This window comes from Amblyomma mixtum, chromosome 1, assembly GCF_055824585.1.
Source record: "Amblyomma mixtum isolate Tamu chromosome 1, ASM5582458v1, whole genome shotgun sequence".
Classification (NCBI taxonomy): Eukaryota; Metazoa; Arthropoda; class Arachnida; order Ixodida; family Ixodidae; genus Amblyomma; species Amblyomma mixtum.
The window spans coordinates 324,262,112-324,550,469 of record NC_143012.1 but is presented as its reverse complement, the minus strand read 5'-3'; the positions used below and the strand labels follow the sequence as shown (position 1 = coordinate 324,550,469).

The 288,358-nt window shown below is 47.1% G+C and overlaps 2 protein-coding genes and 1 pseudogene across 3 annotated transcripts; 1 reads left to right on the top strand and 2 right to left on the bottom strand.

The window, feature by feature from the left end:
- Nucleotides 1-58,027: 58,027 nt before the first annotated feature.
- On the bottom strand, nucleotides 58,028-172,757 carry LOC149372772 (serine/threonine-protein kinase BRSK2-like). Of its 2 annotated transcripts, none has more exons than XM_089567317.1 (18): nucleotides 172,400-172,757; nucleotides 101,705-101,799; nucleotides 101,514-101,599; nucleotides 98,908-99,048; nucleotides 97,998-98,148; nucleotides 97,008-97,076; nucleotides 95,601-95,747; nucleotides 88,614-88,648; nucleotides 88,107-88,158; nucleotides 87,020-87,132; nucleotides 85,230-85,351; nucleotides 82,746-82,803; nucleotides 81,840-81,899; nucleotides 78,648-78,886; nucleotides 70,033-70,081; nucleotides 68,887-69,010; nucleotides 64,884-65,082; nucleotides 58,028-63,357 (listed from the first exon to the last, which is right to left on the bottom strand). In XM_089567317.1, the coding sequence occupies exons 1-18, from the start codon at nucleotides 172,539-172,541 to the stop codon at nucleotides 62,978-62,980; spliced, it is 2,262 nt and encodes a 753-aa protein (XP_089423443.1). In that variant the 5' UTR covers nucleotides 172,542-172,757; the 3' UTR covers nucleotides 58,028-62,977. The 2 variants fall into 2 exon arrangements, with proteins under 2 accessions (XP_089423443.1, XP_089423444.1); XM_089567318.1 differs by having other exon boundaries at nucleotides 85,245-85,351.
- Nucleotides 147,279-148,640, bottom strand: LOC149372773 (uncharacterized). Its single transcript, XM_089587283.1, has one exon. The coding sequence runs from the start codon at nucleotides 148,638-148,640 to the stop codon at nucleotides 147,279-147,281; it is 1,362 nt and encodes a 453-aa protein (XP_089443409.1).
- A 34,152-nt stretch (nucleotides 172,758-206,909) lies between the features above and the next one.
- Nucleotides 206,910-208,340, top strand: LOC149372771 (very long chain fatty acid elongase AAEL008004 pseudogene; annotated as a pseudogene).
- Nucleotides 208,341-288,358: the final 80,018 nt, after the last annotated feature.

Here is a 288,358-nt window from a genome sequence, read left to right as displayed (position 1 = left end):
AGGGACACACTCGTGCAACTGCACGAGAGGTGTTGGGTCCCCCTCGGCAGAGATTTCGTGGAAATGGTGGTGCGTGCTTGTGTAACTTGTCAACAATTCAGTGCTCCGCCGCAAAGTGCTCCGACGGGACCGCTACCAGAAGATCGGACAACGCGCAGACCTTCAAGCGAGCAGCAAACGAACGGACCGAACTTTGGCTGCGCCACCCATATGTGGACCATTTTGCATGTGCAAAAGTTGAGTGGCGCTTTATTGTTGAGCGGGGTGGGGTGGTTTCTACGAAAGGATGGTGCGCTCAAGATGGCATTAAGTGATCGGAAAGAAATGCCTAGAAGCTGCACACTTATCCACCATCCTTTGCGAAGTTGAAGCCGTTGTGAATTCTCGGCCATTGACTTATGTGTACAACGAGGTCGGAGAGGGCGACCCCCTAACAAGCTTTCTCCTTGGGAGAAGGCTAACGACTCTGCCGACGGCGGATGGGGAGCCGCCCGCTTCGACCCCTGAGATGCGAACCAACTCCCTCAGTTTTACTATTTTTTACTTTTTATGGCAAGGGTTCAAGGCTGTCGCCGCACGCTCCCTCCGCAGTTTTTTTTTTTTTGTTCCTTCATGCGGGTTTGTAGGCATGAGCCAGAACTGAAGGCGCTGCGGAAAGCGTTGTGCAGACGACGCGACGCCAAGGCTACGCCCAACCTTCTCCCGTCAGTCAGAACGATGCACCAATGGAGTGCCTTTAGCGAAAGTAGCCCCCCATGACGTCAGCGGGGTTCAGAGTAGTGGCCCGGGGGCCGTTTTTGTTGAAGGAAAGAACGAGCGGGCTTTGATTTGAATTTTCGCAGCTTTTCGGGGCGCGCATGGCTCTAGTATTTTGCAGAGGTTATCTTCGATGCCTCATCTATGCAGTGGGCTTGTTTTTCAAAAATGTCCGGACCCTGGGCAGTGGCCCTTTAAGTCAATCCGTGCAGCGGCAAACATTTCGTTGCGGACGAGTAAATAGATATGCGGGCTAATTTACGAATGGTGGATCGCACCGAATAAAGACGATATACATTTCTGTCTTAGTAAAACTTTTGAGGCAGCAATACCATGTGTGAAAGTTTTACATGCCAGCACCTAGCGCTCCCTAATTACGTACCACCCGTGGGGACGATGCTGTACAAAAAAAATGTATTTTTTTCCTCGAGGCTTGAACCCTAGCCATTTATTCGCTGGGAGCGCACATACTAGTCTGGAAATTACGGTAGTTGTAGTAAACAATTGCACTTTGCTCATGTTGGCTCCGCCTTGTTCACAACTTTAACAGACCCACACTGCTGAAGACATTGAGTAATGGAAACGAGTTAGCTAGTGACAATGCCAGGAGAAGTTGGCTGGAGTAAATAATGTTGCCAGTTTGTACGCGAGTCGTGCTCTTTTTCTCACTTTTCGTAACACGCATACGACGATCGTGAGAGTAGAGGGGTCGAAAAGGCACGTGGCAACACAAAACTCGATGTATATTAACGAGGCCGTTATTGTTTGTTCAGCCTGCATGATGGTTTGGTTAGGTTAATTAAACTACGTTACGAAGAATGGAAAAGGGCTATTAACGCTTCACTCAAGGTTTACCGCTTCACCACACCAGGGAAAGGGGGCAGGGGAGGGAGGGTTGGATGTAAGAGAGGAGAATAAGAAACGAATGAAAACGGGAGCGTGGAAGAAGAGCATGCAACACGGAATGCACTTTTTGTTAACAACGCGAGGATTCCCTCTGTTAGTAATGAAGTTCATAGGGTTGAATAAACCCTTATGCAGTTCATTTCCACGCTGGAAAAGGAAAGAAGACTGGGAAGCTTCTTGCACCCAGTTCAAAGTACATCGCCGCAGTTAAGTTAGCCTACTGAAGGCAAGTCGAACTTCTTCAATAAATTTTGATACAAATCATCGTGGAGTGCACCGACTTTTTTTTTTTTTTTTACACAACAGTTTTAGCCCTTAAATCTGTACTGCAATAATATTGACTTCTAGAAGACCCGCAAGGCGTTTTGTTAACAGCGAATTCTTGACTTGAGGAAGGTTACTACACAAGCCTTCTTAAGTTCTGCTTGAGTCAGAGCTGGTCCTTCCGCTTTGGCTGCCAGTGCAGAGGCTTCTGCAGCCGAGTTAGCTGCACGCTTGGCGTCCACGCAAGCCACACATAAAAGACTACGATAATCACTCCAATAGAAAATGAACATATTGCCTCGAAAGAGACGCTTTTTTCAAGCATCACACTGAAATTTGGTGGCTTAATTTTGAAGATGGAAATTACTTGAGGTCCTTGGAAGTAAAGCTCAACAGTGCAAAATATACTGGCTCATGGTCAGTGAGAATTTCGTACGGCAGTCGTTTATTCTATACATAGTGGTCACCTTTCTCGTCAGCGGGATGACCGAGCGGGAACGAGTTGAGAGGAGGCGTAGATTACGAAGAAATAAAGGCGCGGTCAATGTCTCACTCCGGGTTAAGTCACGGGCAACTCTAGCAGGGAGGCAAAATGAATAGCGGCTGCTGTCACCTAGCTGCTCGCTTTAAGATTTATATTTAAAGTGTTTGATATCATTCGTGCTCAAATTTTACGTGGTCATATATTCGTATCAGCTCACGGATCACTCTCGTACATATGCCGCTAATTTTGTGCAACGCGATTTACGGCAAGTTTCCGTTGCCGTAGTAGTCCCAGAAAGGTGTCGGGAACTGCGGGAGTCTACATTACTATGCATTAGGCGATACGTTAAGAAGGCCATGAGGAATGGGCGTGGGTCGCCGATATGCTTCACCTAAAAACACGAGCAACTTTTGCGGCTCTTACATGACAGAAGCCAACATTCAATCCATGTCTGTTCAATAGCTAACGAGGACCTCGATTCTGCCAGTCTTGATGCCTCAAGTAGCATAAGAGGGTACTCCCCGAACTTCCGCCTTGATCATTCGATCACATTTCTACCTGGCACTCGCGGTAATACAGGACGTTCTACGACCGCCGCTCTGGACGAGGGTGGTGCTGGCGAACTCTCAAGGTTCAATTAAACTGCACATAAATACCCCCGAAAGCAGAATATTGGACAGCCGTTGCCGTAGCTCAGTTGGTCGAGCATCGGACGCGAATTTCGGAGGTCATGGGTTTGGATCCCATTGGCGGCATGTGGTTGTTTTTCTTCTGCTTTCTTAGTAATTTTCGCCGTCGCGGTGGCTCAGTGGTTACGGCGCTCGGCTGCTGGCCCGAAAGACAAGGGTTCGATCCGCCCGTCTAATGTGCGATGTCAGTACACGGTAAAGAACCCCAGGAGGTCGAAATTTCCGGAGCCCTTCACTACGGCGTCCCTCGTAGCCTGAGTAGCTTTGGGTCTTTAAACTCCATTAAACCAAACTAAACCAAACTATTAATGTTCAATTAATCAACTCCACAAATTAACAAGAAGCAATCCATTATGCTCCTTGGTCTCGGTGACTGTTGGCTTCCTGTCATGTATGTCATAACGAGCCCCGCTTTTCCCTTTCCTTGTCAGCTCTTTGGCTTCTGTTGTGTTCTGAAGCGAGCTCGGCCTCCACCGCAGCGTCAGGACGACAGATACAGTTCGCGCAAGAGCCGACCCGCGTCCTGGCGCCACTGGGCCACGGCGTCGCCGCAACTGGCGACGACGACAACAACCAGGAAGAAAGCGCGCGGGCAATTTCGGCACCGTTATTATGGGCCCGTATACGACGACGAGGAGGAGGAGGAGGGCAGGAGAGCCACCCCTTCGCACTCCCCCACCTCCGCATTACGCGCACTCGCACCTCCCGAGGAGAGGAGAACGCGGGGCCGTCGATATCAGCGGCCCGCGCCCTCTTGACGCTCCGCCAGCCATGGGCCCTTGCAGCGCCGTCGACCCCGAGCCCTCATATAAGCGAGCGTGTAGATACTGCCGCGACGGCGTCGTCGCTGGCAAGGAGGCGGAGAGGGGAGGGGGTAAAGCGTTGCAGCGGGGATATTAATTTAACATCTCGACCCTAAGTGACAGAACAGTGCGGGCCTGTTTCGGGAGGATGGAGGGGGGAAGTTACACGCGCCTTTCCTTTTTCTCGTGGCAATCACCGCGGGCTGTCAGGCGCAGATGGCGGAACTGTCCATCAGCCCGGACAACAAAGTGCGATCTCCACGCCACGCGGGGTCCCAGAGTCTGCTACGTCCGCTGCTGGACAGATACGAGCGTGTGAAATTGAGGTGGGGTGAGAGGGCGTGGCGGACGCTGAGAAAAGTAGCAGTTGGGATTACTTGCTTACGTTGAAGTTCTGCTTTTTGTCTCTTTTTTTATGCAGGCGAGTGAGGGAGAGAGAGAGAGAAAGGGCCGCTCTAATCGAGCATGTGAGCATGTAGAAGGGTTATATGCTGATTAAGAATGAAATTTAGGCAACTATTTACGGCAGTATTTTTTCGAAAATAAAGAAAATATTGGTCTTATAAAAGCACGAAAGCTTCAAGTTTCAGTAAAGGAAGTCACTTGAAAATAAGATTTCATAAAGAAAAAATGTTGTGGAACGTTTGGTTTAATCCAGGAAGCAGGGCGCTCATTTTCTTGGCCTGTATCTTGTGTCGCACTAGATTTTGCCATTACTGTTTTGCATACAAGGTTGATTAGAGGGCCGATAGGCTCACTTACTCCACTGAAGCAAAGAAATGGACAGGTTAATACTTGTTGTGGGGCTAGTTGTTGCATGTTTCCAGAAAAGGGTTGTAGCGCCGAAACAGACACCACCCAGAAAGCTAGACGGGACAGGCGCCTGTCCCGTCTAGCTTTCTGTGTGTTGTCTGTTTCGGTGCTACAACCCTTTTCCGGAAATGGACAGGTGATCACGATAGTCCGTAATGCGAAATTTGGCGAAGCTCTTCAGCCGTGGCAGCCGTAGCAGTTACTACCTGCCATGGCTGGGAGGTGGCACGTTACCCTGCTCACCATCCTCCCGGGATCTTCCCGTGGCAGCCACCTTCCGGTTGTCCATTCCTCAGCTCTCGGAGTGGCAGGTGGAGTTTCGCTAGGACACGCCAGTTGCCCCGCGTTGTTGGCGTAGTCGGCGTATCACGCCACCTGCTCCGGTTGTCAGGTGGCGTGACACGCCGACTACGCCAACAACGCCGCCGACGACGACGACGCGGAACCCACAAACGGGCAAATAAGAGCTGTGCTCTAAAATTTTTTACTAAGTAAATGTGAACCATTCATTCTTTCAGAGGGTCAGAAGCGCGGCCTCTCATTGCTGGTGCCTTTGTCGCGAAACAGTGCAGGATTGTGACAGTTTGCTGCGCGCTGATCATGACGGTTTCCCATTCTCTCGCTTTATAACTAAACTTAATTTATTAAATATCCTGCACACATGGAACTACTTCAGAGGTCTTCTGGGACTTACTTCGCAATGGTCCGGTGCATGCAGTATGATTCACCAGAATGGAAATTTGGGCAAGTCGATACTGATCCATAATATAAGAGTAGCGCAAAACCAGGACGACGGACGAAAGGGGAGAGAACACACACCCACCACACAAGCGCCTGTGTTGTAGGTGTGTTGTAGGTGTGTGTTCTCTGCCCTTTTCTCCGTCGTCCTGGTTTTGCGCTCCTCTTATGTTATGGTGCAGAATCCTTGCGGACTGGAGGCTTGTGCACGTTGCGTTCTATTAAAGGGCCCCTATATGGGAGCGTGTGGGCATTTCAGACCAAGGCACAGTCGAATGCCGAGCTTGATGGCGTCGCATTACCACAGCAGCTGTCTGACGCCGGCGGCATCGGCTTACTATCTTCACACGTGCTTCGAAATTGCATTTTCGTAATGTATTCACTGATACAAGCACAGACTTTTTCACTTAGCAAAGGTTTCTATACAGCTTTTCCTATGTCAAGGCCTATCGTGGCATTGCCTTTGGAGAAACATTTCTGTCCTTTGTCTTACAGTAGCAAACAAATCTCACTTGGATAATGGATTCCCCACGAACCAAAAAAAAAGTTAGTTTTCGCTTCGTTTACAACCCCTGCTATAGCAAAGAGCAGATCAGCGTTTGTTGCTTTCATTTTCCGTTGCTACAACATGAGGTGTTTTTAGCTTACTCGTGTTTTCTTGCTTCTAACACCTGCAGCGGTCGTATGGCGAGCTGCAACCTCACAATATGCGCACAAGCTCGCTGAACCTACCGACGCATGCCTAAGGCTGCGCATGGTATTTACTGCCTAGACTTATGACCCCCTCTTTTCGCACTCCTTTTCCATCCCTCGAAACCTTCACATCTGTCCATATAAAGACCCGTTCTTTTCCACTCTTCACGACTTTACCTCCATGTTCTACATTCTGCTTCCTGTCCTTCAGTCTTCATTTCGCTTCTACAGCTCTCATCACTCATTAGTTTATGGTATTTATGGTATTTATGGTACAATCAACTACCACTCTTAAGTGGACACTAGGCAACTATTATACCTATGTCTTTGCGACTTTCTTCGTGAAACTTGACTATTCCTTCTAGTTACTTTATGGCCATCATCTCCAGTGGCATACGCACCGATTAAAAGAGAAGTAAGAAGGATCATAGTCAGTATTAAAAGATAGGGAATGCTTTTTCTTCGTAGGATTCGGGATGAGTGATATCAGAAAGAGTGCAACAACGTTGTTGGCTGAAATTGCGAGTTGACACTGTGTGACATTCTGAGCACCAGTTCTGCTGTGCTGGTATGCCGTCCACTCTCATTGATGTTTTTGCGTATGAAACTGAATAATTACGAATACGACAGTCAACGAGGACGGCTCCCAATTATAACGGCGATGTTTAACTCAGTGACGATTAAAGAGCCTGTCATGGCGGAAGTGGTTTTCAGTGTGCCTCTTTTAACGACTTCGGAAATACAGGAGCGCAAAGAAAAAAAAAAGAAAAGTGCTCCTAGTTTCACCGTGATACGCTGCAACTGCTCCTTGGAATCATTTCCGAAATTGAAGTAGCCCTTAACGGACGATGGAAGCGATTTTATTGGTGCTCCGGTGATCAAAAACGAATTACTTCGCCCCTTGTGCCCTGGGCAGCGCATGTGAACGCCCCAGTGTACGTATTGCGTACTGACCCGCTCCGCGTTTGCTTTCTTTTATTTTGCCTAACTTCTCGTAAGGCGTAATAGAGCTTTTGTCGTATATCTCCTATCTCGGACATTTCTTTATTTTTTATATTGGTTTGTAATCACTTTTTCCCGCCCTGCCCCTTCTACTTTCTGCAGCGGCCCATACGTCCTCCATCTGCAGATATGTACGCTTTTGCAATCCCCGTGCTTGATAGCGTAAAAAAAATTATAAATTGAAAGAATAGCTCTCGAACGACCCGTTTTTCGCTTATCTTACTAAAATTTCTCACTTCAAGCGAACACCAAGAATCTCTGCTCATCGGAACTGAAACGACTGAGTCCCGGAGGAGGACACAGGCAGATCTATTGAGAGGAAGAAGAGAGGAACGGAGAGAAAGGGAAACTTCGAGGAATATTGAAAGCGCCGAAAATGGGGAACAAAACAAGCGAGGCGATGTTTTTCTATCATCCGATATATTCACACGTGTACTGGCAAAATCTCGCTTCGTCTTTCTCCTCCTTTCCCTTCTCCCTCGCTCTATCTTATTTCATTTCCTCGTGCTCGTATCTAGAATTCTTTATTTCCTTCTCTCGCCCGTTCTTATTCCTCTATCTTCCTCTCATCAATCGTTTTTATTGTTTCGTTTTCCTCATTTTCGTGTATCGCGCAGCTTCGCTGCACTTTCCACTTTCTCCTCCTCTCCTACGCTTCTCGCTTTGTTTTCGCAGCAGCGCGGGGTCCATTCTCGGAGACGTATTCGTCGAACAGGAGAGCAGCAGCCGAGAGCCGTTTTTCATTCGGCTCCGTACTGCGCCGGGAGCACGAGCTCGCTCGCAGTCGTACTGGCGGCGGGGGAAGCGCGTATTGTCGTCTAGCCGTGGACGTAATCAGGGCCTCGAAATTGGAATGCGAGAATCGGGGGACCAAAATCGGCATCGATCCACGACATTCATTAAAGACGAGTCGAAAAGGGAACAGCTGCTGCCGCTGCGACGACGATTTAAAGCCTGCTCCGTTCGTGGGCGCTGCAGGAGAAGAACTGAGACGGGGAAGTAGAAAGAAGGGAATTGAAGTGTTGAAGATGAAGTGATTGGTAAAAGGCAGTCGAGGCCTCCCCGCTGCCCGCTAAGAGTGGGCGCAGAAAGGAATTATACTCCGAAATTATACTCCGGACATTCGCGTTTCGTCCTATTTTTTTTATCTCTCTCTTGTTCCATTTGCTTCTATTTTCACTGCCTTCGCAGTTGGCTACAGGGATAAGGCGGACGATTCTTGTCGGCAACGAAGCGAGCGGAGATCGAGGAATGGGCTTACCATTCGTTTTGATTTTCGGAGCGCTCGGCGCAGTTGCGCTCAGGCGAATAATGAACCAAATTCACGCTTTGTTAGGCGCCTTCCGTTAACGACCGGGTTTGTTTGGAAGATTACAAAGTGAGGCGCGACGGCGCGCTGTTTTCTGTGTCTTTTCCCGCTTAATGTTTCGATCGAGATAAAACTTTCGCCTCGAAGGAAACTTGACTGCCCCTGGGTTCCCGACTGAACTGTTGTTTCGCACTACAGTTTTAAACACGGCATGCACACGCGAACCTTTCAGTCGCAAATAGAATAAATGAAATGAAATGAATGGAAGTCCATGGTTTGGTGTTTTCAATCCGCAGTGTAGTACGCACCTTTGTATTCGCCCTTAAGGTATTACAGTGCTTCAATTAGCGTTTTTTGCCTTACGATGTGTGGCTCTCCCGGCCCCCATTTCACGGGACAGCTTCAGCAGAGCGATGCGACCCGCATGTCAATCCCTCTCCTTTCCCCATCTTCTCGCTTGCCTTCGCTCGAGGTCAAGAAGGGACAGAGTGTCGACTGTTATTCTGCGCGCCGATTACCTGTAGTAGTGGATAATACACGTACTAATGCGGGAGATATGCGCTGTGTTCGAAGCCAACGTCCTTGGAGCCACTCCATTTTTGCAATACACTTAAGCGGCGACTGCTAGCACCTGCTCCCTGCTAAATGCTTGGAATTTCCAAAGGTGGGACGCTTGTAAAATGTGCCCGCTCTCAGTCATACGTACCAAACTTACTCATCTGGCTCTATTGACCAAGTCCGTGCCACCTGTCGGCACGTCATCTGAGTATGGCCTCGACATCCACAGATGGCGCGCGCTGTGCCGTCAGCTATTTGTGATCATGCCAGTGCTCTATTTTTTATCGGCACGAATAGAATCACATGGTCTGGAATTGAGGTGCTGGCGCTCACTTTTCGTGTATGACAGACAGATTACTGCGATATCGCTGCCGCCACCATGAATTCAGGAAAACCTCCACGATATAATCATCACTTAAAAAGAGAAAGCAATTCAGCGTTTTGGTGGGCAAAAGAGGGCGCCAGTGAGCTTGAAGTGAAGCTCATCGATCTGTTGGAATAGCAGAGAATGGATTGACAGTTTAGGCTGGCCATCTGAGAAAACACACACTACATCGACCATCGACCCCCGCCCCCCTCCCCTCTTATTTTACTTTTTGGTTTTTAATATAGGAATACATCCTAGAGGTTTGCTCACTTTGAAAACAATCCTTCACCAATCTCTCAAGTAATCACTGGGAATACATTTCGGCAGCATTTGCACCCACTGTTCCCGATCCCAGCGGAGTAGCTATTGTTGGGACTGGGAGTCCGAGCCAGGAAACGGTCGAGGCGACGGTGAGTCAAATGACTTTTATGTACAGTATGTACAAGGGCTTTTACATGATACAAGGACCAAGAGCACCACGGGCTAGCACAAAGAAGAAGGGCGGCCCCGGCGGCGAGCGTAGCTCCGGCGTGATGGCTCTTCTGCTGCCCGTCTGCTGCTCGGGCTCAGCGCGGCTCCGTTTTTAAAGCCGCCGGTGTCGGTTGCGGCAGCCAGCAGTTCAAATCCTCCAATCAGGTCACGGCACTGGCCACCGTTCAAATTAGACCAATGGTCGAGAGGCGACGGCCGGCGAAGCGTCGTAGGAGTTCGCCCCGACGGAGAGGAGGGGAGGAGGAAGGGTCCGTGCCCGGCGCCGGCGTGGCGCATGATTCACGCTGCAAGCCGCGACATGTCCGAGAGACTCTGGGCCTGCTTTGAGCGACGGCGGGTGCGCAGCGCTGGTTTGGACAGGCCAGCCAGCGAAATGTGTGCGCCAGCACAACACTATGTAAATTTTGTGTGGCCGCTTGGTCGGTGCTTCCTTGCAGGTGCTCCATGCTTAGTATGCTCAATCTATGCTAGTAAAATGCTCAATCTGGCATTATCAGAGCAAGCAGCTAGTAATCATCTACAAGAAGCGCCTGTGTTTGGAGACTTGACACGCGTTTCATCATGGTTTACTATAGTTAACGTAAGAATTAGAGGCTTCCACTTTTGTGACCGCTACAGCCTGCCGAAGTTTCGCTTCAGGCCTCATCTCTCAATTCATGCTTCCTGATTTCAATAAGTTTGGAAGCAAGCTGTTTTTCTTCGGACTATTGCTTTTTAATTTGTCGCTTGACTGTGCTCATTGCCTTCTCTCCCACGAAACACTCTTAAGAGAGACGCGGATCTTAATACCATTTTTCTGTCTGGCACAATCCTTGTCATAATCACTGCAAAGTGTGTTTTTTATTTTTTTTAGTCTCTATATGCAATTATATTTTGAATAGCTCAACTGGAATAAGAGTTACAAGGAGTTTTGTGGTTTTAGTTGGGCTCTTCATTGAAGGTCGTTAGCCCAAAAAATCTTTTTTAAATTATCAGAAATACCTATAGGGTTGCCTCACCCAAGATTCACTTAATGCGATGATGCACTAATTTCACACTTGCCGCACTGAAAATACACTAGTAAAAAAAAGTATGAAAAGAACGTATAAAATGGATTGACTGGTAATTTAAGAAAGCTAATAAAATTTATTATTATTTTTTTAAATCCAGCCACAAGAGCATCACCGCAGAGTTTTCGCAAATAGATTGATACCAGTATCATGCCAATTGCCTAAGTCAATCCAGAGAAAAAGCCCGCAAGGAAGAGACTGTATATATTTGTAAAATAACGAACGGAGATAGAGATTGATAGTCCGTGTGCACTTACTGAGTCGCGAGAATCGAATCGCGAGAAAACGGATGTGACTGTTAGAACGGACGGTGGTGGCCGCACAGGGCATTACCCCCTTACCTTGAGACCAGTGGGCGCCGAACGCGCCGAACGCGCCGAACCTCCCCGCACGACGACCTCGGAGGGGATTATATACCCTTTCTAAGAAAGGGTCGGGACGGTCGCGGTGGGGTCGGAGACGGGTTTTCAGGAGTGTGTGTTGGGAGTGTGTGCTGTGTGGTGTTGTGCACTTGCCGTGGTCGGTGATGTAGTGTGCCGCCTTTTCTCATCCATGTAATAAATGGTGGTTGTTGTGTTGTATAAAAAGAATATGTGTGGTAGCGAGTGATTAAAACGCCGAACGGATCATTCCGTTACTACACTAATTTCTGGTGCCGAAATCCGGGAGAACGATTCTGCAACATCAACGGACCACCAAGATCGACTCCTCGACAGACATGGAGATCTCGAAGAGAAAGAGGAAGGCCCTGCGAACTCAAGCAACGCGTCTGGTTGGTGAGGCAGAAGCATTGCTGAAGTCTACCGCACCGAACGCCTAGGATCTGGAGGTAATTATCGAGCGTCTGCAATTGACTCAACGTCAACTGAACGATGTAGACGCCGCGATCGATCCTTTGATCACCGAACAGGAAGCCGACGCAGAGTTTACAACCATCATCGAATACGGCGACAAGATCGTGGCTTCCCTAACCAAGCTGAAGGCTGCAGCGAAACGCACCGCAGAAGGAACGAACGTGGGCAGCACTAACTCGAACGAAGATCGAAGCTCAACGACAGGAACGACTGCCAAGACAAGACTCCCCAAATTAAAACTCCTGAAATTTAACGGCGAAAGAAGGAATTGGCAGCCATTTTGGGAGCTATTTGAAACAACGATCCACAAGAATTCGGACCTATCACCAGCAGAAAAATCCCAGTATTTGCGATTTGCACTGACAGGAGACGGAGCATCTGCCATCGAGGGGTTGCAACTGACGGCGGAGTGCTACAACCACGCCATTCACATCCTCAAGCAGCGATTCGCGAATCAAGCCATCCTCATCCAGGACCAGATGGAGGTCCTCATGGCTGCCGCACAGGTGTCATCTACCGGCAGTGCCCACACTCTGCGGCGCTGGTATGACAGCCTTCAGGCTCACATGCGAGGCCCTCAAGGCGTTGGGTGTGGGCGAAGAATTGTACTGCGCAATGCTCTACCCTCTTGTACTCCGGGCACTTCCGATCGACCTGAGCCTGCTGTACAACAGAATGATGGCTTCGAAGGACGCAGAGGGCTCCAGCAACGGCAACGCCTCAAACACCGACACTAGCTCTGAGACAAGAACAGAGTCGGTGCATGAGAAAGAGCTGCGCGCACTTCTGGAATTCCTTCGGATCGAAGTTGAGTGCCGAGAAAGGGTGGGCAGGGAGCAACACAACGACACAACTGGTAAGTCCATGTCCCGCAGTCATGCATATGAACTGGTGAAGAGTGCAGCATATCCTGGCAAGCCTCGACACTCGTCGGCGGCAGCCTTGCATGGCACAATGAAGGACGTAGAATGCTTCCTGTGCAATCAGAACAGCATGCAACGGAGTATTGCACCACCGCAAGGGAGCTGTCAGAGAAGAAACGCATGTACGCGAGCACGGCCGATGTTTCCGATGTACGAGGCGAAAACATACGGCAAGGATGTGCAAGAGCATGATATCTTGCAGCAAGTGTCACGGCAGGCATGCCTCAACGATGTGTGACCCGAGCTTCATTCCCAACCGGCGAGACGCTCGACCGCATGAGAGTCAGCAGGGCATAAACGAAAGCTCTAGTCCAGTCAGCCTACAAGCAACGCAGTGTGGCGCGACATCAGCGGTTCTGCTCCAAACTGTGACAGCATGGGCCGAGAGTCAGAAGAAGAGAAAACTGGCTAGAATTATGTTTCACAATTGTAGCCAGCGCTCCTTTATTACCGAACAGCTATCAAAGAAGCTGAACTGCAAGCTGCTCGGTACCGAAACCCTAACTGTCGGCGTGTTTGGAGGCCGTAAACAAGAACGCACCTTTCGAAGGGTTCAGCTGACTTTGCGAAGCAGGCGAAATAACAGAGGGTACGAGATCGACGCTCTCGAAGCACCGACCATCTGTCAACAGGATCTCCCAAGCCCGGACGAAAGAATCATGGAAGAATTAGACCACCTTGGCTGCAGTTTAGGCGATGACCTGAAGGAGCTAGAACACCGCTCAATTAATATTCTGATCGGATCGGACCATTACTGGGGAGCGGTGACAGGCCGAATTCGTCGTCTAAAGGGCAGCCTGACCGCATCAGAGACGTTGTTCGGATGGGCGGTGCAAGGAAAGAGCAGTTCGTCTTCCCCGATACTGAGTTGCGCCCAGGCGATCGTTCTGCAAGCCGCAGTAGAAGAAAATGACAGAGCGGTTGTTCCCAGAGAGTTCTGGTAGCTGGATAGCTTGGGAATTATCCACACGCCGGCAGAAAACACAAGCGAGATCGAAGTAGGACAACGCGCAGACCTTCAAGCGAGCAGCAAACGAACTGACCGAACTGTGGAATGCGCTACGCCACCCAGATGTCGTGGACCATTTTGCATGTGCAGAAGTTGAGGGGCGCTTTATTGTTGAACGGGCGCCATGTTGGGGTTGTTTCTATGAAAGGATGTTGCGCTCAGTGGAGATGGCATTAAGAAAAGTGATCAGAAAGAAACGCCTGGAAACTGAACACTTAGCCACCATCCTTGGCGAAGTTGAAGCCGTTGTAAATTCTCGGCCATTGACCTATGTGTACAACGAAGTCGGAGAGGGCGACCCCCCAAACCCCATCAAGCTTTCTCCTTGGGAGAGGGCTAACGACTCTGCCGAAGGCGGATGGGGAGCCGCCCGCTTCGACCCCTGAGAGGCTTCGTTCGTTGGCGGCAGGGAAAAAGGTTCTAGTATCGATTCAGGGAGGCCTGGACAGCGGAATACGCGACGCACCAAGCGCAGTCTCCCTCGCCTAAAGTCGGCCAGCTGGTGCTGGTTAGAGAATCCCTTCCCCGCCTGCTATGGAAGCTCGGGAGAGTGGAGAAGGTGTTTAACGACAGGGACAATGAGGTACAGCCTTTGTCAAAAGTTTAGAGCCCAGGGCGTTTGCTTCTAAGCACTATTGTGGCTCTCGTGCAGCACTTGTGGAAGTCCTGCGCATCGGAGGGGGCAGGACCAAAAATCTTCTTACCATCAGGAGATTTGGCACGCTGAGGACGCATTACGAGCAAAGCAATGCAGCCCAGAAGCAAGCCCGCTGGGCTCTAAACTTTTGACAAAGGCTGTACGTTCCTGCGAGATAAGAGTGTCGCGCGGCTGAGTTCTCCGAAGGCCGGTGCGGCCTTCTCGGAGGGGATTATATACCCTTTCTAAGAAAGGGTCGGGACGGTCCCGGTGGGGACGGAGACAGACGGGTTGTCAGGAGCGTGTGGGGGTGTTGTGGACTTGCCGTGGTTAGAGTGGTCGGTGATGTAGTGTGCCGCCTTTTCTCCTCCATGTAATAAATAGTGGTTGTTGTGTTGTAGAAAGAGAATGTGCGTGGTGGCGAGTGATTATTAACGCCTAACGGATCACTCCGTTACTACAGTGGCGTTGGCTGCGCTGCTCTACTGACATTTTGAAAGGGTCAAATTAAAGGGCGTGAAACGAGCTTTCAAACGGTAGCAAAAAGACGGCGGTTGGAGAGAGGGTTTGGAATTGCGACCACGTGAAGTGCAACGTCATTCCGAAGCTCGCGCTTCGTTTTTCCACCCGCGCAACTCTCAAAATATTCATTCTTTTTTTGTGCAATTTGGGATCGTTTTGTGCATGGATATTGTGTGTAAATATAGTCCGAAGTATGTATAGTGCGATAAATTGTTTTCCCAAGAAATCGACTTTCTCGCGAGTTGTCGCGGTCTCAACACCCGCATCTACCTTTAACACCGCTCCATAGTGCGAGTATAAATATGAGCGAAATAGTTGATCCACTAAAGATATACAATTAGGCACCCTGTGAACGTAAAAACTTTTTCATTAAATGACGTCAGTGCGATCAAATAACAACGACCCCCTTTTTCTGAATCATCGCGTTTCCGCAATCTTGTGTGTTGTCAGTGGGCCTTTCGTAATCCACGCCACTGCACGCATTAATGACGGCAGATAGTTGACCAAATTTTGCATTCCGTCACGCATTAGCGGCTCACTCAAGAGCGCACGCCTCCGCGGGCGCAGCAAGAAGGAATTCTCCGAGAAGCCCTACGCGTACACGCTCTGCAGGCCACGAAGATTGCGTTCGAAGCGTGCGAGTACGCCTAGAGGCTAAAGAGCCATGCACGCTAGTGGGACACTGCCCGGATACGCTGCCGATGGCGAAAAACTTGTTGATATGCAAACGCCCTGGTGCGCTGCGTCGTGATCTTGTTTTAATTACACGAGCCCCTTGCTCATGCAAGCACGCATTTCCAGCGATGCAGCTCCACGCCGTGCCTAATAACAGCCAGTACGGTACAAGTGCTCCGAAGAATAAGAAATTAGCGGCTACTGCGTGTGCGTCGAAGGCGGAACCGATTAACGGATGTTTACCAGGTTCGATTCCTGCCCATTCAAGCGTGCGAGTGATGAGAACAAGGAAGGGAGTTCGAAGGAGACGACACTGTGCACTAGAACTCTTCTCTCTCATGTTCTTTTTTTATTTCCTTTGTCTGTGTGGATTGGTTGACGGTATGCTGAACGAGCCATGTGGAGAAAAGTGAAAGCCAGCTTAGGGAAGGCCCTATTGCAGAATTTTGGGGAACCTGTTGTACTTCACCAATGTGTGTAGTTTCCTGATTGCTCAAGCTGGCCAGTCTATCGCGCCACGAGAAGCATTACACTACTTCCTAGGCCCAGCAACCGTAAATGGCGTGGAGGAAGACAAATATAAGAAAGTGAGGCTGTCGGTTGGGTTTCAGCTAGGTTAAGAGGGGCGCAGAATATTGACCAGATTCGCCCAGAAGAGAAGGCGAATGCTTCTGAAGTGAGCGCGTCTGTTCACAGGTTTGTGGTGCCGGGCTGAATCCTTTCGGACATATCGTTGAGCATAGCGGCAAGATAGCAATTTTGACGTTTTCAGAATGCTGAAATCCTTTTCATGCGCGCCGTAGACCGACTGTAGTACTTGTGTTCTACATGTGCGGGTGCCTTACACTACAGAATGCGCTGAACTCAAGTCAGTGCTTTTGTCCTTTCGAGGAAAAAGTGTTGCGCTCCTGTGTGAACCATGCAATAACTCTGATGGATTCACTGCCTCACTCGCTGGAGCTGGATGATCACGATGGTGTTTTGATTAAGACGACGGATGGATAACGTCCCGGTGGCTGTGGCGAGGGGAAAATTTATCATAGAAAGAAGAGGAAAGATCGGCGATTTAAGCAATATGCTTGAGCTTATGCAACCACGCATGTTAACGTATAGACATACGAGAACCTTAGCAGCGTTACGTCGGACGTGCCTTTTCTTTGTTGGAGGAGGGAAGAGGCGAGGAAGCGGTGTCGTAGGAGTCAACCAGTGCAACCTATACTGTCGCCCAGCTCAGTCAATAGTTTCCCGTTCTTTTTTAAAGATTCGTTCGCTACCAGTCCGTCCCTATGCCTGCCTGTACTCCGTAAAGTTGCAATAAGCATTGGCATCCCCGTGAACAATAATTTCCTTTTTTACATGTGTGTGCTGAGACACAAAAAAACAAAACAAAAAACAAACGAGCCTAAATAGTTATCGTAGGTCTCGCAGTAAAAAATATCAGTAGCACATTGAGTGCGTTGTGCGTGCGTGCGTGCGTGCGTGCAAGAGCAACTCGGAGAGCTATAATCCAGTCATGATACGGTGTCACGTCATACGGTGTAACACACTGAAATCGTTTACGAAACATCTTTTACGCAAGTTTAATACTTGTCAGGCCACAACTACTTTACGGACTGCGTTATCTGGGAAATCAAGTGGAGTCAGTAAGCTTACTTGACCTCCGGCCAGTAAATGCGTACGATGACTTATTATCACTGCTATCTGTACCTGCTGCCAGGTTTTAAACGTTCCTTTCGCGCACTTTGCGGTCAGGCTTCGGTGAAGACAGAGGAAATCGCTTGTGGCTAGCTAATGCTGCACCGGCTTACACATTAGCAAACATATCGCTCAGTGTGTTCCCTACACGAATGCTGAGCTGCACAGCCAGTTCTATGAGGATTATCATCACATAATTTAAAAATGGCTGTACGTAACAGTTTCTACGCAATAGTCACGACGGTGACTTGGCGATGACAGCTGCCGAACTGGTAGCCTCGCTTGGAGCCGACACCGCCGTCTCGTCGGCGTGCTCTTGGTACCGAGCTAGTCCAGCCGCCTCAGCCATCAAAAGCATCGCACGCTCAGTGGGGCTGAGGGCGCTGGCCGAATTTCTTTGCGGGAACATCGTTGTCGGGTTCGGAAACTGGATCCATTTTAAGGCTGGTGAAAACCAAGCGATAGTTGATAAAATATGCCAGCAACAGCCAGCCGGCGGTAGCTTTCATTTCGGCTGTTGCCAACTAGACCGCACGGTTAGCAGTCGGCAGTCACTGAGTCCGTGTTTACGTCAGTTTTCGGTGATTACGTCACCAAAGTCCCAAGTTTGAAATAAAACGGCGGGAATAACTTTTCAACTTTGAATGCGAATCTTCTAGTAATAAATGCGCCTTTTGATTTCGGACTAGCGACAACAAAGCCCCGAAATGCCGAGCTATCGGACTTTGCTAACCATAATAACTAGAGTCGTCCTGAGTGTCCTTTAAAGTCAAAATTTGTGCTACCTTAGAATGAATCTTCTGTCACTGACCGTACCAAAAACTTTAAATTACGTTCCGGGCTCAGAAACGTCAACTAGCGTTTTGGCATGGTCACCAGCATTCCGTCAAACACTAGACTACGTCTGATTGCTATCTTGTACTGCTATCTGCTTATATTCTATTATATACTATGTTTAAATGTTCTGTGTATTCTCTTCGGCAAAACTGCTTAGAAATTCTAATCCTACCTGTTTCCAATCCTTGATAATCTCCTTTTCCTATGCATGTTCATTACGGCACGTCTACACTCCTGTACTGAATTTTAAATTATTATGAGCTGATGTATGTATTTTTATGTCCACTGAATACAGCCTCCTCATACGGTGTGCCCATGTTTCATTTGGCTGCTTTGTTATTAGTGCGGCACCGCGAATACCGCCAGGTTGTTGCATGGCGCTCTAATAAACATTGGTTGATTGATTGATTGATTGATTGATTGATTGATTCATTCATTCATTCATTCATTCATTCATTCATTCATTCATTCATGCATGCATGCATTAATTGAAATTTTGATTGTGGTTTTTCCCTCTTGTTGCGCATATTCCCATTGCTAATATGACGCTACTGCAGGCCGTGCGATAGATGTTGCCCCTAAGTGGAACGATATACACGTGGACAGGAACGTGGGACAGCACAGAAAATTAGTATTTAATGATTCTCATGAGAGGGAATATCGTGAAAGACTATGAAATTACAAATTTTTATATGAATATCAATTCCTACTCGTGAAGGAAAGAAAAAAGAACCTCGTGAGCTAATGCTAATTGTAGCACAAATTTCACCCGAAGAAACTTACTTGAAACAGTTATCACGCAACTTCAAGTTTTCATTCGAGCCTCTTCATTTCGTCATGCAGATATCGCTAAAAAAAAAAAAAAAAAGACAGTGCCAAAGGGGGCTATTTGCCACAGGCCGAGCTGTAACGGTTTATAATTTCCTGCCACGTGTTAAAACCAAATCGCCCCATCATTCTCGAAACGCTCTCAGTGATCAACGAATTTTAAAAATGCTGAACGATGTGCGCAGAGAGAACGCTAGCAACCGCCTGCGAGACCTCTTCTCCACACGGTCTGCTTCTTGGAGGCAAAGATAGGGTTTCGAGGGCGACGAAGAAAAGGAGAAGGCAGTCATCTCTCATACCGCCTCGCTTGGCCGCCATTCTTCACATATACACGGGCTTTAGGAAAGGCTCGCCTTATTACGCCCGCTCCAACCAAGCTCGCCGAGGCGGCAAAAATTTTCTGGCAGCCCTCAGCTTCACGTTATGGGCTGCACGTGCGCATTAATATGACGCCACAGCCTCTGCCACCTCTGTGCGTGGATTCTACGCCTTCTACTCCCCTGGTAGCGAAGGGCTGCGTTTTGCCTCTTCCAATTTTCGAGCCCCTCTCCGGTTTATTCCTCTCAACTCTTGCCTGTCTTTCCGCCGGCGTTCTTTGGAGACCTCTTCTCTCTGTCGCCCCCTATATACATATACCGCGCGCGAAGAGCTCGCGAGCGAAAGCAGAGAAGGGGTCTCGGCGCAGTGCTTGTTGGGCCGTTCTTCCTCACGGAGCGTTATCTCCCTGGCGCGCGTAATTTTCCACCGCCGCCGTCGCTTCTGCTGCCGGCGGCTACGGACGCGTGGCGTACCGGAGCCACGCACGCACACCACTACTCTCTCGCGCGCGCCGGCGCCGCAGCGCTGCTATTAAGGGAATTGCTTTGCGCGTCGCCGACCCATCGGGGTGAGAGCCCAGAGACCCCCCCGCAGGTTTTAATGAGGCCGCCTCATTGCGTACCCGATGCTGCTCTTTCGGCTTTGGGGCGCTATTGCATCCGTCCTTCTTTTACCTCTTCGATTTTTTTTTTTTCACCTGTTCTGTCCCTCTTGGTCTGGGTTCGCAGCGCCACCAAGTATATACGTTCGTGAGGTAACCTGCGAAGCTGCCTCTTCGAGCGAGCTGCTTATATGCCGTCGCGTGCTGCAGCCGCTGGCGTTGGACGCCGCCGCTCTGTTGGGTAATGCGAGATGAGTTTTGCGCGCATTTGGCGTCACCGGGCGGACGGTGCTGGAGTGGCACAGATTATACGGGCTCCCACCATCGTCTATGGAAGCGTGCTAGGGATTGGCCCGCGCTCGGTGACTAGCGTTTTCTGTTGCGTTTTAAGACTGGAGTTTTGCATCGACATAAAGCATTGACTTTTAGATTGCTAAACATCGCGCACGCGAATATGCACATTTATGTGTGCGTGCGTGCGTGTGTGCGTGCGTGTGTGTGTGTGTGTGCGCGTGTGTGCATGTGTGTGTGCGCGTGTGTGTGCGTGCGTGTGCTTGTGCGTTATAGTCAACTTGAAAAATCATTTTGAATAACTTCTGTTCTATCCCCACTAACCATTGCGTCAAGAAGAATGTTTGTTGCGTGTTCTGTTCTTTGTAATCATGCGTAAGACATTAGTATACTTACGGGTCGTCCACTCTTAGAACCCGCTAGCGCATGGCCGCACTCTTCAGAGGGCTACCGCGTGCGACACAGTCGCTCATCGCAGCAAAGTGGCGCACGAGACGGTGTACCTGGACGTGGCGCTTCGCGTTATCTGCCACTTCGCTTCGATGCGCAGCCGTTTCGGACGCAGTGACCCTCCAAAGAGCACGGCCATGCGCTAGCGTGTTCTAAGAGTGGACGACCTTTTATATGGACCACTACCTAATATTCACCGTACAACCGCTAAACAATTCGATAATGCATTCCTATACGTACGATCGGGGACAAAAGTGGTATGCTGCACGCGGCGGGAGCCGGAGCAACGGAAAACTGTATTGCAACGCCATCTACGGGCGGAATGTGGGATCGAGACAGCCAGTGCGTGACCTATATTATCAGCAGGGATGTCGCTTGGCTCGTTTCAGTGTTTCGAGCTTTAGCTCTCCAAAATGCCGCAGTTTTCCGTTGCTCCGGCTCCCGCTGCGTGGAGTATACCACTTTTGTCCCCGATAGTACCTTATTGGTGAGAGTTACATGTCGTTGCTTACTGCTTGTGGGGCCGGCGGCCCAGTAGCGGAAACGATCGAATACAACAAAGCCACCTTCAGAATGTCCTGGACCTTTTGGCGAGTTGCTGAAGTTTTGCAGCGACCTGATTTAACAGCGTTTCCAGGTGAAGTCTGGAGCTAAGCTATTTGTGCCACTTTTCTTGCATCTCACTGACAGGGGAGGAAATCTGAACTCTTCTCGAGCCCCTACGCTTTGACCTTTGTACTGCCTTGTCCACGTATTCTAGCTTCTGCATACGCGTGTCTATAGTTTCCTTTCATGCTAATTGCCCTACTATTCGCGCGTTGGAACCACGCCTTAGGAGAATCTTTTCTTGCGATGGGCGGGAGTCTCAAGAGGCACCGCTATTGCTGGAAGGCCTACGTAGTGCACGAAACGTTCGCTTCTATAGTGCACCAAACAAGCTCGAATATGCTGGCTCGCATGCGTGCATGAAATGCCCACATAAAGAGCCTGCATGAATTTTCGGCTCTGAACTAAAAATAATTGGGGAAGACATTTAAGCTCCGCCCTAACGGTATGAAGGGATAGCGTAATGGGTTAAGTCCCATATATCCAGTAGGTTATTCTCTACTGCACATTCATAGATCCCTGGGAGTCCTCGCACCCCTCCTGGCGCAGTGGTGCAGCGGTTAAGTGATGCGCCACTGCCCTGTTGTGGTAGGTGCTCCCAGCGGTGGGCCTAGTGCGGCCCCGGTTGCTTTTCCTGAACGACCAATCATTAATTTTGCTGCCACCTGCAACGGTTGGTTGCTCTCTGGGGAACACCTGCCAGAGCCATGTCCGTGATTTTTCGCTCACAACGTCGACGCGGACAACGCCGACGCGGACAACGCCGACGCGGGATTTTCTGCGTAGCGGGGCCTTTAACGCTTTCTGTTAATAAAAGAAGGAAACAGTCACAGGATGGTTACCACTGTGTAACACGAAATACAGCGACAACTGTTAAGGTGTATACATTTCACAGTAAACTGAGGCCTTCTTCGTCATTATCATCGTCATCAGCCTGACTACGCGCATTGCAGAACAAAGAACTGTCCCATATCTCTCCAATCAACCCTGTCCTCTTCTACAAGGGAGGGTTGAACTCTCGTAGGCAATATAAGAGACAGTTCGTGTCCGCACAGTTTAAAGCGCTATTTTCGTCAACGATTTTCCGGAAGTCTGTCAGTCGTGGCGTGAAAGGGGCAGCTCCAGTGCTATAAAGGGCTTGCACTGACGTCATAGCAGCCGCCATGTCGGTGGACCAGGAACACTGGGAAAGCTTGCGCATTTATCTGTTCTGCTCATCGTCACCTGCTCGACGTGCATTGTGAAATCGTACGTGCTGCACCATCATGGCGCCCGTACGTCATGTAAGTTGCCTCTTTCTCAATTACACGCCAAATGAACCACGGTCCTGTTTTGTTTTTTTTTTTCCGCTCATCTTCACTCTCTTCTCACTACGATTCCCCAATCGCCACCGACAGCGGATACCAACAACGAGCAAAGAGAATTCGCGTTCCGAGGCTCCGCACTTGGCCGCGCCACCACCGCGGGCGCAGCGTGGCTAACGAACGGAAGTCGGGCGACACACCGGGGGAGGCAAAGAAAGAGCTCTCGATTGCGGCGCCTCGTTTTCTCCGTTTCAATATTTCTCCCCGTTTTTCTTTCCTTCGTTAGCCCTCGTCCCCGGAGCCTCCTCCGGCTGCTGGCCCCCTCTCTCGTTCCGCCGCTTGAATCACGGTCCCAACGACGACGACGACGATGAAGAGGACGAGGAGGCCTGCCCGAGTGGCACAAGTGCGACGGGCAGCCGCCGTCTTGTTTGCTCCGCCCCGCCTCGCCCTCGAACTCGGGGGCCACGTGTTATCTTGCTCATTAAGGGAGCCCTGACAGAGCGCCCAATTAAGCGACCGCGCACTCGCGCCCTAACTGGACCCCCTGCGGCGTCGCCGGGGCTCAACTAGCGGGACGACCGAGCGACGGCGGGATAAGCACGGGAGCCGCTGGGAGTCCCCTCAACGGCAGCAACGAACGAGGAGAGGACAGCCTTCAACGGGCTTCTTTGCCCTGCCGTATGGGCGAGTGAGGCTCGCTCTGCTCTGAATGCACTGTTCCTTACGAGCGGCTGAAAGTGCACGTGTAAGTAAAGGAAGCGCTGAACGATGGAGCTGTGAGTGTCAGTGCGGGTACCGGGAGGCGGAATAACCGCCGCAATAACCGCAATAACGGCGGAATAACCGCCGCCCTCACAAAAAAATTTTCAGGGTTCCAGCTAAAGTTGCTTGGTTATCAAAATTGCGAGGCAGAGCCTTCAGCATCTCGCCAGTGTCCACTGGAACATTGACGATCGACCCCTTAATTACGAATTGTCCATGGCTCCAGTACAGCATTCGACGTATCTGCATTGTAAAGGGTCGGTAGTGTACGCGGGGTCATTGGAACGCGGCTGAGGGCGCTCAAAGCGGAGCGTCTCCTTTCTCGGAACGCGGCCGCTCGCGAACGCGCCGGGAAATTCGGTGTCCCCCCGCCCCGCGGTACCGATTCGCGCACGTGCTGGCACGAATGTGTATTTGTGTTTGTTTTTATTTTGTGGTGGAGAGGGTTCTTCACCCTACGGGAGCTGGAGGGCTGGTCAGGCTCTCCCTAAACCAATCATGTGAACATGGTAACATGATTGGAAGTCACGAAATGTGGGCCGGGCCTTTAGGGCTTTAAAACCGGGCCCCGGAGCTGGAAGCGAGGTTCTGCGCTAAGGTGAGATGCTACGCATCTTCGGCCACGCCGAGTAGGGGCCTCCCCTAGTATTAGCCAGATCCACCTTTTTGTTGTTGTTTGTCCGTTTGCTATTTAATTGTCTCGAGTGTCTAAACTTCTGTACGCTGTAAATATCTGTACATAAACCTCAGTTATTGCCTTTTTTTATCCCTGCGTGTCAACACATCTTGAGACCGTCTCTGACGGGGCACCCCTGGTGCGAAGAGCTTCAGTCTTCGAGTTGAAACCAACCGTCTCTGACGGGGGCACCCCTGGTGCAAAGAAGAAGAAGAAGAAGAAGAACCTGAAATTTACTGGCGCAGTCGACAGGATCCTGCGGCCATCGGAAGACGGCGCAGGAAGAAGATTGAAGACAGGGTAAAAGGCGACGACCAGGCAACAGCAGCGTTCGAGGAAGAAGCTGCGGAGCGACGGCGGCAAGGACGCAAGGACCACGGCAGTAGTCCAGCGACGCGAGACTGCGTCCGGTGAAGGAAAGCAGCGCGTCGAGAACTCGACGGTCACCGGCGGCGGACCAGCGGCGTGCGACAGCTCATCGCAGCGTCCGGGGAAAGTGGCGGTGGACTCCGACGCCAAGGAGCTGGCAATGCGGATAGACGCATCGAAACCGTGAGTTTCCTTGGTCGCATTGTTCACGTCCCTGTGTTCGAGCCGGTAGGACAGCTGAGGGGTACGGAAGGCGGTATGGAAAGCTATCCATGCCGGCCCTCACTCGATGTGAGGTACCAAGTGGAATTAGCAAAGGCGCGCTTAGCGTACTTTCAGGCTGAACTTGCGAAAGTGAATAGAGGAAAGGCGCCGCTGTGCGAGGAGAAACCTCAGGATGTTAAGTGCGTCTTGGATGAATTAGAAGCAAAGCGCCAGCAGCTAGCGCTGGAGCTCGCTGAGCTCAAGGCGTCTAGGAAAGCTAGTGAACTAACCAGGGAGAACTGCTCCGAGTCCCGAGAGGTGAGGCAGCCTGTGTTGGAAGACAAAGGATTATGCTTGTCATGCACAGGTCAGGGAAAAAGCAGTGAGGACGCTGAAAGCAATCAGCCGGTATGCGGGAACGCATCTTTCTTAGGAAACGCCGCGAAAGGTTCAGGAAGTGAAAACAGGATTCCTGAAGGACGCGGAAATACCACAGCTTTTCCGCCACCGCGGGCGGCTAGCAAAGAACAGGAGCAGCCCAATTCTAGTGATCTAGGGCCAATCGTGACCAAGGTGTCCGATAACAAACAGGACAACGGTGGAATTCCTGTAGGCTCTAAGATTGTGACCTCTGACGCGGAGCTAGTAACAGCCAGTGAAAATCTGGCGTTGCCGCAACCGCACACTGTGTCGGGTATGGAGCATGAAGTGCCCCGTAGCGTTTCTGGTGGCAAGAGCCCTTCATCCGAGGCAAAGAGCGGAGGTGGGCCTGTTGGGCCGACCGGGCAGAACGCCGCGCAGTTGAACGCACCCGGTGTGTGCCCGACCAGGTCAGTTGAGGACCCGGAAATGAGTGGCGACTTGCCGCAAGGCAAGCCCGGGTCAAGTGACTGTCAGGGAGCTCATGGAGCCTCGGAGTCAGACTATGCCACGGGGCCAGCGGGCGCTGATCAAGCACGGAGCGGCGGTTTCAAAGTTTGCTCGTGCAGTAAAGGTGCAGATGGCCCCGGGCGAGGTGGAGTGGCAGGAGGCAGGTGGGTAGCTTGCACAGTGAATGTCGGCGCGTGGAACAGTACGTTCCGTGCTGCGGTACGCCAAATTATGTTCAGCAAAGCCGGCCGCACTGTTACAGCTGAACTCGGCAAGAGAGATGTTCCTTACGCAGCACGCGGTTCGTACCGGCGCGCCAGAGAGAGCGGGCCCTCAGGTGCGTCGTGTAGTGAGGGGTTTGGACCCATCAAAACCCGGGACGTTTTTGATCCTGGAGGGCACCATCTTTTCAGTTCGCGCCCCGTTGTGGCGCCAGCCTAATGAGTGAGTTACCGTTTAGGCGTTAATTGTGTTACTGACAACACGTGGTGGCTCGAATGTACACAGGGACGCTCGGTGCGACTAAGGAGGCTCACGTGGGCATTGGGCGAGTGCTGTGAACGCTCCAGTCGCGAGTGTCTGTGTCTGTGTGCTCATTCGCGAGCAGGATGACGGCGTGCATGCAGGCGAACTGGGTGCAACGCACCAACTTGGACGCTGTGTTACGGCGCACGGCAGGCATGCCACTGTGTGTATTTAAGTGTGCATTTTGCGTGATGTTGTGTTGGTGCCCGTGTGCATTTTGTTGTTTTTGGTTTTGTTCGTGCAACTGGTCGCAGCGCGACAGCTTGGACTTCGGTGAATGCGCTGGATTTACAGGTGTGAAACGCGCATTTGAATGTGTACGTTTTGTTTATGTTATGTCACCCGAAGGGTAGTTTCGTGTCAGACACCGACCCCTTTTGTTTGTAATTCTAAAAGTGGCATTTGAGCCCTTTGTAGAATCTTGGGGGGGGGGCGTGTAAAGGGTCGGTAGTGTACGCGGGGTCATTGGAACGCGGCTGAGGGCGCTCAAAGCGGAGCGTCTCCTTTCTCGGAACGCGGCCGCTTGCGAACGCGCCGGGAAATTCGGGTGTCCCCCCGCCCCGCGGTACCGATTCGCGCACGTGCTGGCACCAAGGGCGTCCGCAGAATTTTTTGCAGGGGGGGGGCCCCGTTGGTGCCCCGGGGGGGGGGGGTATGTTCGTAGCAAAAAGGCGCTATTTGCGGAGTAAATTTATTTATTTATATATAAATAAAAATTAAACAAAATGCACACATGAAAGAAAAATTACAAACAGCAAATTAAAGCGCGGCTAGGAGAGGTACATTGGAGTTTATCAACGAAGAAACAACTAAAATTAATAAAAAATGCAAAAAGATGCTATATCACTTCGTGGAGAAGAGTGCTCAGTCTTCCTGCATACGGGTTCTCGACTCACCCGGATTGATGACCAGCACACAGCACAATATGTTCGCAAACACGCAACTACAGTCACTCAGTCAGTCTTCCTTGAACAGCAACTGTAGGCGCCTCGGATTTTTCTGGGCGAATTGCGTAATTACACGTGTGATAAATTCACTTCTGTGCTTCATTACACGCTCTCGGTGCACACTCATCATACACATTGATTGGAAAAACTGTTGAACGCGTACGTTGAAAACAAAAGATGACTATATATACAACGAAAACTTATTTACAAGATAAATGCACGCTCGCAGCTTCATACACCTCGCTCCATCTTGCTTGCGCATCCGCACAGTCGAGCAACCCCACACACACTGCTCGCCGCTCGTCGTTTTCTCGTCCGCTGTCTTGGTTGTTCTCAGCTTCGCTGACAACCGGCCACTAAAAACACCCAAGCACAAACACAGAGGCGCGCACACGTGCGAGGGCTTACTTGCCGCAGTATCCCCGAATGCGCACTTTGGGGGTGAAAGGAACGCCGCGCAACTTCCGAGGGGAAGGGACACTCGCCACTCCGGTCGGAAAATTTGTTTTTGTGTTTTTATGGGGTTCAGAGCCCCAAAACGACTCAGGCTATGAGGGATGGAGTAGTACAGAGTTCCGGGTAATGTCGACCACCTGGGTCTCTTTACCATGCACTGACACGCACAGTACATGGGCGCTGTTGTGATTTGAGGCCCAGCCAGAGGTGACAGGCGAGCCAGGCAGGCGCCATCGGGCTGCGTTGACCAAAGGCGCTGGTTTTCACAGAAGACGCAAAGAACGCTGGTGTGGGGGCGCCTCGGGAGACTGCGTCGCCGTGAACAAAAGCAGCTAATCCCCTTTGCCGGAGATTCTGAAAGCGGCGCTTCTACCGAACTGCGCTACACGTGGATCGGAGGAGACAGCGAGCGGCGGCGGCGCCAACTCATCGCCCGCTTGCCCCTGAGCAGCCCGACAAAGCGGGGGTGGACACGGCTGATTTGTCCTTCCCTCCTTAAGAATTCATCGGTGACCGGCGTAACGACATAGGCGAAAACAAGATGCCCCGTGCACTGTCTGCCTCCGTGTCGCTATCTCTCTAGAGATCAAAGAAACAGACACCCATCTCAAGGCGGCTCGAAACACATGCTCGCCGGTGCCGCTGTATGTCTGGAACAGGTCGCCCTTCAGTAGAGCTAACGATGGCGTGGTTTGAAAACGGCGGAACGACGCACGCCCGGACGCGGCATTTCGCAGATGTGACCATGCGGGGCTGCTTTTACCCTTTTGACTGAGCGCACCACCGCCCCTGGTGTGCGGCCATCACTCACGGTTCGAGTGAGTGATTTTCCAGGGGGGTGCAACCGCCCCCCCTTGCCCCCCCCTCCGGACGCCCATGGCTGGCACGAATGTGTATTTGTGTTTGTTTTTATTTTGTGGTGGAGAGGGTTCTTCACCCTACGGGAGCTGGAGGGCTGGTCAGGCTCTCCCTAAACCAATCATGTGAACATGGTAACATGATTGGAAGTCACGAAATGTGGGCCGGGCCTTTAGGGCTTTAAAACCGGGCCCCGGAGCTGGAAGCGAGGTTCTGCGCTAAGGTGAGATGCTACGCATCTTCGGCCACGCCGAGTAGGGGCCTCCCCTAGTATTAGCCAGATCCACCTTTTTGTTGTTGTTTGTCCGTTTGCCATTTAATTGTCTCGAGTGTCTAAACTTCTGTACGCTGTAAATATCTGTACATAAACCTCAATTATTGCCTTTTTTTATCCCTGCGTGTCAACACATCTTGAGACCGTCTCTGACGGGGCACCCCTGGTGCGAAGAGCTTCAGTCTTCGAGTTGAAACCAACCGTCTCTGACGGGGGCACCCCTGGTGCAAAGAAGAAGAAGAAGAAGAACCTGAAATTTACTTGCATAAAGAGTATGCGGGGGGAAAACCTGCATTGTGCCCGTCATTGAGCGGAGACAAATCAGGAGGCATCGACAGCTACACGTTTTGCACTCCTTCACGCTGCCTACGTCTATCCCGGGGAAAGTACGCAGCAATGGCGGGTGCAAGGCTTTGCTTACCGTGTCCAGATGTTCGAGATGCCACGATCGGTGGCATACATGACACGGATAGCCGAAAGCATTTTGCACAAACTCTCGCTAAAGCTTGGCGGTATCAGACGCGGCAATGACCAACCGCATTTCAGAGTTTACCTGTCGTGCGGTGAGAAGTTGATGGTACTGTTCACGCAGTAACTCCTGTCTTACACGCTTTCAATTTCGCTGTTCCTCAAGGCGAACGGCCTGCTGTTCCGGTGTTTCGGCCGCTAACGCGTCCTGACGCTTCCTTCGCAAGTTCTTCATTGCGTTTAGCCACGTTGTTGTTGTCCTCAGATGTCCTCGGGAGCTGTAAACTCACATTGACGCCGTCCTCCGATACGTTAGACTCCTCCTCCTCCGATATGTTAGACGGACCCGTCTCGCTTTCCATCATAGCGTGCTTTGCTGAATCGTCGGTACGTCTGGGTGCGATATCAGACTCAGGTTAATGAAGATGATGATGGATTTTTATGGGGCATCGTCCAAAGAGCGCCATGGCAGAAGGTGTTTTCCTTCTTCTCAAGGTGGGGTCAGGGATCCATTTTCCAAGCAATTCACCCTAAAGAAGCCAAGCACCAGGCCAGAGGACAGCTTGTACCCATTGTATTACAGCTGGGTACCAAACGGCACTGGGTATCGAACCCCGCACCTCCCGCATGCGAGGCGGATGCTCAACCAGTTGGCCACCGCTTCGGTGCAGACGTAGGTTAAGGTGTGATCGAGGTTAAGCTGATCTTTTTTTTTGTTCGCGCCGCAGAAGGAAGATGGTGAAGAGGCCGTTGTGCAATGCGCAGCGCGAGAGGGGTTACGCTGCTCACAAACTCTATGAGCCGGCTGGACCTCATGAAGTTTTGCCTTCGCACTTAAATTTCGATAGATGGCCCAGGTACTACGCATAGACTGTCTATGAGTGTTCAAAGAATTTTCACAAAGGTAAGCCGCGACTGACGCAAGAGAAGAAACATCATGGACACAACTGAAGTGCGAAAACAGACAACGACATAACGACTCAGGCTATGAGGGACGCCGTAGTGAAGGGCTCGGGAAATTTCGACCACCAGGGGTTCTTTCAGTGCACGTTAAAGAACCCCTGGTGGTCAAAATTTCCGGAGCCCTTCACTACGGCGTCCCTCATGTCCTGAGTCGCTTTGGGAAGTTAAACTCCAATAAACCAATAAACCATACGCGTTGCCAGATGAAACTTAGACATTCTCAACAGTAAAGGGGAGATGTGGCCAGATTGAGCTGTCATCCTGATATCCCTCCGAACTGAGGCATGGGACGTTTACGTCACGTTTCCGAGTGTACTTATATCGCACCTTTCCTTGAATGAACGATTTTCTTTACCGGACTGCCGGCCTGCTCGACCTCGACCTCCCGCTCCCCGCTTACGTCCCTTTAAAATCCCCCCGTGTTTGGAACATGCAAACAGAGGTTTCAGACATCCTTAGCATCATGTTCCGATGCTACCTGCCTTTCTGGAGCTCGTCGGGCTCACAGCAACTGTCGGCAATCGGTCACAGACTGCGAATCGGTCTGCAAAGACAGACTGGTCCGTGTAAAACACTACGAGTGCAAAATGAATTCTGCATACGTTCCCCCTATAAACAGTTATTTGCCCTTCTTTTGCTGTATCATGCATCGCATTGACATTTTAAAGAAACTACGAACCATTTGCGCCACAGAATAGCATGTGATTCAATGCCGACGAAGCTTGGCACGCAGAGAACGCGTAAAAAGCATGGTTTCGGAATTGGCTTTGGCAAGCGCAGACAGTTCACACTTTCTCATTCTATCATTTCATGCTGCTCTCTGTAGCCCGCTGCAGTGAAGCGGTGCGTTTCATCAACCAAGCGGTAGAGAACAATCGAAAGCAAACATTTATCCATGTGGAGTCGGCTTGGCGAAAACGGCAGAATGACTTGCCTGTCGCGCTAACTAAGTTAGCCTGACAAAAAGAAAACGTCCTCGCAGTAAATAGGTGCTGCACGCAGGAGTTCGCACCTTTCAGAAAGCCCGCTAGCGCATGTGAACAGGTCTCCCGCCACGTCGGGCTCTTTAAAGAGGCATATTTCGTCTTCACAGAGATCTGGTGCGGCCCACGCTGAAATCCAAACGTTTCCGCGCACAGACCGACAATTCCTGAGTGGTCATCGGTGCTGTACTTTTGTCCAAGTGGAAGCAGGTGGTTGGCCGCTATGATCCGCTCGTCTTCGACAATGCACCGCGACTCCACACCACAGCAAGGCACCAAGTGAAGTGTTGCCGCGGATCTGGATAGGAATCCGATCTTTTTGTTGCGCAGTGTTACCAGATGCGTAACTTTTTCCGTAGTCGCGAATAGGTTGGTGTGAGCTACGTATACTGCTTTAGATAGCCTTTCTTTATTTGTGAGTGCGACAGAGGGCTTGCTCACGCGTTTCTGTCCGGCCTCTTTTAAGTAGAAGGCTTCAAGTAATTCCCTGACGTCTTCCGTGCTTGTCCTTCTTAATACTACCATTTCTTTCTGTTCTGATATACAGGCTGCTATGTAAGGCCGCCGCTTAGCCTTTGGCCAGGTGGCCTTTTATCAGGCACATAGCCGGAGTTTTTTGGGCGGAGGGCAAGGTAATTTCTTGCATCGGGGGCGGGTGCTGAGAGAAATGCACACCCAACAGGAGCACTGCCAAAAGAGAGGGAGGGGGTCGATTTCGTTTAGCCCCCCCCCCCCCCCCCCGCCCCCTCAGCCTTCGATAGGAAGGTGCGTGCGTGCGTGCGTGCGTGCGTGCGTGAATGGCGTTTGTTAAGGAACCGAATAACTACTTTGACGATATTCAGCCTTGACGCTCCTGGAGGTTTGAATTTGCAACCGAAATAGACCTTCGGCTTAAAAATTCATGCGTTGCAAAACACAGTCGCTGGTACAACGGATGTGGCTCCTTTGGACGTATATCACGGCCAACTTCGTTGCACAGAAGGCTAGGTTATAGTGTTCAAACTAGCCATAAGACATTTGCGGAATTCGTTCTATTTGTTCGCTGCAGAGATGCGCGGTGCGGTGACTAGCTTGTGCATATTGATGTGAAAAAACGGTTCCTAACTTAGAGCTTTTATCACAGGCCTGACTTCGTTTCCATTACAGACTAAAAGGTTTCTCCAAGCAAACCGAGCTTAACTTGAAGCTAGGCACTCGAAACACTGCATATGGTCACAAGCTGGTGTCTCTGATTTCCCTCCAAGTAGACAACTGTTTGAACAAGTTACGGAGTATCAAGCCTGGGAATTACACTTCAGACTAACCTATCTGTCATTCTTTGTAAATGAACGTTTGTATACCCACTTCACCTGAGGTATAACAGGAACGCCAAGTATCTTCTTTTCATTCGCAGCGTACAGCAAAACGCAAAACGCGGCCTCTTTGCTAGGAGGGATGCCATCCGATACCGTGTCGGCTCCTGTTTCGTTCTCGTGGTGCCGAAGAACGGGAGCCCCCGAAAACGCAATGGAAAGACAGCGGACCGCGCCGGAGCCAATCAACGAAGGCGCTCGACTGAGGCAGCAGCACCGCTTGACGAGCTTCAGGCCGGAAATGTGGCCACACAGCTCTCGCCCTGCTGCGAGGTATATTCGTTTCGCAGGACGATTCCAGCGCCGCCAACAACCGCGCGTATCAGTCCAACGGGCGCTTGTGGGGCGGCGCCGCTCTCCCTGTTCTTAATTACTCAGCCGGGGCTGCAGCACGTGCCGGCGTAACGACGAATTGTGCCAACAATCAGCAAGCAAGCCGGGGAATGCGAACCAGCCGGGCGGCACAATCAGGGCAAATACGGGCAAATGAAGCCAGCCGCCCTCCCTTTCTCCTCGCCGTCGTCCAACGCGGCGCCGGCCGCCGCTGCGGTGCGCGCATTCCCGGGACTACTACCGCGAAGGGTCCAACGAGGAGAGCGCGAGGTGCCGGAGGAGGAGGGCAGGCGCGGTCCAACGCCGAGGCTGTCACTCAATCAGACGCTGGCGAACAACCCAAGGACGGCGAGAGGACCGCGTCGACTCCCTTCGTTAAGCGCGCCGCTTTGCGTGGACGTGTCGGGGGCGACGCTAAGCGGCCCGGCCGTCGCCGCTAGGCGGACTCGCCGGGTGGTTGCGCGCCGGAGCCGGGGGGCCGCGCTCGCCCCTCTAACGAACTCATTGAGCGTGTCAATCCGCGCGTAAGGAATCCGCTTCGCTCCTTCCTCCTGGGCGGCGGCGGTTCCGTTTTTGCCACCGCGCGGGCGCGCTCTCGGGGAGGCCTTGATTTTGCACTCCGGCGGAACACGGTTCAGGACCCTTCTCTCCCTAGCTGGAGCTGATCGCCGCCGCTCCTGCTGCTATTGCTGAGGCGCCGTTCTCTCCTCCTCCGCTTTGTGCCCCCGCTGCGTGTGTCACCTCTGGCGAGGCCTCCCTCCTCTGCGCCCTTTCCGTTCCCAAATCACCCTCACTCATTTCCTCTCAGGCGAGAAGGTGCGGCGGCCCCTCTAGTTCGTTTACTCATCCCCCCTTGCTAACGAACGTGAATGGTCGTTCGCAGTATTTCCGGCCAAATGTTGGACTCACTCAACGTGGCGGCGCCGCTGTTAAGGCCCCCTCCCACTTTTTCCCACATGGAAGGGGAGGGCCGTAAAAGCGTTTTGCGCGACGCTGTAATATACTTGACGAGCCACCACCGCTTGTCAGTCAGCAGGGCTCTCGGCCCAACGAGAGGAAACGGACCGTGCGCACCGGGAGGGTTTCTGTTGGACTGAAATGGGCCCTCTTGCCGAGCGGAGCCTACTGCATTGGCACAGATGCAGTCATATATTATGTTTCCCTTTAATCTTTAGGGGACAGACTCTAACTACAGATGGTGCGGCATGTGGCATGAGGGGTTTAATGTCCCGAAGATGGGTGTAAGGTATGAGGAACGCCGTAGTGGCTGGCTCAGGATTAATTTCAACCACTTTGGGTTCCGTAATGTCCGCTGACATAGCATAGCACAGTTGCCGGGATTCGATTCCATGACCTTGGTCGCACCAGGCGAAACCAAACCCTCTGACTTACTGCGGTGGGTCACAACAGAGTATGCAAAGTGAGCAGAAGTGCTACACGTGCTAAGGCGCGTTCTCAGAACAATCGATGGACGACACAGGCTATTGAACAACCAGACTTGAGGCAGAAGAGTGTGTCGGAGCCGTGGCTCGAGTGACTGTAGTCGCTGAGGAGCCGATAAACGCTGGCTTTAAATTGATTTAAATTCATTTGAAAGCAAGTGCAGAAGTAGTTAAAAGCACTCACTGAAATTTTGACTAGACAGGTTTTGGCGGTAATTTCGAGTTACCGTAACTATAGGCAGTTTCTGCGCTGCAGCTTTTCGTGCTGTCTCTGACCCAGAGGCAACTTTCTAGAACAATTTCTCCGCAAGAGAAGCCTAGATGCGTGTGTCCTCACCGAGAGAACAACTTGAAATTTCGAAGAACCTTCAAGTGCAAGCCGCATTCTATATACGGCTTCGCCTCTGGGAGCCCGAGTGCGCCGAAACTGCGCTGCATTTTCCGAGACAGGAGCTAAGAAGGCGCCGGAACGCGGGATTCGGGAGAAAATGTCATTCCTTTGCTCAAGGCCGGATTCATATCGAGATTGCCTCTCCCTCGGATGAAAGCAGAGCGAATATCCGAGAAAAATATAAAATAAAAGAAACACCTCCGCTCGACGTCGACAGCCGGCGCTCTTAATGGGATTCAAATGAAAGCAAAATGCTGTTCTGCTGCCAACTACACCGGCGGCATTAACAGGAGAGGCTGGTTCCGCCTTGCCCCTCTAATGCTCTGCCGCATCGCTCTTAGGCAGCAGCAGCAGCAGACGGTGGGCACGGCATCATGCCGTCGTCCCAAATGAGCGACCCACTTTCTTCTGCGCTGCTCGGCTGTCTCCCGCTGTGTGTGTGATTCGACTCCGGCGGACGCCGCTCTGTGTCTGGGCGCGCGACTCTCAGCCGCTTCGGTCGAGTGCGAATGCATGTTAGCGAGACACAGGTTGACGCGAAAGGCGGGCAGCAGAGAAAGACCGGAGAAAGAGAGGGAAAAAAGATACCGAAGAACGTCGTGCTCTCTTCGCCAAATGCAGCATTCGTGTTCGCGCATTTCCAGCACTTAAGAGCTACTTTTAATGTCGGCCCACTCCCCGTTCTTCAGGTTTTTACCACGCAGCTAAGCTATTGAGTGTCTGTTTTTATATTTTGTTCGAATACGTGTGTGTGAGTGTGTGTTTGAGTGTGGACATGCTTCTTTTTGTGTACGTATGCGCGCGAGTGTTTGCATTGACTGCAGTCACTTTTTCCTCCTGATGACAACTACTCCTTATCAGCTTGAGCTTGTGCCTGTGTGCGTGTGAGGGAATCGAGAGATATGCAATGCTATCATGTTATATCCATCCTCTTTCACGATGCACTGGAGAGCAGCCATTTAATCTATGGACGTTTTTGTTGTAGACCTCACTTCACTTCAACTTCCCTACGCTTCTCTACACTTCACTGCACTTCAGATCATTTCAGTTCGTTACCTTACACCTCCTTGTGAAATAGGATTGCATGCAAGGAGTGGAATGTACAGAAATGTAGAAATAATAAACAAAGAATAATTTTTAAGCGCGTTGTAGAATATAGAAGAAAGTTTAAAAATATGTGTTATGCAATCGAGAAATGCTGAGGGCATGTGTAACGACAGCGATTTCTCGGAGAAGCCCGCTAGCAGTCCGAAAGAAGAATAACCCAGAAAAGTTATTTGTGCGGCCGCGTGTGCCGATGGTTGGCGATGAAGGGACATGCGGAGATGGGGGTGCGCGAACGTACTGTTCTTCTCGCCGCTCGCAGGAAACCACTCCTTATTTACTGTTTTTTTTTTAACCTTATCCGCTTGCTGGGAACGAAAGGAACGCGCTTTTCTGATGGGATCCGCGGGCAGGATACAGGAAAATGCTGAAAAGCATTTACGTGGGATCTAGGTTTGTATATATCCGCTTCTAAGCAGGGCCCCGCCGAAGTGTGCTTCTTATATCCATGATGTTAACCAGGACATTACTAAGGGTGCAGTTTTCAAATAGCGTGAATCCCTGGAAGTAAGCAGTGCTCTCTGCAATTGTACTTTTCCCCGAGCAGAAAATTTTCGCGCTCTTGCTCTTTCTTTTTTCTTAATTGCCGCAAGAGCGCGCTGCTGCACTTCGCACGTCGAAATATAATTCCAGTGGTGTCCAGCAGATAACGACAAAATATTCAGAATTTGATGTAATCGCTGCGTGGAAACGCTAGCTATGTGTAAAGGTCACGGTCGCTGTTTGGATGATTTTGGGTGATATATGTTTGGATGATTTTTGTTAGTTCGTAAGGGTAAAAACTCTTTCACCCATCAATGCTGAGCTGTATATCTCCGTATTTATTGCCATGCCTTGTGCGGCAATGATTCGTTGGTATAGGAACAGTTCCCAGCAGAGTTTCACTGTTTCTTTATGCATAAATGATAACAGTAAGAGCGAAGCGTCATGCTAATCGACAAAGGGGGACACTAGGGAAAGTAGGTTATCAATGCATAAAAGTTTCGCGGCTATGCAGCAAATATATCAATTGGAATTTAATGCGTGTGGTAAGCGCTTCGGTTCTTCGTTCTTCATGCTTTTATGCGCTACACTCATATGTCGTGTTAATCACGTGAATTAGTGAAGCTCCTGAGCTTAGTGCATTAAGGCTTATAGCGGATTCTGGTTCGAAACAGTACGAAGCGCCTCGCAGAAACTGCGCTTCTTGCTTTTTCATATTTGCTTGCGAATAAAATTTATTGAACATTCATATTCAATTCGCACTTGTTTGATCCTACGTCTTGTGTATTTCTAAATGCTGTCATCGCCGTCCCCTGCCGCCAAGTGTTAATGCGGATCGGCGCATTGCTTAGTTCTTTTTAATCCGATAGCATTCTTTCTGATGCTATAGCATTAGGAGGGAGCGGAAAACTGGCCGCCGGCCTCCACCTCAACACGCGGTCTTTTGGGGGATTTACCTCTTTCGATGTGCCACCTGTCAACCGTACCCACTCTCTCTGCCCTTCTCCCCTCCCCCTCTCCATTTGTAGGGGAGGGGAGGGAGACGCCGGACGAAGAATAACTCAGCAAGAACGAAAATGACTAAGGAGAAAATGACTTGGAAAACAGCAGGCCTGTGGGCAAAATAATCAGCCTCCTGTGAACCGGGGTGCCAGTGCCATGGCCCTACGTGGCCTGGACACATGCGCGTAATGTGAGGGCTGTGCGGTGGCCCTGAGACCTTGTACGGTCCAAACTCACTTGCTCTATAAAGTTTTCCATCCATCCTGAAGAACTAGTCGAGTCCACTTATGACGAAGCTATAATGATCACGCAGGTTCCGTCCGTTATATCCGATGTTCGTAGTAAGTGGACTCTACGAATAACAGACAGAGATAGTGAGTCCACTAAAGTTCGCGTTTATTTCTTTAAGAAACTGCATTATGCGCGTCTCCTTGTTAAAAGCAGATCCTACAGCGGCTCTTTCTATGGCTATTCAGGGCGACCATGTTCCCTTATCCAAGACATTATAGCTAGCTGTCAACAACCTGCTTTAGGAACGGTATGCAAGTCGAGTGCACTTATAACGAACCTGACGGTCGCGTGGATTGCGGTCGTTGTATCCAACGTTCATATATAGCAAGTGGACATCCTGTTTTACCGGCAAGATACAAAATTCCGACTGTGTAAGTCTGCTGATTCAAACTAGATCTATTTATGGCGCTTTTCAAGCTCTACAATGCACTCACATGCTGTCCCCCTTGACACCAAAAACGCATGCTTAAATATAAGTTTAACTAAACGCGGTGGAAGCGCTCGCGGTAGCAAGTGGCAAGTCTCCCCCCCCCCCCCCCCCCCCCCCCCCTCCGTCATCGTCCTCATCGGATTCCTGATAGCGCGAGAGTTCTCGTACTTCGCTTACTATTCTTTTCTTCAGTGCATGGCTTTCCGATGTCAGCGTCATCACTCACACCAACGCAGTCATGCCAGGCGACATCACGTCGGGCCAGCTTCTCATCGACGACTCGTTGCCACAAATCCACATGCGTACGATAACGTGATGTTCGACAGCATACGTTCTCCATCATTCTTGGGACCCTAAACGTTGCCTTACGGAAGCAACTTGACGCATTCCGCAGTCAGCTCCACCCACGGTGCCTGATCGGTACACCGCGGGCAGCAGATAAATTTGAAATGATACGTCGCGGTATCTCGTCCATTAATTGCTATCAGTATGCGCGGCTAACACGCCCCCGACTATGCCTATGCAAGTAGCTGGTCTTGCTCGTCGTGTTCTGCGGCAGAAGGGTGTGGTCACCGCAGTGAGGGAAGGCGTCACAGTATGCGCTGCAGGGTTGTCGAGCACGAGAAATGCCTACCTATTTTATTTCACCCTTTATTCGTCGAACACAGAAAGCGCTTGGAGAAAAAGTCGCCCTTAATCCCCATGTCCCCTCTAAACTGCCCATTGGCGCACACGTCGAATAAAAGAAATGTCGCGCTTTATTCAGGCCCTTATGTAGTCCATGACGCGTACGAGAACGCAGCTTCCAAAGCACTGCGCCTTGTGAGTTTTCCCGATGACAAACGGCGATCGCCGGTCACTGCCGTTCACGGTCGTGTAGAAAAAAACCGCTAATGTGAAGCTTACTGCAATTTCCACCATCAGTATCCGCTTCGCTTTGCAAAGGATGCGTTTTTGACGGCCGCATCTGGCGAAATGTTTTGTCGCCATTCCATACTTCCCGTATTTCTTGTATGTAATTTATTCATGTTGTTTTTGCTTTTTAGGGTCATCGCGTTATTTCCGCACGAAGGGGGAGGGTGTGACACAGAGGCTAGGAGGAACTCTTCGCTCTCCACTTCTGCAAGAAGTAGTGGTTTTCGAGAGCGGAGCCGAGTAGCGCCTCCTCGTTCGCTGTAACCGTGTTGCACAGCCGCATGTGTTCGTTGTATCTGTGGCGAAACGCCATTTCCTAATACGTATTAACGAAGTAGCGTTAAAGGCCACGTGCCCCAGAAAATCGGGCGTCGGCGTTTTCAGCGTCTACTCTGTGAGCGAAAAATCACCGGCATGGCTCTGGCAGGTGCTCCCCAGAGAGCAGGTGGGATACCTAGGTCACGTGACCATGCGACGTCATCCCAACGTGCCCACCAGATAGTGAGAAAATTGCCCACCGTGGCAGGTGGCAGCTAAATTATTGATTGGTCGCTCGGGAAGAGCAACCTAGCTGGGTCGCAGAAGGCCCATCGCTGGGAGCTCCTGCCACCGCAGGGCATGCGCGCATCGCTTAACCACTGCACCACTGTGCCAGGAGGGGTATGGAGGCTCTCAGGAATCTATGAATGTGCAGTAGAGAATGATCTTAAGCACATATTTGAAATTAACACGTCACGCTATGGTGTCATAGCCTTAAGGCGGAGCTTAAGTATCCTCTGACTGTATGTGTGTGCAAAAAAGAGGCTTGCGGGAGTATTCCTTCTCGCATTGCTCGGGTAGCAACCTGAGACACACAAGCCCCACCTCCCAGTACAGTGGCGCTTCACTTAACCGCTGTGCCATTACGCCCGTAGCCGTATCATTGCCTCGCCGCGCTCAAGCACTGTGACATGTTTTGCGTAGTTGCATAGTCAAAATTGCAATAGGATAGGGATTAGAGTAGATTAGGGAGTGCAAAGCAATGGACTCAGAATGGGAATAGAATCATAATTGGAACTAAATCAGAACTGGAATAGACTGATCAGTGAAAGTAGAGCTCTATCGCATTTCCTCCGCGTCAATTCACTTGATCGTTCCTATTTTTTTCGCCACGAGTTTAATGTGCAGGTACGCTGTTTCCAATAGTTGCGAACTGCAATGTTCATTTCTTTCTTTTTTCTATAACTTCTCATTTCTGTATCCCGCCATGCCTGTCGTTGCCTCCTGCAAGGCAGTGGCCCAAACTCCCCCCCACCCCCTCCGTACCTTTTGGCACAACGCAACACTGACCGTGCCTGTTCCATTTCCTCCGAGTCACCCTCCCTCTCTCAGCAAGGCTGCCGCGTGACTCGGAAGCGGTGACATCTTAATTACTCGGGGACACCGTGAAGGGGCTCTCGGAAGATGCTCGTCCCGGCCAGTATGTGTAAACAGGCGCTGACTGCTAATAACAGCGCCCCGAGATGAAGGCAACGGAGGAGGGATGGACTAGGAGGGGGCAAACAAGAACAAGAACACTCTCCCTGCCATTCAGTGGAGAGAGAGAGGGAAACTGGGTCAGAAGAGAAAACGGTATACGACCGTAATATCGGGACATAGCGCGTTCTCGACGGGCCGCTGCACGTTCACGTGACACGCGACAGCAAAGCAAGGAGCGTGTGAGGAGGTACGGAGGTCTGTCACGCATTGCACGCGGCTACCGATATTTCTTCCGAGAAAAAAAATAGCAGAGCGAGCAATGCCGTGAAAGCGAAACACTATCTTTCCCAACGCCTGCGACGTGCCCAGTATTAACAGACGCGAAGAAGAGGAGGTTGCAACCCCTGCTAGCGCCACGAGGCGAACGGGCCTTGGGAGCCCACTAAACTCGGTTTTTAATATCGTCCGTCGCTGGTAGCACCAACAGAAGAGGCAGCACGAGGCGATGCGCGCTAGACGGGCGAAAAACGAACTCGGGTCGAGAAGAGGCGCGAGAAAGGCTTTAGTGCCGCGCCGCTACGGCGGCGTCCGCGTCGAGCTCGCAGCCGCCAAAGCCAGCTAAATTGGGGGGCCTGCCTTTTGTCGGAGCCGGTGGCTCACTCGCGCCGACGAGGGAGAACGGAGGCAGGGATTGCGGACGAGAAAGATTGAACGAGAGAAAAAGAAGCGAGCTGGAAGGGCGCGACACGCGCAAATAAAAAGGGCCGCCCTCCGAGCGCGTGGAAGGATGCGGAAGAGTGTAGTGCACTGGCTCTCTGGCGGCGTCAGGCGGCTTGGGCCACGAAGTGTGAGGGGGAGGCTGCGAGGCGGAGAGCTGCTCGTTAAAAGCAACTCGAAGAGGTGGCTCCGCAATTCTGCTTGTTAGTGCCAATCTCCTGGTCGGTCGCCCTCGTCGCTCCTGGTCCAATTAGAGGCGGCTGCTGCAGCCGCTCCCCATGCATCCCTGCGACTCTTTCCACACAGCCCGAAGGCGGAGACCGGGGCACCGAAGGCTACGTCTTGTTAGTGCGGGGAAGACTAGGGACATCTGGCGGAGTCTTCTTGCGCAAGAGCGTTTTTCAGAGCGCTCTTTCCTCTCGCGCAGCACTGTGACCGCTTTAACCCCCCTCCAGATGGCTTGCTGCTGGTCGCGGCGATGGCTGGCCGCTGTGGCCGCATTCAGTTCCGCCAATGGCGGCGCTGCTGGATGCTCGTACACGCAGAAATAACTTCTGGCTGCGGCTTCTTCCGCCTGGCCTTCGATCCTCAGTGTCGCTTTTAGAGTTCGTTAATGGCACGCGCTGGCAGTCATCTGCGAGTGCGCCGCAAGTATCCTTAGAACGGCACGGAAGCCTCTGTGGTGATATTTTTAACCACTATCTCTTAGTTCTTGCCACGTTGTGAGTTTGCTGTGGATTTTGATCTCATCTGTTGCTCTGGCTGTCGTTTTTTTTTTCTTGAGGCTATGACGAAAACAGACTCGCATCACTTTCGGTTCGTGCTGATGACCATAGCTTTCAGTAAAGGTCAAACTGAAAGCACCAAGTAGTTGCGAACATGCTGCTGCCTATGCGCTTCGTTACCGTGGCTACGTCCTGAATTTATCCCAGTGCACTTGAAGCAGGTCGCCCTACTCGTTCCGTGAGGTCGAGGAACGCGGCTCCAGATCAAGGCAAACACAAGGGTGAGGCACATATCCTAGGGAACGATAAGCCCCCCCCCCCCCCCCCCTCCCCCTCTTCTCCCGCGTCAGCAAAAAAAAAAAAAAAACTACCGCGGGCCCCTCCCGAAAAAAATTTTCTGGCTATGTACCTGACTTAGGTTGACGGCTTCAGTTCACTTTTCCACTGTGACGCTAGCAGAGTATTCTGTTGGGCGAGTATCATCAGCCTGTATAATGCATCGGCATTTTTCACCCAAAATCTTTGCATATGATGCAGTTGATGACATTTTATGAAAGTTGTTTGTTAGGCTAGTTGGTATATCATGCCGAATTTCGAAAGCGGAGGAAAAAGGCAGCAAAAGAAAAAATGCTTGTCCTCTTCACGTCTGTTATATGTTGTCTTCACTTGCGCTTTGATCATTCGGTTTGATGGCATCCATTCATTGTTCCATGTAACACTGGGAAAGTGCAATATTTCGTGTTTTACATAAAAATTTTCGTGCGCATTTTGTTCCAGTCATATTGCACGTTGCATTAACTGGCAGCCGCAGTGCGGCGACACTTCAGCCAAGGACGAAGAGTGAAAAGGTTTAGGACTAGAATGCTGTGCGGTGATGGTTTTTAGTGGTATCTTTAGTTTTTGCCTGCACTTTCTGGTCGCTCTAGTTTTCGTTCTACTCTTCTTCTCTGGTCTCTGATGCCATGGTGCTGCACAGTCCATTATTCTCGGGCTTCCTGAGGTACTGCTTGTCTGTTCTTGGAAGCAAAAGAAATGCAAGTATCTGAGCTCTCAAAAATGTTTTAGCGCAAGCACTCTGGTTGTGCTTAGCATTTCCATAATGTGCCTCTACGGCGGCAACCGTTATCAACACCCGACAGCCTCCCCACCACTATATCTACAATACGGTTGACAACCTGAAAGCACATATACCGCGTTTTACTCGGTATAAATTGGTAAATTGGTTTTTTGAGGAAAGGAAATGGCGCAGTAACTGTCTCACATATCTCGGCGGACACCTGAACCGCGCCGTAAGGGAAGGGAGGAAGGTGGGAGTGAAAGAAGAAAGAGAGAAAGAGGTGCCGTAGTGGAGGTCTCCGGAATAATTTCGACCACCTGGGGATCTTTAACGTGCACTGACATCGCACAGCACACGGGCGCCTCTTGCGTTTCGCCTCCATCGAAACGCAAGAGGCGCCCGTGTGCTGTGCGATGTCAGTGATTCCTCGTAACCGTCTCGCCAGCCTTCCTGTTATCTGGCCACGTGAAACGCTTTCTTTTTCTGTAGTTAGTGACGCTGATCGCGGATTTAAGGTTTACACCCGCAGCAAGACCCTTCGGGTGCTTGCATCAGCTCTGTGGGCTTCTTTCTGTACTCGGAATGAAGAAAGATTTGTCGTCGCCAGCATTAAAACAGGTCACTCATAGAAGAGGGGTCTCGAACACGTTACCGGCAAGGCCTTACTGTGAGGCCCGCTGGCCCTTTATTGCGATAACCCAGTGCTAGTGCAATCGTTATTTATCCTCCACCCGTACAGTGCCTGCCTCTTCATTGCTGTCAATAGCTCCAAACCAGCCGATCGCTCAACGTGGCTACACATACAATGCGCGGAAATCGAAGGGCAGTAAATCGTAACATTCGCAATGCCGTCAGCTCTGAGTCAGTGTTTGTCACTCGCTATGACCGAAGCGGCCGAAGAAGTGGCGTGCTCGTAGGCAGCACGACGAAGTGCGTTGCCCCCTACACCTGTACGAGGGTGCCAGCAATCCATGAACTGGTTCACTACCCGTTTTCCAGGGCTCCTGCAGGTACGGCGCCATGTTCTTCACGTGGTGCACCAAGAGCCGGACACATGAGAGGCGACTAACGACGGAATAGCCACTGCGCTGGGTGGGGAAAACTTCAGCACCACGCCCCAGTGCTTTGATATGGCAGTCGGGAGAGTCCGTGAGGGTCGACAGTTTTTCTCTACTCGGTGAATAACTAAACTTGTGATCACCTAAGCATGCCAGTCTGCTTGCATAGTGCTCGGAGGAGTTTTTAAGGCGACAGCCTTTAATGCCTCATTGTTGTCGACAGAAGATTGTCAGCAGAGGTGTCACGCTCTTCTAGTCAGAGTAAAAAATAAAATCTTTGTGAACGATGGGATTCGAACCACCATCCTTCCGTTCCGCAGCCGACCATGCTAACGGCTACGCTACTTCCTGCCGACTCATTCGTAGTTCTCCTTGTCTAGGACGCTGCAGAGTGCTTGCAGAAAGGCGTAGAATCAGACGGATGCCTCCTGAACGCAAAGGCTTTCGCTTCACCGCACTTTAGGTCAGCAAAGTGCCCCCCCCCCCCTCCCCCCCTAATTTTACTGTTAGCAATGCGCTTCTTCAAACTCTAAACTAGGCAGCTGTTTGTGGTAGTAAATTAGTATCGGTAATATTTCTTTTTTGAAGTTTGAAGTTTGAAGTTTATTTCCATTTCAGTAAGAAATGAGGGACCCGAGACAAAAAGTGAACGTTAATTCACTTGACGGCGCTCGGGCCCCATTACATGGCAAGACAGCGAGGTGTCGGTAGTAACAGTTGTACGAGTACATTCACAGACATTGTAGCTTTTACTACACATAGTTCAGTTTTTGTGTGAGTGTTAAAGGCAAAGGCACAATGTGAAGGATAAACATGATCAGCAAATAACAGCAATTGTGAATAGTAGCAAACCCAAAAAATACAAAAAGACATAGGAGGAAACACACTGCAGGAAACCAGAAAAAATTACATTTGTGAGAGAAAGAATGAATGTATTGTTTTCTTGTTAACATTTTCAATATTAATATTACTTTGGCGAAAATAGTTTAACAGAGTGGGGAGAGTATGTGTGAGCATTTGCTGGCCAAACGTCGTTCGTACGAAAGGTACCGTCCAGTTATGAGTAGAGCGCGAAGGATACGCGTATGTTCGTGTAAGTGTTGTTAAACTGGCGATAGACAGTATTGCACTCTCATAGGTAGTTATGTGCTGTTTGTAGCGAACTGCTAAGTTATACGAGTAGAGATAGTGTACTGACATTACTTTAAAATTCTTAAAAAGCGGCACGGTATGAGTGTAGTAGTCTTTTCCAGCTATATGGCGAATAGCCTTTTTTGTAGTGTATATATTCGATTTAAATTTGTTTTTGTAGTTGTACCCCATACAAGGAAACAATAGTTTAGTTGAGAGAAGAATAACGAGTTATAGATATGTAGCTTAATTTTCGGCGGTAGGAAGAAATGGAGTTTTGCTAAAATACCTACTGTTTTTGCCAGGCGTGAAATTATTTCATTTATGTGCCTATCCCAGGACATATTTTTGTGGAAATAAACGCCTAGGGTTTTCATTTCATCAACAACTTCGATAGGAGCGTGGCCGAAAATTAGGTTATGATTTGAGGGCATGATAGGCATTGGAGACTGCCTTGTGAAAAAAAAAACACTGCTTTTGTTTTGGTTACATTTATCTCCAGTGAATTCAATTCGCTCCAAGCGTTTAAATCATCTAATGATTGATTTATGTTATTTACAAGCTGGCTGTGATTATTGTTTCGAAATAAAAGTGTTGTGTCATCAGCGTATATTACATATTCTGGCCTTTTACTAATGTTTACAATGTCATTTACATAAAAATTAAACAATAGGGGCCCTAGGATGCTTCCTTGAGGTACGCCTGTAGTAACACGCTGAGAAGAAGAAAGATTTTCGCCTATTACAACTCTTTGTGTGCGATGCTCCAGGTACGAACGCATTAAGTCCAAGGGTATACCTCGAATTCCATATGTTTCTATCTTTTTTAGTAGAGTCTGATGATTTAAACGGTCGAACGCTTTGGAGTAGTCAATATATACACCAGCGACCATCTCTTTGTTTTCAAAGCCTTTCAGGATAAATTATTTCTGTGCCAGGAGGGCCAGTTCAGAGGATCGGCCTCTACGAAAACCGTATTGTGCGGAATTAATTAGATTACATATTGCCAAGAAATATGTTTACTTTTATTTCCCCCCTCTTTCTTCCCTCCTTTCCGGCTACTAGCCCGTGGAAAAGTAGGTCAAAGAGTCCAGCAAGGCGGGATGCGATTGAGACCCTCTACTCTAGAATATCTGCATGATAGCCATAGACTTTGATTATACGTCTGCACAAAGGGCTCAGTGAACTCGACCAGTTCATTGGTCTATGTGGTCATCCCCATAAGGTGGACTGCAGTCAAGTTAAAATATCTTACATACTTCTTCGATAGGTGCTGAACTACCTGCTCCTCGTGCCGCCATTGAGTCGATCAATCAAGAAAGCCCTCAGCAGTGGATTATTTACTCTGACTCAAAAGCGACGCATCAAACACGGATGCTGCTCTTTCCACGAACTACTCGTCGCGGAAATCCGAAAGCTTTGTCATTCTCTGTCTGCAGGATTAGAGTAGAATCGATATATCTATGAGTATTAACTAACGAACGTATTATACTTCTAGCCAATTGAGCCGGCGGATCACCCATACCCAACAATTCTGGACAAAATCATTTTTGAACGGGAAGCCTTTTATGAACAGAATTTTTTTCATATTATGTAATGTTTCTTTATAACAATCAATACATCCGCAGGTCACCCGATGGCAGTCTTGAATTTTTTTTTCTGTTAACGTTCTTTCTATCGTCAAAAGCGTTCCCCATTGGTTTTCTACGGGAGTCTTAAGTGTTCCATGCGATCGATGGAAATACTCTAAGAGAAAGATTTTGCTACACATCAGAAGAATGGACCATTACCTGCAATATTTTTCCCCAAAAGGATCTTACAATTTTCTAATTTTCATAATTTTTGTTCGAAATTGTTGAACATCATGTTTAATAAAATTTACCGTTATTAACTTGAACTAATAAGGGGTTTCAATGGCGGCCTTATTTCTGACTACTCGGCGCGGGGAGGTGGTTGTTTTCAGTCTAGATGCAGTCCTCTACGGCTGCCAACTTTTATTTGACGCTGCAGAGAAGAGCGGAAGGGTGTTAAAACTTGTTAAATACCCTCCATTCATCTCAAAATCTTTCTCATACAACGACAAAAGGAAAGCGAAGGAACGTCGCTGTAACGACAACCCTCTGCACCGTCAGTTGTTTCAGGGGCGCCAAATTCAGTATGTCCTTGCCATCACACTGAGATGCACCGGGGCGAAATACGCGTGTCGAACGTAAGGGAGACGAACGGCTTTCTCGAAAGTACGCTTACAGGGACGCACTTCCTAACGCGCATGCTTGTTTGGATGGAACACACCGAAATTTATCCTTCCATTTACTCTTGGCATGTCTTTTCTTTTTTTTTTGCTCCAGTTGCCTGCAAAGGACTCACTGCGCGAAATTTTTTCTTTCCCTTCGCGAGTTAGAAGCGACACACTGAATAAACAAAAAATAAAACAGAAAAAGGTAATTTCCCCACCATCAAACTCTCGCTGCTATTACACCGCACCGCTGCCTCCGAGTCGACAAGATCAATGCATCTCTGCCAGTGGGAAGAAACTATTTGAACGGAGCAGCATTGCACCTGCGGAGATGGCAATCTTTCTCGCGACGCAGGTGATTGGGATATTTTTCCCGTGTTCATTTTTTTTTTTTTTTGACGGAGGCAAATGTCAAATGCTGTCGGGTGTTGACGCCAAGGTTGGTGTGGAAAACTACTACAAGACACTTCACGCTCTTAGGCGTAGATTTCTACTTTCGGCGGGCGAAAATGTGCATTAGCATGTTTTTATTTATTGGCTTAGCTTGCTCAATAAATATTCCTGGAAATTCTTTTCTGTAGCCTACGAAACACATTGCAGTACCGCCCCAGTTACTGACCTGTCGTGGCATGGTTGCTTTAATTTGCAGAAGAAGAGCTATTCCAAATTTTAAACGACATGTGTCATAATACGCATGTCATAACGAGCCCTTCATTCATTAATTTTATTTCTCAATACTGCAGGCCAGTATTCTGTCCCTAGCATGAGTCCACACATGAATATCACGTGCGAGCATATTGCCCTACACTGGTTTGCGCAAGCGAGGGCCTCGTTTCTAGCAGTCTCTATGCCGTAGGTATCATAAGAGGGTTCACTCAAGCACAGCTGCCGTCCGCATCGTTCGATCACGTTCCACGTGACACTCGTGGTAACAGAGAACGTCTTATGCGCACTGCTGTGAACGAGAGTGGCGTTGGTGAAGACCGTCATCTTTAAGGTGCACACAACATAAATACCTCCAAATTAGAACAGTGGACAGCCACCGCCATAGTTCAGTTGGTGGAGTACCGTACGCTGCATACGGAGATCGTGGGTTCGGACGCACTGCTGGCGCGTGGTTGATTTTCCTTCGACTTTCTAATCAGTTATCTTTCAGCCACAAAATGGTTACACTACTAATTCACCATTGATCAACACCACTAACTAAAAAAAAAAAAAAATGTGCTTTTCTTGGTCTGTCGGCTTCCTTAATACGTGCTGCAATAAGGACACTAATCGTAATGTTAGGCCTCAGTACAGATAGATTTATATACATATAGGTGGTGGTATGTGGCACCTGTGTATAACGTCCTGAGGAGGCACATGGGTTATGATAGAACCGCAAGTCGAGGGCTCCGGATTATTTAAACCACCTGGGATTATTTACCATGCGCTGGCATCGCACAGTACACGCGCGTTTTTTTTTTATTTTGCCTTTATCTGAATGCCGCCTCCCCGGCCAGGATTTAAACCCCCGACCTTGGGATCAGCTGCCGAAAGCCAACGTCACTAGACCATTGCGGTGGGTTTATTATCATATAATGGATTTCGTTTTCCTCAAGCTGCAAACTTGCCGACTCGGATACTAGTGATTATTTCCGAAGGCAAGCACTGAAACGTGTCGACCGATCTCTGCAAATAAATTTAAGCGACTAGATTCGCCTTCTCTCAATTATGCACTGAGACAGGGCACTATAGTGTTTACGCGTGTACAACGTACGAAGCTGCGACATTGGAGATGCTAGTATAGGAAATTTTCTAGACCCAGCGTATCGATACATAGTCTCACAATCAGTTTGGGCAGAAGCGGAAGCCAGCTGGCGCCAGCATATCGTACCCAAACAATCACTTTCGTATGGGATCCGACTCCATATTCAGGCGTGCGCAACACCAAAGCACATGCACTACGAGCTGCACGCGGGCCAGCGCCCGGCCAGGGTTCGGCGCCTACGCAAATAACTCGAAAGTGGCACCGAAGCAGTGTATGTGGACGTGACAGCCTACCCGGACGGTGACGCTTTCGTGGTAGCGGTCCTGGACCAGAGTTTCAACCCATTTCTAACGGCCACTATACGAGCCGAGAGCCAAGCCGCAGCAGGGGCCACTGCAGTGAAAATGGCTATCAAATACTTCGATAAGATCGATGCACCTACCCGCATCGCTGCCGTCTTTCAACAAGCCTGCCGCGATTACTCGACAGGCCGACCACCCATTCGAGCGGTGATCATCTTGGGCTACAGCTCCTTTCAAGAACTGAAAGAGTCGCACCTCTCTAATCATTAGTACACGCGCCTCATGCAGACAACGTCCGGCCAGGCCCTCCTGGCCCGTTTACATATGCAACTCTCGCCTCAGAAACAAGAGAGGGTCCCGGCACCAGGGCTATGGCGCTACCACACCCTAGTACACCCTGTGGCGCTGAAACCCGGCGTACACAAGAGCTGGCTTTCTCAGTTAATCGGAAACCCACTGGAAACTCGCGACCTTCTTCGTTTTCTGCTTATTACAGTCCGTTATCGCGACATTACACTGCACAGCGCTAACAACTTTTACGTATTCCGTTCAGCAGGAAAAAGCACGGCCCACATCTCACTGTTTTTGATGTAGCACCTAGTTAAGATTGTGTACATTTAAACTGTGGTTGCGAAATTTGACTATCAACTTATATATACGGCAAATTTCTTTTTTATGAAGAATACAGCTAACGAACTGACTTCCTACTCGACCATATTTCAGCTCTTTAAGATTTCCAGCACGCGCAGCGTTTGCAAAAGTTCTGAGGTGTAGGAGCAGGGTTCGACTGACAGGCGGATTCCACTAGGACTGTGACGATCAGTCAGCGTCTGTGCACCAGCTAATCACAGAACGCTCCAAAGTTTGCGAAGTTTCATGAGAACGGCTCCCGCGTCAATACAGCCTAGCTTGTTGTAAACCGCAGTACACCCCCAATCAAAAGTTAGTGGACCACAGTATTGAAAAAAAAAAAATCTAACTTGAAGGAGACCTAGTTACCGTTAGCCGTGTCAGTGCGATAGCATAAAGACCCGTTGTGAGCTTCCACGCACGACCACACGTTATACACGTCGAGAGGGGGGTTTCCCTCTCCCAATTTGTAACCTGCCAACCATGGGGGTAGCAATTGGCTCTTCATTGTACCAACCATGGTAGGTGACAGGGTCCTTCCCATGACAGCCAACTTTCGATCACTCACTCCTCTCTCCTTTAAGAGGAGAGGGGGATTTCTCGCTCTCTCTCTTTACTTTCCCACCTGCCAATCCGGATTACCCACCTACTCGAAAATGGCTCTTCCTTGTACCAACCTTGGCAGGTGGTAAAGTGTGACGCCGGTGGTGGGCGCCGGCACATGGGGCTCTTACGCTGTTGCATAAAAAATTGATTTCATCACCATCCTTCCCCGCATTTTGGAATAGATATATTACGCGTATTTTTTGAGCGGGCTATAGTTCCAATAATGAGACACTGGTGACCACTTAATCCATTTTTTGTTGGCAGTAAAAACCGATTCGCCTCCTTCTGGTTATTTATTTATTTCAGATAATGTCAATCCTATTGGGGTTTTTACAAGATTATGTTATGTTGATCTTCGTCTGGCAGCAAAAAAAAAAAAAAAAACTTTTGCCAAGAAAACTGGATTTCTTCTTTCTCGATTCAAACTCATCCCGTGAAGACCAGCAAAGACACCATGGCCCCATTTTTGAAGTGAACGCTGACGTAGCCTAGCCTCAGGGGTCCAAAAAGGGAGACCAACACGTGATAGGAATATATAGAAATATATGAAAATACGCAATAGGTTGATTTAAACGGCACCCGTCATGTAATATTTGGTTTCACACACCACAAAATGTATTGCGGTTTTGGTTTCCCTGCAACATTTATGTTGTCGTGAGCCTCGCAAGAGCAGTAAGGTCCTTCCTTGCCATATCTAGAAGCAAGAAGAGGAATTATTGAACGATAGAAGAAAAAGAACGAGAGGCTAAGTTGGGCCGCAGCGGTGAACCAGAGTCGGAGGGACAGCGGAGTAAAAATAGAAGTAAAATAATTCGCCGGTAACGATGACGTATACGTGTATGGGCACGGGGAAAGTAAAGAAGGAAAGAAAGAAAACAAAACGGCGAGACAGACTTGGAGGCTCGTCTCGTTAGGGGCAACCATAGGTGGCACCAATAGCGCTTGTTAGTGCCAATCTTCCGCAGCCATCCAATTATAGTCCACAAGGCCTGCCGCAAGGGCCGAGAGAGAGCAGCTCGGGAGGGTTGGGAAAACGCGGAAAATAGGGGAGAAATATATAAAGCAAGAGGTAAAAAGTGATATGTCCGGAGGAAAGAACGGGTTTGAGGACAGAAAGTGCAAGAATAAAAAAAAAACAAGTCGAAAAACAGGTGCTGCGGCCAGAGGCAGCAAAAGGGCACCAAAAACGCCGGCTCGGCGTGGGAGCCAGAGGCGGCTTATGGTCCCGCTGTGGAAGTCGGGGGAAGGGGGTTGCGCCGTCGGCGGCGGCCGGGCGGGAAGTATCGAAGCGCTAACGAACAGAGAAGCTGGGTCCATCTGGCGCCGAGCGTCGGAAACCGAGCCCGTGGACCTCCAAACGAGGCCCTTATGGAACTTTCTCGAGAGCATTATAATTGGGACGCGAATTCCAGTTGTTCGCTTCGTTTGCCGCAACAGCTCCTTTCTCACGTTTCTCCTCCTTTACCGATGTCCTCCTCTTTTCCTTTGTTTTTCTTTTGCACAGCTTTTTACCTCATTTTGCGTGTTGTAGTCTTTTATCTCTATACCTAGGGCTATTCGTCTGGAGCCGTTACTTTCGTCAAGCGCTGGTGTCTTGGGCGTGCTTTCTTTAGCATCCTACGCTTGCGTTCGTGCGTGAGACGGAGCGGAACGCTGTGAAGAGTAAAAGCGGCTACAAGCTGAAGTTGACAACAGCTCCCCTATCTAGGGATTGGTTTGTGTCTCAATGCATTTCTTTTTGTATGTCTTACCTCTGGTTCAATAATAGGCATCGTGATCACTTCTGCCTGAGCAAACAACCGCACTCTGTGCAAGAGAAAGTAGTAAAATCCGGGATAATTTGGGAAAGCGCCGCTAAGCATCATTAAGCGCGAAACATTTTAGCGCATTTCTTGTAGTAAAATTGATCAACACTTGTTCCTAACCATGCTATCCATTGTTTTTTTTTTACTTTTTGTTAGATAAGATAAGAATTTATTGGGTACATATTGGTTACATAAATTCAGTATACAGGCGAGGGTCCCAAAGTCAAGCGACTGTCACGGGACCCCCGGTAGATTAATACTAACTTGAATAAAGAACAAGCAGCATCACAGACAGGTACAATTAGCAGTAATTACAATGGTAACTTAAATAAGGAATATTTATATAATGAAAATGAAATAGAAGATTAGCAGGGCAAAAAACAAACAGAGAAGCAAAACAAAATAACAAACCACTATAAAAAATTTTTTACAAAATTCAGCGTTGTGAAAAAGACGTATAAGGAAACACTTTAGAATACAGGGATACAGTTGTCAAACTACAAAAAATAAATTCGAAATTTCTAGCAAATAATTAAGGACAAGAATTTTCTAAAGTGAATGGAAGAAGTTGACTCCACTTATTGCTGCAAATTCTAGTTAATTTCTAGTTAAAGCATACGGCTATTCAAAACATGCGTTTCCAACAGTGTCGGCATGGGTGAGCTTCCTAGTTCTTTGCACTACAGCTACTTCTAAAAACGCCTAAAAGTGTCAAGCCAGAAGAATTCTCTTAAGGTCAAGTGAATGCCATGAAATAATTCGCACATTATTTTCTTTCATTGAAACAAAACATTCTCTAGGATAGCGCACTTTATCGTGGCTGAGGGAATTCTATAGTTACCATCTCTGCCAAAAGCAACCAGTCTGCGAGGTTTACTTCTCAGTCGTACTGTGGAGCACTTGCGCCACCACTGTTTTGCAGGGGCCGACATAGAACGTCCTATATTACCGCGAGTGTCACATAGAACGTGATCGCACGGTGAGGGCGGCAGATTTTCAAGAAGCCTTTTATGCTACCTATAGCATCAAGACAGGCAGGACTGTAGCACTCGTTAAGCTACTGAGCAGACGAGAAAATGATGGGCTCGTTAAGGCGTACTTATTAAAGAAGCCAACAGTCACCGAAAGCAAGGAAATAATAAGTTTTTGTAATAAGGGAGTAATTACTGATTGGCATCCACCCGAGCGCAGCCTTACAGCTACAAAGGAAAGCTATGCAGCTTTCTCAGAAATTTCGTAGTTAAAGAAAAATTCCTCCTGGTCCTGGAAATTTGACCATAGGGATTTCTCTCCGCTTTTTTAATTTGTGCTGTTGATCAATGTGAAATTAGCTGTGCAATAAGTATATGAATGAAAGATAGTAATCAGAAATTAGAAGGAAAAACAACCGCATGATGCCAGCAGGAAACGAACGCGCGACATTAACTTTCAGCTATACAATGATTACATTACTAACTTCCTCTCGATCAACACTGCCCATCGCGGCTTGCATGCGGAGAATTCCAGTAACGTCTGAAGGCAAACGTAATTCCGACATAGGCCTAGGTTTCTTTCACCAGTACAGTATCATAGCATTAACATTTCCATTCCAGGAAAGAGCAAAACAAAATGTGCACGAGCGCCTTATCTGATCGACACCTTTCAGGCTGTGCAAGCAGTTTCTTCAACCTACTTGTATGGCATGGCTGTAAAAAAAAAAAAAAAATAGAAGCTAGAATTTTGAGTTCTTGAGCGTACTGTTATGTCCCATATGAAAAGGAATAGTCAGCTTGTACAAAGGACGAATTATTTTGTCATTTCTGCACTGAAGTTCGAAGTGTCCCAAGGCACCATTCGTCCTGTGGAGAAGTGTTTAGAAAAAAGAAAAAGCGTAATTTTTAACTCTTACTTTGAACGCAATCATTGATTGAATGCGGATAACGTATTCCATACAATATTTGACCTACCTGTACAAGTTACAGCGGCAAACAGCGAGGATTTTCTGCCCGAACACGAATGGGCTTCTTGCAAAGGCCATCTTATTCATGACATTCAATCAAGCGTACTGCCCCATACCATGCGTGTCATGAAATACCATCTAGCCAGACGACATCTCGAAGAGGCGGTAACGACTTCGCCTGAACTGTTTGAGTACTTGTGAATGAGCTTGGCCTACGCAACATGCCAAACTTTCCATGGTTTATCACAGAGGGGGCGCGCATCCCTAGCTGTCTTTTGGCTCCTTCAACGCCATCTCTGTCTCGTGTGCAGCATCACAAGCGTGTGAGCTCTTCCGAATCTTCGTCATGAGCGGGAAGAGATTTTAAACACAAAAAGCTGAGCAAGGGATGGGACGTAGAGGAGGGGCAGACTTTCAACTTTCAAAGCAAAAGATGTTTGTGCGGGTGATAAGAGCTATATCTTCTGGGCTATCACGTCTGTCGCTAAGAATGCCTCCTTTGTCATCCCATGTTGGCACTGTGGAGCACTCTCCGTCACCTGCTCTCAATCGGAAGTTCAGCTTGTCCATGGGGCTTGATAACTTTTCAGGTGCTTCATTCGTCGTTGTGCGAAGTTAGTGCAACCTCTCACCGACCTTCTCTTCCCGACTGAGACCGCCAAAAACTACCCCCTTGTTTTCACAATAACCACGCGCCGTCACGGTTTAAACCAACCGCCGCGGATGCAGCGCTGCTAATGCATAGCATTTGCATTGTACCGGTCCGGATAAAATCCACTGCGGACGCCTCCAGCACGGTCATCGGCGCTGTCAGCCAGCAACAGTAAATCGATTCTTAGTGGTGCCCTCTGGATTTCTTCTCTCGGAAGCTTTAGCCACTTGAGGCACGTTACAGAGGCTTCGATGGGACCTTCTTGCACTCAATTGTACACACCCGACACATCCAGCACTTTTTGGGCGGTGAGCAGTCTAAATTACACTATCGGGGACAAAAATCTGCAGGACTTGTGAGCCTCAACCAAAGCTGATACCCACTCATTGTACGCTGGCTCGAGACCACGCTTGTGGAGGTGAAAGTCGTACTCGTACGCTGTAATGTTTGTTAGTGAAATTCGCCACACATGCGCAAAATAACTTTCGCGTGTCGTGCAGGCTTCTGTCCTTGACAGTACCTGCAGACCACTGGTCACTTTTCACGTGTTCCTCTGCGAAAGTCCGCGAAGTAATTTGTACAAGAATTTCGTCAGTTGCATGGCGTGTGTATCCTAGTTCATTACAGACACCAATTGCTTTAAAGGCTCCGACAACGTAGCAGCTGACGCCGTTTATCCATCGGCTCTTCTCCATCTGCTGTCTATGGGGAACAAAGGAACGGCTCGTACACCTTCGGCTGCAAGCGCGCGGCAGTCTCTCCGCCCGCAGTTTAATTGTACCAGACCCATGTGGACATGTCATACCCAACAAATTTAGACAAAAGCATTTTTGGGCGGGAAATCTTTGATGAATGCAGTTTTTTTTTTCATATAATGTAAGATTTCGATAACGATCAATATATGCGCAGATCACCCGACGGCAGTCGTAGATTTTTTTTCTATAAGATTTTTGGTACCGTCAAAAGCGTTCCCTATTGGTTTTCTACGGCAGTCTTAACTGTTCGATGCGGTCTGTGGACACATTTAAAAGAATGATTTTGCTGCATATCAGAAGAATGTATCATTATTTTCAATATTTCCACAACAGTATTTCACAATTTTCCAATTTTGAAAACTTTTATCCGAGAATGTTGGACATACCAATAATACCGGCCCTCTTCTCTCGTACCATATTTCATTCCTTCCACAACACCTAGTACTCCACGTGCGAGACTCAATGCCTCGCACACAGCACTGCGTGTGGCCTAGCATTAACACAGATCTTCAACAGTGGGCCTGCTCATGCGTGCCATGCCCAAACACTAAAACGCCTTTGTTCATACTCAGTTCTTCCACCTGGTTGTCGCTTTCACCACTTGGACTTGGTTGGACAGCTTCCTTTTTCTACAACTACACACACCTCCTTGCGACGGCCAACTGCTTAACACACTGGAATGACGTGACCATTCCGGACATCAATTCAGAGACAGCTGAAGAGCATTTGTTATTACCATGGTTTCGAGCTTTGGTTGCCCTCACATCTTGACAATGAAGCGCGAACGCAAGAGTAATGAATCTTGTTTATTTCCTTGAAAGCCTGCAACGCCAAGGCTTACCATCCATGTCCCAGCTGAATCGCGAAGGACACATCGCCACCTTGAGGCTTCCCTCAGTACATCTAGGATGTAGGGTAGCAGAGCTTGTTTCGCTGCCCCCTCGCGTCTTCCTGGAGATCGTTTGCCTCATGGCTTCAGCACCTAAGTTACACCGTTGCCTGCAGCGGCTCCAGGACTGAATACAGGATCAGCATTCAGCCTTGCCTCACCCTCCAGACCGCAACGTCTTCGTGCAGCCTGCACGTGCATATGCGACGGACGTTTCTCTCTGCGAAACGATGTGAAGGCACCTCTGACGCCAGCCTACAACGAATCTTTGCTCGTCTGCTCTCAGATAAGGAAAGTGAGCGGCCATCTTTCGAGATCGAAATCCTGCACCCCATCAAATCATCAAACCCTGAGACGCAGCCACGGGGTTTGCCTACGAAAATCAGCATCGCCTTGGACAACTTGCCTCCCTCCAAACATCTGCACTGCCTTGTCACTTCGACGTACTAAAATAGGGAACCTCCATCAAGCGGTCAGCGACGCGCTCAGATAAGTTGGATCGGCTTTCGTAATCGGTGCCTCAGAGCTGATGGTGAAGACGTGAAAAATTACAGACACACGGCAGATGGCCTCTCTGCTTTGGTGATTTGGGACAAAAGAATGGACACCCTCTGAATTCCCAATAGAAAAAACGTACTGAAATTTCTCCATTCTTTAAATACTCTCTAAACCCCTTGTACTAGTTGTGCTTTCGTCGTTTTTATCCCTTGCTGTCCTTTCCTGCAGTGCACTTTTGCCTTTCCTCCCGGCCGTGATAATGGAAACAGCTGCATCAGACCGCTTATCCTTTAGCCTGAATTCCGGCCATCATAGCCACGGTGCGTTGTTCGGGACCATTGATGAGCTCAGCAACGTTGCGCTGTTATTGATGAGTATAAGTCATCATGCAATCTCGGATTGGTGACTCCTAGCTTAAGGTTACAACCAACATGTTATTGCAACTTTTACCACTGCTACTGCTACTTTTGTCACTACTTTTACAACTACTACCTCTGCTACCAATACTGATATATTACTACTAATACTATGGAGAATCTGCAAAACATACCTTGTACAGCCATCGCTGAAAATTCGGATAATTCGGACGCTCATAACGGTACCTAGTGAAGAGAAGTTACCTGACGGGTCATCCAGTATTGTTGCACATGCCGTGCTTGTTGTACAGTCGCGAGCAAAAAATATTTGCACAGATCATTGGGGATCAGAATTTGTATATCTCACCACGCGGCGCTGCGGTACGCAGACCTGCCTAACGGGCCATTTCCATGTTTGCAGCGTAGGGGGGGACGGCATGAAGTAAGCTTTATCAAGCGTGCACCGCCCGAGCGTTGAAGTGCCGACCCTACGTGACTGTGCTTGCGGCATTTATTTTGGCTCGGTTATCATGAGCAAAGATGGCCTCTTTTTATTACCTTTTTTTTATGTCCGCGATGGTTTGTCAAAAGAAACTCGCGGGAACAATAGATGATAGCGCTGCTTTTAGCGAGTAATTTTGCTGTCAGTGGCAGTCCGCTGAACCCCCCTAATACTGTAGAATGGGAACGGCCCGGCACTCTCGTTATCAGCCGCTTCGCCACCCGCAGCGCCACGCGTTGTCATTCCGGCGCTCCGGTGTTCCGTCGTGTGTGCTAATCTTTTTTACCCACGACTGTACGTAGCCATCGAATGCCTATCGATGCTGCCATCGAGTGGTTGCGTAAAAGTATTACGCCGGAAAAGAAATAAATGCACTAGTGACACACTAAGCTTTATGTACAGGTTTAATAAGAAACACTCGTATACCTAGTATACAACCTTCGGTGCAATGTCTCATGTTTTTTTTTTCCTCGAGCAACAACACATATGAGAAGACAGCATTTTGTTTCGGCTAAACATGCTCGCAAAAAGAAAAAAAAAATGTCATTGACAAAGAGTGAACGAGCATACGTTACAGCTGCAGTTGGCGGACTACATCTACATTTCCTTAAGGCTTCTAGCAAAAGAAGGAAGAGTCAAACACGAGAGAACACAGCCGCCGAATGATGTCTTCCATTCGTCAGCGAGTAGCGAGCGGGCGCCGCCGAGCTTCCAGTCCTCCATTGGGCTTCTGAGTGTACCAAGGCCAAAGGCAAAGAAAACAAGGCAACAGGTTGCCTTCGCTCTCAAGGAACGCCCTGGCAGTATTTGAATCCAACGCAGTTGCTTGAAAGAACTTGCCCGTAAGAGAATGCACGTTTTAACTCCGAATGATGAAAGAAATTGCACACAAGAAGCTGCTTTGTGGAACATTATCGCGCCTAAATTGGGCCACTATCTTTTTTTGCCATTCTGGCTGAGGTTTCACATAAGCTTGCCAAGAATATTTTGATGCCATATCGAAACAAAACTTCGAGACCGTCATCAAAAGTACCCCAAACCTGTCAGAAAAAGAAGGGAACGTAATAGCAGACGCTGCTTCCTGGATCAAGCATTCTGTTGGGGAAATGGTATATATGTTTCATTTATTTATGTCTTGCGTCCCAGAATGTAGTGAAACTCATTAGAAAATTTCGTGAGATTAAAACACCAGGTGATCGATGTTAGTTTTGTTGTTACACTTTTCATCATTAAACATATTTTATTTTGATATTAAAACTTTTTTCATGCATCATCTTGGCGTTGATTACAAATAGCACGTTCACTTCGATCCATAGGAGGCGTTAGACCAAGCAGGTATACTCTCATCTACATTTAAATGAAGCCAGTTCTCTTAATAACTCCTACTAAGTTCTCCGAGCGCGTGTGTAAATGTGAGAGGTCTTCGCGATAAGTGGTGCAATAAGCGAAACAGGATGTATTCCACTTAAATAAAGCATTGAAACTAGTTTATCCAGTGAAACCGGATTCATGAATTAAATCGTCAGTTCTTCTTATTGCAATTTGCCAGTAATTGCAAACATTAGAGAACTCAACCCGCCAACCTTGCCACTTTTTACCTCGCTGACAAAAGTAGGTGCAAAAGATGAGTAGGCTCTAAAAACATGAGCGTAAATCATCCAAGAACACAAACCTAATTATCACCATACGTAGATAACTAGCTTTCATTAAAAAAGTTTTTAGAAACCATTGTTCTTGAATAACGTTCACATGTTTTAATCCCTAAAAATTTGCTCGCTATAAAATTGAATCCAGCGTTGGTTGTGCTATCCTTGAAGACTGCTTCGTTGAAGTGAAGTCTGTTTAACAGAATACCTTGGATGCTACATTACATTTTTGAATTATTGCGTGCTAAGATAACAAAGAGTAAAGTATATCATGCAGTAAGTTTGATCTGATTTCCGCGCAAGAGTTGACGGCGAGAGCTTACACTCTGAGAGGTTGTGGATTACGCATGCTTATTCCAGGAATTTGTTTCTCCGGTGTTTTTCCAGCGTTATTTTATCGCTAAAGATTACTGTTTTACTCCAGTAGCTGCGAAATTATTGGCAAGATAACAGTCAGGTTGCTAATGCCGCTAAATTCGGTTTTCAAAATTAAGCTTAGTTATGAAAGCTATTTGGGGAATTCCGGGCAACTGCGTCACTGACCGTTGTTAGTATCGAACAAACTTTTATACAGGGTGAGCTATTCATGCTGAAGATATTGCACACACTGACTCACACTATTGTCTGAAATCGCAAAACATAACACTGTTCACCAAACTGCACTTTCGCAAAGATCAAAAATGCGTCCAGAAAACCTAACTTTCATACTTGCAGGGTTTTTCCCACCATCGGTTATGCAGGAACAAAACAACGACAACAAATGCAAAACTTCTCTGCCTTTCCTCAGAAGGCCCCTTTGCATCACAATAATCAAACCCAGCTTTCTAAGCTTTGTACACAAATATGTACACAGGCGTATGTATGAATATATACAGAAACAATTCAAATGAATGTTCTTTCAAGTATACGTTAGCAGGAGCGGTTGATGTTCAGTTGGGTGCTACTTTCTTTTTCCTTCCACATGTTTGCAAGCGCCTTTTAAACTATCCGAAACGTCTCTACTACTCCGTCGGCCTCCTCCTTTAATCACGGCCTCTTTCACATGCATGGGAAGAAGAGCTGTTTAAAATAAACGTTGGCCCAAACTCACTTCAGGCGGCGTTGTTTCACTCGACGCATCCACTTCACATTTCTTACACCACTCAACGACCACATAGATTCAAGCATAACCTTGAGACAGAGCCCTGAAGGGATAAAAGCGCTTGAGTCAATTCTAAGAATGCGAATATACAAGGCCAGAACTTTTTGTTTTTTAGTCAAGACGCTGTTTCTCCCTAAGACGAAACGTAAACGTTAAAGAAAACGCTGCGCTTAATCATCCGATTGTTCACAGTCTGATTCTCTAGGATATGTGTTTCATGTGTTTGGTGCTGAAACCTCTGCTGAAGGCTCAATGCAATGTCATAGTGGAGATTTAGAGGCGATCACTCAAGGCAGTTGCACGTGAGGTGATCATATTTAGTGGTCATCCGAGATACCAACGGTAGGAATGGCAGAGACCAAGATAATCAAGAGTTGTGCAGAGATCGCCACTGCCATTTTTGTCTGCCCTGTTTGTGTTCAGTATTCTTTATATTTTGGTGTTCTTAACCTTATCTCTTTCAAGTCAACTGCTGCCTTGAAGAGCTAAGCAAGCGAACCCTACAACTTTCTGACAGCGGAAAGGTGGACTGGTTGTTTGCTGTCTAATATTGTAGCTATTTTTCTGTGGTAAATAGTCAAGGACAGAGGGCGTTGAGGACAGAAAGGCGCCAGCGTTTCAGTCGTCTGTGCCATTCTGTTCTCATTTATATGCCATAGAAAATGCCTGCAATTTTAGCTTTCAGCCTCACCCCCAAGGATTCGTCAAAAGCGTATTTTCGATTACAGGCAACGCATGGGCTCCTGAAGAACTATAGACCGCACAACTGCAGCAAAATAAAAGCAGCAAGCGCACGTCTGATGTAGCGACGTCGTACATTATTCTGGACATTTTTCTTTCCGACGTCAATATCGCGAATACAGCTGAGAAGCTGTAAAAAGCACGGAGAAGCATTCCAAGCCACAGAGATAGTATTTATGCTGCATGGTTCAATCGCGTAGAGGTCACACTTTGAACTCACGCTACCATGAGGGCGAACGTTAAAGATGTTTGAAACGCTCACGACGTCTAAGGGGAAGAGGGGCATCCATTTTTGTAGCGACGAAGTTTCAACCACAAGTTCACAATATACTTTTTTGTTTTGTGACACATACTGAGCGCAGACACATGGATTACTTTTGCTTCCCGTACTGTTGCAAAGCGCCGTGCCAGACGGCAGATACATTGCATCAGACATAAGCAGCGAACAGCCAACGCAATTTTGTACGTATTTAGCGAAGCATAGCTTTTATATGCGGTACGAAACAAGCGGGGTTAGCGGCATGCAAATAAAATGACCTTCAACAAGCTCCGAAGAAACTTGTGAGCATCTGGCGCTTCCATTAAGATGCTGCAGCGCTTCCAGAGTTATGCATAGCTTGCAAGCAATAAGGAAGTTCTGGCAACGCCTAGTATTTTCGCGCCTATAACGGAGAGAAAGAAAAGAAGTTTCAGCACTGGCCTAAGCATCTCCATCTTTTGTCTCAAGTGCTAAGGGCATTTCTTTTGGGTAAATGGGACACTACCTGCATTTATTTCAACGAAAGACGCTAGCAAGATTTCTACGCGGTCAAGGACACATGTATACTGTATGGCATCCAGGCGTCCCATTCACTCTTCTATAACATGTTCCACTCAGTCTGTTACAGTCCGCGTTCTGTTAAAAAAGAAGTGTTAGACGCATTCGGCACATTATATTCGATGACCTCGTTAAGTGCAACTGGAGCGTTGCTTACAGCGTCGTCGACATCGCTTGTCTCATGAAGGAGCCCAAGGTTTACACCAGATTTTAGTTCGGTCACTAAAGACGGCTAGTCCAAAATATATACTTTTCGGTATGTGAATGTCCTAAGCGGGAGACAATGTTTGCACACTGACAAGGGTCAGCGCTTGGTAGGAGCTGCCGTCTTGGAAAATGGTCGGCTGGCTACTCACAGTCTTTTTGCCTCTGTCGGTGAGAAAGCGATCGGTGAGCTTCAGCCACGCATACAAGGAGAAACAACCATTCCTTCCTTCTCTTTGTCTGCAGCAGTGAACACGTGCCGTATTCCAGCCACCTCTGGCCCATAGGGGTAACAAAAATAAACGCCTGTGGAGTGGCACCGAACCTTTTCTCGAACCTAATAACGCCATGTCATTCGTGACCTTCCCAACAGAGCGTCAAAGCGTCGATAGCAGCAGTACTGCTTGCCATTCGGCTAACTCATTACGCTTCGCCATTTGATTTGAAACCGTTCAAGTGCCGATTGCAAGCTCTCGCGAATCAGCACAAGAAAACGTAATCGGTCAAAAGCGAATAAAAGCGAGTCCACGGTTGGTTGGGGACACGTACGGTATACAGACCAGACGCACGACCGACACCACGAAGCGGCGGCGTTTCACCGTCGCATCGCTGACCTCTGCGAGGAGGCGGTTGTTGTTGTTGTTGTTGAAAGCTCGCACTTGTTTACCGCCTCTACGAGGGCGGCATGCGTGCGTCGGTCAGTCTGCCAGCAACGACTTTGTTTGTGCGGACAACGCGGCGACGTCGTCGGGCCCCTCAGCAAGCGACTGTCCGAGCGTGCGGACAGGGTCAGACTTTGTCCCTGGAGCCCTTGAGGTCGTAGCTGAGCCGGCGGCCGTTGGCGATGGACGTGCCGTCCATAACCGCGCGGCGGTGGCACGCCGCGGCGGCCACCGCGGCCGCCGCCTTGGCTTCCCGCTCGAAGATGTCGCACGCGGCGTCCTGGTCGGACTTGCAGCGGGCCATGGGCTGGCCGCTGGTGCTGAGCACGTGCGCCAGGTCGTCGGCCACCTGAGTGGGCGACAGCGACTCGGAGCCGCACGAGGAACTGTCGCTCAGCTCGGAGGTGGGCGGCCGGCGGCTGAAGCGAGGCGAGTGGCTGCCCGGCCGCCGGCCCAGGATCTGCGCCTGGATGTGCTCGCAGATGCGCTTGAACCTCCGGATTGGACCTGCGCGGTGCGGGGCTTGCATAAACAAAAGTGGCGCTTCGACGCTGACTTCCCCTTGGCTTGCCTTTGAAAGAGATGAGCGCACTCGGACACTACTCCGGTGTTAACTACTAGTCAAGCATCACCTTGAGAAGCCGGTACTGTACACTGAAGTAGATCCTCTTATACTACGTTGATTGTTACGGAGATCTGTACATTCCGTTTAACTGCTTAATTCCTTCCCTGATCCATACGGGTGAAGATGAATACGCTGGTGATAGGTGTCTATAGGTACCGTCTTTGTCAAAAGTAGTAATCAGGCTGCATGTTTTTCTTATCAGACGTATATTCAAGCTATTATGCCAGCTCTCAAGCTCTAAATCTCTGTATGGTAAGAAGCCCTCTTCTCACCTTCAAAGAACTTTTTGATCTTTAGGGAAGCCGTGAGGGCTGTGTTATACGAATGAGAAGCAAATCATGGAGCCTGGTTACTTTTGACAAAGACTGTACCTTCGTTATAGTTAGTAGTTAGATGTTAAAAATTCCAACTATATGTTCATCTAAACGAAGCAAAGAGGATGTATAAAGATTTTCCCATACTTAACATAATGATCTGAGATAAAAGCCACTTCAGCAAACTAATGGAAGAGGGCGTGCAACACAGTGAAAATGTATTAAACGATATAATGAATGCCAGCAAACACAACAGAAAAACAGGCATAAATTACATTGGTATCTATTGAATTGGGCGCTAACTTCCATCTTCCTGTAATAAGGGAGTAATTATTCGTTCGAACCCAATGCTACCGATAGTATGCTTCTCGTATTTATTGCATGTCGCAAGGAAGAACCGGCAGCACTTACAGGAGTCAGCTTTGTCATTGCATGTAAACACAAGTATTTACAGAAAAGAAGTATTCAGCAGCATTGCGCAGAAAATTTCACATTTGATGTGGAGGTGTAAGGGAAAGTGATCATTAGTTAAAAATATAGCGGACTATTTAGCGTGGTATGTACAAATGCGAATTAGGTGCTCTAGCATTTCGGTTTTAGCTTCGGTTTCGATTCCAGGCTTGGGTTTCAAGGTCAAGCAGGCTTCAGACAAAGGTCTATGAAATTGGACTTAAGCTTCGCCTTAAGGGTACGACGCGATAGCGCTAGTGGATAAATGGCCCTATATGCAGAATTGGTTATTATCTACTTTGCAATCACAGATCTCTGGCAGTCCTCATACCCCTCCTGGCGCAGTGGTGCAGCGGTTAAGCGATGCGCCACTGCACTGCGATGGCAGGTGCTGCCACCGGTGCGGCTTGTGGACCCAGGCTGCTCATCTTGAGCAACCACCTCTCGTGACAAATTATTTACTGAACTGCTACCTGCCACAGTGGGCAGCTGTTCATCTTAGATGGACCGGACAAACCGACAGCGGTGAAATCGGCGGATGGGGGCCGTAGTGATAGCGCAGTAAAAACGACACGAAGTATGAGGTGTAAGGGTATGCGCCCTCCGGGGAGGCCAGATACATGCTGGTGAGTATTGTATCGTACCCGATATGAGAGTGAAGCTTATGCAGTACACAGATGGCTTGCTGTCGTGCGAAGCTCCGCCGTTGGGGCTTCCGTCTCCCACGATGCTGATGTCGACGTGGAATCGGACGTTCCTCTGGAACATGGTGGTGCTCCCCGGCCTCTTGTATTCCACCCGGAAGGACATCGGCGACACCACGCTGTGGCTTAGGTCAGCAATCTGTCATGGGCGGAAACATGGAAGCAGACCATAAGCGATGTGGACTGCCCACAGAAGCAGTGACATTTCAACTCAGGAATTTTTCCGTTTACAGGGAGTTTGATAAATAAAATGAGAAGTTTTAGGGACTTTGAGAGAATTTTAAGCACTGAAGCACTCCCGTTTTCCAAATTAAGGGAGTTTTGGGGAATTTTTGGCATAATTGAAGGAATTTTTGGTTATGGCATGGAACACCACGGCACGGATTGCGCTTGTTCACAAATTAGAGAGGTGCGTAGGCTAAGTTTGCAATGCTCTAGTGTCACAAAAAAACAACAAAGAGGAAGCAGAAAATTAAGGACAGTGCTAAAGTGGTTTTGTAGTGACCATTTTTTTTTTGTAGCAGGACATGCGCATTAAAGACTCATTCCGCTGTGTGTGGTGGCCGGGCCAGCGTTCCTTCCTTAGAATAATAGGCGTTTTTAACTGAGCTCGGGATTTTTGAAGCCAGAGCTATGTGCAAGCCTCACTTTCACCTTAAGACATGCGATTTATACGAGTTTACTAACCTAACCTAAACGTAACCTAAAGTGCGAGTTATTTACTTGGTCTTGCTTTCAAAGACGGTAGCAAGCTCAATAAAATATGGGTGATGAGAGTCAGGAATTCAATGCTGCTATAGCCGTGTGGTTTACATCGCACGCATGTGCAAGATACCTCGCCTTTGCTTTGTGTCATGATAATAGTTTGTATGGCTCTCGATATTTTTGAGCAGTTACTGCGTCTGTAGTATCTCCGATCTTTGCAACTGCATTCTAATACGACGAAGAACTTCCTGATTTCGTATACTTTTACTACTCCAAATGATCCAAACTGCAATCTTCTGAAGGCAATGGTATATTGGAAGAAACTGCATTAAAACGCGGATTCAGACCGGAATCTGTTGCACGAGTTGTCGCTATTAAATTCAGCCGGAAGAAATACCTATCACTTCTCTCCAATTAGGCGAACAGTCTAGGAGCTTTTTAAATGACTATAAGTATCCTGCGGTCTGGTGGTGGGCTTTCAACGCGGATGAAATTCTTGGATCATATGATGCTGTGTCTTATCAAAAGTATTTTTAACTCAGTATTTCTTGCACAAGAGGAGGGTTCTGTGCCACAAAGCCATTGTTTCGGAATGTTTGGTCACCGGCTTATACTACTTTAAATGACTTGAAGCGCCCATTTAAACGGTGATGCGCCTCATTGGACTCATTGCAGAATGTAGGTACGACCTCGCTTCAACCACTGTGAGTTGAATGTGTGTGGCGGTAAAAATGCTTTTTGAGTTTCTTCACCAAAGTGACAACAGTAGACAAAATGAACAGGCATTGTGGGTAGGGAGGGGGTAGGCGAAGGGGAGTCAACCCGCTAGCCGCCAAAGTATCGCCAAGCCCTCTTATAGAAACGCTGGCTGGCGGACAGAGGCTCCCATATTCATTTTGCTTTGTGTTGTCAAGAATCCCATCTTCCTGCCTTCTCTCTACTGCTGATGGAAACGAAGTAGGCGCAATGTCCGCGCGCTTACTTTTGGCTCTGACAGAGTACAGCAATATCTCGGTGATGTTGATGGAAACAATTACAGGCACCTGTGCCGATGAGATTCCTTCCGCAAGATTGTGAATGAGTTGTCTTTTGAAGTTGTACCTTGCTGAAGTAAACGTTACAAAGTGTTTCTCATTTCAGAGTGCGAATTATGTCGCAGTAAACGGTCGTCAAATTAATGGCCATTTAAGAGAACCAGTAATCTGTCAGATTTACGCAAAGAACAGACTTCGCTAATATACGCTTTCCGAGAGGAACGTTTATGCCACTTGGTTTTGTTTACTGTCGCTGTGCGAGCTTACAGCAGCAAAATGTCGTTGCGTTCGTTCCCTTCCCCTTCGCCTCGTGTGTTGTGTTGAATTTGAAGACGTCTACGAGCAAAAATACGATATTTTATTCCTTACCGCAGCAAAAAATAGCAACGTTATCGGAGAGTTTCAGCCTTTAAAACATGAATAGAATGAAGCACTCCTTTATTCACTTCTAGATTCCAGTCGAGAAGACCTAACATTGAACTTCAAGTATTTACTTTGCATTTTGTAACTTTATGGCATTGAGAACCTGAGTAGGGTTCATAAGAAAGGAAATCCATACTCATCATACTCCAAACGCATTGGAAGAACATTTCCTTGGTTAAGTTGTCTCATTTTGTATTTTTTAATGCTGTTGTTTTTATCTTCCCTTTGTTTCTTTGTTTCTTTTGTGTGTTGTTAGGTTGTTTGCCCCTCCTGCTTGGGCCACATAGGCCTGCAGTACTTTGAAATAAATAAATAAATAAATAAATAAATAAATAAATAAATAAATAAATAAATAAATAAATAAATAAATAAATAAATAAATAAATAAATAAATAAATAAATAAATAAATAAATAAATAAATAAATAAATAAATAAAAGATGGCATGCTGCAGTTCATTTTTAGTTTTTTTACCCCTGTGGGACGGTCGATGGGCTCAGTTGGCTATTGGATTTCTTAGCTGTGCTTTTTTTTTGTCGCAGAAGGCAGCAGTGAAGGTATGAATGTAAGCAACGACAGTGATTACGATGATAGCTTTAAAAATAGTTAATATGCTACATTTAATATGATTAGCTTTTTTCACTCATCTAGTGCATTTTGGTTCCTGGCGTTTCTAGAAGCACTATTCACAGGATTTTGACAGCAAAGTTCAAATATCGGAAGGTGTGCGCAAGATGAGTTCCGCGAATGCTCACAGATGACCATCAACGGCAACGCATTGACTCCTCCCGCGAATTTCTTCAGCGTTCTGGAGATGAAAAGGAGGCCTTTTTGGATTGCATTCTTACGGGTGACGAAACCTGGGCATTTCACTTCACACCTGAGACCAAGCAAGGACCACGTGAGTGGCGGCACTCCTCTTCGCCCAAGCCGCGAAACATCAAGCGAACACAGTCTGCCGGCAATGTCGTGGCAACTGTGTACTGAGATCGAAAATGGGTATTGTTGGTAGACTTCATGGCTCCTGGCATCACAGTAAAAAAAGAACAGATATAGTGAGACCCTTAAAAAACTCAGACGGGTGACTCAAAATCGCAGGAGAGGAATGCTGAGGAAGGGCGTGAGTCTTATCCACGACAATGCTCGCCCCCACGTTGCCTGCCAAACCGTCGCTCTGCTGCAACAGCTTGGATGGGACGTCATCAGCCACCCACCCTACAGTCTGGACTTGGCACCCAGTGTCTACCACTTGTTTCCAAAGCTAAAAGAACTCGCTGGAAGGCGCTTCACCGACGATGACGAAGTGAAAGATGCGGTCAAACGCTTACTCAACGACGTGTCGGCGAGCTGGTATGACATGGGCATACAAAACCTGCCCCAGTGTCTGCAAAAATGCACAGACCCCAACTGCGAATATGTGGAAAAGTAGAAGAATAATCTGCCTTCTAAATGATTTGTAAATTGCTTAAAATAAACATTTCTTTCGATTTGTAAAAGAACTGGAGACCTTAATTTTGGGATGACCCTCGTATTTATGACTGAGAGACATATTAGGCATGATTTGCAAATATTCGAGCAGAATAACTTATGTTTCTTGAACTGAGCAGTTATTTCAGTAATTCAGTAAGAGGAGATCCAGCTCAGCGGTAGAAGTGAGCAATCCTAGAAAATATATTGCTGCTTTAAACACTGACGCATGATTTTCAAGCTTCCCGATGGCGATTATGTTATGCTCGTGTGCAACGTAAGGTCTAAAGCCGTGTATTGTCCCACGTGCCTTACCGACAGGAAGGCGTGGATGAGGTCAGCCTTGACAGAACTCAAAGGACGGTCCTTGACGAGTATCACGTGGCTCTCTTCCCTCTCGTTGGCCATCAGTCCTCCGAACCACGACCGCTTCGATAGGCTAGAAGACAAAGCAGAAACAAATGCGACAAGGAATTGAATGCAATGTTACTGTCAGAAATGCATTAAATTAAAAAACACAATATCAATGAACACTCTTCGTTTAACCCTGCCCGCATCTTTTCAGCTTCGGTTTGGGTTGATCATCATCATTTTTTTGAGGGTTATCTTTTAAAGGCTACACTAAGACTTAGCATAAAAAATAAAAATTGTAGCTTTAACTTACATAGTATGCACCATATTAGCTGTAACTGCAAAAACAGCAACGCTTACGATGCTATTGCGTGTATTTCGGCGTTTAACGTTTTTGAAAAACGTATTTCTTCTGTGAAAAAAAAAATTGAGAAGGTAGGAATATTTATTTTTATGAGACAGTTCTCCGTGCCTTTTTCCAAGATGATGATGCTGTTCAGTATCTTTTCTCATATGCAACGATGTTCCATAAAGCCTTCACTGTCTCGCTAACTGCTCTGAAATATAAATTCCTACAGAACTCCGATACATCACTCTGATAATTATCTGACCAAAGGGGAAGGCAAAAACATGGAACAAATATCTTTCCGTTTTAAACGTTCCTTGAATGCACTGACATTGTAACTGACATTGTTTTTGGAACATGGACCAGTAAATCCTGGGAAGTCAGAGCTCAGCTTCTTACTCTGTACCAGCAAAGGGTATGTAGGTATGTTATAGTTAGGTTCAGAGTATTCACATGCTCCAAGGCCAATTAGTTACATTGTGCATGAATACACTACATGCCTTTCTTCACCTTTTCCTGCGCTGCTTCGATTCTACCACTATTCATTGTGCCTGCTTTGTATCAATATGCGTTACTGGATTCCAGATAGGTATCTAAATTGGTTGGCCTTCTTGCATTGTCCTCACCTTTAGAGACCTTTTGGTTTTTTTAGCACGTCGTATTGCTCCATTTCACGGCTGAGAATCAAACTCCGCTGCCTGGTTACTTGTGGCAAAGACGATACATGCCATCTGCCCCCACGTAATGGCAAGAGTGAAACTTACTCTGGTGAGGAATCCGGAGTCAGGCTGACTTCGTCTGAAGCTGAAGGAACTGCAAAGGAGAAATGAATGCCACAATCAGTAACTTGCAGTCAGTACAGATAAAGTGTTGTCACCATAAATCATTACTACACTGCTCGTACAGAAACAGTGAAATGCGCGTAGTCTGCATAAATGAATTAGTTCCTGGCGTGGTCCACGGATTACAGCGAGAACCAAAACACTGTGTATGCCGAATTGATTGGTGACAATGCAGCCTTAGTCAAGAAGGCCACAGTCTTAGGCTGAAAAAGACAAATGTTATTCGTATTCAGCGGCGGGTTGGTCTTCGTAGAATATCCTTGTCTTGAGTGGACAATATAAGCAGCAACTAAAAAGGAGTGCTGATATCCTTTTGGCGCTTATAATATAGCCGGCAAGCCTGCCTTTGCTTCTGCAGCAAATCACCGCGTCATCTTACCGGTTTGAACCGTGCTTTCAGATGGGGTCGTACAATAAGATCAGGGTAACTTTACGAAACCAAACTTTAACAAACGTGTCCATGCCAAGAGTAAGAGCTTGTAGCCAGCATTTCGGCGACCATAACGAAAAATGTATTGTTTCTTTTTCTGAGATTTGGGACAACTTTGTCGGTACCTATTTCGTCTCTAAACCTTGTAAGCGCATTGTGATTTATATTTCCCGCTTTATGACTGTTCCACTGTATTTATAAAATTATGGTTCACACACTTGCCTCCTTATCATGTCTTGGATATAAGCACTTAATGACTGAATCGAATAACTATCGCATGGGATTAACACATTTACCATCATAGGCCAAGGCAACAACCCACTCCTGCTTTTGTTATGAATGTCGTAACCAACCAATGTTCGAAAAGCAAAACAGAAACCATAAGGTACGAATCTAAAACAAGACGCTAGGCATATTGACGAGGAGTCGATAACATGTGCTTCAAGACCTGATGACAACGAGAGCTGAACTTTGTTTTAGTCAGTAAAACAAAAATATCCCTCGCAAAAACATAATTACAGGAATAGAAATAACTGTACATAATATTAGAAACAGAACGTTACAATATAGTTCACTCCAATTCTGCTTGAGAAAGTTCACAAACTGACCGATAATACGGCGAACTTCTCGTATCTCCGTAGAGCTCCACCTTATCACCTTTGTTCTAACACTCCGCCAAGTTATCAATAGTCACAACTCAAGAACCAAGCGGCAAATGCCCCGAAAAAATATCCTCCAGCCAAAGGCGTCGATCGATTCCCACGACGTCGTGGTTAATTCTCTTGTACTTGATACAGCGTGACATCGCAGGGAGTGGCGTAATAATATAACCCAAGGCGTCAAGAAAATCGACGCCATTGTCTGGACGGTCCCCTTTTTTGAAAACTATCTGCCGCTTCGTTCTTGAGTTGTATCCACTATGGCATACGTTTGTGAGGCAAAGCTACATCGTTCGCTGATGATCATGCTCGAACACGCTTACTTCTGCGTTGTTCAAGAATTCTCGCACCCATGAATGCAGGTGACCTGGAAAGACTTTTGTCGTATTGGAATAAAACGCGGTGTAACGGTGCAACGACATACATCTTTGTCACTGCCTCCACGCTCTTTTCATTAACTGTGGTTACAGATCCACCCAATGAGCAGTTTGCTACGAAAACCTACACCTGCCTTCCTGCCTATCTGTTTGCTGACAACGCTACAACAGTTCGTGGTTGTGATGGGCAACAAGGCGTTGCTACGCAAGCCGCACCTCAAGCCTAGGTTGACTGTCGTTCGAGGTAATCCCAGTGTCTAAGAGCCTGAAACGCAAGAGTCTCTTTTGAGATTTTAGTCTGCTATCATAATAGACACGCAAACATCTGAAGCTTCGAAACTGACCATGGCCGTGCCTAATGCAACAGTGTCGGTGACCCCCTAGTTCCTCTAGCAACTTACACTGCTTCCCGTTTCAGAACGGCTCCTTGTACGATCATTCTGCAGAATTGCTTAGCAGCTCTCAGTCAGTGGGAAGTATTGAAAACCTGGGATGACGGTACGATGTTGAGGCACATGTTCCTCATGCTAGAGGGTCATGAATGGACGTGGTGCGAGAATCACGAAGCTTTTGTGGCGACCTGGTGCTTCTTTAAAGCTACTGATGACATTCACAAGTGTCTACCGGAAAGAAAAACAAAGCTCAAGTGCTTCTACAGTTGTTAAATCTAGTGCTCAAATGGAGCAGTCATGGTGCGCGTTGAAGGAGTTATGTGCCTCATCAGACGCGCTGACCTTGACATGGTGTTGTGATCCGGGGCCCAGCCAGCGGAGAATGGGCGAGCCGGGCTGGCGCCATCGGGCTACGCTGATCAAAGGCGCGGTTTTTAAGAGAGGACGCAAGGAAACGCTGGCCTGGGGGCGGCTTCTGGCGACGGCGTCGGCGTGAACAAAGGCTCTAATCCCCTTCGCCGGCGATGCTGAATGCGGCACTGGTGCCGAACTGCGCTCTGCTGTGGACTAGCAGAGGAGACGGCGATGGCGGCGCCAACCCATTGCCCGCTGCGCCCTGAGCAGCCGACAAAGGGGGGGTGGTCACGGCGGATTTGTCCCTTCCACCGACCTGAAGAGGTCTCCGGTGGGAGCCGTCAGCACTCGCGTCTCCCACGATCAGGATCGTCACTCAGCAGCGAACGACCTTTGGGCCTGGTCGGCCCGCGGCAAACCAAACAGTTCGCGACGGCTAGGCGCCAAGTTCCTCCTCGCTAGTGTGTGTGTCTGCGCGGTGTGCGTGGTCAAGTGGGGAGGGCGGAGCCTAAGAAGAAGCTAAAGACCCATTGGACGCTCAACCAGAGATCAGATTCCCTAGCAGGGTGCCTGGGGAATGTGAACTGCATTTAAGCAGCAATGTGTGCTGTGTCAAGAGCTTCTTTCCTGACCTCTTGTCGAGGGCTTCTTTCCTGACCTTGGGTCCCGCTGTTTATTCTTTAAATAATGTAAATAAATCGCTCAGTTTTGCGCTTCTCCTGAAGACTTCCCTCCGTAGTCTGCCTGCTTCGTCCTCATGCGGTGGAGACCCTGGTCCAGATCCACCGAGCACATCAACTGGAGGCAGCGGTGGGATGCTGCTGCCCCGATTACATCAATGGTCTTAAAGGAAGGCAAAATTGTTTATGCCAGTAGTCGATGACCGACTTTACATATGGGTCCGGTCTGCAGCAGGTTATCGAATAGCGTTATACACGGTCTGTTCTGAAAATAGTAGGACTCATTTTTTAAAATAAAATTTATTCATGAGAGTAGTAAAGACGATTAGAATTTTTCAAAGCAGCACCCTTCCGCACCTACACGCTGCTGCTAATGAGTTTTCCAGTTTTCGTAAGCCTCCAGGAACGCCTGGACCCGAATGCTGTTTAGCTCCCTCGTCAGGCCTGTTGAACCGCCTCTACCAATCCGTGATGTTTCCCCTTGAGCATCGATTTTATTTTCGGGAATAGAAAAAAGTCTGGCGGGGCCAAGTCGGGGCTGTAGGGGGGCTGAGGCAACGTTGCCGCCTTGTGCTGGGCAAAAAATTGGGGTCCTCATTCACATGATGAAGAAGATCCTGGCAGATCGCTTTCCGGTTGGCCTTTTGCTCCTCTGACAACCCTCCCGGCACCAACTTCGCGCACACTTTCCTCATGGCTAAGTTTTCTGTCACGATCTCAAAAACTTGGGTTTTAGGAATGCTCAAGTCATCAGCAATCTTTCTGATGCTCATCCTACAATCACTGTTCAGTGAATGTTTCACTCGCTACACATTTTCGTTGGTCTTGCTGGTTGAAGGGTGTCCGGAGTGGTCGCCGTCTTCCACTTTTTCCTTACCTTCTCGGAGCAGCTTGCGCCACTCAAAAAACACCTGGTCTACCCATGGCAGCGTCACCGTAGGCCTCCTTAATCATGTTGTGAGTGTCATTGCCCGTTTTAACAAGATTTACACAAAATTTGATCGCGTATCGCTGATCCGGTAAACGCTCCTTGATTCTGCGCGACGGGACGTTTCGACAGGGGTTCACAGTACACGCGACCTGCTCTCTTCAACGGCCGAGAGCCGACTGGCGATTTTCCCCAGCATTCCCAATATCCCCCTTCAACGATCCTGCACGCGCTGACCGCCTCTCGTCCGCCCATTCGCCCAGGAAAAAAACCAGTCCTACTAATTTCAGAACAGACCCTGTATACAAGTTTTCTCGTCTTAGCATCAACTAATAAGTAGATCTCGGACACATGAACCTGCAAAAGCGAAGGACCCCTTCAAGTGGCCCCAGAAACCTCCCGACTCCATGGGTACGAACGGTCATAAATTGCAGGGAGCAACCGCGAGGTCATTAATGAAAAGTTAGCTTGGCACGCTGCTGTCAACGCAGTCTCAAAGTAGCGACAAGTGCAGATGTCTTTCAAAGAAAGTCTAGCAGGCGCAGGTAAATTGCAAGCGGCGGCCGCAAAGAAAAATGGACAGGCCTACGTCACTCTAGTACGCAGCGCTAGGCACCGTCGAGACTCCCCAAAAATGAACCAACAGAGCCTGGACGCAGCCCCCTATTTCCCCTTTGCAAAGTCTCCACAAAACACATTTGGGGAACGCTTGATGGCTGTACCACCTTTTTCCACAGCATTGAGGCCCTCTATGTCCTCCAAACGTTGCACTTGCGGACCGAACATACCTTCGTCTGCTCTTGCCTGCCTGTCTGACGCTACCGTCACATGACTATGCACATTTTTGCTCCATTCCGCGAAGGCCAAGTTTGAGCTACAAGGGGAATTTCAGGCAGTCAATCTGCGCGTGCATGTCTATTCTACGATGGCCGTAAGTACTGAGTGGACCTCATGGTGCAGACCCCCCTCTGTACCATAAGTGCTTAATCTGAACCTCAACTCTGATTTAAAGCAATGAACACACGAGGAAAATTATTAGCACCTGCTCTCACATGACGCGACAGCCTCTAAAAAGCTTCTAAAGCGGTTGAAAAAGTTTCTGCACAGACACTGACCACAGTTGGCCTAAAAACTTCATAAGCATAGTCTTCTTCAAAGATTCGTTGCTCTTAGTGCTGGGACTGGCTCCTTCGTGCGCTGTCATTAAGGCACGGCAAACCTTTAAGTGACGAACGAAATGAGATTGGTCGTCAGGGGAAGGCAAATGAATAAAAAAAAATCAGATTCCTCTTCCCTTCACTTCTTCCCTTGCCCTCTAGTGATTCTACGACGGAATTTAATTTCTTCCGGTGGGCTCTACTGATTTTTATTGACTTGTGCGCTTGTCTCGCCGTCACGCACAATGCAAAGATAAGGAACATTTCGTAATAATACTGCATTCAAGTAGATTTGACAGGCTGATCCGACTGCGGCACCACCTTGTCACCTGTGACATTCAATACTGTGCCAATGCCAGTGTAGTTGTCAGGCAGAACACGAGCCGTGACTTGAGCCAGAATCGCTGTGCGATGCGAAAAAAAAAAAAAAAAACCTTTGGAAGGAAACAATCTGTTTTAGAACGTGCACAACATTCCCGCTGCCGGGTGACTGCGATAAGACGGAAGCTGATTAGGGGCAAGACTTAGGTATGCTACCTCGGGCAAAAAGACTGCCGGAAATATAACAACGGTGTCGACTGGTAAGGAAAGGCACGATGTATCGGCAGTAGCGTATAACGTCGTAATTTCATAGTCACTGTATTTGCTGTCAGCAACAGGAAAATATCCTTAAACAACTTTGAAACGTTCTTGCTGAGAGGAAACATCTTTAGTGGAAGTTTTAGAATGCTATGCAGCCTAAATGTAGGATGCCTTCCATGAGTTACTGCTTAGGTTCCACTTAACTTGACTATTTTTAGTTCAAATTCGTGCGCGCCTCACTCTTGTTTCACAGCGGTGAGCCCTAATGTGGACGCTACAGTTAGCACTAGCAGTAAAAAGATAAATTTTATGAGAAACACTGTGTCCAAATGTGACGTCTCTCTCAAGGACATATATTCGATAGCTTTCGGCAGTTGCCCGTTCTCGTAGACACGCTTTTCTGAGTGAAATTAGCAAGATCCTCAGAAGTCGTTGAGGCTTAAGTGTACTCCTATCTACAGTCAGTCCTAAAACTTCCACTTCATTATCGGTTCTCTATTTTGTTGTTGTGCCTTTGCAAATACAACGACGGGACAGATAACGAAATAATGGTTTCTCGTTCGCTAAATACGAAGCATAAATTTTATGAGAAACACTGTGTACAAATATGACGTCTCGCTCAAGGACATATATTCGATAGCTTTCAGCAGTTGTCGTCTGTTCTCGTAGACACGCTTTTCTGAATGAATTTAGCAAGATTCTCAGAAGTCGTTAAGGCTAAAGTATACTCCTATCTACAGTCAGTCCTAAAACTTCCACTTGATTATCTGTTCTCTATTTGGTGTTGTACCTTTGCAAATACAACGACGGGACACATAACGAAATAATGGTTGCTCATTCGCTAATTACGAAGCCACAGTGATTTAGTTCTAGGTGCTCTAATCTTCTCGCGATTTTACGATTTTTATGAATAATTTGCTCATATCATAATTCCAGGCAGGCGACTTCCAACTGATCAAAAGTGTCTTCATCCTCAATGCTTATGCCAATATGACTTTTCATGCAGCTCGATTTCAGATATCATTTATTGTGAGAGACCGTTACTATCTTGACGAACACCGCAATTTTCTCACAGGTTTTTATACTATAGCATCTACAATAAGAAGCATTAAAAAGTTCATGCATACAGACTACAGATTACAGCAAACCACATAATGACGAATAACATGGTCTGAAGTACAAGCTCTCCCTTCACTGACTACAGTGGGCAGCTCTCCTTTACGCCGTTTAAAGACTAAAAAAAAAGTCTGTTTCCAGGCGCTGCCCTCATACCTCAAGAGGCAACAGTTGTACAGTTCCGCACCCCGCGCGAGTGCGCCTACTCCCATGCTGGCTCGCAACAATGACTGAATAACATTGCGCTTAGGCCGCAGGTAGACACCAAGGGTTTTAGGTTGCGACGAACGACGGTCGCAGTGATGCCCCTGGAGAAGTCATCGTGTTGAAGGCAAGTAACATATACCGAGGCTTCCTTTTAGAGCCCGTTCTTTGCGGACAACAAAGTTAAATGTAAAAGCGTTAAAACAATCTTCTCTTGAATGCTTGTTGTTCCTGCTGTTCTATGGCTTTTAGGGCAAAAATAATGTACTGCTTCTGGCGACGTGATGGGCTTCTGCACCATACCACCGCCATCACCTGTCCATCGAACGTTGCGGGTAATATTAGCAGGCGCCTTGCATTGGAGACACATTTGAAATTTAGCCGCCGCGGTGGCTCAGTGGTTATGGTGCTCGGCTGCTGACACGAAAGGCACGGGTTCGATCCCGGCCGCGGCGGTGGAATTTAGATGGAGGCGAAATTCTAGAGGCCGTGTACTGTGCGATGCCCGTGCACGTTAAAGAACCCCAGGCGGAAGAAATTTCCGGAGCCCTTCGCTACGGCGTCTCTCATAACCTGAGTCGCTTTCAACCCACCTCTGAAATTGTCCTAATATTTGCAACTGCACACCTTATTGTAGTCATTATGTGCGCTGGGACCACCATCAAGAGCCCAACTACGTCCAAGGTGTAGTTCCTTTTTCGTATCCCTTAATTAACCCTATCCGGTGCCAGCTGCGGCTACTTTAACCTCGCAAACCGCCTAATCTCATCCGCCCTCCTGACTCGCTTCCGCCCGTATGTTATTCGACAAAGAGGGTCTGTACGGAAATAAAAGTTTTTTGACGTGGCACAGTGTGATGTGGCGTGTTGTGATGCAATGCGATTTGATGTGTGTTTTGTTGTCTGCGTTGTATTGTGATGTTATGCGCTGAGATGCGATGCGATGCGATGCGTTGCGATGCGATACGATGCGATGCGATGCGATGCGATGTGATGTGATGTGATGTGATGTGACGTGATGTGACGTGACGTGACGTGACGTGACGTGACGTGACGTGACGTGACGTGACGTGATGTGATGTGATGTGATGTGATGTGATGTGATGTGATGTGATGTGATGTGATGTGATGTGATGTGCTGTGCTGTGCTGTGCTGCGCTGCGCTGTGCTGTGATGTGATGTTGGTTGGTTTGGTTGGTTTATGGGGTTTAACGTCCCAAAGCGACTGAGGCTATGAGAGACGCCGTAGTGAAGGGCTCCGGAAATTTCGACCACCTGGGGTTCTTTAACGTGCACTGACATCGCACAGTACACGGGCCTCTAGAATTTCTCCTCCAAAGAAATTCCAGATGCCGCGGCCGGGATCGAACCCGTGCCTTTCGTGTCAGCAGCCGAGCACCATAACCACTGAGCCACCGCGGCGGCGTGATGTGATGTGATGTGCTGTGCTGTGATGTGATGTATGTGTCGTGATCTGATGCGATGTAATGCGTGCGATGCGGTGTGATGCGGTGGAATGTGACGTAATTTGATGCGATGTGATGCGATAATCTGATAGCAGATGTAACGTGTATTTTCAGCGCTTCGTCACTTCGTCCCTTTTTGACCTTGTTCGTGTTGGGTCTCTGAGTACTGCCAGTCTTCTACGTAGATACCAACCTTGCAGTTTTCTCCTGTGGAAGCGCGGACTGCCGAGGAAGCTGTTCTTAATGGTGTGCAGGCGCGACCGCCAGTAAGGCTGCCCGAGGGACGGCGAGCCGGGCGGCGTGTTGAGCGGGCTCTCGTCCGGAGTAGTGGCGCCTCGCGGTGAGGGTCGCGGAGAGCTGAGCGGCGACACGGCCGGACTCGGGATGCCGCTGGCCGGGTGCAGGCAGCCCGACCCGCTGCCTCGCCGCATGCTGCGGGGTGAGACGACACACGCATGAGAAAGACAGGTGTAACAACAGCCACACGACAGACGGCTTTCAGTACCACAGGTCAAAAACAGATGGCGACACTAAAACCTAGTCTAGTAACGTTGGTCCTAGCTAAAAATGTTTTCAATCCTTGAAAAGTTTTTGATTTCAATGATGCAGAAGAACAAATATACTACTTCCTTTCGGGCGAAATCAACGCAACTGCCATGTACACTCTCGCCCCACTCTTGCTAACCGTAGTGAAGTTCTTTACTGCAAAATCTTTTGATGGCTGGCTGATCAAACACACGACACACTAATCTGGCAACAGCTACCTTTTTAGATCACGAGATTCTAACTGGTATCATGATGACTGTCACCGACAGTATTATTGCGACGTCTTTAAGATCAGGGTGTTACTGAAGTACAGAAATTCTTTTTAAGCAGTTTTGGACGCTTTTTAACGCAGTATGTCATTGATCTTGTATCTGCTTTTCTGCAAGCATTCTTGGCCGTGCCTTTAAAGCACTGCGGATGGTTAGCATAACCTACTCTGGAGGCTTTACACCCCATTCCTCTGCTTTCACTACAGAGCTATTGCAGATCGAAGCCTCTTTTCCGCCAGGGTACGCGATAAGCGCCAGAATACCATCAGGGAGTGAAAACAAGGCACTTGTGCATTTGCGGACTGCGGAGAAGCGCATGGTCTTCTTTGCGGTGAAAATGTAATTATGATGCGCTGATAGCGAATGGGTGCCGATGGAATCAGCTGAAATTAAAAAAAGAAAGCGTACCGTACAGCCCTCGCTTTCCTTCCGTTAGGAGTTAACGCGAAATAAATGGAACAAGGGAGGTCTGGCGGCGAGCCAGAAAATCGACAGAGTGTTCAGACAACACTGGTCTGGCCTGGTTAGGTCACGCAACGAGTCGAGACTAAGAGCAAGTTTTAGGATAACAGCATATTATGACGAAAATATGTAAGCTCTTTTTCTCTCCTCATTGTGTTATATTTTTTTTTGTTGTAGTGGATACTGCAGTATGCCGCTACCAAACTAGTCGGATGAATGAGGAAGATTGTAATCCTACGTATTTCAGTAACCAGTGCTGCTGGTGGCTTTTTCGTGTTTAGTATGACCTATTTGCATGACGCAAAGCAGGCACATACGCTGAGGAGTGTTGTAGAACATTAGAGGGAAGGAAAGCTCAAGGGGAGAATTAAGTAAAGTAAAAGCAACAGAACACTGAAGAAGTGTTGGGGCGCGCTTTATGGATTTGAAATGTAGCCTGCGTGCGTCAGTTCCAGTCTTTCAAAAAAGGTACTGTTACAGAATCAAGATAATCCTGGTCTTTAATATGATCAGCTCTTCCTATGGGAACTACATTACGTAGTGAAGCTAAAAAGCTGCACTTGACAGCTTGTTAAGGAGAGTGTTGCAAGATATTTCTTGTTTCCAACAACTGAAGAAGCATTTTTTTCTTGCATCTGTGTGCTGTAGGACAAGTTTTCGAATTGTAGAATTTATTATGCTGAGAAGAATCAGAAAGGATGGAAGACAAGACTAATTCACTCATTTATGGTTTTTTGTAACTGATGTAAAGGCAATACGAAGGATCCCGATAGCATATTTGTAACTTTACCAAGCTCATTCATCCATGCCACCAATCATAAAGGAACAACGTCGCCTCGATAAACTACGTAGGAGTTTACAGCTGTCATAAGTTGCATTAAATTCTGTACCGGAGAAAGAATGAGAATGATGCAACTTGCTAAAACTGACTGCTGGTCTAGTTCGCATGAATGCTTGTAAAAATTGCGCAGAAAAACGCGGAAGACCCCTTTGGGTACGCGCATCCTCACCGTAGTTTCAAGTACACCATCTGTTTGTAATTGCAAAAACTTCACTTTTTTGTGTGAAAAATACGTAAGGAGAAACTTGACACGACTTAACAGTTTTGATTTTAGAAAAAAGAGATAACGACACCGCGTGTATAAAAGATATTCCGGCAACCGATGATGCTACGGACGCTCGGCGGCACAACGAGTCTTCATTAGTAAACACCACCACGGCAGGTGTCGGGCACAAATTGGCTCCTCGGGGCTCAGCGTCCTGCTTGTCAGCCGTTAGAGTTTGTCAACAGTGCGGCGCATGCAGCCGAAGACACCTGGCCGCCAATTTCGTCGTGACGAGGTTCTTCACCCGTCACCGGCCATGCGCCGCTGAGGGTCGTGTCGCGAACCGGTTTCTCGATGTCACTCGCGCTGATTCGTGTCGCTCCTCTACGTAACGCACTGACAGGGCGATGATGTATGAGAGTCATTGTGTGTGTCGTATGCTTATACAGTGTCCTACTCTCAGAGATCGATGTTCCTACCGCGCCGCTTATATACTCCAGGCAAATGTAGTGCGGATCCATCCCGCCGTACTCGGTGATGGAGAGCACCGCGTACTGGTACTTTGTGAAAACGCAGGACCCTCATCGAGTTCATCTAGCAGTGTCAAGGTCATGGATATGCGTGTTTGCCAGAGTCATACTGGCTACGAATAGAGCTCATCTGTTGACACGAACGTTCACGTCGAGTTCCTTGTCGTAATTCACGCGATGCCAAACCCGTCTTCTTGCGCAGGATATCTGGGCTCAACATAAACCACTATAGCACTGTTGAGGACGAGATAAGACGAAGAATTTGTGAATGCTTTGCCGCCAAGAGGGTCTTCAATGCACATAAAACAACAAAACAAGGTCAGCGTTAAGAGAGTTATTTACTGCTGTTTCACATTACATCACTTCAACTAAGTTAATGCATAAAATCGGTCAGCTCAGTGTAATGCTATCTACAAGAAGAAAAAAAGCGCACAGATTCAAGAACATGCATCTGCTTGGTGCTAAATAGGATGTGTGTGTCTTTCTGTTTCAACAGTTTCCAATTATGCTGCCTAATGTTCAAGATGCTTACCCGTACGGATATCGCCGTGGCGTAATCGGTGATCCATCGCTCAGCATGTCGAAGGAATACCTATATGTGAAAATAAAGCAAATGCGGATCAGTCATTTGCCACTTAAAGCGTTTGACCCAAATTATCTCAGCCGAAGCATTCATGCTAAGTACATTTTTATTTTTATCCGCTGAAAGTGGAAAGGTGCTCCAGATACCCGCTACATATTTAACCTTACCTGGTGAGGCCCAATGTCACTGTGCTGTTTGCTTTGCGAGTGTCAGTGAAAATATGTATGCAGTGCACGCAGCTCTTAGCGTGGTATAGGTTGTGGAAGGGGGTTAGGGGGTGAATTCAAGTATCTGCAACTCCTAAGGTGAAAACGCTGGCCGGCGCTGTTTGCAAAGCAGGCATCAATATGAGGTCTCTATATGGATATATGGAGCACAAGAGGAACCTCTCTGTTCTCTTTCGCAAGAGAATGCACTGAGACAAACTCAAAGGAGCGAAAAACATAAATCTCTGGGCTTTGAAACGCTCAACAATGTGCTAACAGTGAGATCGGGGTGACGCCTATGAGTTAATAAAGCATAAGTAAATGTTGATCTACACAGAAGAGAATACCACTCTGCGAACATGACGAGACGCCTTACGTACTAGGAACGTAATCTTACTAGGTGTATGATCGGTGGCTATGAGGGTCGGTGAGTGGCGTATTTGTGAATCCTGATCGTGTTAGGAATACGAAAGTGCAAAACGCAAAATGCATGACGACGCACTGAACAGCGCGTCGCAGTGAAACACGCTTTATTTTCCTAACGGAAGCTTTCCTTAAGTATATGCGCTGGAGATCAATGTAAACGTTATGTCCTTCAGTGGAAATATTTTGCAGAGTCATCCTTCATAAATAATGCAATAGCACTCACCGTGGTCCCGACCTTCCGTTCACTTGGCACGTGTCCACTCTCTTGCGGGGAGGATCAGCTGTCGCAAACAAAGTGTTAGAGCAAGTGTTGGTACGTATACTCGAAAAAATATTTATCATTGCTCTTAAAAAAGAAACATCTCGATTGCTCAAACTGCCATGTCCAAGAACTTTGGCTCATAAAGTGATTCATCGCGTACTTTGTATCAGAAAGCAATATCCCGGAATGAAATACGTCTGTGAGAGGCCTTCGGCGTCGAGAGATAAAAGTCCTAGGAATCTTTTAGCGCAATAACATCTGAATCCACATCTTCGTTTTCCTTGTCATTTAAATTTAAATAAGGCATAATATATGCTCGAAAGATAAAGCGGCGAAGGCCAGAAGAAGAACAAGGATTGAACAGTGCATGCACTCGGATAAGGTGACATGACCAGAACATATTTAATCACTCTGAAAGCGCAGTCGCGAGACTAAGATTCTAATATAACTGCATTGTAACGTTACACAGCGTTCATGTAGTCTTAAAGCGATAAAACCTTATCCGTTCATTTCGCTAGTCTCCAATGGAGTGTGACCTACTTTTGCATGTTACTCTTAGGCAATAGGCATCTGGTGACAATGTCAATGGGCTCGTGAATATTAGTCGCGCAAAAGGCGAAATGCGGTGGTCAAACACCGCAATTTCGCATGAAAGGAACACAGCAGCCTTGCCTTGCACAAACCAGCGTCAGGCAGAAAATGAACACTCATTCAAATTACTACGCCTCAGCAACACGTAAGTTAGTTACTACAAGCAGTCTTAGTTACCACACAGAATATGTAGGGAGAGGGCGACAGATGTGCATGCAGCAGGCTTGCTGAAGAGCCTAAGCGTCCTAGCTGAACGCATACCACTTCTATGTACAGTGCCGCAGAGTGCATACTTTGTGAGAATTAGGACGAGCCTACATCCTCAAGTAGCGAAGGTCGGGAGAGTGGCTTTTGTCAATTCGCTACACGGTTGCCAAGTCTAAAAGCGACTTTTATGGGCAGTCGCTCTGTGACCAATTTTCTACGACAGGCCATCAGTCACAAATTTCCTCATCCAGTGAGTGACGCCATGGCAAACGACTTCGCGACACGCAACGCTTGTTTACATTCGGCATCTCGTAAAGGTGGCCTCCGTGATCGGCAGTCTCAAAATACACTTTCTGATATGATTAGAAGTAGGACTGCGTTTACTATACCTTCGTTCTGAAAATAGTGAGATAAATATTTTGAAGCGAAATGGTGTGGCTTGGGTTTTTCTTTGTGTTGTTTGAGTGTTATTGAATTGTAGCGAGCGCACATCGATGTAGTGCTCACCCTCTAAGCCCGGTCTTGTTTCTGGGCGCACAGATGGCATATAAGGCTAAAAATATCATGTAGCTTGTAGATTTTGCAGCTTACAAATACCAGTCATGCGTATGTTCGTGATGTCTAATGCCACCACTGCGGTGACATCTTATCAATACAGGCTAGCTTCAGTTTTTACTCAGTGTCCCTTAAAACAAGCGTAGTGACCCACACTAGGTCCTCGTTCAAGCCTGATACATGACGGGAGCCTGTCCAAGCCTGATGCGGTATTTTTAAGACGAAGAGTTGCTTCGTGCAGCTGCGCAAACCGCTTAGCTTTCCAGCACTAGCCCATAGTGACATGTTATTTCTTTCGCTCTGGCATCAGAACCTCTCATTGAGAGGGGGAGCACAGAGGCCGATGCCGACATCTGCAACGTAGCCAGATAACAGGCTGCGAGTCATTAAAAGACATTGATGAGCCCGCTTATACAGCAACTAACATTTGCGAAGGGACCAAATGCGAAATGCGAAATGCTCTTATTAAGCTGCACCCTGTCACTCTCCACCACAATTAGTGTTTTTCTCACAAAAACTTGATATTTTTGTGGAACTAAGGGTTGGTATGCTTCTCGGCAGCCCACAAGCAACAGCTTCTATTACAGAGGGAAGTTTAGCACTTAGCTGTCATTGCCGACAAGCTTAGCCATTAGCCTTTATCACTTTTTGACTGAGAAGAAAGCAAGCCCTACTAATTACTTAAAACCACGATGGCGGATTTCTGTGAGATTAGGAACAGCTCTGCAGTCATGCGGAAAAACATGCTTAACTTTGTCATGCGAAAGAAGAAAGAATAAAGGAAAGATGAAGGGAAGTAAGGACAGAAGTGAGAAGTAAGTGAAAGAAAGAAGGAAGGAAAAGGATTAATGAAATGAAGGACGCAATAAAGGAATTCAAGAAAGAAGAAAACAAGGAAAAAAAAACAATTCAGCTGCAGTAACCCTGTTTTAGACTCGGCTCCTCCTCTAGTTTTCTAACATTGGCTCAATTACTTTATCATATGCTCTGCGCTAAGCAAGACAGCCTCAGTCGCTATTAATTAATCAGTTTCTCCTCATAGAATTGGTTAAGTTTAGCCCTAGCAAAGGTACAAATTGGCCGACGACTTACGTCGATTCTCCTTACCCGATTCAGACCGGTTGCGTATAATAATCTCGGTCTCATCTTCGTACGATGGTTTTCTCCGTTTGCGATCAAGGAGCAAAAAGTAGATTACTTTCTCCGTGTTATGCCTGAAAAAGAAAAAGGTGGAAAGGGAAATTATGGATATTTGTTACCAAGCCTATGGCAAGAACAATAAACGTGTTGCCTTAAAGTCTGCGAATAACCCTCCAACACGACCACTAGATTCACCTAAAGTACGTAACTGCGTCTCTATTTTCTGCACGACCATGTCGGCCGTAGACGTACTCCGTCTGTGTCAAACAGGTTGCAGTCATAGCCGGCGGCAGCGCTAAGACGAACGTTATACTGCTATTAGATGGGCACCTCCGATAGTGATCGAGACGATCGGGATCGAAGTCAATGCAGTTCCAGCGTTGCTACATACCCAATTCTATCGCAATCGAGGCCGATCCCGCTCGTCCCCTATCCGGTTCCTGAAGTGCGATCGAGGGCTGGTACGCTTATGCTCAGAAAACATTCAAATGCAAAAATAAAAAATTAAACGTGCAGAAGGGTGTGCTATAACCGGTTTGGCATTTTAAACTAATTTTTATTATTTATTCAGTGCGGCTCGATTTCTAAAATTTTGGTCACACTGTGAATTTACAACCACCATTTACAACCACCTGTCGTTTAGCTGGCCAACTGGCCTACTGGTATCGAATGGGACAGTGCAGCAGTGTCTCATGTCAGGCGTGCACGGAACTACAATTGGAATCGCGCTCGATCGGGATCGGGAGTGCCCGTGTAACAACAGTATTAAATACGCGGCCGAAGCCTTTGTGTAAGTTTTTACCGCTGACAAACTGGTTTGGTAACGTGATTAAAATCTTTTTACGTTTCTGCAGCGCTTTTAGCCTCCTGTTTGTTCGTTAATATATCAAAAATAAACACCAAAGGTAGCCGACAAGAATATAGGCTCTCGGACGCCTTTCAGTTCTCCGGAGTCCAGAAGTAGCGCACTATAGGTGCACTAAAACCTCCACAAAAAGCAGCCACTTTCAAGACTACTTAGCTCACAAGAATCGCGGCCACTGCGGCGATCAGAGAAAGTTCCACATACAGTATTGCAGCAGAGGGCACACGTAGAAGAAGAGGGCATAAACTGGAAGAAGATCCTCGTGTCCAACGCTCGCTAGCACGATGCACATTGGCTGGCGTTGAATAAAAGAGTCGAGGTGAGAACCGCGGTAGCCGCGGCTGTTTAGGACTCCGCTACTGCCGTCACTTCCGTATGCCGTTGTCCGAGGAGAAATTGTTCTCGTCTTAAGCCTGTTGTTTGAGGTAGGATTCTGTAGAAGCCGTAGTAATGAATTTTGAAGGGCTTACACTTTTGAATTCACGGACAAGGCACGTCCAATCCCGGTACCAATAGTACTCAAAGTTACGGTCATTTTCCGGAGGCATAGCCTTTCCGCAGCTGAGAGGATCACAACGAGGTTACTCTCAGAACGTCATGTTAAATCTCAGTGTGACCAGAAGAATCCATTTCTGGCGAATGGGGGAGATGGGAGGAGGGGGGCTAATCTGCTCATAGCATTTTGTGTTTCTGCAGAAGCGGTATTGAATATTCTCTAGCATGAGAAGGACTGATGCTCCCAAACCTTAGTATATATGCATGGCATACATTACGAACGCTCTTGCAGAGGAGATGGCTGTGGAATTTTTCTGACGCGTGGCCTTGCCGCTAAGCACAGCATTTATCTTGAAAATGGGAAGCGTAAGTGGTTACTCACGTCGTGCAAAGAAGCTCTTTGACTAGCTTTTCCTTATCCTTGAAACAACCTAAAGAAGTCATGTTGGTCAGGACGTCCGGGTCGATGTCGTCCACGCAAGGAATGATGTGGGTCTGCGTAAAAGTGCCAGAAAAGATTACGCGTTAGTTCTCTGGGGTTGTATACTATATGCAGGCTTCCCTTGCGATGTAATGTAATTCAGTCCAATGTAATTCAACCCTTATAAATAAATAGGTCCAGTAAAAACAGATTAAGCAAAATCCGTAGGCACCAGCAGCGTTAGACGCCCCAAGACAACAAAAGGAGATTTTTTTGACGGTTATACATAACTTCATCCTCGTTTCACATATACTCGAGTCCCTGCTTTCAGTTCATCAGCGGTGCCCTGGAATAGGGGCGCCGACCTCTGTCGACAGTAATAACTTCTAAAATAGAGCAAATAAAGTTTATCCTATCGTGATGTGAGTAGGAGCTTGAGGCACTTCCGAATGGTTTTTGTCATGTTGAAACGACAAAGAACTTTCCTAATGCAGGACTGTGGTTTAAAACACATTACGCAATGACAGTACGCTTGTGCAAGGCTGAGCAGTGCTCCTCACGGAGAATTTGCCCAAGTTCAATGAGAAACAAGACAACATACATTTCAGCACATATCGAACAGTTACACAATTATGGCACCGAAACGTTGCACAGGAGCGCATACTGGCATACTTATTATCGCGAATGTACAACGGTTATGTCATAACGAAAGCAACGTGTACTCCGGGCGAATGGCTAGGCCATGATGAGGCAACTATATATAAGGACGCATTGTGATAATCCTTTATCAGGAGATATCTCCAAACGTTTTCGGTGTTGCTAGCTCTGAGAAACTTAATAGCTATTAAAAAGACATAAATCCGCGTTTTCTTGTATTTTTGCAGGATGGAAGACTAAGAGTTTAACACGAACAGTTAACGTGGCACAGTTAGCAAAAAAGTCTTTTATGATTTTCTTTGTTTTACAGGTTGCTTGCTGGCTGCTTCTGGCGTAAGATGCGCTGACTTCGAATGCACGTGTACAGTACAGTAGCTGTTCTTTAACTTACTTGTACAACTTCCTTCATGGGCAGCTCCAACTCCAATTCTGTCTTGCTTCCGCTGAAAGATAATGGCAAAAATTAAACTCAGTGTTGTTCTGCACACTAAGATATATTTAGTAACAGACATCGACATTTCGAAATTTTATTGTATATAATGTCATTCCGGAGCTGCGATAACAAAGCAATGCACAATAATTTTGCACGTTAACTTTCGTGATTGTAGTCCTAATTTTACTTTCAGAGCTCTTTTGCGTGTTCGGCATTTTTAATGCCGTTTGGTATGAAGTTATGGCTTTCCCTTGGCACATTAAGCTACTTAGACTTTTAGCGGTGCAGTGCAGGAAAAATTGACATCAATAGAATCCCACATCACATTAGTAATGCACCACTGACTTCCTCTCTGATATACTTAAAACGAAACGAATTCAAAAAATATAATTACACACAAAAATTAATTAAGGCAGATCTAGATCTGCTCAGGTATGATACTTATTTTTTGGAGACGATACTCACGCAGTAACCCAAGGATGCTTTGTGACATCCGCCAGCTGCGTCCAAAAGTTAGCAGTTTAGAAGAAAATAAACAGAAACGCATGTAGTCTTCAGGATTTCTTTCCCGGGTCGGCTTTGAGGTTTCGAGAAGTAAAGGCGTGACTCGTCCTCTACTCTCTTCCTCGACGTTTTTAAAACACTTCCCCTCAAAAAGTGGACTGCAGTCGACTTTTGTCGCATTCATCTAAACACAGGTTGTCGTGGCTTATGCCGTGTGTGTCGAAAGAGGGCTATTTTCGAAATTCTTGCCAAAAAATATCTTGTAGTTGTGACTGTTCAGTATTTGGTAACCATCCGACAATTAATGGAGAGATTAAAAAAAGTTACTCAAAACTTCAGGTAATCTTTAATGCGTACTGTTATATACTTTGAACGAATCTAACTGTGCACTTTCCTCCAAATGGTTCCCATCCCTGCTGTACAGTTCCTTCAGCGAATATCACATACTGATTCGAACACTTCGGAGGTTCGCGCACCACTGACGCTCCCGGCATCAGTGTTAAGTGAAGGGTATATCTTACTTTATTAATTGATTTAGAAAATTGCTACTAGAGATGACGCGCCACCGTCTTACAACGCGAGATTACTGTTCATCTGTCCTTGACCTGATGCATACGGAGTCCAGCACTTTAGTCTCTGCGTATTGCATAATAGCAGATAATAAATGGTAATATTTACGTTAGATATTAGGTATCACTGGGAGAAAATGTTTACGGGAAACCTTCACAGCATTGCTCACAGGATTTTTATTAGAGACCTTGATTATCCTAAACATTAAGGCAGCACGAAAAAATGAGGATGACGAAGGAACACTGTAACGATACGACAGCTGATTCTTCCTCGTTCTCTTTATTTTCAGTGCTGATTTAAATTTTCTTGGCAAGTAACGGAATAGCCCACCACACAAATATTTTAGTCAGCCTGGTAATTTATTTTATTGATTCATTACTGCCAATTGCCTATTGGCAATAAGAGCAGGGGTGCGTGCATACATCAAGAACATAGGTGAGTTGCATTTTACAACGACAAAGAAACTGAAAACAAGTGATTGATGGACCGCCATGAGAGAATGCGCGCGATCAACAACAAACAAATCGAAACTTCGAAAGGCAGACGATGAAGCAATATAAGCGCTTAAGTCCATTTTTTGATCTTTTTGAGGTTAGAATTTAGAATGTAGAGCTTAGAATGCAGGTTCCTTCTTCCCTCGGCTGCTTACACATGTCCAACATGTGAGGAAGTTTCATAACAGTTGCGGTCGAGTTGCGGAACGCATCTAAGTAGCCTAATAAAAGATCACAGCAAGCTGGCCCATCTAACGCTTGTTCCGAAAGTAAAAGAACAAAATGAGTAAGCGTCAAGTTATAGCAAACGAGCATGGTGCGAAATTAAGGTGAGGTGACGTTGGAGATGGGAGCCGAGCGTATGTCGCAACCAAGCGCTTGTCGTCTTGCGTCAGTGGAAGGACGTCGTCCGTCGTAATTTTTACCAGCGCAGGAAAATGGCTTCACATGACCATGCGCTCCGACTCCGCCTGATGACTTTCTCGTTGCCACATTGCGACACATTATCTTCGCTGCCTCCATCTTTCCCTTACTCTTAACTACGCTACCGTACTCTTCCTTCTCCCAGCCTCCCGATTCCGACAGTTTCCTCCTTCAACTTGCCCCCCCCCCCGCCTTTACTTCTTGCTGCGAACTTCCCCCACTGCCTCTATCGCTCACCCGTTCTGTTTTCGGGGAAGTGGCGAAAGATGGCGCCACCATACCGGCGTCCCGTTGGCGCCGTCGTTGGATCGATACCAAAGCAGCTTCGCTCGCGTTGCCTAGCTGAGGCGCGGAGCGGAAGTTGGGGTGCTTTCACATCGCGTATCAGGGTAGCGGTCGGGACTTCCCTTTCCCATCTCTATCCACAGGGCGGGACCGCTTCGCTTCCATAAAACGACTCCGGATCGGACCGGCCGAGACAAGTTTCGGGGAATCCTTCTGGCGCCTCTCGCTTTGTGCCGTCCAGCAGGCAGGTTAAACGCAGTGTCAGGAGTAATGGAAACCAGCTGTATACCGATCAACAATGCTACTTGCCTATATTGCGGTAGGTGTTTTAAAAGAAAGCAGCACGTGCGTATGAGCCTATAGGAAAGCTCAGCAGCTGGAGAGAAATGCCTCGTCCTCTGCATATCCCGATTGTGTTTCGATGTATAGATAACTCCGCATCTTAACGCACTCAGTACCACTTACAACATGTTTGCGCAGTAAAAATGGTGCAGGTAAATTTTAGTCATTCTTCCGTCGTCACTACTTGTGGGAAGAGGTATTAATGCAGGCACAACTCAAGCTCTTAACTACACCAGGGTGGACTACTACACTTGACTACACTTTGAGCCCTCGAAATACATGCGGTATGGGCGAAGAACTGCTGCTTGATATTTATGCAAATCATTCATATTGACTATCTGTTACTTTCTCAGTATCAGCCAGCTGAAAAGAATGAGTAAATGGAGATATTTTCGAATATAGTTTGCACATATGTGTAATTCACTGGAGGGGGAGGAAACATGCAATGTTGTAAGTTTTTTTAGAGGAAAGCCGTCTCTGAATTTTTGTTAGAGAAGGGAAGCGTAGCAAGGGGTGTCAAGAGAGAGAGAGACAGAGCGAAATGGACGGAAAGGCAGGGAGGTTAACCAGGCGATGCCCAGTAGGCTACCCTAAACTTGGGGAGGGGAACAAAGGGGAAGAAAGGAAAAAGTGTGGCAATGAAATGAGTTTTCCAAGTGTCCAGCGACCACTATGTCACGGAGACAGAGGGCGCGCACTGAAAACCTAAAGATTATAGACGGGAATACAACCCCGAGTCCCTTAAGAATCTCAGGAGCGCTTTCACCGCTTTCCTTTGTGAAGAAAGGGTGGCAAAAAGCTAGGTGGGTGGATGAGGTTAAGTCTGCACGGATAGGGTGGCTGCAGCTGGCACAGAACAGGGTTAATTGCAGAGATGTGGGAGAGGCCTTTCTCCTGCAGTGAGCGTAGTCAGGCTGATGATGATGCTGCAGACGATGATGATAAGGATGTAAGCGCTGGCGGGATCATACTCGCAACCTGAAAAATTCGTTTCTTAGCCTGCACTTAGCAACCTTTATATCGTCTTCGTACATTTGATTGTAAATTATTGATGTTGTGTGGTTTGGGCGACGAACTACTGCTTGATTCTCACGTAAACCACTCAAATTGACCACCTGTTACGTCTGTTACTTGCTCAGTATCAGCCGGCTGAAAAGGACGAGTAAATGAAGATATTTCCGAAAATAGTTTCCACATATGTCTAATGTATTGGAGGGCGTAAAATATGCAATATTGTAAGCTTTTTGAGAGGCGAGCCGTCTCTGAATTTTAATTTGTTGTAGGGAAGGCAAGCGTAGCAGGGGGCGGCAGAAAGTTAGGTGGGCGGATGAGTTTAAAAGTCTGCGGGGATACGGTGGACGCAGCTGGCACAGGGTAGGGTAATTGTAGAGATATGGGAGAGGCCGTTCTCATGCAGTGAGCGTAGTTAGGCTGATGATGATGATGATGATGATGCTGCTGATGACGATAAAGATGTAAGCGCTGGCGGGATCATACTCGCAACCTGAAAAATTCGTTTCTTAGCCTACACTCAGTGGCCCTGATATCGTCTTAGTACATCTGATTGATAATTATTAATATTGCTTTCAATATTTTGCGTCTGATGCTCTCTGATTAATATGATGCCTTTTTAAACAGGGAGCAGGGAGTCAATACCGGCGCTTCTTTATTTTAAAAGCACTTTTCTCTCCAGGGGCTTCCAGGGAATGATTGAGAGACTTATAAAGTAGTATAAATTCTTGTTCGTAGTCCAAGCCAGTACTTTGATACTGAACTCAAAAGAATATGATCGCCTGTCGCATTCCGCTCATACTGTCATCCATAAGCGAACAAAAAAACAATAAACTCGACTGCGTTATTACAACTTTTCCCCGCGTACAGCACAGGCTCCCCACTCGAATCGGAAGCTTGTCGCTCCACTCGGGAAAATATTTGCCAAAGTCCTCTTACCGTGCGCAGTGCACAGCGCGAGCCACAACCAAAACGGAGTCCCACCCTGGCTGGGGGCCAGGTTTCATCCAAACCTCGTATGGAGATCATGGCGCGGAATCAAAACAAACGCGGAAGCGCATTCAGAGAGCAGTGGCCGGCGACGCGCGCGACGCGCTGTTATTTGTGTCATTCCAGACGAGAATTTGATACGGCGGGGGAGTCGCTTTTTTTCGTATCGGTCGCGTCCGATATTACGGTCGTGGGGAATCGAAATAGCGAGTGCCACGCGTATACAATGAAGGGTTCGCATGTGTCGGTATGAGTGGGGTCCCTTTTTTTTTTTGCTTTATTACGGACAATTTCTTTTCATTTCTGCGTGTTGTTTTGTCCAGTTCTTCGTTTGAAAATTCGGCGCCGCCACACGATTCGGTGCTAGTCGAAAGCGATGAGGGGGCGTTCTATGGGCTCGCCTGGGCTGCGCTTTTGAGAGTCGGAAAGCTGATGCGAGCCGTGTCAGGACGGGCCGGAAATGTCTTTGTACACATGAGGAGGCTGCTTCTGCCGCGGCATGGCTCTCAGGTTCTCGAGATAATTTGCAGTAAACACTTATTCACTTTGACTCTTCGTTTTCCTTCCTTCCTTTCTTACTTACTTTCTTTCTTTCTTTCTTTCTTCCTTTCTTTCTTTCTTTCTTTCTTTCTTTCTTTCTTTCTTTCTTTCTTTCTTTCTTTCTTTCTTTCTTTCTCTCTCTTTCTTTCTTTCTTTCTTTCTTTTTCTTTCTTCCTTTCTTTCCTTCTTTCTTTCTTTCTTTCTTTTTCTTTCTTTCTTTCTTTCTTTCTTTCTTTTCTTTCCTTTCTTTTTTTCTTTCTCTATTTCTTTCTTTCTTTCTTACTTTCTTTCTTTTTCTTTCTTTCTTTCTTTCCTTTCTTTTTTTCCTCCTTTCTTTCTTTCTTTCTTTCTTCCTTTCCTTCTTTCTTTCTTTCTTTCTTTCTTTTCTTTTCTTTCTTTTTTTCTTTCTCTCTTTCTTTTTTCCTTTCTTTCTTACTTTCTTTCTTTCTTTCTTTCTTCCTTCCTTTCTTACTTTCTTTCTTTCTTTCTTTCTTTCTTTCTTTCTTTCTCACTTACTTACTTACTTACTTTCTTTCTTTCTCTCTTTATTTCTCTCTTTCCTTCTTTCTTGCTTCCTTCTTTCTCTTTCTGCAGAGAACTTTCCGAAACTTTCCTTCCGAACAGTACATAGCTTCGCACGCTGAAGGAACCAGCTCTCCGCGAACGGAAGCACGCCGCGCGGGCCTTCGAAAGCTCTGCAGTCGTGGCGAAGATCGTGTAGCCGGCAGCAATGCGTAGCGCTGTGTATTATAGGGATCCTATCCCCTTATGGCTCGCAAGACGCGGCGCCCGCCAGGGTGGAAGTGACTCATATGATAAGGTTGTGTATGCGCTCCTGCTTGAGGCTGAAAAACGAACATAAAAATGACGAGTGAAGGCGGCAACAAGGCGTGGTATGGGGCGCGCGCGCCGTCGCGTCCGAGCGGCGCCGCGGATGTCATTGTGTTTGGCAAGGACGAGACCTTGAAACGTAGTTCAGTAAAGTTGACTCAGGACACAGTAAGCTTTCAGGCCTGTGCTACCTCATGAGCGCATAAAAGTGCGTGCGTCTCTGGCTTGTTGTGCGCTCCATCTAGGCGGGCGGAAGTGGTGCTTTTTGGCGTGGCTTGGGATGACCTTGACGAGATCCATTTTAAAAATATGGCTAGCACAAACTGTAACACATCCTAGACAGCGCTACGCCAGTACTGCAAGGCATTTCGAGATACATTTACTCTTGAAGACGAGAGGTACTGCAATCTTATTTTTTTCTTTCAATCTATGAGGGATCGTGGGTGGCGACCTTCCACATCTCTTGCTAACGTACTCAGAAAAAAGCCGTTTAAAAGAGCTACCGGCTTTTTCATCCGCACGTCGAGAGTAGTCATGATCAACACCGTTAGCACAGCCCCAAAATAAGCGAAAGAGAGATGCAGGCAGGATATCCATGCTAACGATTGTAAGAATGTGCGCTTTACAGCCCTCTATGTTTGCTAAGTTACCACTACCACTGTTACCACTACCAAGCTACCACTGTGAAGCACAGTGGTATCTTGTATTGCACTGTGTGAGCGTCCATGGAATTATGCAGTTGCACAAAAACTTCACGGCTAATTCTCTTCGAGGGATATAAGTCCATCCAGGTGGTCACATTTTACCCTGCGCCACACATGTCAGAGATATCCATTGATGCGTATATGTTCATGACGCATTTCGCCAGCTGCATAGTGGCGAAGCAAGGAAGGTTTTTTTTTTCAGATTATATTTATTACTTTCGTCCCATTATTAGCAGCACGTAAAGTTAAACGTTTCTTAGTCCATGCTTAAAATCTGAATCTTAGAACTCACTCACTGCAGCTGGTCAAATAAGCGTTAAAGAATGGCTTATCCGGAATACCTGTACATATAAAATGAAGGTCGACTACACAAGTGAGAAAACATAAGGCGGGCAGTGACCGTTTTATGGCTTAACTAAAGCTTTATCAATAAATTAGGCTTGCAGCATCAGAACTAACGGGAGCAGCTACTGGGTGGATTGCATCCCAAAAATACAAATAAACAAACTGTAGCGAGGTTTAAACACATTAACGAAAACTCACTGGATTTTTTATTGAAGTGCAGAGTATTCAGGATTGCTCCTCGACAATATGGGGCGAAAGGCGATAAACGGTGAAATGTGTGCTCACTAGAGGCATGTATTAGTTGCGGCCACGGCCAGCATATCGCATAATTTATGGGAGTTTAATATTCAACGAATTCGGGCGACAACACTCAGTGGGACGGCAGATAAAAGGCTGCGAGAGGAGCCACCCACCGTGAGCCTCTTCTCCGGGTTCACCTCGATCATGCCGCGCAGCAGGTCTTGGCACTCGGGCGGAACGAAGTGCGGAATGTGGAAAACGCCCCGCTTCACCTTCTCAAGCAGCTGGCGCAAATTGTCGTCGTCAAATGGTAAGGCACCCTGCGACAACAGAACAGGGGGATGACAACACTCCGCCACGCATAGGATTATAATGTACTTTCTATTTTTGTTTGCGGGCCAGCCACAAGGTATTATTCTATCAAGCACAGGGCTACTTTCTGGCCTTTTCTCATCTCATACATATTATAACCCACTGATGATGACTTTCATCAGATGACTGCATGAACACTGAACATGGGGAACACTGTTTCACTGGAGCGTCTATTTTTTTATGGTCAATATTATGACAAAATAAAAATAAAAAGAGGAAAGGAAGCAGACGGAATCACTTGAGGTTATCTCATCTGTTATGAACATGTGATTTAAGGATAATAAGGATCACATAACATTACAAATAATGAAGGTCTGTGGCACAGGTCTCTAAATTCGATAGTCACATACCAGAGTTCAAGTATGTGCCACAAAACTAGAGTGACTTACACTTCGACAGTGTAGGTAAACAATCATGCATTGACAGGGCGAAGTGAAATAGGCATATGACCTGCTCCAAGCGAGATCAAATGGGCACTAAACAGCTACCAAATATCGAGTCGGCAACAGTGAACATCTCGAAATAGTGCAGTAAACCTTGGCTGTAGCCCGAAATCTTTTTTCCATGGCCGCTTGTCGCACAAACAGACAATTTTGCTGCACCACGGGGAAGTTGCATTCGATTTGCTTTGAATACATGTGATAGACAGCTTGCTGTGTTTAGCAAATCAATCACGTGCTAACGAAAAAGGCTACGCCTACAAATGATACAGGCTAGCCTACGTAATAGACACGCAGTAAGGTTAAATCAAGCATGGCTTCTAGCTGAGTATAAAATCGTAACACTAATTTAGGAGCAAATGAAGAAGCTTTCTGGCCTCTCTGCTTTACAAAAATTAAAGCATGTGTCCTGAACACGCCGTTACGGAATTCCCACCGAGTCGCCGGACAGCTTAACTGTATTAAACAAATACTATTCCTTCAAAACTTGCACACTGGCAGAGGTCGAACATTTGTTAGTGGAAAACTCTTTTGATAAGTATAGAGACGGCAGCCAGTTTCTATGAGCCATAACGCAACGCATTTAACTACACACTCTGGGAGGTCATCATGACAGTAACCAATCGTCATGCGCTGCAACTGTGCTACAGTCGAAAACACGTTACTGGCTATTTTGAACAACGAAATTATCAAATATGGCTGATGGTTTTGACCTGACATAGTGTTAGCTTCACTTGTGCTATAAGTTTGCACAGCGCACGGACTTACCACTAGTAAAGCATAAAGAATAACCCCGCAACTCCACACGTCCGCTCTTCGGCCGTCGTACTTTTCGCCCTGCAGATGGAGAACACAGGATAAAAAAAAATATTAGGAAAAAACTGGTTTTAAGACACCTGCAGAAAGCTGCAGGGCCTCCTCCTAAATATTTGTTTTAAGTACGCTGCTGACGGCAGCCAAGACACGAAAAAAAAAAAAGAGAAATTAATGAAGCAGGAAAACAAAAAACGGTAAGCAATGGAAGCGTGTTGGTCAGGCGCAAAACGGTGATTAACTTAGTCAATGCCTATGAATGTCTAATGATCCAATATCAGAAGCCGCTATTCTGATGATAGGGGGACAAAAGAGGCTAGTTGGTATTGCATTGCCACGTACCTTGAATGCGCTGAATGGTTACAAGGTAGAAACGAGACGTACAGTCGTCTCTTTTCGTCCTTGTAACCACTCAGCGCATTCAAGCTTAATGGCGCTCTGCATCAAGCAAGAGGCTCTTGGGTTTGACGTCTGAATGACTGCTGTTACTTAAGCGTCACGCACCTTAATTATCGCTGCAATAGACTGTGAATTGGCTTATTTTTTGTGTTTGCACGGTTACTGTGCGGATTTAGTTAAATTGCTTTACTAACAGTTCTGTTCAGACGTAAGTGAGCCGGTTGAGCAAAGCGAATGCATGAAGTGTAAAAACACGCCTCAGGTCAGATAGCCCCAGGCGGCATTGCACTAGTTACAGAACTACAATCTTAAGTGTTCCCGCTAAGTGTGATCCACAGTGCACATCGAGAATATGTCCTGTGTAGTAATGAATGTAGGTACTGCTTGTTTCAGCTGGTCCTGAATGTGGGCGATCTGATGGATGATGGTGGTGAGCGCATTGCAGACATCGCTGCAACTTCGTTCTGCTTAGGGGGAGTTCTTTACCCTTTGTGCGTGCATATATTCGTGGACCATGCCTTCGCAGCGTCGGCCGCAAGTACCTACCCGTATGACCTCTGGACAGGCATAGTGTGGTGACCCGCAGGAAGTCTCCAGCATCGACCCTTCCATTTGTAGCGATGCCATGCCGAAATCCGCTATCCTAATGTTGTTTTTCTCGTCCAATAGCAAGTTCTCCGGTTTGAGGTCTCTGTGACTGTGGTGGGGAAAAACAAGCAAGCGTAATCAACTTCAAGGTTTGTTCGCAGCAACAAACTTTAACAACAGGAGTCAGTTAGCCCTTTGCTCTAAAGATCCAAAGATTGGACGAGGAGCCAGAAAAGTACGGCACACGGATTCATACGCTGTTGTAAGTGAGCGTTTCTCTGCCGATGTAGCAGCCGGGAAGATGCATTTAAAATGCAAAGGAAATTGCTCGTTATTTACCTATGTTCATCGAGTTCTCAGTGACAACAAGTTCAAAATATTCCTTGCGTCTTCATTAATTGATTACCTTGCGAAAGAACAGATTGGTAGACGCAAGGTGGAATCATTGTGAGCAGTCAGAATAGCCTTCAGTTTACTAATGAGCTATGAGATAGCTAAGCATGAGGTTTAACCCTAATGTTGCTGGATTAGAAAGGGGGAGTCATACTTAATCAATTATGCAGCAAGATAAATAATACTACTGCAAAAATATGCAAGATGTTAGCATGAGACCTAGAATCGCTAACTCCAATGCAGTTTAAACCTTAGAAAAGTTATATCAGCGTTAGTAAAACATTTCAACCTTGGTTTACGCTTGTAATTTTCTCAAGATGCCGTATCTTCACGCGCGAGGAGAGTTCCCAGATGGAATTTTGTTCGTCTATCTGCTCAAATGAGTGGTTGTTAGCAACACAGGCAATGAAATCAATTTTTCACCAAGGTCGCAAGTATGCTGCACTGAAATCAGTTTCTCTCATCAAATACATACCATATCGAATGGCTGTGGCAGAAATCGAGTGCAGAGATTATTTGCCGGAAAAACCTCCGAGCTTCTTTTGGCGTCAGGCGACCCTTCTTGACCAGGTAGTCAAAAAGTTCCCCACCGGATACGTGTTCCAATATGAGATACCTGAACGGACCAGGAAAAAAAAAACGCACCTTTCATGACTTTTCATGACTTCTTGACTAAATGAGTTCGGCTAGATGATTAGATTACTTTCATGAATAGATGACTCTGAAACATTTATTCATCTCACGGATCGAAAGGGTGTGTTGTATGGCTGAAACGGTGGCGACAGGTCCGCGATCAACTTGGGCAGGGACGTTAGAGAGCTAAATTAGATATTTAACTAATGTAGTGACGTCTTCTGCATCTTACACAGGCATAGCCACTCTCTGAATTCAGTTTGCTGCCGATGTAACGACTTATAGCTGTGGACGGAAGTGTTTACAAAGCCCTTCAACTAAAGCCGCCGAACTCACTTGCGGCTCGCTTCAATAAAGTGACAAGCTCCTGTACCTTTCGAACGTGTCAAAGCACGTGTTTATTGTCAAATAGCGGAACAGCTTCGTGATTATTCTTGAACACGCAAGTACCACAGTACAACTCGAAAACTACCTGATATCACGCAATTCTCCCAAGAAAAGTTGAGTGCGTAGCCTAGCGTACTTTAGTTAATACATTTCGCGTTTGGAAGCTCAGCCCACCGCAATGGCTAACGACAATGCGCAAGCAGGCTTCCTGTTTGTGTCTACCCTGCGCCAATATATTGCGTCTCTTTTTGTCCCCCGGCGATGGTTCTCGACTGCGCGGCTCAACAGACCACAGGAGAAAACGAGCGCTGCAAAAGAAACTCTCTTTTTTCACTGAATTCGTCCCTGCCGTGACAATAAGCCGACGGGCGTTATTTAAGAGCCAACCCGCTCGAAGCAGTCCTCTTTTCCTTTTCTGGCATGGCGCAAGCTGTCGCCGCGTCACTCAATTTCGGTCGCCTGCCGCGACTCGCATACAGTACCGTGCCTGGCGTCAGAGCGCCGAGAATAGTTTCACGCCACAGAAGACACGGTCCGGCATCGACGGCGCAGATAACGAAACGAACCAAAAGTGTCTCCTCCTCGCCACTGCTGGCGCGGTCCACTGGCCCGTGAAGTCATCCTGCTCCCCGTTCGGATCCGGTGATTCGGCATCGAAGCTTGTCAGTTCGGCAAGCTCGAGCGATATTGCTGTTGCACTCTGGCGTGATCTTGAAAGCTCGCCCATGAGTAAAGTCATCCCCTGTTTTACGAGAATGGTTTGTTCCGGACCTCCGGCTGGCTCCGCGCCGCCTACTCCCACTCTACCCCCCCCCCCCCCCCTCTCTTTTTAAGCCCTCCCCCCATGGCAGCGTACCTTTTGTAACACTGCCTCGCGGACAGCGCATTCCCAGTTACGTCCCCGTTAAATGTTTCTATCCTAGTGGCACATAGTTTCCGGTTTCTGACAAAGCAAGTAATTTGATCTCACCGGCTCTTCCAGGTGCCTTAATCCGGCCATGCGATTTAAAAAAAAAATCAATTTTTTTGCTCATTATGGTTCGGAGTTCGCTGCATTTTCATTTATTTGCACTTTTGTTCTGATCTGCTCAATGCGAAAAACATAGCTGATTAAAGATAGATAAATTATGGTGGCTACTGCGTTTGCTGTTTCTTTGTCTATGGTAACGCGTGTTTTTAGCGCTATCGTTTACAGGTGATGCGAACCGCCCCGCTAGTAACTTGCTCTTGCTAAAACAGAAAATCATGTCATTGTTTTTTTTTTTACTTGGGCAAAAACGCGCGCACTCTAATCAGTATGCACCTGTGCTCTGTGTGGAGGTGTGTATGGGAGCTAACGTTTTGAAAGAACAACAGCATGAATGCTAACGTCAACAGTGACGTTAACACTGCTGAGTAGACACGCGTGTGCGTGGAATTTCCCACGCGCTGATGCTATAAGGTGCCCAATAGCAACGAGCTGTAGCAACAGACACTGAGCCAATGAGAACAATATCTTAAGCGAGGAGAATCCGGCAAATGCTGTAAAGTTAATGTTCTCGCGTCTCGAGTAAACAAAGGTCTCAGGCAAATAGCGTCCCACCTTGCAAATAATTCTTGTTGCGTAAGGTTTTTTTTTTTCCCCTCAGTCGTATTATATTCCCCCCCCCCCCCCCCCCCGTTTTTTTTTAAAAAACGACACGCCGAGCTTTTTCACGCTGCTTCGCAGTAATAGGATCATTTCCGTGAAATACGTTGGTATGAAAAATGTAATTATGAAAGTAATTCTACCGTTCTGTTTACGCTCAAAAGGCGATTACGTACAAGCCCTTCTACGCTCTAATCCCCCACCAGTGAGCATTGAAAGAGAAGCGTGACTGGCTTATACCTTTTTTCACGGGGATCAATGTAGTTCAGTATTACCTTTTATTGAATTTCATCTTAGTCTAACGACTTTTGTTACATATGTCGGATAGCCAAAACATAACGCATCGTAGGTAAAAAAAAAACCAAAACAAGACATTTGACGCACATGCCGAGCATTCAAGAAAATCTCAAACGTTTCCGAAACGAAGTACTTACAGGTATTTTTTATTTTCGTACACATCGTAGAGGCCAAGCACGTGCGGGTGTTCAATCAGTTTCATAATAGCTATTTCTCTTTCAACCTGAGTGAAAAAAAGAAGAAAAGAGAGGAATTCAAAAGGGTAGGAGCTTAACGTTAGAGTCACATGAGAGCAATTTGGAAAGGGACAGTGCAAGAAGCAACGTACCTTTTGAAGAACAGACTCGCTTAGCTTCTCCCGATTGATAATCTTGACAGCAACTTTTCTGCCTGCCACGCAATGGATTCCCATTTTGACGAGCCCTGCACAGAAAGAGGCAAGCACACTGATTGACGGCCATCAATCACACTTGCGAAAGCAGCCTGCACATATCTGCGCGCAAGACAGAAGTTGAAGGACACTGCTGAATGTAAAAACACTTGGTTAATTTGTACGGGGTCAGGTGCACGGGATAAATTCGATATAGACGTTTCGACGCAAACTTTTGTTTTTTCTTCAGCTCTTTCCACGTTGTGGGTCTCTACTATACCGGAGTTTGACCCAAGAAATTCTAAAAAGCGCTCTTTTTGGCACAACATTGTCAGCAGTGTAGCCCATGAGAATACAGGTAATATGTGCTAACTATTAAGGTGGCTATCTAATGCTGAAAAGTTATGTTTTCTCTATACTGCTAGTCTTCTTATTTATTGTGTGATGTGTGCCCACTGTAGGTAATATCCATATCAGTTTTTAGAATTTCTAGAACGCAGTCACTGCCGGCGCTGTGTCCAAACAAATTTTGACGAGTTACGTGCACTGAAGGCGTTGCTTTACCTGCAGGCTTTCTAATGCGTATGTATTTGGCGCGATGTAGGAAAAATTTGTTGGGGCACAGCGGCGAGGGTAACTGTGTTTTTACACTTCTGAAAAGTGATATGGATATCACTTATGACGGGCTACGTGTTTCTCAGTGAATAAGGAGACCAGAAGCCATAGTTAAAAATTAACAGGCGACTAGAAGCAGCAGGTAAAAAGTTAACTATTAAATATAAGTTAACCAGCCTACTAGTAAGCACATCCTAGCTGTACTATCATGCGCTACACCGGTGAAAATGTTATTTCAAAAAAGGCGCTCTTTTAATCGAATAAGTTTATTTTTAAAAACTACGAAAAATCTTAGATGGAACACAGAGCATAACACATGCGCAACTCCAATAACAGCATAAGACGCGCTTATCAAGACTTGAGAGGAAAGACTGTTCAAGAAGCCGTAGCATAGATAAGATATTTGATTCACTGTGTTGCTTTTCGGGTTTCCGGAAACTTCACAGTTTCAGCGATTAGTTTCTACATCATCCCTAAAACAAATTATTATTTGAACAAAACTCACTAAGTATGTCGGTACACCGACAGACACATTCCTAATACTCCAGGTTACCAACATGACAATGTGCGGTATGCTAGTGAATAAGGACTCATTCATACACTCAAACTGAAACTGTACACTGAATGTCATGTGCACACGATATTCAGGTGACAATGACAAAACAGCCCTTTCACACTTCTCTTTTTTTTTCTGGAACTCGGATTCCCAACACCAACGACAAAGCATCAGATTCTTTTTGCAAGAATGCCTTTGAACAGATGAGACACAGGCATAATACGTGCGTTGCACAAAGTTGCATAGACCTCTGCACTCTGCCGCATCTTCCGAAACTGGAATGCGGCTTAGAAATAAGGCCACGCAGGGGAGACAACGACGAATCCAATTGAAAAGGTAACATTATGTACACCGTAAAAGCTTTCCAATAATAAAGGGCGAGTGTAAATGGCATTTAGGTAATACGATCTCATCATAAGGCTGCACTGAAAATTTATGAATACCGGGCATCCTACTAGCCTCCGCATACATCATTTACTATCAAGAGGATATTTTGGTAAGTTATTATTACATAACGTGCTTGGTTTTATGCCATCTTTGATTACGTGCCCTGACATGGCACAGCACACGGGTGCCTTTGCGTGTCGCCTCCATCAAAGCGCCTGGCCAATTTTATGACAAAAAAACAACAAAAAACAAAAGGCGTATGGAAGCGCCACCTGACGAGCATGCAGCATATCACACAGAACCCTCCGGGAGATTCGAACTCAATTTCAATCATCATCGTTGTGAATTAAATCAGTAAAAGTTCTAATGATATCGCAATGTCAACGGGTGATGACAATTAAGCTACCTTCAATAAATTCAGAGGCTGGGCGCCTGACAACAAAAGAGCTGTAATGGTCCTGGAAGCATACCACTACAGTGTTGAAACATTCTGTTCCCACGCTCTCTATTTATTTCTGACACCAGAAAACTAGCGCAGTGGCACATAGCTGCTCTCCTATCTCATAAGCGTGTGAACATCGTCGTAACAGCGCCTCTGAAATATATTTTTATATCTTTCCTGGACTAGTTCGTAGCTCCGCAGCTGCGTGGCGTCGATTTCGTGAAAATCGCCAGTAATGGACTGGGTGTTCACGCGGCAGATTATAAAGGAAATGAGCAGTACTTATATTTGACATTCTTAATATACTTTACTTTGCAAAGCGATTACCGGCTTAATGTTCGTGGCTCACGACGTTTCTGGCCATTCATCAAGCTTTAACAACGCAGCATCAATTCCGGTTCGTGAAATATCGCGTGCTCCACTTCAGGACCTACTCTTGCGTAATTTGAATCACATGATCGGGTTAAAGAGGTCATGCAGCCAATATTCAGATCAAACGGAATGACTTAAAACAGAATCAAAGTAGGTTGTACACGGCAGACTAGAAATAAGTACAGAATACTACTCTGTTCCGCATTTTTTTTTTTGCATTAGTCCCCTTTACGATACACTTCCATAAATGCCCATGCACTTGAAATCTCAACTGCTTGTTATATATATTTTAAACCAGTAATAATTTATCAACTATTTCACATAAACCAAGAGTTTTAGTGCGGCACACGGTTCCGCTGTGAAAATACTTCTTCAATAAATTTTTATGTTGTTGTAGAGATAGAATTTTGCGCTTTTTACGAGTCCCCTATAATTCTACCATATATACAAATGAACACAGTCGAGCCCATTTATTACGAACCTGAGGGCCACGCAAATTTTGTTCGTTGATTTCAAAGTTCGTACGAAGTTGGCCTTCTACGTTACACACAAAAATACAAACTCAGATAAAAGAGCGATCTATTTTTTACAAAAAGGGTTTAATGCGCATCTGCTTCTTCGGCAGACGCTACCGCTGTGCTTTCCAAGCTCTCTAGCGTTGTCATGTTACCTTCAGGTGGCTCAGTGGTTAGCGCGCTCGGCTACCGAGAGGGAGGAACCGTGTGCAATCCCGGTCGTGGCGCCCGCGTTTTGATTGAGGCGTAACGCAAAAGGCGCCTGTGTGCTGGCCATTGTCGGCGCACGTTAAATAACCGTACACACGCGCCGTACACTCACGCACTGGTAAGCCGTTGGTGTGGGCTTAGCCGGTGGTTGTGTAATTCCATTGCTGCTCTTTTTACTGCCTTTTTTGATCGCCATGTACATTCCGGAGCGGTGTCACGGGAGTTTGAACACGCTGTTCGCTCTCCGCGCTTCCGGAAAGAGCGCAACTTTTTAACACGATAACGTTAAGAGTTTCGTTCAGCGGAGTATCCCGCACTGTAGTTGGCGCTGGTGATTCGAGAAAATCGAGATTTGTCCAGAGTGAGTGAGTGAAGGCACTTTATTTCCGCCAGAAGAAGACCCGTGCCCCTCCGGGTTCGCATGCAGGCGTCCGGGGAGGGGCAGCGTCGCAGCTGGAAGACTATCAACGATATAGTTACGCAGCTTCTGTTGCCAGGCGGCTAGCGTAGCGTTGCATACTAAGGTCGGCGCTTCTGAGTATGGTCCCCCATTCTTCTGCCTTATTAATTCTGTCATGCCCTGGGGCACTGGGACATCTCCATAATATGTGTTCGAGTGTAGCGGTATGCCCGCAGAACTCGCAGGCCTCCGTATCCTCCCTCGTGGCACCTCCTGTCCAGCTCCTCCAGAGCGGGGACGAGGGTTCTAGCCTGGAGTCTTCTCCAGTCATAAGCATCAGCTCAGCTAAGGCATCTAGAGGGTTGTGACTTCACAACCAGATGACCTGGCGCGGGTAATTCAAACACCTCACAACGATCACAAACTGCAACAGTGATGACTTCACAACACAATTGCTCATTCGTCTACAGGGTAGTGACGTCATTCTACCACCAATACATCGCGCCTTTGAAGAAAGAAAGGCAATTGCGCTGAAAAGAAAAATGGCCGCGTCGGAACTCGAACCACACCCTCTTGGGTCCTGTGCCAGACGCGCTACCTCTCGACCACTGAGGAACATTCGTTCGATTTGGTTAAAGAGTGGACTCTGTGTTTTCTGGTGAATTGAAACCAAAATAAAATAAAATAAAAGCAGGACATAAAATACAGGACTTGTCTATGTCTGCGGCGTAATATGCAAAGAAGGCCCCTAGGCCCCTAAAGGCACCGATCAACGCTACCGCGTCACACCCTTGGCGGAGCTTTAGTGTCCTTAGAATATTTAGACTGCGGAGTCACGTGAGTTCACGGCTCCTCCCTGTTCGCTCTATCCAAGTTCTGCAGGCTACAGTTGTCCTTTGTACCTGAGACTCAGTGCGAATCTCCTAATATATATTTTTACAGAAAGAACAGGCCTCGTTCGCAATAAGCGAACATTTGTTATAACTGCGACAGTCATAAGTGGACTCGTCTGTACTTCCTTATTTGCGTCAAAATAACCCAGACGAGTAGTGTTGTTGACAGCGCCGCGTTATTCCTGTCAACCGTGCTGGGTATTGTGACTGAACAATCATCTCGTAATCACAATATTACTGCGAAAGCACTGATGCGATCGTCAGAGCCGAGCAAAGATCTTCCTTGTGCATGTTGCTAATGCGTCGATCGTTGCCATATCAACTATGACACCAAAGTTAAACCTACGCATAGCTACTGTGTGTATCTTACTTGTGCACCGCTCGTTTCTGTAGCAATCGTGACGTCTAGCGGCAAGAATTTGGCCGGAGCAACCCCCAAAAATTTGACCTTTATCGATTTGCACCAAAAGCGATGTCCAACCGTATCGACCGTGTCCGACACAATGGTGATCTCCAAATTAAGGCCGAGTAATTTTCAAAAATTTGGCACGGGCGACCCCACAAAACTTGACCTTGGACGATCTGGACCAAAACAGACGTTCAGTCATTGCTGCTATGGTGCCGCTTCTGGCATCACCATTTACTTCAACATCACCGCGGTTTCGCATGACACGCATCGGTTTAAACTCAGTTAAACCCCGGCTAATTTTTTTTCAGTTCATTTCCTTTAACAGTAGTAGCTGTATGACCCACGCCTGATGTCGGGGCTGCGGGAGTGTCAAAAATTTTAGAGTGTTTCTTCCCAAATCTCAAACTAGAGGAAAAACCAGGTTGCTCTTGTTCAGCTATTCAGATATACTGCTGCATCAGTTCGACCACAGACCACGGTAAACGCGCGGCTACGTGCCAGAGTGCACGTGCTGCAAACCGAGCCGATTGTGAGGGCGGTGTCAGTCTGCACTCGGCAGACGGTTGCCCACGGCAGTAGACTACGACTCTGACGTACGCAAAGCTGTAGCTTACATCTTTATTTCACACATTTCATTTTTTAAACTAATTCCTATTTTATCCTCTCCGTTTATTTTCCTTTTTCGTTTTCCTCAGTATGAAGTATCAAACCTGTGCCCTCTTTCGTATATCTTCCCCGCCTTTCCTTCTTCACCCCTTCTCTTTTCCAGACCCCTAAGTGTGCAGTTATTGAAAGTCTAGAATAGCCGCACTTCCAGTACATCATCTTAAGGCGAGCGAAATATTATAAACTGCTACTACCTAATTCGTTCTCATGCGTGTTACCAAGCAGGTAGTCGTGGTAACAGGTTTCAACGAGCGCAGCACGGTATCGTCGAGAAACGTTGTGTTCGCGCCTATGGTTTACCCACAATCCAATGTGCAAAAATCTCACGCGCAAAGCGAAATCCTCGATGATGGATCGGCGCTTTCAAATATGCATCGACACTTCATACACCTCTCTTCACCGCTGAAAAAAGATGATAACAACGTTGGAAAATTTAAAAAAAGAGACATTGCGAGCAGTCATTTCATTTCCAGAACTTCGCAGGCGACAGCGATAAGAGGCGCACCGCATCGATGGCGCTTTCAGATGATTTTTTTTTTCACAACAAAAACTGATAGCGCTTCAAACTTCTCACATCTTGCAGCGCTCGAAAGACGCGAATTATTCTTCCCTTTTTTTTTTTTATTCCTTCCAGTCGATCACATAGACCCGGCGCCGATCAAAGAACCAAAAGCTTGCGCGCCGCCCGCAGTTCACGTTCACCTATATATAGGTTTCGAGGAAAACGCGCACCTGCGTCCGCCGCCTTCAAGTTCTCGCAAACGCCGCCCGGCTGTGCTCATTCTGGGCACGACGACGCGCACCCCTCGATCGTGCAGGGCAGCGGGAGAGCCTGAGGTCTGGTGAGAATACACCGAGGAGAAGACGACGAAACGAACGTCGTCGATGGCAAAGGACGGGCCCTTCCTCCTCCCCTTCCTCCTTCACTTCATCTTCGTTCTCCTTCCCCTCTTCCTGCCTGCCTCTGTTCACGGCTTTCCAGTGACGTTACAAGTGCGTCACGACGACGTCACCCGTTTCACCGCATTTCAGTCGATCGACTCAGAACGAATGACCGCCGCCGCGCGTCTGGGAAGTAGGGCTGGGGGGGGGGGGGGGGGGGGGGAGGAAAGGAGAGAGAGAGAGAGTGAGAGAAGGAGAGAAAGTGGGAAGCCCCTGTAACGATTCGAGCTAACAAGATTTTTGGCCGCACGTCTCTGCCACAAGCCAGCGACGCGTCATCTGGGGGTAGAGACAAGGCTGGCTGTAGATTCAGCTTAGTACCACTATCCTCCGCTCCTTCTGTTTTTCCTCTTCCTTTCCTCTCTTTCTGTTCCTTTCTGTTTTCGCGCATTTTTCTCCCCTTCCCTCTGCACCGCCGTCCATTTGCCCCCCGTGGACATAATCTTGGATGCCTGAAGATTTGCCCCGCGGGAGGAGCCGTTGTGTTTTGATTCAGAAAGCACGGAAATGACCACGAGCTTCGAGTAACGACAAACCACCGCCACTGCGAGCAATAAGAAACACAGTGAGCGACATCTGCCGGTCTTTGGTTCCTGTTTGTGCTAGATTATCAATAAACGACCCTGTGGCACCGTAAAGGCAGTCCCTGCGCGTCAGATACGCTCATGTTACAGATATATATCCTCAAGCTTTTCGCGTATAATCTTCTTTCTCAAAGAGAACCGAAATTTTTGCTTCGTCGGCAAACAAAAGCAAGACATCCAAATCCGGGGCAAAAGATTTTCTTTTTGTTTTGTTACAGCCGGGCTTCAAGCCTCTCTCTTATCTGCTGGACAAGAAGAACTGGGTATCTAAATCAGCTTTGGCGTACGCGTAAGAGAAATCCGGGGATTGATATGACGGTCCTTTTGTCGCTTTCATATGAAATGTGTTTGCATCGATCCATGCGCAAATTATTTCTTCTGGGTTTTTTTGCGCAAAAAACACGACACAAAAGAAACGAGGTAGACAGGTCCTGTCTACCTCGTTTCTTTTGTGTCGTGTCTTTTGCGCAAAAAAACCCAGAATGCTTAGGCACCAACTAGCCTGCAAAAACATACTCGCAAATTATTTCTTTTCACTGTTGGCTCTGCAACGCAGTGTGCGCGTGATGTAAACGGAGTAATATACCAACTATACGTATATTCATTGCGATAACGCAAAATTATGGCCATGCTTTCAGTGTTGAATCCTCTCTCACAACGCTCTCAAAACTAGGCTGCCAGACATGCAATCCTATTTGGTTGGCTAAATCCTGCGAAAGCCAAAAATGAATCGGCGCAAAACATCTTTCTGTCATACTGCCATATGTTAGAGAGAGAAAAAAAAAATCGCCTCAGCGCTAAAAATAGACAAGGAGAAGGAAAGCGAAAATGCGGCTGAGAAACTCGCTGCGCCTCTCATTCCGCCACGACTTCGGTGAACGTCGCGGCCAAATTGCTCATCCGCCGGGAAGTGGAAGCAAGAAGAAAAGTTCACCGACATTACAGCACGGGTGGTCGCGGGAATGTCGTCAGGAGGCGCAGCGGCACTCGTTAAAAAGAGACTGCTCGGGCTGTCGAGATCTACGTCTCGACTTCTAATTACTTTTAATGAACGCCGCCGTATTCCTGCCGTCGGGAAAACGTCTCTCCCTTTTCTCTTCCCCTTTTCTTCCTCCAGGCGGGGCCTCCATCTCCCTGCTCCGCACTGCTCTTCGCTTCCACGCGCCGAGGACCCCGGCACTCAACCGGCAGGTGCCTCAATTATAACGTCGCGCGGGCTCCACGCACACGAGATTTTCCCTTTCCCTCTCACCTCACCAGTCTATGTCCAAGCCCCGCCGCCTGTGCGCTCGCACCTTCCCTGCATATTAGATGCTTCGTTCCCGATGCATTGGATCCCGAGCGAGGAAGGTAGCGGCCCTCCTTCCCTCCAGCAGATGAACCACTAATTGATTCCGAGCAAGACCGGGAGAAGGGCGGACAAATACGCGGGTTACGCCGAGCGAGCGACTGCGACGCGGCTGCGCACCGGGCACGCTCAGGGGTCACCGACGACGGTGTCCCGCGTCCTCCCCATCTTCTTAATTTCCCCTCCCCTCGTCCCCATTTTTCGCTCATTAGGCTTAAGACTCGTCAGCACCTCGTCGCGCAGCCACCGCTGCCGGGTCCAGGGCACGAAACATTGCCAGCAGGCGCGACCGAATCCCAACGTCGTCGGCGTTTGCCGACCATCCAGCTTCCCCTGTTCCCCCTCCGACCCCTGCACCTACGCGAACGCAGCCACACACAGACGACGCGCTACCAGTGAGGAGAAAGAGCTCGGCCTAACCTCGTTACGTATGGCCGGGCCCGGTGGGCAACGAACGGAGCGAGGGAGATTTCTGCCCTACCGCTAATTGCGAACCCTACTCGGGATCATGCGAGCGCCCCTACGTGGACACACACAGGGAGCGCTGCCTTCGGACCCCTCCGGACGAGGAGTTTAATGCTGGTCGCGTGCTTTCCGGCTCAGCGCGGCGAGGGCAGGGCTCCCCCCCCCCCCCCTCTCTCTCTCCCTGTGGCCTGCGTTGGGGCGCTGAAGACGAATGCTGACGGCGCCGCTGGAGAGATAGCTTTTGTCTTTTCGCTCCTTCCGCTCGGGCACACTGACGCTGGGCGCCCGAGTCTACCAGATTTTCCGATGTAGTACTGGCGGCTGCCTAGCCGTGATATGCTCTTGTGTCTCAGGGATGCCAATTTTTCGCGAGCTCTAGGACAATGTGGACGGGCAGAAGAAGTGTGCTCGAACTAGAAGGGAACGGTACGCTGAAGATTGCCCAGGAATGGCTGGTGCTCGAGTGAGTGGTCCTTCCTGGAAGACCCTGCTGTTTGTTTAGCCGGCGTCATTGTGCGCCTGGGTGTTTGTTCAGAATACGTCAGGTAACAGAATGCGTACGTAGATATTATGCCATCAGTCGTTGCTGATTTCTTGTAACCCTCATAGAAACCGTTAAGCACTACATAGTGGTCCACTGCTCATAGCGTTTAGCAAGCAGCATAGATTTAGATGCATTTATAAATCCACCTAACTCAAATTTTCAACTCGGGGCTTCCAATCGACACGAGCAAAGAATCAGGCGGATTACTCTTGCCCGGCGTGTTTTTTTTATTATATGCTTTCAGGCCCGCTCTTTCACAGCTACCGAAACAATTTCAGTGCTGTGTCGAAGGACTTCACGTTTAGCAGCCAGTGCTCGACTAACAGTTGAGAGCTCTTCGCGTAAATCAATGGCTAGAGGATTCAACACTGTTACTGTGACGAAAACATCACCCCATGGAGCTATCGGAAGAGATTCGCTGATATTATGTGAATTGTAGCAGTTGCTTAATATGTCTTTTTTTTCTTACAAAATCCTGCATTGCAAACAAACACATGAAAGGCAGTCTGAAAGATATCAGGCGAACAAGCAAATGAGGTTAGGCGACAAGGATTAAAAACAAATGTGGTAACACAATGTATTTCAACATGATTTCGCGGATATACATCTCGATGATACTACCATCATAAATGTACGCACTAAGTATAACCGCCACGTTGGCTTTTACTGGGGGGGATCTGTTTTGCAAAACTGAATTAAACTCGTGCTAAATTTGGCATATGATGTGCTCTACCAAGGTAAATTATATTTTATATGACGAGAACTACAGTTATATCAATCTTTTGTACCTTACAAGTAAAGCTTTTGTTTATTACTCGCAACTAGAGAAAGAACGAGCCCAGACTGCTTACGCAGAGCCCGCAGCACATAAAATTCATTATGGGTGAAATGAGTTTAATTCTTGTTTCTGTGCTGTCAGAGAAACGTCTTCACGCAAATTGCGTTACGAGGGCCAATTATTACGCAAAAAAAAATCACCAAACACGGCGCCTGTGTGTATTTTTTGTTCCGTCCTTAACGCACTTTCAACTCTAAAAAAGAACTGTAATGCTCCTGTAAATCAACAGCAGTCGCCGTCTTCAAGTCCCTGAACACAAGGATAATACATCGACGTACAATTCAATTACTCCTCGCTTTCAGCAGACCGGTCAGTACAACAACACGATTCCTGGAGGCTCAAACATGCCACCATGGGACTGCATCGTCCCAGGGCTCCGTAATGACCACTGGCCCGAGCACGTGGCCGGCTTTGCATTGGCCGTCCTCGCGGCCAATTACATTTGCGCAGGCATAGCCCAGTAGAGGACGCGCAGCTCGCGCGAATAAATCTGATATGCGCCTGATTAATGTTGCCATGTCTGCCGCCGGGATGATCGTCCTCCTCTTTCGCTTTGCCGTGCTGCCCCGCTCTCTGCGTCCGCGCAGCACCGCGTAGCCGAGCTGCCTTTTCAGCACCGGAATGCAGTCGGGCGTCTTGTGCAAGCACGGGAGGAGACGTTAGCGAAAGAGGATTACTTCCGTTCATCCAATTTGCCACGCGCGACTGTTGCCGCGGCCGCGTACTCCCGAAGCGCACCTCGGTTCTTCGCTGCTCACATTTCTAATCCGTGATTAGAGCAGCTCTTTTGCGAAGCCTTGCTCTTTGCGAGGTTTCGAGATGGAAGCAAGAACAGAGAGGAAGAAAAATGGTCGTGTGTGATGTGGCGGTAATATTAATTGTGGGAACGTTCTCGGTTTCTGTGCTTCTTTCGTGGGAGCACGAAGCTGAAAGGTGAGACTCTGCACTCTTTCGGCAACGTTCCTGTCTTTCCTTTTTCCTCTGTTGAAAGAACTCCTTCAGTACCAATGCTGTTTGTTTGCTTTTTTTCCCCGCTGAAACTTGAAGCTGGCGCCGTCTTCACTGATCGATATCACTTACGATGGGCATGTGTCAGACAAGAGCCCTTTCCCGGTGCAAGGGAATCCCTGTTGTCAAGAGCTTCAGTGCTGTTCTGGAAAAGCACGCAGCCCTCATGCGCGTGTTTGATGTTTTTATCTCAAAAAGCACGCAGCACTCACGCGAGTGTCTGATGTTCGTGCGCGTGTCTGATGTTTTTATTTTTAGATGTTTTCCTTAAGGATGCATTTTCAAACATTTTGTCTTTGTCTGTGACGGTAATGCGGGATTCGTTGACTTGCGTCCATTAGTTGTTTTTTTACATATAGTACCACGCGCGAGGCAAAGCATGACTACGATTACGTGCAAATCCATCGCTTATGCTAAGAAAAGAGGCAAGGCTCTTGAAGAAACGCCTAGCAAATGCAGCTGAATTTATCAAAATGGCTGTACTTCCATTTCTCTGGGTAGACTAAATAAATCTATAAAATAAAATAGAGTAAAATGATAATTGCTAAGACGAAACATAATTGAGAAGTTTCAAATGAGAATGAACCGTATTTTTCGCTATGAAACATTAACGCCAGATCATTGAATTTCAGCACAAACGTCAATATATGCTCTGCAGTACACCGAAATCAGAAAAGTCGATGTTTGAAATCATAATAACAGTTTAATATTTGCAAGAAAGTTACCGATTACGCTGAGCAGGAAGGTTCTAAAAAGATTTAGACCACTCGGATCTTCTTCGCATGAAGCGAATATCAGCACAGCAGTGCTTCTCACATTGCATCATCATAATATAGCGAGAGTAGCCGTGATCGAACCCTAGAAATTGTGCTTACGAACAGAACATCAATTTCATAGTGCCTGAGCGGCGATTGGTTGCTGAATTTAACCTTTCAGTATGGTTCTTTTTCGATTTGCTTAAATTTATTGCCCCTCAAAACCCCTATGGATTTCATTGCGCAAGTGAAAATAAAAGTTAGGATGACAGGAGTTATTAGTAAGATCGTATGCAGGGTGTCAATATCGAAATTAAACGATGGCAGCATTGATTCTCATGAATAGTCTTAAAACAGCTTCGTTGAATGTGGTGCATAGACTATACCCTGCACCTTGCAAAAAAATGAAGGCAGAGAAAATAAAAACTGATACTGCCAAAGGAAGGTGTTTAAGGACCCTTCAGTGCGCCGATTACAGTAAGATTGCAAATATCTGGTACGCTGCTATTTTCAAGTCTAAAAGAAAATCCATAAGGTAAATGATACTCGAGGGGTTTACGTAAAGGCCCGCTTTCATTGTCAATTAGCTTGGGCTTAGTTAGCTGTTGACTAACGCAAAACACCCTCACAACTCACCACATTTTTTCACATGCCAAAGGCTGGCCTAAGCGATGCTTTGTTTACTAAAGAGTGTTACTTTCATTTTTTTTTCTTTTGGGTTCTCTACCTTTAAAATGTTCTGCATTCAGTTTTAAAATTTAAGAAAACAAAGAAGATTTCAATCGTAGTCACTACGTCTTCTGGCCATCGTGCTTTTCTTTCCTATTAGCAACTGCGAAAAGCAGTCGAGCGAAGCGTCGTAGCGTTGTACATCCGAAGAAGCCAACGTAGGACCACACAACCCTAACATCAGGCTGCGAGCATCAACGACGAATTGCGTCTCTCAACGATGTAGTCGTGAAAGCAGTCTTATACGTTTCACCGACGGGGGATCTCTTTCACGACATGAGAGTGGAGGCTGCGCGCTCGCCTCACTTGGCTCGGGCAGTTGTGATGGACAGACCTACTCGCGCTAGGCTGCTGCCGTCCCGTGTTTATGTGCCTCGATGCGAGGAGGGGTGGCGCTCACATAACAAGCGGTCCTCGTTAGGACGCCATACCCCGAGCTTCTTCCCTCGCACCCATATCTCGGACCTTTCCTCTCGGCAACGGAGCACGCTCGAGCCCGATCAATACTGCCAAGCTAGGAGACTCTCGGGGAGAAAGAAAGCGCTCCCAGCGTCGGCGCAAGCCCAGAGTGGTGGCAACTCGGCTGCCAGTTCAGGCCCCACGCGTGGGCTTCCCCGCACAACGTTGCTGCTTGGTGGTTTGCCCGTTACTGCGTGGCTGCTCCTGCTAGCCGACGTCGTTTCCTGTTTTCCTGCGTTATTTTATTTTGCCCTTGTTGCGTTCGGTCGTCTCGCCGCTAGTTCACAGAGGAACGGCCAAGCTTCAGTCAAGAAGCCCGACCGAGAAAGGACGGAGCCATAAGCTCGAAGGGGAGCGCTAACGGAAGCAGCACTGACCGGAAGTGATTCCGGAGTGGCACTGCGGCGCCACATCAGCGCCGTCCCCTACTGTCCGGTCTCTCAGCTTAGTACGCCTGGTGATTTCGTCAACGCCCCCTTATCTGCCTCCCACTGAACTGGAACAAAGGTGGAATCACTAATGACCCCCCTAATGCGAAACGCTCTTTACATAATGTGCGCCACGCTTTCAAAGCTGAGGTTGATTCAAAGATTCTTCACTCTAGTTTTGTTCCGTCATTGAACGGTATCCCGTCGAAACGAGGGCCGAAAATTGTACGAACATGAAGTACGTTAAAAAAATTAAATCTCAAAAGCAGTGTCTTTGACTAGACCCACTATGTGGACAAGTCATTTCCCAAAGACCTTTCTCCAACGAGTCTGCGAAGCTCACTAGGTATCTCAGTGGACAAACCACTCCGACAAAGCCGAAGTCCTTAAACACCGGAGCTGCATGTCAAAGCATCGTTTTCCTTCTGCGGTGGAAAGTCGGACAGTAAAGACGTAATTAGCAGCATCATGTGAGAACGCTTTGTTATTTTTTTTGCTTTTATATGGCTCATTTCCGAGATAAATATTCCATTTCCTGCGTTTTCCTTTCTAATTAATGCCGCGCACCGCGTAATTGGTGCATTTAGTCAAAAGGCATTAAATAGAGAGAAGGATGTAAACTTGGGTGGTAGCGTTGTCTCAGTGGTAAATTTAAGCCCAGGGACCCATTGTGTTTACACTGAAAGCCACACAAGGGCTCTTTACGGGTAATTAGTGGCTTATCAATGTTCCGCTTATGGCACTACTGCTAGTTTTCTACATATACTTTTAATCACTTTTAAGCTTGGTTGTTTCCTTTAACCTAGGCTTGAAATAAACGATGTCATACAGTGAGGCACTGAACGGTTTGGTACGTTTTTTGCGATTTGTAATTGCGTACGACTCGAGGGAAAATGACGCGCAAATGACTAGACTGGAGCGATGCCACATCCTCCTGCTCCAAAAAACTGGCTTCGTTTCATGAGGAACGCATGAGATTGAGAAAGAAAAGTACAGTTCCCTTTTCAGGGGCCGCCCCAGTAAGAAGTCCGTTATTTTCACTTGCCGCCATTGGCTATTCAGGACTGTGTGCGTGTCTTATAGGCGGCAAAGCATAATAATGAATGCACATCTAAATGATGCACACACTGGGCTAGCGCTTGAAATGTCGGCTAACCGAATCGGCAGTAAGACTGCGAGGAACGTCGAGAGTTTAATGACTTCTCGTTCCGCGCAAAAATTACTTGCATCAGATTCCCTCTTTTTTATGTTGTATTTTCTTTCCATTTCCTGTCACAGTAAGGTACGCTGTGTCATAGCGTACAACACACACGCGCCATTCGGCACGGAAGTCTGGGGTCACTGTCAGCCACACGGAGGTTAACCGCGTAGTTTCGGTTTATGCGCATTATGTTAACATGCGCAAAATGAGAACCACAAAGCGTTGAAACCCGTGATTTTTGCCTGCCTAGTTCGGAAGCGTTGGAGAAGTAAATGAGAAGTACAGAAACGGAGGTCTTTAAGTAAATAGTTTGCCATAATCTTGTACCCCTCTTCGCACATGCCTCACATACAGCTCACACAAGAACCATAAAAAAGTGTTCTTAATGTACACTGTAGGTGTATAATCATGCTTCAGGAGCACTCTTCTCAGAAAGAGTGTATTTATTTATTTATTTATTTATTTATTTATTTATTTATTTATTTATTTATTTATTTATTTATTTATTTATTTATTTATTTATTTATTTATTTATTTATTTATTTATTTATTTATTTATTTATTTATTTATTTATTTATTTATCTATTTATATATTTATTTATTTATTTATTTATTTATTTATTTATGTATTTATTTATTTATTTATTTATTTATTTATTTATTTATTTATTTATTTATTTATTTATTTATTTATTTATTACAATACCTTCAGGGCCCCTAGTGGGGCGTTACAGAAGGGAGTGGATAAAAAAGTAAAAACAATGCAGCAAAATGAAAACAAAAAGTAAATGGAAAATGTAATGTAATACAGCAAGGAATGAAAAAACGTAAGCTTGAACAAAATACATATCAGATTAGGTAACAAAACAGCCTAGTCAAACACATAGTTTTCCGCGGCATTTTTAAATAAACAGGTGTCAGAAATGTCGGCAACCAAGGTGTACAGGTGGTTCCAATCGCTCGCCGTCTTGGGTATAAACGAGTTAGAGTATGCATTGCTTCGGCAGTATGGAATGCGTACCTTGTGGCGATGATCCGTGCGAGGTGATATCTGGAGCGCGTAAAGAGCATTGACGAACAAAAAACCTTTTCGTGTATTCAGTTTGCTTGCTTTATTATTTTACGTTGCAGGTTAATGCTAATGAAACCTATGCTGATATGACAATGTTTTCTGTTGGTTGGTTCTTTCACTCGCAATCAAAAGGGTGTTTTCTTCCAGAGTCCTGAACAGGAAACACGGGAAGTGAAGCCCGTTAATTGCAATAAAAACTAAAAACGCAGGTCTGAAATAACATAAACCAAACGGCTATTGAACACGTATTGCTTTTTAATTACGCTTACATGAAAAGCAACCTTTAACAATTTGTAAAAAAAAAATGCGCTCACCAATACACAAAATTTGCACTGTCTGGAGCGATAGCATCGCCAAGCGCTTCGTGTTTGGAGAGACAGGAAGTTTCTAATTACTTTTCCATGAGGAGACGCTGTACTGTTCTTTATAGCGTGGCTGCGCTAGCGCATTAATTTTGCACGCGACCGCAAATCCGGCATTGGAAAAACATGCGCTCGCTGTGGCAGACCCCCCCCCACCCCCTCCCCCCTTCCCTTCAGCCCACTTGCGTGCTACCGCGCGCACTAACCAGTAAAAGAAAGAAACGAACAGGATTCAGTTTCATGCTGTGAAAAAGTGCGGGCTGTTTTATCACCCTTTCCTATTTAAGCGCTTCTTTTTTAAAGTTTCTTTTTCGACTTTTCAAAACACAAACGGGCCCACACCGACGAAATTCATGAGTAAAAATAAATCCTACAGTTTCGCTTTTCTGTGTTTTCTGTGTTTGGCGCATGATAGCCATAGTTGCTTATGCGCCATAAAACCCCATATAACTAACTAACAAGTTTCGCTTTTGTCAGAAAAAAATGTATCTTTCGCTAGTGTTTTCCTCGTACGCATTTTCTGCTAACGCCACGTAAAATGAGTTTATGAGGCTTTAACGTCCCAAAGCCACTAAGACTGTGAGGGATGCCGTAGCGAAGGGCTCTGGAAATTTCTACCACCCACGGTTCTTTAACGTGTACTCACATCGCACAGTACACAGGCCTCTAGCATTTCGCCTCCATCGAAATGCGATCACCGCGGTCAGGATCAAACATGCGCCTTTCGGGTCAGCAGCCGAGCGCCATAACGGTGGAAAGATTTCCATTATTCATTATGAATGCCAGGAGTCGTTGCGGGAAAGCTTCATCAGCACTAACATATTATACCAAAACAAAACTACTAACTATAGGCCAGGAAAGCATTCAGTGCACGACACCAGTAACAGTTGTCCGGCCTCGATCATAAAGCTGGCTTTTCCCTTTGTCATAAACACTACCAATATGATCATCTAACACCTCAAAGGCTAATTTTTCTAAGGCGCTTTTCGTTTTGCTACCTCGCGGTCATTCATTTCACGGTTTTTTCTAAAGTACAAAACTGACTACCCAATTGGCGCTAATGGCGTTACTGTATTTCTCGCGCCACTAAAGCATGCCGCTTTTCTATGAAGAGCCGGTACTACTGCAGCTCATACGCCGCGGTTCCGGCTCTACAACCAAAGCTGAGCTATGTTTTTGTCAGGTTTTTCCGCCGTCGTCAACCGCTCGAGAGAACGGAGTGGTTCCAATCGAACGATTTTTCCTCCCGACCGCCCAGAGGGCGGCTTCGCTTCCGCAGCCGTTAATTTCTGATAATAAGCAGATTGCCCGGCGACCACTTCCGAGTACGCGCGTTAGGCAGATTCGCCTCGACACGCTCGAGGGGCCGCTTAGCGGGCTTCGGGAGCGTTGCCCCGACGGCCCCCGGTCCTGCCACGTCCAACCGAGGAATACACCAAAAGCAGACTATAAAAAAGAAAGAAAGAGCCAAGAAAGTTCATCTGAAGCCAGCTGAGATTAATCTGCCTTGCTCATTGTTCATTAACGATGAGGGTTCTGCCTAGGCACCAAGTGTTTTGTTTCAGGTTTTTATATCATGGGTCGAAAGCGTCCCCAGATTAGGACAATAGTAATATTGTATGACCTGGTCTACGTCTGCAACATTTCACTCCCTTGTCGTGCAGGCCTTCTTGAACACAGTTCAGGTAACCGGAGTTACGTGTCACAATAACCAGAGCTGTTGCGAGGCAGGCAGAGTGGTTGATACCTGCGGAACCACTGCTACATGTCTACACTGTACACGAGTACATGCCTGCACGGGCGTGCAGACTGCAGGCGCCATCAATGCACGAAGCAGTTCAAATGGCAACCATCAAGCAAAATACTATCGAACCATTAACACACGCTCCAAAAATAATTAGAGCTAGTTTTATGTATTTAGCGGAGCCCCTTGCATTGTCTGAACCCCGCAACTGTGCATTATTAGATGAATAAACGACCCTGCGAAAGGCGGTGTCTCACTACATGTCTGTTTTCCTTCCTGTGGGACCATTGTGCGACTGGTGTCAAGTTTCTGTCTCGACATGTAGCGTCACTTTCATTTAGTTTTCGTTCTGTCACGAAACTCGGACAGAATATTATGGTTTAGTGTTTTGCACTGTGAAAATCCAGCGGTGAATTTCGCCTCAAGAAACGAACACTAGGCGAATTTGATGCGCCAGTCTGGCTACAGATAAGGGCGCTTCTAGGGTGGCATCAAGAAAACAGTTATTATAAACTGCATGCATTTCCCATGGGGAATTTCTATACTGACTTTAAACTACTAGAAGAACTTACTCTTGACCATTGGCTGCGTGTGTGATGCTGCCCCGTGGTGTGAGGAGCGTTTGCAGCTATTGTTGTCACTTCATTGTTCAGGAAGAGGCCCAGAAGTGTGGAAGTTTACATTTTCGACTGGTTTGCACACATAAATTATGCAGATATAAGTTTACACGCGAAGCCTGCAGCAGAAATACTGCCCAGTCGCACAGTATTGCATGAATCTCAGCTATTTTCCGAATTCTTCGGAGTAGCCGCTCAAAGAATGATGTGCCATTTACTTCACGCTAAGGTTACTACAGGTTTCTTAGACATTGCTGCATGAAATGGACAAAATTTCATGACTGCAGTTTTAGTCGCCCAGTGAGAATGAAAATGAGAAAAAGCCCCGGGTTTGAGGCCCGGATCAGGAACAGCTTTTCCTGAAATGCGAAGTTTATAAGAAAGCTGCAGAGCTTTCCTTTCTAGTCTTATAGATGCGCTTAAGTGGATTCACTGATTACTCTCTGACATGAGAATGATGATAAACAATGCCTTCTAAACCAAATAATTGATCTTATGAATAACAAGTAATTTGCATACGGACATGTCGTATACGCACACGTTCATTTTCTTGCAATTTGCTGAGAAATGTTACACCAGCAGTATTACAAATTTTAGGACAGCTAGTAGTGGCATTGGCACACACACACGCACACATACACACGACAGACGCACGCACGCACGCACGCGCACACACACACACACACACACACGCACGCACGCACGCACGCGCACGCACGCACGCACACACACACACACGCACACACACACACACACACACACACACACACACACACACACACACACACACACACACACACACACAAACACGCACGCACGCACGCACGCACACACACACACACACACACACGCACACAGGGGGTTTTATGACACATAGGCAACTTAGGCCATCAAGCGCCAAGCTCAAGTTATAAGGAGATTGTTTTGTCCAGAATTTTATCGAAATATAATTATCAAGGGTGTATAGGGCCTACAACATTGGTTTGTGTAACCTAGTGATGAAAAAGAAATAAATTTTATGAATGGCTTATATTAAAAGCTCTAAAGAAGGTAGCTCAGCCTCCAAACCGACAAAACAAGAACCTCAGCCTTCTTCCCAAGAATGAGAAGGTTCACGCACGCTAGCGTCGCTTCATTTACTTTCGCAGTCATCAAAGATAGTCATTTGAAAGTCGTCTCTGCTGGCCAGCGACACGTCACGCTGAGAGGTCTAGCACTCGCGCCCTCCCTTCCACGGCCTAGGCTATCCTCGCAATCACTTCTAAGCGGCGATTGCGCAGTGCAACCAACAGATGCTTTTCGTCACACACGTTAGGCAATACTAAACGTTCCCAGTTTTTTTAACTTGCTCATAAGAAAGGCGCACATTGCGCAATGGAAAGTATCGTGCATTGTTTTGTTTTATTTGGCATGGCGTAACACCTCTTAGCGGCCAATACCTGAACGGAAGAAAAAAATTTAATAAAGCACCGATTGCGCAATACAAACGAGGAAACTTGCTTGTAAAGCGTGCATTGCTGCCTTACGCACCAGCGTACGGAGGGGCCGAACCATGTGCAGCGGCAAGTGCTATTAAAGCTGCTTTTTCGCGGTCAGAAACCGCGCACGTGTCGAGAATCGTAGTTTGTCGTACCTTTCCGAGTCGCGTGTTGATTTAGTATGTGTGTTCACGTGTGTCTTTATTTCTACTTTCCTCGCAACGTATAAAATTGGCACTCGCAGAAACCTGCGCAGTGATCTAGAAAGCTTTCTGGGAAACATAGGTATGCTTTTTCTTTTATTTAAATGTGAAAGTCTATTAAAGTCGTCCAGTAAGCCTTCAATATGATTTATTGACAAACAGCTTCTTGCGTTGGGGCTATACAAACACGCTCTCTTTCTCTCTCATTCACGCATAAACACACAGGCACGCACTAAGATTGTTCTCAAACATTTACATATTACCCCGGACCAGGACGAATTTTTCTTTAACTACAAAGTTTCTGAGAAAGCTGTATAGCTTTTCTTTGTAGCCGCATGGCTGCGCTCGGGTGGACGTCAATGAGTAATTACTCCCTTATTACATATTACTAAACCGCATTGCTATTAAAATCTCATCTAATGCGCAGATTTACAACTAAAGCCATGCAAGAGCGCAAGGTGTGCTGCTGTAGTAATGAAACTTTTTTTGTGTGTGAATATTAACACGCTACTGTGCCTCGGAGAAAGAAAACTGACGTCATAAGGGATGTGAATTATGAAATATGCGTACAGGGCTTCTGTTGAATCATCTTGTTTTCTGATCATTTTCGGGGTGCACTGTGTCACATTTAATCGTAGACCACCTTACCCCCCCCCCCCCCCCCCTCATCCGTCTTCGCACCCTTTCTCATTCATAGCGTAATCTTTTTATTCCGACACCGGTGCTCAAGGAAAGATCTTGTGTCCATACTCAGTTAGTAGTTCTCGCAATGAAGAATCATTTGAGGCCTCTCAACTCTGCCGATACACAAGCAGCGGCACCATACAAAGCAACTCTTCTTCCAAATAACATCCTTAGATCATTATAAAAAGCACATGGCCTAAGTTCACTTGGGAGGGACTGACTCGTGTGCTTTGTTATTTTAGCACGGGGCCAAAGTATTAGTTGCTGTCTCAAGGAGTATGAACTGAAATGAAAAATAAGGACCGTTTTTCTTTGTAACAGGATAGGTATGATTTATTCTGTCTTAATTGTTCATCAGTGCAATACATTAAAGGATGTAGTCATGCGTGGTTCAAAGCGTATATAGGAATTGCTAACATGGCTATCCCTGTTTCTTACAAAGGTTCTTGGCATAAATAGCTTTATTCGTTCGTTTCTTTGTACGACAGCCGCAGTGTGCGTATGAGGAAGGAATAATGATACGCAAAAATCTATAAAAACTGCGCCCTTTTTTTGTCGTTATTTGTCGACAACTGCCTCATCCATCTCACATGTTTTGATTTCAGCCATCGGAAAGCTCAAGCGGTTTGGTGTGGTGCGTACATAACGCATTTCTGTCCACGTCGAAGAAAGCACGCACCGGCCAAGAGTTTTCGCACCTTCCATTTCTTCAACGCGCTTTCTTCGCGACATTTCCCCAACATCCATTTGTCATGCGGCCCGCATGGGCTTAAAAAGGACTGCCTCGCATGCACGCGCCGTCAAAGCGCGTGCGCTAAGTGAGGGCGCGCTGGTGAACGGAATCCCACAGGGGTGACCGTTGAAGATGTGGGTGTCAACCACGCCTCAGCTCACCGCCAGGACCCCACCTCTCCCGCTTCTCAACCCCACCTCCCTTTCTGCTATCGCGCAGCGGGTCTGTGGAATGCATGGATCTGACAAATGGTCAGGCTCATACGTGTAATTCCACTCATAAATAAAACACACGCCGGGGTAAAGGTTCGGGGAAATCCCCGCCGTCTGCGGCGAATGGCTTGCTGGCTGGGTGGCGGACCGTTCTGCGGCGTTTGCAGCGTTCGCCCGCATTGGCGCTATCAAAACTTCTCTGTTACGTGCCTCCGCTTTGATGGGCTTTCGGAATTGCCCAGCCCTTCTCTCTGTTTGCTCGACCGAGCAGCAGCGTGCCCGGGACGAAGAGCTCTGCGCTGTGGTGCGACATCGCAACCGAAATCTGTGCCCTCGCTCTGAGGTGCCCGCGCATACTTCCAGTCTACTGGTTCAGAACATCGCGGCCGTTTACCATGGCTGGCTATTCCATTTTTCTGCATGAGTCTTTGTAAGTTTCTTCTCTTCACATAAACAAGCGGAATAAATATCAGCTGCTCTATTTTACGAATCAAATCCTGAACATTTGTTAAAAAAAAAGCGAGTTCTAAGAAGTTTTAGTAACTATCGACAAAACGTACGCACGGCGGAAAGGCATCCGCTATTGTGCGTTGTTGAATTATCATCGTTATTACAGCTGTTAAGCTCATAAGCACGGCGAAAATATGTGAACTGCTGCGCCAAGCCTGCGCCAAGTACATCGTGCTGGAGGCATACGAGACAGTGCAAGAAAAAGCTACACTAATTACATTGTGAAGACAGCTGATCAGGGCAGCTGATATTTTTTTTTTTCTTTTTCACTGCGACGAGCAGCAGAAGGCCAGACAGGTGGACTAAAAACGCAAACTGATTAGCGGTGTTCGTCACACTTTGAGACCCTAAAAAATATTTTAAATCGAGGCGAAGATGTGGACCTCAGGTGTTGAGTGCGCACTGCCATTAGCATATAAAGTTACATCTTCACCACAAGTTGTTGCTAGCTTACCTAGCCAAGTGGATTTGCACCCATATTATCCCTGGTTAAGTTCATTTTGTTCAGGAGTAAGAACAATATAAAATTTTGTAGTACGCAACATATCCATGGCTTGTCAGTTTCGAGCTTCCCAAGCTCCTTGTAGGCACTCTATACATAACCATGGTAGTTCAAAGAGCACGGCATCGCGCACGACGGCGAAAATCGGAGCAAAATTGTATCGCCGCGATTATTAGGCCTGAAAGTTCAAGTAATGAAAGGTTTAACTGAGAAATACTTCCTTCATTTGTTTAACATTGCAATATCTTGTTGACATCAGAGGCCAGGCAGGCTTACAAAAAAAAGTTGTTGTTTTTTTTCTCTCTCATTTGACTGTGCTTGCGCTTACTACCTTCCCAGCTGAATAATGTGACTCGAAGACCCCGCGTCTGGTTGACGGTACAAAGCAAGAGACACCAAGTGGCTTGACAACATACTCAACTTCTAGATTTTAAACAAATCTTCTTTTACAAATGGAAGAGGCACATTGATGAATTAAGTCAAAGATATAAAAAAGAGAGACTGAATGAAACGACATGTGCGATATGACATAGCGCAAACATTTCACTCTCGAGACTCTTAACAACACTAGGTCAGAAAGGGGAAAAAAGAAACACACTATTTCTTGCAAGGGGCCCTGAACTCCGTCTAGTTACACCTGTCATTTGGCGCAGGCTCTCAGGGCACATCTCCCCAGATTGGCTGCCCATCGACGACCTCCCGACTCGGCTCACCTATCTCCCGTTCCTGGCGCCTCGGCAACGCTTCTCGATTGCCTTCATCTTTTCCTCTTCAGGAGGAAAAATGGATCGGACAGCAAAGAGGGGGCCAGCTGTTGTCTCGCACCGACGTCTGTCAAAACGACGCGTCCGCGCGCGCTGTTGGCCTTCCTCCAGGCCGCTGCCCCTGGACGAGGCAAGGAGTCCGAGAGGAGCAGAGCAAGCCGCGGGGAGCTACAGGAGATTCCAGCGACCCGAGCCCCGGCGTTATTTTGCCGTCTCTGCGACTACTCTTTCTTGTTGCTACTTCGCGCAGCCTGCAGCCGTGTACTAAAAACGAGGGAAGAGAGGAAGACTGCGGGGCGGAAAGCAAAATGATAGAACTGAACTGCTGGCGGTGATAAAAGGAGCATGGCGCGGGATGAGGAGACGTGTCGCGACGCTCACGAACACCCTGCCGCAGCCTCCTGCACCGTCGGGTCACGTAGCTTGTACTTTGTTATGGGGACAGGGTGGGGCATATGGCATGTAGCGAGGTTAGAATGGCCTTTAGTGCTACTCCGCTTCTTTCTGTTTTCTCTGCTTCTTTTTTTTTCCTTCTCTATCTGCGGGTGGGGGAGCGGGGGAAACGAACGGAGCAGAGTGCGCTAGCACTGGCTGTTCACTTGGCCGGGCGGCTCCCTCGTCTCGCCATCGGTGGCGCGCAATATGTAATAAAGACGCCTGTACCGGCACCGATTCTCCTCTTACTGCACTTGTGATCGCATTCCCTTTCTGGTCACCTGAAACCTGCCCCCCATGCGCCACTTTTTCCTTTCCTGTTTGCTTGTTATTTTTGCTGTGATCATTCGTTTGCTATCTATACTTTACTTTTTTTCCGGGCCCTCTTAGAAATTGTTTTCTGCTTAGGTGACTCGCGAGGCACCAGGGCTCAGCAGACCGCGAACCGTGCCAAGAAACACGAACTCCTCTCTTTCCACCTGTCGAATGGTCACGGCCTCAAAATTTATCACCGTTAAAAAGACCCCTTGGCGCAGGCACCTTTGGCCGGTCGCTGAAACGTCTTTATTCTGCGGTACTCACAGAGTGACAAATTCTCGGTGGGAAAACCTCACACGCTCTGCGTAGTTAAAAGGCAGATTTTGTAATCTCTCTGTTACTTATATATAGAATTAGCATTCTTCAGGCTGAAACCTATTTCCCAGGCAGCAGAACGCTATTTTTCAGCTAATATTTTCATTATATCCGCAAAAAATGGTGCGTCCCATGCACACCACATCATCAGCATTTCTGTACAAGTACAGTTCGGCAAAGACACAAAAGCGCTGCTGCCTTCATTAAACAGCTTTCTTTGGTCTCTCTCTCCCGCATAACATTTTGCCCGGATGTTAAACACTAATTATTGTTTGCGGTCTTTGCGTAATACCCAATCCTTTCGCCAAAAAACAAACAAACTTTTATTTAGTTAGTGCTTGCAGGCACTGTTCGTCTCAAACGTGTTGAACAAATTGCAGCAGCATGCAGACTCTAAATCAGTTTAGTTGCTTCTGTTCCCTCATTTTTCACGAGGCCGCTGTTTGCATTTCAAATAAGAAGTCCTTGAAGCTTTCATAAATTGTTAAATACCTTAGTTTTATTCTCCCCTTTTCTGTTTGCACAATAAGAAGTGAGAGCACATTCGCTACGCTGTGTTTGATTTCAGAGTGTTTAACATTGTGTTCTCACCGATGGCGGTGCCTCCTCAGTTCTCGCATTTAGACATATGTTTGAGATTTCCCTTTTCTGATGCTACCGACGCATGCACATTTGCTTTCAGGTCACGACCCGTGGAGAGCAATATATAGCGCGACTCCAATTGCGGCTTGTTTACTCAGTCGGGAACTGTTTACTATACGAGAATAAAAATGTGGTGAAACCTTACGTGCTTCTACACTGTGCACGGCGTAGTCACCTAAAGAAAGAGAAAAAAATAAAGGATGTAAACGTTCCTGCATCGAGACCAGCAGTGTTTCTCGTCTCTCACATTTCTTTTTATTAAGTGGACTGTTTACTGCTGTACAGCAACCTAAGGATCCCAGACTGCTTTTGACACCTTTCCAGACGTCTGTCCCGTCGCCATGCAAGGCCTCTCACACATTTTCTCTTGAAAGGCCAATGCACGAGACATCCGTTCTCATAGGCCCTTTTTAAGTTGTTTGTTTGTTCTTGGTTCTTCCATCACACAAGTTCACCCCAGTCTTAGTGTGGTCTCGCTTTATTACGCACCCGCCTCACTTCCGCCGTCTTCCAAGTTTTGAGCGCGGAAGAATGAACAAAAATAACTAGGAGAGCGCAAGGTGCGTAATATCGTGGCCGCGGGCGCAGCTACGAGACAGCAAGCGCGTAAGATGTACGCAACATTTGCATGCGACGCTAGGGATGACCGCCCTACAGCGTCATAAAGTGGGCATCCCCCGACTCCCTGGCACCGTCGTCAAGAACAGCCATTCATTCCAGGAGAAGGCAGACCCTCCTTCCGTTATGCGGGCCCCCGTGCCGCGCTGACGAGTGTGCGTTTATTTTTATCCCCTCATCTCATCGCTTCCTTTCTGGCTGGCGCGGCCTCGGTTCGTGCGAGTAACAAATCACGCCGTAAACCACGCGCTGGAAATAAGAGGCGTGCTACTAACCCCCAAAACAAAGACGCCAGACGCGAGCGCTCTGTTTTATGCTTTACTTTTATGCTCTCTGTCCGTAAAAAGGGGCGACCATCGCATGTTCTGTAGGATTAACGCGCGGTTCTCTTCCATCTGTAATGAAAAGCCTTGGATTATTAGTGTTGTGCGAAGAATATTACCCCAAAAAAAAAAAACGTTCTGTGCGTTTTCAATGTTTAGGTTCGCTTGGCAAATTAGAATATCAACTGATTTACTGCGCCCGAACGTACAGATCCAACAACTCCTTCGGGATAATGTGTTCTTCAGAACGGACCAAGGTAACGGTGCCTTCGCTTCTCCGCTAAGCAGTAAAATAAAAGGAAGGAAACCATGAGAAAGAAACTTAGCATTAGAATTTCCTAAACTTGCCACCAGTCGTAGTGAATATATGCCTGAGGCACTATACTGCTCCAGGGCCGTAGCTAATTTGTTGGCTAAGCGCCCGCGTTGCGTTATTGGTGAGACGAATAAGCGTTCTGTCTAGATTTTTGAGCACAAAGAAAAAAAGCGCAACTCAAAAGCGGCCATGGTTCTCAATTACAGCCTGCGTTACAATTCGGGTGTTACTTGCGTAGGCAAGTACCCACTAGCAGCTCCATCTACAGCCCACTCTCGGCTACATTCCTGACTGTCGTGCAAAAAAACTGTCTCCTTGTAAGCCCTACGCAGGGGTATCTTTCAACAAGACATAGCTTGAATCAGCATAACCATCTTATCTTCGTTCTCCACAACATCATCTGCAAGCGTATCCCGTACAATTGAGATGCTGAATTACTGACCTTTTTTCGCTCTCCTTATTCCGAACTGTTCCCTCATGTGAACCTGCCTCATCTATCCAGTCCATGGTAGAGAGAGGGTGTGGTAGATGGTCCTTGGCGATCACAAAATGAACAAGGGAGGGGAAAACCTCAGGTTGCTTGAGCCAACGTTTCGACAAATGGACTTGTCTTCGTCTGGGCGGATGAAGACAAGTCCCCTTGTCGAAACGTTGGCTCAAGCAACCTGAGGTTTTCCCCTCCCTTGTTCATTTTGTGATCATCTATCCAGTGTCTGATATATTCCGGTCGCATCCCTCCAGCATGACATCTGCATGCCTGCTGCTCCTGCTCTCGTTGCCCGATGCCTACACCGCTTGTACGCTACACTTTCATAATGTTTTTGTTAGCCCGGTGAACCTTTCGACATGTTTCGCTTCATTTGAAATGCGCCGAGTAAAATTTCCCTTTTAAGGACTCCAGCCTCCAACAAGGACGCAAACCGAGAACAACGACGAGCACGTGATCGTAGCTGGGACGCCACTGAGGCGCCCGGAAAAAGAGCAGAGAAAGCAGTCGGGCACAGACGCCGGTCGTCAGTCTTGGGGCGAACCAAGGGCGGTTCCTGGCCCCCGAGCTCGTAAACAGCAGAAGTGGAATCGACCCACTCCAGTCTGCGAGGCTGTGGGGGAGAAGCGACGAGCGGTCGCGTACGCGGGCTTCTTTTGATCACTGCTTTCCTCCTTCATTTACAGGCGCCGTCCCTGTTCGTCCCTTTCTACGTCTTCTTTCTCTCCACCGCCAGCGGTGAGGGCAGCTACGATGCGGATGCAAGAGCAAGATTCTGCGTGTTCAACGGCGGCTTGCAATGCGACCGAGAGCAGAAAGTTGGCTAGTTCGTGGAGGCCTAAGAACGGCAGGAATTTATCACTCATCTGTTTTTATCACCGCTCACTGATTTTGTGCAGCAACCCCCTGTGTTCAGTGCCGTGCTTCTTTTCCGCACAGAAGATTTTAGCACGGTAGGTGAGTTCAAGCAGCTCGAAAACATTGTCTGTTGACAAGGCAATTCTGCACGTGGTAACGCTAACTTCACGTGTTTATGAAACAAAACAAATCTGCAGGACACTGTGCTACTTTCACGTTGGCTGCAGACGGCAGAGTGCCAAACTGGCGTCTCAGCAGTCTAACATAGCTCAACCCATTGACACAGAAACTATAGTTGTATATGGGAGTACATTTAGATATACGACGTAGTCAAAAGCACTGGTAAAATTTTTTCGGTGCCTAATCATATTTAAATTGAACCGATTGTCATATGTATACATGCATTCGCAGGTTTTTAAGCCTCCGAAAGACAATGGCGTGTGCAAAATAACGTGGTATTGTTGTAGTGCTTCCCTAGTGTAATCTTTTCAGAACCACTCCAATAATTTCGCTCTCCTCACATAAAACCCTTGTTCTAAATTATATTTTATTGGAGTGCATAAACACTCTGTTTTCTCTTGAATTGTTTCATTTTTTTTCTATCCGTTAAAACAACCAGAAATGCATCACATTGAATCACGGGATAAAGGGACCAGGCTGCATTGGGTTTTGTTAAGCTTGACACAACGAAAAGTAGTGCCAAGTTCATATGGCATCAAATTGTCAGATTAGCTGCAGCTTATTTTATGAAAGATGCAAAAGCAGTAATTTATTATGCAACGAGTAACACTTTATGACGGCTGATAAAACTAGTAATCACGGTGTCTTCCGTTAACATTAACTAAACTATCGTACCACAAGCGTGCAATGCAAATCAAATCATCGTAACTTCAGCGCTTAAATGCTCCTCTGCGTCAAAAGGGCACTTCGCCATATTTATTTAGTGCCTGCATCACCGGTAGGCAGTACAGCAGTGGGGACACTTTCACATTTGCAAAACGAGAAATCATGCACTTAAGGCACGACAAAAGGCTTTATTCTGTACAGCGTTAACAACATAGCGTTAACAACATAGCGTTAACAACATAGCGTTAACAACATAGCGTTAACAACATGCGCATTCTGTATAGCGTTAACAACAAAGCATTCCATTCACGAACTGATCTCACAAAAAAATGAATAGCAGAATACGCCACCTTTAAAAGGAATTTCGTAAAGGTTTAAATTGTGGCCCCTTGGCTTCGAAACAGAACGGTGGCCTTAGGTACTTTATGTCCACGCAATGTGAAAAAATTTTCATTTCAGATTTCGTCTTAGAGTTTTAAGGCCTGGCCACTGAAGATTACTTTTGCTTTCTGTCATACCAAGTGCCCTTGACGGTGCGGGTTCTTTGCAAGTGCAAGCCTTTCCCTCTCCTCTCAACGCTGCTAGCGTGCTGAAAGGTACACGAACAGACCAGCTGTAGTACGGGCAACGAACGCAATCACCATCTAACCATGCGTTCAAGCGTTACTTCTTTTGGGATAACCTCTCCTCAATGTACGCGCCTGAACGTTCTCGTCTCTCCCCTGGTGTATTAAAACGGCTGTTGAGAACAGTCATTCTTTCCGATGCGGGAAAAATAAAGAAGAATGGCTTAACAGGTCCAGAATAGATGCCTCAAGGAATGGATGCCTAACTGCGCAAGCTAACCTGTTGTTCTCCTCTGAGTTAGGGTTCGCTTTTGATTTAGTTTTGCCGTTACACCTTCACAGAGAACAGGACGCTCTGAATGATCAGTGAACATTGCTACCGCTCTCGAGCACAGTGAGTAAGAAAAATGCAATTTGTTGAAAAGAAATAAGCAAAAATTAAAGCGTTCGCCTGTTCGCATACCTGGATACAGAAGACGAGTTGCAGCAATGGCCCTGTTGAATTCTTGAAGAGCTAGCTGCAAGTTTTAAAGCTCTCTTCTGAACACCGGTCGCTAAACTTCTTCTTCTTCTTCTCCTCAGTAAACACTTAATTTATCTATTTATTTTTCCCCAGAAAACAAAACCAAACAAACAAACAAAAAAATCTCAAAAACTCTCTATGCACCCCTCTTCTTGGCCGATCCCCCTTTGTGGGTATGCGTCATTCTATGAGGTGAACAACAACAACAACATGGCCATACCCACGCGGGGGGATCGGCCAAGGTACGGTGGTAAATTCCAAGGAAGCATATCTGCGAGAAAAAAAAAAAAAAAACGAAGTAGAATCTTCTTCTTCTCCATCTTCGCACAAGCGGAGAAATAGTCGCATCACATCTCGTATGTCAGAGGTACACAGCACAAAAATTAACTAAGTAGGCCATAGTTGTAGTTGTTGTGAACCTTACAAAAGACGCATCATACATAATGGTGGATCGGCCCAATGGTCGCACATAGCGTTCACAGGGTAAATCTTTGTCTTCTTCTTTTCCGAGAGAAGACGTAAGCGCATCACCGATCTCATGGCCATGTGACCACAGTAGTGGCGCAGTGGCACAAGGCAGGTGCTATGACAGGTGTTTCCACGTCTTCCTTTCAATTTTGCATGAAAGAACACGCACAAACACCAACAACCACCTTAACCTAGCAGAGCAGCCCAGCACCGAAACGCATCATCCTAGCGCACATATCCGCAGTTGGCCTAATTATCCAAATCAACTGGCATTTTTATTTTTTTTCGCCTTTTGTATTTTGTAGAAACTACCTTTCCCGCTGAAATAGCGACCTGTTTTGACAGTATGCGGTAATTTATTAATACAGACCAACTTCAATTTGTCCCCAGTGTCCCTTTAGAAGCGTTGAACGTTGATGCAGGCAATTCGTTTTCTTCGCAGCTTAAAGTGCGTTGCACACGGCGCGCCCGAATACCGCGGGAAAGCTTTGTAGGTTATGGTCGTTTACTCAAACTGATAGTTGCTTCACAACGCTGAATTCTGAAATTAGGAGGACTGATTCGTTGTTAAGCAATAGAGCACCGACCAGGAGCTGTTGAAACTCTTTAAGCATGACTACTTACTTAGGCTTGAAACGCTGTTGTGCTCATCGAAAGTCGGGAGCCTGGTTACATCACAGCTCTAGTTATTTCTTCACAGTTGCTTCACGTGCTAATTGAATGAAATTGCGCAAAATTAACATTTGCAAGTTGCGGTTGAAATGAGCAGCTTGGGACTGCAATCCTTTCGTTAGGATTGTATCTAAATTAGAAGAGGCACGAGCTTTGTCTGCTTGTGCAATACTGTCAACCGATGATAGTGTGACGAAAGGAGTGAGTGGTGCGACATGCGTTGAACAAGCTAAGCCTTAATCTTTTTGAAAATACAGCAGTTAATTTCTCTCGGTTGATCTCTCATTACCGCACGCTCATTTTCTCATTAGTTGTAACTTACGGAGACGCACACACGCAAGACAAGACCTTCCTTTTCTTTTCGCGAAAAGCGCATTAAATCCTTCCTTGCCGAATAAAATGGTATACTAAAGCATATGTAATTAATGTTTGAAGAAGTACGGCACTCGTAAACACAAGCAAACACCCGTGATTCACAGAACTGGTAGCGTAGTGTCTTGATTCCCGGGCCACAAACATGGGGGCAACCGTGACTCACTAACGCGACACTAGAGTGACTTCCTGACAGCTCGAGGCCCATTCAGAGTGCTCTGCAGCCGGGCCCGTCAAGCAAACAGAAGGATTAAGCAAAGAGAAGGCATCAGCAATACAGCAACGAAAACGGGAGACGAGATAATGGAAAACTGTCCAGGGTATCCAGCGAAAATCTCGAGATGAGCAACCTCATCCTGCACCATTCCTGCCTGGCTTGAGGGCGTACCCTGGCGGGCAGGTCCGTCGAGAGAGACACGTCGAGCGGGGAAGCCCACGTGCGAGTCCCCGTTGCCGCGACCACAGTCCCCCTCCCTCTCTTCTTCCCCACCTTCGGGCGCGGCGGCTTAATCCCAGCGCACCGGGAGGCGTCGGCTGCCGGGAGAGTCAACACGGTGACAGGCAACACGCGGTCGGGGACCGCCGACGGCTCTAATGAATTTTATCAAGGCCTAAAACGAGTCAGTCCTAGGAACCCCGGGAAAAGCCTCGCAAATAGAGAAGGAATCCCCGGCTGTCTTCAGCCCGACCTCACCGCGTCCTCCTTCCTCCCTCTTCCGCTTTCCCATCCGTGCGTGCACACGTGAGCGCGCTTTGTAGCCGCGGAAACGCGACGAGTTTAGGCGGAGCTGACACAAAAAACCCGATAAGCATCGTCTGTAACGAACCAACTTCCGGTCGCCCACTTCCGGTCGATGGCGCGCCGCAGCCACCGGCCGATCGAAGAGCCAGCTACCTACAGCTACTGCTGCTTCTACTACCCATCCTGAAGCGCACAGGCATGCGAGAACGCAGGGTTCGGGAGCCGACCACGATGAATTCGCCCGAGCGGCACACACGTAGGCGCACATACTGAGCTCGCGTGGGTGTCGTGCGCCGGCGGACTCTGTGTGCGTGCCTCGGGGCAATACGGTGGCAGGAGGCGCGCTTTCGCCACGCCAACCAGAGAGTCTCAACAAAGGCGTGCAAGCTAACTCGGCAGCGCAGCCGCGCGGCGCGCTGGAATGCGACCGGCGGCGCACTGGTGGCGATGGCCGTTGGAAATTTCCCCAATCAGCAGTCTCCTGGCCGGCCTCCCGTTCTTCCAGCTTTCTCTCCCACTCGCTTCTCTTCTGCAGCGCAGCGAAAAGGCCGGGCTCCTAATGGCTCCCTGTTGCCATTTCGATCAGGGAAAGCGAAAGGCGATTTCCTTAACGCCCGTTCCCTTCCGCCGTCTTCGTCGGTGCTGCACATGTTATTATTGTTGTCGGTTGTTGTCGACGCCGTTAGCTTTTCACCATTTTAATGTTGCTCTCGTTCTTTTTCTTCCGTTACTTTTTTAGGCGCGGGGTCCTAAAAAAGCGCACTCCTGCTGACTACGTAGCGGCTTATCGCTCGTTTCGCGAAAAAAGGCTTTCAGTGCTAAGCCTGTTATGGGGAACGGATTGCCGCGGGATGCGTAGTCCGGCTTCTTGAAGTTCAAAACAAGGCACTAGTAGAGCTTATAACAGGGCATAATAATCTGACGCTTCTGGCGACAGGAGAGAGACGGATTTTCTTCGAAACCGGCAACGCATGAACTTGGGTTTAACACTCAATTCCAATGTTATTCTTCCCCAGCCCACATAGGAACGCATGACAAGTTAGAAAGATATCACTGTGAAATTAGCCATGAACGCTGTCTATAATCTCTATCTCTGTCGCTGCGTTACTTCAAATCACATTTTCTCCGTCTTAGAATCTTTACTACTTCAGGCGCACTACATGTCCACATGGACGACATGGACCAGTTGTCGGTAAGAAATTAACTGCGGCATTGTCACATTTTCACAACACTACGAGCAACAAAGGTGTATCTAGTATTCACTGCTTCCGTAACAAAGACAAGATTCAACGCCTGCTTTGAAAACACAGCTATGAGAAAGAGAGACTACCAGAAAAATAACGCATTAGTTGTAAACGAATACACTTTTTATTGCCATAAATGTAATAAAACGTATATAAAGATATATAAAGTATTTATTTCCTCTGGCAGAAGCTGTTGGACCTAGGTTTGAAAGAGTTAACCGAGCCCAGGCTCAATTATGCGGAGCGGCACACTAGACAAAAGGCCCCCTGATGGCCCAGAACTGCATACGCAGAGGGTCGCTATCTTACTCGCACACAAAGGTTTCAGCATTTCCCCTCGGGCTAGGGGCGAACGGTGAGGTGCGAAGTCAGCGGCAGGTGGTAAAGCTTCGCAAATCATCACATCGCTGGCACTTCCATTGTTCTTCCAGCGAGGCTCACACTCAAGCTGTGCAAACACTCGGGCTTCATTTCGTGTTGATCTTATGATTTGCACCGATTATCGCAAGAAACCACAGCGTCAGAACTTGGAGGGTTACAAAAGATGCAAAAAATACATAACAAACAGTTTCCAACCTCTGCGTTGAGCAGGATGGTTATTTCCGTTTCCTGTATTCTTTAACAATTGAGAGCTCCTTGTTACAAGGCTTTTTCGTTCAATTCATTTCTTATACGTTACGCAACGGACAAGCTTGAAGTTCAACACAACGCTAGTTTGTAACGTTTACCATTTTCTGGTCATGGAAGTGGTGATATTTGCCGCTTCCAATTTTCTGTCGCGAAGAAAACCAATAAGCGCGTTTCTTACCGCCCGTTAGAGCACAAACGTCGAAACAATCCCCAATGTTTCCGCGTACGCGTGGCATGCATTCACTTCGTCCCTCATTCTATTTTCCTTATTCCGTGCCTTTCCCGCGGGACCGTAAAAGCGTGCTACCGAAAGACCTCCGTGCGCCTTCACGTCATTTAAGGCCCTATTGGCGGCCGAATTGGGTCGTAGTTTCTTTTCTGGGAGCGTTTAAGCGCGACCGACGTCAGTGACCACGCCAACCGGAATGACCTATTGGAGTAAGAGCGCACGAACTGCCTGACAGACAGAGAGACAGAAAGGAGGAAAGAAGAAAACATTGGGACCAAACGGCAAGCGTATGCGCTACGAGCCCCTGGCTGGGTCCAACCAAGCACGATGGCGCACTTCATTCAAGCAAAAACAAGCGTGTGGTGAAGGGGAGGATTCAAATAGTGAGGGAACGTAGGGAAACGGGGAGGTAAGGAGGGCGCCAGGACCGAAAAGCGCGGCAGTGCGCTCTCCACAATCGAAGCCACCGCGCAAAAGTTCGCAGTAGACAGGGTCGCCGGCTTGCGCGAGAGAGCGGGGCAGGCCGTGCCTGCGTACAACGCTGATGCCGCGGCGGTCGATCGATATTTCGACGTGGGTATTCCTTCGGCACAAAAGGAAGCCCGCTTGCGAGAGAGAGAGAGAAACGACTCTCTCTCTCTCTCTCTCGCCAGCTTCTGTCTCTCTTTTTTTCCTTGTAGTCTTTGTCTGGCTGGGTCTTTCTGCGAAGTTTCTTATTTTCCGTCTTCACTTAGTTTTCTCTCTCCGCCCTTTCCATTTTATCAAAGCGACAGCCTCGTGCCCGTAGCCCCCTCGAGGGCTGTTGCTCTTTTCACGACGGAAGAAGATAGCTTTATGGTTTACACGCCATATGCTTTCTGGGCACCCCCCCCCCCCCCCCCTTCTCTCCCCGTCCATGCAAGCTCGCATTATGTCCTTTTCCTTTTGCGTTATTCTGTTCTTCCGCCCCGCAAGGGGAGAGTTCCGTCGTCGTCGAGTAAAGAGCGAGAACGGTTTTGCTTGCGAGGGAAAGCGGTGTTTTTGGCATGAAGCTTGAACAACGCTCCGGCTTCCCCACACCGCGTGCGCCGTCCGTTCAACTTCTAAGGTTCTAGGTCGAAGACGTATGGCGCCGGGTTAGTGGTGTTTACTCGGCGCCTACACGGGCCCCCTAGAGAACATGCTCTATTCTGTTTCTGGATCGTACTTTCCTTTCCCCCGGTTTGCGCTTGAGATGCCAACACGCGCCCGTGACAGGAAAGGAAAAGAAGGAAATGTGGAAGGGGCGTTGCCAAAAATGTCGAAGGAGTGTGTTATCGGGGTTGGCGGCCATCGATCGCGAGATTTTGTTGAAGGGAATGCGGGTAAGCTTCAATAAGTTATAACGCACCATAACACGCAATTGTTCTCCTGTGATTTCACTCATAGACATATTTTCTTTTCTAGAAGCCATAAATGTACTCCGAAATAAATGTTCTTCCTAAAATAGGAATGCCCATTCATTGGAAAGGAATTGAGTAAAGTTATGCTGCATGGGCGGTCATCCGCTGTACACCGGCTGCCCAGTCGAAAGGCGTTCTGATAGAGAAGCCGTGATTGCACGGTGGACAACACAAAAGTTGTGCATCTGTGATACGTAACATTCTCATCGTAAAAGCTAATAAGCGTGGCAGCAGACAGCAATGTAAAAGGGTCCAATAAATGCATGAATTTGCAAGCATGGTGGTCTACGGCTGCTTTTAACAGGTTACTTGAATGCGCGATAGCGCTGGAATGCGTATCAAACATCAAAATAACTTTTTATGCCTTTTGCTGCACGTTCAAAATGAAGATATTTACTTTCTGGGTTACACGAGATGTTGGTTCGCGCAGGTAGCACCGGAAATTTCTCGTTGCTTCACCTCAAGAAAGAAATACAATACTAGCGCCATCAACGTGTTCACTCAATCTCTACGCTATTTGCGTTTATTTCAAGCACGCTAACACAGCCACATCAAAATTCTCGAAGTCGACAAGCTCACTGTGTGATTCGACTGTGTGTGTAGGCTGGGCTGCATTCACGACATTCAAACATTAGACAGTGCTAAAAACACACAGAACAAACACACGCACTGAAAATTACGCCGAACTTGAACTCTGATGAGCAGTATGTGAAGTGTCAGTTTCCTCAAGAAATGCTTTTAATGCACGTCCAGTACGCACCAAAGCTTCTTCCTCTACACAATCGCGATTAGGATAATTTACCACTTTGTGTGACACCCCCTGTGGATGAGGCGCGTGTTTTCGTTAGGTTAAATTGTATTAATTACTATGTTGTTTTATTGTTTCATCATAGGGGCACATTTCGCTCTCAGGTCGTATAATTTAATTCAGGAACCGCTTATGGTGAGGTGTGTTGAGACAAAGGCCGTGAATTGGTGTTTCAGCTGATCGGTTCACCTTGACTGGTCACAGCGTACTAAACTTCTAGGCAAACCTGGAATGACTGAACAAAGTAATCGTCTCTGCAGCCTTTTTAATAAGAATGGCAACCAAGCAATTTCATTGTTGGACCTTTTGCCCTAAACCTTGAACAAAGAAATAAGAGATACGTAGCATTATTTTTTCCTATTCCGCCAATCATCAAAGGGGCGCTGAAGCGAGCACCTAGTGCCACTTTCTGATCTTCTTGCAGGAACTGTTACTTCTCAAAATTGAACGTATTACATTTTACGTAATTTAAAATAAAGGAGGTAAATATGCAAAACAGGGAACTAATTCTTCGGAAAACAACGCAAGTGTTTAGAAAGTGGCTTTTAACGAGAGCAGGTAACAAGAACAAGTTTCTCGCTGCTTCCTGGAGAAAGGGATGCCTACCCGTCAGTAACAGAACTTGGTTAGCGTTGGTGTGTTCCGTGCGAACGAATGTAATGCGAAAAAATCTTTCGCTACTAAAGAATTCCAGTTCCCTTCCCTCAAATTTGCCTCAGTTCTCCTGTTATTTTTATTACAGTGCGTAAGAGATCAGTATCTTCGTTATCTTCTTTCTTCGTAACATTGAAAAACGATTATTAGTACACTAAATTCACCCTAAATACCCCATTCACGGCTCCACGAAGCTGGCTTCTCTGTACTTAGAGTGTTTCTCAGGAGAAGCTTGCTTGCTAACTATAACTGCTAAGCTTACAAAAATATCAGCTTCGAAAGGTTGCACAGACAGTAAATATACGGCTATATTTGGATGCCGGGATATGTTTGTGCCATAACAGGCAGAAGACATCTTAAAACAATTACGATGAAGCTGTTAAGATTTGACTCAGGCTGCAAATGAGCAGAATAATCGCAAGGTAAACTCCACCAGAAGCTTACACCCTAAACATCAAAGTTATTACAAAATAACCTACACAACTCTTTAATAAAAAGTAGTAGTTATAAACTACATATTAACTTCTTTGAACACCATTCCAACGTGTGCTGTTCATATGCAACAAAAATAAAAGTCCTGTGTCGATAAAAAACGAGGAAAGAAGTGTTAACAACACTACACCCAACGAACGGTTTGTCATGAATTCGCGCCCTTTGGGAGGAAACATCGGAGTGGCTTCGTTCTAATGGGTGCGTACCTACAGCACGGAGCCGTCGTGTTTAGCTGTGAGCGGCGTCGGCTAGTACATATCCTGATTACCGCCCCGCGCCATCCGGTCCGCCCCCGTTTCCGCCACGCGGGTGTTTTCCTGACTCAGGTTGTTAGCGTTGTAGCATCCCCATGGGCAGGCAGGAGAGCAAGCGACACCATCTGTGAATGCGGACGTGACGGCTCGCGTCATACGTGTTAATGCGTCCTAACAGCAGCAAACTACTCCGTTGCCCAGGAGACAACGATGCCCTGCCTATGTAGCGCCGAGCGCCGGCGTTGCGAAATACATGTTATACAAGTGAATGCTAGAGAATGCTATTCACAGCATACATTTTAAGCCATTAATTTCAGTAGTTGTTTTTGTAATTGAGTTGAATGCTTCAATGGATATTGGGGTACCATGTGAGCATTCGTATCGTGCCCATGCAAACTTAGAAGCGGTCGATTTGCGCTAATTTCGTATCACCAAAGTCAGTCGCATGCTTTAACAATGTACAATCGCTTTCTTCTGCCCCGGTGGCCTTTTCATATTGTTGCATTAACGGCATTGTTTCTGTGTTTATGCTTCAATGACCTCCTAAAATGCATTCGATCTAGTTGCTAGATAGAAGACGTCACACGAGAAAAACTATTCCACTTAGTTTTACTCCCCTCACGTTTTTCCATCCTCTTTTAATCTTCAACTCCACTCCATCAGCCTGGCGCATTTGTGGTGATGCCACTCAGTTCGGTGAAAAATTACATGCTCCAGCCAAACTTCCCATCTTTCTTAAACCACATTGACTGTACTACTAATGTCTATCGAGCTGGCGAGGGAGAAAAAGCGCGCAGGGCGTAGATGACAAGAGAGTTTTGACCCCTTTTTGTTCTTTTTAACTGTTGGTCCGCTTGATGTACACACAGCTATTACAGGCACCACTGGTACATTCTTTATCTTCGGAACTGCTCCTGTATTCAGCTTTTGGCACATAATCACCTTTTCTCGAAAGTTAATTTTAACCGATTGACCTACGTCACAGCCGTCTATTTCTTGACGCTTACATACACAAAAATGTTTTCTTTTTGTTATTTGTGGTAGCAACTGAGCATTAAACTTTATGTTCTCAAAACCTAATTTAGCACGATGCCTGTGTACAACTTGCTAAGAAAGGGCGCCGAAACTCAGTCTGTAGTGGGCTTCATTCTCGTTTTCTCGTCGAGGGAGCTTAGTAGTGTTAATTTCTCAGCTTACGAGATGTTAAGATCTTTATCCTGAATTTTGAAAAAGCCGGGGACCTGCTTTGAAGATACGCAACGTACTACATTGACTACTGTAGAAAATTTGGCGGTGATGACTGCTGCATTTTAAGCAGGAAAAAAAAAACAACTTTGTATTTGTGTACGAGAATGCTGCACTAATGCACACGGAGATGCGTCAAACACCGACCACTCAATAATAACTGAAAGTTAAAAATATTTTCAAAAATCGGCCGCAGTGTTGCCGAGGTTCTTTTTAACTCTTAATTATTAACAAGTGGTTGGCGCCTGATCTAGTTGTACTGTGAATATTCCCAACGAGAGGAGTTTCTATTAAAGCCTTGATTTTTAAGATCCTACTGATCATACACTGCGGAACACTTAACGGAAGAGGGCCTTTACCAGTCCACTCACCGCCCAGCCACGGTGGCTCAGTGGTTACAGCGCTCGGCTACTGGCCCGAAAGACGCGGGTTCGATCCCGGCCGCGGCGGCCGAATTTCGATGGAGGCGAAATTCTAGAGGCCCGTGTACTGTGCGATGTCAATGCACGTTAAAGAACCCCAGGTGGTCGAAATTTCCGGAGCCCTTCACTACAGCGTCTCTCATAGCCTGAGTTTCTTTGGGACGTTAAACCCCAACAAACCAAACCAACCAAACCAGACCACTCACTGATTGATTTTAAACAAAGCTTTGGTGCTCTGTGTCGCCTAGTACTTCTTGCCGGTCTTTTCTTCTGTTATCTCACTGATTTTTTTAAAAAAATAAACTTAGCACAAGCTTCTAGCACTCGCAATGCAGCGAAGTTTTTGTCAGACAAAGCTAAACCGCAGGCATTCCCGTATTGCCTTTTCCCTAACGGTGCTTTCCCTAACGGATTTCGAAGGTTGGAAAGGCAAGGAACAACGAAGACCCCTGAAGAGGGCGCGGTTGGTGGGGATTTGGCGGGCCCCGGGTTGCAAGAGGAGGGCTCTGCCCAACCCGCAGTCGGAGAGGGACGGGGCTAAGCGGAATGGACGAGCCCATCACGGCTACTTTGGCTGCGACGGGCACAGAGGCAGCTTGGCGGAGCCCGCGCAACGTGTCAGGAAAACAGGATACCAGGAGTGCGAGCGGCGCGTGAGTCGGGGGTGCACGTTTCCCTGGAGACGGATTTCAACCAGCCCGAAACGGTGCGCAGCGGTGGGAGGAAGAGATCGCGCAAGCCGCTTTTCATTCTCAAAACGGCTTGCCGCAGCGCCGTCCCACACATCTGTTTGATTTTACGCTTGTGCTTTCAACTCTCTCTCCTCTGAGGAGGTGCAAGTTTACGGAGCTTCCTCCGTGTATCTTTGTCGTTGCTGGCGCTCTTGAATGTTTTTGTGCTCTCTTCTCGCGAGTATAAAAGGAAGAACTTGAACCAAAGTGCATTCGTTTTCTCAGTTTTTTTATTTAATCTGTTCGCCACCACCGCTATCCACGTTGGGCAGGATTAGGAAGCCTGTCTCGCCTGCTAGATATCAAGCGCGGCGAGATGAAAGTGAAAAGAAAGAAAAAAAAAAGTGTGAAAAAAAGTAAGATACCCTGAAGGCGAGGAATACCGGTGGGCGTGGAAAGATGAAGAAGGTGGCTGGCTTCTGCTCTTCGCTCAGAATGTGCTCTCTGCTCGGAGAGCCAGAAATGCGGCCTGAGTTTTGTAAAAGCTTTAGTACGACAGAAAAAAAACGCACGTTAAATTTTTTCGCTGTGTTCATGGCTGTTTTTTTTTTTTTTTTTCAGAAGGACCCAAGCTAGACGGTTTCTTTCGTACCTTTCACGTTCACGCAGAAAAAAAAAACAAGAAAAAAACAGACCGAAAGGAATGCCACATAGCAAAAGATGTACATGAAAGGAGAAGCAATAACAGGCTGTCACGGTATTAGGCTGGATTCGCAAGAACAGCTCCCTGCCTCGCCTTCCCGCCGCCTTTGTCTTAATGCGTTTTCCTCCTCCTTCGCCGCCTCTTCCTGCATTCCCGAGTTATATACGGGCACCTCCCGATCGATTAAGAGAACCGTGGTTGCGACCGTGGCGCGTTTCCCAGCGGTTGATTGACCTCGGGATCGCGGAAGAAGGGTGGGGTGGCGGAATTAAATGAGCAACCTGGGCGAGAGGGCTGCGCGCTTGTGCGCTGTCACTGAGTGCCGCTATGGCGGCGCAGATTGGCGGACCCGATGAACGAATCTCTGTTCCGACGGCAGGGGTCTTTTCTAATAGCTTGCACCACTATGCTGGAAGACTGAAGAATATTTCCACGAATTCAATAAGGAACTGGGCGGAAGTATAAGTGTAAAAAGTGCTCTCGCTGCCGGTAGGCATGGCGCTCTTTCGTTGAAAAAATCGGGAAGACACTGGCCTACAGTGAAAATGGGGTGACTAAGCGTCCGGAACGGGCATTGCCTTTAAGAACGTCTTGTCTTACTTAAAGGCTTGTGTGCTGAACATAAACTTTTGCAATCAAACGTTTGCACCATTGTGAACCATTGTTCGTGGACAACGCGATTACAGCCGTGTAGCCGCGAAATAGGGCCTTGATAATTGATTGGGAGCTCAGGAGGTAGCCCGCAAAAAAAGCGTAAAGTCTCAAGCGTGCTCGTTCTGAGCTTTAAGGGGCCATAACGCTTCCATGTTGAAAGTAAAAAAAAAAAAAGCTTATTAAAAGCAGGCGTTGTTCTTCTCCATTTTATTAGACGAGAAACTTACGCCACTCACGTTCATTCGCGACAACGCCTACACTGCCCCACCTGCGACACCACAATGCACAACGTGCATTTCTTTCTCCTTGTACTTTCTGTCTGTTGTCATCCACGCCATTAGAAATAACAAGGTCGAGGAAGAATAAAACACGGATAAGAAAAGGAAGAAAAGAAGCAATTTTCCTCGCTGTTATGGAGCTTTCATTTTTTTTTTCTTTCGCGAACAACAGCAAGCGTCGCAGCCTTCGCCACTAAACATCCTCTGCGATCGCGCTCACGCGGTCGGGACACACCGGACGACACGACAACGACGCTCACAATGGAGGAAGTTCGCCCCCTCTTTACACGCCCCGATCTCATGCACGCAGCGTCGCGCAAAGGTGCGTTTCTCGGAGAGAAAGAACGCCTCCTACAACAAAAGCTGATAGGCGTGGAGGCTCGGGAGCAGCGAGCAAGCTGCCTGGGTGTGGCTGTTTTTCCCCCGAGATCGAACGCCCGTTTTCTTCCGCGCTGGGCGGTGGTGTGCCCGCTGCACCAGCGCGAAGCAAGTAGAAACCACCGCGCGCAGTATTGCGTGTTTCTTCTTCCTCTTCTTCCTTTCTTTGAAGGCAAGGAAAGGAAAGAGAAGTTCGGCGGGCGTCCCCGCTTTTCGATCAGTCCCTGGCGCTGCGAGGGCGGCTGCCGCGTTCGGCTGTAGTGAGGAGCGGCTGAGCGGTTCGCTTTTCTCCCGGGCTCCCCACTTCTGCAACGACGACTACCAGTATACCACTGCTCCTTCCGCTGATAAATTAGACATTGTTCCCTTCGCGCTCATCGACAGAGGAGCGAACGAAAACGGGAAGAAAGCACGAACAGTCGATGCGCGGGGAGGGTTTCTCCAAGAAGGCGGGTAGGCAGCAGCCCTGGGCATTGCCTAGTGGGACGAGTACGTTGCGTGGGTACGCGCGCCGAATAGGTGGGAGAGGTACGGAGAAAAAGAGAGAGTGAAAGAAGACACCCCCCCCCCCCCCTCCCCTTCCCCCCATCTCTCAGTCAGTTCCCCTTCCAGTCGCTCAATCTGCACCCGTCCCATCCTATGCCGTACATGGCGCGATCGCTTTGTTTCTTCGCCTCCTCTGAGCACGCTGAATCTGACGGGGAAGCGGAGAGAGCAATTCGTCACTTCGGCAGCAGACGCGGGCGGCCGCTTGAAAGGTACGCTGTAACACGGTGTGCACCTTAGGAGGAATACGGTGCTGCCTCTCCGATGAAGTCGTTGCCTGTGAGGTATGAATTCCCAAGGAACAGGTCTGGAGCAGGTGAAACGCAGGCGGGCGCTTCGCAGATTGCTTCGGCGTAGCATACTCGGAAACAGATGCTCAGCTCTTATCTTTTCAAACATAAGAGCGCGTTCTATCTCCCTCTCTCATACAAGCACACTCACCTGCACACAAACTAACGCGAAATGCACACAGAGACATGCAGTCACCCGCAGTTCTAAATTATCTTCTTTTTTAACAATCGAAGCATCCAGCCTGCCGTGTTGCTAGATCGAGCTTCGGGTTAATTTACTATTCTGAAATTTCTTTATTTTGTGACATCACGCCAAGAACAGCTTTTTCCCCTGTTACCCGAAGAAAACAAAACATTCGGCGGACGCATATTCTCGTACACGTGACTTAGCTCTTTGTTTAAAACACGTGTCATTTTATAATTCGTTTAACTTTTGCAATGCTGCCGATTGCTTCGCCCTTTTTTCCTTCGGCTTTTTCGTCCTGCAGTATGTTTTGTGTAAAGAACAATCATACGTAAAGTAGAAGGACTTCAAACATAAAATAAGTTTTATCAATACGGAAGCAACTTCGCATGTCCACAAGAATTACACGCACAATAAAAGAGAAGTGAATACAACAGCGCACGCCATAAATTGACGATATAAACAGGACATGCATGTTGCCCTGTTTATGTCAAGTTTATGGCGTGAGGCCGTAAAGCACTTGTGTTGAGGGCAGCAAGTGCGCAACGTTCAAGTAATAAACTACACGATATGAAGAATGTTGAAATTTTTCTTGCGCTATCACTTCTTTGCGACTACTAGCACAACGCAATTAAGGAACCAGGCGGGGCGATAGCTTAAGGATTTTTTGCTTGCTTTACTTGCTTTATGGGGTTTAACGTCCCAAAGCGGCTAAGGCTATGAGAGACGCCGTAGTGAAGGGCTCCGGAAATTTCGACCACCTGGGGTTCTTTAACGTGCACTGACATCGCACAGTACACGGGCCTCTAGAATTTCTCCTCCAAAGAAATTCCGGCCGCCGCGGCCGCGATCAAACCCGCGTATTTTGGGTCAGCAGCCGAGCATCATAACCACTGAGCCACCGCGGCGGCGCTAGCTTAAGGATATTTTAACGACTACTTCCTAAAAACATTTCTTTTGAGCAAAAGGAGTTCAGTTTTGTGCTTTTACTTTGCTTGCGGAGCCCGTACATCAAACGGCTTTATTTCCTGTTGGACATTCCGCCCACTCCACGGGACTCGTCCGTTTTCTTCAAGATGCGCTACGCATCTCGAGTGGAATAAGTGTTTCATGTAATAACTTCTTCATTCAAGTGGAACTTCAAGCTTCCTTCTAACGTGTTCAGTTAGCGGTGGAATTTTATTTTTCAGTACTCCCTCTGTTCGTACTAAAAATGAGTTTTAAATACTTCTCGGAAGACAATTTCAAGAGAGTGAATGGCAACCAATGCTGTCGTGCACCACCGAAAGCTGTGGACTGTATAACGTAACAATGCGCCCACATGTGTCAGCAGAATTACCGTGAGTACAATGGATGACAGCTAGCGACTGCATGTAATAACCTCTCATCAAAAATTCAAAATAATCGAGAGCAAAACGTATATTCGTGAAGCAAGCGCGGAGCGATCATCTGCGCTAAGCAACTGTTTGAACGGCATGCGACTGCACAGATAGCCGTAAAATACCTGCTAAATTAAGTCAGGAAACAAACCTCAAGAACTACATCGAGCGAAAGCCAAACGCAGCGCAGTTCAATGTTATCACGGTGCAGAGAACCTCCCGGAGAAGAGTTTTTTTCTTGAGGTGCCGAACCCCTCTAAATCACTAAATGTTGTAATGCTCTTACGATATCAAAATTCTACTCTTCCCTTGACAGAACAAGACGACTAACTACACGTTGGCGGGGCTCTGTACCTTCCACTGAGCTCACTGGGGAAATAATTCCAGGTCTCAGAACAATTTCTTTGATAATTTGCTCTAGGTACATGTTCGGCCACAACACCACGGCTTATTAAAGAGCTTAAAGGCGAATAACGCGTTACTGAACTCTTTATTGCACAAAATAACAAAAGAGTGACAATGATTTTTGCTCCTCTGACCAGCGTACAAAATTTCCGCCAAGAATGTCCGCCGGTAGACGCTTTCTCATTTTCTTGCACTTGGATCTTTCTTCTTTCAAAGAACTTTTGGTTGTTTGAAAATTTTTCCTTCTAGCAAGGCTAGAGATAAATGCGAGAGATCAGTCCCAGCAGTAGACACACACAAAAAAAATTGCATTGATGCACAATGCCGAGGCAGAGAAAAGTGAAAAAGAGAAAGTCCTCTACTGACAAGTGACTGAAGAAAAAGAAAAAGAAAAAGAAAATGACAGTTGCTAGCGCAGGAAACTGCATCTTCATGTCCTCTGCTTCGATCTTCTTTCTTCCCTTCTGAGAATCCGCGTCGAACCAAGCAGCCATGTTCATTCTTCAGCCTCACCTGGGTCCCTGGGTAGTTCTATAACTGGTAGCTCGTCATGCATTCCAGTCTTGATAATGTTGTGGTCCGAAGTAGCCGCATTCTCGATGTCCTGTCCCAGTAGTGGCTCTGGCTGAGCTTCTATCTTCGCCTGCAGCTGTGGCTGAGGATGCTCAGAAGGATGATCAGGAGGCAGGTCCGAAGGCTTGTTAGGAGCATTGTACAAAGTCAGGTCGGGAGGTTGGTCTGAAGGCTGGTCCAAAGTCTTGTCCGAAGTCTGGCTCTGGTATTTCTGTGAAGGCGGTGGTGGTGGTGGCGGCGGTGGTGGCGGCGGTGGCGGAGGCGGCGGCGACTGGGTTGGGGTTGGCTCTTCTTCTTCATCGATGGTAGGCTCGTACTTGTAGGCGCTTTGCACGCTCTCCACAGAGTCACCGCCGCTGCTCGTACCAGTGTCATGTCCTCCTTCGGCCAGGTTCTTGGATGGCGTCGTCGAGCGACGTCTTGACCTCGGTCGGTACGAGCCGGACCGTCGCCACGATCCAGGGCTCATCCTTTCCCGCGAGCCATTCTCAGCTCCCGAGCCTCCTCCTCTTCCGCTGCTGTTGCCGTCCGCAATCGCCACGTCGCTCCGTGAACGCCCGCGTCGCCTGCGGAAGAAGCGGCCGGGGAACCGCCGCGGAGGTCGCCTCTGCACTCGAGACTCTTCGTAGCCCTCTTCTTCGTCCTCGTACCCCTGCCTTGGATCCTCGGGGGGTGTCTGCGTCAGACCCCGAGGAACACCCCGGAAGCGCCGGTTGTTGTAGCGCCATGGGTAGGGCATGCCGGCTCCGGTCGCCATCCACCTCTGTGCCTGCGGCGGCGGCTGCTGGTGTACCCCGTCAGGATCGGCTTCGCGCAAGTCGTCGCGGAGAACACGCGAGTTGGGACCGCGCCTGCGCTGGGAGCGTCGTGGGTACCAGCGGGGCCGGAAGCGGCGCTTGTCGGCAGCGTACGGGCTCCCCTGCACGGGCTCCCCATCGGGCCCGGTGACGTTGGCCGCCTCGCGGCCCTTCTCACCGACAACCACGTCGAACTCGACCGTCTCTCCCTCGCCGACGCTGCGCAGCAGCTTCTGCGGGTTGTTGCGAGTGATGGCGCTCTGGTGGACGAAGATGTCCTCGTGGGTGTCGTTCCGGTTGATGAACCCGTAGCCGTTCTTGACGTTGAACCACTTGACAGTACCGAGCACCCGCTCGGCGAGCACAGGCTTCTTCCTGCCGCCACTACCGTTGTCGACCATGGCGGGGGGTCCGCGCTGATATCTGGATGAGGGGTAGGCGGGTCCCGCGGCTCTTCTCTCGCTTCTGGTAGGCCCTTCGTCCGACATGCCCGCCTGGAATACTGGGACGCGCTTCGTGCTCCCGCGAGGCAGCACAGCTTCCTCTTTCTCCGCTGGGGCGTAGAGCGCAAAGTGCCGCTTTGCTGCGTAACGCACCGATTCCGCCGGGGTACTTTCTCGCGAAGAGAATGTCTCCATCTTGTAGTTCTGATTGTATTAGAGGATAGATGGCTATTTCGGCCGCCGAAACGATATCAGGTGTTTGCGCGTTTATTACTTCCTAGTTTTAGTGAAGATGACTATGCCAGAAAAAAAAAATCAAATGCTCCCAGAAGATGAGAAAGAGGAGGACAGTTTCTGTTCAGCCGTCATTCGGAAATTTTATTACTTTGTTACAGTAGGTGCAGAAATAAACATTGAGGCACAGACCAAAAATTCAAGCGGTACTTAAGTTCTTAAGCGGCACTTAAGCTTATCCTGACTAATCCTACTTGAAACCACAAAGTATTTACTCTCGGTGCAACGCAAGGCGTCTTGACGCAGCAGCGAAGTGTCCATCGTTCTCCGGCCGGTGCTGAGCAAACCTTAGAATGCTCAATATCCCTTCGAATTTCTCCTCATGCGAAGCCTTCCCTTTATCATGTTAATAAGATTGCTGATCCCTCAAATCCCCGCCGAAAGGCCCTTGAACATGACTTCGTCATATAGAAGCCGTCCAACGCAAGTAGGAGTGGCGATGCTCTGAAGAGCAATCCATCGCGACCGTGTTGGTCGGATGGGCGCTGCTTTGCTGTTCTCTATTTCGTTACCGCCGCCACAGGTTCTTTACAGCGGAAGGCTTATTTTTCAAGCAGGAAAGAGTGGTAAAGTGAGCGATGGCAGCAGGAAAGGGGTGAGAGAGCCCGCAGACAGGAAGGCATTGACGCTAGAGGAACCGGGAGCGGTGCGGGTTGGGGACGCCGAGAGCTAACGAGATTCCATCCGTGCACCAGAGGCTCCTGCGCACGCTTCGCTTTTAGCGAAGTACAACGCTTTCACTTCGCTGCCACACACACAAACACACACACCCAAGGACAGACACGCACACTGTTCGTGCTGCTTCGTCCGGAATGGCCCGTATTCGACATACACATCTCGGGCTTACCCACTCTGCGCTGAAAGCTGAGTGAGGTCAAGATAGGGGCTGATTGCAGGCGGCTCTCCCCTAGGAAATAGAACGCGGAGACAGCCCTTTCCATCCCGGCTTAACCCGAGCAGCAGGCGATTGATAACCGATGCCCTCTTTCTATTCCCTCTCCTAAACCCCTCCTTTCCTTCCTTCCGCCCATCCTCCTCTCCGCACCGGAGCTGATCCGCAAACTCGGCTGGGCGCCGCTTGTCTGACCGCCAAGCACTGAGCGCCCTTGCGTTCGCTGACGGCATCCACTACGCCCTGTTGCCCGGAGAACGAGGCTGAGTATCGATCGGGTTCTATCGTTAGCTCGGCTTAACGGCCGCATTGCACTGATCCCGGCTGACTTGATTGGCGCGAATTTGTGGCCTCTTGAGCCCTTCGGGCAAGCACCAAAGATAGATGAACAAGTTTGCGCCGTTAAAACGAAGGGCTGCCCAACGCTGATTCTGTATTCGGTGGCTGGGGAGCATGCTTACATTAGAGGCGCGCTGAGATTAAGTTGGCGACAAGGCACAGCCCGGCAACTTATCGAAAATCATGTAACGAGACTTTTATGTAGCGATGTTCGCTAGAGCTGTAATGTGGAGAAAAGCATTTTCCAACGTTCTGGAAAAATGGGGGAGAAAGCAACGTTAACAGCTTTAAGTAACACTTGTTGCTGGGCTAGTTGGTGCATTTTTCTTCGTACAAAAGCTAGCGCAAAACACGACACACACAAGAAAGGTAGACAGGACAACGCGCTACTGACAACTGATCCTTTATTGGAAAGAAACACGTAATATATAGGCACACCGTCAACCCACCTATCAGCTGCAGCAAACGTCACAATGATGTAAAGGGTCATAAAAGCGATAAAAGACACAAAGACTGAAAACACGACGTAGCTAAAAAACGATAAAACATGACGAAAGAACATTAAAAGCATGACACGTGGTGTATAAGGCCAAAGAAACATGACTGACAGGAATTCAACAGGATGACAACAAAACGATATTGCATAAAAAACGTAACAAATGCAGTAAAAGAAAAACACGTGAAACAAGAAAAAACCTGATAAAAAGCCTGTGAGCTTAACACTTGAGATTACATTGAGGGGGAAAAAAACCTGTACACATGCTCGCCTCAGGAAAACCTTTCTAAAAAGCATTCTTCAGTTTTATACAAGAAGATAGATGCATCGCTAACAGCATTCGCGCCCTTTTTTCTGATCAGAAAAGCTTCTTTTAATTCACGGGACACTCGATCATGGCCTCTACCTAAAACAACGGTTTTTTCCAGAATGGGCCGGCAAGAGTTTTGTTCACAGTCCTTGCAATGAAGAGGCAGATTCGAACCTGTTCCTGTCCCCATCGAACGTTCATGCTCCCTCAACCTTTCATTCAGGCAACGCCCCGTTTGACCAACATACACTTTTCCACACGTGAGTGCGATCTGATACACAACCCTTTCACTGCATTCCACGTACCTACGTGTATGTCTGGTTCCACAGGATCTTTCTGCTCTCTTTTCCGAGTTCACACGAGGACACAACGAGGCTAGCTTACAGGGAGCGGAGAATACAACTGGAACCTTAAACTTTGTTGCAACTTTTTTTAGATTATGGGCAACGCGGTGAGAGTAGGGAACCACTTCTGGCTTAATTCTTTCTTCAACTAGTTCAGGCCGCTTCCGTTCCACGCCTTTTATGCTATGAAGAAGGGACTCCACCACACTTGTCAGGACAGACTGTGGGAAGCCTGCATCCTGAAGCCTTAGCATCTGAGACTGGAAGCTTATTTTCATAGCATGGCAACAGGACTTCGCAATGGCGGCCTTTAAACCTGACATGACAATGGCTCGCTTCACAGTCTTAGAGTGCGCCGATTTATAAGACAAGAATCCCTTCTGGGCACGAGGGTGGTACATCCAGCACATCTTCTCATTGCTTATGGAAAGTTCCAGGTCTAAAAACTGTAATTTATCACTTTCCGGTTGCTCCTGTGTAAATTCCAATCCTTCTCCGTTCTGACTAAAAATTCTTAAAATCTCGTTAACTGTGCCTAAGTAACTGTGTGTGTCCTCTTTACTTAGAAGGATTAAAAAATCATCGACGTACCTGAAAACCTTCAAAACCTTATCTTTATCCAACTGCTGATCCACACTTCGATCAATCATTGAAAGAAAAATATTGCTCAGAACCGGCGCAACACAGGAATCAATACAAATCCCTTTCTTCTGTATAAACAAACCACTCTCAAACTCTACCACTGTAGCGTTAAGGTAAAATTCTAACAAAGTCATAAAGTTCTCCAGTGACACACCAGCTGCGTTCTGAAAGGACGTAACCCCACTTTCCTCAATGCATGCTTGTACGGCTTTGAACAAATCCTTATGGGGAATGGAATAAAAAAGATCTTTCGCGTCGACAGAAAAGAAATACCCAATTTGCTGCTTATCTTTAAGAAATCCAATAATATCCAAGGAGTTTTTTGTTGCAAAAGGATCAGTGACCACAAGCTGGTTAAGATGCTTCAAGAGGAACTGACTCACAAGACGTTGCCAAGATCCCCGTTCGCTTACAATGCAACGGAATGGTACATCCTCTTTGTGTGTCTTAGCTGTGAAAAACATGCTAAGACTTTTGCCCTTGCAGTCACTTACAGACTTTGCTAACCTTTGTAGTTCCAATTCATTGCAGAGGGCGACGGCTCTTGACTTGGCCTTCACGGGCTTGAGTTTTGTCGGTTTAAAGTTCTTCTGAACGGCACAACAGGCTTTTTCATTATAAACCCCCTTCGGCACCACCACAAAACCACCTGCCTTGTCGGCTTGTAGCAGACGAATGTCGTTCTCTTTGAAGTAATTCACCACCTTGTTGACCGTAGACCCAAATCCTCCGGCTCTCTTGGTAGCCGACCTAGCCAGCGCGTCCACTCCATCCAGCAGGCATCGCTCACGATCCTCCGGCGGTGCCTTCCCAGCCACTCGCCTATTCAGAGCCAGGAGCTCGTGAGCCACCGTAGTTGGCTCAAGACTGAACTTCGGTCCTTCTGCCAGGACCTTGAAGACTTCCTCCTGGACTTCAACATCACCCAGCAGCTTCAGAGAACCGCTATTTGCCTTCTGCTTTCCTGGAGATCGCGCCGGTTCTGAGCAATATTTTTCTTTCAATGATTGATCGAAGTGTGGATCAGCAGTTGGATAAAGATAAGGTTTTGAAGGTTTTCAGGTACGTCGATGATTTTTTAATCCTTCTAAGTAAAGAGGACACACACAGTTACTTAGGCACAGTTAACAAGATTTTAAGAATTTTTAGTCAGAACGGAGAAGGATTGGAATTTACACAGGAGCAACCGGAAAGTGATAAATTACAGTTTTTAGACCTGGAACTTTCCATAAGCAATGAGAAGATGTGCTGGATGTACCACCTTCGTGCCCAGAAGGGATTCTTGTCTTATAAATCGGCGCACTCTAAGACTGTGAAGCGAGCCATTGCCATGTCAGGTTTAAAGGCCGCCATTGCGAAGTCCTGTTGCCATGCTATGAAAATAAGCTTCCAGTCTCAGATGCTAAGGCTTCAGGATGCAGGCTTCCCACAGTCTGTCCTGACAAGTGTGGTGGAGTCCCTTCTTCATAGCATAAAAGGCGTGGAACGGAAGCGGCCTGAACTTGTTGAAGAAAGAATTAAGCCAGAAGTGGTTCCCTACTCTCACCGCGTTGCACATAATCTAAAAAAAGTTGCAACAAAGTTTAAGGTTCCAGTTGTATTCTCCGCTCCCTGTAAGCTAGCCTCGTTGTGTCCTCGTGTGAACTCGGAAAAGAGAGCAGAAAGATCCTGTGGAACCAGACATACACGTAGGTACGTGGAATGCAGTGAAAGGGTTGTGCATCAGATCCCACTCACGTGTGGAAAAGTGTATGTTGGTCAAACGGGGCGTTGCCTGAATGAAAGGTTGAGGGAGCATGAACGTTCGATGGGGACAGGAACAGGTTCGAATCTGCCTCTTCATTGCAAGGACTGTGAACAAAACTCTTGCCGGCCCATTCTGGAAAAAACCGTTGTTTTAGGTAGAGGCCATGATCGAGTGTCCCGTGAATTAAAAGAAGCTTTTCTGATCAGAAAAAAGGGCGCGAATGCTGTTAGCGATGCATCTATCTTCTTGTATAAAACTGAAGAATGCTTTTTAGAAAGGTTTTCCTGAGGCGAGCATGTGTACAGGTTTTTTACCCCCTCAATGTAATCTCAAGTGTTCAGCTCACAGGCTTTTTATCAGGTTTTTTCTTGTTTCACGTGTTTTTCTTTTACTGCATTTGTTACGTTTTTTATGCAATATCGTTTTGTTGTCATCCTGTTGAATTCCTGTCAGTCATGTTTCTTTGGCCTTATACACCACGTGTCATGCTTTTAATGTTCTTTCGTCATTTTTTATCATTTTTTAGCTACGTCGTGTTTTCAGTCTTTGTGTCTTTTATCGCTTTTATGACCCTTTACATCATTGTGACGTTTGCTGCAGCTGATAGGTGGGTTGACGGTGTGCCTATATATTACGTGTTTCTTTCCAATAAAGGATCAGTTGTCAGTAGCGCGTTGTCCTGTCTACCTTTCTTGTGTGTGTCGTGTTTTGCGCTAGCTTTTGTACGAAGGTTAACAGCTTTAATCACAAATCGATTACTTAGATGAATTTCTCTGGGTTTGCCGAAACCTAACAGCGATTCGTACAGCCCCACCCAAAAGAAAGGCGAAATCTGGAGAAGCACTAGTAACACGCTACCAATTGCCTAAATATTAATTACTATAACCTGAAGGCTGAACAAAAAAGTGACACACACACAAAAACAACATTGTACTGACTAGAGGAGGTTACGAAATGATGAGACGTGCTTGAGATAGATGTATACAGCTTGAGAATGAGATGTGCTCGAGAAAGCAGCTTCAGAATTAAGAATACCTAAATAACAATGTATGTCGAATTTATAACTAAAACGACACAACTAGTGTAACGTATACAACCGAACATATAACCATTTAAAGTATAGACACATTGACAGCAGGCTGGGAGAAACGTCTGAAGAAAAACAATGCACTTAATGAAATTTGACAAAAACAAACAGATTTACGCTAGCCCATCCTAACGAAATGAAAAAGGAGAATATCGACGCCTTTTACATTGTCAACACACAATTACATCTTACTGAAATATGCAACAGAGCGTGTTTGTTTATTAAGTTAAAATCGCATTTTTATTCACAAATTTGGTTTGTTTTTTCAAAGCTGTGTTCGGAAACTTAATAATGTTATTTTAACACTTAATCTTGTTTCAGCAAACCTAGTGACGCACTTGCGGCATTTATGAACCACGCAGACTGCAACGACGGCACACAGACTTCTGAAAAACATGAGCAATAAAAGGAGCCTGCTTCAAACAAGGGCTTCCCCCACATAGGTGGGGAGATATGTTTGCACGCCATCAATGAGTTTCTTCTTCCCCGTACTTGTTTATCAGCGCCACTGCGGTGCCTGTTTAGTGTTAAGTCAGAACTTTCGTAATTTGCTGACACCTCAAGGGTTTTCGGTTTTTCTTTCTTTCACTCTTGTTTGCTTGTTGAAACGCACCGAAATTTTTAAATATTGCGTGTGATTAAGTAGTTGTAGTCACGAGTGTTTACAACGAGGAACTTCCAACCGTAGAGCCTGATTTTAAATCCGTTGTTACCGCGCAGTCCTTACTGCAAACAGAGTAGTGAAAAATTTTAAAAACTGTGGGGACATTTAAGAACAACTGAAGAGTGGAATGCTTTAGCATAAGTTTATGCATTTGTCCCAGCTTCTGCTGCAACTTCTGTGCGTGTTTGCGTCAATTCGCCCATCAGCTGCCATGTCCGGATGGTTGGCTACAGGAGCAGGGTTGCACCCAATCCGATGGTTCGGTTGTCACCTGTCATGATTGGCAGGTTATGATGACGTCACAAGGGCACGTCGCCTCTCCCGACCAATCGGAGTGATCCATCAGGGCAAGTTGCGATGACGTCACTAAGTGACGTGACCTATCTCGACCAATCAGTGAATTTTGTCTTGGACATCGGCGGGGATTTGGTGCGACGACAACTCCAATGAAATCACATCAAAAGTGTGTAAGGTATGGAATGGTCTCTCTGTGCAATGGAGTTCGGTTCGCGATCCGCTTCTCGCAAGCGTCACCTCTCATTAAAATTACCTGCCGATAGAAGTCACTTCAATCACTGAAGCTGCGGGTTTTGAAGTTTGTACGGCACGGATACGCACCTGAATAAGCGTAGAACGAAAAGACGCAAATTGGGGAAAACACGAAAGCAATAAATGTTGAGAGGCATTTCCACAAAGAAGTCGTGCGCTTCTCCCGCTTGCCTCGCGCAGCCCGGCTCGTCGTAGCAGCATCGCCGAGCTGCCAACGAATGCCAGCCACGTTCAGGTTTGAAAAAACATTGGCTCGCATGGAAGTGGCCCCGTCGTATGCCTGTGCTCAGTGGCTTCTCGTGTCCCTATCGCTTAATGGCGCAACCGAACAGTGGGCGGACGAGCAAAGAGTCGCGCGTGAAGCACTGAAACGGGTGCAACAAATACAAAGCACGAGCTCTCTCGCACGAACCCATATAAACGCGATAGAAAAGAGCAGAATAGAAAAGACGAGACGACGTCGCCAAACGACAGAGGGCGACCAATGCCGGCGTTCGTGCGCGCGCCGTCTCCCCATGCTCACGGCGTCCCCCTGCATCCCCCCTACGCTGTCTCGCCAGCAAGCAGAGGCCGGAGGCGGTGGCGCCGTATTTTCCCATTGTCTGGTGATCAGGCCGACGGCGTGATGGTTGTTGGGAAGCCTCCGAGCTCCTTCCTCATCCGCGCCCACCCGTATGCCAGGCTGGTCCTCCCTTTTGTTTTGATTCCCACTTTCCTTCTTCTCCCTGAAAGGCGTCGTCCCCCGAGAATAGCGCCACCCGCAAGACGACGAGGGAGGCGCGCTGGTTGCCTGAATCGTGGGATGTCCTGAACTCGAGCCCGATTGAGAGAGAGAGAGAGATGGCGCCTTGTTTCTGGGTTGTGGAACAGAGGAAAGAGGCGTATCCTGTTCTTCAGTAATTCCATACACTATATTGAAAGCTCAGCGCGTCCCCAGTTCAGCAATGGCAGTTACACCCAAAGCATTCGCATGCCCCCTCCCCGCCCAACGCACACATACACACTGCGCTAGTCTGCTACTTGGCACAACCGATATGGGGCTCTTGAGCGTCGCTCTCCACCAGCAGAATCTGCAGGATAGCCGCTGATTCCCAGAACGTTTCGACCTGTCGCAGCTGAGTGTGAACTCCGGATGCCGGTGCCACCAAGCCTTTTCTGTACCCGCATAAAATGACACAACATGCGAAAACGGAGTTGATTCCTGGTAGCGGCGGCAATATGAGTTGTAACAGCCTCAGTTTGGGTGTAAATCGTTCGGAAAAACAGTAGCGCCGAAAAAATCACACACAGCTGTAGAACGACGTAGGAGAAGCGCTTTGACCACTTGTCCTACGTCGATCTCCAGCTGTGTGTGTGTTTTTTGACGCAACTGTTTTTCCTTTCTCGAGTACAATGAACCACCTAGCCCCAATGGAAGTTCTTCTAAACTAAACATCATTCGGTTATTCACGTGCCTGAATTACACGGCAAGAGGTGCCAATTTTTCAGAGGTGTCTTAGTCGGAAAAAGTGCTTAACTAGAAACCTGTTACAAATGAAGGTAGAGAGAGGCGGCTGCGTGCTTTCTTCACTGCTCCTCAGCTTCCGTAGTGTTGCACAGAATTAGTTGAGGGGAGTACTGGGCTCCTCTCCTCCTTTCTCCGACGTTCCCGAGTCTCCCCAAACTCTGTTTTCCCCTGAGAAAAGAAAGTGCGCAAGGCCTCCGCCAATGCCAGGCGGGCGCGGGACGCTTCCTGCGACTACTGTGTGTCTTTGAGCGCGTGCTAACGCCAGCCGGGCTGCCACGAACTCGGTGGCGCCTCGCCCTGACGTGGCGTCGCTACGCTCGTGTCGCGAGAGACGCGTAGGGAAGAGGGATGCCACGGGGAATGGAAGTGGAAAGAGGCGGCGCAGCGGGGTTCGATGTCCCTGCCAAACGAACTCGAAACCCCCATCGAGCCCGCGCGTTTCCTAGCCCGCGGCGATGCGTGGGAGATCGGCCAGAATTGCTCAGCGTACACAGGGAGAGGTGGTGGGACGTTCCCCGCCCTCCCCAAGTTGTGCAGCCACCGCTGGACAAACAATGCGAGCCGAAGGCGCGCCGTGCATGCCGATAGCATGTTTTTATGGCTTGTATGAGTTCGAATTCACGCCCCGTGCCTCGAGGTTTGCGCGGAGACGCCGAGAACTTCGATCGGCTATGGGAGAGGCGCACATTGAAGTTTGAAGCGGTTCACAGCCGAATAGTAACGCGTGGTCATGGGGACTGCGGGGACGCGAGGAGCGCAGAAAAGGCATCACTTGCGCAGAAAAGGCATCATTTGGCAGAGAAAAAATTTAAACATGAGATTCGAGTGAACGCTTTTTCACAAAAAATTCCCTTACTATATCAATCACAAACTACTCTGCTATCGCTGTACGTAGCCACCTCTACAACGACCAGTACCGTGTAATTACGCTAGACGGTTGTTCATAGTGAAACTTTTCTAGCTTTCCTTAACCATGGTAGATAACATTAAGTCACTGTATGACAGAAGAAATTATTTCGAGTGAAATTACCTAAAAATTAAATCTCCGCAGTCTATATAGATACCTTGCGAATACTCCTTCTCGGGATATTGATTATGCAAGTTGCACGTCAACTACCGAATTAGCACCAGTTTTGCAGCTTCTATGATGAAGGCGATGAAAGTACACAAAACATGAGGCACTTACGCTTTCTTGTAAAGCGTGTGACAACGACAGGTTTTCGTGTCACCGAAAAATTGGTGCAGAAATTTTTGTGAACAGAGCAGTACTTGCTGCTGATGATAATGGTCCAGTGCACCTAGGATTCCTCTCCTCGACCCCCAAAGAGCCCGTACTATGGGTATTGGCAATGAAAGTTTTTCACCACCACCTTCGCCCTCAATAAAAAATACTCGCACTGGAGACAGGGTTTTATTCCACAGACCTGCGCAACAGGTATCCAGATGTACAAGCAAATTTCTTGCATTTAGCGAACAAGACTGCATCGTGATTGTGAAAAAAAAAATCGCAGCTTCTGTGCCTACCTTGTTCGAGAAACACGGGCTCTCTACGCTAGCACTAGAAGAAAATTCAGCCACAAACAATCGGGAGTAGACGGAAAGATCATAGCTAGGAGTGTGCGAACAATAGATTTGTCCAATCTAATTAGTAAGCTTTGAATATTGAACCTAATATCGAACAATCAACTGCAGTTGCATTTATTGAAAACAGCAGTTTCATTTTCACACGCTGTAACAGCCACTTCTGTTAACAAATGAGCCAGTAAGCCCTAGTGCTAAAGAAATGACTTGGCTATGAAATATATCACAGAAGGAAACACAATTCATGTTTACAAAAACAATTAAGGGAATTCAGGGCAATAGCAGTTCTGGTTTCCTCGGCTGTCGCCAAGAGAACCAGGGGAACCGAAAGAGCGCGTTCGCATAATCTGTGGCGAAGAAAGAAAGAAAATGACTGAGTGGCTGCCATTGAATTTCTATAGGCCGCAGGGCTCCGCGGAGCTGGCTAGGCACTGTACAGAATGAAACCTCAAGGCGCTGCCTTCTCGCTTTCGGGAAGCTCGCTTGGAGTTACCCGCGAAGAAAGAAATAAGCGCTCATAATTGCACTTGAATTTTTCATTAGGCTCGATTATTCATATATAGCACACACCTTTCAATACTTTTCATTGGATGATATTCCGGTCATGTTGAAAATTTTCAAATATTTGCACACAGCTATGTATAACTTAATAAAACAGTAGAAAGTGTTTCATTTTTATTAAATTTACTCAATTTAATTTAACTGAATTTACTTTATAACGCGAAACAAAGCAACATCGGTTAGCGAATGAGGAGTAGCTCTTATTATTCCCCAAACATTTTCCGGGGATCTTATGAATCTGTTAATCCAAGGAATCCAAGCGTGCAACTTCGTAGAACCTTCGTGGTATACCGGCAAGAGGCGTACCGGTGTCTCATCAAAACGCTTGAGGCTTGCTCGGAAAGTGTCTCCACGCAGGATGATCTTGTGAAAGCACTTGTCTAGCCGAAAGACACCGGCTGCTATGACTCCGCTTCATCGTGTCAATTAACGTGGCGCGAAACATAATCCGAAAACGACAGCCTGTGCTAAGATCCTTTACGAGTACCACATTTCCCTTTTTGCGTGCGATATGATATGTCAGCGCACGCACGTACTCACGCTCACGAAGGCTATGGTCTAGTAGTGTGTAAGGTTACGTGGCACGAATTCTGGCGAAAAGAAACCAGCTTTGAGGCGTCCTTCCGTTCGGGATTAAGCTCTATTCAGCCTCACGCAACGCAAAGACGAATGAAATACGCCTTCCACAAAGATGTGATGAAACTTCAGCCGGAATAAGAAATGATGGGAAAGTTTACGACTCCTAACTTCTAAGTAATGCGTTCCTTAGCATTCCGAAGGACGAGATATGTGCCCAACCTGCTGGTTTGAACGAGGACGAAAATTGCTTTACGGTCGCCCTTTGGCATTCCCTTTCATCGCGTTCTCTATATCCGAGGCGTTTCGTTAACGCGCCCATTTGGGACACGTAGGTCATCCGAGTGGTTCCTGTTGGACGAAAGACAAAACGAATGAGTCCATAGAGGCTCTTAAAAAAGAACAAAAATGGGGAGGGGACCAAAAGCGGGGCCACACAAACGACTTTGCTCTTTGCCCATTAATTCCATAGTCTAGAATGTCAGCAATCGTACGCGTGGGCTCTGCGAAGGGGGAATTTTCATAGAACTCAATAATTCGACATTCGTCTATCATTTCTTGCTTTCGTTCCACTTGAAAAACAAAAATAAAATGGCGGCCTACGGGTTGGTTTTTTACCGCCATTTTTTTTTTGATGGCACTGTAACATATCACAAAAATACAACGGCGGGTACTCGGTCGAGTTTTTAAAAAGGGCATACAACAATGAAAAAAAAAGAAAAAATAGGCCCCTCAGACAGAGCACGTCGAAAACCTTATGTAGAAAAGCGTATGTGTAGAGGCTGCGAAGGTAAAAACCGATATTATCGTCATACATGAATGGATTCCAAGAAAGTGAATGCATCAAATTTTTCACCTGCATTTTGCCTCCCGCGCTCTTTACTTTTTTTTTTCAATCCTTTTCTCCGCCGAAAAACCGCCCCCACAGCATCCACGCCCACTCGTCCACCCAATAGCGCCATTATACATGTAGTGTTGAACCCATGGCTCCGAAATTGCGGTTCTAGAGTGCTGATGACATCAACACATTCTACCTTGATTTTCTCTGCGGAGGCATTTAGGGCAAAACGACAAACAAAAACACCATCGCATTGCCGGTTTCCGTCAGTTTGAAAAATCTCATGTTGCCCTCATTAATTCGAGGCTCCACTTTCTAACACATGTCACATTCCACGTGAAAGCTCGTGGCATGGGAGCATGCTCGTATATTTCGTGAAAGACATGAGAGCGCAAAACGGGGACACGGACGAGGAAGGGAACAGGACGAGCGCTGCACTTTCAACCCCTTCCTCGTCCGTGTCCCCGTTTTGCGCTCTCATGTCTTTCACGAATATGCACCAACAAGCCCAGCTTCAAGTACTTCTCGTATATTTCGCCAATGCTTCAACAACAATCGAATAGGCATCGTCGAAGGACAGTAGAAAAATTGAGGTTAGTAACTCTTGCATCTCTCAGTGAGAGCAGAATATTTTGTGTGCCTTGCCCCGAATTTGCATGTGTGGGGCAGAATCATGCACCCAAAATTAAAACTCCGGAATAAGTCGCAAAACATAGCAGAAAACATGAAATATTGTCCAGTATAGCGGGCGCTCTTACATTAAATAAATATTTGCCATAACTCATCGGCTAATATGGACCAAAAATACGAACTTGTATGCTGCACCTTAATTTTCAGCGAGTTCTTGAAGAAAAAAAAAAAAAAGAAGCATGCCACTTAGGGTTAGATGTTAGTCTATCAGCCACGGTGTCAGCAAATCTGTACTTTCTGTCGTTTTCGTTGTGCTTAGTTACTTTAATTGGCTGTGATCAATGGCGCATATAAGCTGTCCATCCATGAACCTAAGCTGACGCGTAAAAGTGAAAAGTTTATCTGCAGCGCTGAAATATATTGACGCGCTTCCACAGATTAACGAAGTACGTAGGTACGTAACGGCTGCGCCACACTTCGATGGCATAGCGGATAAATTAATGAAAGCTGACACGTGCCTTCGTACATGCTCACGCGATGTTCCTCTCGGAAGCATGCCGTAGTGGTCCCCACTCGATCAATTACGAGCGTAGAGACGGATCTCACATGCCTACCAGCGAACGCCCGTGTGAGCTGCTCATCCCCACTGAAGCTCGGGGCTTCAGCTTTCGAGGATTTACAGTTTTCTACAATCCATTTATTTTTATTTAGTGAGTGCACCTCAAACAGGGACTTTAAGAACAGTACACAGTTATTACGATGTTTTCTGTCTTCGGAACCTTTTTTTTTTTTTTAAATCAGCTCTGCTCTGCAGTGTTTAGAGCTAGCTGCCATGAAAGCATAGTGCATGCTCGAAATTCAGGATAAACGCAGCCTTCAGGCATTCAACCCAAAAAATTTAGCCATTTAACCCAGCGACCCGGGCCTAGGATGCTTATTAAGTTTTCTCGCTTTCACTCGTTATCTGAAGCTATTAAAAGTGTATTTAGACTCGACGGTTTATCCGGGTGTTCAGTCGGGAAACGCCGGGAGGGCAGTGGAAATAAACATTTTGTAATACATTATTATAATCTGCTTCTATTGTTCGCGAATGGACAACCTATCATCATACCAGTGCAAGGCGAAAGCCTTTAATGGCTCATACTGTGGTCCGTTAACAAAGCTTGTTACACGCGTTTAACTCAGGAACTAAAAAAGATGGAAGAAAACCAAGGGTTTATTCAGATAGAGGAGGAAAAAAATGAACTTAAAAGCCAAGTTTGATGACTGTAGATTAATTAGGTAATTAATTATAGGCAAAAATGACGAAATTGCGTCGAAATAGCGCGGACGTCGATATAGCCACAGGAACGATATGACGTCACATCTACCGGAAGTTGTCGCGGCATAGTGAAAATTGTCACAGAATGGTCCGAAAAATGACGGATTTGTGTCAAATTAGAAGGGAAAATATATAATTAAGCGTAATTAACACTTAATATCCCCGAAATATGTATAATTTGGGTATCGATATAGCCACGGGAACAGTGTGACGTCACATCCACCGGAAGTCGTCACGGCATAGTGTCCTCGGCTTTCGCCTCTCAACACTTTAGTTGCCAAAGTGTCCTCGCATTTTTTTTTGCTTTCTAATTCTATTGCTTGTCATTTATTAATTATATTTCCCGTATTTTTTCTAGGCCTGTGGACTTCAACATAGCTGTAAGATTTTTCACTAACTGCATTTTTCTCCCCATGTTCATCTTTCTTTAGAACGAATTCGCATACGATACTTATGGTGTCTTCGGCTGACACGCACTGCCTCCGTGCCGGTGCGCAGGAAGTGATGTCAAATACTACCCGAGTGGCACGTCTCCTTGCACATCAGCTGAACTTGCGAAACACTCGCAGAGTGCCGTTGCTGTTCCTGCCGTCTGTTAACCGAGGCCTCCGAGACCCTCGATAAACTCAGAGGCTATTCATATGAGCGGCCGACGCCAACGAGCGCAGTCAACAGTTTGTACAATTAGCAACAGCCTCTTCAGAACAATGCAGTACCGCGCTTGAAACAGGCGTTGATAGAATCGGCGGGAAACGCGGGACCCACGAGCCTGCTCGTGAGATACTTGATTAATTATGGGGGCGCAACTTTGTAAGACACCACACCAAGGCGTTATGCTTGCCGGTTTCGATGCATACGCCTTTAGAGCTTCAGATAGAGTAACGTTCGAAAATATCAGCAGGTGATTCTCAATCCGCAAAGCGCCCCACATTGTCGCTTTATTGATATCCTTTAACCTGCGCATACGTTGGCAAATAGTTCGATGTTATAAAGTGCAGGCATGCCGGATGAACAGCATATGCCGTTCGCTGCAAGAGCCAAGGCAGAACTTGCAAGACTAAAAATATTGACAAAGCTTTAATTTCCTCATAACGGAAGGCACGGCTTTGCCGGCCGGTGGCTGCGTGATTGGAGCGCGAATAAATGCATTGCAGCTGCTTTAATATTCAACATTTTTTAAAAATGTGCCTACTTGTAATGCTTCATCCGTTTTTCCTCTTCGTCGATTCTGCGTCAACCAACGAGCGTGAACAGCGTCGTCTGCTAGCGCGCGCTGCACGACCAGATTGCACCGCGCTCCACCGTCGGTCTCCACGGTGGCGCGGTGGCACGCACGCGTGTCGTGCTCGCCCCACCCGAATGTACGGCACTGCACCAGTGGCATCCAACCGAACGTGGGGCACCGCACGAGTGCGTAGAAAACTCCACGAGTGCCGTCAGCCGAAGACACCATTAGTGACGTTGATATATTCTATTGCGCAGAAGTAGTAAATGAAAAAAAAAAAACAATTAAACAGTAAGAGTGTTATAACTTCTTAATCCTTTAGATGGTGCTTCTTTTTTTTTACTAGATTGAGAACTTTTCCAAATTCTCTTACGAATGTAGGAGCCTAGACAAAAAGCAGTCTTATTTTTTAGCTCAGATTTTGTGCCAACTGGTGAAATCAATCTGAATAATGTACGGTTACTTCGAGTGTTGAATTTCTTGTTTTCATGTCTCTTTTTTAACTGATGAAGACATTTGCACAGCTCAATTAAATAAGACGGGTGCTCGCGCGAATAGTCGAATTCATTCTGCTTCCAGGTTTCTTCCGCAGCCTCCCATGGAAATATCGAATTCCTCGGCTTTGAATCTAATCTGAATGATTGGCTAACTCTTGAATTTGCTAACTGGATACCTTTCAACCGTACAATGGTCTTACTTTTTTATTGTAACTTCAAGAAAGTTTCAGAAAACAGAAAATGGAAAGCAAAAAAAAAAGTTTCATTAATCCTGTGCAGCGCTCTTGACTTCTTCCTGCGCATGAAGTACGAGAACAGCATAAATTTTTTGCTACTTTTCTATTCTTGGATATTTTCGCACATCTAAGGTTCTCGATATGAATCAAGACGCCCTGCTTGATTTCATTTTTTCCCGAATAACATAGGCTGTTTTTATATTATTAATATTATTGTTGTTATTTAGAATTTAGAGTATACTAGGTACAATTGTACTGCTGTAATCTCGGCATTTTCAGTGTGTTTTGCTAGCCTCGTATTTACACAGCATCAAGCAATCGAGCTCAGGGCTTCGCAAAATGCAAGACATATAAATTTAAACGCCTTGCATATTGTACCACAGACGCACCCATATAAACTTTAAAGCAATACGAATTATGACAGTCTCATTTTCTTTTACTATCTTCTGTATATTGAGCCATACTTTATTCAATCATAAAAATGCATGCTGTAATGGTCGCTGAAAAAACGCATTATTCAGCTAAGAGCATGCACTACCACATAAATGACGAAATAAAATGTTCGAAAACCGCATTCTTGGATCCACAGAACTAGGTATGCCTTTCGGCCTGAGTGGTTTCAATAAAAAGCTTTGTGTGCATTCTTCTTTTTTCTTCTGTTTTACAATAGGCTGGTGTCGAAAACTATACATTTGGTGCACAAAGCAGAGTATAGAGAAGTACGAAAATTTTCAGAATGTACAAAAATTAAGACAATGCACGGCAATGTACTCAAACGCCTGGAAGCGACAGAAAGCTTTCTAAAAGGCGCGCCCGCCTTTTCGAGCTGTAATATCAACTGGCATCAAAAAGCTCCTACCTCCACTCAACAGCATTCAGCAGTTATGTTATTAAACAAATTCTGGGTATATCGGAGAAATAGAGTAAGTAAACACGCTATATGCGTTTAAAAAAAAAAACAAAAAAAAATATTTGCGATAAAGCATGATATATTTTCTTTGTATTCAGATTAAAATTGTACCTGGATTTCTTGGCTGTCATGTTTTTAGCTCCTTCCTCATCCAAAATTCTACGATATGACGCAACAGCGAGCAAAAAAATAAAAATCACTAGCATTTACTTCATGCATTTACGAGCAACGCGTTACCCGGTTATTTCTGTGAATATTTTATGCTTCAAGGTGCGTTGAGGTGGGGAGGGGTGATGCGGCTTCTCTGAAGCAACAAAAAAACCTCGAGCGTCCAACGGAACGTAAAAACGAGAGCGGAACATTGACCGTAGAGCGAGCGGGAACCCAATCTGCATAAAAGAAAAGCCGCTGCCACACGGCGGAACAGAGCACCTCTGTGGGCAGCAGCCGGGAGCAACGCCACGCTTACTTTACCGAGCAAGCATGGGTGGCGTATGCGGAGAATCCTGGTTGGGCGTCTCGAAGTATTGGACCGCGCGCAAGGGACCGTTTTCGATAACCAGCAGAGCTCACCGCGGCTTTAATTTTCAAATCAACCCATTGCACAGACATTGTTTCTGCTTCCGCGAAGTGCGCTTCCCGAAAGATGGTTTCTCAGAAATCGTTAATTAGGCAACACAGCAGTGACGCTGCTCAATTTAGAAAGAAAGAAATAAAGAAAGGAAAAAAGAAGAAAGCAAGAGAGAAAGAACGAAAGAAAGAAAGGAAGAGAGAAAGAAAGAGAGAAAAAAGAAAGAAAGAAAGAAGGAAAGAAAAAAAGAAAGAAAGAAGGAAAGAAAGAAAGAAAGAAGGAAAGAAAGAAAGAAAGAAAGAAGGAAAGAAAGAACGAAAGAAAGAAAGAAAGAAAGAAAGAAAGAAAGAAAGAAAGAAGAAAGAAAGAAAGAAAGAAAGAAAGAAAGAAAGAAAGAAAGAAAGAAAGAAAGAAAGAAAGAAAGAAAGAAAGAAAGAAAGAAAGAAAGAAAGAAAGAAAGAAAGAAAGAAAGAAAGAAAGAAAGAAAGAAAGAAAGAAAGAAAGAAAGAAAGAAAGAAAGAAAGAAAGAAAGAAAGAAAGAAAGAAAGAAAGAAAGAAAGAAAGAAAGATCCACATAGATATTTACATAATAAAATTTCACCTCAGATTAATTAAAAGAAAAGTTTTTCACGAGGAACTTAGCGCATATATAGCCATTTTTTTTTTTGCCATTATAAAACGCGGAAAGATTGAAAAACTAAAATATCAAAGAGGCTCCTTAATGATTCTAAACCGTAGTATTGAAGGCATTGAATCAGGTGTGATCAATTATAAAATAACATCCCATTAAAATGACATATCCAGATGTGAACGGCAATGGATTCATGCTGGCAAAGTGATGCCTTCTTGCGAAAAATGGAATCAGCGATATAACGCCGTTTCACAATACTTTTCACAATCCCCGGCTCGTTTTGTGCATTCGCCTAATAACGCAAAGCCCCAACTTTTGTTGAAAATGAGAAATTATACGGCTATTATGTAAGGGTTTCTATATCCTTGATTTCCTTGTCTCCTAGTAGAAAAAGCAGAAGGAAACAACGTCTCTGTTCGATTTCGTATTGTAAAGTGAAGCCCAGCGAAGCTCTCCGTCTGTTGAATTTTGAAGCACATGCGACGCAACCGGCAGAGGCGCATTAAGGCCTTCTCCCGCCTTCTTATCCGCCTGAAGAATACGAGCTCACGCACGCACCTGCTGTGGACAGCCGGCGGGAAGAGCCAGCCCTTCGTAGCTCCCGCTTTTGCCACTCAGCTATTACGCTTCCAGCCTTGCGCTCCCCGCCTGCCACTGCCGCTCTCAATCGACAGATGAGCCGATCCAGGTAGTTGCCAGGAAACGCGTGGCGCGCCACACTGACATGTACAAACACACGCACACCCTCACACAAACGCGAAAAAAAAAAGGGCCAGAGACGAAACAAGATAAACACAAACACACAACAAAACCGTGGAAACGCAGGCAGCGCCGCTACTCGTCGAACGTCGCCAGCGCACGCCGCAGGCGACGTCAGTAGCGTCGACGGAGGCGAAGGCTAACAGAACACGGCAAGCGGCAGGCTACCGGCTCGGCGTAACGATCAGCAGGGGCAGCAGCCACAGCGGAGGTTGGAGCAAAGGGAAGCCGCCTCATATAGAAACAGCCGCCAGGCCTTTTCTCGACTTGCATGCGCTAGGGCGAAATTGCGGCTCGTGAAATTAAATTGGCGTCGTTGGCGTCGCAGCGAGCGAGCGAGTGAGTGTTCTGTTACCCTTTCGTTTCCTCTCCCGCCGACTGCACTCGCATTTCGTTATTCTGCCCTCGCCGCTGTGCCATCAAATGGCTGCGTGCTCGTGTCGCGAGCTGAAATTCGAGAACGCTTGGCTTGGAGCCGCCTTTTCGGATACAAGTAACTGCTCTTTTATCTATTTATCGTCCCTTGCCGAAAGCTCTCTTGCGGCATTTTTTTCTTCACTGCTCGTAACGAAGGACTCTGGGTTTCGCATCTTGGGGGCGGTGGATGAATAAAGCGGAATAAAGTGGCATTTCTTTTTGTTCTTCGTCTTGTGAGGTTCTCGCGCGCTCGCTCTCATATGCATGGATGGTTTCGCAAGCCGTTAAAATGCGCTGATGCAGTAAGAACGCTCCGTGCAAGAGCACTTGGGGAGGCTGCTACGCGAGCATCGAAAGACAGCATAATGTGCGCTCGGTTTTGCCGACTTTTCGGTCGGCTCATTACGAAACTGTTGTTCCATGCAGTATATCATTCAAAGATGCTACTTCATACGCTCGGGACTACAAGAAGGGCTTGTAGTCAAGAGCAGCTGCTGAGGATGGTCAATGAGAGGATGGCGAATGATGTAAAATGCATTTTTCAGCGAAAATAATAAGCATAATTCCAGCAATAATAAGAACAAACAAAAAGTTGGGACAGACTCTACGAAACGTGATATGAATATATGAGCGCTTAGGTCTTTGCTTAGCCTCGTTTTCTACTTGCGATGGTGCTGCAACTGTCCCTAAATTTATCCTTTTCCTTATTTATTTTGTTAGTAGAACGCGTGCATTCCAAAAAAAAATATTTCAGTAACACTTTTTAACGTCCAGTTTTGTGGAAAGCTTGTGTGCGGTATCAAAAGAAGCATTCACATGTCAACAGCGCGGTGGCCTGATGTCTCACTGGCAAGACCATTGTTTCCTACAGTAATCTCTTAAATCGCTATTTTTTTTTTTGCCAAACAGGACTAAAATAAGACCACAACAGAGATGTTAGCACTCTGATTATCGTCATGTCCACTCCACATCTTTGGTAACCATATTTTTATTCTGCTGATATCTGAACAAAATATCCGTAGCTAGTTTCAAATTCAAGCAGCTATGCAGTCTTCCTTCTTTTTTTTTTTTCGATGGCCCAGCGGTTGATAATTTTTTTAGCAAAGAACTTCATCCTCTTAAACTCAGGTTCCCGCTGCAGAACAAGTGCTAATAACTGTCGTGAAAAGAAATTGCTCAAATTTATCACCTCTAAAATTTTATTCCATGCATTTTATGAACGCTGCACGCGAAACCTAAGGAAAAAAGAAAACACAGGAAATAATTTTAATACGCTTTTCTTTCTGATGCGCAATAGATCTTCTTCTTGGGATTGCTGGTTCTATTGAGGCCTACATACATTATTGTCTGAGCGATCAGGTGAACACCGTTCAACCCTACCAGCACAGGATAAATACATTCAAACGTACTCTGAATTAAACGTGCGTGAATAATGAGCATATACAATCTCTCTCACAAATCTTTTTATACTTCCATGGCACAACATTGAAGAAATTTACCGCGAATAACTTCCTTCTCATAAACCAAGTAAATATTAAGTCGAAGCATTTTCATCTCCCCTTGCATTATTCCATAAGCATATGTATGCGTACGCAGATTTTTTTCACGTGAGTTTAGCACATACTGTGTACCGTTATTACCTTATCGTAATTTGTACATGTTTTTGTGGTTTTAAGTGCTCTCCTCATCATTCTTTGTTTTGGCTTTGTTATTCTGTGTGTCTACGGTAGTTGCTGCCAAGTTTCCTAACGGAGCGCACGCCACTGTCGAATATTTTCACTGGCTTTATGTCGCGTCTTGAATATTTTCATACGTGGAGCTTGACTGACTGCTTGACAGCAGCTGATCGAAATATATAACAGACAGGGTGTCTGTTATAGATTAACATGACAAATTTATCACACTGAGAGGGGTTCACTACGTGCACGATCAAACACATGTTCAAGACTCCGCCTAGAAAAACGTTCTTTCCATTTACTTGTCATAGGCAAACGCCACACAAACGTTAAGTTATGGTGAACCTTATTGTCTGAAACTGCATTAACTTATTATATCAGAGTTGCTAATCTGAATACACACACACGATGCTTCCGTCCGCTCACTGCTTGATTGTTCTTGTACGCGTGCGCTCGCTAAAGATGGCTTTCTTACACATACACTCTAATAGTGGCGAAGCATGCGCTTCAGGCACATGCAAATTTTATTTGGAAGTCGCGAAAAAAAAAAAAACGAAATGCAGAGAAGCTAAAGCAGCAGCAGAAAACAAGACAATGAAAGCAAATTTACTGCGAAATAATTAACAATAAGCATCATCTAATCACTGTCGTGAAGAACAAACAGGCAAGTCACGGAACTCCCGGAAGCAACTAGTCAACCTGCATAGTGTCAACCAAACTGTGTGCGTCAAAGTGTCATGAACCTCACGAAATGTTTTACACAGCTCCTCAAGCGCACTGTTGAACATTGAGAGTCTGTTTACTATAACCTCATGTTTAAGGCGCGTACATTTGCTATAGCATGCCCTGATAGTTCCCTATTTATTGTCTCGCCACAATGCTGCTTAAGACTTTGATCGTTTTCAATTTCTCCATGCATCAGTCTTGTTTGATCTTCAGGGTTAGTGAACTAAATCCGACAAATATATAAATACTTCAGGTTTTCTTTTCTATTTTCTTGCCATCTTTCTTTTGCAAAACTAATCATAGAACGAAAAGTCCACGTACTGTTGTCTCCTAAATTGGGTGGAGGACAACACCATTAAAAGCAGTCAACGTTTCTCAAGGGATCTCCTTCCTCAGTAGTTGTACTTCATATCTGATTCGTTAATGCGCCTGAAGGATTCTCTAATGGTACGTGAGAAATATAAATGCTCTTAAGTGCACGCATTTGTCACGATAATGGCACGTTATAACCTTCTGTTCCAGCTGACAAAATAATAATTTATGTAGAATTACGTTCAAACCGGCATGTGTCACTATGTTAGCATTTTATCTGTATACACTGACAGTATCTGCCGCCAGTTTATTACAAATGCAACAGAAAGGAGGTAGTCAAAGTAGCAGAGATATGCCTGAAGATTACAACAGAACGAATAATTGTTTCATTTGATTCATACTGGTAGCTTCGGCCTCGCATCTGTCTTTACAAAAATCGAAGGCAGATCTTTTCTTCAAGAGCATTGCAGTTGACCTGATCATGCCATCCGCTGTGCTCGTTCAAAAATGCAAGAAGGAAGTCTAATATTTTATAAATTAAATATCTGCCGGCCATAATTCTTGCGCCTTGTATGCTTTGCATTTCCTTCGAGAAGCTAAGAAAAAACTGAGATCACGGGATAGTGATAGCGATAACATTGTCTTTCTATTCCGTAACCTACTGAAAATGAACAGCTCATGCCGGCTTGTCGACCATAATTAAATATCAACTTAAGTTTAATCACGTCGTGGACCGAATGAAGGGATTTCAGCGGGACAGATTTTTTATTCTCTTTTTTGCTCTGGCAGGATGTGTCAGCGCGTATCTGAATTGCATATTCTTTTATAGCGCTTCATAACTGTATGAAAAGAAAATGACAACATGTAAAGCCAACAGGATGGCAAAATTTTTCGAAATATTCGAAACACAAGTGTCTATTGCAACAACCCCATGCGTTGTTACCTATCATGAAACGTGACCAGAGCTCTTATAAGCCGTAATATCTGGCGCTTTAATACGCCATAGGGTAAGCGCAGTCCGCTCAGATCAATCGCACCAGGAAGGGCAAGTTATCTGCGATAAATGCTGCTAGATCAATCGACATACCGGTACTTTCCATACGCCCACAATTTCGCATCTGCGCACAAGCGGCAACTGTCGGGCGAAACGTGCCACACCAAAATCTGGCACTTTTCTTCAAATAAAAAACCGGAGCGTGTCCTAAACTACGGAAGAATTCTCTGAGCGGCTGACCACAGCGGCAGCCCTGAAGGACGGATATCGTGGAAGCGCGAGTGTGCAACCGGCCTGCGTGTCGACTGCCACCGCGTGGAGCCTTCTGGGTACGAGCCGCTGGAAACCCATCTGCCCCGCTGCTAAACGTGTGCCTCGACTGATTCACAAAAGGCCTCGGTGTGAATCGCCGTGATAGAGCCCGTGTTGCCCAGCAAGGCGAAATGCAACGAGGCCGGGCAAGCCCGCTCACCGGTCTGTCCCTTGCCGAGCGTCTTCTCCAGCCGGTAGGGCCCGACGTACTGGAAGTGGTGCGAGTCTACCGCGGCCGAGCCTGACTGCTGCGGCGGCTGCGGCGGCGCGGCTCCGGGCTCTCGGTTGGAACTCGTCGACATGGCACATGCCCCGGAGTATCCAGCCGCCGGCTCGGAGCACGCGGGCAGCACCACGGAGCGGGGCCGCGCGTAGCCGGCCGCTCGCCGGGGCCTGCACGCTATAGGCTCGACCGTATCCCCCGGCGCGCAAGGGAGCCTCCTTGGGCCGCCATGTTGGCCTGCCGTTTTGCCTTGCTGCCGCCGGCCACTGCGGCGCGCGGGGAGAGAGAGGGGCCCCTATTGATCCGCAACGCCCTGATGCGAGGGAAGAGGGAAGTGGGGACGACGGGACTCTGCCCGGCCCCCCGCGCACGCGCACTGCGCAGCGCTAGGCGCCAGCGGTGGCGCGTAGCGGCCACTCGGCGCAACGCGTTCTGTGCTGGCTCCCATCGGTATGTGGCAACGGCGGCTGGCTACCGCAGTGAGGCGCTGGGTTCAAGGGCGTGTGTGCCTCAACCTCCCTCCCTCTCTGCTTTCCTTTCTCTGGTCGTCGCCTCCTTTTGCCCTCTGTGCGTTTTCCCGACCTCGGCGCCGGTGCTGCTGGGTAGGACGAAGACGGCGAAAAGGGAGCACGTGTTCTGCCCAGCATTCAATTGCGCATGATGAAGGGCGAAGCCGTTTACAACGTTGGATGCCGCTCATTCAGAACTGGTTGATTCAATTTTTCTTCTTGGACGTTAACCTGCGAAGAACCTTGTACAGCCGGCGCATTTACATTTTATCACCTTTCTAACTTCTTTTTAATGTCGTAGTAATTTACTATTCTGATTTCAGTTAGCCCATGGGAATATTGGGATGAACTATCGCCAAAATGTAAATAACAAAACTAAATTTCTTTGCATTACCCAAGCATCTTTTTGCTAAGTTCAAAATTATTTTTGTCAAGACTATAGACAGTTTCTCTCTGAGATATTTTACTGCCTGCTAAAGAAACGTCAATGTTGAAAATCGCTGGAAATACGCTCTTATATGGCCACAGCGAACAGAGGCTCCGATAATAGTCTTCGGATTTAGTAAGTTAAAAAAAAATACCGAGCACAAATTTAATGGCGCGAACTTGTTATGTTTCGTTAATAATAATTGTTTTGCATGTTGATTGCCACATTATGAGTCAGAAGCAACTGTGGCTAACTTCACACCAGCAGGAAGAATGTAAGGAGGAATAACGAACTGTCCTTCACACACCAGGAGACGCAGGTGTTACCAACATCTGCCACTTCATTGCGGCTTTCTTTTCCATTCTCTATAGTCTTTACCCCTGTTGAACTTTTCTATGCGTCCTTTTGTGCGCGATAAAAAAGACTGAAATGAATCTTGCATTGCGGCATTATTATTTTCTTCTGTGAAATTTCCTATCCCTTTGATCTTGTCAGAAATCAAACTTTCGTCATGCACTTAATTTGTGCCACTGACCCGTAAGCAGGACTATGCTTTTATTTACATTGAGTTTATGAATGTCAAAATGAACAAAGTGACATTTTCTACACATATGACTAATTGAAAGATTGCATGCTTCAGGCAATTAATAAAACGGAACAAAAAAAAACTTTGGCTTAGTCAGTCAATCAGAATAAGTAATCAGATAGACTTCGAGTTGGACGTTGCACGTGTCCTTGTCCTACGGCGGCTCGTGAACCTTAAAAGAAACTACTGCATACACCACAGCCACGACGCTTTCGGCACAAATTAAAAATTCCGTTTTAAAGCTACATGCTCACGTTTACGAGGCCTTCGCGGCCATTATCTCTTCTCTGACAAATCTTTCCTGTTCAGTAATTTGTCTCTTCACTATCGGTCTGCGAAAATAGAAAAAATAAGTAAGCAGAGAAGTGTAGACGCCTCCAGCATTTCTTTATACGCTTTCCCAACACTTTTTATTTATACTCTTGTTCCCCAGGCGAAAACTAAATATCAGGGAATGCAGTTGCCTTTTTAAATCTTTGCTCGGTTGCAGGTCTTCCCTCTCTGAAAGGATTCGCGGCTCATTATCCTCTAATTATCCACCGCGGAAGCAGGAGGTAGTTGCGGGCATTGCGAAAGGAGCGAGAGCTCTTGCATGTGCTTTTTGCGTAACAGCCCCTATTTCAGAGTCTAGGCACGTGTTTTTATTTTTCAAAATTTAAATTACCGGCCGCTCTCCCTCATAACCTCATGAACTCCCCAAAACACTGTTCATTTCATCTTTTCTTTCTTGGTTACTTCTATAATGTCCATAGTCGAGAAAGCCTTCCCATACAACTATCTAGGGAGAGAAAAAAAAAAACTCAGAGACTCTAGTTTTTCTGGAACTTTTTACCTCAAATTTTCTGAACTGAGCTTCTTCAGTTCAACACGACACTCATTGAACTTTGAACACTGACCTCGTTCTCGCTCAATGCGCATCGTACATCACGGTGCATCCGTCTTACACATCGTGATCTTTGCTGAAGGTACCAGAAACATTTGCTTAACTATTTAAACATTGCTAATAAATATTAATTATTGTATTAATGCTGCTCGAGCCAATTTTATGTCCACACTTTTGTATCCTCGTCTTTAACCGAAATTCTGCTCATCACTGGGACGACTGCTCTTCCTAACACTCGAACGTTCCAAAGAGATTGTGAGCAGCGTGCCCAGCTTTACTGGACATCAGAACAAAGCACCAGTGTTGGCGCCAGTAGCGAACATCGCGTACCTTAATCCAGATATTTTAAACTATAATTTCGAGAAAAACAGAGGGCGCGAACATGGTGGTCATTATGGCCTAATCTCCTTCCTCGCTGCGAAATCTGACCTGTGAATTGCTTCCTACGTTTACACGCCCCACCGCGGTGGCTGAGTGGTTATGGTGCTCGGCTGCTGACCCGAAAGACGCGGGTTCGATCCCGGCCGCGGCGGTTGAATTTTTTTGGAGGAGAAATTCTGGAGGCCCGCGTGCTGTGCGATGTCATTGCACATTAAAGAACCCCAGGTGGTCGAAATTTCCGGAACCCTCCACTACGGCGTCTCTCGTAGCCTTAGTCGCTTTGGGACGTTAAACCCCTTAAACCAACCAAACAACCTACGTTCACACCCTCCTATTTTCGATGGTCATATAAAATCAATCAGACGCATCTAACATTCGAAATTTCCGCAGCAAATTTGAGTGCTCAGCGCCACGCGGCACGAGACGGCAGGCATACAAACTACAAGTGTTTGTCCAGTTTGGCGGGCTTGTTACATGGACTTGTTCGCTATTTCGAACAATTAAATGGGAATAAAATGGCTTTTCTTGTAAGCACTGTGTTTGCGTCGAATGTTTCGCTGGCCTTGGTGTTTAGACGCGTGATCTTCCCTCACATTTCTGGCTGTATCTTGTTCAAATCTCCTAAAGGCTTCTAAAACTGCGTCTCAATTTTAGACGCCGCAATTTGGAATCGATATGACGCTGAAACCATTCTCTAAATTATATCTGATACTGCTTTTACTATATTCTAATTAGTGGCTAGTGCAGGTTTTTTCTTCAATGCTAGGGAGAAGTCGGTAAAAGGGCGATTTCTTTCCTCGGTATGGCTTCGAGAAAAACTGGTTTATGATGATACTTGATGCTGGACAGGCTATATTTTGCAATAATTTCCTTGCCATACGACTCACTTCGACGCCTAACTTCAGTCTTGACTATTCCAGATGGCTTGCCCAGGTGCTGTGTGACCTTAAAACGTGATGGTTATTAGCATTCAGGTTTAGGTTGTCAAATGATAAACTTGCTCACTTTTCCTAATCTGAATGTTTATACTTGCTCCACTGGCTTATGCACTCCCACTGCCGCCGAGTACCCACCGGTTTCCTCAAACGGGTACAAGTCATTCCCTGGCCTGGCACTTGGCTTCTCAGAGTGCATGCCTTGGGAAGGAGCCCGCGCCTTCAAATCAAATCTCCAGCCAATGGATGTCGCCATACCATCCATAAAGGTTAGCGAGGAAAAGTAACGCTCTCATGGTTATATAGGGCACCGCACTTTTAGTTAAGTCGAGCAAGTTGAGTAGAAGAAGCAAATGGCATTCCTTTACGTTCCGTTCTTAAATTATTCGCCGCCGAGAGCTTATATATCCGCAAAACTGCACATATCTATTATACGCGTTTGCATAACGGACAAGCGCTCTCACGCACCATCTAGCCCCAATGAATAAGTCACGCAATGTCTTTTTTTCTTCTTTATTCCGTCTACTCAGCTTTGCGTCTCGGTCTCTGCTATCGAAGCTGCTCGTACAAGTTCACGTCTTAGTTGTTCGTCGCACTTCAGATGAACCGAGCCATTTTAGCCGCTACTCTCGCACGTTGTCTTCCCGCCAAAAGGAGGCGGTTTCGGGAGCGGCAAAACATGCGACGAAGAGAACAACAAGGGCGGGCACGCCCGGTCATGAGGAAAACGCACGCCATTGCCATTTACTCCCATCCTCGTTTCCGCCAGGAGCCGCTGCCCACCGGACCAGAAAGATAACGTTCAAGCTGTCACGCGCACCGCAATATCACGTCCAGAACAGCCGGAACAGCATTAATCGGGCGACGGCTCTTCAGCGAGCCAGCCCGCCGCGGCAAGCTGCAAACAACCGGGAGGGGGGAGATAACCTTTATGCACAGGTGCTCCTCGCCTTGTTGTCTTCAGTGCTTTGGCGCGAAAGAACGCGGAAGGTAATAGCCGTGAGTGCGCGTACCCACACAGGCTGCTTCGACTGTTCAGAAGCCATCTGCGGCGTGCATTCATGCAGATAAATTAGAGCACAGCAGAGCAAGAAAGCTGAGCAGCATGAATTTAATGCAGGGGCACTTTCGTAGGTTCCATGAAACAGAACGATGAAAAGAACGAAAGCTATTAAGCTTAAAACGTATTTAGCTTTCATTACATCTCTATACCTGCTGACTCACGCGCCGAGTACTTAAGAGCCACTGTACGTTCAGAGAATTATCGTTTACTGCCATCGTCGCATTCATATATCTCGTGCATCTATCAACACGGACCACCTCTGGGACATCGCTGGCAATGAGACTGCACTATACGTACAGTACGGTCCATACTTCAAGAGAACACCGCATAAGTAGCCGAACTGTAATTACGGCTCAGCTCGGACTTGACGTGACATTGTGAAGACAATATATATTTCAATGGATGTCCGAATAACACTTCTTAACGGCCACTCCTTCCCAATAACTTAGAACAAGCTCTTGGTGCAGTGGCATTGAATTAATTTAAAATTCGGCTTTCCCTCAACCTGTGGATCTTACTGTGCGAGTCTACACATGGATCCCCAGCTTGGAAATGTGTGAAAACAATAAGGACGGCGAGGCATGCACTTCTCTGAATTTCCTCATCAACGTCACTTGGCTCTTCTCGGCAAAGTGCAGTGCGTGCGTGCGTGAGTGCGTGAGTGAGTGAGTGAGTGAGTGAGTGAGTGAGTGAGTGAGTGAGTGAGTGAGTGAGTGCGTGAGTGAGTGAGTGAGTGAGTGAGTGAGTGAGTGAGTGAGTGAGTGAGTGAGTGAGTGAGTGAGTGAGTGAGTGCGTGAGTGAGTGAGTGAGTGAGTGAATGAGTGAGTGAGGAGTGAGTGAGTGAGTGAGTGAGTGCGTGAGTGAGTGAGTGAGTGAGTGAGTGAGTGAGTGAGTGAGGAGTGAGTGAGTGAGTGAGTGAGTGAGGAGTGAGTGAGTGAGTGAGGAGTGAGTGAGTGAGTGAGTGAGGAGTGAGTGAGTGAGTGAGTGAGTGAGGAGTGAGTGAGTGAGTGAGGAGTGAGTGAGTGAGTGAGGAGTGAGTGAGTGAGTGAGGAGTGAGTGAGTGAGTGAGTGAGGAGTGAGTGAGTGAGTGAGGAGTGAGTGAGTGAGTGAGTGAGTGAGGAGTGAGTGAGTGAGTGAGGAGTGAGTGAGTGAGTGAGGAGTGAGTGAGTGAGTGAGGAGTGAGTGAGTGAGTGAGTGAGGAGTGAGTGAGTGAGTGAGTGAGTGAGGAGTGAGTGAGTGAGTGAGTGAGGAGTGAGTGAGTGAGTGAGTGAGTGAGTGAGTGCGTGAGTGAGTGAGTGAGTGAATGAGTGAGGAGTGAGTGAGTGAGTGAGGAGTGAGTGAGTGAGTGAGTGAGTGAGGAGTGAGTGAGTGAGTGAGGAGTGAGTGAGTGAGTGAGTGAGTGCGTGAGTGAGTGAGGAGTGAGTGAGTGAGTGAGTGAGTGAGGAGTGAGTGAGTGAGTGAGTGAGGAGTGAGTGAGTGAGTGAGTGAGTGCGTGAGTGAGTGAGTGAATGAGTGAGTGAGGAGTGAGTGAGTGAGTGAGTGAGTGCGTGAGTGAGTGAGTGAGTGAGTGAGTGAGGAGTGAGTGAGTGAGTGAGGAGTGAGTGAGTGAGTGAGGAGTGAGTGAGTGAGTGAGTGAGTGCGTGAGTGAGTGAGGAGTGAGTGAGTGAGTGAGTGAGGAGTGAGTGAGTGAGTGAGTGAGTGAGTGAGTGAGGAGTGAGTGAGTGAGTGCGTGAGTGAGTGAGTGAGTGAGTGAATGAGTGAGTGAGGAGTGAGTGAGTGAGTGCGTGAGTGAGTGAGTGAGTGAGTGAGTGAGTGAGGAGTGAGTGAGTGAGTGAGTGAGGAGTGAGTGAGTGAGTGAGTGAGTGAGGAGTGAGTGAGTGAGTGAGTGAGTGAGTGAGTGAGTGCGTGAGTGAGTGAGGAGTGAGTGAGTGAGTGAGTGAGGAGTGAGTGAGTGAGTGAGTGAGTGAGGAGTGATTGAGTGAGTGAGTGAGTGCGTGAGTGAGTGAGTGAATGAGTGAGTGAGGAGTGAGTGAGTGAGTGAGTGAGGAGTGAGTGAGTGAGTGAGTGAGGAGTGAGTGAGTGAGTGAGTGAGGAGTGAGTGAGTGAGTGAGTGAGTGAGTGAGTGAGTGAGTGCGTGAGTGAGTGAGTGAGTGAGGAGTGAGTGAGTGAGTGAGTGAGGAGTGAGTGAGTGAGTGAGTGCGTGAGTGCGTGAGTGAGTGAGTGAGTGAGTGAGTGAGTGAGTGAGTGAGTGAGTGAGTGAGTGAGTGAGTGAGTGAGTGAGTGAGTGAGTGAGTGAGTGAGTCGAGCGAGCGAGCGAGCGAGCCCGTGAATGCGGTAATGCACAATTTAGCTATTCGTGTAGCCTAACATTGCCATTAACATTGAATAGCCTCTTTTTCTCTCACTTCAAAGGAACAATACTCTTGCAACGCAATACCTATTTTCGCATTCAGTGAACAAAGAGCTCTGTCGTCTAAAGTACAAAAAAATTAAACATCGTATCGTGGGCCTGGCTGGATGTCCGCCGCGTGCGCTCCCCCCACTCAGTTACAAGTGTTGCATCGCCGACTACGCTACATTTCGCAACCGTTTCAGTGTTACGAAACATCCGCCGAGTTTCAGCTTTAGTTGCAATCAGTGATCGAGTTGACTGAGAGTTGGCATACGGTATTGTGCGAGGTCTGCGGCTGCACATGTAATGCAAATGCGCAATAAACAGACCCCGGGGTATATTCAATCATTGACTAAGGGATTGAATCATTGAAATCATTGGCTAAGGGATGTTCTCTATTTCACTCGTCCTTAGAGGCACAACTGAAGACAGCCTGTCTCTATGAAGAGCTGTGTGTACTAATAGCAAAGCGTTGCTCTGGCATCTCTACGAGAAATTTGGGCGTAGGCGAAGTGCAAAATCACCTGTGTGCTGTGCGATGTCAGTGCGCGTAAAAAGAATTTTAGGTAGTCGCAGTTATTCCGGAGCCTTCCACAACAGTGTATCTCGTAGTCACATGTGCAGCATCGGAGCGTACCATGTCACCTCACCAAACCACACGTGGTACTAACGGTTGTGCCATGAACTAACTTCAGATTATTTTACGAGCTGTGCGACTTCGACGAGGACACCGCGCCCACTTTCATATGGCTGCGGCGCCACACGGGTCGGGAACAGTGTCGGTGGTCATATCGTGTCGACCAGCTTCATCGCGTCGACTTCTAATCCACGCGACGGGTCAAGCCACATCTTTAGTAGTAGTAGTATGTTTATTTGGCCATATTATATACAATATGCCCTCGAGGTGAGGCTAAAGGAGGTAGACCAAGCATGCCTCCTGACAAGGCCTGCACCCCGATCACACATCATGGAAACGGGGGCCGAATGGACAAAAGATAAAAAACAATGAGCAAACATGATCACAATAGAAAATAGTTAATGATAGACAATAATAAATATCAATTAACAATAAACAAAACATTTCATAATATGCACATTAAAAAAAGCAGAACACAAACACACACTCAAAAAAAACTAAGTATAAAGAATTAGCTAAATTTAACCGGGGGGGGAAAAGAATCGTTAGTTTTTTCTTGAATACAGACACAATATAACTTTCTAAAGCAATCTGAATAAGAGACTGGTAGGCATTACACAATGTTATAATTTGATAATCGGTTGTTTGTTTACCATAATTTGTTCTGGATCTTGCAGTAGATAGGGAAACGGAACGTAGACCATACGCAACGTTTCTTGAATTATAAGTATTAGAAAAAGAGCTAAAGTCATGCTTGACTTTATAAAAAATGTGAAGAGCCAAACTAAAACTGTATGAATGAAAGAAATTGCGATCATGAAATGTTTCGAAAAGATTTGCTTCAACAGATGAACTTGAACTTAATAAACGTAGAGCTCTTTTCTGGAGAGAAAGCAATTTGTATAAATCAGTTTTGTTGCATGTACCCCAAACTAGGTTGTAATACACCAGGTGAGAATGAACAAGAGCAAAATATAACTGTTTTTTAACTTGTAGTGGGAGGAGATGTCTAACACGATAAATAACATAAATTCATCTGGCCATTTTTAGTCTAATGTAGTTTATATGATCAGTCCAACCCAAATCGCTACGAAAAAACACACCAAGGAACCGGCAACTATGAACTTGCTCGATGTTAAAGTCATTAAAAAATAGTTTGATGTGATGATCTAATGGTTTGTTTTTTGGATGGAAGAGCATAAACTTTGTTTTGTTCACGTTTAATTGAAGTTGATTAACATAGAGCCAAACCGTTAACTCCTCAAGCCAGGCATTACATTGGTGTTCAATTACTTGGAGACTGGAGCCGGAAAAAAAGACATTAGTATCGTCGGCATACATCATGATATTAGGAGTTAATGGAATGTTTACAATGTCATTATTATAGAGAATAAATAAAAGTGGTCCCAAAATTGAACCCTGAGGGACACCAAATTTTATCATACCAAAACTGGATTTTAAATCATGAATCTGAGTGTACTGTATCCGTGCAGTTAGATAGCTTTCCAAAAGTGAATTTGCCACTCCACGGATCCCGTAAGTCTTTAATTTATGGAGCAGTATTGTATGTTGCACAGAATCGAAAGCTTTGCGCAGATCAAGAAAAATTCCAACAGAAAAAAGCTTAGTTTCAAAATTGTTAATTATAGAGTTCTTAATATCTAACAGAGCAGATTCTGTTGATTTACCGGCCTGAAAGCCATAATGTTGGGGGCAGTTAAGATGTTTGGCTTGTAAGAAATTGTTTAGTCGCCTATAGAGTACACGCTCAGCTAACTTCGAAAACAGAGGCAATACCGAAATAGGACGGTAATTATTTCGGTCATTTTTGTTGCCTCCTTTGAATAAAACGGTAACGCGCGCGACTTTTAATTTGCTAGGGAATACACCAGAAAGTAGCATTCTGTTACAAATATGCGTAAGAGGGCCAGCAATAATATTTACAGCACATTTGATAGGAAAAGCAGCAACATCGTCATCTCCAGGTGAGCAGGTGTTCCTAAAAGAATTAATGATAGAAATAACTTCATCCACTGAAGTAGGGGACAAAAATATAGATTCAGTACTGCAAGAGGGTAAGTATGAGTCTACAGTCCGAGTTGAATGACAGCTAGCAGAGGGTCGCTATGCTCCGGCAGCTAAAAAATGTTCACTCAGCATATTGGCAAGTGAAACTCCAACATAATTCACCCCATTAACTTTCAGCTCAGAGGGAAGACAATTCTTCCTGTTCCCTATAATAACGTTAATACCTTGCCAAAGTAATTTAGGATTGTGTAAGATTGACGAAAACTTATTAATATAGAAAAAAGATTTAGCTTTCTTTAGATCTGAGTTTAATTTATTTCGAAACTTCTTAAACTTAACTAATTCATCCGGGCATCGCGTTTCCAAAAAACGAGAGAACATTTTGTTCTTTTCTTTAATTTGTTTCAAAAGTGCTCCTGTCATCCATTCTTTTCTAGCCTTTCTATGTTTTTTTATAGTTTGAGTTGGGAACGCAGCGTAATAGCATTCAAGCAGCTTCTGAATAAATGTATCATAAGCACGGGACGAGTCATTTTCCCCATATACACCTACACAATTAATTGTAGACAACAAGTGACGAAATCTGGAGACGCTCTTTTCATCATTAACTCGACGAGCGTGAACGGGTTTATTCAATTTGGTCGTATCAGGAAAAAGTGAAAAGAAAGGCAAGTGATCACTAATCCCAGAAGAAAAAACACCGGATATGCAACTCTGGGGTGGGAAATTAGTGAAGCACAAATCAATTAATGTTTCAGAGTGCAAGGATATGCGAGTAGGCAATTCAATAGTATTGTCACAACCATTAGACAGCATTATTTCATTTAAATTAATCTTCAGAGCGTTATCCTCCAAAAAGTTAATATTGAAGTCACCTAGCACAATGATACGCCAGTTGTTTTGGTTTGCAAACTTCAGAAAACAATCAATGAAGTGAAAAAAATTGTCAGAATTTCCTTGAGGGGGGCGATACACAACCATAATAGCAACTCTATGAAAAGCAATGCAGACAGTTTCAAAATCAGTACAAACAAGTGAATAATCCGACAAGACCTCAAAGCACAAATGATTTTGCACATATAAAGATACACCACCACCACGCTTTCCATCTCGAAATACTGAAATGGGTTTGTAACCAGGAAACTCGCTGACATCTGCATTTGAGGTAAACCATGTTTCAGTGAAGGCAATAAGGTCAAAATTAAAATTCAGCTTAGTTAATTCAGCTTCTACTTCTTCTGATTTATTTTTTAGGCTTTGACAGTTCAAGTGGTAAAGAGATAGTGTGTTGCGAGGATTGTAAGCACCGTCCTTTAGAAAGTCGGTGAATGACTCGGCAGTAAAATAAGCCATTGTTGAGCAGGTGTACTGCGCAGTATCGCAGCAACAGTGATTAAACCATCTTATCAATGTCCTCCTCACAAGCGATCCTGATGGCTCGTGCACCAGGTTGCTTTCGAGCGTAGATCTTTCCTTCCTTTGACCAGACGAAAGCGTACTTCATTTCCTTAGCCTTCATTTTAGCGAGCCACAGTAAATTCCTGCTAGAAGCCGTCAGGTTATCAAAGAATCGAATGTCATCTTCGCATTCTTTGCACTTTGAAATCCAGTTAATTGCGACGTTTATTCCGTTTATTGCGACGGCGCGCGCTCTTCTTGACTAAGCTTACTCACATGGGCATCACAAAAGGCATACCGCCTTCAGAAAAGTGCGTATCAAAATTTCGTCCCAAAAATTTGGTGTCTTGAGATGAAGAAGCATATTTAAGTAAACAGAATCACTTGCAGGTGGTGGTGTTTGCTCCAGTTAACATTTGTCGAGCAAGTACACTTGCCACGTCGCCCTTGGTGACTCGCTGTCAGCGCTGGCTTTTGTTCAGTACACCGTGATCACAGATGCGACCAGCGGCCGCGGCCCTGCGTACCATGGCGCGCACGCGCGTTAGACGCCGGCCCGGCTGAGCCGCCATATCAAACAATGTGCACGCTATAACTCGCAGGAAGTACTTCTTTCAGCAGTTTCCTATTGCGTGCCGTTATTGTCGTACGAGAGAGGCATAAAGGGGGGGAAGGGGGAGGGCAAATAACGGATTGATAGAGATGCATTGAGGGAGAGAGAGTTAAAACTGCTACCAAGGAAACGTTGCCATACCAAACTGCTTGGAGAACATCTATATCTGCGATGGCAATCTCGCTCTTCCGGAATCCGAACGGCACCGCACTCTAAGAGCAAGGGGCGTGGGTCCTAGAGGCACAACCCAGCTTGAGAGAGAAGGGCCGAGAGAAAGGGAGGTAGGGACGTGAAGCTGTTGCGGAACGCTGTACGCGAGGAGGAATGGGGAGGGAGAGGGCGGTACATTTGTCGGACGACAGTGCGTTCGCTCGACTAGCCAGCTGCGCCCATTCATAGCGGGAACGTGTGCACCCCCGGTGAACGTGACTTGGGTCTCGAGGGAGCAACCACCGCAGCCGTAAGAGCAGTCCTCACGCCATCTATCTATCTGCTCTGCAAAACGGCTTCCTCTCTTCAAAAAGAACTTTCTAGCGCGCAAATCTATTTCGTGGCAGCAGGGAAGGAAGTTCTAAGAAGAAAAACGAAGGCAGGGGCTGAGAAATCTGTTGCAGCTATCCTTTCTTTTTTTTTTTTTCTTCTTCTTCCGAGTGATGCGCCTGCCGAGGGCTTCAGCAAACAAATGAGGAACGCGATGCGTGCGTGAACCGCGGGCGCATCTGAACGCGCCTTCGTACACCTTCCATATGCGGGACGAAATTCGTAGACATAACAGCGGGCAACGGCGGCACGCATGCGTCGATTTCGTCGAGCAAAGCAATCTCGTGAACGCGTTGTGTTATACAATACAAATTCAATTTCCCTTTTTCGCTCTTCAACAGTTGAGAGCTCCTTGCGAATCTGTTCTTAGAAGCTATGCCTGTTCTCCGGGGCTTCCTTTACAGTCTCTGTCGCTGCTTTGCGCGTGATTGCGTGTGTGTGGAGCGAAAACCACGAAATTCTCGTCAGATAAACAATACCGAAATAACGCACCGCTATACTTCTATAACCTGCATGCTATCCATTCCATTTCAAATTTGAAGTTTCTATCCGACCTACATAGTGGCCCTTTTTGCTCAGCTGGCGAGCAGTCTATAATCCGCCCAGCACCGGCTATCTTGTGGCATTTCGTTCTGACGCGACTTACCACGGCGAAAATTATTTGGTCGCCGGCTCTCACCAACCACACCACCTAATTGCCATCCCTACAGATTAGAAACAACTTCCCAGTAACGAAAACGGGTAATTAAATGCATCCCATTACAGCCTTGACTAAGCAGTCCACCCGCAGCTACCTTGTTGCTGCAAATAAATGTGGCCAAGCACCTGTCGCCTCTGCTCGCAGCCCGGCATGTACACTGTCACACTTTGGCCGTAACGACCGCACCATCTGAAACGCTGAAAAAGTCGAGCATCGTGCTGGAAAAGGCTTGCTAGAAACCCGTTAGAAAAAATGGGTTGTTTCAAAGATACGCTAAAAGGATTCGAACATGGTACCTCTTGAAGGCTGTGTAACTATCGCCTAATCTCAACAGGCAGGGACAATTCTAAAGGAGAAAGAAGAGAGCAAGGGACGCTGTAAATGGTGTCCGTGGTCATCCTACCAATGAGGCAAGAGGGTTAGCTGCATCGCCTTCACCGCACATGGCGGCACGTGATGAAAATGCACACACAGCTTGAGCGTTTCAACTATTACTGTTGGACGAATAAGCTGGTATTCTAATCGACTGGCTAGCGCTCACTTCAAGAATTTGGTCCCTGATGACTTCGCGACGAAGGTGATTAGTGACCTCCCCTGTATCACAGGACGTTGCGGAGGCATAACACTAAGGGCGCCATATTCTGGTACTACAGTTAACTCGGGCGCGGTCAGCTATGCAAAACCTCCCCGGTGCACTTAGGAGTGTAAAATACTGCGTCCCATTGAAACTTTTGTACCGCTATAATATGCGCGCTGCTGAGAACTTCAGGATACGTTGAGTTACTCTCTCTATTAAACTGTACCTCTGATTACCAACGTCAAATAATAGGCTGAGCTCCAGCCTTCACCTTTGTTACCTTTCTGTCTCTGTCGCTCCGAAGGGTCGAAACGCTTCCCATTTTTTTCTTGACCTTTAAGAAATATCACTCCGTTACTCGTTGTCACTTGTACAGCAACTCGATCGCTGGCGCGCGCTTCTTAGCGAACAGATTCGCATTTATGCTAATGCTTACTCTCGTTGTTTCCACATACTTCGCGTACTTAACACTAGATCCTCAGTTCCCATTCGCTTGATGCCACAATACGCCAATCAACAACCACCCGTCACGAAGGCTCAGTGTCACTGGTGTTCGGCTGCTCATCCCAAGGTCCGGGGTTCAATCCCTGCCGCGGCCGCTGCATTTCGATGGAGGCAGGATGCACGAGCGCCCTTGTGCTGTGCGAAGGACCACAGTAGTCTAAATCAACCCGGCGTCTTCCTCTACGGCATCACTCATAGCCCATGTGTCGCTTCGGGACGTTAAACCCCGCTATCCACGATTCATCAGTCAAGAACTCGGCACCTTCAGCCACGTGGCCTTTTGCCTTTACGCTCTCTGCAATTCTCACTGGAAGTGCAACAACCTTTCCACACAAATGAAACGCGATCTTCTTGGAGCGTGCGGCGCAAGAAGGAATTCCAACTGCAGCGAAACACCCAGCAGCGAATGAATATGAAAGAAAAAAGAAATCGCGGACTCAATACAGAAACAAACGGAAGCTCCACGAGATGTGCTGAAACACCAAAGCCGGCCGTGAGACGCCGGCCGACATCTATACAGCGTGGATATTTATAGTGCAGCTGAGCAGAAAGAGACAACGTGTCGCAAATAACGAGAAACGGGCGCCGCCGGATCGCCATCTTTCCGTCGCAAAAAGCAGCGGGTGTCTCCGCGCGCAAAGTTGTCCACGTGTCTCCATCGGCTTCGTCGCCGCCGAATAGAGCGGAACTAACTGCAGCTCAGCGGGGGGAGAGAGAGAAATTCGCCTCATGAAAAGGGCGGGGAGACCCTCATGAGTTTTCTATCGTGTGCGCCCGTCGCCGAGATGGATTCGTTTTTAATGACCTGCTCCGCAGCCTCACCAGTGCACGTACGGGACGGACGGACCGGAAGCCTGATGCGCTTAGGAACAAAGAGATACATTGGAAAGAGCGTTTGAAAGATTGAAGACAGAAGGAAAACGGGGGAAGGTGGACGGGGAGCAATGATTGAATAGACACTGATCATGCGTTTGTTTTTGAGGCATTCGATTCGAGAAAATGAAACTGTATTATCCTCTTTAAAGTGCTCTTTATTTGGATAATGGGAATAAAATATCTGTTCCGGCCAAATTGTTCGCAGTTGGACGGCTTCGATTAGTTCTCGCTTCTCAACAGGGCGCTCATTTCACCCGTCAAGGAGAGGCAGTTTCGATAAAGGTATGAAGGGTAATAAAAACTTGAAACGTCAGAAAACTGCACTTCAGGTAGAGTCGCACATGATCAACATGGGAAACATTTCCCAATCAGATTAGTTTTTGTTGCGAGTAGCCTTATGGAATGTTTTTGCGTGTGCCTGGCGTTTCTTTTTTTTTTTTAAGAACATTTTACGAAAACCTGACGCAAGCGTCTCAACTATGCAATTTGACAACGCTAGCGCGATCTGAAGCCATGAGGCTAGAAAAACGAAGACTATCATCATCAGCCTGACTACGCCCACTGCAGTTCAGAGGTCTCTCCCATATCTCTCCAAATAACCCTAACCTCTGCCAGCTGCGGCCACCCTATCTCCGCAAGTTTATTAATCTAATCCGCCCACCTAACTTCCTGCCGCCCTCTGCTACGCTTGCCTTCTGTTGGTATTAAGGAAATGTAAAACAACGTGGATTTATCAAATTATACCGCATAGCAGCTTTACTATGAAATTTAATTTAGTTCAATCGAAGTTGTGCGGAGTGCCTAGAAAAGCAGATTTCTGCTTATTGTACGAACGTAAGGTCTGCTAGTCGACCAGGCAGCTTGAGAAACATTGCGTAAACGAGGTTGAAAGCATTATAGAATACAGAAACGCTTCATATAGGAAGTTCCTAAACATCACTTTCGAAACTTCAGAAATATACCCCTCAAGACGGTAAAAAAATTCCAAATAAACAAACAAAAACAAAACGCAGTTAACTCCTTTAGGAAGGTCGAACACCGAACGATGCCCTTAATAGAAATTACGGTGCTTTGCCTGCCCTCCAGACAGTTCCAGTTTTCTACCTAGGTTAACCAGTGGACAGTTATCTCAAGCATGAGATTTATATATTCTTTTTTTTTTCTGCTATCGAAACTCCTGCCGGGCAAACTAACCATTTATGTCAGAACCGATTGCACTAATGTTTCACATATACTTATTCTTAAATGAGGTGGAGTTCTTCTTCGTAAATTATGCGCTTATAGATATTAAAGGGCCATATACGCAGAGTTTCTAGGTGTCCGTTTTATGGCCGTGAAAGAGGCCTTCGGGCATAATTAGTATACTGAGTAAAACCCGGTGCGCAGCGTTGATAATTCATTATAAATGATTTTTGTACCGCCAGTGTAGGTCTCGGTCTGCGCCAGCGCTGAAGTGCGGCTTTATGTCGTGGTCGACCGGGGAACCTGGATTACCGCATTCCTGATGACGTCGCGGCGAGATCCATAAGCACCAGTTACCCCTGCGAACAACCAGTGGGCTGACGTCACAATATTTGCAGCAAGTGCACCTGGGCGTCACTTGATGCGTATAGAAATTCCGAGTGGCTCCTCGGACAACATTCAAAAACATCAAATCGCCTGCAACTGAAACTTACTAGAAAATATCTGTTTATGCCCCTGAAACACATCATCTCGTTTGTTTGCATTTGAAATTTTGCGCCCGTTTCTGTCGGACCTTTAAACCGACAGGCTGCAGCCCTCCACACACATACATAACGTGGTCATTCAGGACAAGGTGAGCTGGGTGAGCAAAATTCCTGGACGCTTAGTAGCCGCTGGTTCAACCAATAATGGTTGGGGAAAGCTTTCGTGTCAGTCGTATAGGGGTCTATTAAAGGAGTGCGCCTTATGAGGATTCCTAAAGCACATTTGTTTTGTTTTACAGCGAAAACTGTAATATCTTAGTTAAAGAGCCACACATCAGGAACACAACGGTCGAGTGGATGTCACTGTTACGCTAACGCGCCTTACATGCGGCAAGTTAAGTAGAACGAAGGCAGGATTGACAGAAGAAAGAGAGAAACAGGGTCCAGTAGAGTACGGCTCTGGATTAATTTCAACCACCTGGGGATTTTTATTGTGCACTGGCATCGCACTCCGATGACGCAGTGCCGGGTTTCCTTCTTAATCCTTAGGTCGCAGCGGCCGTGGTTACAGAGGAAGCTTGGCGCGGCAGCATTGGAGAGGTTTGTGGTTTGTAGGGGGTTGGCCGTCCCAAACTGACTCAGGCTATTAGGTACTCAGTAGTGAAGGGGTCCAGAAATTTCGGCCACCTGGGGTTCTTTAACGTGCACTGACATCGCACAGTGCACGAATCTCTAGCATTTCGCTTCCACCAAAATTCGGCCGCCGTGGACGGCGGACGAATTTCAGTGGAGGCGAAATTCTAGATACCCGTGTGTTCAGACTTTGAATAAGACGACATTGAGAGAAAGACTGTCTAATTTAATTCGTTTAAGCGGGCCCTGGAATTCGTAAAGTCTGCCGGGAACGCGATCGAACAGAAAACAGCAAGCGGAAGAAGACCGGCTAAGCATGCGAGGGTAGAGACTCCAAAGCGCACCTGTGAGACGCCCATCCGGGCAGTAGCCTGTGAAACGTCAAAACGGGCCAACCATGCCAATGCCAATCAGCCGATAATGCCCATCAGCTCGCTAATTAATGCACTAGTCCGGTAAGCTGAGATCTGTTTTGGTCGTTTAGTAATATTTAATTGTGTGCAAGGTGATGTACAACCCTTGCAGATATCACCCTGAAAAAATTTATACTCCATGTCGTCGTCGCACATTTCAAGCGCTCGCGTTGTATCTTCTGTGCACCGAAAAAAACTTTCAAAACGAGAAACAGGTAGCGAAGATCGAAAACAAAAATGTCTTAAGGTATCAAGCCAATGTGCTCTTCATAAAGATAAGAAATTTTAGGGCAACACAAGTGGAGTGCAGCATGCCAGAATCAGTCTGGTGCAATGTAAATTTATTATGGTCTGAAGTGGGCAACGTCTTATGCGCCTCAAAACAAAGCTACGACTAATTTTTTATTGACGAATCCAAATTATAGCAGAGAATAGGTGTAGTTTTCGCAAACTAAAGTTCATCCAGGATATTTAACACGCACTTTTCTCAGTGCGATAGTATCACAGGCGCCAAAACCTTGGCATTCATCGCTGCATCACCAGTCTTTGCCTGCTTCATAAGGTATTTCACGGTTTGCTCAATCGTTCCCCTTACATATCTCCACCGTGGTGCATATCCTATCACAATGGTCATCCTTTTCGTATTTCTCGACCGCTTTCCATAGTCACTAAATTTGCTGCCTCATTTTTTCTCTCCGCACAGCTATCGACTGGGATTGTCTTCCTTAGGACGTTGCTTCTTCACCTTCCCATCGGCATTTGCGACGGCCATGACTTCTGATACTCAAAACCTGCAACTATTATTTATATGTAATTCCACCCGTGCGTGATTCCCTACAATAGGTCTTTAAGGTAATAAAACGAAACTAATAATATATGTCATTATGTAAACCAGTCAGCTGCGGGTTCCTAATTTTTTTTTATCCGATTTTTCTTTACTTTTCTTTTTCAATTTTTTTTCATCGGGCCGAGCAGTGGCAATTCACATTTCTTGGCGTCTGTCTTGCTTTGAATACCCTATCAATACCATTAAAAGTGCGCCTTTCAATCTATCAGAGTTGCAGTGCAGGCAAGTATCGTATACGAATGGCTTAACCAGTTTTTTTTCTCCGTAGTATGTTCCATAGATCCCCTTCAGACATGTCCTTTCAAACTTTGGTCTCAGGTCTGTCCTTTATCTCCGCCCTAACTGCGATTAATGTTTCGTTGTATTTATCCCACATTTGCGCTTTTCCTTTCCGAAAACTTTTTACCGTCTCATCAGTGCTGCTACTTTTGTTTCCGTCCATAAATTCGTGTTCCGTATCCCAAGATTTTATCCAACTGCTCTCGTTTGCTGCAAATATGCGTATTAAGTGTTTTCTATTATCTAACGTATTTTAGCTGCTCCTGCATTTCACAAAGCACATAATCCTTCTCTGCTTTTTATTGTCAGGTTCCGTTCTTCATTTTTTTTTGCCACTTTCTTTTCTTATGTAGCACAACTTAATGACAAAGCACCAGTCCATTCTATTAGAGGTATTTTTTTGGAAGAACAGTTTTAGCTGATTGCTCATATAACGTTCAAAACGCTTCAATAACATTTTAACATACGCTCACGCTATCTAACGCAGCAGTGGTCTGAATGAACCAATAAAAGTTCGTGCCGTCCATTTTTTTTTTCATTGTCCGGTTTCCACTGTGTTCCTTGCCTCTATTAGACAAATCTGCTAGCGGTACGAAGAAATGCTGCGCTAGTATGAGCTTAATTGCGCTACTCGTGTAACGTTCTTTCGCCATTACGAATGGTATTATGGTAAGCGAATTTTTTAAAGCGAAACCTTTACTAGACTCAAACAAAAAATAGCGCAGGAACAGAACAGGGACAAGCAAGGACACACACGAGCGCTCGTGTGTGTCCTTGCTTGTCCCTGTTCTGTTCCTGCGCTATTTTTTTGTTTGGCATGTGTTACCAACAAGCCCAAACTGCCACCTTAATTTACTAGCCTCGTCTAGCCAAGGTCATCGGCACGGTACATTTGACCTTCAAGTGGAGGAGTAGAGGTGTATCAGCCACGTGAATAGCCACGTGACCACGTTCACTTGAAAGGAAGTCGGCGCAGCTCCCATGTGCATGCACACTGCCGCCTCGCGGTTTCTCGCTCTGAATAAAGCGAGTCGGCCGGGACAGACTACGCCGCCGGGCTGTCTCGTAGACAACGGGCTTAGTCTGACCATCCGGCGGACGTTGCCAATCATGCTAAGTATTTAGCTAGAGGCAGGGAAGTTAAACGTGCCAAGCTAGCGGCCGAGACCGACGAAGAACGGAAGCGTCGACTGGCTCAACGGCGGTTGAAGGATGCTGAAAGGCGGCAGCGAAGAGCTTTGGAGGCAGCCGATGCTGCTTCTGCCTTTTCCACAACTTCGACTTCGGCGACGGACGAAGAGGCTGAGTCTAACCTGGCTTAGCAACGCAGCATAAACACGCATAACAAAGCTTTCGCTTGCATAACCGTGCTTAGCCGAGCTAAGCCGCACCCATTTTTTTATTCTTAAGCATAAATATCACCTTCGTGGGCATACATTAATGATATGCTCGCAAGTGAGCCGCCGCGGTGGCTCAGTGGCTATGGTGTTCGGCTGCTGGCCCGAAAGACGCGGGTTCGATCCCGGCCGCGGCGGTTGAATTTCTTTGGAGGAGAAATTCGAGGCCCGTGTACTGTGCGATGTCAGTGCACGTTAAAGAACCCCAGGTGGTCGAAATTTCCGGAGCCCTCCACTACGGCGTCTCTCATAGCCTTAGTCGCTTTGGGACGTTAAACCCCATAAACCAACCAACCATATGCTCGCAAGTAAGTACGAAAAATTTTTGTTCGATAGGGACATCAATATGGGTGATGAAAAAATAAAAATATGCACACAGCGGCTTCGCATAGACCACAAGAGCTCAATTCCAAGAGCTCGGCCACTGAAACCCCGAAGGAACAGAATTTGCGGAAGCACACTTCAGGTTGCTAGCCTAGTAGTTTTCTTTGCATTAACGTAGCCTGCAGATAGCCGATGGTTTTTGGCACGGTATGTTTGAAGCAGTGCGCGGTCGTCGCCGATGGAACATTTCACAGCAAAACAGGAAAAAAATGAGAAGGGGTGCTCTGTTTGACTAACTGGTACATGTCCGGGATAGAACGAGGATAACTGTGAAAAGCCGATGCTCATAGCTTGTATGTTCACCCCTTCATCTCATCCTTGATCAGCCTCTTGTTCGCGGGGGATTTCACGCATTTTATGCCCAACGAAATATTTAAGCCCTTTAAAATTTTAATGTTTTTCGGCGCAATCTCGATCTCCCAGGCTCCTGAATTTCTCACGATCGTTGTATTTACCTCATGCTCCGAAAGGCTAGGTGTCGGATGTGGTCACTGCCCTGAAAGCGATCAGCGTCAGCTTAGAGTCGTACGCTTTGAGGCTAAAAATTTAGAAGTCCAATAACCTAAATAGTGAGCAAACCTATAGGTTATTTCGACTTCAGAAGTCAAGAATGGCAGCTCATCTACGCCCGCCATCATTCGGCTTCGCTGCAACACGAAGAATCGTTACAAGAATTATTGATGATGGCGTGTTGGAGCTCTGAGCAGATTGACATGTTATGCTGAATTTTTATTGGCACTATGGAAAGGGCTTGTGCTTACCGAATGTTGAGCCAGTGTCGAATTTAGACAGAAAAGTGGCCAGCGTGCTTGAGTTGCCATTCTCAACACCAGTTCTTAATTATTTTCACGCAAAATTTATGTTGAAATTGTTCGGCTTACTCAACTGTTCATATTGAACGTCGGCTATAGTAAATATGTATATATATATATATATATATATATAAAGAAAATAATTAAGAACTGGTGTTGAGAATGGCCAACTCAAGCACGCTGGCCACTTTTCTGTCTAAATTCGACACTGGCTCAACATTCGGTAACCACAAGCCCTTTCCATATATATTTGAAGGCATTCCTCTCACGCCGCAACAGCCGACTGCCGATGCAATATTCGGGAGCGTCAACACTTCACTGCTGGAACCTCTCGTAAACGGGGTATTGCCAGTACGAAGGAAAGAGCGGGGGTCAAGTTTTACACCGGCGGAGAGGTGCTAGTCAGTACATGCCCAACGTGATTGGTTCTCTTGCCACATAGCGCTAAAAAGACACGGACACAAGAGAGAACCACTCTGGTGATTAGTTCCAGGAGGACTGGGGGGAGGAGTAGACTTGATTTCAAGAATTCGGGAGGAGAGGGGGGAGGGGGGGAGGGGGGAGGGGGTGCCCATGAACAACACACGCAAGTACAACCTTCACATTACAGAGCATGGAATAGTTGTTCACACGAGACTATAGCAGAATTACTGAGAGCTCAATAAATTTTCTTCATCTTAAACATTTTCTTGTTGTTGCGACTGAAGGAAGAATGAAAATGAAAGGGCATGAGCCTGTCGACTTGTTTTTCTACAGTACAAGAAAAAGTATAAAACACGTTTACTGCGTGTCGCGGGTGTATTGCGGGCAAATGCACTCGAGTGTTGAAGTTGTGCATTATAACAAATCTTGCTTCCTTTACAGCTTTATTTACCTTGGCATCGTAGAGGATGTGGAGGTCCTCTGAAAGGTCCATTGTAGCCACCACAGAATGGTAAGGTCTCGTATTAAGAAGAACTCTAGTTTGGGCTAGTTGGTTCATGATTCAGGAGGAAAACGGCGCAAAAAAAATGCGGACAAAAGAGATACAAACACGACAGGACCAGCGCCTGATTAGATTTGAAAAGGAAACGAAGGAAATTAGTGAAGCGGAAGTCCATTAACGAGTTAGCAGTAAGAGAAAAAGTTGAGGAATTCAGGATTTTGCTGCAGAACAGATCTTCCGCTTTAACTGAAGATGACGACAGTAATGTTGAAACAATGAACGATCGCCTCACAGATATCATTACGGAGTGCGCCGTAGAAGTAGGCGGTACGGTGGTTCGACAGGATACTGGGAAGCTATCTCAGGAGACTAAAGATCTGATTAAGAAACGGCAAAGCATGAGGATATCTAATTCCATAGAGGGGATAGAACTGGTAGAGCTGTCGAAGTTAATAAATAAGCGCAAGGTAGCCGACATCAAGAAGTTTAACATGGAGAAAATCGAGCATGCTCTAAAGAGCGTAGGTAGCCTAAAAGCAGTGAAGAGAAACCTAGGCATAGGTAAAAACCAGTTGTATGCGACAAGAGACAAAGAGGGCAATGTCATTTGCAATATGGATAAGATAGTTAAAGTAGCCGAAGAATTTTACACAAATCTATACAGTAGCAATTGCAATATGAATGTTACTGAGAGAGGCAGTAGAGCACAGCAATGAGACATTGCGCCAGTAACGAAGGACGAAGTAAAAAAAGCCTTAGGAGCAATGCAAAAGGGGAAAGAAGCTGGTGAGGATCAGATAACTGCAGATTTGTTGAAGGATGGAGGAGAGATTGGGCTCGAAAAACTAGCCACTTTCTATACGCAATGCTTTGTGACCTCGAGCGTACCTAGAGCTTGGAAAAATGCTAACATTGTCTTAATTCGTAAGAAAGGAGACGTCAAGGAGTTGAAGAATTACAGACCGACCAGCTTATTGTGTGTTGCCTACAAGGTATTTACAAAGGTAATTGCTGATAGGGTCAGGACAACCTTAGACTTCAGTCAAGCATATTAACAGGCAGGCTTTCGTAAAGAATACTCGACAATAGACCATAATCACGCTATCAATCAGGGGATAGAGAAATGCGCAGAATATAACCAGCCCCTATATATAGCGTTCATTGATTATGAGAAAACATTCGACTCAGTAGAAACCTCAGCAGTCATGCAGGCGTTGCGGAATCAAGGTGTAGAAGAGTGCTATGTGAAAATTTTGGAAGGCATTTATAACGATTGCACAGCTACCATATTTCTACATAAAATCAGCAATAAAATTCCAATAAGGAAAGGTGTCCGGCAGGGAGACACGATCTCGCCTATGCTATTCACTGCCTGTTTACAGAAGGTATTCCGGGGCCTGAAACGGCAACAGTTGGGGATAAGAGTTAATGGAGAATACCTGAGTAATCTGCGATTCGCTGATGACATTGCCTTGCTAAGTCACTCAGGACATAAACTGCAAAGCATGATCAATGAATTAGACAGGCAGAGCAGGACGGTGGGGCTAAAAATTTATATGCAGAAAACCAGAGTAATATTCAACAGTCTAGCAAGAGAACAGCAGTTCGCAATTGATGGCGCGGGGCTGGAAGTAGTAAGAGCATATGGGCAGGTTGTGATCGCTGATCCGGATCATGAGAGGGAAATAACTAGAAGAATAAGAATGGGGAGGAGCGCATATGGCAGGTTCACTCAGATCATTAATGGCAGTTTACCAATATATCTCAAGAGAAAAGTATTCAACAGCTGTATCTAACCAGTACTCACCTAAGGGGCAGAAACGTGGAGGCTAACCAAGAGGGTTTAGCTTAAGTTAAGGACAACGTAGCCAGCTATGGAAAGAAAAATTATAGGTGTAACGTTAAGAGATCCGAAGCGGGCGGAGTGATTGAGAGAACAAACGCTGGTTAATGACATCCTAGTTGAAATCAAGAGGAAGAAGTGGGCTTGGGCAGGGCATGTAATGCGAAGGCAAGATAACCGCTGGTCCTTAAAAGTAACGGAGTGGATTCCAAGCGAAGGCAAGCGTATCAGGGGGTCGCAGAAAGTTAGGTGGGCGGATGAGATTAAGAAATTTGCGGGAATACGGTGGCCACAAACTGGTGAAACACAGGGTTAATGGGAGTGACATGGGAGAGGCCTTTGCCCTGCAGTATGCGTAGTCAGGCTGGTGATGATGACAATGTTTTTGCAGTGCAAATGCTTCCGCCGTTCTTAGGCAACCCGAAAAAAAAACAGAGAAAGGAACACTAAATGCAGAAGTTTTACTCCGAAACACGAGGTGCAGCATCAGGAGCTGCATGATGCCCGCACTGATGTGACAACACGACAGGTAGCGACGTTGGCAGGCGACTGAGGCGATCTAGTTTTGTTTTTAAGCCAGTCTCAATAAATTCTTTCTCTTCGGAACAGTAAAACTGACATGGAAAGTCTACGAAAGCAAAAGTGAGCTGAGAGGCTGGAAACCACGCTAGCCATGGTCCAAGGGCTCGTCTCCGTCCCACTATGCGATCGCTAATTTTAAAACCAGATGGCGCAGCATGTCGGATTTAATGCGCCACTTGGCAAGCGCAGGTTCCCTGTTGGAAAGGTACACAACTTAACCAAAGCTCTGCGAGCATTAGAAACAAGGGTTCCACTTGAGTTCTGCGTTACACCACAACCAACATATGCAGGCTCACTCACCTCCGGTCAGAATCCATGGAGAAAAACTCATATAGCCGTTATTGAAGGGTGTCCCGTGAATGTTAGGGGTGAATGGGTAATAAACAGTGGTTTGGCTCTTCAGTTTCTACTTTTTTTAATTCGGTAGACACTTTCTGCTTGGCAGTTTTTTTCTTCTTGAGAGTATTATTTCCTACCCTTTAATTGCCTCATTTTTTTTTTCGGTGTATAATGTAGTATTACTGCGCAGTTAAAACTCGCTTTCAGTTAATCTTGGATTTTTTTGCCAGCCTGAGCATTCGGTTTAGTTTTAAATAACTGAAAAATGGCCGCTATTTACTCGTAAAGCACTTATAGTTGTACTTGCTGAAGGAACCGCTATTGCCAATAAAAAAAAAAGCAACGATAGTCGTACTTTTTTTGTAATCATACTTTTAACCCTCATTTGAGGGTCGTGACAGGGAGGGAACAGAAACAATTCGTTCAAAGCACTAATGCATACCAAAACCTCATATGATTCATTATAACGACGAACATTTCGAGTCAGTAGTGCAAAAACAACATTCAAATGCAAATACAGTTACGACGGAGCTAATAACACGAAAAAAAAACAAATACTACATTGGCACATACAAAAAGGCAGGTTAGCTTTGATTATAATATTGTTGAAGATTTGACTGAAAAGCTGTCATGGGGACACTATGTACAACATGAGCAGGCGGAGTTTAAAAATTCAGGGGGCACTTGACCTAAAGTGCGGTGAGGCGAAAGCCTTAAGCGCAGTGTTGCTGCTTGTGTCACTGATGTGTGGTTAAGATGTTAAGCTTCGCCTCTAAGAGTGGAATGCGACAGCGTCTTGCAACGCTACCGGGGAGTCCACAGAACGCCATCGCCCGTTCGGCTCTACGCCTTGCTCGTCGGTAAATTGGTTTATGAGGAAAGGAAATGTATCTGTCTCGCATATCTCGGTAAGGGAAAGCAGGAAGATGGGAGTGAACGAAGACGCCGTATTAGCTAGGCGCGCCTTTGTTTATTCCAAACCATCGAACTGGCATGGCGGAGTGGTTAGCGTGCTCGTCTCGCACTCCTGACACCCTGGTTCGATTCCCCAACTCGACGAATTTCCTACTCGGTTTTATTGATTTAACTGGTCTGACTAAAAAGATTAATTAGGCTAATTGGTCTTTACCATTGTTCTAATGCCATTCATTATGTCCTGTCCCTCACCTGTCAAGTGATAAAACACTCAATGTTCGACACAAAGCCTATGAAACCTCTAGAAGCGTCTAACCATTAATGATGGTTAATAATTGTTAAGCATGACTTGCAAATTTCGTGATACTAGTTAATGTATGGTCAGTGATAGTTAACCGGACCTTAACTAGTACACTGATTAATTAGTGTTAGTTAAGGTACAGGCGCAGTGCACAGTCCCACAGGCCACTTCTTAACTTCTACTAAGTACCAAGTAGTCATTTAGTCATTAAGTAATATGATATAATCATGAAATCACTTTATATCATGTTCCGATGCCTTCCGATTGCACCCGATTAAGTATCGATTGGCTATTATTGGCATTTGACCATATAAGGCATGCATCCGAAACGCGGACACATTTGCTAACACGTCTTGGTCACGAAAGCATGAGACATTAAAGGCTTTCACCTTAAAAGGAAGAGGGACACTCCACGTGCTCACTTTGAGACCTCTCTCTTTTTTTTTTTCTGCGTGGTTCCATCCGCACTGTAAGCAGCGATGGGGTGAATGAAATAAGCACGAGTACCCTACACGGGATAACTCTGATGCTATTTTCTGCTTCATACTTTCGTTCGGCCTCGTAAATAAACATAAGGAACCTGTTTTTGTGATTATCTAGCAAACTATTTAGAGGAAGAATGCTTCCTGGTTCGACGGAGGGCAGTTCATTTCACAGCTGTATCGCACCGTGCGATACAGCTGTGAAATGAACTGCCCTCCGTCGAACCAGGAAGCATTCTTCCTCTAAATAGTTTGTTAGATCATCACAAAAACAGGTTCCTTATGTTTATTTACGAGGCCGAACGAAAGTATGAAGCAGAAAATAGCATCAGAGTTATCCCGTGTAGGGTACTCGTGCTTATTTCATTCACCCCATCGCTGCTTACAGTGCGGATGGAACCACGCAGAAAAAAAAAAGAGAGAGGCCTCAAAGTGAGCACGTGGAGTGTCCCTCTTCCTTTTAAGGTGAAAGCCTTTAATGTCTCATGCTTTCGTGACCAAGACGTGTTATCAAATGTGTCCGCGTTTCGGATGCCTGCCTTATATGGGCAAATGCCAATCAATAGCAGGAACGAATGAATGAACAACGAAAGACGTCAGTGTGCACAAAGTAAGGACGTATTGTGAGATCATGATTCAGTCGGGCGCTAAGTTTTTCTGGAGGATGCAGGTACCTGTGTCTGTCTATCGTTAACTCCCCATGCAGTATTGGGTATAAAAATTTCAAACTTCGTTTTTTTTTTCTCCTGGTTCCTAGCAGTTCCTTCAGTGACTGAATCGGTCCTCCAGTACCTACCACAGATAAAACGAACGGCAAGTCTTTGTATCCTCTCAAGATCAGATTTTAGCGTTTTTTGGTGAGTATTCAGGGCAACTGAAGCATCCTCCAAAACTGGTCGAATGAATGTTTTATCGGCCAATAACTTGACGTCCTTCGGTGCCCTTGACAACCTTGGCCTCAAAAAACACAGCTTTTCAAAAGATGCTGTTGATACAGATTCAACATGCTTATGCCAGTTCTGATCACATGCAATAGTTATCCCTAAATATTTAAAGCTTCTTACATTTGTCAAGAAACACTTAACAAATAGAGTACTGGAACAAAAGTGAATTCTTTTTCCTGATGATATGTGTAAAAATGACATAATTTAAACAATCATCAGCAAAAAGTTTGATTTGTACAGGGGGGTCCAGGGCGGTCATTGATGTAGATCAGAAAAATCAGCGGCTCGAGCGCAGAACCCTGAGGCACGCCAGAGTACGCATTCAAGAAAAGGATTCACGACGATCAGTTCTTACAACCTGTGCACGGCTGGTGAGATAGGCTTCTATCCGTTTCAAAACCTCAAAATTAATTCGTTTCGCGCAGTTTAAAAACCAGTTTACTGTGTGGCACCTTGTCAAAGGCTTTGGCAAAATCTACGCGAATGATATCGATATCCTGACGGTCATCTAATGCCTTTTTTTTTTTTTTGGGGGGGGGGGGGGGGAAGGGGGGGCGATATCATGAATTGTATCTATAAGTTGTGTTGTCGTCGGAAGCCCTCGGCGGAAGCCTTGTTGATGTTCATAAAGTAATCTATTGCCCTCGAGATAAACAGTGATATGCTTCGCTAGGATGTGCTCCATCAGTCTGCAGCAAATTGAAGCCAGAGACAGGGGTCGATAATTGGTCGTCAGCAAGCGATTACTTTTTTTTGGTTTGGTTTATGGGGGTTTAACGTCCCAAAGCGACTCAGGCTATGAGGGAAGCCGTAGTGAAGGGCTCCGGAAATTTCGACCACCTGGGGTTCTTTAACGTGCACTGACATCGCACAGTACACGGGCCTCTAGAATTTCGTCTTCATCGAAATTCAGCCGCCGCAGCCGGGATCGAACCCGCGTCTTTCGGGTCAGCAGCCGAGCGCCGTAACCACAGAGCCACCGCGGCGGGGCCCTTTTTTTGAATATAGGAATAACAGCAGCACAATGCCTCTTGCGGCACGGAATGAGTTGGTAATGGTTTTTCAAAGCTGCGAACAAAGTAAAAAGACACCCGTTCGGCATATCTTTTTAGGAATTCTGTTGGTATACCATCAGGACCACTAGCCTTCTTCGCATCTAAAGTCAGTAATAGCTGAAAAATGCCCTGCTGTGTGAACGAGACGCTATCCATATAATATGTACTAGCACGTGCGGGATCCCCGTCGCCATCATTGCACTTCCCGGTAGACCTAGTGTGCACTGTTTGAAAAAAAAATTATTAAAGTCGTCCGCTATCTCTGACTTTTCAGTCAAATCCTTTGCGGCCGATACGATCTGGTTTATATACTATGATTCTTTTTGCCTAGAAGATGCCATAATTTTTGGGGAGAAGCTTTAAATAGTCCGTTAATGTTTGATAAAAAAAAGTGTTGCTTCGAAACTGACAGGTTAGTTTTAAGTCTGTCGCGTACTTTCAACAGGACGATACGATCACCTTTCTTCTGACGTAATCTCTTTATTCCACGCTTCATGTCAATAATATCTCCGGTTATCCATGGGCTAAGTTTTTCTGTTTGTTTTTTGCGCCACGTTAGAATAAAATTATCAGAAAAAAATTACTATTTTTTTAAACCGCTGCCACAAATGCTCAACAGATACACGTTCGAAGGATAACTCAAATTCATCATAAAAGAGCTCTAAATTCTAAATGGTCAAGTATAGCCGTGTCATCCGCACGCGCGTAATCCTTGACTTCAACCTGGGGAGTAGACTGTGCGCGAGCGCTTTTGTAAATCGGTATATTGAACAAGGCCATTTTGTGATCGCATAAACCATCTGTGACGGCCACTTAACAATCGCCAACTTCACTTGAAACAAACACAAGATCCAGTAAAGACTTCGAATGAACTTTCACTCTGGTACTTTCTTTAACAATCTGTCACAGGTCATGCAAGAATAAAATTTATAACAAGTGACTGGCGCTAGACGTCTATTCGTGTCCAGGTGACGTATTACCACAATCAATGTGTGGGAGGTTAAAATCACCGGCCATTATCAACCGTGTGTCTCACCTGACATGCATATGTAGAAACATTCTAAGTTCCTCGAGAAAAAGAGGTGGAGTGTTGGGTGGTTTGTCGATTGTAACAAGATACACAATGTCTTCAAAATTAATATTGCACCATACTGATTCTGCCTTGCTGCACTCCACTTGTGTTGTGATAATTAATGAGTTAACTTTAATGGCCACGCCACCGCCACGCGTGTCCCTGTCCCACCTGAATATATTGTAGCCGAAAGGAATAATTCAGTCACTAGGTGTTAAGGAATTAAGCCTTGTGTCCGTTATTAGTACAACATGCGAGTTCTCAGAGGGCAACAGGTATTCTAGTTCAGTAGATTTTTAACTATGCTTGGTGCGTTAAGCAGAACGAAGCCTAGCTCTGCTTTTGTTGTTCAATAACCTTCACGCAGGACCGGGTCATTTTTAGTAGGGATTTCATGCGAAGCTTTTGGTACCGCCACATCATTGTGACTGCTGGAGACACCCATATTTTTTCGTTTCTGGCAAAGAATACGCTCACTTTTGCTGTCGTCCCATGCGTAGATTTTTCCATTTACCTCAAGCTTGTCAAGATCTAAAGAAACCCTAGCACCAGAGTCCCGATCTGAGGCAGCACTTTTCGACCCCTTTGTGTGAACATTGAGTGTTTCCTTAGCATAATCAGGCTAAGGTTGCTGATTAAGACTAAGGTTGCTTCCCCTGAGTTTGGCATGCAACCGTTACACAAAAACGCAATTGGACGTTGATTTGTAATGTCTGAATTAAGAGAAGTTTATTGGACCCTCGATCAAAAAGGGACATCCGTCCCTCTACAAAAACAAAGATACATTACTGCGACCAATGTCGCCCGGTGCACACACACTCACTGGGAACGCTAGTGTTCAAAAACACAAAGTGTCCAAAAAAAGTTCAAATGGGTCCATACGCGCGGGGGAAGCACGCCGGGTGGAAAATCGCGCACATAGACCCGCGCATAAAAACCTGCGCTCAAACACCATGAGCCGCCACGGTGGCTCAGTGGTTATGGTGCTCGGCTGCTGACCCGAAAGACGCGGGTTGGATCCCGGCCGCGGCGGTTGAATTTCTTTGGAGGAGAAATTCTAGAGGCCCGTGTACTGTGCGATGTCAGGGCACGTTAAAGAACCCCAGGTGGTCGAAATTTCCGGAGCGCTCCACTACGGCGTATCTCATAGCCTTAGTCGCTTTGGGACGTTAAACCCCATAAACCAAACCAAACAAACACCATGCACGAACATCGCGCACGAACAACGCGCACCACACAGGCGCGCCACACTTAATATGGCAGGAGCCGCACCGACACACGGCCTTTGCCTGCGACGATGAAGCGGGTTGACCAAGTCATGTTATCGCTGCGTTTCTGCTCTAGGTTGAGGAAGAGGGCGGGATATCACGCGGCTTACATGTTGACGACAGCGCTTCCGCTAAGCGTCCAGGTAGCCAGAACATCACCCTTTTTGTTTACGTTTATGCACGGTTTAGTCTACTTCAATTAGACTCAACTACACTCTGTCCTTGCATACAGTGCAGAAACCTACTTAACTAAAGAATTGCCCTAAGCAGCTGATGAGAGTGAACGACGTTGGGCGACGATATGAAGTTTCCCAGTCAGCAGAGGCATGTAAGAAAGCGGAGCAATACCTCCAAACGAACAACCACGCTATTTCCATCGGAGCACCGTCTCACTGCGCCCAATGCAAAACTACATCTGCATGAAATAAGGTTTTCCCTCTATTGTAGTAACCTGCTGACTATCAACAATCAGTAGAAATAAGGTGCTTTCACTGTACATTCTAATGTTGCACTGAGTGCCTATAACTATCGCAACCTATGCCGTTTTCGTGTAACTTTTGATCTATATGGGAGATTAGCGTTTTAATATTTCGGAATTGTAATGTATTAGCAGGCTCGCCCATTCAAATACCTTCTAAAAGAAATCCATTTCCACTTTTGAACTAATGAGCCTGTAGCTTATAATTACTACTCGTATGCTCTGTAACACCACAACTAAAAACGAACAGAAATGGCCCAACAAACTATGTTGGGTGAAGCGCAACCGAATTTTTGCAGCTATTGAATGGGTCCATGCATTGGGTTTATCTTGGCTTCTTGTTGATTCCACACGAACCCAACAAGGCATCAACAGAGGCTCAAAATTCAGTTTCGAAAGGTAAAAACCAGACCTGAACGAAGTTAGGAGGAAAATACATTGGTGACGCAACGAAAGAAACAAACAACGATTCAAATCAGAAAAGTCTGCAGGCCCGCCAGTGGTGAGCCATAATGTGCCCATTAAGGGCGAGTGCGCTGCAACGGCGCTGATCACATGGCCGTGACAGCCACTCCTCCGTCGAACCAGGAAGCATTCGTTCTCTAAATAGGTTGTTCGATCATCACAAAAACAGGTCCCTTATGTTTATTTACGAGGCTGAACGGAAGTATGAAGCAGAAAATAGCATCAGAGTGATCACGTGTACGGTACTCGTGCTCATTTTAGGCGCCTCATTCATTTACTCCCGTCGCTGCTTACAGGTGTGAACGGAAGCACGCAGAAAAAAAAAAGAGAGAGAGAGAGAGGCCTCAGAGTAAGCACGTGGAGTATCCCTTTCCTTTTAAGCGCTTCCTTCATTTCTTTCTCTGTCTTTTGCTTTCTGCAGTGGCTAAAGTTAGTGGCCACACTCGGTAAACAATAAGCTCTTGAATGATTTTGTTAGTACGGACATTGCACGTGCGTGAATTAGGTGCGCACAGTGCTTTCAAGACTGAGGCAACTGCTAGACTACCGTCACAGCGAGAATACTATCACTGCCAAGTGTGGTCGGCATCTAAGCATATAATTGTTTACAACTGATGTGGTACTTAAGGATTTTGTTGTGTTGTCACAACCTACTTGTTCATGCTTTAAAAAATTCGTTGGTGGCATTTAGATATCTCTTAAGTGCGGGAAGGCGAAAGCCGTTTGCGGCTCATTGCCCTGATTTGAATTTGTCGCGCTTGAATTCATTTCTCGACAGAGGAGAAGAGCGGGGCGAGACGAAGCGGTGACGTCACACTGCGCATGCGCAGCGCGTCAGCAGTTGTTGCTTGGCGGCGAATCACGCTTGGCATATTCGATTTTCCAATCCCGGACCACTTGCTGACATGTCTCGGCTTCCGTTCTGACCGGAAACATCGTCATGGTCCTCCAGGAACACGAAAAGTCCTACGAATGCACACAGAGTCTAACTCAATATGGCTGCTAGCGCGGCGCTTCACTTTTCGGGTGGCTGTCGTCTGCTGCCTTCCTCGCGGCCCAAGCAGTGCGCGGACTGGCAGAGGCGAAAAACGAACCCGTTGCTATGGCTATGCTGGCAGCTTTCTGACTGGTGGGCGGAGCTTTCGGGCTGCCCGCGAAAATCGTACGCCGGACTCGAGTCCGCAAGTAGTCCCGGAAAGTCCAGGACCGAAAACCAAATGCGCCCACTGCTTCGACGTCCTTTCGTCTGATGTGCCGTCATCATCCACTTTTCCTCGTTTTTGAGCAATTTTTACCCAAATTATAGACCTCTTGGTGATCGTAAGTACTAATTACGCTTAATTGCAGATTTTTCAACCTAATTTGACACAAATCCGGCGTTTTTCCGCCCGTTCTGTGATAATTTCCACTATGTTTCGGCGACTTTCGGTGAATGTGACGTCACACTGTTCCCGTCGCTATGTCAAAGTCTGCGCTATGTCGACGCATGTGGTTGTTTTCTGTTTTTTTTTTGCTATATTTGGCTATAAATAATTAATTAATCACTCCGCAGTCATCAAACTTGGCGTGGGGGTTACAATGTGTCCCTTCTATCTGATGCTACCATTCGTTTTCTCCTTTCCGGATTAGTTGCCGCTTTATTCGTACCAGGTTTCAAAGTGAGATTAAGAAACTCATGGAAGGTTGTAACACCGGCGAGGCTAAGTGTCGCTTGAATTGAGTAACATCACTCCTGGACTTCAAGGCTGAGGCGATGATTTTTCGTCGCAAGTATCGCGCAGCCAACCGTAAATCTTTTCCTGCCACAAGCTGCGCTCAAGGAAGGAGCAGCGCTGAAATTGTCCCCCGCGCTCCCCCCACTTTCACCTTGCGTGCGCGAGAGGTTCTGATAACTTGCTCTTTTGTGGCTTTTTCTTGCATGGCTTTGGTACAGGCGAACCGAACCGCCAGCCTTATAATGCAATGCCCGTCACGGGCTACGCACAGTTCCGTGTTCTCTTCTAGCGCGCAGCTTTTCCGGAAGCCTCGTACGCGGCATCCTTTCCCGCACCCCTCCCCCCTACTCTGCAATGAGCAAGCAAGAAAAAATACAGACGGCAATGAATGAAAGCATTAGTTCATGCGCTATGGCCCGTTTTGATGACGTCCTACAGGTTCCCTCGCCATCTCTCCTTTGATATTTCAACGTTGCATCACCGGGGCTACGTCGTGCGTACGCTTGCACTTGCTGTTTGGTTCGGTATCAATTCGGCGGCGAGGCCATGATGCAAGCGAGAGAGAAGCTGCTGTGAGGGAGGAGGATCATCTTGGCGTGCCAGACACTACTAGAAAAGCTCGGTGCACCGGACCTTGTGTGCTTTTTCACATCGTCTGCCGTTGCTGTGAACATGGCGTCGGCCACGGGTGCCTTCACGTACAATGCCTCTCTATCGTGGCTGCCCCATCGTGACCCAAGGACCGAAGGCTGGGCGCTCACCGGCAGCCCACTGACCGTGACGCTCATCACGGTTGCCTACGTGTACTTCGTGAAGGTGGGCGGCCCCCGCCACATGGCCCACCGCAAGCCTTTCGACCTGAAGTCCTGCATCCTGGTCTACAACCTCGTGGCTGCACTCTCCAGCGCCTTCTTCTTCTGGCGTTTCTTCAAGCTCGGTTACTGGGACCTCGGATACACGTTCCTCCAGGACCTCGACCTGCGTGACACCCCCGCCAACCTCGAGATCGTGCGCCTCTCGTGGTGGCTTTACGTGCTCAAGATCTTCGAGCTTGCCGACACTGTGTTCTTCGTGCTTCGTAAGAAGAACGACCAGGTCAGTGCACTGCACGTCGTGCACCATGTCATTGTGGCGTGGAACATGTGGCTGGAGGTGACCTACGGCTCCCAGTCTCATTCCATGTTCATCAAGTGTATGAACTCCTTCGTGCACGTCTTCATGTACGCGTACTACTTCCTGGCTGCGTTGGGACCGGCCTTCGCGCGCTACCTGTGGTGGAAGAAGTACATGACCAAGTTGCAGATAACGCAGTTCGTCGTCCTTCTCGTGCACGCCATCGGCATGGCGACCGCCACGGGCAACTATGTGCGCCTCTTTGTATGGCTCGAAGCTGCTGAAGCTGTTCTGTTCTTTGTGTGGTTTCTCGCGTTCTACTTCCGCGCCTACAAGAAGCAGAAACCGTGAGCCGCTAAAAGCAGTTCGTGGCTGCAGCTGAAGCGGCGATCTTTTGATTAGTTTCAGTGCTTGAACATGTTTTAGACAGTCATCTGGTCACGGGGACTTGCAGGGTAGCACGGTAGGTTGACTGACATGAGCCGAGAGTATTCTGCCCGCGCTAGTCGCCAATGCTTCGATTACTTTCACTTCCGCACATTTGCGACTATGAATCCCTTTTGAATGGCACTTCACCGCTGCTTGTGGCCTTCGCGGTTTCGCCTGTCCGTTACGACTGAAACGCAAGACTGGGTAAGATTGCATTGATTATTCTTGCTTCGCTCGACATGTTTTGTGTACGCTTTGCTTCTTCCTGGCAGTCGGCGTGTTGTCGGGCTGTGCGTGGTTGTCATGCTGGTTTGCGGAAGGAAGGGCCACTTGTGAAGAAAGCACGACTTCATTGCACATTAATAGGTGCTTTAAGAAGGACGCGCTATTGTGTAATTTCATGTGCCGCGACACTATACAAAGAATGTGTTTTCCGCGGGAATTTTTCTGCGGCAGAGCTCAGTGTCCTATAATTCTGTAGCGCAACAAAACCACCATCCATCATGTTTTTCTCTTTCGTTATCGCCTTGACCGAAAAATGCCATAAATCCACCCCCGACGATTCGTGCAGTTATATTTCATCCCATTCTACTCATTGAATCATGTATGCGCGAAAAACATTCTCGTGTACTATGTTGTGGTTGGAACCTGGAGCCACCAAAGACCCACTCTCACCCCCATGTCTCATTTAATTGTCATTTCATGTCTCGTCCGACCTTCTGTGGTGCTTGAATAAAAACCAAAGGGCGGTCAGTATGTCCCGTTATTTACTGTGAACTCACGGAGTTGTGTTCCGGTCTTTGTGTGTCAGAGTTTGTCGTCTTCACTGGCAAATCATGGTAAATGCCTAGTTCCTCACTAGACCTCTATCTTCCTGGCACAGCATCATCGATTCTCCGTAATTTTTGGGGAAGCTCGCGCAAGTATGCGTAAGGGGCGGAATGTTTCAGCCACCCGCACTTGGCTTTGTTCTGTGCACCTCGTTGTCCCATTCCTGCGAACAGGATTTGAAGCGAGAGCTTAAGTAGACGCGCGGACTAGTTCGTTCGACACGTCTGCAGGCAGCGCATGGGTTACTGCATGTGATACTACCTCTTTACCCTGGCAGCGTTCTCGAATTCTGAGTTGCTTAAAAACTGATAACCGATGAGGCTGATTGAAATATTGCAAGCCTTTCATATTAGTAATCAGAACGATAACTGTGTAAGTGACACGCCGCTGTGCTCAAAGAGCAGGGAACTTGCCTATCTGGAGGGTAGATAAGAGGGGTGAAAGCTGTCATCATTTCCGGTGTCATGAGAGTAGTTGAAGATGCACATGCGTCGGATGTTTTGTGCACCAGTTGTATGTTTCCATAAAGTACAGTTCTAAGTCCAGCGCCAGTTCGTATCTATAACGTCTCTTTTCCAGTATACGAGTCTTTTGCATCCGCTGGTAACCTCCCTTTTTGTAGCGCGAGCTCCGTTACCCGCAGTCTCGCCGTTTCGCTATGGCTGTCGGTCGCCAGTTATGCGCACGCGCGAGGAGCCGAGTGACGTCAGAACCGCGCAGCTTGTGCGCCGACCGCGGAGCTGACGTTGCTGACCTCCGACCGAGGAGAGCCAAGTGACGTCAGAGTTGTAGAGCTGCCGGCGCGCCGCGCCGTCGCGGTGCAGACGCTGCTCGCCTCCGTCAAGGAGACTACGCATGCGCGAGGATCCGAGTGACGTCAGAGCACACACCTCGCACGCTGTGCCGCTGCGCATGCGCGGCAAAGGGAGGAGGGGTGACGGTGTAGAGAGAGAAAGGAATTTTAATGAGAAAAAGGTGGAGAGGTCGGCCGATGGTAACATGGCCCTGGCCTGCTACTCCACACAGGGGAAATGGAATGGAAGGAAAATGAAAGTGCAAATGAAGATTGATGACATAATACATTGAGTTTCTTGAGTTATGTACACACACACACACGCACACTGGCTGGCACTCGCATCGCGGTGAGTAGATGCACGTGAAACTCATCTCTTTGGGGTGGTGGTGATGTGGCGGTGGAAACCACCTGCCATGGCGGCCAAGGAGGGCGAGGACGAAGCTGCGTGGCGTAGAAGACGGGATAAACTCGAGTCGTCGGATCCCGAGGTTGTAGCGTAGCAGTTAGCTGTACAGGCAAGGAATAACGAGCAGCGCAAGGCCAGGACAAATGCGGAAACGCCGGAGCAGAAAGAGCGCATCGCCAAGCGCAGACGCCATGACGCGGAGCGGAAACAGCGGCGTGCCCTGGCCCTACTGGAAGACCGGAGCGAGGTGATGATGGATACGACCGATGAAGACGACGTGAAGGGTCGGCGCGTGACTGACTACTTGATCAGACTGACTGAAAGTCCGTACCTCTCGCTATGTATAACCTGGCACAGCTGAGCTAAGCCATATTGCCAATTTTTCTTACAATTTCATGATCGTTCATCGTGCTGACCTCAGCAGTCAGTGTGCAGCGGTTGTGGAAGCCGTACAATAATTGTGTCCAACTGCTCTCTTATAGCGAAGTTCGATCCGTTTCTCGTCCAGTTTACTCTGCTGAGCTTTCCGTGTGGCTTCATGTGAAAAAGAAGGACGGAAAGAGCACTTTGTCGCATAGCTTTCTGTGCGTGACAGATTTGAATTTTCGAAGACACAAACAGAAATTGGGGAATAAAAGTATTACTTGCCCATTTGCTAGAAATTGTGCTTACAAGTTCAAAAGCAGCATGAGTAAACTAGTCGCGTGCAGCCGCCGCGGTGGCTCGGTGGTTCTGGCGCTTGGGTGCTGACGCGAAGACATGGGTTCGATCACGGCCGCGGCGGTCGCATTTTGATGGAGGCGAAGTGCTCCAGGCCCGGGTACTATATGATGTCAGTGCACGTTAAAGAACCCCAGGTGGCCGAAATTACCGGAGCCCTTCACTACGGCGTCCCTCATAGCCTGAGTCGCTCTGGGACGTTAAACCCTCATAAACTAAACCAAACCAAACTAGCCTCGTGCAGCACGTGTTGTTTCAAACTGTAATTTCTAGCGCATTGAATACGATGCAGACTGCACAAAGATCGGGTTTTCGTTCTGGCTCGCAATAGAATATCAGTTCCTTGCAAAATTACGCCCCTAAAGTGTATTTCGCCACTTTTTTTAACGCAAAATTACGTTGTCAGCTAAAATAGATTGACAAGCATGGCTAGAAAAGATGAAAATCGTGCGAAGCAACGAAATTTCAACACGATTTGCTGCATCAGCTGGGGACATAATTATTTTCAATTTTATTTTCATTTATTATACGTTCGTTAGTTTGTGGGCTCGTTCGCAATGTTTCGGGCGTATAGATAATCTCCAACTTCCTACTTTTATTACTCAGCCAGTACTTTTCTCAATATGTGCACCAGCCCCTGCCTTTCTATAAAGTGTAGTGGCCGCTGACTAAGAAATTCTTGAAGTTAAAATGTTAAAATAAAAGGGCATGACTAGCTCCGCCTTGATGGCATGACGCGATAGCACCCTGGGTTCCTCATTCGTATCACTGCGCCCAGGTTCTGCCTACATGCCCATATACGCAGAATTGCTTATTCTGCACATCACATTCATACACTGATGGGGGTCCTCATACCACGCCTGGCCCAGCGGTGCAGTGGTTGCGCGGTCTTTAAGGTAAGGTTTGGGGGAACGAACAGTTGCGGGAAAACCCGATAGCGGAATTTCGTGTAAAGCGATATTTTGCTAGGTCTAATGTAGTAGGACATGTCACTTGACGTGCACCAGAGCATCAGGAATTGCGTATCACACGTCCGTTTGTAGACGCAAATTCGCCTTTGGATGAGCAGTTAACTTTAAGGTAGTGGATATTTCTTTTGTCGTGTACGAAGTGGTATTTGAAAAGACCACTATGTTGTGCATAGTCTCGACGCAAAGCTCTAAAACTGGCTACAAACATGACTGTTCTTTACAGATTACCTGTTTCTTCAAGCTGCGCAAGTACCGCTTCAGGAGAGCCCCGCCGCGGTGGCTCAGCGGTTACGGCGCTCGGCTGCTGTCCCGAAAGCCGCGGGTTCGATCCCGGCCGCGGCGGCTGAATTTCTTTGGAGGAGAAATTCTAGAGGCCCGTGTACTGTGCGATGTCAGTGCGTGTTAAATAACCCCAGGCGGTCGAAATTTCCGGAGTCCTTCACTACGGCGTCTCTCATAGTCTGAGTTGCTTTGGGACGTTAAACCCAATAAACCAAACCAAACTTAAAGCATAAAGATTCGGCAGGGACACTTAAGACTGCTTACCTGTGGGAATGCGAAAGCATTGCTCCGCCTGTGTGCAATGATATCCACCTACACACGCACACACCACTCATACACACACGTGGGTATGGCACCGCCCGAAACCCTGTACGACGAACGGCTGCATCACAATTTTGATAAGGAAATCTGAGAAGGCATACAGTGAAAGGCGCGTACGCCATCGGTTCGAATACCTGTCGCAAGGTAGCCTCCAACCTGACTGGTGCATCTAAGCTGTATGACACCATCCGGAACTCTGTAAGACAAATCTTTGAGTCATAGTTTTGGTGCGAATGCTGTCGGGAAAACTGGTGCCACATGGAGGTTGGCCAGTGGCGAGTATATGTAGAAGAACGACATGTATAGGGAACGTGCGCTGTCCAGGTGGCACTGCAGTTATTCCACTGTTCGACTAAAAACTGCTGCCGTCAGTCGCTTGGGCCGCTACAAACGCGAGGGCACATTCTGAACGATTAGAAGCCCGCGTTTGGTTGATAGCACTATCTGCCTCGCTTCTGTAAACATAACCCCGATAACTGACACGCACCACGTGTGGCTTCGACAGCGCGCAGAAGCTCACGCCAATAAGCTCAGGAAGGTGGCGTGGAATAGCACCAAGAGCGCCCCCCGAACTGCTTGCTCCTCTCGCTATGCTGTGTGTTAAGGCGCTGCAGTCGACACGGCAAACTTGAGCTGCGGTTCCCTATAGGGTTTGAAGTGGCGGTGCTCGGCTTGGTGTGCTCGTCATACGGCCGCTTGATGCCGTCAACCTTTTAAGGTGAAAGTCTTTAATGGCTCGTCCATGCTCGCGGTGTCCGTCCGTGCACTGGAATCGTGCCAACTGTGGCCTCTCCTTCGTGCAGCGGCGCAACCTCCTTTCCTAAAATTCATTTTCTTCATTACGGCCCCTCTTCCTGTTTCTTCTTTCACACCCACTTCCTCCCTTCCTCCACAAACGGATGACGGGTATCCACCGAGATATGCGAGACAGTTACTGCGTTATTTCCTTTCCTCAGATAGAATTTTCATTTTCTTCACTACGGCCCCTCTTCTTCTTTCACTCCCACTTCCTCTACAAACCGATGACGGGTGTCCACCGCGATGGTTGCTAGGCAACGGCTCATACGGCCGCATCCCAACACAACAACGCTATTCAGGCGTCCACTGACCGAGGGAGCCCTTTTGTTCACTTCCTTTCCTTCAAATGACCGGAGTGTAAGACGTAAACCTCAACCACAATGAACGCCGAACGGGCAACAGCGACAGCGACGCCGCGAAACGGGCGCCGAAGAGCTGCGCTCTAAAACACTACAATCAAAAAAGCGACCGCAGTCGCCAAAGGCAATAAAAACCGCGCATGCGGGAAGCCCGCCACGCGCCAAGCGGTTCGGGGAAGCGGCAGTGGGTTGACCATAAGGCTTTCGCCAAGCACACTTGAGAATTTCCAGTGTCGAGAGAATTTTTTTTTTTTTTCTTGCCATCGCTGGGATTTTCTGTACTATCTGCGAGTACACTCGCACCGGCGGCTTTTCTTTTCGCGTTGAAACAGGGGTGAAGATGACTATTGGAAGATGGGTAGATGGGTAGCTCGTATATGGTGTTTCGTTCACGCTGGAAACTCCTGTGCCGAGCATCTGCCTTGCATGTGTGAATTCCGGCTGTCGAAGCCATGTGATGATAATATAAAAAGTCATCGAAGAATCTCTGAAGAAATCCTTAGTCCGTCAAGATTTTCGGATGATTCGTCACGAGTGAAGCCGAACCTCGCTATAACAAAACGCTCCATAACGAAATATTTGGCAGGACGGGTGAATAGCGATTCAAAGAAGGAATAGAAGCTCGTGTATTTCCCTTTTTATTGCGGTGATGTTTTCCTACAACGGGATGTAACAAACTTCCAATCAAGCCCAGTGACCATGCCGCGCTAAATATGTCCATTGGCAACAGTTTCCAACACTCCTGTATTCATTCGATACGGCAAATCAAAGTTCCTCGATTCGCCAACCTCTTCGCTGTAGGCGTCCCACTGCGAGCGCGCTTATAGTTCCTTGGACGTAAGTCTCCGTTTTCCCACCATGCTCGCATGATTAAAAATGCTTGCCAGTGTGCTTGGTGTTCTTGACGGCACCGAGGTACCGCTGGTTTCAAAGGGCCAAGTGGCGGGAAAAGAAAATATAAAACAGTTTTCGTCGACCGGAAGGCGGCCACGATCAAAACCTTCGGTCTCGGTCTAGCGGAAGCATTCTCCGCAAAACATTTCTGTTATGCAAAGAAGTGATGCATACCGTGTGCTCGTGTGCTATGGGGCGAAGCCAATCAAAACAGATTCGCGCGACAAAATCCCCAACACGCGCTCTCCTTTAAAGCGGCCGGTATCGACTTCAGCTCCTGAAGTTCAGCACCAAGAATACGGAGCTAAACAGTATGAATAGGTTTCTTCCTGTTCTCTGCAACATAATTGTTTCGAGACCCGCTTTGCAGACTCCGAAGTCCATGCGGGTTGCCGAAGTCACAGGCGCGCGTCGCCAAGGCTGACTTATCCTCGTACTCGTCCTTCGGCTGGTGCGCAACCTTTGGCAAAAGTAAAGTGCCCAAAGGGTCTGTTTCCTATCCCGGAATAGAGCTCGTGCGGCAGCAGTGAGTGTCTTATAATTTTCGGGGAGTGAAGACAAGAATTCCTCTCAGCTTCAAATTGTTTGGAACGGTGGTTCTGCATAACAAGCCCACACTATATTGTCCGGAAGTGAACCCCTTGGGCTCTATACTTTTGGAGAAGGCTATACGTAGCACCTGGTGACCGCTGGACGCTTAGTTTTTAAAACACTTTTAAGCCTAATGAAATGTTGCGGAAGAGGGAATGCAAATGCAGGTAAAGCACACGTAGGATGAGAACCTTGCTCAGTGGTGGAATTGGTAGACTGGCAGGCAGGCAGATACCTTTTACCTTAAAGCAAACCTCCAACAGTGGTCCCCTCAGGGGGGCGTCTGCAGCATGCTGACGTTGGTGAGTGGCGACGCCACGGGTATCCCGAGCATCCGCAGGGACATCCCCGCAGGGGGATGATGGTGAGCAATGCGTCACCACGGACCCGAGCATCCGCGCTTAGCCGTGCGTGGCATCGCCGTGTCCGGGGAAAAGGGGATCCTGGTGGTTGAGCCGATGCCGAGCGTTTGGACCCTTAAGGCCCCTCGGCGGAGGCAACACACCACTTTGGCCCCAGCTTCCTGTAGACGGCACCTCCGGCCTGACCCGACTGGGGGAAATCGGCAGTCGCCCTTTCCTGTTCTCCTTTCTATCTTTCACTGTCTTATCTCCTTTCTTACAACTTTCCTGTATCCTCCTCCCCTTTTGGTTTTTTCCTTTTTTCCTGGCGGCGAGGGTTAACCTTGTGTGGCCAACTAACCTGAGTTGCGTCATATTTCGTTACAGTTAAGGTGTACAGCTGGCGTAGGGAGGACTTGCTTTCAAGTTCCTGTCGCGTCCCCTTGTTGGACTACATGGTGGGTGGCTGGCACCATGACTGAAGAAACTACATTTTTTATGGCTCCACCACTTTCCAAACCTGATCGCTCTCTAAATAGAGGGCGGAACGAGGCAACAGACTTTTTCGCGAAAAAGAAACCGTCATTCACAAAGTTTCACGTAATACACAGCAACTGTGAAGAAAAACAAGCACGAATCATATCCCCATTTCTTGTCACCAAATGCTTAACGGATACCTTAGGGCCTGGCTCCAAGGTATCAAAAATGGTCAGCGGCGACCTACTCCTTGAACTACGCGAGAGCATCCAGAGCTCAAAACTCTCAAACATCGATTCCATAGGGGAGGGGACATCTCTGTCTCCGCAACTCCCCACCGATCCCTCAACACAGTCAAAGGCGTGATCTCAGAGGCTGTATTTATCCACCTAACAGAAACTGAAATGCTTCAAGGACCATCCGAACAAAATGTAATTGATGTCCACAGGATCAAAATCCGCAAAGATAACAAGGAAATAGACACCAAACACATGGTCCTCACATTTAACACCAGCAGCTTGCCCGAAACAATCGATGTCGGATACTTGAAAGTCAACGTCAAGCACTACATATCCAATCCCCGCCGCTGTTTCAACTGTCAGAGGTTTGGCCATGGCTCACAGGCTGCCGCGGCCGCAAAACCTGCGCGAAATGCGCTTCAAAGGACCACCAGTCTGAGGAATGCGACGCAGCGCAGGAGACCACGCTGCGTACTCCAGGGCGTGTCCGTCCTGGAAAAAGGAGAAAGAAATCATCACCATTAAGACCAAAGAAAACATTTCATTCAAAGAAGCCAGAAGGCGTTTTGCACTTACCTTCACAGCGAAACCAAACTTCGCTGATGTGTTGCGCAGAGGCGTAACACCACACAGCACTCCGGCGCCTGCCGCAGCCACTTCCACCGCGCCTGTGGCAGGGCCATCCACGCCCCAGGCAGAGACAGCGAAGGCTGCACTGCCAACTCCAAGCCAGGGAGAGCCGGCCCACGGGTCAGCATCCCGCAGGACTTCCCCCCGTCGGGGGAGGCCTGCCACCCACACACCCGCGGCATCTCCGCGGTCGTCCAGCACCTCTTGCGAGGTGATGGACCAAACTCCCAGCCCGCCTGCTTTACCGCGGCGGAACAGCTCTCTTGAGCGGAAAAAAGGCAGGGTCACCATAACGGCCCCAGAAAATAAGTAAACTCTCAATCGTTCCTATCCCAAACATAAATATGGCTTTTCTAGTTCAGTGGAACTGTAGAGGAATGTTGAGGAACTACAATGACATAAAAGATATTCTAGGGTCAATCTCGCCCGTAGCTTTATGTCTTCAGGAGACCAATCTTGGTCCTCAACATGCAAATATTCTGAAACATTATAAAACTTTTAGACGCGATCGTGAGCAGGCAATAGACTCTCTGGAGGCGTCGCGATTATCGTACAAAGCGGCGTTCCTGCTCGAGAAATCAAACTCAAAACAAAACTTGAAGCCGTTGCGGTCAGTGTCGTCAGCCATAAGACAATTTCTATCTGTTCTGTATATATTCATCCACATTTTACATTAATAGTCCACGATTTACAAGAACTTATCAATGAACTTCCAGAACCGTATCTAGTAGTTGGGGACTTCAAAGCTCACTCTCCTTTTTGGGGAAGCGAGCGCGGTGACTCTAGGGGTCAAATAATCGAAGATTTTATCCTCACAAACAATGTATGTCTTTTAAATACAGGAAAAGCCGCCTACTGCTCCCCTACCTCGGGGAAAATGACCTTTTTAGATTTGTCATTTAGCTCACCTTCTGTTTTTAATGATTTTAAATGGGATGCCATTGACAACACATATGGCAGTGACCACCTCCCTATACTAATCACTTTAACTTCCTCACCAGAAATAATCTCAACAAAACCGCGGCGCTGGAAGCTTCACCTTGCAGACTGGTCACTTTTTAGAGCAAAGGCAACTTTAGAAAGTATAGTTTTAGAAAATCTCTCCATCGACCAGATAAATGAAAAGTTCACTAATTGTATCATAACTGCTGCACTCACAGCTATTCCTCAGTCGTCAGGAGTGGTGGGACAAAATCATAAAATATGGTGGTCAAAAGACTGCAAGGAAGCAAAAAAACTACAAAACAGAGCTTGGGGTAAATTTCGCAGGTATCCGACACATGAGAATCTCATAAATTTTAAAAAAGCAAGAGCTAAAGCTCGGTACGTCCGTCGTAGTGCCGAGAAAAAATCATGGCAGACTTACGTCTCTTCTATAAACAGTCACATCACATCTAAAAAAATGTGGGAACATGTGCGAAAATTAAATGGCAACTTTTCACCATTCACAATTCCTTTATTGACAATACCTGGCACACAAACAAGCATAGGGGAACAGGCAGACATATTGGGGAACATTTCGCAGCAGTTTCAAGTTCATCACAATATACGCAGTCTTTTTTAAAATACAAAAACACAGCCGAAAAACAAAGACTTCCAACTAGTGGAGGTGCAAACCAAAAATATAACAGTGTGATTACCCTCCAAGAAATAAATACAGTACTGTCTGCTGGTAAAAAAACCGCTCCAGGACCCGACCAAATCCACTACGAAATGCTGGCCCATCTCTCTCTACCTGCCGTAGAAGCATTTTTAAGGTTGTTTAACACAGTTTGGATATCGGGAAAAATACCTGAGGCCTGGAAAAAAGCTATCCTTGTACCGCTTCTTAAACCTAGTAAACCCCCAACCTCTCCTAGCAGTTATAGACCCATAGCCCTGACCAGTTGCCTCACCAAATCCTTCGAAAGTGTCCTAAATATACGACTAACCTTTGTTCTTAAATCCTGTGAACTTCTTGATATCCACCAGTGTGGTTTTAAAAAGGGATGCTCAACTACAGATCACCTAGTCCGTCTCGAAAATACAGTCAGACAAGCTTTTATACACAAACAACACTGTCTTGCAGTCTTTTTCGATTTAGAAAAAGCATATGATACTACCTGGAGGTTCGAAATTCTTCAGGACTTAGCTGAGCTTGGCATCCATGGCAGAATGCTGAACTCCATTAAAGAATTTTTATCTAACCGCTCATTTAATGTCCGTCTAGGCCCAACCCTTTCGAGGGATTTTGTTCAGGAAAATGAAGTGCCTCAAGGGTGTATTTTAAGCACAACTCTTTTTATTGTAAAAATGAATTCTCTTAACGAAATAATACCAAGGTCCATTATGTATTCACTTTATGTAGACGACCTACAGATAGCTTACACATCCTCCAACATATCAACATGTGAAAGACAAATACAGCTGACAATAAATAAACTGACAGCATAGGCAGATAGAAAGGGTTTCCGATTTTCCCCACAGAAAACAGTGGCCATTCCGTTTTCACTCAAACGAGGCTTACAGGCAGACCCCACCCTACACCTTAACGAAATAGATTTACCTGTAGAAAGTGAACATAAATTTCTAGGCATAACATTTGACAGAAAACTCACTTTCCTGCCTCATATTAACACGTTAAAAAAGAACACTTCCCGATCACTGAACATACTCAAAGTCCTTTCACATAAACACTGGGGTTCTGACAGGGCAGGCCTTCTAAAAATTTATCGCTCTGTGGTACGATCCTCATTAGACTATGGTAGTATAGTATATGGTTCAGCAAGGCCATCGTACCTGAAACGACTGGACCCAGTGCACAATTTAGGTTTACGTCTTGCAACTGGCGCTTACAGGACGTCACCCATAAATAGTATTTACGTTGAAACAAATGAACCATCTCTTACAGATAGAAGAAGCATACTTACATGCTCAAACGTTCTAAAAATCCGTTTCCTACCAAAACATATCTGTTACGAAATAGTTACAAAGTGTCCATCCAGAACACTTTTTAATAATAAACCACAAACTACCAGACCACTCCTCCTCCGTTTTGAAGAGATGTGCGAGAGTTTCGGTGTACTGAACACATTACCTAACATTGCGCTCAGACGCGAGCCGCTACCTCCATGGTACAACTTCCCTGCTATATGCGATTTCACTCTCACACAGTTTCACAAAAAGCAAACCCCACAACAACATATAGTACAAGAATTTCTTTCACTGGAGAAAAAGTACAATGGTTTTACGGACTTTTATACGGACGCTTCAAAAACAGCCACCTACGTAGGAAGTGCAGTAGTACGAGGGAATAAGATTGAAATAATCAGACTTCCAGAATGTGCACGAATTTTCACAGCCGAATGTTACGCTGTATGCTTAGCAGTAAAAAAATAGTAAATGAAAACCTCAGAAACAGTATTATTTACACAGACTCCCTCAGTTTACTCACAGCTCTCCACTCTAGAAATGCAATAACCACGATGCTCGGTGACCTCATACACAACATAACAAAAGCCATAACTCAAGGAAAAAACATAAAACTTTGTTGGGTGCCGAGTAACGTCGGAATTAAAGGCAACGAGAGAGCAGACCTCTGCGCTGCGCAGGCTCGTGGCAAGCAAATAAAGAAAGTAGATATCCCCTTTAAAGATTGCATGAACTCGGTACTTTGTGAAATAAAGAAAAAATGGCAGTCTGCCTGGGACAATGAAGCCAACAACAAACTACACTTTCTAAAGCCAGCTTTAGGAGAATGGAAATCCTGCACCCACCAAGAACGCTTCAAGGAAGTCATTATTTGTCGTTTTCGTATAGGACACACACACCTGACATGCAATTTCCTACTGACAAAAAAAGATCAACCTATTTGCGAGGAATGCGGAGTTGAAGTTACAATTAACCACATTTTATTCTCTTGTACGAAATTTGAAAAACTAAGGAAAAAGTACTTTACTCAATTTTATAACGAATACATCCCTTTTCATCCTACACTGCTTTTAGGAGATAATGCAGTTGTTGATATATCACGTGTTTTTAGCTTTCTTAAAGAATCAGGATTTCTTAAGTGTCTTTAAACGTTTTTTACCCACTGGTCTGTTTTAATTCTAATGCACCTCAGCCACTTTCTCACTCCTGAGAAGACAGCTGAGGTCCCTATTCCATCGGTTCGGGACCTCGGGATCCTTGCTGAGCCAATGATAGCTGCTGAGGTTACCGAACCCCTTTAAAGCTTTTGCCATAAGTCACTTTTAAAATTTTGTCTTATCTTTTTACTAAGTTCCACGAATTAACTTTTTAGGCCCTTTACACCGCCGTTCATTTAGTCTTTTGACAAAAAACATCCTATATAAAACAATTTTCTATACCCTGAGCTTGGCGCATGATAGCCTTAGTCGCTTATGCGCCATTAAACACAACACAACACTCCAACAGTGGGAACGTGTGCAAAGTGAAAAAAAAAGAGAGAGAAAATCATCGGAAACACGCTCTGGTAGCCCAAGAATTCTTTAGCTCCACCCCACTTTTAAACATGATACAAAATCTTTGCATGGAATCCAAGTTCATGGTCGTGGACAACTCCTGACACTGACGGATTACGCCTACAAGCAAGTTGCAAATTAATTGCACAAACTAGTTGCGAACATGTACGGGCTAATTGCACTGTAGGGCATAAATCGCATGACAGACCCTGAGTGGCTGAATAGAAAATGATAAGATTGCACGTCGGTGGATGTATGGAAAGACCACAAGAGCGAAATATTGACAAAGCGGAACTTAGCAGCGATATTCCAGCGCAACTTAGTCTGCAAGCATAAATAACTCAGCTCCATCATCGTTTCGTTTTTGGCATACAAACACTCCTCGGGCTCGCGGGGCTCACCTCACACTTGACGAAGCCACACTACGTTCTCAACAACAGATTCTGTCTGAATGGAAGCTGACCAAGAAAAGAAAGTTTCTCTCTCTCTCTCTTTATATATATATATATATTCGTAAACATAAATACCCCCGAAAGCAGCAGATTTGACAGCCGTCGCCGTAGCTCAGCGGTAGAACACCGGACCCGTAATTCGGAGGTCGTGGGTTCGGATCGCACCGGCGGCATGTGGTTGTTTTTTCTGCTGCTTTTCTAATCATTTAGCTTTAAAAGATAACATATTCAGAATGTTCTAAATCGAACAGCACAAAATAAATAAATAAATTTTTAAAAAAATCCTCTGTGTCCCTTGGTTTCTGTGGCTGTTGGCTTCTCTCATATATATATATAGTAAACATATTTATTTGACTCGACGTTTCGATCAGGAGACCCAATAACACTGCGGAAGACGCTTGAAATACCGCGCGGCTGTGCTGTTTGACTGTTAGCCGTCCTTGACGCTAGATGGAGCTACGGGCTCCACTAGCTTAAGGAGCATACACACGCTGCTCACAAACGCTTCAGCCTCGTATTTCTTTTTGTTTTTTTTCGTCCTGATACCTACCTGGCACTTCATGTTACAATGTAACCAAGTTTGGAGCCTTCCTCACATGTGGTTCGGTCATAATAGTTTCTCCACCGTTTCTGTCGAGTGCGCGAAAACTGTTCGCTCCAGAGGAAAAGGCAGTGTCGGCCCATGTTTACGCGACAATGGAAGTATGTGTGTTCTAAGGCAAGATAGCCAACGTCTTAATTCATATTTCAAACCATCCGCTCATGGACGCAAAAGCGCAAAGAATAAATGTGAGGTGAAATAGAGAAACAGCAACTAACAACGCAGTGCAACTCTTCTGATTACCGAAAGATGGCAGTACCATGCACAAAGTTGCGCTCTCGTAATGTGTGTGTGCAGTTGGCGGCACGCGGAGGGCTACTCGACCGCCAGATGCGCTCGACACGCGCCCGTCCTTGAGGCTTGTTGTCTTTTTTGCGTGTTCTGAATGAGACCTGCGGCTGTTATCGGCTCGAGTGGCGAAATAGCCGTGTGATGGCTGTGTTTTTCCTGCGCAGAAAGCCTCAAGCTATCTGGTGATTTCAGTATCGACAGCTTTCAAGCTCATACACCGAGGCTCAAACGAGCTACCGATCGTGTATGAGAAGCGCTTGCATCGGTTCTTCAAAAGCACCTATTTCACAAGCGAAGCAAATTTTATCCATTAATCTAGGTGCTACTACCAAAACATATTCCTTGTGGGAGAGCTATAACTGATCGCGTGGCAGCAGATAGTTACCGAGCAGTAACGTGCCAGATGCGCAGCCTAAAATCATTATTAAAATGAAGATTGGGTCACTTACCAAGCCGAAAACGAAATGACGTTTCGGGTCCCATACAGGGCCCTTGTTCACAATAAGACTGGCTCGGAAAAAGAGAAGACTTTTATTGCTTCAGGATCCTTCGTAATCTTTTCCCGTATATATGAAGAAGCGTGCCGTGATTCTTCTCGAGCGTGTTGGCTGTCGTCTGGATGATCGGGGACTCCAAATGTAGTATTTTCGAAGTGTTTCAGTGGGCCAGAAGCCGCCTCATCTAAGCGTATCTCGTGGCCGATGGTATGCAAGTATTCTGACCAGACCTGACCAGACGGTGTGCCGTCGAACGTTAGACAACTTAAGATGATTTCTTCCTATCGTCGAGAAGGAGCGAGTACAGAATGAACTAGTCTCCTGCGCACCCCACAATCTGGCGCAAGTAAGGCACCGTTTTATTCAGTCAGCAGTTCATTTTAAGATTTTCTGTGTTGAGTTTAGTTTGGCTGGCCTGAAAGCGTCCTGTTCAAGGTACCCACAAGTTTGATTAGAATGGACAGAAAAGCAAGAAACAAAAAAGAATGACGCTGCTGAGAAGTTTGCCCTGGAATCAGTTCATAATCAAAACCGCCACCTTTATTCATACTTTATTCATACCTTTATTCAGCTTCTATCAAACGACTGGTGTACTATTCCCTTATACATTCACGTTTTAGCTATTGCTCTCTTGTGTGGCAAACCACGACGAAAACAAATTTAGATTCCCTACTATCAATACAAAAAAGAGCAATACGCGCTATCAGTAACTTAGAGCTGTCCTCTAGTTGTGCGCCCTACTATAGATCGCATGGAATACTCCAAATGCCTCAGTTCTACAAATACAGACTAAGCCTGGAAGTTTACCGCCAATACCGGTTGGATAAATCTACCTTTGAAACAAGATACCAGGAGAAAAGAAGTGTGTACGATTTAAGAAAGAGCATCATAGTCAAGCCCCGAGCTCGAACAAACTATGGACATCAAAGATTAAGCTGTCAGATAGCAGATTTATTAAACAGCTATCCCGTCATTCATGCCCTATTAACCGAAAATCTTTCATTAAGCAGGTTTAAGAAAACACTGAAGGGATTATTCTTAAAGGAAGACTAGTGTGTTATGTTCATGTTTTTCTTCTTGTTTTCAATTTTATGTTCCATGTGCTTCAAGTTCGATAGTTTACATGTATTTTATGTTTGGAAGTGTTTTGTTAACATGCATTGCTAGTAGAAGTTGCTGCACTTATTCTTGTACTCCGTTCCTGTACATATTCTTGCATTGTAAAAAAATATAATAAGGGGGTTGGGGGATACAGTTTCATCTAAGACATTTCTCTGCATGTAAACTCTGTTGTAACTCTGCATGAGTGTCAAACCGCTGCTTGCCACAGGGTGGCGTGACCTCGTCAGGCACTTTTCCGCCTTTTGTCACGTCCCCCAAGACAATAGTTTTGTATTATTGTCTTGAATAAAATATGATTGATTGATTGATTGATTGATTGATTGATTGATTGATTGATTGATTGATTGATTGATTGATTGAATGATTGATTGATTGATTGATTGATTGATTGATTGATTGATTGATTGATTGATTGATTGATTGATTGATTGATTGATTGATTGATTGATTGATTGATTGATTGATTGATTGATTGATTGATTGATTGATTGATTGATTGATTGATTGATTGATACTGCCGCCGCGGTGGCTCAGTGGCTATGGTGCTCGGCTGCTGGCCCGAAAGACGCGGGTTCGATCCTGGCCGCGGCGGTTGAATTTCTTTGGAGGAGAAATTCGAGGCCAGTGTACTGTGCGATGTCAGTGCACGTTAAAGAACCCCAGGTGGTCGAAATTTCCGGAGCCCTCCACTACGGCGTCTCTCATAGCCTCAGTCGCTTTGGGACGTTAAACCCCATAAACCAAACCAAACCAAACCTTTATTCAGACTGAGTAGTCCTACGGCACTTCCGTGCCCAGACACGGTTCCAAGCCGCCACCATATTACTATTCATGCCCCATTTTCGGGTCTCGAGGGCTCAAGGTGCTGTACAACATCGGCGTCGGAGTCTAACTTCATGTCATAGCCTTGCGCAGGTATCTCCATAAAGAGGGGAGCAAACCTGAAGGCAATGTCTGTTCATGTCTTCTGGGTAGCCAGGAAGATTATGATGGGACAAAATTGCCTCCCCCCCCTCCCTCACACACACACACACACACACACACACACACACACACACACACACACACACACACACACACACACACACACACACACACACACACACACACACACACACACACACACACATATCCCGATGCCAATTGGGCTGGCCAGCGCACACCCCCACCCCTAATGCGCGCCCATGGTTTAAGTAGAACTTTAGAAGCTTCATCTTCGCCTCACCGATCGCACCTCCTGACTGAACAATGAATGACTTCCACCCTAAACGACGGCTTCAAAGAGGGAAGTGTTGCAGAGGCCCCCTCGTTTACCCTTTGTTTGCCTTTTCTAGGCAGCCTGTGTGATTATGTGTGTGTCAGCGCATTAGTAGTGTCGCCGCTCTGTCGATGACGAGCACGTGGTCGACATCGTAATTTCGGCAATGTCGTTTACACAACCTGCATGAATGCTGTGCACGTGAAAGGCAAAAAAACATGTGTACAGGGGTTTTCATGCGCGATAAGGAACTTGGTCCAAATAAAGAAAGAAGGCGAAATTTAGAGGCCCGTGTGCTGTGCGATGTCAGTGCACGTTAAAGAACCCCAGGTGGTCGAAATTTCCGGAGCCCTTCACTACGGCGTCTCTCCTAGCCTGAGTTGCTTTGGGACGTTAAACCCCAATAAACCATAAGCCAAACCAAATAATAAAAATCAGCCACCCCGTGTCCCATCCTTCATGGCCTTCACAATGCATGTGTGAAATGTGAAGCAGTCCGTCGGAAAACTCCCGGCCTGATTGGGGTTTAAGGCTAGCATTTGCGCAGTTTAAGAGCGCGGTGATTTATATGCTTACTGAATCGTTCTGTTCACTTCTCTTTAGGCACGTGGAAATGACCTATATAAAAACACAGCATGCGCGCAAATGCCAAACGCCATCCATTAGAGAACGCAGAAAATTTTCATGACAGGTAGATTTGTTAAATACCTGCATTTGGTCGAAAGAACAGGCGTGAAAACACAGACCTGTGTGCCGCACCTGGTGTGGCTGAAAAACAGCTATTGTATTTTCGCACCTACTTCTTCTCTCTGCGCGCACACTTTGTTTCAAGCTTTGAATTTTCGTTTGTAATCATGATGTAAACATAGCAGGAGACTAGACGTCGCCAGATCACTGTTCCTTTAACCTGTAGATCGTTGTTTCAGTTCCCTGTCAATTAATCTTATTCAAATGGTAAGTGCAGGCATCAACGGTTGGTCCTCATGAATATTCCAAGCAGAGCTACAAGGCCTATCTCCATATATTTTTGACTTTCATTTCGCTGTGTTGATCACCATCTCAACCTGCTTGATCACTTTCCTGGTATCGCATGTGATTTACTTTTGAAGACTAAGAGAACGTTAACTTGGAGACTATTAAACGCTAGTTCGCTATAGTTTTTCTGGCGATATAAATGGTGTTCGTCATCCTAATATAGTTATGAAATATGACCGCAAAGCTTAGAGCGGATATGTAAATGGTTCAGTTTTCTATATGAGGATGGCACGAGGTGGAGATATTTGCGCGAACCCTATTAAGCTGAGATATGCGCGCTGTATTGCGATTCAAGAGCATTGTGGGGCTGATGCGTAGGTTTGGTCGAGCTGGTGCCCCATTTTGTAAAGAAGACATCACGATCAAATAGGAGTTCACACACAAATGGAGGGGCGTGGGGGGTGGGGCTGTTTGTGCGAATGTTTCCTTTCGTGCTCCTCCCATTCGCGCTGCCTTCTGCATAAAGGGGCTCGGGTATTCATCACAGCACGGTCAAAGGACTGTCGAAGGTTGTTTACCGCGCATCCGCGGTGGCTCAGTGTTTATGGCACTCACACCTGCTGGCCCGAAAGACGCGGGTTGCATCCCGGCCGCGGCGGTCGAATTTCGATGAAGGCGAAATTTTAGAGGCCCATGTACTGTGCGATGTGAGTGCACGTTAACCCCAGGTGGTCAAAATTTCCGGAGCCCTTCACTGCGACGCCCCTCATAGACGTCGCTTTGGGACGTTAAACCGTCTCAAACCGGACCAAACCAATGTAGTTTACCCAAAAGTGTCTCAAACCCTGCATACGATGCCAAACAGTTTTGAGAACCTATGAGACCCCACCCCCAACCCCGTCTTTATGACGCAATTGCAGGCAACGTTTCACCACACTGTGCTAATAAGTTCCCGGCTCTGACCGAAGGGTTTCGATGGAGACTCTGTCGCCCTGAATAACCAACCAACCTAATTTCGTTTTATTTTTTTTTTTCAGCTTCCCCTTTTTCAGGTTCCTCTTTCTGCTACACACACGCAAACACAGATAAAAAAAAAAGAAAATGCCAGTATAGAAATCACGAAGCAAGCAAAAAGTGCTACAACGCCGTAGCACTCTGCGCACGCTTTCTGACCTATCGTCGCGTTCTTATTATTCCTTGCGACGAAATCGCATGTGACGCGCTTCAGTGCAAGCCTGCTTAGTGCTCTCTCGCTGTTATCTGACCACATGCGAAGAGAACCGAGAACAGCATAAGAGACGAAGAAGAGGGCCGCACGCCCCGGCTCGGTGGACCGGTTCTCTCCGGCCACCGTGCAACGCCGGCGAGGTAGCGCGGTCCGCTCCAACCGTTCGGCCTCCTGATTCACGACAGCGCTCCTCGGCGCTGCTGCTCAGCGGCTGCCGCTGTTCCGCCGCCGCCATCGTATTTCGCGCTAAAGCCCACACCGCTCTGGGAAGTTAGCAGCTTACGCGACCGAGAGAGCTGCCGTCGTCGGCTGGGTCGTGACAGTGATCTACACTGGAGGAAGTCGTTCGTGCCGCCATTTGCAACAAGAGGGCAGGCACAAGCCTCCCCACCTTCTTGCCCTCCTCGCAGCCTCAGCCTAAACCATTCGGTAAAGAAGGCTCGCTCTGCTGCCTCGACTAGAGCCTGCGGCTCGGTCGTCTTGGTGACGCTGCGTGCGTCGCTGTCACGGCGCTACGAGACGGCGCGCGTGACTCCCTAGACAGCCGGCAGGGGGCGCGGCGTGTCTTAGAATTTTAACGAGCCCGGGCCAGCATCAAGGCAACGCGAGTGTGTCCTTTGGTTTCTTTGTTTTTTTCTGCTCTTGTCTTCTATTCTTTAAGTGGAACCCAACAAGGAGCAGCGAATGGAGCGCCGACTGGTCGGTGTCACGAAGCTTTCCTAGAGATTGCTTCTTTATGGCTGCTTTTTAGGGAGTCATGCAGATTGCACTTGAGTTGCGAGGCAAGCTCTTCCATTAGTTCTCCCTTGTTTTGCAATTCAGCCAACCCGGTTGGTTAGGTTACTTTGTTGCGTTACCCACTGAACCACGCTGGTGATTGTGGCGCGGAAAAAGGAGCTAAATTGTGCAAGTAACTATTCTGCGGATTTTCTGTTTCTCGTTTAGTAGAATGCCACCGCTCCAGCAATATAAATCTAGTTGCGCGTTCGGCTACGTTAACCATACAAAGGCGACAGGAACATCCTCGTCATTGCCAAGCAAAAGTCGGCTTGTTAGCGTTAAACCAAACATAATCATCGTCTTGGTGTTGCCACGAATCCTCACGATGCTTTTTTTTTTTTCCTTTGTGGCCGTAGGTTCAACAGTTCTTCCTCTATGAGTTTTCTCCATGCTCTCGTCTATAGGTTTCTGGGATTGCATAAACATGCCACAGCGTCTTATGACATATGTTCAGTTAAATAATGCACATTGAAATTCAAATGACTAATAATATCATGGTACAGCACGATAAACTGGGAAGCTATTTGGCCACTGGGAGCAGAAATCATATACATACAAAGCAATGAATTTGGAAGGGTGCTCATAGTTTGGTTTATAGTTTGGCTTATGAGGTGTAACGTCCCAAAGCGACTCAGGCTATGAAGGATGCCGTAATAGAGGGCTCCGGATAATTTCGTCCCCCTGGGGTCTCTATATCGTGCACTTACGTCGCACAGTACACGGGCCTCTAGCATTCTGCCTCCATCGAAACGCGACCGCCGGGATCGGGATCGAATGCGCGTCTTTCGTGTCAGCAGTCGAGCATCATAACCACTGACCCACCACAGCGGCTTGGCTGCTCATAGCGACCTTTATTACATACTTCTTGAAAAACTGACTATAACTTTGTATAACTTAGGCTGAAGAGTTGATCTATTTTTTTTTTTAATTTCTTAAAAGACAAATGTGCATTCCAATGTTCGCGGGCTCTGAGGATAATATAGTAAACCAAGGCAAGGTTTGACTCTTTCAAGACTCCCAGATTTATCGCCATTCGACCAGGCGAAGAAGTTATAGAGGTACCAGAAGCACCCACTGCCAAATACACCTGGATCTCTTGACCACATCTCATGCGATATTGTCGAGAGTGTCCGCTCCACGTTTCCTGGCAGCCTGAAGGTACAAGCCCATCTGAATAGGGTCTGTTGATCACACGCAATATTTCCTCACGGTGTCCTGAACGTGAACCAAATAACTCAACCTCATGAGGGTGTTGTGCGGGCTTTTTGATTCGACGACATAGCGGAAAGGAACAGCGCAAAGACGAGGCCAAGGAAGGAGATAACAAAACTCTATTATTATCTCCTTACTGTGTCTTGTCTTTGTATTCTTATTTTTAAGTTAGCTATACCAAACGGCACCCAACTGCACGGATGGTGGCGCTTCTCTTGTGCGTATACCGTACCTAAAGCTGGCTTCGGCTTCCCTGCTCGCAGCGTTTGCAGTTTTAGCGATAAACCTTCTTCATGTTTGCAAGCAAAAGAACGATGACGTTCTGGGAAGGCAAGAGGGCTCTTGGACTGAGGAGCCCTCCTGGTTATGTTGTGTAGCGATAGCTACATTACGCAAGGTTTTCACCTCATCGCCATCGCCGCATTTTGAGCCGTGGCCACACTGTGACGTCACACCACGGCCCTCGATTCTCCAGCAAATCGGCTCGTGGCGGTCTCTGCGCGGCCACCGCTCCTGCCGTTGGTTTAGCCGTTGGGCGCTCGCCGCGCCCTCTGCGTGACGTCACACCACGGGCCTCTATTCTCCGGCAACTCGGCTCGTAGCGGTCGCCGGGCGGCCACCGCTCCTGCCGTTGGGCGCTCGCTGTGCCCTCAGTATGACGTCACACCTTGCGCTCCGCAGTTGTGATAACTGGGAGTATAGAAGGGGAGAGAGCTCGCGTCGCCGCAGCCATAGTTGAGGCAGCAGTGTGGGAGGTGAGAAGTCGGCCAACCTAAAGGAGGCCAGGGATCGCCGTAGAAATGAAGTGAAGAGGAGACAGTGCGCTGAAGAGACTCAAGAGGAGCGTGCCGAACGTTTGGCCAAACGCCATGAAAGCGATGTTCATTCAAGGCCTGGACGCAGTGGGGAAGTAGTTTGGGCCTGGTTCTTCAGCGGAACTTTGATGAGTCTTACTACGCCATTGACGATGTCGCCACAAAAGTCCATTACTTTACGGATCATAGAAGCGTATTCATTGATGTGAAAAATAAAGTTTTACCCATTGGTTGACCACAACGTTTCTCCTTTCCTAGCCTGGTGGGAAACCATTAAGTTTAATAACATTATGTCTGACTACAAGCGAAGCCTAAGCGCAGCCGGGGGTCTGTAGCAATCACTACTCGACTCGGTTTAACCAGAGCTAAACCACAGGTTTTTAAGGAAAGGAAATGACGCAATAACTGTTTAACTTTGCTTTCAAATAAAATTTACGCTCTCTCTTTCTCTTACGGCGCTCGGCTGCTGACCCAAAAGACGCTGGTTCGATCCTGGCCGCGGAAGTCGAATTTCGACGGAAGCGAAATTCTAGAGGGCCATGTACTGTGCGATGTCAGTGCACGTTAAGGAACCCCAGGTGGTCGAAATTTCCGGACCCCTTCACTACGGCGTCCCTCACAGCCTGAGTAGCTTTGGGACGTTAAAGGGGCTGCGAAACACTGCTTGGGGGGATGCCGGCTATACTTCAGGTGGGTTCTTTATGTCACACAGGTGCTGACTTAAAAAGAATTACAGGAATCGATGCACAGGAACGGGAGTTATTCAGTGAAGAAATTTGAAAATACAAGCAAACAAAACGCTGCCCTCAACTCGATTTTGGCGGGGCTTCCCACCCCTATTTCGCTCTACCAATGACGGCACCTGGCGCAACCAATCAAAACAGCCAGCCAGATCACGTCGCGGAAGTTTGTACTCCATGGTGGCCTGCTCTCTGTAACTCGTTCTTGCTGAGACTGGCAGCGTCGTTACCATGCCAGAGCGCCCCTGGTGGTGTATTTTTATTTTACTTGCTTTGCAGGGCTATTATCTAAGACAAACAAGTTGTTTTTGTTGATCTAATATAAAAAGCGGACAGGTGACAAAATGTGTCTCTATTTATTCACACAATTAGCAGTATATTTACTGTTTGTCCGATCATCAAGCTCGCGCCAGGTGATGTCATATCCGCTGCTAAAAACCCGCCACTGTGTGGCGACACCATCAGAGCCATGAAGTTGTTTTTGGGAGGACATTAAAATATTAAAAAACGGAATATACGCGGTATTACCGACGCTAATAGCACCATTATAACTCACTGTATGCAACCAACAGGCAAAACAGTTAACTAAGGTTGTATTTCTGGGCCCCTTTAAACCCCCCTTAACCCTAACCATCTTCTCTATTCTCGTTCTTCTCACTCGCTACAACGCAGGCAGCTGCTGAAACTAGAGGCGGCTACCATTCTCGTCAGTCGGCACCTGTCCACCGTGTGGACGCTTCTGTGAACGTGCATGGTGCAGGTACAGGCCACTACCTTCTATATAGCGGCAGCCATCCGGGAGCGGAGGGCTTTGCCGCCCTTGATGAACACGTGTTTTTAGCGACGTCAATATTTGGTCAAGGTGACGACGTATTTTTGATTCGGAAAGGAAATAGTTGAAGGCTGCCCTGCAAAGCAAAACGCGCAGGGCGGATGTCTGCAGTAAAGAAAAAAAAAATTATTGACACGCGCTTGGTCTGTTTTCGAACGCAGGGAAGCTCGACACGTGTATTTGGCTGCTGCCAATCTGACAGTGTGCAGCGGATGTTCCAGTGTCAATGTCTGCGATCATGTTCCCAGAACACGCTAAAAATCTCACTCGGAATAGAAAAAAAGGTACTAGTGTCAGAGCAAACGATGATTAACATAAAAAAGCCAGCCCCCAATTTACTTCGTTAAACTAAATGCGACGCAGGTGTGCTAGCACGATATCTGTGGACCCTTCGCAGTAGGTTACTTATGATGGGTTTACAAGGAATATTAGCAGCAGCTGGTCCGACGCGGTTTCTGCCTTTCCACTTGGCTGAAGCTGCCGCGAAACCGGTTTTCCTTCTTCAGCAGGACACCAGCGGGATTCACTGGGGCACATAACGGCTTTTTCGATTTCTCGCTGGTGAACCCACCTATAGCGCAATAAAAGGAAAAGGGGATTTCTCACTGTGCACCTTTACACCCGCCGCCTGCAACTCACTCTTCGTCTTCCCTCTCTCATTTGTATTTTGGATTTCCCTCTCTCCACTTCTCCATCTACCAACCATGGAAGCTGAGGGTGGAGGCTTCACCGGGACACATAAGGGATTTTTAGTTAGTGATCCACCTCGTGCTCGCGCACTCCGCCAGCTGCCGATTATGGTAGGCGGAAGGTGGTGAAGGCTTGATCGGCAGACAGGACGCCTTTTTAGTTAGCGAGGCATATAGTGCTAGCGCAGTAAAAATTGGACGGTTAAGCTGTGGTCTGACCTGGCTAATTCTTCGAGAAGCTGTCACAGGGATCTAACCTTGGTACATGTCTGTTTTGTTGTTGTGTTTCTTTTTTTTTTCATTAGATGCGCAATGTGTCTTCTGGTCCGGATGCTTCCCTCTAGCGCATTTTTATCATAGCAGTGACGCCAGCGCTCGGTTTGACCACAAAACGTAACGGCTGAATATTTTGCCATTCGCAACGCTTCTCATTTCCTTCTTCTTCCTTTTCTTTAAAAGAGTCAGGTGTTGGGCTAGTCGGATTTGTGACAAATTATGTAGCTTCCTTTTCTTCTTTTTCGGTGTCGTCACGAAGATACTGATTGCACTGACAGTTATACCGGACCATCTTCACTATGTAAAAAGAGAAAATCTTAGCACGATGGCGGCTCCCGTTTCAAAAAAGGACCCTCCCTCCCTCCCTCCCTCCCTCCGTCCGTCCGTCCGTCCGTCCGTCCGTCCGTCCGTTGCTATTTTGTTCCGCAGCGATTAAAAGTTATCCCCCATTAATTTTACGTTGAATAGCTGGAAACAACTCCTCATCGTACTCTCGTAAGATTTCGCAGCAATCAAACGTTTCTCCCCTCGCTAGCACGGCGCCTAAAGGCGCGTTCACACTAGGCCGACGAGACCTCGATGCCGACGATCGGCGGTCGCGTCGGCCAACCTGGTCGTTCTCCGACTAGCCAGTCACACTGCACCGACGACGACGACGACGCCCCCAACGTTCAAGCGTCGTCCTAGTGTGATAACGTCGCCGACCAAAGATGCCGACGAGACGCGTCGGCCGACGTGTCTTGGGCAGATCGGTGGCCGAGCGAAAACATTCGCCGACCAAAAGCGAGTACCGAGCTCACAGCGCGAAGTGCAATCATTATGTAGACAAATAATGCACGCGCAGCAACATTCATCACGCCATATGACTACTTGGCCGACGCGCAGCACCGATCGTCGCTTGCGAACTGCCGCCCCACTGCAAGTAGGGACACACGGAGCGGTGAACATCGCTGCGCCGCTGTACCCAAGCTCCGCCCACAATCGGTGTCGCACTTCGCCGCTGTGCAGCAGTGCCTGTGCGCTGCTTGGGATTGTGTACAAATGTCACAAGAAACGACAAGATCGCCTTGTCGTCAGAAAGACTGCTCGAGCAGCGATAAAGCATGCCTGCTTATGTTTCGAGCTTTCGGCAACGGCACCGCTCGCGGGCGCTCCGGGCGGCGAGCTCTGCTGCTGCCTGGCTGCCGTGGTCGTCGCTAGGCCTATAGCCTCTTTCGCATCGGAGTCGCAGCGGCCGGCGCTTTGGAAGTCGCCTGAGCTATAATAAAAAGGCATACTCTACACATCGCTTTACTGTCAACAGCATCATCTCACAATAAAATAATAGTATGGTAAATTTCCGCGACGTCTTCAACAACGAAGCGAGCGGGCGCAAGGCGAGCCGGACCCCAACGTCAGGCCAGCGGCAGCTGAGAGGCGGTTGTGGGAAGTTTGCTCGTATCACAGTCGTTACCTTTGCCAACAGCTCAGTATTGGTCATCGATCCTCAGAAATGAAACATTTTTCACATTTCTTATCACAGGGTTTAATATTTACGTCAAGAACACTCTTCAGCTCGTTTTTATGACGCCGGCAGACGGGATACAGGCTGGCCGGCCGGCCGGCATGCTTGGCGTAAACATGTACTTACTTCACGTTCGCAGAAGAAAATACGAAACAGCCGTGAACCAGAAAGGATGCTTCCTAGATTAGAGCAACGATAATGTGCCTGTGCAAAAGTGGATCTTTCGGCAACGACACCGCCTGCGGCAACGCCGGGCGACGAACTGTGCGCTGGTCCCAGGCTGCCCTAGTCGTCGCTAGGCCTAGGTGGTTTCGCATCGACTCCGCAGCTGACGGCCCTTCGGAAGACGCCTGTGCTGTAATAAAAGGCCTACTATTCACATCGCTTTACTGCCAACTCGTCCCATAATAAAATATATGTTCGATTTCCACGACGCCTTCAGCAACGGAGCTAGCAGACGGGCCGCGCGCACGAAGCAGAGCGTCGAGCTGTCGGGATAGGACAACGTCGGCGTGAAGTCGGCGCTGTTGTCGGCAGAGTGTGACACGCGGGTCGGCCGACGGCTGCTATGTCGCCGACGCGACGGCGATGCGCTCGTCGGGCTACGATCGGCGCTCGGTCGGCGTCTGCGCAGTGTGACAGGCGCGCCGACGGCACGAAAATCGCTGCCGCCGACCATCGCCAGACCGAAATCGGCCGATCGTCGGCCTAGTGTGAACGCGCCTTAAGGAGACAGACGTGGCTGTCACAGCCGCAGAGTCCCTGGTTTGATCCCAACTGTACCTGCCGAGGCAATCACGCCTCGTTTTGTACTGCGCATGGCGGAATTATGGGAGAAGGGGACAAGTGTAGAGTTAGTCCTACCCCCGAGCGAGAAATTTTACATAAGAAAACGATTCTGAACCCACTTTCTCGGCGCAAAATTCCAAGAAATATGTAGTTAAAATGACATCGTTCCCCGCAACCACCCCCTCAAAAAGTAACCCATAAATCTGCTCCCGCTTTTGCTCCCTTATTGTTGCCACTTGTTTGCAGCCTCAGCAGGAAGCTGGAGGGTTGAACATGAAGGCTTACTTCACTTGAGCTGTAGAATTAATAATCCTGTACTCTACCACCAAGCAGCCCGACATTCCTCAAATACTGACCGTGACCCCCATAGCAACAACCGCTTCGGGGTGCTTTAACAGTTGAATCCGTTGTATTCGTAGTACAAGTGGCCACGGTGCCGGGCTTTCAGGCCAGATTGGTGCCAAGAGAACGCCTTCCCAGAAAGTGGAGATTGCATAAGCGTGGAATAATTGCCTTTAGTTCGGTTCAACAGTCGTCGTCAAACAAAGAACAAAAATAAGAGGAAAGAAAACGGCGTGCTTCATGTAGATCCCTCAAATTACGCTTCAATGAGCGAGCATGGCGAGACAAATTCTCCATTAGTTGCTCCGGCGACGGCCCAACCGTGCTAACCTCTCCCGTCATTATGCGAGATTGAAGTTGCGTGATTACCAGCCCCCTAAATGAGTTACACTATATGACGCGAAACTGATGAGCTGCGTCGAACTAATCTGAGCCCTTCTCAGCTTTTTCACCTGGCAACTTTTGCTGGGAATATTTTCCTAGTCCACCCTCTGGCGCGCAGCACTAACCAGGAAAAGGAGAAGGTGTTTCTTCATTCGTTATTTCCTAACCCGCGCCCGGTTCCAAGGAAGGCGGTGCCGCTCCGAACACGTGCGACCGCATCGCTTGCAAATGATCCCAGCTCCGCATACGCATGCCGACTAAAGACGCAATTCAACTGCGAATAAGGTGTAGCAGGGAGCGGGACCCCAGAGCGGGCGAGCGGAGGCGGTGTCAGGAGGAATGTCTGTGACAAACAACTCCGGAGTGTCGCCTAATAACGGCGGCCCACCGCTGCCAGCATCCAAGGAGGCGGCCGGGCGCATACACTCAGCCATGCCGCGCTGAGAGGCTGAGTGCGCGTATTTACAGCCGACAGGGCGGGAAAGAACGAGCGCACTGCGGAGGAGGAGGCCGCGGGAGGGCAAGGCAGAAGAAGGAAGGATGGGGAGGCACGGCAATGGAACTGGCACATTCTTTGCACGCGTCGCTTACAAGTCGTGCTTTCCTGAGTTACTCAACACCCCGCTCCTCTGGCTGCGGCGGCTGGAACGATGACGACGGGGAAAGGCAGGCCCCTGTGGCCCCGACGTCTTCCAGGGACCGCTTTCGCGACCAAAGCAAGCGGGGAAGAGCTCAGAGACTGCATCACCTCAGCCGCCGCCACCTGTTCTTCGAGTTGCCCGCGGTCCGGCGATGGAAGAAGGAGACGCGAAAGGCGAGGGGAGGGGGTGGGCTGTTGCAGATGATCTGCATGCCGGCGGAGTAAAAGCGGGCGACCTCCGGCTGCGTTATGCGGGCGAGGCGAAAGAATAGGGGACACTATTTCACCCGCGCTGCCAGACAAGAAGAGGCTGAGTACGCCCCGGCTTTTCTTTTTATTCGCGGCGGCGGGCCCTGCACCACAATGGCCCCGAGACTGACGCTGTGCGCGTGTGTACAGACAGACACGCCCTGTGCTGAGAGCAGCGGGGGAGCGTGGTGGGCTCAGGAGGAGGAGGAGGAGGCTTGGCGACCGAGGGGGGTCGAGATCCATATTTACATTCCTTCCACGTGTAAAAGAGACGACGCCTGAAGAGCGAAGCTTCTTCGACGCGGTGTGGAGCACAAAGAGAGAGAAACCGCCTTGGAGGAGGCGGTGGCAACGGCGCCGGCAGCCGGCGAGCGGCGGGCGCGCTCCACCTCGATGGCATGCACGTCTCGCCGTTCCTGAGGCCTGCTGCCGGTCCTTTTCTTCCGTCTTTTGTTTTTCGCGATGTTGTACATTTATGCCTCTTCCTACGCCCGAGACGTTTTCAGTCTCGCGCGAGCTCACGTTGCTCTCCTGGTCGGCCAGCGCGACACCGTCAGCTCGGTGCACCGGCCTCTGGGCGAGCCGTCAGCCTCGGAGTACACTGTTGGCGTGCTAACTACAGTACGGGCGAAGCATGCTGTTCTTCAACTCTGTCTTGCGGCAGACGATGGGCATTTCGCCCTCTGACCGCACCGCGGTGGCCCGATGAGCGAGGAAGTTCGCTTTTGCAAAAAAGGGTACCGCGTGTCCTACAGAAGTGAAGTTCTTGCTCGAATGTAGGCTGCTGGTAATTTGTTTCGGGATGCCTGCCAAATGCGTGTACTATCGGGAGCAGAAGTTACGGGGTTAAGGTGTGCGGAAAAATATATTTCGGCGCTGTCCCGTAAGCCAGTCACCTGAAATGCTTGAAAGTGGGAGGGAGCAGCATGCTTCATTATCTGCTAGCAATAACGGGTGACTTGGTCACCAGTCAGCGCTACAGTAAGTAATTTTCTGAGAACACGCACTCACTAAACTTTTGCTGCCATTTGGACGTTGTACATATTGACAGTGCACAGTTAGTGTGTAGCCAGAGCTCCAGTGCGGAGGCCGGCGTGTGTTGGGCCGCCTTGTTGTCCGTGGTACTTAGGAGTACCGCAGCATCAGCTGACCTGCTTTACTCACTCCCTGGATCTTGGGCACACCGAGAGCGCTGGGATAGCCTTACTGTAAGCGCCTGTGACAACTTTTACTGAGTGCAAAGTGGCCTGGAAAGTGTAACTTTTCTCGTGTTTCGGCTGTACACCCCTAAATACTCGTTCAGCAGCCGCAAGGCACAGCCTCCATGTCACTTCCGATGGTCTTCTTTGAGTACTACTTGCGTACCTCCGCGAAATATGCTCGATCCTGTCATATCAGTTGAAGTCCCCATGAAGACTGCGACGATCGACGGGTCTCAAGAATAGCGCCCCCAGTTAACCCATTTTAACCGTACCGAACTGGAGCCTGCTCTCCGGGCACAATCGACAGGATTCGATCACGTGGTAGAGAACTCCAAGGTCGATTCATCACGCTTGAAGACTACATTCGAGTATTCTGTTCGCACCACACAAGATCAGAATCCGGAGGTTTCTATTAAGCGGCATGATTATACCTATCCTCCGTAAACATGTATTTAGAAAGCTAGCAGGTCTACCTCTTCCGTCGAAAACTTTTAGCGTCAGCATATGCGAGCGCAAAACTGAACAGAATTTAGTTTCTTAGCTATTGTCCCCCAGGCGCAGCTCCGGTATGAAAAGGAATAAATTTTAAGCATTTAATTATTATCACTTCATGATTATGTGCGACGCACACTTCATCCTGTTTTCCTTATTGGCGTATAATATCCAAAAGGTATTTGAAGCTTTTGTGTTGAAATAACCAGATAATTAATCATTGTCTGCAAGCTCTCAGTTCCCATTCACATTGCAGCTAAACCTGTTTATATAAAGCAGTGGCAGCACAGTAAGCGAGGTCTCGGCCTACAGGCTGGAGGGCTCAATTTCTAAACCCAGTGAGGAGCTCCGGGGTACCAATGTTCGGATGCCCCTCATAAATTGTGTGTCATTAAAAATAATCCAGAGACACATACGACGGCGTTCGTCAGTGCTTCTGGAGCGGACTGTACAGACTCCAGCGTGCATTTTATGAAATAAATTTCGCATTAAGATAAAGCAGTACAAAAAGTCAAAAGTTACGACGAACTCTGGTTTTAGGATTCGCTGGTACCAACAACGAGGCTTTCAACCCTGAAGAAGTTTTTGAACCGGAATGCAAGCCCTGATGATTCGATGTGTTTCGCATATGACTGCTGTAGAACTATTTTGCATGTATCTGCGGATGTATGACCAGCAACAGTAGTGCGGAGGGGGACGGTGCACTCTGGGGCGTGTTTATTTTTGTGAAGTGTTTCACATCGTTCGGTGCAGCTTTCGCTTTTCATTTTTTTTTTTTTTCAAGGGTAAATGCACAAGGCCGATCAGCCTTGTGCATTTACCCTGCGTGCAGTTACGAGTCGTCGGTGCGGTAGCACTCTTCGCCTTACTAAAGGGGCCCTTCGACGAAAATCGGACATGTAGTTCCTATTGGCATAGAATGGGACATGGCGGTGTTTCAGAGTCCCGCCGCAACATTTCAATCGTAATATTTATTTTTTTGTAAGACACCCGCTTACGCTTTCGTCTCCCTTCTTAGAGGGAAATTGGTCAAAATTCGCGTTTTATTTTCGACCACCCATTTTCTAAGAGGCTCATTTCTTGTCATTTCTTGGCTTGGAAGAAGCTCTTTGGCATGTTTTTTTTTTTTTTTTTTGAAGGGCTGATTTTGGTGGCTCTTGGCGATGTGTTCTGACTGAATGCACGTGTGAGGCTCCTCATCTTTAATTTTCATTTTCGTATGTTTCATCGGTATGTTTGTGTATTTTGACTCATGCATTGTATGTAAACACCTTCGCAATAAAAAGAAAAGCTGGAGACACGCTTAAGCTCCGCATTAAGGGTATGACTCGGTATCGTTAATGGTTTAATGCCCATATATGTGTAATTCGTCCTTCTCTACTTTACATTCATATATCAATACGAGTTCTCCTATCACCTATCCCATCCATCGGTTAAGCGGTGCGACATTGGTCTACGATGGCAGGTGCTGTCATCGATGCGGCTCGTGAGATCCAGGTTGCTCTTCGCGAGCAAACTCTGGCGCCCAATCATTACCAGCACCACCCGGCACGGTGGGCACTTTGCTCGCTCGCAATTCAGTGGGCAGGCTGTGATGATGTCAGAAGGTCACATGAGTTAGATGGTCCGCTGGGCTTTTTTCGTGGATTTTTCTCTCGCAGCCAACGACGCCGACGACGACGACGGCTTTTCGGCGACACAGGGCCCTTAAAGCTACCGTGTTAATAGATTCAATTCGAAATTTCTCCGCGTTTTCTTTGCATTGAACATGGTAAGAAATGGAATGTCAAGGAGGCGTGGCGAATTCCGCGATATCCAGGACGGTGTTGAACTCGAGAATAATGATATTGTAGGATAGCAAGACATATGGCAGAGCCCTCTGTTCTGCAGTGGCCGTATTAGGCTGGTGATGATGGTCATTCATACCAGTGCTATAGTCACAATACAGCCAGGCACCTCCCACTATCTAGCCATAAAAAGCAATCCGTCCTCAAGACTACGTAGTCAGGACGCTCCCTGGCCATTTTATTCAAGGAAAAGTAGCGCCACGAGTGGAAGAATTGTATGTGACTGATCCAGATGTGGCTCCTAACCATGATGCGATATTTCAATGCAGTAACGGTTACAGTATCCATGCCTGCATGCTTCCAGCGTGTTTCATAATCATCTCACAAGCTAGTTTCTTGTGGAAGCAGCAGCTAATTGCGAAATGACGGTGTGAGCTAAATACAGTGCGCATAAGTACATGCGTGTGACACTGCAGAAGCTATTTCTGCCTTCTCCCGGAGCGTTCGCAGCACTCAAGGTCGCGCCGCGCTGCTATTCATTCCGGGATTCTCGGAACGGAGCGTTTGGCGCCGACGCCCCAGCAAACGCAGTAGTGAAGCAAAATAGCAGGTAGGCTGTGCAGTGCTCTGAATTCGCGCAGTCTGATTCCCTCCCCGCCGCCAAGAGCAAAACGAAGGCGCCCAGCACAGCCTTCGTCCCTCGCTCAGCCAATCGCTCTTCGAGTCCGGTCGCGTGCTCCCTGGATGATGCACTCGGCCCTGGCCGTACACCTTATTACGCGACGCGCAAACGTCCTTGCCGCTGCGGCGGCGGCACTGTGGCGTCACGCGGAAACTGTACCGAACAATTCGCTCGCGGCCTGCTGTGGGCACCAAAAAAAGAAAAGAGTGAGGCTCTTCGGGCGAGGGAACTGCATTAAGCAGGAGCAGCGTTGGTCGGTGGAAGAGCGCTCGGGGCGTCGTCGCTTCGGCTTCCCAGAAACGGACCGTCCCTCCGCGGCCTTCAGGCGGAGAGTGAGACGGGCGAAAGAGAGAAGCTGCGCCACTGGCTTCGGCGACACCTCCGAGCCGGCCGCCGCCGCCCAAGCGCACGCAAAGACACGAACGGAGAAGGAAAGGTATCAAGGTTACTGTAACGCGGCCTTGACCTCAATAAGGGCGAAAATATTTGCTCTTATCAACGAGGCAGAAGCAAGCGCGGAGAGCAGTTGGCGCCGTTGCTGCTGCTGCTACTGCCTCCTAGTTTTCAGGGGCTGCCTTCTGCCGAACGAGTTCTCGTGCAGCCGCAGCCAGTTTTAGCGGTGTCCCCCCCCTCCTGTCGCGCGTGCGCCTGCTCGCGCTGTGCGAGTGTCGGTTGTCAGTGTGACTCTGGGGATTGGGGTGGTCCCGGTGTGCGACCTAGCTAAAGCTCTCGCTTCGCTTTCCTCCTCCGATGCTGCTCCCAATGCACGGGCGTCGTAAATAACGGAATGAGTAGAAGGTAGCTGCACTGCGGAAAAAAAGTACGCAACAATATGGAAGCAAAAAGAACGCTGGCCCCTATCGTACCCCGTGTTTTGTGACGAGATGTCTGGTATCGCTGATTGATGCAGACAGGTTATATTACCAAACTCTGCCTACTGTGTATTTATTCAGTATCACCATCAGCCCGACTACGTCCACTGTAGGACAAAGACTTGTCCCATTCGTCGCTAATTAGCTTTGCTAAGCAGCAGGTACGCCAAATTTCTTAATGTCACCTGGCCACCAACCTCTGCGGTCCTGTTTCGTTTGCGTTCTCTTGCAATCCACTCCCTTACCGTAATGGTCCATTGTTATCTTCTCGCCAAATTACATGCCGTGGCCATGTTCATATCTTATTCAATTCAGTTAGCATTTCATGCACTCCAGTTTGCTCCATAACCTACATACACTCTTCTCTTCCTGTCTCTTAAGTTAACCCCATCTTTTTTCATTTCCATAGCTCACTGCGCTTCCCTCAGTGGAATTTCAGGATGTATCGGCAGCCTCCAAGTTTCTAGCCCATAAGCGAGTAAAGACGAGATACAGCTCTTAAAAATTCTCCTGTTCAAGAATTTTCAAGCTCCTATTCGCGACTATGGAATACCAGCCAGATGCAATTCACCACATGATAATTATCCTATTTAACTCAAATGGTTCGTATTTGCATTCAAGGTTCAGTCTTTGTTCAAAAATTATAGCTGAAGGGTCCTCACCATTGTCACTCTATGAAAGCGAGCATGAATATGGAGAGTTGAAAAGCTCCTCTGGGGATGTGACTTGAATGAATAGGCTTCTTCGATGCCACATTTGAAACAGTACAGGTCAATTATTGTGGCAGTGGCGTTGATGGGTTGCCCCAGTGGATGACAGTGTGATCGCAAACCCGAAGTTGTTCAGTGGTTAATGGTGCTGGGCTGCTGACCCGAAAGACGCGGGTTCGATCCCGGCCGCAGCGGTCGAATTTCGATGGAGGTGGAATTCTAGAGGCCGTGTTCTGTGCGATGTCAGTACACGCTAAAGAACCCCAGGTGGTCGAAATTTCCGGAGCCCTTCATTACGGCGTCCCTCATAGCCTGAGTCGTTTTGGGACGTTAAACACTATAAATCAAACCAAACGAAAACAAACACGAAGTCGAAAGGGCTGCATGACCATTGAGTGGGCGTGGGGCATTGGTATTGAGACTACACAGTAAGAAGTGAGGCGTTACGACGACGTTGTTATCTGGAGGCAAGGAATAATCGAACCTATTTGAGGGTGAACGCCGGCATTTTTTTCTTTTCAAGACTTCGTTTGATGAACGGTTACAAATTTCCCCTCTTGAGTATAACTTCGTCTTATAACACTGCGGAGTCACTTTAAGCCTCCTACACTTCTCTTGCAACAAAGGCATATCTTGACGGAGACAGCGAACTTGTTTGCAAAAAGTGCAATTTCAGGCACCAAATTCATTCTCACTTTGTCCATAACATTGCCCGTTAAAGTTCTTGTTACCAGTATGTTTTGTATATGTGGCCGGCTGCGTGGTTTTATTTAAAACGTTCAGTTTTGGATGGTGTGTCTTGCTGTACTATGTTTTGCTGCGCTTTATCGTAGTGTCTATCCATGAGAAGACCGACTGCACGCATTTAATGGCGCCCATCTCTGACCTTTCCTGTGCCTAACGTCATTCTGAAACGTCAGCAACCTGCATTGGAATGGTTAATCGGCGCAGTTACTTAATAAATTCGTTCGCTGTAAGAGAACCGTTGTTTGAGGAGCGTGTGCTTTCGTATGCCTCAAGTTCAAGTCAACGAAGCGGTGGTGCTAAGCTTTGTGCTAATAAGGTGCGACCGAGGCAGGAAGGAGGTTATATTGTGGTTCTCTCTGTATAGAGAGAACACCATGTGTTCATCGCGTTGTCATTCCGACAACATGAGTGCGGCATCAATCTAATGGGTGTTTGTCCAGCTGTGGTCTATGGGGTTATTTTGAGACGGGAAGCCATACAAGGAAGCAACGGCGCGTGCAACCATCTTTAGCTCCTCGTTTTTTGCTTCCAGTGTTGTGCGCGTAAACTTTGACCGAAGGCGTTTATCAGGACTATCTCTCGCTGGCTCTGCGAGCGACAGAAATACAACACGGGTCATTGATAAGCGCTAAGCACCCTTCAATATCTTATCGGCACAATCCCGACCTGGCTGGTTCGATCTGGTCGCGGCTTCCTTGCTGGAGTTGCGTTATCTTGCCGTGGCCTTTGAAGCCTTCTTCGCTTCCTTTGGCAAGGGCGACACCTCCAGGAGGAAAAAAAATGATGAAGGGTACTCACTGCTTGACTCCTAAGTGGATCAGCTGACGGAAATACCCTTGGATCTACTCATACTCGCTTTTATGTACATGCTTTTTACAAGCTTTTGAGAGCTGATTATATCATTCGAGATGACAACAGAAACTATGACCTTTTTTTTTTGTCACTTTTTCGCGATCCCATGAAGCCTTGTTTCCGTCATCATCATCAGCGTGACTACGCCCACTGCAGGGCCTTGATTTGTTTTGCCTTGCTTTCACAAGCTCTTTGTACCCCTCTATATTTTTTTTTTAGTGAACAGAGTGAGCAACCTCGCATAACGACTACAAGAAAAAAAAATCGACAAAGAGCTCAATACTACAGCTGAAAACGTTGAAAATATTGTTGATGATTTTCGGGAGCGTGAGCAGGAATAGTTTGTTTTTTTGTACTAGCATGACGCACATCCACAAAGCAAGGTTATAAATGTGACATACTTTGGTATTAATCACCGTTTCGGTGATAAGTAGGGTACACCATACGGAACAGCAGGATTGTGTACCACAACGTACATTCATTAATTTTTGTCACGCATGGGCCCCAAATGCACGCTTGCTATTTGCTCACGTGAACGTAATGTGTTTCCTACGGTTCCGCTCTTCTATATGTTAGGCCTGGTACGCAACGACGCTCACTTCAAAGCACTTTGTTTCATAAATATCAGTACTGTATCTTGCTCTGCTGCAGATTTGTTGATCCAAGTTTCATTTCCTCTCCTTTTCTGCGTCATTCGCGGAGCAGTCTACATGCGGTGTATGTTCTTGCGCGCTTTGCTCACGTTACGCAAATGCAAACAAAAGCCACCCGCAGCGAACGGTAACATCATCCGAAGGTCCACTTATGGCGGTTGTAAGTCCTTCAGTCTATGGGCAAAGATCGCCGCGTGCACTGCGCAACCGTAAGCGACGAGTGCCCTTGTTATCGAGCTGCACCAAGAGCAAAACACGCAGGGACATCTTAGGTGCAAACGGCGTACATTTCAGTGCATGTCATGCGACCGAAAGTGCACTGGACGCTTCAGATTACCACGACCGTTACCCTCTAAGGACTGTCTTTTCCAGAACCGCAGTTCAGCGTTCTTGCTCCTCTGCCATCGGTCTACCCGCTGTGACGTCAGGGGAGATAGTGGAAGCCGTCTCATTCGCAGAGTCTATCATCAAAGGCAGTGCTGACCACTGGCAAACAGGCCAGAAAATTGCTAAACTCAAAATGAATCGGTGCAAAATTTGGCCGCTAAACCTCGTTTCATTGCACCCCCCACTCTCCACCCCCCCCCCCCCCCCCCCCCACCCCTCCTCCTACTAAGAGGGCTTGCGTTGCTTTCGCGAGATCCAGACACCGCTATGTTAAGCATGCCATGCTTTCAGTTCCTAGTGACCTGAATTCATTTGCTCCGGTTGTGATTCCCTTTTGTAATGTTTTTCTCTCTGTTCTTGTTGCTTCAATGTTTCTGTAGTGTTGTTGAAATTAAGCGCTTTACTTTTCCGTTTTGGATAGTCCTGTACGCATTAACGGCACGCTTTTTTTTTTACTTCTCGCACATTTCGTTTTCAGCACAGGCCGCTCGCTGACATCGCAGGTAGCTGAGTGGTTATGGTGTTGTCCTACGGAGCTCGTGGTCATTGCTTCCATCCTTATCGACGCTCGTTTTCTAATATCTTAGTTCGTGCTTAAGAATCCCAAGTATTCTCAACAATGCAGGCTCTCCGCTGCATGCGCGCTACATGTAACGCTGCCAGTTCCTCCCCTTCTTTCCCTTACCGTGCCTCTTCCACTAGGAGTGTTTGGCTTCTCTCGAAATCAGTGAACGAACAGTGTGTCTTAGCTGAGCAAGGGATTTTTTTTGCGGGCCGTAGTACTGGACTCGAGTAAATTTTTAAGCCCTTTTTAGTTGCAGAAATAAGAAAGCTAAGAGCCAAGCCGAGTCAAGAATGAGAGGAAGAAGAGAAAGAGGAGAAGCGGGAGAAAATGGAGGAACATCACGGCTTTCGACGAATGTATTAACTAAGCCAATGCCTAGTTTAGTGGATAATATTTCCTCCTCTTCATCCTCCTCCTTCAGAAGGGTGCAGACTTGGGTTACTTGTTGGTCCATGTTCGCTAACAAGAATAAAAAACAGAGCAAGCATTAGCCTTTAGTTGAGTGTACGCATATGCCCAAGCTCGCACTGTGCGAGTTTTACGTATCGGGAAATGAACTGCCGTGCCGTAGGAAGAGTATGTGAGCGCCATAAAAGTGATGGGCGGCGTCAAGTCGGTACAAAGAAATCCGTTTCGCTCGCTTAGGAGCGTTTCCACAAGAGTGTTTTCTTTTGACGTTCAGTCAGCAGCAAAAGGTTGCGGGACGCGTTTGCTTGGGAACACATTTATTGCAGCGCTGCTTCTCGAGCCATTTTCCTGGCTTTCACACTCCAGGAGGAGCGTGCGCGTGCCCTCATGCTTTTGAAAATATTTTCGCACACACCAGTCAGGACATGAAAAGGGAGAGACAGTGCACATCTGCTCATTCAAAGCTAGTAAAAAGAATTTTAGCACATTCCTGTTTGTCAAAAGCGCTTGAGAAGTCATGCCATTATTTAATGCATGGAAGTTTTCACTTGCAGGTGTCGCAATTGAACAGACAGGACTTCCAAAGCGGGTTGTTAGTGCTATAGCTTAAAGCATCTACCATAAAAGAAAAATTAATGGAAAGATGAATGCAGAAGAACAGGCCGCAGAAGTAGTAAGAAAAGCCGAAGCCAGAATTAAGGAAAAACTACTTGTCGAACCGCACATTGACAAAGTATCCCATCACCTCAAGTAGATACGATCTCGCTCCAGTTATAGTCGCATTCTCGGCCCCCAGAAAACTGGCAGGATTCTGCAGAAAGAGCTGCCCAATAAAACATGAGACGGCAAAATGCACGTTAAAGCATGAAAAGCCATTTGTCGGCTGCAAAGAAGGCTTGTCATGCGTGAAGTGCTATACCGGTCAAACTGGCCGAGCGTATATGAGCGTCTGGGCTTACTTTATAACAAGGTAGGGCAAGACAGTGATGGACACGTGGCAGAGCATTGTTGTTCGTACAATCGGTGCAGTTTCATCTTTAATGGTAGCCGGATGTTGTAACCTGACAGAAATCAGCTGACCCGGGAGAATGTCGATGCGATGGAAATGCTTAGATATGGCCTTGGTTGCGTGAGTTCTCCGTCAATAGCTTTACTGGATGAAGTGTTGATGCTCTCAGATGGAGAAATAGTACGAAAGGGTCGTCTTTGGTTTTCAGCACACGTGGCACTGTGTTGTATTTGTCATGTGTGACTGATCATGCTCATTGTGAAAACAATGAGCATATGCATTCCTTGCAGTCAGTCAATCAAACAAATGTAAGACATCGAAAAAGACGACGACTAAAAGTTTAGACAGTCAGCTCACGCTTGGCTCATATCGGCTCATGAATATCTCGGCGAATGTGGACATCCAGTTCACTACGACGAAAAACAAGCCGCAATTCAGAAGAATAAAAAATAAACGAAAAATCCCTTGCCCTTCACGACTGTATCGTCGTTATACCATTAGAGGGCGCCACGAGCTATCGGTAACAACCGGCGACATCTCCAGTACCATGCTGCGTCCTCGGGAGCCGCGGGCTTGACATTGAATGAAGCCGGGACTTGGCCCGCATACAGCGACAGCTTTCTAAATTTACGTTCCCCCGCTCTCTTAGCCAGGGAAAGGAAAAGCTACAGTTTCCGCACGACAGCAGCCGGCACTCGCGCGCGCCTGTACAATACGTGCGCGTACAACTGCTCGCATCGTCATTCTCGGAACCAAACGAGGAAGAAAAACAAAAAACTCCTAAACGAGACGAGGCGAGCGAGAACGGAAGGCTGCGGCACACCTGCCCGCAGCCGCCGGCGAGCGTCGCGGCGATTACGTTACGGCGGTCCTATTTTAACGGAGTCAACCATGCATTCACGGTGGACGACGGTCTCGCTTCCGCCGTGCGCGATGGCCTCCTCCTCTCCCTGGCCAAGCACGCACGCATCCCGGCAGGGCCGGACGAGCGACGAGGACCACCGGAGCACGCGCGCGGGTACTCGACAATGGAGAACGGACCCTGCACGATCCGCGCAGCGTACGGCACACGAATATAGCCACCCGCTCCCGGCGCGGCCACAGCGCGGGAAAAGAGAATGGGACACGGGCGACCGCAAATTCTCACAATTAAAGCCAGATGTTGCCAAGCGCGAGAGAAAGTGCTCACGAGGCGATCCTTGCTCCCCTCCCCCTTGGGCTGAAGTATATCTCGGTCGGCTGCGTATAGCAGTACGCAACACGCTGCTTCGCAGCGTCCGGCGTTGACTTCGGCTTGCTTTGCTTGCTTGCGGTCTTGTGCATGCGGGCACGTGTGTTCGTGTGTGTAGGCTCGTGCTCTACACGTATAATGTTGCAGCCTTTATTGGCGTTTTTGGTCCTCCAGGGGCGACACGATTGAGGGAGTGGCCCTGTCACCACTACACGCCCGCGGCTCGCTACTGCTGCTGCCTGCACGATGACTTTGTGGTGCGTTGGTTGGCCTGCTCGTCTTGGCGTGACGTCGGTGATGGCAGGGGCGTGGGCCGCGGCTGCAGATGCCGCCGGGACATGGGCGCGACGAAGTTCTCTGGCGGCCGCTTCCTTCTCAGTCATCGCCTCGATGCGCGCCTTGTGTACCGCGCAAGTGTTTACCACACGGCCGTTTTGTTCTGTTTTTTTTTTTGTACTACGCGTTGTACAGTAGCTCGGAAACGAGCAGCCGGTAAGCCTAGACATGTCATAAGGAGGAGCAAGTATAGCTGTACTATACACCGCTTGCTAGGAGGTCCGTGGCGGTTTAATGAACCCGGCTCCCCGCTCGAAACCAATTTTTCATTCTCAAATAACCTGCCAGATCCGGCTTGGCATGGCGCATACTTTGGGAGCAGTGTGCGTCGCAGTGAAAGAATAATTATGAACTGTCGTCCTCGCTTCACTGATATCGAGCGTATTATATGGGAACACTCGCGTTTCTGCGAGTTTCGAAACTGGTTAAATGTTATAAATAGTCAGTGTTACGTCCAGAGTGGCCATTTCGCATGATTACTAGCCATAGAACGGCAAACAATGCGATACATTCTAACCTCATTATGACGAAACGGTTTATATCGAATTAATGGATGCAACGAAAGAATGGCTATGCCGCTTGAGAGCTCCCATAACAGCCTATGTATCTGATGTCTTGTTTTTACGAAGTGAAATTCTTGGAAACGAGCTGAACGAAACTTAAGCGAACCCCACTTACCATTTGACGCAGAATACATAGATTTTTTTACGGAGCTCAGCACTTTCATACCCATTTGACGTGGGCCCCGCATATTGCGTTTTTCCAAATGATTCGTCGGCTTCGACGCAACGAAATTTTGTCCCTGGTGCGACCATCTAAGCCGAAACTTGGGTACGCGTCCCACTGAACGATGTCGCGCGAAGCTGCGAGCGCCATGGCAGTGCTATGCTGCCCGCTATGGTGCGCCTCAAGGATTACCACAATCCCCCCCCCCCCCCCCCCCCATACCTTCTCATTACACACGAAGCAAGCACTAACTAGTAAGCACTAACGAAGTAAGCACTGAGCAAGAATCAAGCACTAACGTCATCGATCACGTTGTGGGAGCCGTCGGTCTGACGTGCCCATTCTTCACAAAACACTATTGCCACGCAGTGAAGCGGGGTGGCCAGCCTGCTTGCATGACGTCATGCGGGGAAGCCACCCAAAACGGGTACTGGTGCTGAAATTACCTCCACGTGTCCTCTTTCACACTTCACGGTATTCACTGCTTAGAAAACGTGGCTAAATGTTCTGAATGGCTGCCTCCATGTAATCTACGACAATATGCGAGGCCGCAGAAAAAACGGGCTTACGTTATCGAGGTTGACATTTATAGGCAAAGCCTGTACCTATTAGCGGCCGCGTCTTGAGCGCTCGCTGCTCGTGTTGAAGGCTAGCTCAACTATTGCTCAACTATAGCATACGGAACGCTAGTTAGGTTTCCACAGTCTACCAGGTGACATGTAAGCCTCTTCGCATGCGTGAGTTGTGGCCAAAGTTGCGCACGACTTTAACGAAGCAACCACTATAACGAAGAAATCTCGGATCTCCGTTCGTTATAACGAGGTTCAGTTGTATTTAGAAATTTATTTGTGGTCAATTATTTACTTCTCGTGACTGCATTGGAAGGACACCCGAGCTAAAAGCTGTGGCATGCAGCCAGCTCGCTGAAGGCCAGGCGGCTTTTAGTTTACGTTTTTAAGAAATTATTTGTGGCCTGTCACATATGGGTGTTTATCACAAAGACATTGTTCCTTGTTTCTTCGAATGCGTCTGATCAATTTTCTTAAAAACGCTTTTTATTACTGATCTTTTTTATCGTAAAATACATCGAAGCCCCTAGAGCCGCTGTGTCTGCCACAGCGCTAGAACCATATGAGACACTGAATTCCTGTACCGCATGGGTACAGTGGAACAAAGCTAGACAAGTACGCACTAGGAGTCGCTTTGTGCTGAGCTGATATCAGTGCTGGAAGTCATCTACACGCATGGCAGGAAATAAGGCGTTGGTTACCATGTTCTTGTTTGTGAGGCAATGAGACAAAGCAATGCATCACCGTAATTTCGCTATTTACCGTTGAGATGGCACTTGATTGAACGACCGTTTCAGAGGACAGGCTTGCCCTTCCGTTTGTCTTCACAATATTCTATTTTACTTCCAGCGCAGTCCCAGATTCCTGACCAGCCTTTGGCACCAAATAATATCTCAGTTGTATAGCATTACCGGCAATAAAGACTTTGATTACTTTGATGGTCCGCATTTTCTAAAATGTTCAACTTCTCAAGTTACTCTCTTCAGTTTTCGCCTCATGATCGCTTATCGCGTTTTATTTTCCCCCATGCCTAGAAATTCAAGTTGTAAAAACGAGTATCAGTTTAGCCATTTTCAATGAATCTGCGCCAACCTAGGCACACGTTTCTATATATACACCATGCACATATAATGCATACACCATGCAAAACACGTTGCTTTGCATGAAATTCTTGGATAGCATCATCATCTATGACCTCACCTCACAATTTGGGTGCTCTCGAGCAGTTCGCCCGTAAGGCAGGCTGGTGAAATGGTCAGGCTTACTGCCGACAAATGCTGCTGAAACCCTGTAATGCATTTGTAGAAGCCTTCCACTACTTTCGACGTTTAAAGCGACACCACATGCCATAACTTCCACTTTCACAGTGACAATATACGGCGTTGAACTTCCTTAGCACACTTGGAACTTTCCCAGGTGCTGTGCTGTAGAAAGCATTCACGCGCTGAACACCGGATGTGATTTCAGCTACGGCCAACGCCTTTTCGTGACGACTGAATGCGCGGACATTCCTACAAAGATATTTCGTTTCCATGCTGATCTCGTGACTCTACTTAGAGTTCTCTGTTACAGCGCTCTCTTTGCTATTGTTGAAGTCACAAGGCCTTTTTTTTAGAGCGCAGCTCTTTGGCGTCCGTTCCTGGGTTTCGCGTCGTCATCGGCGTCGGCGTTGTCGTCGGCCTCGTAACCAGCTCCGCCCCCCTTTCATCCCCCCAGCGCTATCGGCGTCAGCGGCATCAGTCAGTCGCTGCTATCTCTTCCCTCCTCCCTTTATCGTGTTGTCCGCTTGCTGCGCGCGCTTCTGCCCCCATCGTTTGCCGCTGGGTGTACACGCCGCCCCCCTCCCCCCTCTTCCTGCGAGTCTCCGGTTGTCAAAGCGCCGGCTCGAACTTAATTCCTTTCTTCGCTCCTCCTCCAATGCAACCCCTGTGCGGTGGCAATCAGAGAGCCAGATCGGTGGCGGCGGATCTGTATATGTGCACCGCCCGAACCGAAATTGCGAATACGTGTGAAAAATAAAAAAATCTCTGCCTCTCCCGTAAACGAGAGTAGAGTAAGCATGAAATGTTTACGGGCCTAATGTCATCTCGGTGGACACCCGAACCGCACCGTAAAGGAAGGGAGGAACGCCACCACCCGTTCGGCGCGATGCCTTGCCCTTTGAACGCAGCGCTTCTCCCCCGGATCACGTATGACAACGAAGTGTAACGTGGCATTTATGTGCTTTTTGCACGCGTTATTAGAAATCGGAAATTATAATTCCGTGCATTATCAAACCCACAGCTCCACTGATATCTTGATAAACATTGAGAAGGCACTGGCAGCAGTTATTTTTTGTCTCGTTTGGAGACCAACCGGCGCTTGCATGCCGGTCGCGTAGGAGGGCTTAGAGAGTCTCGTTAAATCTCGTTAAGTCTCGTACGGTGCCCGGATGTTCTCGTTTCAGAGCCCGGATGACTGGAATTCAGTGCCCGGATGACTGGAATTCAGTGCCCGGATGAGTGGATTTCAGTGCCCGGATGATGGCTCTCGGTCTCGGCGTGACGTCACCACACTGCCGACAACGGGAGCTAAAAGCATTTCATGCTTAAAAAAAATTCTGTGATAGCGCATACATGTGTTGCTCGATTTCTTTGCCTCAATCTATCGAAAAGGTGAAACAGCTTATTTGCTGCGCTCAAATTTCGCATTAGGAAGTAACGTAATCGTCGGTAATTTTTTTCTTCACCTGTTTCCGTTTTTTTAATGGTAGGGGAGGAATGTTGCTGCTTTGATCAGCAAAATCCTTCGCTGCGTTTATCATAACGCTATTTTGGAACGGCCTCTGCATACTGTATATCTGCCTGTAGCGAGTAGTCATCCCACTTGATCACTTCGGCAACCGAAGTTCGAGATTTCTCTCGTGCTAGATTAAATCGTTTTAGTAGCAAAATAAGTGGATTCGCAACACTGGCAATCAACGCGGGTTGTCTTCACCTCATCCGTCATGAACGCAGCGGTGAGGTAACACGATTAACGGTACCACAATTTCGTACTTTACTTCCACCTAATCTCGGGCGACACTACAGCGACATGACCGATGACTCACGAAGAAGGGCAGCCACGCTGCGAGCATCCAGCGGAACCACAGAACTCGCCCGACCGGAAGTGGCCACATCGTTTCACTTCCGCCGGGATGGCCAGGCCAGCCCGAAGTGGGCACTGGAGCGCAGTCGCCTGGACTGAGTACGTAATGATGATGCGCCATCCGGTCACACAGCCAGCTCGCCGCGCGTGGAAAAGAAAAAGAAAATAATAGACACTTTTCCTCACCTTTCCCTTTCAGACGCCACGTTCTCGTTGTTCTCTCAAAATCACGACCAAAGTCGCCGGAAGAAGAAAGAAGAAAAGTGCAAAGAGAGAGAATGACATCGCTTTATTCGTTTGTTCGTTTTCCATCTCCACCACTCACGCCTTTGCCCTCGCCCCCTCAGCACCGTACGAAGAGCTCGGAACTCTATTGCAAGAAAACCCAAAAGCTCAAAAAAAAAAAATAACAGAAGGCAGCGAAAGCACCAGGCGAAAGACTGGAAAGTGCGCGCAGGCGTAAATGTGGGGGCTCGCCTCTTTCGCTCCCGTGCTACTTACCTCTCTGTACATCTTCTTGTCTTTTTATTCTCTTTGCCTTTTTTTTTTTGTTTTCATCTTTGTTTGCGGCAGTAGTGCGGCGGTCCCCAACGATGGCGGACCCCCTTTTGTGCCGAGTGCCCCGTGAAGCACGCATTGTCAACGACCGTGAAAAGTGAATTTGAACGCTAGAAAATTTCCGACTTTCCCGGATTTGACCGAAATTGCTACGCTTTCGCGTTGCTGCTTTCGCCGCGCTGTCGCGCACGCATTCGGATGAAGTCACCCGGTCTCTCACGGTCGGGGGTCCCTTTGTCGGGTGCTTGCATGCGAGTGCGCGCACGAGTACCGTTGTATGTCAGAAGAGCGTTTCTTTTGTGGACTGTAATAGGATCTACGTTGTGACCAAATATGCAAGGGTACTGTCCTTATTTACTTTCCTGAAATGCGTTTGCGAACTAAGCGAAAAACGATACTCCACTTTTTATCGACTTTCACGCACTTTTTAGAGAATCGTAGTAAAAGCTGAGGGGCGCATTCTCATAGTGTTGGCTGTGGTTTGGGGTACTGCACGTGTGTGCGTAACATCTCGTAATCTTCCTTCGACATTTCTCAACTTGCGTGGTCGGTAATTGACAAGTTCGCTCTCTTATAAATAAAAACCCTTGACGGCCGAGTCACATGACTAGGGCTGCAAAACTTCCGATAAAATATGAACCAGAGGAAATACCAGCACTTGGCTCCTCGTCACTTTCAAGAGCTCTTAAGAGGTGAATGTGGTTCTTTTCAAGCCTCTCTGTATACACATCAGATTGGTAAATTTTCTGCGAGAATTAAGTTATAGGAAGTTTCTTTCTTGGATGAAGTACTGGACACATGTATGCTCATTTCTGCCCTTACTGATAAAGTTTCTTAACTGCGATTAGGTTTATTTAGCGTATCGATTTGTTCCGTTAGCTCCCAAGGCCTTCTTTTCGTATTTGTAATAGTCTTCCGAATAAAGCCTGGCTTTTGGCGGCCGCACCAAGAGGACGAATGCCCATGTCTGCATTACGGTCCATTGCTTTCTTCTTGATTGCAGAGATGTTCACTGAGATTGAAAGTGTCAAGTCCCTCATTCTGGAGAATCAAATGGCTTAAACAAAGAATAATACCTTTAAGACTGCTCGTCTTCCCATAGCAGGAGGAAGCAATTATGACAGCCCGGTAATATTTAACCTAATCACTTGAATGTTGTCGAACACTTCTCTTTCAGAATAGAACTGAACTTGCACTGAAGCGAGTACCAGATGAAGGCTAGCTTCGATCAGAACCTATTGAGCACTCAGCCCTCCCTCACCGTTCCAAAAATTCAAGGGACTGTTTTTTTTTTTTCATTCCGCAGCAGTGCACGTGCTTTGGATAGGTATCGTCTCGTGGGGAGTATTAACCGGGACCGCAGTCTCGCTAATCTGGCATGTATGCATTTCATTAGCATCCCTGATCCCAGACGTGATACTGAGCTAATGTAGTCGATCGTGCATACGATAGCGAATTCATTTCCAATGCCCTAGCCTTTTCAGTGATCCTTATGATCTCCTCTAAAATGCTGCATCACGAATATCTAATAAATGAACAATGAAACATTATGGTAACTGAACGTTTGGCGTTTAACGTCTGAAAGCAACGCATGAGCCATGAGGGACGCCATGGTGGAGGGCCTTGGTTTACTGTCGATCCCCTGGGCTTCTTTAGCATGCGCTGACATCACACACCACACGGGTGTTTTCGTAGCTCGCCTCCGTCGAAATAAGGCCGCTGGGCCGGAATCGAACCCATGACCTTGGGATCAACAGCAGAGAGGCAAAGCCCCAGAGCCAATCCAGCGGGTACGTGAACAGTAAAGGAAAGTGAAATGACCGATCAAATTTATATTATTTTTTTAGCTATGGATACAGTATTGAAGCTGTGGGGATCCGTTTTTCTTAGTGGAACCAGAAAACACGTGGTGCGATGAACCACTAAATGTCTGCAGTAAAAATACAGCAAGCTAACGTAAGGAAAAGCTCTCAATCACGAGTTCGCGAGCATGAATCGCCTCAGCTCGACCTCCACGCCATTATTGGCGAATTCCTCTTCGCGAGAATAACACCGCGGCCAGAAAAAAAAATTTTGGTGCTGAGCTGGCCCCGAAATGAAGTCTTCTTCTCGGCTAAGCGGCACCTTCTTCTCTTCTCTCCCGGCGCAACGTTTCTCTTTTATTTCCAAGGACAAATTTTTCCCCGAGCCCGGCTGCGTCTTCACGAGTTCATCGCTGTCTAGAGTACGGCAGCGGCGTCCGCAGCCATCTCGTTGAACCAGTTCCGTTCGCATGCGCCGTCAGGGGCATCGTTAAAGTCTTCGTCGGGGGCTCCCTAATGGCGTGTCGGATTAATGGAAAGTCGCCTCGACGAGATACCCAGAGGGATGCTACCGCCGCCCTCTTATTCCATCCCTCCCCTTCTACCCCTCTAGCCGCTTCCAGCCCCTGTTCCTGCGGCCCTCGCGTGTGTATGCCCCATGCCCGTTTCTCCGGCCATCGCGGCACGCCAAACAGGGTCGCATAAATAAACACAGGGACCGGCGCGACCCGATCGGCCGGGGCGTGGCAGGTGTTCGGCGTCCTGCCTGCATGCGGCAATTCCTGTATCTCGTGGCACTTGCGTATGCCTCCCGGCTACTTCTCCCGTGTTCCCTGTGGGTTGCTCTTTTTTTGCTTGAGCCGAGGTATCCCTGCTAATTACGGCTATTATGCGGCGGCCGTGTCACCCGCCTCATGTCGGCCGCGGGGGTTGCTGCCCGTCATTAGACGCAGTCCGCGGGCGCCGACCGAGAAGTCGCTCCCGGCGGCGGCGGCGGTGTTCGCTAGCTCTCTGCGCTCTGAGCCCAGCCGTCAGGAAGGAGGGGTGTTTGTGCCTTCGCACTGAGAAGGTCCACGGCCGTCGCCGGTAGTAAAGCCCCCGCGCGGCTTCTCCGACGTCCTTCCATCGCGCCTGTTCTCTCTTTCCTTGTTTTCCCGTGACTGACGGAGAGCGGGCTTTGTGGTCTCTGTTTTGAGTGGCCGATGAATGCCAACGAAATACCGTAGAATAGGTGCCAAGTGTTGTCAATCCTTTTGGCTCTGTTGCGCCTGTCCAATTTTGTCTCTTCTTTTTTATTTTTTGCGGTCTTGATTGTGCTGGTTGTTGCTGTGCATTCGTACGTTGATTTTACGGTGAGGCTGGCGCCCAGACATTAATTGTTAGCCTGAGATGAGCGGCACACCCTGTATTCTTTGTGTGCGTGCGTGCGTGCGTGCGCGCGCGCGCGCGTGTGTGTGTGTGTGTGTGTGTGTGTGTGTGTGTGTGTGTGTGTGTGTGTGTGTGTGTGTGTGTGTGTGTGTGTGTGTGTGTGTGTGTGTGTGTGTGTGTGTGTGTGTGTGTGTGTGTGTGCGTTCGTTCGTGCGTGCGTGCGTGCGTGTTTGTCAGAAGCAATTACGTCTGATATTTTTATATCAGGAAGCAACTGCGGAAGGCGCCACGGCTTCGTCTTGAAGTGGGAACCTGGAATATTATGTCGCGTGGTCATGTAAAAAAGAAAACGAGAAATCAAGCCTTGCACAAGGTCTTTCATATTTCGTCTGAATGAACTACAAAAACTAGGGTTACGCGTAAGCTTCTCCTACGAGCAGACGCGATAAGCGCCTTCTCCTCCTTTCTTTCTCTCTTTTTATTCTTTTTCTTTAGCATTTCTCACACATTACCAATATACAATCCCATTACCGATTACCAATCACCAATCACAATTATCTATTAACAATTATTGTCTAGGTTACACTGCACGACATAGGACGCTAGTGCTACTACACACTCATACACATAAACTCCATTTGTCTCACTACAGTGAAGTACCATAACACCGCCTTTTCATTCCGCGCAATTTCTGACGCCTAATTAGCATATATATATTTGCGTTTTTTTTTTGTTACTATAACATCAGTACACATCCAAAACACACGTTACCAAGTCATAGTCACCACAACGCATTCACTAGGTGACCATCTAACAGATCCGAACCAACAACCCTTCGTGGCCTATGTATGCCTTGCGTGGCCGCGTGGTACGCAGAGGGCCTTGACTCGAACGCCTATGACGGCTGGTTTCTTGTAATGATTTACTTCTATACTGTGATTTTTCTAAATTCTGCGATTTTTTTTTTTTTTCCGCAGAAGCAGGACGATGGCGGACACCGCGTTTTCAGCAGAACGAGCTCCTTACGATATCGCGTAAAATTAGGCCTGCTGAGGGTAGGAAAACTGCCCGAGTGACGTATATTCCAGCACTCGTCACCGCATCGCAAAAATTGTTAAACTAGCTCCAATAACAACGAAGGTATTGGAAGTTACAAATGATTCCCCTCTGCTCCCGCTCAACTCGTAACGCCGATGCATCGAAATAGAAAAGAAAAGAAATGGGGACTTTACCCCGCCGCGTCTCTGACACGTCAGTTGGGTGCGCCAAATGAGGAAAACTCGCCCAGATTCTTATCTCTACGTCAGAGAGGGATGGGCGACTTAGAACGCGCAACGTAATCAGTTGCAAACAACTTTTAAAAATTATTTGTAAATTATAGGGTTCACGCAGAGCTTTTAAATTTGATTCGTATACTCGCAATGACCCCTCTACAGATTTGTTGCTTTAAAATATGACCATCAAAATCATTCCAGGATCCCTTTATTACCGGTTAGGGGTTAAGATGCGAAAATGTGTTTGTCGGTCACGGTGATCAACGAGTAGACTGCTAGGCAGAGTATCGTAACTTGACCGTGCGCTGACTAGTCATGATGGTCATGCAAACTATGTACCTACTGCTACACATACGTCTGAGGAGCTTTCTGAATCCGTCACCTCTTCGTGGTGTCACATAGCACCCATATCTATACTTTATCGCCCATGAGTTATTATTCTGAACGGGCCCCGAAACATTTCTTTCTCGGTCAAGAGAAACAGCCATGAAAGGAGAGGTACTGTCTAGCACTTTTTATTCAAACACACAGACAACTATCACGCTTTCATATGAACTGCGCTAGCGAGAATATAATTCCAAATCGGGCTATGCGGGCGCATAGCTAAAATAGAAGAGCGCTGCGTTGCATACGTACATGTTAAATGCTGACTCTTGCCGGTGCAATTCCACTCGAAGTCCGGCGAAAATGTAACGCAGTAATGAAGCAATACACATCACACTTGAAATTGGTGCACGCCGCACTTAATATTTGGTTTGGTTTATTGGGGATTAACGTCTCAAAACGACTCAGGCTATGAGAACGCCGTAGTGAAGGGCTCCGGAAATTTCGACCACCTGGGGTTCTTTAACGTGCACTGACATCGCACACTACACGGACCTCTAGAATTTCGCCTCCATCGAAATTCGGCCACCGAGGTCGAGATCGAACCCGCAACTTTCGGGTCAGCAGCCGAGCGCCGTAACCACTGAGCCACCACGGCGGGGCGCTTAATATTTGGATTATTCGAGAAATCCCATTGCGCGCATTCAATTCTAGGTTTTCATTCTAATAGTTAAAATGGCAACGTAATAAACAGTTACATCGCATTGGAACATTTATCTGCTATGCGAAAATCTTATCATATTTGCAAGCAAACACGTTTTGATGAGAACGCCAGTTGCCAGAGATGACTATCAACTGACCTTGAAGGAAAAAACGAGTGGTTCCAATTTCTTCCGCGACTCGTATGCGCATAGCTGCGAAGGAGATTGGAATCGCGTTCGCGGCTCTGAACGCATGATGTGAGGAAGATATTGTAGTGACATTAAAGCCTCTTTCATTTTGCCATATTTAAGCCTGCCTCGTTTGCGACTTTGCTGATGATTTGGCCGAGGCCCCAAAAAACGACCTTTGCGATGACATCCTTAATTTTACGAAATCTTCTATGCCGATTAGGATAGGATAGGATAGGATAGGATAGGATAGGATAGGATAGGATAGGATAGGATAGGATAGGATAGGATAGGATAGGATAGGATAGGATAGGATAGGATAGGATAGGATAGGATAGGATAGGATAGGATAGGATAGGATAGGATAACTTTATTTAGCTCTAGCGCAAGGGATCTTATGCGGTCAGATGAGTCCATCCGCAACGGTTAGAAAAAAACGTACGCGACGATGAGACATCTGATGCGACAATTATGTGAAAGCAGTTGGTATCACTCTCAGTCATTAGTTTGATGTTTTCACTCGAAGCCGATGCTTCACAAACGCGGCAGATTTTAGAACGGTGGAAAGTGGGCAGTTTTTTGTAGTGTGGAGGTGGGGTGGGCGATGGGCAGCTCTCAAACTAGGAGGGTGCGGTGGCAAGGTGGCTAGTCGGTGTGATGCTTTTGGAGTCCGAAGGTGTAATCTGGTATCAGTGGGCTTCACCACCTAGAGACGACAGTTCCCGGGAGGGGGGCGGCGGTGCATTAGCACTTCTTCCGCAGTTAAAGTCTGCCCACCTGCTTACCTAAAAGTTTGCAGAAAGAATTGGAGATGACGCCATGGTCCTTTGTGGCAATGAACGTCCGCTATTTCATCAGCCTCAAAATCAAATAGCTCCCGGGATTTTCACCTTCCCCACTGCCAAGAGTTGGCAATGGTAATTCTATCACATCCCTTCTCCCTCTCACCTATGAGTACGCAACAGAAGACTGTGTCTGGAAGCTGATTAGACCCTCCGTGAAGTGAACTGCGTGTTTATAATTAAACGTGCACTTTGCAAGACGTCACTGTGCGGCGTAGCTCAGTGGGAATTTGCCGTAGCGCTTGAATTTAGATGCTTTAGAGGAGAGGAATAAAGGGGATGAAAAGATTGCTTAGCACCTCTCCCACCCACTTGTAGAGAAATTCAAAAGAAGGTTAAGGAGGTCCTTGACGACTAAGTGCATTCAGCGATTGAGAAAGAGCCATTCAGGGAACCTTCTTTCTGTTCGAGTACCATTAACATAGGTAAACCTTAGGTATTAGAGAGTAGTCTCCATTTCTTTTCTGTCATCGGTTAAAGCTTGCAGCGCTATGATCATTACTTACGGCCGGTCTTCTAAGAGAAAAATCCCGTCTGGAAAGCTTGGAAGAAACTGCAGTGCTTCGGAATGGCGTTAACAAAATGTGTTGAACCAGAAAACAAGTTAGAGTCACGACATCTCTCCTTTCTCGATATAGGCAGCGGCTACGCAGCAGATTGGTCCTACGATTTTTCAACCCACCTAGTAAAGGCAATGGGAAGCGACTTTAAAGGTGCACTAAAGAGGATTGTGAGCGCGTCTTTTTATGGCGGGAACTTGGTCTGCGCTCTCCAAGAATTCTTAGAACTTGGAATTATTGTCCGGTGCAGCAGATTTCCTTATTAAATCGAATTGAGCATCCCAGCCCCGGCTTCTTTTTTTTTTTTTTTTTTGAACTCACCTCCGAAAGTAGGAGTCAGCCAACTCGTGGAACGCCTTTCAGCCAGTCGCGTGGCGGCTTGCCGCTCTGCCATCGGCGGAGTGATATGTAAGGGAACGAATCCCCGCATACTTTTATTTCAGTGGACCTCATTTGTTGTTATGTTGTTTGCGACTGAAACTATTTATTCACGAAACATAAAAAAAAACAACGCAAAAGCGAAGCTGCCTGAAAGGCACCCTAGGCGTCCGTTGACTCCTCCTACTTTCGGAGGTGAGTTAAAAAAAAAAAAGAAATGCCGGAGCCGGGAAGCTTAATTCGATTTAATGGGGAAATCGACCGCATGGGACTATAATTCGAAGCTTCTAAGAATGTTGGGAGTGTGCAGATCGAGTCCCCGTGGTAGAAAGGCGCGCTCAGAATACTCTTTAGTGCACATTTAATAACTTCACAAGACAAAAACATAAATGAACGAATGAAAAAAAAATCGACGATACAGTGTTTAATTATTTCAAGCCGCGTTGTTTCCAGCTTTTGTTTAGTGTTACGTGCAAGACTCGGCTCGCCACACGGAGACCTAGCACAATCAAATAGTGCTCAAAGTTTTCCCAGGACATTGCCTTGCTAAGTCACTCAGGACATGAACTGCAAAGCATGATCAATGAATTGGACAGGCAGAGCAGAACGGTGGGGCTAAAAATTAACATGCAGAAAACCAAAGTAATGTTCAACAGCCTAGCAAGGGAACAGCAGTTCGCAGTTGGTAGCCAGGTGCTGGAAGTAGTAAGAGAATATGTCTATTTAGGGCAGGTAGTGACAGCTGATCCAGGTCATGAGAGGGAAATAACTAGAAGATAAGAATGGGGTGGAGCGCATATGGCAGGTTTTCTCAAATCATGAATGGCAGTTTACCAATATCCCTCAAGAGAGAAGTATACAACAGGTGTATCTTACCGGTACTCACATATGGGGCAGAAACGTGGAGGCTAACAAAGAGGGTTCAGCTTAAGTTAAGGACAACGCAGCGAGCTATTGAAAGAAAAATGATAGGTGTAACGTTAAGAGATCTCAGGCGGGCGGAGTGGGTGAGAGAACAAACGCGCGTTAATGATATCCTAGTTGAAATCAAGAGGAAGAGGTGGGCTTGGGCAGGGCATGTAATGTGAAGGCAAGATAACCGCTGGTCCTTGAGGGTAACGGAGTGGATTCCAAGAGAAGGCAAACGTAGCAGGGGGCGGCAGAAAGTTAGGTGGGCGGATGAGATTAAGAAATTTGCGGGAATACGGTGGCCGCGGCTGGCGCAGGACAGGGTTAATTGGAGAGACATGGGAGAGACCTTTGCCCTGCAGTGGGCGTAGTCAGGCTGATGATGATGATGATGATCGATAGCCTTTCCGTTGCGCGATCTGTCAAAAATTTTTGGCGAATAATTTTCTGGCGCGTTCACCTTACAGGGTGTCCCGCAGTCTCGAGTCTCACCTCAAGGCGGCTCTTCTCGGTCACAGGCATCTCTGCATTCAGCAGTCACTATATGCCGTATTCGATGTACTTGGTCGAGCGATGGTGAACACTTGAATTTCAGCCTTCGGTGAATTTTGGTGCGGGCATGATTTCCACTTTTGTCGGCACCGTGATGCTTTAATCTGTAACCAAAGATTCCCTCAATGACATAAAAAGTTCTCCATTCGAGGCCCTTTTTTCCTGAAGCAGCTTGAAAACTACGTCAAGTGAAAAAAGTGTGACTCTTTCGGTTTTTAAAATTCCCTCAACCGGCGTAAAAATTCTCTTTTCACCAAAATTTTAGCTCTAAAGTTCCCTGAAAGAAGGGGAAATTACCCGAATGCAACATAAGTGTGTCTGCACATACTGCACTGCATTTATGTAAAGCATTTATGTAAGTGGCGTGGGACGTTACGCGGTAGCAAAGCCAGCTGGGCTGAGATAGCGTTGCAAATATGAGCAGCAAATTACACCGCCCACACGGCTACGCAAGCCGAGTAGGAAGTTGTTTCGAGCCTTGAGCCACCAGTCAATGTGGCAACCGCTCTTCCTAGCAAGATTCTCCAACAGCAAAGGATGGGAGGAGCGCAGTGCGCTGGTGCGTTGGGTAACTTTGCCGTGAGCCACATTAAACGTGATTTTGGGACGGGATTTTTCCTGCTCACGACTACTTGCTCAAGAATGTCGATGATAGCGCATTAAAAAGATCGGCAAAACACCGGCAAAAGAACGTAAGAAGAGATAGACGCGAGTACACAGACAGACAGACAGACAGACAGACAGACAGACAGACAGACAGACAGACAGACAGACAGACAGACAGACAGACAGACAGACAGACAGACAGACAGACAGACAGACAGACAGACAGACAGACAGACAGACAGACAGACAGACAGACAGACAGACAGACAGACAGACAGACAGACAGACAGACAGACAGACAGACAGACAGACAGACAGACAGACAGACAGACAGACAGACAGACAGACAGACAGACAGACAGACAGACAGACAGACAGACAGACAGACAGACAGACAGACAGACAGACAGACAGACAGACAGACAGACAGACAGACAGACAGACAGACAGACAGACAGACAGACAGACAGACAGACAGACAGACAGACAGACAGACAGACAGACAGACAGACAGACAGACAGACAGACAGACAGACAGACAGACAGACAGACAGACAGACAGACAGACAGACAGACAGACAGACAGACAGACAGACAGACAGACAGACAGACAGACAGACAGACAGACAGACAGACAGACAGACAGACAGACAGACAGACAGACAGACAGACAGACAGACAGACAGACAGACAGACAGACAGACAGACAGACAGACAGACAGACAGACAGACAGACAGACAGACAGACAGACAGACAGACAGACAGACAGACAGACAGACAGACAGACAGACAGACAGACAGACAGACAGACAGACAGACAGACAGACAGACAGACAGACAGACAGACAGACAGACAGACAGACAGACAGACAGACAGACAGACAGACAGACAGACAGACAGACAGACAGACAGACAGACAGACAGACAGACAGACAGACAGACAGACAGACAGACAGACAGACAGACAGACAGACAGACAGACAGACAGACAGACAGACAGACAGACAGACAGACAGACAGACAGACAGACAGACAGACAGACAGACAGACAGACAGACAGACAGACAGACAGACAGACAGACAGACAGACAGACAGACAGACAGACAGACAGACAGACAGACAGACAGACAGACAGACAGACAGACAGACAGACAGACAGACAGACAGACAGACGGACGGACGGACGGACGGACGGACGGACGGACGGACGGACGGACGGACGGACGGACGGACGGACGGACGGACGGACGGACGGACGGACGGACGGACGGACGGACGGACGGACAGACAGACGGACGGACGGACGGACGGACGGGCGGGCGGGCGGGCGGGCGGGCGGGCGGACGGACGGACGGACGGACGGACGGATCTTATAATTATAAAGAGAAGGAAAGCAAGAGAGAATGAAAGAAATAAAGCAAAAAGAGAAAAAGCAAGGAAGGAAGGAAGGAATTAAAGAAATGAAGGAAGAAAACAGGAAAGAAATGAAGGAAGAACACAGGAAAGAAACAAAGTTGCAGCTCGTCCCTATGAGCGCATACGTTCCCAGACCAGTTCGAATCGCATGGCCACAAGTTGCACCTCCCTTGTCGAGGTCCACGTGTCCCTGATGGCGCAGGCTCACATCTACAACAGCGCTTATAGGCAGCAGGTGAACGCGGAAGTTTTCATCGACATACTTCGCTAGTGACGGCGACGCCATGTATCTGCGAAAAGTTACTGATACAGCCATCGCTTTGAAGGGCATACTGGTTTACCTGGACTAATATGAGCCATGTGGAGATGGTGGTCATAACTGAAGCACGAAAAATGGTGATTGGGAAAAAAAGTAGCGGCACTTAATGTTTTGCATAACCGCTCAACACGGTGGCTTTCGCAAACTCTCGAGTTCTTTCCCTGCTCCCTGCATAAGAAGCTAGCTCACAACGGCCCTCATTAAATAGATTGCGCATCTACGATTTGGTCGAGGGCCAATATGACGACCAACTTAACGACACTCCGACACTCCGCCCGAAGGGTTAAGCGGACCTGGCAGTCGGCACCTATCTTCGTACATTTCCCTGTAAGCCGCTCAGCGCAGTTCTGTCATTCCGCATATCTGTCCTGATGCGTCGCAAGATCTTGTGATCGCTACCCCCCATCTTCACTTCGTTCCTTGCTCGCCTCCATCCCCGAGGGCGATTCACCTGCAACACTTCGATACGTCAGGAACCAGTTGCATCGGAAACACGCCCCGTCTGAAGTCAGCCTGCCCTGTATAGCCCGCTGTGCTATATACTCAGGAAGCCCACACACGCGCACACACTTAGGAAAGAGAGGGACGAGCGCAACTCTATTTCGATTCTTCAGGAGGCGGGGCTGTGTGTTATACACAGCGGCCGCTTAGGACCGTTGTCACGCAGCCTTGTGGGAGGCTCGCAAGAATCGCGTGATGCCGTCTCGGCGACGGAGACAGACCGACGCACGCGCACGCACGCACGCACGCACGCACGCGCGCGCGCACACACACACACACACACACACACACACACACACACACACACACACACACACACACACACACACACAAGACCTGATCGTTACGCACGTCACGAGTCAGCGCCGAGGGCAACAGCTAGCAGTATGCGGGAGGCGGTGGCACCAAAGACAAGCGATAGAAGTAGAGGGAGAGAGAGTGAGTTCAGAAACAAAAGCGGCCAAGAGCGGCAGAAGCAGAAAAAGAGCTCGTGGCTGCCGCCGGCGTTGGTCCACTCGTCCTTGGTGGCGGCCGGCGCTGCGACTCCGCGGCGGGTTTTCCCACCACGCGCGCGCATGGGTCTGACATCAGCCGCCCAGAATAAATGCGACTCGACTCGAAGACAGCCTCGTTACGAGACTCGCCCAGCGCCCTTCTCGAAGACCTGCCGAGGGAAAGCGGTCTTAGCGCGCTCGCCCGCTCTCGACAGACCGCCGGATTCCTGCCGCACATATTCACTCGGCACGCTGCTGCTCGGGCGAGTGTCGTCACATCGCATTAATTCCGCTCGCGCGCGCGCGCTAGTGTGCGCTTTCTCTGGTCTGTACGAGGAGTATGGGACGGCGAGCAACGATGGTCGAAAGCTGGGTTCGGCATGGGTTGAATACGTTCCTTTAGACTTGGCCTTGCGGCAGAGACAATGCTTGTAAGGGCTTCTATGGCCTATGACTCGAACAGACTCCGCGTGTACAAGGCATTCGAAAGAAATTCCACCGCACGACAATCGGGACGTTGGAACACGATACTGGAGAGAACACAAGAAAAGCTGGCAGTTATCAGCAACCTTGAAGAACGTACCACGGTTTTTTTTTCACTTTGTGGCCTTCATTGGCGCGCCTTATGATGTCGAAGTACCCCTTACAAAAATTCTTTGAGTTAATATTGACGTTTATTTCAACCTGCTCTACAGAATCTTTCGATAATAAACTCTTTTTTTTTTTTACAATAAATGTAAAAGCGCTCGCATGCTGTGCAACACAGGTGCACATGAGTGCAAGGACCGCTCCGAGACTTTTTTGAGTTTACCATATTCTAATAAAACTTATGCGTTCTTGATTACTTCCACTAACTCTGGCAGCCATGGGACATATTATTCTGGCACGAAAATTGCCATTTCTGTGGCATCAATTCAGATGATTTCTGCGAGCAACGCTGCCTTATTGACGTCACGTACATTGCTCGAACTTTAATATCCACTTCCCTCTTCACTAACAAAATTTTGAGGCTTGTACTAGGTCGCCTCAGGCGTTTTGTGAGAGGACTCATCGTTTCTTGTCGCTGCTTCAGCCATTCAGCACGTGTACGAGTACTTTTCTAACAATGTTTGTTACGTCATCGCTAAGTTTCAGTTTCGGCTTTCCGTCTACGCTGTTTTAAATTAATTCCACTGGGTATTTTGAAACATGGTTTGTTGTGGCTGTGAGGTGGGACTCTATAAGGATTGAGATGTCACTATCAACTAAAAAAATTCGATAGATCCATGGTGTCGTCCTTTAAATAACCACAAGTTGTCGAAGTTAATTAAGAATCTTCCACTTAAGAGATTTATCATGGCCTACGGGCCCCTTTGGGACGATAAACCCCATCATACCATAGCATACCAGTTCATAACACACAAATGGCTTTGGTTTCAGCGGACTAATTCCAGCAAACTAAAGAGAGAGATTCTTGCGAGAAACATTTACTTTCGAATGCGCCATACAACTCAGAGATTTTAGACCGTTCCTCATCTCAGCTCTGAATTTTACATAGAATAAACTGTCTGTTCTCGTTATCTATTAGACTCCATGCTTAGTTTGTATTGAATCCGTAGTATGATATATTTCATCAGATTAAGATCCAGATAAGCGCACATAGTGAGAAGACTCGGCTACATGGAATCGCTGGGCTGGGGGAAAGTGCCGAAATAAATCACGCAGCTATCAAACTCGTCCCGTGCACCATCCTCTGCTTTATCGACATTCATTTTGCAGCGCCAATTACTGTCACAGAAAGCTTTGAAAAACAAAGAGAAGCCCACGAAAGGTTCCGATCTCGTTTTCCCAGTACGATGTTTCAGTTACAAAAGAACCAATGGCGACGTAATAAAGTACTGAATTCGTCAGCGATGTATATCACGGACAGCAAATAAAGCCTCTTACTCTTCGATATGGAGCCTGGAGCCACTGACGAAACCGAAAACAAAAAAATCATCATGAATGAGCCAGGCAGCTGGCCGAAGTTTCGCAAAAACTTGATCTCACTGAACGGCAACTTCTGAATACAATCCTTGAAGAAATGATAGTGGAGCATTCTCAGCACGCGTGTACATAAAAATCATTCTTTGTTCGAAATCCATGGTATTAGCGAAGCAATGTCTGGGGCCTCTCTTTTTCCTTCATTCAGTTTTTATTCATTTCATTTCATATTTATTTTGTGAAATGAAGTTGCGAGTTTCCCCGGCTTTTCTGACTGTCAGAAAAGCTGTTGCAGGATGTTTTTTTTTAGCATACACTCGTCTGCACTTGGACTGTAATAATTGCTTGTTTTGAAAGACTTTTTGCCTCTTACAGTAATCTACTGGTCAGCTTGTCTGTTAGCCTGTGCTGATGGGAGGTGCTAGTTTCTGCAAGGACATCGGCGAATTATTGGCACTTTATTATGGCTACTGAGTGTTATAATAACATAACCCGGTAACGAAATCTGACCCGGTTAGGTAGAGTTCCTTAGTTTACAACGCAAGTAACCCGCCACTCTGGGGGCATGGTCGACAAAGTTTTCTCAAGTGATTTTGCCTTGAGGACCATGTCATATATGCCTCCAGAGATGCCAACAACTGCAGGAGTTCTTAAAATGTGAACAACGCCAATTTTTTTTTTGTTTTATTTCTGGTCACTTCTCGTTGTTTTCTGCGTAAAAAAGCAAACTTACGCCTGCCATTTGGCAGCCGCTGTAGCTAGTAGGTTGATCAGGTTAGGTACATCGAAATGACCATGTAGCTGGCCATCACCACATGGCCAACCAGTTCACCCGAGGGCGCCGTGGTTGCGACAGCTTTTAGAACGCTGTTCCCCGTCGTTGCCCGGTTCGTTGTCGATTTTGAAACTGCCTGCCTGGCACTATGTGACACAATGTAGCACACGTATACATGTCCGGTCAGATTCCGGCCTGCGCGACATGCCTTGCTTGCTAAGGCAGGCCGGCTGCGCTTCCTGGGCAGGGGAAAAATTCACCGCCGCTAACTAGAAAGCCCCCCAGGTGCAAGCAGGAAGACTGTTTCCCGTCTGAAGCGTGGGCGTCCTCTGCCTGAAGGTACAGAGTGGAGTTATATTACGTGGCTGGTTGTGTAAGCATGTGCATGTGGTGGCATATGGCTCTCAATATTCAGCGGGAGAGTCGCTGTAGCGTGAGAGCACGTGAACAGGAAAACCTGAACGTTTCTCGTGGTTTACGGCATCTATTCTTTATACGCAGTGTTTTAGGTAAAACAACCGAGTCTATCATAGATAAAGCTCTGCTTTCGAGAAATACGCCGTTCGCTGCGGCGATGACAGCTGCATTTTGTCTCTTTTTTTTTGTATATCAGCGACACAGGGACGGAAGAAAGCAAATATTGTAGTTCGCCGTTCTAGTACGTTAAGCTTGCGGTATAGAGCCGTAGTACGTATATTACAACGGAAGTAACAAGAGCTGCCTCAGTTTTGTTAGTGCTTGACGAGAAAGTGAGAAGAAAATGCCTTCGAGAAAAAGAACCGTTCTTTTCAGTCCCAGCTGACCAAATATGTTATTCGATCGCTTAACTGAGGCAAAAACGTTTGCGCCGCATCTACTGATAATTTAGAACGTCTCAAAGTGCGCGCCACATCAATTTAAAACGTAACCAGCTTATTGAAAGGCGCAGCAAATCTAAATCTAACGCCTGGTTGACCAAGGTGGACTAGTTCTTCAGTTGCGTCGACAAAAGCCACTCACTCTAGGCCCGCGTAGATACATTCAGATTCATGTCTACGTTATGCGTAAGAGCCGTCTTGTACTGAAGTAGTCATCACCGAGCTGGAGACTCATTACATGAAAACTTCATCTGTAAGCAGAGCTTTTCAATACCCTTGTTCCAGCCAGCGACGCCCTTCAAAGATGAAGGAAAGCACTTAGTACACATATCAGAAAACGGCATTGCCCTGAATACGTCAGTCACGCTGTTCTGACCAAGCCAATTGTAGAAGTTAAGTTCATGGATGTTTCTGGACAAAAGCATGCACGTATTGCCGTTAGCCGGCAACAGCAGTGTTTTACGCTTATCGATTAATATACAAAGACTCACTGAAATTCGTCTCTAGTACGAGTGTGTTCAGGCAACCATTGTTCTTTTTCTTTCGTTTTTTGAGATTCAGCGGCGTTCTTTGCAAATTCTCTGCTCGTTAAACCGCCTTGAGGCCTCCTGTTCCTCGTAATCTACACTGCTATCTGCAGCACGTACCGTGTTAGGGAATTGTTACAGTACAACAATTTTTTGGCATTTCCTTGTCTTGCCGTTTTGTCATTGGTCAACATTTTTGATGATACCTAACCTCAAAACATACTGACACTAACGTCGTCAGAGGTCGTGGAGACCAACTTGGGATAGAATAAGGTAGCAAGAAAGGAATATTTACAAAGAACGGCCTCAGAACAAAGCTATCTATTTTTCAATCGATACTCAGCATCCATAGCACCGAAGTGTCAAACACAACGACATTGGTGGACATGAGACAATAAATTGAAAAAAAAAACTCACATGGACACCTAATTCCACAATGTGCTGGCAATGCGATAGCCTTAGCAGTTGGTGATGCCCTTATCAGAAGTGACGTAACATCTGGTGGGGTGACGTCACATCCCTCCAGCGCATGGGAATTACCTCGGTCTGGTGGCGTCACTTTCTTTCAGCCAATGGCAATGGTCCGTTCTGGTGATATCACTTCTCTCCAGCAGATGGGCGAATTTTATGAGTGATGGCGCATTTTGGGCACATGAGGCTTATAAACTTATCGCATGATTACAATTACAAAAAAAAAACAGTTTTATACTGCCGAGCTTGAAAGCGTTTGAAAAAGGTAGCCACTGAAGCCCAAAAACAAGCCTCGAGCATGTAACGCTTGTCAGCTCATACACGGTGAATGGATGCTTGAAAATACAGAGAGCTAGTAGTGACCACTAAAGTAAAAAATGCTAAGAAAAACGCCTTCATGCATCCTGGCGATGCAGCAGCAAACGCCTCTAGCTCAGCACATTCGGCAATCGATGCGGAGAGCCACGTTCTTGGCGAATAATGATAACTTAGTAAAGGGTCTGTCTTGACCATTCACCATGTGATGTTCCATGGAAGCAGTGTGAATTCACTACTGAGCGCCGCTTCCGTCAACCAAGTAGCATGGTTCTAGAGAACCGGGAGCTTTTCTAACCCGAAATACTTTATTATGGATGCAGTAGCAATTATTACTTCGATGAGAATAGCGGCAATCACAAGTGGCAGTGTTTGACGTAACCTATGTAGGCAACCTGCAGTGTCCAGGAGGCGTTGCACGTGTTCCACTGCGCGCCTAAAAACCACGGCCCGAAATCGTTCGGGCTGCTGCAAACGCCTGACCGCATTCTGAACGATTAGAGGCACGCGTTTGGATGGCAACGTTCCTTGCCCAGGTTCTTTCGACACAGCCCAGTTAACGCACGAGCTTACCACAGAGCACAAAAGCTCATGCCTATAAGAGCATGGTAGGTGGCGAAGATAAGCACTGAGGGTGCACCTGGAAAATGCTTCCTGGTCTCGAGGGGCTGTGGTAACGGTGTGGCTGTTGACCCAACAACTTCGTCGCAGGTTGCTTATATAAAAGTCATTTGGTAGAACAAGGCCGCTGGATACAATAATTTGCGTAAAAGCTATGGTGATAGGTCGTTACCAGCATAAGATTGGAACATCGAGAAGCGTGTAACGGGTTTTTATCACTCTGTCAGTGTCAACGCGAAGAGAAACCCTTGGTTACGTAACTTGTTGACATAACTTCAATCCTCCCTCTGGCTGATGTCAGTGCTCTATAACGAATTTCTCTATTTACTGAGCTATGCGGAACTCCATGCCTGTTTCCAGCGCACATGGTAGTGAGAGTTCTACTCTCATTTTTAAGTTTTTGCGCCAGAGAGGAAACGAAGTTTATCGCTCCAAACAAAACTGCATTCGTAACTCTCTGTGCCTGCGCTGATCGATAATCAAATCCTGAATCGTCAGGTGTAATCTCGCGGCTGTATTACGCGGCAGATAGAACAGTAGCGATGAACGCCAACCATCGCAACAGAACGGAAACATAAAATGTAAGGAATAAACAGAAGTGTATAGCTCTGCCAAGTTCGCGTAATATACACCACCCACCCAAAACAGACGGCAACGCTGTGCCTGCCCCATAAAGTTCGCAGAGAGAAAGCCATGGAGCCCGTCAACATGGGATTCAGTGGGGCGTAAATTACGAGCCCAGAGTCTAACGTTTTCCTGTCGTGAGCCCAGAGAGAAGAGCCGCTGTATACATGTGCAACTTAGCTTCTGCCTCTGTGATATACCGTCTGAACTGCACGTGTTTCCATGTAGCGCCACTACAACAGTAATTTGCAGCAAGGCTCGTCAACTATAGGACTGAGGCAGTGCCTTATTTTCCTGTTCGTCCTATTCTTTTTCGTTCTTTTTTTTTTCGTTCTATCCTCGGCTGTGTCGCATATGTATGGGCATGCTGCTACGTGACGCTATGTGTTGTGCGTCACACGGCGTAGCGAATGCAGGGATGAAAGACGCGCGCGAGGACACACATACTTACATACAAACACGCAAAAAGCAGAAAGAAAGAATAATGGTAGTCGCGACAAACCTGTTCTGGGTGATCTCACACACGTGTTCTGTGCCCGAACAGCGTCGGTGCTATATTTGGGGTGTTTGGAGCTCCTAATGATAATTCGGTTCTGGCGTGTTTTTTTTTCTCCCAGGTATAATTCCAATGGCGGCTCGCGTCCTTCTGAACTAAGCCCTACTCTCGGTGCGCTCACGGTGCTCTGTTTGCAGATATAAACATCGTTTGTCATATCAGTGTTTAGGGTGTTTTCGTCAAACATGAACACTAAGTGGCACAACAGGAAGATACATGTTAGTGTCGTTCTTGAATCATACGCGTGTACAACAGACAATAACAAGGCCGCATAACATACATACATACATACATACATACATACATACATACATACATACACACACACACACACACACACACACACACACACACACACACACACATACATACATACATACATACATACATACATACATACATACATACATACATACATACATACATACATACATACATACATACATACATACATACATACATACATACGTACGTACGTACGTACGTACGTACGTACGTACATACATACATACATACATACATACATACATACATACATACATACATACATACATGCAGGCATGCATACATACATACATACATACATACATACATACATACATACATACATACATACATACATACATACATACATACATACATACATACATACATGCAGGCATGCATACATACATACATACATACATACATACATACATACATACATACATACATACATACATACATACATACATACATACATACATACATGCATGCATGCATGCATGCATGCATACATACATACATACATACATACATACATATATACATACATGCATGCATGCATGCATGCATGCATGCATACATACATACATACATACATACGTACGTACGTACATACATACATACATACATACATACATACATACATACATACATACATACATACATACATACATACATACATACATACATACATACATACATACATACATACATACATACATACATACATACATACATACATACATACATATTATTGCAGGTACATTGACAAGCGTGAAAAAAGCATTACCGGGAATAGAGTCTTGTGCCAGCAAAGCTACCGCTTCGGAAACAATTCAGGAAAATAAATAATAACGGATGAGCGCAGCACATGAACAAAATGTAGTCATGGGCAAAAGTTTGCGGAATGCGATTTCGTGAAAAAAAAAAGTTATTTCTGCTGTGCGTCCCCAGCCAACTGTTATTTTTTGAGAGGATGGTAAGCTTCAATGCTTTTCATTAAACTGTTCTGCCCGATCACACACAATTCTTTCCCCCCATACTTTTGTCCATGATGGTACATAATGGGTAGGCAGGAGCAACGCATCGTGAACTAAGTGCCAGCCGACTTTGCGACGTCCTACTTTTATTTCACCCAACATTTTTTTTCAATTTCAGGAGTGGACGCTTGGCCCTTGAGTACAACGAAAAGTTTAAGTGCATATTTTGGTATCACTCTTATAACTTACAAATAATGTTTCATACATTTCCAAATCCAATTACTTAAATAGCCCTTCGCAGACGCAGTCGTAGTTTAACACTAATATTCGAGAAAAAAAACAGAACCCGGGAAGATGCCCTCATGCTTCCCTTGTTCCGATTTAGCCCGAGTTCTGTTCGGCAACATCGACTGACTGCTTGTTGCGAGAAACTTTCCCGCTTACATAGTTAACATTCACTCTGTTAACATTGACTCTTTTTCATATTGGCCCGTAAGGAACAGTGACTTGAGTTTGAGCTTACGGGTACCAACTTCAGTGCGATGTCGGCTGCTTTTAGGCACCGAGCCGAACATGTAATGGACTTGGAGGCGATAAGGCGTCTGGACCAGCCTAGCTTTCAACGAAGCAGCCATTGACTGCTACGTGAATGTTCCCTGTATTTTCGAACATTACGTCTGAAGTACTTGTACTTGTCTCCATTGTACCACACATGAAATTCGACGCCAGGTAAGAAAGGCTTAGGAAAGACGACTTAGGTCAAAGGAATTTCCTTCGTTGCCTTACTCTTTCTCACAGCGAATATGCGATTGCACGGACGACTCGCCAACCAGGGCACTTGGACTGACTCGCTGGGCAAAGTACACGAAAGCCTCAAACGCTTATCGTAGCCTTGAGTTTCACCGGATAAGATACCAGTGTATTAGCTTCGATCTTTGATCGTCTGGACAAAGTCCGAACGTGCGTACGCTTCCGATGCGTATATTGCTTCGCAGCAGCAGACTGCGGGCGCTCTCCAAAGCGGGCTATTAGACTCTTGTTAATTACGCCTTGCTCTCAGCAGCGACCCTTCTTACCGAAAAAAATAGTGCAGAAAACTGCAGGCGCACGGGCACATGGTCTTATAGCAATTTTCCCCGCACACTCGAGCACAGCGGCCTGCTTGCATATTAGTATTCTGACCTTGATAGCGTATGAGGCCAGGCATCACGTGTCACCACGAGAAACATGAAGGCTGATGTGTAGTAAATTTTCAATAGGGCTCGCAATGGGGACTTTTAGAACAGGATGACCCTATCGGTTAAGGGCGTAGGGGATTAGCAAGGCGGCAGTGTGCAGGCGCAGAACAATAACGCCTCTGCGATTATGGTCTGCGATTAGGGTCACCGATTCCAAAAGTCCCTAATAATGCTGGAAAACGCAATTTGTTTTTCCTTTTCTCTTGTTCCTTTTGATTGGAAGCGGGATATCCTTCAAAAGGATCATGGATATTCACTAGTCAGATTTATTTTTGTTTTAGTCATGAAGCTCGGCATGCGCCAGATGCTACCGACTCTGTCACAGTGTGCCAATGAATGCCTGCAAACTACTTACTACGCTATTGGGCTCTATATGAGCACCGCAGAGCGATTTCGTTCTTCATTTGTATTGGTTCGCTGTATCATTAATTGCCGTAAAACCCACTGCATGAAGTTGAAATGCGACATACGCTCTCCTAGTTGCGGCACAGGGCAGCCTATCTCACTGATGCCGAACTACACGAGTGAAGCACATGTAAACTTACAGCGTCTTTACAGTTCGTAAGATAACCGATAGGCAATGCAGAGGATAGGCATGGTAAGGAGGTTCAACAGACTAAGTAGTCTGTGTGTGTGTGTGTGGGGGGGGGGGGGGGGGGTAGTCATATTGCAAAGTTGAAGTTGAGTGACTGTGCCCGTGAAAAGTGCTTCGTTCATGCTTACGAAATTCCGCTCGCGAAGGTACTCCTCGTAACCACGTCACTCTGTAAAAGTTGCCGCACGTTTCGTTCGCTCCGCTTCTAGTGCAGCCGTGTCGTTTGTTTGTCAAGCCGCTGTGATATATTTGGCAACTGGTAATTATGGTAGCAGCGGGCTGTTGTTCAGGTGGCTCCAGCAAGCACAGCGCCTGCCTCCAACGAGCTGCAAGCCATGTGTTCGGGGTTTTATCGCAGAGGCTAGGGGAGCAAAACGCATGTTCCGCAGGTCGTTTATGCATGAGATTAATGACGGCTTTCGGGCGGGCGTTTCGCCATTGCAACGTCCGAAGTGTGCAGTTGCGAATACTTCGGTGGTGCCCCTCGTAGCACGCTCACTTTTCGTACGTTAGCGTCCGCTATTTGTCATATTTCGCGGAAAATGTACAGCATATGATTTTACTCGCAAGACCGGGCAGTTGCAGTTAAAGAAAAATAAAAAAAAAATGACATCCGCTTAGAAAACCGCATGCGTTAACTACAGTGCGTGTAGAATAACTGCGGTGTGTTCATTGCGACATTTGCTTAACCTGGTGTGTACACTCGTGCGCACTCTCATCTGCAACCCATGTCGTTGCAGTGTGTAAGCTCCTGGGGCAGTGTAAGTAGTACGTGGCGATGCAAAGAAGTGAACCAGTTTACAAGGAAGCAAACAAATTCATAACACTGCCTACCATAGTTTCGAACTATGCACTATGGCATATTATACAGCTGTAAACCTTCGCACGCTGCTTTCTGTACTCTCTGCGATGAGGGGAACAAAACAGTGCGAAGCGCTGCATATAGCGCCAAGAATATGACTGCGCGTGAACTTGAACACATTTTTCAGTTGTCAGGATCATGCAGCCTCAGTGCACGAACCTTGGACGCTGGATGTATGGATGGAAGATAGGAGTGTTCCCTTCAAAACGAGGTGGTGGCAGTTGCCACCGTGCTCGGCATTTTTTTCTTTTTCATATTGCTTTAAGAAATACCTCAAACTTAACGGCAGTATCTGAAAATTCGCCATTTTTATTATAAAATTTTAATCTGAACTTATAACCTTACATAACCCCTGCTTTTGAGCCTCCAATCTTCCATTCGCTTTTTGCTAACTTCCACCCCAGGTCCATTCACATGCCGTTTGTTATCTATAAACCCTACGGCCTCGGGGAGATACCCTGTGCCTGCATCGACACCCATAAGGATACCGTCACATTCTAGTATAAGTTGTTCAGTTGTTCCTACAAATTTACCACACACTGCAAATATGCCATCTTGGTTCAATTTCTGTTTGTTGCTTCGCCTTCTAAGACACCCTGATCTAGCTTACAAGAGTAGGGTGCTGCCTTTTCAGTTATAGGATAATTCCATGCTCATTTGCGTTTTCCACTTTCGTTATTGTACTATAGTCTGCTTCTTTCCAATGGAATATGTCCAGTTCTTGCCTTCTGCGTTTTTTACCCTTACAAAAAAAGTTTTAGACAGTCTATGGAGTGTCTATAGACTTCTGTCTATAAAGTCTATAGACTGTCTATATACAAAGGTCTATAGGCAATACAGATGTCATAGACAGTCTATAGACAATCTATAGATTTATGGTCATACACTTCTAGTAGACTTTTGTCTATAGACAGTCTATAGACTATGAATAGAAAAAAGCAATATCTATAGGAAGCCAATAGAGTTAATAAGAAGTCTATGGACTGTCTATGGACCATTTTTATAAGTCGTTTAGTGCTTTTTTTTTATTCTCCGTCCTTGTTATCCTGCGTACTTGCTGGTTAGGTTCCTAGTCCTTTTCCGCCGCTGTAAGTCAGCGCTCTTTCTGTAATAAGTATTTAAATACCTTAGCTATCCATCTGTTATCGTCCAATTTCCTCAGACGTTTTTCATAAAATTTACCCTGAGCTTCCCGTGTTTCGAACGATGCCCGGCACGTGTCCCCCTACACTGCCTTGTTTGTGGCTTTGCCGTGAGCATCTAGTGCTATACTTCCAAGAGCTCTCAGATTTATTTCTGGTACCGATTGAACTACTGCGCTTAGGCACAAAACCATATTCCCAAAAGTAGGCCCTGACAACATAATACCTCTCTAGATTCCTCTCAGTACTTCATACTTGTTGTGCCCTCATAATTCCCTGTGCTTTATTATCGCGGCATCTCTTCGCCCTTTGGCCTTAACAGCCTGTTCGTGCATTTTCATGTATATCCGTCATTCGTTTACCCATCACCCGAGATATTTCTATTCTTCCAGCCTGGGCGTCTCATGGCCTTGTATTGTAAGCATCTGATCAGTGGAATCTTTTAAAGTCAGCAGACCTGACTTAACTGCGCAAAATGTGATGGCTATAGCAACGCCTTCGTTTGCACAAGAATTAAACAGAGTCTATCAGCGAATAGCGCAGTGTTATCGGAATGCATTAAACCGGGGAGCCTCTGTTCTACGACCTTTCCGCCACAAGAGCGCCATCGAGGCGCTCGCCCGCTCGCCCTCTCACTCACTCACTCACTCACTCACTCACTCACTCACTCACTCACTCACTCACTCACTCACTCACTCACTCACTCACTCACTCACTCACTCACTCACTCACTCACTCACTCACTCACTCACTCACTCACTCACTCACTCACTCACTCACTCTCAACCGAGACGGCCAGCAAACTTCTTGCAAGCACTGTTGTACGAACCAAAGCAGCGTACGGCACGCATTTTCTCTGATCACGTGTACATGGCTTCAGCTATATGACGTGCTTTTATTAATTTTTTCTTCAAAGCGATATTTATCTCCAAAGGGCATACAGGGATATCAAATAGAGATGTGAAGGCCTGAAAAAAACACTGCAATTTTGGAAAAAAACCGGTTTCTTTCGTTTTTTTCAGATGACAAAAAATGGAAAGAAACATCGAAAATTTCACAATGCAATTTCAAGGTTTTATGATTGCTTGCTTTTAGGTTAGGTTTTTGTTTTTGCTTTGAAAACCATTACAGCGTGCATCGTTGAACTATTGGAGAGCAGTTTTTATCGCCGGTGCCAGGTAGGGTTTTTAAAACGTTCGTGCTGCGAGTACGCGGGTTGAAGGGCAGGTCACATATGAGGTCCAGGCTTGACTTAAAAACACGTCAACTCACGGCTGAAGTAGAACAAAATGGCTGCATGTTCTACAGCGCTACACACGGGGCATAAATAACATAGGCTGCTGTGCACGCAAGCGGTTTTAGCCAAATACAAGCCCAGCTTCTTGATTTCCAACGTAGCAGAGCACAGGACATCCGCAGAAATTTGGTCCAGGACAGGGATCTTCAGCGAAGCACGTGGCCCCATCTACCTGGTGGCAAGGCCTTTGCACCAAGCTCAGTTCAGTTCAGTTTTATTCCTTAAAGGCCCCCTTTTCAGGGGGTGTTACATAAGGGGTGGGAATACACTTGAAAAACAGCAATGATTAACATTGAAGATGATTTGTTACACGCGCTTGAAAAACAGATGGCGAAGCGATGACGACGATGTCATAGGGAAGGCCGTTCCAGTCTGAAGCTGTTCGCGAAAAGAGCGATGCAGAAAAAGTAGTAGTGTGCGACGATGGGCGTGCAAGTTGCAGTGGATGACTGGTGCGGTGAGATATGCGTGCTGCGGCTGTGATGTACGGTGCTTGATTCAGGGGAGAATAAAAAAACTTGTGAAAAAGAGCGAGGCTAGCGATGCGGCGACGAAATGAAAGGAGTGGCAATCCGGATTTCACTTTCAAAGTTGAAACACTGGTGTCGTACGAGTATGAGGAATGAATGAACCGGACGGCACGATTTTGAACAGATTCCAATGCAGTGATTAGATATACTTGATGTGGGTTCCAGATGGCAGATGCATATTCTAATTTTGGTCTTACCAATGATTTGTACGCGAGCAGCTTTACCTCAGGTGGGGCAAGACGGAGGTGACGCTTCAGGAAACCTAGTGTTTTATTTGATGCTGAAATGATGTTACTGATATGAGCGCGCCATGAGAGATCAGGAGAGACGGTGATTCCCAGATATTTATACGATTCTGTTAGCTCAATCGGTGTATCAGAAACAGAGTAATAAAAACGATAAGGGTTGCGACGACGAGAAAAAGACATGAGTTTGCATTTAGTAGGATTAAGGGACATCAACCAATTATTGCACCAATTTAATACACTGTTAAGATCTGCCTGAAGGGTGTGTTGATCATCGCGATTGTTAATGGTACGGTAAATGACACAATCATCGGCGAACATTCTAATGCTGCTGGAAACATGCATGGGCAAGTCGTTAATATATATTAAGAATAAAAGGGGACCAAGGACAGATCCTTGTGGGACACCGGATGTTACTGGGACGGACTTAGACAGGTGGCCGTTAACATAGACAGACTGCGAACGATTAGTTAGAAATTCTTCAATCCATTTTAAAATATTAGCGTGTAGGTTGAGCTGCGAAAGTTTTAGTAATAGTCGGCGGTGAGGGACCTTGTCAAAGGCTTTCGCAAAATCTAGAAAAATAGCATCGGTCTGCATGTTACGGTCGAGATTAGCATGTAAGTCATGAAGGAAGAGTGCTAGTTGGGTTTCGCATGAGAGGCCCTTGCGAAATCCGTGTTGTGAAGGATGGAAAAATTCGTTTGCGTCAAGGAAGTTCATGATTTGTGAGTATATGACGTGCTCCATTATTTTACACGGTACGCTAGCAGTCGCTAACTCGTCTGGCTTGCCGACTGCTGCAGATGCCACCATCATCCGTCAGCTGCGAACGAAACTGGTCCCGTTTCGGAAACGTCCATAGAAGGATTCGCAACAGGCTTTCAGGGGAACGCGTTCGAAAGCATGTTTATGTGCAATCGAACCTAGCTGTGGAAATAGCTTCAATTCATGCTGCTGCGCATAGTGCCGCATCCAGCTACAGTGACTCTGAGTCCGTTATGAAGTGACTTATAGATCAGTTTTCATGTTCCCTTTCTCGGTGCAATAGAACAAGAAGTTCGTTCCGCAAATATGGTATTTATATCTCCATATTCGCCTGAAGTGCAAATCATTATTTGTCTTCTCGATGGAATAGAACAAGAAGTTCGTTTCACAATATTACATCTATAACTGCATATTCGACTGGACTTCGGAGCATTATTATTGATCGTTGTGCTGTTGCAAATAATTATGTTTTTGTCACGTTTTGCAAAATTTCCAATTTTTCATGAAAAAAACCGTGAAAAAAACGGTTTTTTTCATGCCATTCAAAATTTCTTGAAATTTTACATCTCTAATATCAAATGATGGTTGAAAGGAAAGGATCATTAAATTAATAAGGAAAGGTTGGCAGATCGATTGAAGTCGTGGAGTGAGGGGTGATGCGCTCTCTGCGTCCAAGCGGTATATGGCGAATGATTGTTCGGAGAAGGCTCCCTGCCGCCAGTGGCTGTATTCTCGTCGGCTTGAGCGCCGTGAAAGCTTACGTTATCTCACATAACCAACCAAGCCCATCCCGCCGTGTAATTTCTTCTCTGGACTGCGCGGTTTCCTAATTGCATTTGTTGCCGACCTTTATCGAGCTTGTTCGCGTGTCCCTCGCGTTATCCGCAGAGGCAGCCCTTGTTTGTCGTCCGCCACTTATCTTCGAGAGGTGCGTGGGAGCAAAGGTTGAGTCTGTTCGCGTGCTCTCCGCTTGTGCCCATGCTGTGTTCGGGAGCTGTCGCGGCAAAATCAGTTACCCGCGAGCCATAGTCAAAGACAAAAAAAGAGCGCTCCGTGCCTGCTCGGTGCGCACGCTTCTACGTTTAGAACACTAAATTCACTGTTTCTGTATCTGTCAGGCAATGGCTTCTGCGTACTTTGATTTCGTTTGTCGCGTTTAGTGCCGCAAAATTTGCCCTACGGTACATGACAGCCTTTTTAAAAACGCGAAAAGCTTTTCTCGGCAAATTAATTTGTACCTCCGGATGATATTCTAGGGGGTTTCTAAAAGACAACCATTAACAATGCCCGGGGTTTCCAGCTGTGCAAGGCATCCTTCGATTATGGCCGATTTTGGGATAAAAGGAACCGGACAAAGCTCGAGTAAATGAACGTGGTGAATGCTGACGTACTGAAAGAGGCAATAGTAGTAATTCGAGAAATATATACCTGAGGTGGATCTGCTTGACTGCCTATTATACTCGTGTTTCACGGGCAATTTCAACTGCTGTAAAATTCAACAAGAGTTCAGGCATCCATCGAACTAGATTAAGTTCGAATGTGTTTAAAATGAATTTGCCCGCAGTACGCCGTTTAACTTTTATATCATGTGATCACGCTTCGTGCACTTTGTCGGCAAATAGATAGCTATATCATCCTTTTAATATTCCAAATACCCAGCATACTTTTTGTGAAATTTCAACCGTTGCCATTCCTGCACAAGTATTGCGTCTAATATTGGCTGCTACTGAAATGCGTAGAAAGCCAAGGCAATCCGATAGAGGCCCACATGGCTTCTACCGCCTGCACACACTGTCGCGCATCTTCTGATGCTCTTCGAATTGAGAAAATGTGCATGTTTGTGCCTTCAGTGACCAGGACTGCAATATGTAATTGTGAATAAACGGCAGCGGAAAACTCCGCCTGGAAAGCTAATGCAGGAGGGCTTGTGACATAACTTCTAAGCTCGCTGAACTGAAGCTGCTGGTCTCAACTGATTTTAACTTCCGTTCCAAAGTAAACCGCAGTTGGCGCTGCCACGTAGCATTTACCAAATATGGACAAAGTCAAATGAGTTAGCCCGAAACCAACTTTACCTATACAGCGGCGTAACAGGCCTGTTATAGTTCAGATATCCCCATTTTTTGTAGTGTGTTGCTACAAAGAGTACAGCCCTCTTTACGCCGAAAATTTGATTTGGCGGGACCAGTGCAGTGCTTTATCGCAATAATCACTAAATCCACAGCGCTGTCATGCACTTAGCACATGGTTATAAGCACCGCTCGCAGGGCGTATGGCAAGAAAGCTTCAGTGCTATAGGAGCACGGAAACGTATAGTCGTTTCAGTCTACTCCAAAGAAGCCACCGTGCAGTGAACTATTGCGTTGCAACCCTCTTGAATGACCACACTCCTTTCTAGCACCATTCTTCCATCTTTACTCCCCTATTCCCTCCGCCAAGCACAGTAGCATGTCAGGGAACATTCACATCGGCTAAAATCTCTGTTTCTAATTAAAGACCTCTCTCTGTCTCTCTCACTAACCAAGATCTTTGAGGTGAACCTTCTCTACAGTACGAATTACTTCACATACTCTTATAGTTTATTACATATTCCGAGATCACAGTCACTGGATCACTATTTTGACACGACGCTTTGCTATGTCAGTGATTACACAGAACTACAAAAAAAAATAAAAAAGACTAACTTTAGAAATCGCTACAGGTACCTGTCTTTTAGTCCTGAATGTAATTATAGCAATTTTACTGCTGAAATCGCCACCTGAAAATCACGAAAGAAACTAACCGTGTACCGAATCTTAATATCTAATGTTTTCGTACGCCACTGCGCGAAGTTGAAATTAAAGCGTAAAATGCACTTCCAACCTCGTTCTATCGTGATCGATTGTGTTTCTTCCGGTGCTGCAGTCAAGCTGAAAAGACGGATTGCCGGCATATTACCACTGCTGGCGGCGCCAGCCGGCGACAGGAACCGGTAGCAGGTGCGATAAAGAGAAAAGTGTCACAAGTGACATCGCTAAGCGAAGCTGCAAGGTTACTCCCTACTGGAACAGCGACAACAAGCTAAGCATGGGCCAAGCTCAGCTTCCCTCACAGCCACAGCCCGACAGATATGGCCGAGTACAACAACGAGAGAGCCTGAAGCGTGAGCACTGCAGTGCGGCGACGTCGCGGCCTCGCACGAGAGGGTCCGGCCCGCGATATGAAAATCAACTATTTGGAACGAAGCCATTCGCACGCTTTGCTTCTTCGAAGCTTCCGCGAACTCTGCGGCTGCCTACTGTGGCCAGTTTTGCAACGCCGCATGCTTAACAGCTTTGTTGGTCGGTACAGTTTAGCGCAGGCTGGTGTTAGCTAAACTTCAAATTTGCAATAAATTTGACCGTCGCAAAAAGACGCCTGAGCCCCAGCCTGAAGCACCTGAGGTGTGCCTGTTCCTGGGAGGATATATGTACGCAGGAAAGCCCCAGGTTTGCTCAAACTATAGGCAGCTCCTGAGCTTTGCCAACTGATTTGAGAACAGCGCAACGTTGCGTGCGTTTGGATCTGAACGCTCCCATTTTGTATGGGCGACGGCGGTGTTCTCGCAGCAGGGCGTGCAATGTTCTTTATTATTTTCAGCATGATGTGGTCATAAGCGACGTCATCGAGATCTCAGACGAGCTTTCGCAGAGTCATGTGAAAAAAACGGCCGTTCACTGGAAGGAAAAGATGCACGACTAGTTAGACCGACGCAGCCCTGTTTCCATTAGCAGCACATGTGTGCGATGCATGGGGCTAAAACAGTACTGCTGGTGACTTATTTTGGTGTCGGACCTCGCTGCAAAAAATCGTGATCATGGCGATGAGCCTGCGATGGATTTTAATCGAAGTCAGGAAATATGCCCACACCTCTATCGCTGTGTCATAGGTTTGGGTCAAATTAGACTATAAGCAATCTTTCTAACTTCCATGAATATGTGCATAATGAGAGATTCGTGCCTCATAACTTATAAGATGTCCCAGCTAAATGTAACCAAGCTTTCAAAAAAGCCGGAGTGTCCTAGCCCCAGTGTAGCCAACTGAGCGCTATTCGAAGTCACTTAGCCTAGCCAGCAGTATTTTTTGTTCTTCAAAGTCAATTAGTAAAGAATAAATAGTGTCAGCGCAGGAGTTGCAGATCGTCTCAAAAAACAGAGAGCAGCGCTGTTTGCATCAAGGTACGATTTACCTAGCTTTATTTATTGTCCTTCAAAGAAAGCTATCACGTGACCAGCTGCTGGCTCACATCTCTTCCTCAGTACGCTCGCAAAGCCTCATCGCGTAGAGCACTCCGGGAAAAAAAATTGAATTTTGTTCTTGAGACGCGTCTCGGGATGTTGAGGTGGCGTCGTCGCCACATGAAAGCTTCTTTTTTTTTTATGGTTTCAGGTCGGTGATAACCGGTAGCTTGATGGAAAGATTTTAGTCAGCTGCTTTTCAAGACGCTCTACAGCTTCTGGATTGAAACTTTATTCCTGAGGCAAATGATTAAAAAGTTAGCGAATTATTCCTGATTAATTAATAAATAATAGAGAAAGACAAAATGCGGCGGACTTCCAGGTGACATTCAACTGATCACAGCTGGTTTCATAGGGCTATGACACTCTGTGATTTTTAAAACTTCGTTATATTTTGTTGGGACACCTGAATACTAGCTCCGACTGCTGACAGTGACCGCATAACACGCAGTATGATAGCTACAACACACTGCACACAATATAATTTACAACATCACACGTCAATACTATTAAGAGGGAACGTCGGACGAGCGCCTCTCAAAACAAAAAAGAAGAGAACTTCTTAATTCTTGGTGTTTTCTTCGGACGGAAGCAAAGATTTTCATAAGAACGGTAAACTGGGCTAGTTGGTAGGAATTCATACTGAAAACTGCGCAAAAAACGAAGACACAGTTGATAGTCTGCGCCCGTGTCGTGCCTTCTCTTTCTGTGTCTTCGTTTTTTGCGCAGTTTTCAGTATGAAGATTTTCATGTTCGAACTCAGCATGCAAACTGCGGCTTTTAAGAATAACAGCAAGAAGTCGGAGTTAGTGGAACGTGAACGCAGCTCTGAAACCGCAAGGCCTCGTGACGAAGCTGTCTGACTGTTTAGATATTGTTTTACAAGCGGCAAGAGTCATTCCGTTTATACATGAGACAGGTGTAATCCTACATTTTTAACTGATACCCCTTTCCTGCCTTTTTTTTCACCCCCTTCCTTCCTTCGTTCCTCAACTATCTCTCCCTCGGTAACATTTCATCATCATCATCATCATCATCATCATCATCATTGACCTGACTACGCCCACTGCAGGGCAAAGTCATCTCCCATGTCTCTCCATTTAACCCTATCATTTGCCAGCTGCGGCCCCTGTATTCCTGCAAACTTCTAACATCCGCCCATCTAACCTTCCGCCGCCCATTGCTACCCTTGCCTTCTCTTGGAATCCACTCCGTTCCCCTACGTTACGGGAACGTTTCAGGTTCAACCAAACGCACTTGAAGGAAAACACTCTTGCTTAAGCAGGAGAGTTAATTTAAGGAAAACATGATTTCATCGAAGTGGAGAATGCGAGAGTTAACTGGAAACTTGACCATGGTTACGATCCCTGATATTCCGAAGCATAATTGCTTGGGGAGCAAACTTTATGCTCTGTGCAACAGCCCCAAACGAAATCTCCTTAATCCTCCACGTGAGAGAACTAGGGGTGTGCGAATATCAAATTTTTCGAATACGAATCGAATACGAATACTTGGTTCCGAATATCGAATCGAATATCGAATAATCAAGGACAGACGCATTTAACCACCACAAAACATTATTTGAGCACCCAAGAACATCAGAGTTCAACTATCAGTGATGAAATTAAGGCAAAAGGTGTGTGTGGCTACACAAAAAGTAGCAAAGTCTCGAACATTATTCTTAGAAGAGTGGAAATATCAGAGAAGATGGCTAGTACACAGCATTGATTAAGGCTAGCTTGTCATAAGCACAAAAACGCGTTGCTGGAATAAACATAAAAGGTGGTCGTGAAGGAAAGCCGGCTGCTCCACATGGTCAGTCAGAAGTAGTTCCCTTCTAACTGAGACGACTCCTCCAGCCACAAAAGATGCCTTCTCACTTGGCACTGAACTGGCACGTATTGCGAGGTATTTCGTGCACAGCGCTGACTACACCAGCTTCGCAGGTATAACCACAAAGAAGCTCACCAGCGCAGTCAGCTACGTCATGGCCCAACGTTACGCATTGCTCTGGGCGCCACCATGCTGTTATATCTCTGTCGATAGGACTTGCGGACCGAAATGAACTCCCGTGCTCGCAATAGAATATTCGGCTAGATACGAGTATTCGAGTCGGGTCGAATAATCGAAACAACACGAATACTTGGTTTTCGAATCGAATACGAATACTAAAAATGTAATATTCGAACTATATTCGAAAATTTCGAATATTCGCACACCCCTAGAGATAACATTACTTCTGTAACCGCAAGCACATTCTCAAGTGCCGCCAGGAAAGAAAAAGACAGCGCTCCAGTAACTGTTGAGCTCCATGATACTCTGACGTGCTAAATTTAATATTTACGTTTACATAAATCTGAAGGTATTTTCGCTTCGTTTTAAAAACCAGATCGTCCTTTAGATGGCGCATTTCAACGTCTGGCTACTGTGGACTCGGGATCAGTCTTGCCGTAACCATCGCGGGCTTCTGATAAGGCGGCAGAGAAAAGGCTGCTCATTGTAAGTGCGGCATTCCAGGCTGGACGGCGGAAGGCTTCTCTCAGGCTTCAGAGCGACGGCGAAGCAGGCACGGCGATGCGAGCAGAGGAGGACAGGAAGAGAGCGGCAGCACAAGAGCAGAGAGCGCAGCAGCGCACGGCGCTGAGGCTCGGCTGCATAGCTATTGAGGGAGATTGTTGGCACGTTGCTCAAAGCTTCTGTCGGCGGCATGGCAGCAGCCACCGGTGTGGGAGCACGGACGGCAGACGCAGAGGAGAGAGAGAGAGGAGGATGGACTTCCACTCTCCCTCTCTCTTCTGTGTCTTAGTAGCTTCTCTGCCTCCTCGCATCTTTGTCGGAGGAAATTCCAAAGAACCTGAATTCGTCAGGGGAGCTGCCTAGTTGCTCTTCTAAGCCCCCCTCCCAAGCGCAACCGTCTCGCCTCTCCACCTCCCCACCTGCGTTCACCCCAGCTCACTTGGCGATCCCCGTCAGCAAAGAGGCGTATCATAAGAGGAGGAAAATTGCAACCTCTGCTCGTCGACTATTGAGGCCCCCCGAAGGGCGAAAACCGTGAAGCGAAAAGAAAGCGGCAGATGAGACGACAGAAAGAAAAGAAGGGATAAATGTGCGGCTCGGGACAGAAAGAGAGTGAGTGGGAGTTTATGAGAGAGAGAGAAAGTGACAGAGGGGAAAATGCTGAGGAGAGAAAGAGGAAATGACCACCTTGATGTCCCGGCGCTGTAGTCCGCTGTCTCATTGGAAGCAAGCGCTGTGTCTATATAACGCTCGGCGGAACCGTTCATTCGGAACGAGCGCCACCATGCCAACTTTCGCTGAGGGTCCGTGTTTAGAGTCAGAGAGAGAGAGAGAAAGAGCGAGCAAGCAGGGAGGGGATATCGCTGTCCGCTGCCCAACCTCTTTTTTCTTCTTTTCTCAAAGATCTGTCTCCGGCTGTGTGGCGATCTTGGTTGCATTGTCTTGAAGCCGCCGCCTCTCTGGTGGGACGCATGCCTCCGATTTCTCTATTGTTCGGACGCACGATGCGGCGGCGCCCGCGCGCTGAGACTGGCGTTCTGTGTTGCATCTGCGGTCACTTTCGATCGGTCTTGGGCCCGATGTGTACGGGCTGTTCATTGACAGTGCAGCCTTATCTTACCGCCGACGGCAAGCGAGGCTAT

Excerpts from the sequence above, each read along its gene's own strand:
- LOC149372773 (XM_089587283.1), bottom strand. The coding sequence starts at position 148,640 with ATGTCGGACGAAGGGCCTACCAGAAGCGAGAGAAGAGCCGCGGGACCC.
- LOC149372772 (XM_089567317.1), bottom strand. The coding sequence starts at position 172,541 with ATGTCGACGAGTTCCAACCGAGAGCCCGGAGCCGCGCCGCCGCAGCCG. Across the intron at positions 81,900-82,745 it reads AACGGAAGGTCGGGACCACG|GTATTCCTTCGACATGCTGA; the intron begins GTGAGTGCTATT and ends TTTCACATATAG. Across the intron at positions 65,083-68,886 it reads TCATCCACGCCTTCCTGTCG|ATTGCTGACCTAAGCCACAG; the intron begins GTAAGGCACGTG and ends CGCCCATGACAG.